General features: G+C 43.2%; 38 protein-coding genes, 2 long non-coding RNA genes and 1 pseudogene across 48 annotated transcripts; 17 read left to right on the top strand and 24 right to left on the bottom strand.

The window, feature by feature from the left end:
* Positions 1–15667: 15667 nt before the first annotated feature.
* Positions 15668–21730, bottom strand: LOC117192910 (E3 ubiquitin-protein ligase KCMF1). Its single transcript, XM_033397649.1, has 3 exons — positions 21622–21730; positions 21392–21565; positions 15668–16315 (listed from the first exon to the last, which is right to left on the bottom strand). Exons 2-3 carry the CDS (start codon positions 21543–21545, stop codon positions 15855–15857), a joined length of 615 nt encoding a protein of 204 aa, XP_033253540.1. The 5' UTR covers positions 21546–21565; positions 21622–21730; the 3' UTR covers positions 15668–15854.
* Positions 21731–30600: 8870 nt separating this feature from the next.
* Positions 30601–31571, top strand: LOC108151937 (cell wall protein DAN4). Its single transcript, XM_017280866.2, has one exon. It carries the CDS (start codon positions 30744–30746, stop codon positions 31422–31424), a length of 681 nt encoding a protein of 226 aa, XP_017136355.1. The 5' UTR covers positions 30601–30743; the 3' UTR covers positions 31425–31571.
* A 1437-nt stretch (positions 31572–33008) lies between these two features.
* Positions 33009–34126, top strand: LOC108151773 (putative cyclin-dependent serine/threonine-protein kinase DDB_G0272797/DDB_G0274007). The gene is made up of 4 exons (XM_017280656.1): positions 33009–33090; positions 33183–33316; positions 33362–33853; positions 34004–34126. The coding sequence occupies exons 1-4, from the start codon at positions 33009–33011 to the stop codon at positions 34124–34126; spliced, it is 831 nt and encodes a 276-aa protein (XP_017136145.1).
* Positions 34127–42719: 8593 nt separating this feature from the next.
* Positions 42720–44025, top strand: LOC108151713 (neurogenic locus Notch protein). Its single transcript, XM_033388839.1, has one exon. It carries the CDS (start codon positions 42720–42722, stop codon positions 43866–43868), a length of 1149 nt encoding a protein of 382 aa, XP_033244730.1. The 3' UTR covers positions 43869–44025.
* A 2892-nt stretch (positions 44026–46917) lies between these two features.
* Positions 46918–47797, top strand: LOC108151648 (anaphase-promoting complex subunit cdh1). Its single transcript, XM_017280403.1, has 2 exons — positions 46918–46996; positions 47058–47797. The coding sequence occupies exons 1-2, from the start codon at positions 46918–46920 to the stop codon at positions 47795–47797; spliced, it is 819 nt and encodes a 272-aa protein (XP_017135892.1).
* Positions 47798–49814: 2017 nt separating this feature from the next.
* On the top strand, positions 49815–50554 carry LOC108151355 (mediator of RNA polymerase II transcription subunit 19-like). Its single transcript, XM_017279916.2, has 2 exons — positions 49815–49937; positions 50013–50554. Exons 1-2 carry the CDS (start codon positions 49884–49886, stop codon positions 50421–50423), a joined length of 465 nt encoding a protein of 154 aa, XP_017135405.1. The 5' UTR covers positions 49815–49883; the 3' UTR covers positions 50424–50554.
* A 1-nt stretch (position 50555) lies between these two features.
* On the bottom strand, positions 50556–51255 carry LOC108151364 (protein germ cell-less-like). The gene is made up of 2 exons (XM_017279928.2): positions 51003–51255; positions 50556–50939 (listed from the first exon to the last, which is right to left on the bottom strand). Exons 1-2 carry the CDS (start codon positions 51059–51061, stop codon positions 50738–50740), a joined length of 261 nt encoding a protein of 86 aa, XP_017135417.1. The 5' UTR covers positions 51062–51255; the 3' UTR covers positions 50556–50737.
* A 500-nt stretch (positions 51256–51755) lies between these two features.
* On the top strand, positions 51756–53086 carry LOC108150993 (mediator of RNA polymerase II transcription subunit 19-like). Its single transcript, XM_017279347.2, has 2 exons — positions 51756–51898; positions 51975–53086. Exons 1-2 carry the CDS (start codon positions 51857–51859, stop codon positions 52791–52793), a joined length of 861 nt encoding a protein of 286 aa, XP_017134836.1. The 5' UTR covers positions 51756–51856; the 3' UTR covers positions 52794–53086.
* Positions 53087–59257: 6171 nt separating this feature from the next.
* LOC108152227 lies at positions 59258–60870 on the bottom strand. 3 transcript variants are annotated; one of them, XR_004473873.1, is made up of 5 exons: positions 60665–60870; positions 60567–60600; positions 60292–60450; positions 60176–60237; positions 59258–60084 (listed from the first exon to the last, which is right to left on the bottom strand). It is a non-coding gene; the product is annotated as an uncharacterized LOC108152227 (long non-coding RNA). The 3 variants fall into 3 exon arrangements; XR_001774806.2 differs by having other exon boundaries at positions 59261–60084; positions 60296–60450; positions 60665–60840; XR_001774804.2 differs by having other exon boundaries at positions 59262–60084; positions 60176–60450; positions 60665–60839.
* A 16793-nt stretch (positions 60871–77663) lies between these two features.
* Positions 77664–78667, top strand: LOC117189630. Its single transcript, XM_033394753.1, has 2 exons — positions 77664–77891; positions 77950–78667. Exons 1-2 carry the CDS (start codon positions 77791–77793, stop codon positions 78593–78595), a joined length of 747 nt encoding a protein of 248 aa, XP_033250644.1. The 5' UTR covers positions 77664–77790; the 3' UTR covers positions 78596–78667.
* Positions 78668–80742: 2075 nt separating this feature from the next.
* On the top strand, positions 80743–81719 carry LOC117188888 (E3 ubiquitin-protein ligase KCMF1-like). Its single transcript, XM_033393421.1, has 2 exons — positions 80743–80847; positions 80904–81719. Exon 2 carries the CDS (start codon positions 80924–80926, stop codon positions 81536–81538), a length of 615 nt encoding a protein of 204 aa, XP_033249312.1. The 5' UTR covers positions 80743–80847; positions 80904–80923; the 3' UTR covers positions 81539–81719.
* A 6191-nt stretch (positions 81720–87910) lies between these two features.
* Positions 87911–88930, top strand: LOC117188884. Its single transcript, XM_033393413.1, has 2 exons — positions 87911–88145; positions 88204–88930. Exons 1-2 carry the CDS (start codon positions 88045–88047, stop codon positions 88847–88849), a joined length of 747 nt encoding a protein of 248 aa, XP_033249304.1. The 5' UTR covers positions 87911–88044; the 3' UTR covers positions 88850–88930.
* A 10653-nt stretch (positions 88931–99583) lies between these two features.
* LOC117188885 (E3 ubiquitin-protein ligase KCMF1-like) lies at positions 99584–100747 on the top strand. The gene is made up of 2 exons (XM_033393415.1): positions 99584–99677; positions 99734–100747. The coding sequence occupies exon 2, from the start codon at positions 99754–99756 to the stop codon at positions 100366–100368; it is 615 nt and encodes a 204-aa protein (XP_033249306.1). The 5' UTR covers positions 99584–99677; positions 99734–99753; the 3' UTR covers positions 100369–100747.
* Positions 100748–134548: 33801 nt separating this feature from the next.
* LOC108151390 (RNA polymerase-associated protein Rtf1) lies at positions 134549–135557 on the bottom strand. The gene has a single exon (XM_017279976.2). The coding sequence runs from the start codon at positions 135457–135459 to the stop codon at positions 134707–134709; it is 753 nt and encodes a 250-aa protein (XP_017135465.1). The 5' UTR covers positions 135460–135557; the 3' UTR covers positions 134549–134706.
* Positions 135558–151668: 16111 nt separating this feature from the next.
* On the bottom strand, positions 151669–152383 carry LOC117187218. Its single transcript, XR_004471977.1, has 2 exons — positions 152297–152383; positions 151669–152157 (listed from the first exon to the last, which is right to left on the bottom strand). It is a non-coding gene; the product is annotated as an uncharacterized LOC117187218 (long non-coding RNA).
* Positions 152384–152504: 121 nt separating this feature from the next.
* Positions 152505–161320, top strand: LOC108162557 (protein white). 2 transcript variants are annotated; one of them, XM_017297365.2, is made up of 6 exons: positions 152505–152807; positions 157063–157333; positions 157402–158056; positions 159697–160012; positions 160305–160436; positions 160503–161320. In XM_017297365.2, exons 1-6 carry the CDS (start codon positions 152736–152738, stop codon positions 161115–161117), a joined length of 2061 nt encoding a protein of 686 aa, XP_017152854.1. In that variant the 5' UTR covers positions 152505–152735; the 3' UTR covers positions 161118–161320. The 2 variants fall into 2 exon arrangements, with proteins under 2 accessions (XP_017152854.1, XP_017152845.1); XM_017297356.2 differs by having other exon boundaries at positions 157060–157333.
* Positions 161321–161997: 677 nt separating this feature from the next.
* Positions 161998–169297, top strand: LOC108162571 (transmembrane protein 120 homolog). Of its 3 annotated transcripts, XM_017297377.2 has the most exons (7): positions 161998–162634; positions 163051–163169; positions 167282–167411; positions 167741–167880; positions 167987–168204; positions 168284–168663; positions 168806–169297. In XM_017297377.2, exons 1-7 carry the CDS (start codon positions 162572–162574, stop codon positions 168914–168916), a joined length of 1161 nt encoding a protein of 386 aa, XP_017152866.1. In that variant the 5' UTR covers positions 161998–162571; the 3' UTR covers positions 168917–169297. The 3 variants fall into 3 exon arrangements, with proteins under 3 accessions (XP_017152866.1, XP_033245312.1, XP_033245315.1); XM_033389421.1 differs by lacking the exons at positions 161998–162634; positions 163051–163169 and adding an exon at positions 165201–165274; XM_033389424.1 differs by lacking the exons at positions 161998–162634; positions 163051–163169; positions 167282–167411 and adding an exon at positions 167524–167668.
* A 2093-nt stretch (positions 169298–171390) lies between these two features.
* On the bottom strand, positions 171391–172300 carry LOC108151298 (E3 ubiquitin-protein ligase KCMF1-like). Its single transcript, XM_017279837.2, has 2 exons — positions 172191–172300; positions 171391–172115 (listed from the first exon to the last, which is right to left on the bottom strand). The coding sequence occupies exon 2, from the start codon at positions 172080–172082 to the stop codon at positions 171618–171620; it is 465 nt and encodes a 154-aa protein (XP_017135326.1). The 5' UTR covers positions 172083–172115; positions 172191–172300; the 3' UTR covers positions 171391–171617.
* Positions 172301–173655: 1355 nt separating this feature from the next.
* LOC108165153 (TAF5-like RNA polymerase II p300/CBP-associated factor-associated factor 65 kDa subunit 5L) lies at positions 173656–175817 on the bottom strand. Its single transcript, XM_017301220.2, has 2 exons — positions 175645–175817; positions 173656–175595 (listed from the first exon to the last, which is right to left on the bottom strand). The coding sequence occupies exons 1-2, from the start codon at positions 175723–175725 to the stop codon at positions 173733–173735; spliced, it is 1944 nt and encodes a 647-aa protein (XP_017156709.1). The 5' UTR covers positions 175726–175817; the 3' UTR covers positions 173656–173732.
* Positions 175818–181292: 5475 nt separating this feature from the next.
* LOC117186009 (ARL-6-interacting protein 1 homolog) lies at positions 181293–182451 on the top strand. Its single transcript, XM_033386042.1, has 2 exons — positions 181293–182099; positions 182160–182451. Exon 1 carries the CDS (start codon positions 181414–181416, stop codon positions 181993–181995), a length of 582 nt encoding a protein of 193 aa, XP_033241933.1. The 5' UTR covers positions 181293–181413; the 3' UTR covers positions 181996–182099; positions 182160–182451.
* Positions 182452–183567: 1116 nt separating this feature from the next.
* LOC117190925 (transcription initiation factor TFIID subunit 5-like) lies at positions 183568–185019 on the bottom strand. 2 transcript variants are annotated; one of them, XM_033395932.1, is made up of 3 exons: positions 184922–185019; positions 183792–184848; positions 183568–183711 (listed from the first exon to the last, which is right to left on the bottom strand). In XM_033395932.1, the coding sequence occupies exon 2, from the start codon at positions 184799–184801 to the stop codon at positions 183800–183802; it is 1002 nt and encodes a 333-aa protein (XP_033251823.1). In that variant the 5' UTR covers positions 184802–184848; positions 184922–185019; the 3' UTR covers positions 183568–183711; positions 183792–183799. The 2 variants fall into 2 exon arrangements, with proteins under 2 accessions (XP_033251823.1, XP_033251817.1); XM_033395926.1 differs by having other exon boundaries at positions 183792–185019.
* Positions 185020–187277: 2258 nt separating this feature from the next.
* LOC117187060 (protein white-like) lies at positions 187278–189826 on the bottom strand. The gene is made up of 5 exons (XM_033388811.1): positions 189380–189826; positions 188880–189317; positions 188448–188768; positions 188025–188156; positions 187278–187958 (listed from the first exon to the last, which is right to left on the bottom strand). Exons 1-5 carry the CDS (start codon positions 189824–189826, stop codon positions 187344–187346), a joined length of 1953 nt encoding a protein of 650 aa, XP_033244702.1. The 3' UTR covers positions 187278–187343.
* A 1313-nt stretch (positions 189827–191139) lies between these two features.
* On the top strand, positions 191140–192293 carry LOC117186018 (ARL-6-interacting protein 1 homolog). The gene is made up of 2 exons (XM_033386050.1): positions 191140–191941; positions 192002–192293. Exon 1 carries the CDS (start codon positions 191256–191258, stop codon positions 191835–191837), a length of 582 nt encoding a protein of 193 aa, XP_033241941.1. The 5' UTR covers positions 191140–191255; the 3' UTR covers positions 191838–191941; positions 192002–192293.
* A 964-nt stretch (positions 192294–193257) lies between these two features.
* LOC117189042 (transcription initiation factor TFIID subunit 5-like) lies at positions 193258–194875 on the bottom strand. 3 transcript variants are annotated; one of them, XM_033393940.1, is made up of 4 exons: positions 194770–194875; positions 193640–194696; positions 193395–193559; positions 193258–193327 (listed from the first exon to the last, which is right to left on the bottom strand). In XM_033393940.1, the coding sequence occupies exon 2, from the start codon at positions 194647–194649 to the stop codon at positions 193648–193650; it is 1002 nt and encodes a 333-aa protein (XP_033249831.1). In that variant the 5' UTR covers positions 194650–194696; positions 194770–194875; the 3' UTR covers positions 193258–193327; positions 193395–193559; positions 193640–193647. The 3 variants fall into 3 exon arrangements, with proteins under 3 accessions (XP_033249831.1, XP_033249826.1, XP_033249829.1); XM_033393935.1 differs by having other exon boundaries at positions 193640–194874; XM_033393938.1 differs by lacking the exon at positions 193258–193327 and having other exon boundaries at positions 193384–193559; positions 193640–194874.
* A 2254-nt stretch (positions 194876–197129) lies between these two features.
* LOC117187059 lies at positions 197130–199350 on the bottom strand (annotated as a pseudogene).
* Positions 199351–200654: 1304 nt separating this feature from the next.
* LOC117189046 (ARL-6-interacting protein 1 homolog) lies at positions 200655–201822 on the top strand. The gene is made up of 2 exons (XM_033393941.1): positions 200655–201470; positions 201531–201822. The coding sequence occupies exon 1, from the start codon at positions 200785–200787 to the stop codon at positions 201364–201366; it is 582 nt and encodes a 193-aa protein (XP_033249832.1). The 5' UTR covers positions 200655–200784; the 3' UTR covers positions 201367–201470; positions 201531–201822.
* Positions 201823–202745: 923 nt separating this feature from the next.
* Positions 202746–204252, bottom strand: LOC117189040 (transcription initiation factor TFIID subunit 5-like). Its single transcript, XM_033393929.1, has 3 exons — positions 204062–204252; positions 202994–204002; positions 202746–202920 (listed from the first exon to the last, which is right to left on the bottom strand). The coding sequence occupies exons 1-2, from the start codon at positions 204234–204236 to the stop codon at positions 203002–203004; spliced, it is 1176 nt and encodes a 391-aa protein (XP_033249820.1). The 5' UTR covers positions 204237–204252; the 3' UTR covers positions 202746–202920; positions 202994–203001.
* A 13-nt stretch (positions 204253–204265) lies between these two features.
* Positions 204266–204882, bottom strand: LOC108151568. Its single transcript, XM_017280277.2, has 2 exons — positions 204775–204882; positions 204266–204701 (listed from the first exon to the last, which is right to left on the bottom strand). The coding sequence occupies exons 1-2, from the start codon at positions 204793–204795 to the stop codon at positions 204282–204284; spliced, it is 441 nt and encodes a 146-aa protein (XP_017135766.1). The 5' UTR covers positions 204796–204882; the 3' UTR covers positions 204266–204281.
* A 2280-nt stretch (positions 204883–207162) lies between these two features.
* Positions 207163–209367, bottom strand: LOC117187058 (protein white-like). Its single transcript, XM_033388797.1, has 4 exons — positions 208598–209367; positions 207988–208303; positions 207888–207956; positions 207163–207821 (listed from the first exon to the last, which is right to left on the bottom strand). Exons 1-4 carry the CDS (start codon positions 209365–209367, stop codon positions 207207–207209), a joined length of 1770 nt encoding a protein of 589 aa, XP_033244688.1. The 3' UTR covers positions 207163–207206.
* A 1320-nt stretch (positions 209368–210687) lies between these two features.
* On the top strand, positions 210688–211844 carry LOC117186012 (ARL-6-interacting protein 1 homolog). Its single transcript, XM_033386044.1, has 2 exons — positions 210688–211492; positions 211553–211844. Exon 1 carries the CDS (start codon positions 210807–210809, stop codon positions 211386–211388), a length of 582 nt encoding a protein of 193 aa, XP_033241935.1. The 5' UTR covers positions 210688–210806; the 3' UTR covers positions 211389–211492; positions 211553–211844.
* Positions 211845–213130: 1286 nt separating this feature from the next.
* LOC117191826 (transcription initiation factor TFIID subunit 5-like) lies at positions 213131–214448 on the bottom strand. Its single transcript, XM_033396596.1, has 3 exons — positions 214407–214448; positions 213277–214333; positions 213131–213203 (listed from the first exon to the last, which is right to left on the bottom strand). The coding sequence occupies exon 2, from the start codon at positions 214055–214057 to the stop codon at positions 213389–213391; it is 669 nt and encodes a 222-aa protein (XP_033252487.1). The 5' UTR covers positions 214058–214333; positions 214407–214448; the 3' UTR covers positions 213131–213203; positions 213277–213388.
* A 16049-nt stretch (positions 214449–230497) lies between these two features.
* LOC108152167 lies at positions 230498–230926 on the top strand. The gene has a single exon (XM_017281292.2). It carries the CDS (start codon positions 230587–230589, stop codon positions 230809–230811), a length of 225 nt encoding a protein of 74 aa, XP_017136781.1. The 5' UTR covers positions 230498–230586; the 3' UTR covers positions 230812–230926.
* A 7109-nt stretch (positions 230927–238035) lies between these two features.
* On the bottom strand, positions 238036–239053 carry LOC108165541. The gene is made up of 2 exons (XM_033397412.1): positions 238807–239053; positions 238036–238748 (listed from the first exon to the last, which is right to left on the bottom strand). The coding sequence occupies exons 1-2, from the start codon at positions 238905–238907 to the stop codon at positions 238268–238270; spliced, it is 582 nt and encodes a 193-aa protein (XP_033253303.1). The 5' UTR covers positions 238908–239053; the 3' UTR covers positions 238036–238267.
* A 2619-nt stretch (positions 239054–241672) lies between these two features.
* LOC117192452 (E3 ubiquitin-protein ligase KCMF1-like) lies at positions 241673–242664 on the bottom strand. Its single transcript, XM_033397141.1, has 2 exons — positions 242554–242664; positions 241673–242497 (listed from the first exon to the last, which is right to left on the bottom strand). The coding sequence occupies exon 2, from the start codon at positions 242475–242477 to the stop codon at positions 241863–241865; it is 615 nt and encodes a 204-aa protein (XP_033253032.1). The 5' UTR covers positions 242478–242497; positions 242554–242664; the 3' UTR covers positions 241673–241862.
* A 4516-nt stretch (positions 242665–247180) lies between these two features.
* LOC117192439 lies at positions 247181–248219 on the bottom strand. The gene is made up of 2 exons (XM_033397123.1): positions 247967–248219; positions 247181–247908 (listed from the first exon to the last, which is right to left on the bottom strand). Exons 1-2 carry the CDS (start codon positions 248065–248067, stop codon positions 247263–247265), a joined length of 747 nt encoding a protein of 248 aa, XP_033253014.1. The 5' UTR covers positions 248068–248219; the 3' UTR covers positions 247181–247262.
* A 2241-nt stretch (positions 248220–250460) lies between these two features.
* Positions 250461–251701, bottom strand: LOC108165138 (E3 ubiquitin-protein ligase KCMF1). Its single transcript, XM_017301203.2, has 2 exons — positions 251597–251701; positions 250461–251540 (listed from the first exon to the last, which is right to left on the bottom strand). Exon 2 carries the CDS (start codon positions 251518–251520, stop codon positions 250906–250908), a length of 615 nt encoding a protein of 204 aa, XP_017156692.2. The 5' UTR covers positions 251521–251540; positions 251597–251701; the 3' UTR covers positions 250461–250905.
* Positions 251702–253782: 2081 nt separating this feature from the next.
* Positions 253783–254824, bottom strand: LOC117189249. The gene is made up of 2 exons (XM_033394416.1): positions 254570–254824; positions 253783–254510 (listed from the first exon to the last, which is right to left on the bottom strand). The coding sequence occupies exons 1-2, from the start codon at positions 254668–254670 to the stop codon at positions 253865–253867; spliced, it is 747 nt and encodes a 248-aa protein (XP_033250307.1). The 5' UTR covers positions 254671–254824; the 3' UTR covers positions 253783–253864.
* Positions 254825–257230: 2406 nt separating this feature from the next.
* Positions 257231–258278, bottom strand: LOC117186023 (E3 ubiquitin-protein ligase KCMF1-like). The gene is made up of 2 exons (XM_033386053.1): positions 258168–258278; positions 257231–258111 (listed from the first exon to the last, which is right to left on the bottom strand). Exon 2 carries the CDS (start codon positions 258089–258091, stop codon positions 257477–257479), a length of 615 nt encoding a protein of 204 aa, XP_033241944.1. The 5' UTR covers positions 258092–258111; positions 258168–258278; the 3' UTR covers positions 257231–257476.
* Positions 258279–260390: 2112 nt separating this feature from the next.
* LOC117190259 lies at positions 260391–261386 on the bottom strand. The gene is made up of 2 exons (XM_033395319.1): positions 261131–261386; positions 260391–261072 (listed from the first exon to the last, which is right to left on the bottom strand). Exons 1-2 carry the CDS (start codon positions 261229–261231, stop codon positions 260427–260429), a joined length of 747 nt encoding a protein of 248 aa, XP_033251210.1. The 5' UTR covers positions 261232–261386; the 3' UTR covers positions 260391–260426.
* A 2379-nt stretch (positions 261387–263765) lies between these two features.
* On the bottom strand, positions 263766–264979 carry LOC117186022 (E3 ubiquitin-protein ligase KCMF1-like). Its single transcript, XM_033386052.1, has 2 exons — positions 264870–264979; positions 263766–264813 (listed from the first exon to the last, which is right to left on the bottom strand). Exon 2 carries the CDS (start codon positions 264791–264793, stop codon positions 264179–264181), a length of 615 nt encoding a protein of 204 aa, XP_033241943.1. The 5' UTR covers positions 264794–264813; positions 264870–264979; the 3' UTR covers positions 263766–264178.
* Positions 264980–269516: 4537 nt separating this feature from the next.
* LOC117189224 lies at positions 269517–270503 on the bottom strand. The gene is made up of 2 exons (XM_033394328.1): positions 270252–270503; positions 269517–270193 (listed from the first exon to the last, which is right to left on the bottom strand). Exons 1-2 carry the CDS (start codon positions 270350–270352, stop codon positions 269548–269550), a joined length of 747 nt encoding a protein of 248 aa, XP_033250219.1. The 5' UTR covers positions 270353–270503; the 3' UTR covers positions 269517–269547.
* Positions 270504–278998: the final 8495 nt, after the last annotated feature.

Genomic DNA, 278998 nt, shown 5'->3' with positions numbered 1-278998 from the left:
CCCGCTCTCCCATCGATCTCATCTGCTTGTTTTATTATCTCAAAGTGAAACAAAAACAGAAACAAAAAACAAAAACAAAACAGAGCAGGAGGGAAAAAATGAAAATGGCGAAGCGCTGAAGCGTTAGCGACATTGTTGACCGTTAGCCGTTAGCCAAGAGTATCATCAACACCAACACCAACACCAACACTAGCAACAGGACCAATACCAACACCAACACCAACACCAACACCAATTACAACAACAACAAAACGGCAGCAACGGCAATGGCCAACAACAACCAGAAGAAGAACAGTGTTTGACCCCAGCTGGTCCGTTGGCTGTCCAACTTGTCGCTGCGATGATTAATGGCCACCAAACTGATAAATCAACTTTGTCGCTGTTGCTGTCACTGCACAAACACGCCGCAAAATGCTGCGCCCCTTCCAATACTAACACACATACACACACATATATGTAGCTTTAGATAGATAGAGGAGGCTCCTTGTGGGCACATTCCTTGCAAAGCGCTTGCCCCCCGTCCGCTTCGCTTCGCTCAAGGCTGGCTAGAAATTCGATTCGTTTCAATTCGTTGCGGCTCACTTGAGTTTTAGCTAATGTTCAATATGCCACGCCCCTGGCATTCAACCAAACCAGACACTCCCCCCCCTCCAACCAAGCTCAGGCAGGAGAACACAAGCTACATATGCAAACATGACCATTTTGAGCCACGCCATAGCTTGCCCCTTTTCTGCGTCAACCTCTTGCTCCACCACGTCCACATCAACGTATACGTCCATGCCATGTCCATGTCCACGTCGTGACGCTCCGAAAAATTCGATTCTCAACTGTCCATAGTCTACCGGAAATTATTTTGCAGCTAAGCAAAGAATAAAGCGGAACCATCGGATCAAAATGACGAACTTTAAGGGTCATGGTCATTGTGTTTGGCTGTGTGTTTGGGGGATGGAAGATGGAACAAAGAGAACCAAATGGAGCCTGATCGAGTTGAATAGATTTAGGTTGAGTTAAATGGAGCCTGCATCGCATTCAATCGATGGAAGGATTCGAAGCTAGGTGGAAACATATGGAATGTGTTATTAAATAGCATATGTACATGATTGAAGCAGGTCCCCGATCCAAACAGAATCACATGGGAACATGGCTTTGAATGGGCTTACTCGCGAAAACGCTGGAAAAAAATAAACAAACACAATAAATAAAATAAAGTGAACAACGATATTCCCATTTATACCATATTGATAATTAGTTGTTTATAGATAATATGTACATAATTTAATATAATATGTGATATGTAAAAGATACCAGAAGATAATTTAACCAAGAAATGCGCCAATTTACAGTAGTAAAGCAAGGTTCCAAATATTCCTAGGGACATTTTGATCAGTGCATCGTCAATCACCAAAGCCTCAATATCAACAAACATTTGCATGTACATGCATGGTATGTAGCTGCGTATGTGTGCGTGTGTACCTACTTCTGGATGGGTAATCCTTTGTGCCATTCCACAGTGCTTCGCATTGCCATTCATTGCATTTTGCCATTTGGCTCATTAGACACATTTCGTTGGCAATTAAGTAAATAATTTGTAAGCCGCAGAACGTTGCAGTGGCTGCCGCGGCGGCTCGTCTGCGGTGCCACCACCACCACCCACTGGCAACCACCGACCACCATGGACTCCTACTCTTCCTCCCCCTTTCTCTGCCCCTCCTGTTCTGGTCACGACCTGTCCCGTTTATTATGTTGTATCTGTATGGGAGTGTGACTGTGAGTGTGAGTGCCTCTGTGGTCGCTGTCTGTGGTAATTTATGTTACTGCACCAAGTAAATGCCGCCAAAGCACAACTCACAGGACACACACACATACAGACACACAGACACACAGGCACACAAAGCAGTCGCAGGACAGTCACACATACTCACATACCCACGGACAAACAGTGTGTGTTTGCGCTTTTGTTGTTCTGTTTGCCAATTGATTTGAAAATCGCAGCAGCAATAGCAAAAACGTTGCCGTTTGGCTAATGCCAAAAACATTACGTTCCGCTCATCCAGCTCCTACCTGCAGCCCTAGCCGATTTCCAGGGAATGCCGAGGCCGAGTGCTCGGCAACCCTTTCTGCTGCCATTTATTTCTAGCACGCACTGTTTTCCTGCCCCCAAAAGTATGCAACGCGCATATTTAAAATTTTCGCAAACTCTTGAATCGTTGGGGCTCTCTCTCTCTCTCTCTGTCCGTCTCTTCGCGTAGATATTTTGGGACGTATCCCTCCCACTCCTTCTCCTCTATCAGGGTAGAGGTAGAGGTAGTGCTCTCCCAAAGTTCCGATTGAATTTCATGCGAGCCGAAGGACTCTTCCTCCCTGTCCTGTCTAACTTGCGTGCGTGAATTGAAAGTTTCCTGCGATTGCAATGAGTTGAGTACTGGGAGAGAATTGAATGGAATAGGAATTGGGATTGGATGGGAGACAATGTGATAGAAAAGATACAAAGGTACAAACAGTGAACAATGCTTTAACTCAGAATTAGTTCCTTCGTGTGTAAGTACAAGTCTCACTTGTACCATCATTAAATCATAATAAAAACAATTTAAGTTAAGTGTGGAAAAATTCGAAAGAAATATATATACAAGTGATGGCTGATTGAAAGTCCACGCAGTAAGGCAAAAACAATTAGCTGTAGCCCAATAGCAGGCACCGGCACTGTGAACAAAAGTGAAAAATGAATTCAATTGATGGCTCTCCTCCCGTCCGTGCGAGTGGGAGTATCTGCCCCCAGCAGTCAGCAGCACTCTCAAATCAGGAATCATGTGTGCCCCAGCAGCCATCATTCATCCAGCTAATCGTGGGATGGGGGGGGCGGAGGCGGACAGGGGCAGCATCTGATAGGCCCCATGTTGTTGGCCCAAGGCAAATCTATGGCCGGTCCATGAATGCTCGTTAAGGTTGTGAGAGATGCGAAAGGCTGTTCTGTTCTGTGACTTGTGCTGTGATCACAGTTCAGCTGACAGTACAACCAAAGACAGTATAATCAGTTGGAGGAGCAATGCACACATATTTATTTGGTACACGATTTTTTCAGAGTGGATTTTCTTTTCTAAGCGATCAGATTATACAAATGGAAAATTCTTCTTATAATGTGCCCAATATCAATGAAATCATCGTGCCATCTCCAGCTTTCACTCTGATTCCAGAGAGGCGTAAAAAAATCGCCATAGGCATGATTGCCGTTACCACATAACCGTCCCATACCTGGCTGTCTGGCCAAAAGGACAATGGCCGCAATGCAATGCAGACGCTTTCATGCAGCCACCCAGTTCATATCCAATCCTCCGCCTTCTTTGGCGTGTCCGAGCGTGGCTCCTTCGCTATGACGATGTCGCCATCATCATCGCCATCGTCATCGTTTGCCTCTGAATCTGCCTCTGACTCTTCTCCTTCTGCTCTTTCGCTCCCGATGTTGCTGTTGTTTTGGGGCTACTTGTTTATGCATGTCATTGTTTGCATGCAAATTTTGAGCAGCCTACAACCTGGGGCCCATCTCCGTCTCCGTCTCCTCACCTGAACCTGAGCCAGATTTCCCCCGCATTCGACTCGATTCTCATTCCATCGCCACAACTTCTTTAAAGACTTAAAGCCAAAACGTCTGAGACGAAACAATGGGCTCGGAGTCGGAGTCGTAGTCGTAGTCGTAGTCGGTGCCGATGCCGATGCCAGAGTAGGAGTTGTCGTCGTCGTTGACGTGCTGTGAGATCGCTGGTCGGTCGACGGCTGGGCTGCCATTTTAATTGAATTATGGCGGGGCAGGCAACTTCAAAGGAGCGCTGCCTGCCTGATAAGAACAAAAGTATGTTTGCCGCATGGAATTTCCCTTGCTCTGCTCTGGGGTTCAGGGTGAGGGTCTTTCAAATTAGAAAATGTCTACACAGTGACTCTAGAGCTGATAAACGAGAAACGTGATACGTACGTGGTAATATTGAGATTTGCGATTGATGGTAAACCAAATTGGACATACTCGAAGGTTGGGGTATGGTCATGGCTGATAAAGGACACAGAAATCATTAAATCATTCTCTTAAAAATGAAGGAAGTCTAAGGAATAATTAAAGTGTGTTTCCAAGGCGAAATTTGCACCACTTCGTAATTTTCCCACCATTTTTGCATCGCATTTCGCTTCATTATACTCCAAACATTCCTTGCAACATTTTCGCATTGTCTTGATGCCACTGTGGCGGCATTTTTTGAGCGCTAGCCTCGCATTTCAGGCGTGTTTGGCTACGTGAGCGGCGAGCCGAGGCGTGGCCCAGGCCCAAACCCTGGCTCCGAGGATGTGGGTCTTGTTCTGGACCTGTTGCAGGCACACGCCAGCTCTGGCTATGGCGCCCCCCGGCGTGGGGCGTGGAGTGCAATGGAGGAAGTAGTAGATGAGCAGCAAACGAAGAAGAAGGAGCACCGCAAATTATGCCAAGAAACTTGTTAAACTTATTAAAACGAAACCTCGGCGTTAAGTTGCCAAGTGCAAATACACATGCTGGGATAGAATACTGGAGCTGGAGCTGGTGCTGGTACTGGGTCTCCGCCCACCACCAACACCCCCTATGATAGCGCCTTATGGGCCAACAAAGTGGCGAATGGGAATGGAGGAGCAGCAACAGGAGACTGGGGAACCGGAAGTAAGTGCTAGATTTGCCAGGCCGACGCACAGCGAGCGGTAAACAAGTGGGCGTTTTGGCATTACATGTGTGTGGGCGTGGCACGTGGGCGGATATATTTATTTATATATAAATGTGTGTGTGTGTGTGTATATGTATTTGTGACAATTAAAACACAAGCGGAAGAATATACTTGGAAGGAGGAGAGCGGGAGAGTGAGAGACAACTTGCGGTTTGGCGGCTGCGTTGCTGGGTTTTTGTTGCAGTAGCTATCATTTACTTTGTAGCCGCAACAGCAGCAACAACAAATGCAGCAGCAGCCAGCAGCCAGCAGCCAGCAACAGCAACAATCGGTGCAAAGAAGTTTTGCGGCGAAACTTTTCACCCAAGTTGAAATCTCAGCCATGTCGTAAATATCGAGGGAGACACTCAAACAGCAAAGACGAGAGCTGCATTTCCCTTCCACCCGAAGGCCCCCTGACTTCAGCCCCAGTAGCCGCCACCTAACACCCAGGTTTCTCTGCCTAACACCACCCCAAGTATATCCATCTTGGCTGGCATCTTGAAGCTGAATTTTATGAGAGACCCAAACAAAATGGGAAAACAAACGAAATTCTCGAGATGAGTGGAGCCTTACAGAGAGAGAGACTGATTCGCTCGTGTTCTCTCTCTCTCTCTCTCTCTCTCTCTCGCTCTCTCGCTCTCTCGCTCTTTCTCTCTACTGACACTTGACGAAGTTCATTTGCTGCAAGCTGAAGAAGCAGTATAATTAGCCATGAGATAAAAGTCAAGCACAAATTAAATGGGAGCCCCTTCCATTGTCACTTCCCCTTGCCGAGCAGCGGGCGATGCTGAGAGATCTGTGCAGACAGCAGACATCAGAGAGAGAGCAGAAAATTATGGTCGGATTAAGCTGCGGGAGAAAACTGTTGAGGGAGTTTCCCTGCTGAAGAGACACGGCAGTATCTTACTGACTGAGTGGCACCGTCTTCGTGCTCGAATTTATTGCGTGCACTTGGAAAATCTATCTATGAAAATGTCAGCCTCAAGCTTAACCTTTTAAAGGTGTATTCTTCTGATGGGAAAACTTTCTTCAGTGGTCTCCTTATCATTACGAGTTTCATTGAATTTCATTCAAAATAAATTAACTCCAAATTTATTGTCTTTGTCCCAAGAGCAAGAGCTCTTTCTCTGACCACAAGGAACCAAACTACGAGCCAAAGAAGTTTCTCAAACTTTGACCACAAAAATTTGTGACTAATTTCCCAAAAACAAGAAAAAATAAATGGAAACTAAAGGGAAATGAAAGGGGGAAATTCCAAATTGAATCGGAATCAGCAGAGGAGGAACCGCATCACCAACTTTACACAATTTATCATTCCTATCAGAGGAGGAAGACCCGAATGATTTGCCAACTCATCGAGGAGCAGGCTCCGCTGCAGGCTAGCACCTTCGTGATGCCTTGGCCAAAAATTGCATTACGCATACGCCACGTGACCCGCCTCTCGTCACGTGCCTGGCCACAGAAAGATTTGTTGCACAATGTGGTTCCTGGCCCTTCTTGGCCCTGCCCTGCCCTGCCCTCCTGGCATTCCATTCCATTCGAGTCTAATGGGGTGGATTCCATTCCGTTCTATTCTTTTCCGCCTTCTGGTCTTTGTCTTTGTTTTTGCCTCTGCCTCTGGCCCAGGATCTGCCGAGGCAAGTGTTGCAAATAATTGCCAGACGAAATGAATGTCCATATGCAGACAGAGCTGAGCAGAGCAGCAGGGCTGAGGCAATGGCAGAATCAGAGGCAGATGCAGAGCCAGAAGCAGACGGAGTGTGGCAGCCGAGAGTCAAGTGGCAAGGCATTAAGTTGCCAGGGGGGTGCAGGAGGTGAAATGGTGCGATCCGAAGGCGTTGTTGAGCAGCAGCAGATGTCATTGTGTTTGTTGACTTTTAATGCCGTCTGGATGGGTTTCCGTCGGCTTTTCCTTTTTCGCCGTGCTTTTCCCTCATTCCTTCCGTCATTTGGTTTTTGTCACATTACGTAAAACCGCAGACCGAGCGGACGAGCGAGCGTCCCAGGAATCGATGTCATCGCTGGCTGTCGCCACATTCATTAATCAACCGGCGTCTGCGACGAAGAAGGCCGGGTGGTTGGGTGGTTGGGGCATGGTGTCATCATCTACTATACGGGACTATCCATGGCAGAACAAATGAATGTTGGACATTGATGGTGACAGCTTCGTGTTTATAATTACAAAACCCCGAAAACCAGCAACCGAATACCGACAAACTTTGATTCCCGAGAACTTGATGACATTAATGAGCAGAAACTGCCTCCATTGAACCCGGCTCACACTCGAACTCGTACTTCTTTGGCTGTGACTTATTGCCGTGCTGCCAGAAGTATTCTTGAAGGGTTTCCTCCTTCTGGACATTCCTTCTTCGTCGGCTACGTAATTAATACGCCCCAGTCCCAGCCCCAGTCGCAGCCCAGAAGGATTGCGGAGGAGAGTAAAAGTGTGGACACTCATACGCCCCGTTGACGCCCGCTCACGTGCCCAGCCCTTAACCAAACGGAAATTTCAATCACGCCTTTAACCCTTGCACAATTGCAAACTGCACCGAAATAATGACAGGCAGAATGGAATGGATTTTTGCTACTCATTTTTGTTCTTGTTCTTGTTTTTGCTTCTGGCCTCCTCTTGCGTGACTCACGAATTCTTGAATCGTAAAGGAAACAGAACGGACCGGACCGAAAGCGTGCTGGAAATTGAGTAAAGTGAAAAAATATTTTTACGGATGTATGGACAGAAAACAGTTAAAGCGGAATGCAGACGCTGGCCGGAGAAGATTGCAGATTTGAGACTTTTTTGATTCAAATATCAATGCACTTGGTGGCGTTTAAGTGAGGGTTATCCAATTGAAATCGGAAAACATTCAGATTCGGAATATTCCGTATGGGTAATAGCTTTCTTTCAACTGAACACCCTACATCCTCCTATATTTTTTGGGTTTTCATTAACCTTCAAACTGTGTAACCAATGAACAATTTTGGAGGGAAAACTATAAAACTCATTGTATTTTATATTGTTCTCCCTTTGCTCAACTCTTTTGCCCGGCCATTAGGTGGAACAAATTTTCCCGACGAAAATGGTGGGGGAAAGAAAGAGAAAAATGTGAAAGGGAGCCGCACAACAATAAGAACGAAAAAGAAAACCCCCAGAAGGAAACACGACAGAAGCCGACAAAAAGTTGAAGTTGAAGCTCGAACACCGAACACCAAAGAGTGAAGAGAGGGTCGGTGAGGGGAGGGGGAGTAGGCCCTAAAGGGGGTCTGAAACGGAGGTTTAGGAAGCCCAAGTTGTACGACTAAACTTTGCACTAAACATCCGGCAGCCAAAGAGGAAGGCAGCTCAGCCAGCTCTGACGTTGGCAGGCATTTTCATAAAATTAAACACAAAAATGTTGCTCTGAAATGGATTCGAAAAGGTGATCGAAGTTCGTCGGAGGGGGCTGCGCTTTGAGGTACCAGAGCCTCAATAATAGAAAAATATTCAACAAGAGTTTACAATGTTGCGGTGATGTATGTGCACCGTTCACCGTTGAACGCCATGAGCCATAAGCCATCAGCCAGGAGTCGGCTCTACTCGGTAGTAAAACGAGTAAGAGCAGTATAGGGAGGCGTAGGACAAGACTGAGGAAAGGTTCTACAAAATGTTTTAACACGCACATCCAGCAGATGTACAGCAGGGTGATGGTGAGGCGTAGATGAGTGGAGTGAAGGTATGGTGAAAGGGCGTTCTTTTAAAGTTTTGCACCAATTGGCAAGCATAACCCCCGACATCTTCGCCGAAAAGCTGGATCTGGTTTTTCCTGTTGAGCGAGCTCATCCGTTTTGAATTCCTTATTTACCACTGGCTACCTTCTCTTTTTTCCTGTATATATTTTCCCATTCAGGCATTTCTCTATCCCCAAGATTCTTTGGATCTCTTATCCAATGGCTACTTTTTTTATCGTTAATGTTTTAGTCATTGATCTTTCTCATCTTTTGATATATCAGGTATCTATGATATTTGATATTATCAAATATTCCATTTAATTTTTAAATTTAAATTTATTAAAGCTAATTCATTATTTTTTCTGGTCTGCCAAACAGTTGTCCTTCTGGGTCCTGGGGCCACCGACGATGTCAAGGCCAACAACTGGAACAGGGCGAGGCAGGGAACGCACATTTTTCCTGAGAGCTTCACATGTGTGTGTGTGTGTGTGTGTGTGTGTGTGTGTGTGTGTGTGTGTGTGTGCCCATAACCCGCTTCTGTGGCAAGTTGTTAAATGGTACTGACACTCGACCCGCCCCCTAACACATTTATAAATATTTATATGCTCTGTGTGTGGGTGTGTGGGTGTGTGGGTGTGTGTGTGTGGGCTCCTACATCATTTTTTTTCGGTGGCTGTCCTTCAGCTCATAATCCTTTTTTATTGCAAATGACCACGCTAACTCGACATCGTGCGAGCGGCGGGGGTGTGGCACTTTGGTCTGCTCATGAGGCTCATCAACAAGTTCATTTTACGGTCAATTCATTAAAAACAAAAAAAAGAGCAGAGCGGTGGAGAGAACAAGCTTTTTCACTTGTTATATGTTTTCTCTCCTCATTATACCCTTCACACACCCTGGGGTATGCAGATGTTTGCTACTGCCATCAACAGTCGTGTGTGGATGGGGCGGCTGTTTCCATCTGTCTGATGTGGGTTCGTGTGGCTAGGATACTGTGTTCCACTTGGAGGTTCATTTTGTACAGCCTATTAGTCAAAATCGGACTATTATCCCATATATATCGAAGATAAATCCACAAACAGATAGTATCTGGGGTGCAACATATCATATGAGATTCCACGAGATTGAGAATATATTTATTTCTTCTTTAGAATAGCTTACAGAACTGTATTGTCTGCAGAATGACCACGATCGGTTGCTATTTCGAATATGTTTATATATCATTATAAGTATCGATTAATAATCAATCGACATCTCTCGAATCTGGGATCCATTTGTTATGGTATGGTCTCATGGGTACCCTTGAAGGGTGTCGCTGGCTTCTATCATGTGAGGCTGAAGCTTTCGTTGTTGACTTTTTATTACAATATTTAGTTGGGGTCAGGGGAGGTTGGGCTGGTGGAGTGTCGTCGGGGTTGGAGTCTTGTAGGTGTGGCACATGTCTGTGTTGACCCTGTGCTCGGATGTGCGTGTGTGTCTGTGCGTTGACCCTCATTTGCTGACATTTAGTGGCAGTTTCCAGAAACAGTGTCAACGTTTCTCGTCTATGTGTGTGTGCGTCATGCTAAACATGTCAACCTCTCGGGCCTCACCTCAAAGAAAAGTTTTTTATTATTATTATTAGTATACCCTCACAGAGGGCTTTATGATTTTGACCAGATGTTTGAAAAAAGCATTAAAATCGTGTCATCATTTCAACAAATGCCAACAGCTGTCACAGGGCGTTGATCGATGGAATAAAGGCTCGGAGGGAAATTTTATTACAAAAAACATTAGACATATCCATTAGCAGTTTTTGCATTGAAACGGTGCGATTCGAAAGGGTAAAAAAAGATACCATTTTCATGTTTAGTTTTTTCCCTTCGGTTTTTTTATTTATTTATTTATTTAATTTTCGCCTTCCCCTTTGGCTGCTGTTTGGCTTCTGTTTGGCTTGGCTTTAATTTTATGATTATTGTTTTCCCCCTCCCCTCTCTCCCTTTTCCGCTCTCCAGCTCTCTCTTGCCGTCCTCTCCTTCCTCCCTCTCGCACACCTTTTTGGCCTTGTCTTTGTGGCTGGCTTTTGTTCATTTCTTAAGTGGCGCTTTATAATGTTGACAGTTTTATTGAGGCGCAAAATGTGTTGGTCATTTTTCGCCTTTCTCTTGTTATTGCTTCTTCAATCTCCCCCCAAGGACCCCCCTGCAGAAATTCATTCAGATAGGTATGACAGAGGATTCCGAGGCTCTCGTGTTCTCGGGCTTTCGGGCTCAGGTTGGATGGCTCTTTGGGCGAGGCCCTGTTGAGGTTGAGGTTTCCGTTTGGCTGCGGCGGAATGGTCTTATTTGCTCAAGCCCCAAGCCCCAAACGATCTGGGGTAAGCTATAGCCCCGGCTTATATCCCTTCATTTGGCAAATAACAGATTTCATAGCATACTTTCGAGGCCAAATTGCTTGGCTAACAGGGCTCTTGAATCTTGAACCGTTTGCGGGGCGAATGTCTTCTTGAGGCTGCACTGTAAGCGGCTTCTGGTATTGACCATCTAAGCGTTCTCTGAACGGCTTAAATACGTGCATACAATGGCCCATCTGCGGGCTTATTTCGGTTTATCTTTAATATATATTTTAATGTTTTTATTTTTCGGCTTTTTTCGATTTTGTAAGTGGTTCCTCACAGCAATTTAGAGCTGAAATAAAAATCATCACATACATTACGTGGCATTTCCGCTTATTAGCTCTCTCTCTCATTCTTTCGCTCTTTGATTACCTGTGAGGGTGAAGGGAACCAGCAGCATCTCCTGACTCCGGGTAATGACAAAGTTTCCACATTAGCAAACAGAAACTGTGGCATATATTTTGGGGGCTTCATTATCCACCTCCGTCTTCCACCCACGCTCCGCCTTCCTGCCACCACCGATTATTACTGTTGTTGTTGTTATCCTTCATCCTAATTTTTTGTATGATTTTACGGCTCATTTGGTTTTATTAAAATTTGCACGTTTTTCACGCTTATCAAACGAGAAGCGCACCGCTCTTACAAGCTTTGATTGTGCCAAAAACCCTCAAGACCCCAAGACCCCAGCACCCCAAGACCCAAGGCCCAACACAGACCCCTCCTCACACACACACACACATACACTCCCTATGTGTGAAGGGGGGAGAGGCAGACAGCATCCCTTATGTGAGCTTTTGCTTTTATGCTAATTTCTAAAACTGAAATGAATAAATGTCTTTCGTTCTGGGGTTTTCGGTTGGGGTTCTCTATCTCTCTTTCTCTTTCTCTCTCTTTTTTCTTTGCCTTTATTATTGTTATGGAAATTTTTATAGTTTCCCCATCATTTAGTCGGTGGAAGCCACCATCCCCTCCACCCCTCCCTCCACCACGCACACATACAAAGACAGACACGGAACAGACACACACGTACACAAAAGCGAACAATGTCTAAACGCTTTTTCAATTCAAAAGTTGGCAACAATTTTTTCATGTTTGGAACCTTTTCTGTGGCCGAAGTTGAACATTTAATTTTCATTGTGGATGGGTGTTGACGGAGAACGAACGACGAAGGACGGGACCGAGTTGAATATATTATGGGTCTAAAAAATTGAAGGGAGAGAGGAAAAAAAGGTGAACCCTTCCTTTTTTCTGTCATTTGTTCTAAGAGAATTGTATGCAATAAATAAAAATTACACGTTCAACAATTTCTATCTCGCCTCTGTGATCTCGCTCTCTCTCTCTCTCTCTCTTCGAACCCATAGACCATCGCCTGCCCCGTCATTTTCTATGGGAAAAAACCCCTTTGTTGCCCTGTCTTGTAGCCTTCTAATTGGATATGTTCGACGTCGTCTTTGACTTTGGCTTTTGACTTGAGTTTACGGCAAACAACGATGGGAAATTCCTTCGACCGGGCTAGGGGGTTAGCAGACCGATGTAGGATTCCCAGATAACGGAGGATACCGGGGGATACCGTAAGAAAAATGTCGCTGCTGGCAACTCTTTCGTTTTTTTTTTTTGTTGTTTTTTTGATACCATCTCCCTTTCTCCTTTGTTGGGGCAACCCTGATGGGGCAATCAGAACTTATGTTTACCCCAATTAAGGTGAACACGAGACCGTTTTTGCGATCCAATGAGTTAGAAACAAGATAAAGGACCAAAAGCCTGAACAATAAACCCAAAGAGCTCCAGCCGAGCTCTCTGCCCACACTCGATCCCCGGGCACTGTGCCTCTGTCCTCGGTCCTCGGCCCTCGGTCCTCGGCCCTCGGCCCGGGCTCCGGCCCCAGCTCCTGGCCATATTCCCGCTGAGTCGTTACCCGCCTGCTGTCATGCATGTTTATGTGTCCTCATCCTTATCCCCATACTCTTCCTCGTCCTCGTCCTGGTCGGCGTTGCGTCGCAGCAGGCACAACAATGCCCCAAGAGTAGGAGCCCGGGAGAGGGTTAAGGGCTGCAGGAGGGAGTAGGACCAGAAGGACCAGCCCTGAATGCCGAAGCAATGATTAAAAATTGTGCAAGCGTGTGGCGGCCAGCGATGTCGATTGTGGTTCAACTTTCAGCTGGAAACTGTGGCATCTCACGAGGGGAGCGGCGCGGCGCATTGCCTGGATGTGAATGGGGATGGGGATAGGGATGGGCATGGGCATGCGAAGCCAAGAGAGCTTTCATGGTATGGTGACATTGGATGGTAGATGGCATGGCGCGTGGGCCAACATTTTCGATGGAAAAGTCGCAAAATCCAAAAACCAAAGTCGTTCGCTTTTATTGTCATTTGTATGCGTGTGGGCCAGCTAGCCAGCCAGCCAGCCAGCCAGTCAGTCAGCCAGCCAGCTCCATTGAGTTGCCCCGAAATGGAGCCGAGCCAATTCTGGCGGAGCGGCAGCTGCCAAGCGGCCTAAGCCGGCGGCCACTCGAGATGCGAGCGTGAGGTGAGGCGATCGTGATTGGGCTTACGGGAGGCTATTGCAACTTACAGAAGATGGGGGAATATATTATTCTGAATAAGCTCATGGGAAAACACTTTATCAACGACCAGGAAAAAGTCGATATCGGGCTTGGATTCAAGCGGAGATGAGGCGTTTATGGCAAGCCTATAACCGGCTGTGATATTAATTGGATATAACTTAGAAAATTACAGCAACTGAGCTGGGCAAAATATTGATATAGATAGTTGTCTTTCTGCTCAAGGATAGAAGGATAGACTTAGAAGAGCTACTTTGGAGAAAGCTGTAAAGATCCTAGGCACTCACAATCCTAAAGGCTGGACGATTTGATCCGAATCAATGATCTATTAGCAGCGAAAGTAATTCAACTTTCATCTAAAGGTAGCCCCAAATCTTAGGTCAATATCTTTTGAAGCTAATTTGTATCCATTTTGATCTGCTCGTGACTCACGTGCCTTGTGAGCCGTGTGCATTGGACAGCCTAAAGGCTGAAGGCTGAAAGCCATTACCTCTTTCGTTCTGCAGAAAACTTGCAGTGAACATGAGCCGCTCCTGCCTCGAAATACTCATTAGCAATAACGACCCACCACCACATTGGGGCGAGTCAGGATACGGATACCATACCATACCATACCAGCTGTGTCCATGTCGATGTTTGTGTCGATGTCTATCTATTGTCAACCATCAGCCACGCATGCAGCCCACAGATCAAAGCCCCATCGAGTGGAATAGAGATGGGGGGAAGATGCTGAAGCATTTGCCAGGCTCCTGTTTGGTTTTAACCGGACGATGGAGTGGGGCTGGTGTCCCCGATTGGGGCTGGGGCTGGGGCTGGGGCTGGGTCTGGGTCTGGACTTCGGCTGGGTATGGTACGATGCCTACAACGGCCTATCTGCGTCTTTCCACTATTTACACAGCTCATTTTATCTAGTTCGATTGGCAATTTATCTGAAAATGTTTTGTCTGCCACACGGGGCTTCGCATCGATGTTTACCTCAGCCTGCAGCAACCGTCCCTCATCCTCTACGCATCAGCTTGTTTGGCCCTATAATTGGACCTTGTTGAGGAGAGATTGACGGAGAAAGTTGTGCCAGACGGTGGGGGTAAATATCGGTTTTTGAATCTTAATTTCTTTGAACGAACGAACGCAAAATCAAAGAGGCTGCCCCCAGTGGCACCGACTGGCACCCACTGGCACTCACTGGCACCCAGTGGGCTCACCTTTCCCTCTTCCGTCTTCCTCCTACATGGATGTACGGAGAGCGAGGGAAACTCGCTACAAATGGAAATTTTGTCAAGCTCGAAATCCTTTTATAATGACAAAAGGTTTCCACCTCTAAGCCGATTACACCAAAAGCAATAGGGCCTACTCCAGCACCAAGGACAGGGCATACTTACAGACACCGGGTCTTACCAGGGGAACGGAACCCAGAGGAAAACGGAAAGTGGAAACTGGAAAGTGGCAAGGGTTAAGGGGAAACTTACCCGGTTGCGGTGCCTACTTACGTAATTAGTTTGAGCGGGCCGCAGGGAAGGTCTGCCTCTGCTCCACTCAAGCAGAAGGAAAAGAAATTCGAAAATGAATCTTTAATTGCAACTGGCAATCGGACAGAGTCTTTATCTTGGGAAGTTTTGAAGTTGTGAAGTTTTTTAAGAGCCAAGCCAAGGCACTTTTAGATCGGTCGGGATAGGGATCGGCTATATTCCTTGAAGCTTTTACAGGAAAACACATGCCAAGGATTATTGAAACCAGTCGGTACGTTGTGTGTCGTGGCCCTGTGGCTGTTGTATTTTTATGTAAATTATACAATATATTTTAAATTTAATGATAAATATTTTACTTGTCTCTTTGTTCGCTTGTCGCAAAAGTGCCAGAAATATCTTTATCTTTTGACTTGAGAGATCCTGCGAAATGGAAGATCTTTCAAAGGGTTACATTTTCTGGTTTTAGTGTGCTTTTTTCTGTAATTTATTTATTGTATTTAACAAATTTATGTCTGTTTGTGTGCGTGATGTCGCCGTGCTCCGATACATTGGGTAAAAAAAAAAAAAAAAAAATACATATCTCAAATGAAAGTTTTCGATCATTATTTAGGATTTTTACTACCACTAACACAAGCCCTCATGTGAAGTTCAAAGCATCTGTAGCACAGTGCAGTAATTTTCATGGGATACAATTGTTTACTGAATGTCTAAACAAGAATTATGTGAGTTCTTTTGTGGCCTTTTGGGGCAGTGTATCTCCTGGTATGTGTATGTATATGTGTATGTGTATGTATATGTGTATGTGTGTAGCAGCAAAAATGTCCAAGAAAATGCATTTAAATAGAACGAAAACTTTCCAGCACAGTTGCGGCGTTCATTTGTATGCATATGTAGTGTTCGTGTATCTGTATTAATGTGTGCGTGGAGACAGTGGATCCGTATGCATATGCATAGTATGTGTGTAGGTGGTGTGCGTTGATCTCTGTAGGTATATGTGCAATCCTCCACATCTTCAGCGGAACAGATTTGCTTAGGCAGCTTAGTCCGCCTCCTCGCTGCTAGTATCGGGGGGCAAGGGATTGGATGGCCCCATGCGAGCGATACGGACGTGCAGACGACGTTGTGGCAGTCTGGAGGGCGCACCCTCTCCTAAAGAGTGACGGGAGAGGCGATCGGCAATGTTGGCTATTCCCGACTCCTCCTCTGCACTGGCAACGGCAGCGCGAATGCTCGACGGTTCGCGATGCTGACGGCGAAAGTGCTGCGAAATGTTGAGCAAGCGGCCGGGTGGGGCCATGGGCACGGCCACGCACAGTGGACAGATGGCGTCGCTGCGGTCGTCGTTGTGCTGGGCAACCACATGCTTCACAAGTTCGACGTTCGAATGGCCCATGGAGCCGCAAATGGGGCAAGTGAAGCTATTGGCGTTCAGATAGGCAATTGGCTTCACGGCAAAGTACAGCTTCTTAGCATCCTCGTCCAGCAGGCACTGCATTGGATTTTTTTTTTTTTTTTTTTTTTTTTTTTTTTTTTTTTTTTTATTAAGCGTTGAATCCGTACATTGCATATAACGTATCTTAACATCACTGGTAAATAATATTGGGGTAGCCAAACCTAATGCTAAATGCGAGAGGACTTACAAAAAATATAATATTATAATATTGGGAGGGAAACTTAGAGTTGGCCAATAGTTTTGGCAAAACCCAATCTCTTCAACCGCCTCAAAGGCCTGGCAGGTAGTAATCGTCTGGCGAGCATACTATGGTGTCTAATTAGCCTGTCACTGTATCTGCTGGTGTGCCTTCCAATCTGCTCCTCTACTGTATGCAGATTCAAATCCCGATGTAGGGTGGAGCCGCGCACGTACCAAGGGCAGTTCGTTATTTGCCTCATGGCGCGATTCTGCAAGACCTGTATCCGTTTATAGTTCGATTTGGCAGCTATACCCCAAATCTGCACACCGTAGAGCCAGATCGGGGCTACACAGTGTACATAAACTGCTCTTTTGGCTCTCAGTGACATGGTGCTTCTTCTGTTAATCAGCCACCGCAATTGCTGCATTCTTTGCCCACATTTACGAGCCGTAGCTTTCAAGTGTGGACCAAAAGTAAGACGCTTATCAAGGGTGATACCGAGATACTTTGCTTGCTCTGGTTGGTCCAAAGTTACGCCTTCAAACTTTATGGGTGGGGTGTGGTCTATGAGCGCTTTCAGGGTGAAGCATGGATTGGTGGTCTTCAGTGGGTTGACTTTTAAATTCCATCTTTTGCACCAAGCTGCCAAAGAGTAGAGGTACTCTTGGAGACCATCTGCTGCCTCAAGGCGGCACTTGGAGCTGTAGAGCAGTGCTATATCGTCCGCGTAGGTAGCAAGCAGAGCCTTACGGGGGGCCTCCATATGTTGCTCGCTTGGGGAGGGTAGATCTGCAGTATAGATAGAGTAAAGCAGCGGGCCAAGGACGCTGCCCTGTGGAACTCCAGCTCTCATTTGGCAAGGTGTTGAATGTGTGTTCCTGAACCTGACCATAAACTGACGTCCTTCCAAGTATGATCGTAGGACACCGTAGTATGGTGCTGGGAACAGTTTTTTAATTTTGCTCAATAGGCCGATATGCCAAACTCTATCGAAGGCTTGCTGCATATCAATGAAGACTGCATTGCAGTATTCTAGATCATCATAGGCCTGTAGGATGTGTCCTGCCAATCTGTGGACTTGCTCCACTGTGCCGTGTCCCTCCCGAAAGCCAAACTGATGATCCGGCAAGATACGGCATTCCTTGATGATGCCACCAAGACGATTGGCAAGAAGCCTTTCCCAGACCTTAGATAAGGAAGACAAGAGACTTATTGGCCGATACGACTCAGGGTCATCCTCCGGTTTTCCAGGCTTATGGATCATCAGGATTGTTGCTATCTTCCACTGCTTAGGGAAAAACTGCATCCTTAACATGGCGTTAAAAATGAGCACTATGTAGAGTATCGCCCGATTAGGCAATGCTTTCAGTGTGGAATTGCACACTCTGTCAATGCCAGGAGCCTTCTTCCTCGGTAGGGACTTGATGACTTCAACAATCTCGTCAGCCCTGGCTGGTTTAATGGGTAAGGCCATTTGTAGAGGTGTTTGCAGACTATCTTTTGTCTCTTTGTACTGCGCCTCCGTGGCGAATTGGTAATGGGTGAACCTGTCCCCTAAATGATGTGCAAACGAATTGGCCTGCTCTTCTTCGTTTCTAGCAAGTTCACCGTTGGGACACCGGATGGGAATCTGTCTGAACGGTTGTCTCTTAAGAGACTTAGTGGTCTTCCAAAGCGAATATCCAGCATCCACGGTGTAATCCATGGAAGCAAGCTTTTGTTCAAAGAAGTTGCTTCGAAGTTCTCTCAGGGTGTTTCGAAGTTGCTTGGCAGCCCGGTTCCATAGAATTCGGTCCCATGGGTCTTGAGATCGGATTGCGCGTCTGCGAAGTCTCCTTTTTTGTGACAAAAGCTCTCTGGCCTCTCTTGTAAGAACTATTCCATAGGCGGCGCTTGTCGGAGGATGCGAGGGCGTTGAGGCAGCAGCAGCCATGTGTATACTCTCTGTGATATTATCTACAGCCATCTCGATATCTTCCTCAGAGTTTAGCGTGACGTTCAGTTGAATCGACCTCTCCAAATGTTGCCTAAATGCGAGCAGATCAGTGTGCTTGGTGACTAGATGAGGGCTTGGATTTTCTATAATGCCATCTGTTTTAATGCTGATGACTAAGGCCAGATGGTCGGAGTCCAGATCCCAGCTCTGACTTATTGTTGCTCGAGAATCCGGAATACCATGATGTACTGCGAAGTCTATGCAGGACGGCGTGTGATTGAGTACATATGGGTACCTGGTTGGTGATCCAGTTGCAAGGATCTTAGCGCCAGTAGCAGAGATGGCTTCCGCTAGCTCTCGCCCCCTAGGGGAATTGTAAGTGTCTCCCCACAGCCAGTGTCGGGCATTCCAGTCACCACCAACCAAATACCTTTGCCCGCAAGCACGGAGTGCATCGATGTAATGTCTTTCCTCAATCCTGACTCTGGGAGGGCAGTAAATGGCGCTGAACTCCACATCGCCCAGTCCTGTGGCTACTTTTACTGCTGACATTTGCATGCTGCGTGTCTCAATGACCCTTTGTGGAAAATGACGAAGCGAAGTCTTAACTAAAACCGCAACTCCACCAACGCTATTATTATTCCGCGATGGCTTGAAGGCTGGATAGAAGGCATATCCATGTATTTTTACAGCTGCCCCTCTTTTAATTCTGATCTCCGTCAAAAGAAGAATGTCAACGCTATTCTTGTGCGCGAAGAGCTCAACTTCTTTTGCTTTCCCTGAAATGCCGTTAGCATTCCAGATGAGAACCTTTAGTGGGTTCATTGAGATGCTGAAACGTTGTTCTGGAGCTGAAGATTAGATCCAGCCCATTGCTTAATCGTGTTGGCCAATTCAAAAACCATTTTTTCAAGTTTTTCAAGGCGTTGATTGGCTTGACTATTATGCTGCTGCTGTTCTTGCTGCTGTTGCTGTAGCCACATAAGAAACTGCTGCTGCTGCTGCTGTTGGAGCTGTTGTTGCCATTGTTGAAATTTTGTCTGCTGTTGTTGTAGCAGTGCATGAACTTCATATGAATTCTGTTGCTGGTTATTCAATCCTTGTGGCTGATGCGCTTGTAGACTATGAAAACGACGCTGAGCAGGTGTAGCAGGTATTGCATTTGAATTACCATTTGCTACGGCAGCATAGGAGGCTCCTGTATTACTTCTAGTGCCTACCAAAGGTTGGTGCTGATCAATATTTCGCTGGTGCTGCTGTATTGTTGGTCTATTAGCCCCCTTTTTGTGACTAGACTGCAAGGTAGGAAACTGTTGCTGGTCTCCAGGAAGTGTGGTAGAGTAAGCATATGCCACTTGATTATTTAAGGGGACATGACCCGTCCTGTTCGTATTAATTGCCTTCTTTGCGGAGCCCATTGATCGCCGTAGAAACTCCTGATACCATTGGCATCCTTTGTAACTGGCCATATGGCTTCCAGAGCAGTGAATGCAGGTTGGCTGTGCATCTAGGGGGCGTGTGCATTGTGAGGTTTGATGATTTTCACCGCATCTGGCACAGTTGTGATGTCGGCGGCAGTATTTGGCTGTGTGGCCGAAATCCTGGCATCGACGACATTGAGCAATCTCTGTGGATTTTCGCATCCTTTCAATCCGTATTTTTTGGCGGCAGAGGGTCTTGACTTGGTAAATTTCGTTAATTTTTGCACAAGGCTTAATATTAATGAAAAAAATATTAAGTTTTTCGTCCTTGTTAGTCCTTGAGCTTGGATTATGGATGTGAAGGACCTCGAAACCCAACATTTTAAAATCGGCGGTAATATCATTGTTTAGGGTGCTATGATGTAGGTCTCTTACAACAATTCTATGAGGCTTTTCAGTCTGCAATTGGTATGTGTGGAATTCTATTCCAATGGCATCGAAACAATCCACAATTGCTCTATAGGTATCACTGTCTTTGGGGAGGATTCTGACCGTTTCCCCCTGGTTAGCTTTGACGACAACGTTATTCAAATTTGCAACGTCCTTTATGACATCAAATAAGTCATTTAAGTTGCTAATATTGACAACTATTTGCGGTGGTTTTGGAGGGCCTTTAAGCTGATTACCAGAGCTCGTTGATTCTCCTTGAAGACACTGGTCTGTATTAACTGCTTCATTAAGGTGTTCATCCAGTTGGTCATTTCCAGCGTCTGCATCTACATTCATCCGAACTTCCTCATTATTACTATCACTTGGGATGTTCGTGTCAAGAATGGAAAATCTGTTGTTGGTGTTTGCCTGTTGGCTTGTAGTGGGGGGCAAGCCCAGGTCCCGGCCGCCGCTCCCTCGTTTAGATTTAGATGACAAAGTCTGATCGTTTTTTCTTTTGCCCGTTCTCCGTTTTTGAGCATCCAGAAGTCGTTCGGCAGCAGTGCGAAGTGTTTTTGCCTCAGTGTCGTCGGGGCATGTGGATATGGAGTTTTCTTGGCTATCAAAGCTTAGTGCAGGGCAGATACTGCTTATTGTAGCAGTTGCCATGGTGTAGGTGGTGTTGTTGGTGGCACTAGTGAATGTTACTGTTGTTGTGGTTTCTGTGCATGTATAGCGTTCAGCCTCTGAACGATACTCAGAACGAATCTCAGAAGGTAATTTGCCTGATATTAGAAGCATTCTCTCATGATCAGTCCGCTTATTTCTAAGCCGAGAGTCAGATGAACTATTCGCATTCATTATACCGTAGCTGATAAGCGAAGTTTTTATTGCCCCTCTTGTGCGGCTGTGCGCAGACTGAGGGGAATGTCTTGCCCGAAGGGCAGTGAATACAGTTGTAAAAACGTTCACAAATGTGTTTTTTGTTTTTGTCCAATTGCCGACACCGCACAAAGCAGCACCCGAATTTACGATGTATGCTATTTTTAGCACACAAGAGAATGCTCCGCTAAAGCAGAATAAAGAAAACAACTTTGCACAAGCGCGACACAACCGATCTCTATGAAAGTTGATTCGAGACTCAACTGCATTGGATGCTTCGACTTGTGCGGCCCATTCACCACCTTGGCGTCATAGCAGCTCTGACACAAATCAAAGTCGGCGCACTGCAAGCACTTGAAGCGGCAGCCAGTTATTCCGTTGCCCCAAAGGTCGCAGCCGTCACAAGTTGCGCGCGTGTGAGGCTCCATTATGATTCCAGTTGCTTAACCTTGTGGAGAGATGATGAGTCGACAAAAAGAATTACAATTTCTCCAAAGGACTTACCTTTTTTCGAGCTCGGATGTTGAAACTTGCAAATTTTACCAGAGAGAAATACGTGGATGACGTTTCCAGGCGTCGATAATAATTGAGAGCAACTCTGTTCCGATTCAAAATAAATCGAAAAGAGTTGCCAGACTGTTCAAAAGAAGGCGTTAAGCTATAATTTAATTGTAATTAAAATCAAAGCTGATTGAATCACTGCAATTTCAAGCTTTATAATAAAAAACATAAATTTCTCGCCTTAGGAAACGATTATTTTTACCGACAGGTTTCAAAATGCTTGTTCTTGATCATTTTTAACGATTTCTCTGATTAATTTGATAATATTTCCCTGCTGCTGATTGAAGTTGATTGAAACTGAGTTAAAACTTTTTATTTCCGAGACGTAAGGCTGAAGTCACAAAGTTTTGAAGGCCGATCGATGGCTGAATACATTATCTTTCATACATTCATTAAACAAATTTTAGAGCCGCATTCTATCTCAGTACGTGACGCGTCTTCAGGGTTCAGATGCCAATTTGGCGAATTGTTCCATTCTATCTCTGTCTTTTAAATAAATCAGATCGCTAAGTTTAATGTCATACTAATCCCTTTTTTTCAGTTATGGTTTTTACCCCAAAAATGGCTCAAACCAAAAGCCAAAGTCTGGTGCTCGGTCTTCCTTTTTAACCCACTCATTTTCGTTTCGTTTGTTCGCGCTTTGTACATAAATTTCATGCAAATTGACTAATTAATTTCTGCGCAATGGATTCTTATCGTGCTATGCACTGGCCCATATAATATTTGCATAATGCATGTGTATTGGCTCAGTCTCAGTTCAGCGGAGTTCAGTTCAGTTCGGAGCCCCAGACCCGGACCCGGACCCGGACCGACCCACGCACTCGCAATGGCCCATGTCCTGGCTGAAGCTCCTACTATTCCAGAGCTTCGGCTACGGTTTCAGTTCCTCTTTCAACAGAGGAAAAAAAAACAAAAATTTTAATGACGGATATTAAGCATAACCACACAACTAAACGAAGAGTGGGCCAGGGTATGGGTAGGAGGCGGTTGGAGGGGGTAGGACAGGGACTGCGGCTGCGGCTGGGAAAATTTATAATGCTTCCGTGTTTTCCCGCAGGACAGAAGGAGGGCGAGCGGCAGGCAGACTGACTCGGAACAGGACCTTTAAGCCTGCCAAATATGCTGATTGCAGCAATAATGATGATTATGTTTGCCTGGCCTGCATGCGCGACGCAAATTTGTTGGCCAAAGCGGAAGGAAGTCGAAAGCATTGACAATGCCAGCGACACGAAACAAACCCAGAGGCTAACACACACACACACACACACACACACACACACACAAAGAGGGGAAGGAGCGAGAAAGAGGGAGAAGGACAGGGTTAGATACACATATACTCGTAGAGCAAAAGAGCGGTAAGGGGGTGAACAAGTGCAGCCACAATGCCAACGACAATGACGAGCTGCAAAAGCATTTAACGACTTGAAAATGCGACTCCCGAACGAAGCGAACGTCCAACTTGACTGACATACTGACTAACTGACAGACCGACTGACTGACATTCAACAAATGCGAAAAAGAAACATTGAAAAGGGGCGGCATTGGTATAGAGGGGGTAAGCGGCAGCTTATGGAAATATCACAAGGAATCAAACAGCCCCAAGTCGAAGTGGAAATGCACTCATTACCCCCAAGGAGAAACGCCCGAATCACAATTGATTTTTTCCACAACTTCCAGAAACTTAGTTATTCCAAAATATGTACTTAATTTCTGGTTTAAGCACTGAGTTCTCCTATAGAAAAAACTAGAATCATATGTCTTATTGGCTTTGGTCAGCTTTTATAGAAAATTTCACAAGACAAAACACACAAAAGTTGTATCCAAATTGATTCTTAAATGTACTATTTCTTGAACACGAATTTTAACAGATTTCAATGTTTTCTGCAACTTGTTATGGAATAAGAAAGGATTTGATTTCTGATTAAACCATTCTGGATGGTAGTTTTTCAATGAGAGACAGAATCCATCAGACACAGTCTGTCTACGGGGGGGAAATAAACAGATGATTAAAATCAATTGGCTTTTCGGCCTCAAATATTTCAAACATCACCAAAAAAGAACGTGGCCCTTTGATAGGGTAAATACGAGCGTGTATATTGTGCAACAAAATGATTGCATTGCGTGCAGAAACTTTTGTTGGGGCCCTGCGTACACCCCCCAAACGCAATTCCGTGCCCCCGATCGTCCACCATCATTGGCTGCCTGCCTACTCCGGCATTCCGGATGAGTCCTCACTGTGGCCATATTAGCAAAGTGAATTGGTTTTTATTTGTAGCGGAAATGTGGAAAATTATTTTTCAGTTGTTGGTCGGTGATTTGCATAAGTCGCAGGTGACAGTCATCGTTGCTCGCTCCCCGGCAAGTGCTGCCCATGCTGGCTCACCCTTTCCCGATCCATATCCGAAGTCCTTACGAGGAGTTCTTCTTAGAGCCCGCTTTGGGAGGGGCCCGACAGTGTAAGAGCAGCTGTGGTTAGGCCCGTTTTTCCCTTACTCGTACCATGCATGCTCAAAGCGGCTTAAGTAAGAATCAGCAATAGGACGATGACCAAGAACAGGACAAGGACAAGGAACAGGACAAGGTCGAGTAGCAGGAACAGGACCAGGAAAGGGACCAACAGAACTCATCTTATCTTCAACTCCATGTCGCTCTGCATCGCCCATCCTCTGGGACAGACAAACGGCGATAAGAATACTCTGACAGATTTTGAGGTTCTCGGGCATGGATCTGGACACAAACACCCCCTCTACGCTCCTTCTACTGTAAAAAAAAGACACTTGAGCCGCAACTTGGATTGGGCTTGGCTTTGGGCGCTGAGTGCCGCTTTGTTACGGATTTGTTTTTGTTTGGATGTGGTGTGGTTGTGGATGCATTGGGGAAAGGGAACCTTCTTTGGAGACGCACGACGAAGGCGATCACTGGCTAGTGGGACAAACCAACTAAAAGTCTAACATCAGAAGCCTGTAGTACGACTATTGCTTCTAGCTTTGGCATTGTTTACCATAGAGCTGATCTTCAAGGCCTGCGGCTTCCTCTCAAAGGAAATGCAATAACAGAAAGCTGCAATATTTGGCCGACTTGACAGTTGGGCTTTTAGCCTCGTGAGCACTTTTAGCTGTTGATTTATTTATATGGGGCTGGGCCAATCGTCTTTGCACAGTTGGTATTTAATTCAATTTATATTTCATTTGGAGCTGTAGCCGGACTTGAGAATCTCGACTTCGGTCGGTTTCCCTGGAGACGGCTGTGATGCTGTGATGGCTGTGGAATGGATGGATAAAATGTTGCATATACTGTTGTTGCATACACGGACCCTCGGCTCTCGTCCGGCCCTGCTCCTGTGCTGTGCCCTCCATTCGGCTGTGTCCTCTTTCTGTTTCCGTTTGGCCGTTGGTCTGGGGGAAAGTTTTTATGCATGTGGCCATTAACTGGTGGCTTTGCCGCATACTCCCCTGATCTCCGGCCTCCTCCGCCTTTGAGGCAGCTGCCGCGACAAGTCAGGCTCCAGCCTCCGGCCTCCAGTCTCCCAAAATGTCGAACGGTGTGGTTTTGCAGATGGAGGTGGAGGCAGAGGAACACTGCAACATTTGCTGGCTTGACTTGCACTTACCCGTGGGAAATCAGTTTAATGGAAATTATAGCATTCGATTACTTTTCAAACTAAACTCAAAGCAAGCTTTCTACCCACCCCTTTAGCTCGTTTAAGTGGCTCAGACTGCAGCTCATCAGGCCATCCATCCGAATGCCTCCGGATTTTGTCGAAAAAACGTGTTTCAGGCAGTTGATGCAGGCAGGGCCTAGAACCATGACCAGACCCAGAACCAGAAGGCCACAAAGAGGCACAGCTACAGGCGTTGGCATGGAAAATGGATCTTCTGGAGCAGTCAGGTGAGGCCTTTCCTCTTGCCATTTGCCATTTAAGTGACAAACCAATGGACAGTACAAATGTCGGAATGCCCACGGCAATACGCAGGGGGAAAAGTGTATTGTGGACTGAGAGGAAGGCGAATTCTTTGCAAAATTACATTATCTAATCAGATTCTTTTTGTTTTTTTTTAGGCACATTTTCCTGTCTGCCTGCGGTGCTGATTAAAATGGACAAATGCAGAGCGACTCGTCACGAAAAACCGAAACAGAAAACGATTTTACCAATGCGACGCTTCGTTAACATTAGGAAAAAATTTTGAAAAATGTTCCATTAGGGGAAATTCGCTCGGAAATCGTCAGTGGGAATGGAGTATTTCGAGCATCATTTGAATAATTTGTTGAGTGGAAGAAAGTTTTGGGACTCCTTGTGATTGGGTTTTGTGTGTTCTCGGACTGAGGCTATGTCGAAAAAAATCAGTTATAGTATTTCTCGGCGTTCACTTGCCCATATGCGGCCCCACTGCCATATGGCCATCTGAAAATCAAGCGAAAGCATTTCCTGGAATATTAACAACAACAAAAGATGATATACTCGAAGTTTTAGCGAAAATTGTGCTGTTTTTGTGGTCTTCATTCTTTTGGCTACGTGATGCGGCCTCTCGATGGAGCGGCGTCGGTCCCTCTCGTGCCACAGGCAGTGCGTCTCTGGCTCCATCGCTTCCTCTTTCTCTGTGTGAAGGTCACGTGGCATAGCACTGACAAGGCAGGTCAGGCCTGCCTCTTGGTCCCCGGTCCCCGGTCCCCAGTCCCCAGGCCGCCAGGCGCAAGTGCCCCGTCCCGATCCACATGCGCCACACGCTCCACATGGTCCTTTTTCGGCTGCTGTCGAATGTCGACATTGAGTTTAATGAAGTGCAACGAGAATTGGAAGCAATTGAAATGCATTTGCCATGTTGGATGCTTTTGGACAGGGGGACAGGCAGGAGAGAGTGGGGGCTTGGGTGCACCTGTACTGCTGTTGTTGCATCATCAAGTGCCGTTAAACATGCCACACGCATCAAAGTGAAAATGCCGCAAAATCCCCCAAAAAAAGGTGGAATGAAAGAAAAACAACTAAAGTTAGAGCCAGGTCTTTATGCCTCCTTCGCTCCCTCTGGGTCGGGCTTTTTCCGGCACACAACGCCGCACAAAGACCTGAGGCCTGAGCAAAACTGTTCCCACTCTGACAAGCTGCTGTTAGGCCTCTGTTAACAGCTCTGCCGCTGTCCGGGTCGACGTTGCTGCCCGCTCCCAGCGCCTGCGCCTGCCTTCCGAGGCACTTCGGATGTGGTTCGTCTCCGTTCGGCTCCCTCAGCCTCGTCACCGTCTAAATTTAGATCGTCTTCGGCTCGCTTTTTAGGCCATGGCCCAACTGTCCTTCGGTTTTAGTTCATGTGGCGGCCATTCAGCGACCTGCACTGCCCAGGAGCGGTTCTGTGCGACGTGGCGTATGCGCGATATTTGCCCGGCCTGACAGAGCACTCAAGTTTTACGAGAACTTTGGTGAACTACTGGTGCTCCGCTCCGCTCCTCTCATTCTCACTTGAAGAGCCCTGAAATATTATCTTTATGAAAATGCACTTGTCAGCGAAAATTTTCCGCAAGTCAAGGTACGCCGAGGGGGATGGGAGGGATTGGGGGTGAGAATAGATCTGAGGGATAAGATGGAAATGCACTTGAAGAAGTTGACTTGACTGGGCGGCTGCGAGTCGGATTCGGTTCGTTTGGGCCGTGTCAACTTTCTTTTGCCCATCATCGCCGTAGGAAAGTTCTTCTGGGCGCTCATTACTGAACCGCTTATGATGATGCTTTTTGCCCGAGCGGGCTGTGAGCGGGGTCCCTCTGTGAGCCTGATCTGTGTATCTGAATTTGAACAAATTTGAGCGAAATAGAGCAACGGGAAGAGGGTCTCTCCGGGGCTCGGAAAGAGGTTTGACATGCAACTGCAGTTTTGGCCATTGTAAACATTCAACAAGGAGCAGCACCGAAGTTATCCCCAATTTGAATGACGGACATTTAACAGGAACGAAGCTTCTGCAAGTGGGGATTATACAACTGAAAGGGCAGAATATTCCAGCAGCCAAGAATGAAATGCATCTAGCATTGAAGAGCCATTACTAAAATCCTCGAATGAATAGAAATTCGTTTCATATAGCTGCAGCTATATGGGAATGGGAGAGTCATTCAGAACTGAAGAACATAAATATAAGCCCAGTTTTCAATATACAAATTTAAGGATGTTGCTAATTTAAAGCAATTACAAAGCAATTCTCTATGGTATAGTACAGATATAAAGATTTGAACTTTTCAAATTTTGTATGGAAAATAATAATAATATGAAATATAAAAAAGTACTCACCGCATGTCGGTCTGATATAATCATTTAATTTATAATTAACAATAATACATAATTATTATAATTAATAGCTAGGGCGCAAGCCCCCACTTCACCCGCACACCCGCTGCGTTCGAGCGCCAACCCCCGGGAGATAATTTATAATTATGTAACTGTCTTGAATTTTGCATATATTTATGAATATTCGAAATAAAGAGTTGCAGTCGCTGAGCAGAGTTCGGATCCAGTTGTAGCATATGTTGTATGTTGTAAATTAATTCAGAGCTTCCCTGGGCAGATGGTCCAGCGTCATTGAGTTCTGGCTAAGGCTTTGTCCTGCACTCTCTTCCCTTTTCAGTCCCAGATCCAGCGAAGGATTTGGTGGATCCTCCGACATTGGTTCTGCGAGTGCGAGGTTCCCCAGGTTCTCTCTGCGCCCTGCAGGTCGCATACAGAGCAGTTTTAGCGGCTTTGGTTCAGGCATCACAGTGGCAAGAGGAGCCGCCTCCTGGGTAAATGCTTGCATTTGCTCCTCCAATGTCATCAGTGACTTCTCCCGGGGTGGCGGAGGCAGTGGCAGCGACAAGATTGACGCCTTCAGCTGCATTACCATCTCGGTCAAATCGTGACAAGCCATTTTCCCCCCTCCCGAAGATTCGGTGGACATCGGTGCCACGTCATGGCTCTGCTTATTGGGCATAATTCAATTTTGACTGCTTCGAATTTCGATAAAAAACGTAAGAAAAAAAAAGTAAAAATAAAAAAGTCGAAATTCGTAATTTAGTTTCCGAATCGACTCCTCCCCAACGACTGACTGGAGAGAATTTGTGTCTGGATAAGGGCAAGAAAACAAAGTAAGCGCCAACTAGATTGGACAACATTTCTTTTCGTAAGAGAAACATTTGAATTCCAATTCATAGCACAACTCGGAACTTTCCCCGACGAACAACTGCAGTCTGGGACCCCAGGACAAGCGGAACAGTAGCCTAGACTCGTACGTACGGCATGGCATGGCTTCCTGGAAAGAGAATGCAAATAAAAATAAATTATAATTATAATAAGTAATAAATAAGAGTAAATATCGCGAGTGGCGGAGTGGCAGGGACGGACTCGCTGAAGCGGTTTCACACGCAATTAACATATTCTCTCTACTCCGCTGAAATGCTGAAAACGGTTCCATATGGATTACGTGGTACTGCCTGATCCCACCCACTGGAACCACGATTTCTCCTGCTCTCAGCTGCGTCGCAGTGCGCGCGGGGATTTAATTTTTCGTTCTTTGTCTTTTTGCGCTTTTTAATTACTTGTTTTTTTTTGTGGCACGTTTTTTATTCAATTACTTGTACAAATTGCAAACAGACAACAAATGTGCAGCGCACAAAAAAAGAGCAAGTAATCGTGGGAGCTGGTTGTTTGTTGGCAAAGGGAAAGGGGTCATGATATCCATGGACCCATCTGTGCAAACTCTGAATAAATGTGGCAGTTTGTGTTATATTCCAGTCACAACCTGCCCCCCCGCATATGCCGCTTCCAGTATCCATCCCAGTCGCGAATCGTCACTTTTCAGTCGAATTAAACAATTAACAAGTGTAATTGATAAACAATTAGTGGCATTATGAGCGAGCCGCAAAAACGAATACTACAAAAAAAAAACCAGTAATAATAAAAAAGAGAAGACCCATCCAATATGTACGTACGTTCATATAAAACAAAAGAAAACTGAAGCCGAAGAAAAAAAGACTCAAGACCGCAGATGGCAATACCCAACAAATTTCAATTCATATTTGATCGTTTTTAATTCTATTTTATATTCTATTATATGTGCAATTATACCATTTTGTAATAAAATAAATTAGTAGAGATTAATAAAGTGTTTAGTGTAATATTCAAATAATTTTGTGATTAGGGCCTTAAATATACCTACATCTTGTAGCCCCAGGGTAGAAGACCATGTCATTGTATGTGAAATAGAAAAAAGCATTATTGATGTTACCTTAAGATATTTGTTATTGAAATTCTCAATATTTATCTTCGACTTGAAAGTAATATGTACCGACGTTCAGCCTACATCCGACTCAGAAAGATGTATTGTCATCGTGTAAGGGTATAATTATGCAAAACATACATAAATAGCTCGAGTATGTAGTAAAGCAGTGTACATATGTATGTACATACATATATACACGAGTATATGGCTGATAAGCAACGATGGCGAGAGGGATAAGAAGGCGGGAACGATTTATTTATGGCAGCAGACAATTCTCAGAAGCGTTAATGACCAACGCAAACTGAAAACAGAAAAGCTGCCGTGGAGGCAAAACCAATATCTGATGTATTGACATTATTTTTGGACGCTGTACATATGTACTCACAAATGTGTTTGTAAACACAATGTATATCATCCGATATGTGTTGAAGGGTGGGGAGAGGCACGGACAGCACTGCCAACATTTTGCCAGCTGCCACAGCTTATGGCCAACTCCTATGGACTTGGCTAATTCATCTGTAGGGTGCTGATAGCAAAGAAAAAATCCCCGAAGTATAAAAAAATTGTTCATAAAATTTCAATGTATAATGACAATTTATAGACGCTTTTCTAATCGTATCCCAAAAACCAGTCGGACGGCGCGGTGCGTACGTCTCTCGGCATCTAATGCTCTCTGCGCGAAGGTAAGGCCCCCCTAGCATGGCGTGGCAGGGTGGAGGGAGACCCGCTAAGTGCCGCATATATAAGCAAATGCCTAGACTTGATCTCTATTTAGTTGTGGTCGACTACTGTGCGCTACTTGGACCGGGGGAAATACGAGTTTTTACTTGCTAGAAAATGCGTGCGGCAAAGTTGGTAATATTTGGCCTGCTGATGGTCGGCTGCTGTCTGGCCCGTCCCCAGGATAGCTCCCCGGCGACGACGACGACGACAAGCACCACAACCACTCCCAGGCCCGTGGAGGATAGGGCGAGTTCCACGACAACGACAACCAGCACAACCACAACGACAACGACGACGACGACGACTCCGAAACCAGAGTCCACAACTCCATCTCCCAGTACGACAACCACCAGCACTACTCCGAGCACAACCACCAGCACTACTCCGAGCACAACCACCAGCACTACTCCGAGCACAACCACCAGCACTACAACACCCAGTACCAGTACAGCTACCTCTAGTACTACTCCCAGTACCACCAGCACCACTACAACCACAACAACCACCCCCAAGCCCAAGGACGCTGACGATGAGGAGGCCGAGAAGCTGCTGCAGCAGTGCGCCGAGCTGAGCAGACGCAAGAAGCGCGACGGATCCTCCTCCTCCGAGGAGGACAGCGGCGAGAGAAGGTCCTTCAAGTCGGCCAGGAAGGAGCGCAAGCATCTGAAGAAGCTGTGCAAGGAGCTCAAGAGGCAGCAGGAGCGCAAGCAGGAGAAGCCCCAGAAGGGATCCCTCTCAGAGCTGTCCCAGGCCTTGCGGTCCTATGCTCAGCGCCACGGCCAGCGCAGGCACTAAAAAGATTAAAAAGTCTTGATGGATCATCTCCATTTCCACACCTAAAGGCAGTTATTTTTTTAATATATGTGTGTATCTATTATTTTTATTTGTGAAAGTTTTTGATTGGAAAAAAACGAGAAAAAAGTCATGCCATTTCTGTTTGTGGGAGAAAGTGCAAATATCTCAGGATGGCGGTATTTGTTTTTTGGATCAACAATTGGTATAATTTTTTTTCTCTTCACTTATTATACATATGTTAATAAGAACAGTACAAAAGTACGCAAAGTTTTCTTAGCTTCCGGAGAAAATGTTCCACTGGATGGTCCACATAAAGTTAGCATTCTCCGAAAGCAATGAGATGATATGCGATATTTTTCATACATACATTTCGTGCAAACGAGACAATAATAGAGTTGTATGTGGGCCTGAAAAGTAGATAGATCGCTTCCCATAATTTTGTACCTTGCACTCCTTCATTAATTTTTTTCAACAACTTCAACCCGGATAAAAACAAAAATTGATGAATAGAAAAAAGAGAATTGCATGACCTTTCACACCTGAAGATATGGCGAAACCAAAATTTATGTTTTCTACTTTGGGATTTTTTTTTTTTTTTTTGTGTTTTACTACGATATTAAAAAAACGATATAAAACGTTATCACTTTTTGATATTTTACACCTCTATCTTTGATTTATGATTTTTCTATAAATACTTCCGCTGTTCATACGTATTTCGAATACAACAACAATATCAAACAAAATCGAAGATCCAAACCCGTTTTTGGGCGCGCAACAATTTTTTTTTTTTATTTGTATATGTAATAATAATAATAGAATAAATAGAATAAGCAATAATGATTGTAGAAAAAAGCTAATCATTTTCAAATGTATCTACAATACAGAAAAGATGTTTATTATTTGATTTGGAAATCATTGGAGAGCCAACAGCAACTACTCTTACACACATTGTAAATTCGTCGACCTTCTTCGAGTGGTAGTGGGCATTGGTTGGCGAGTTTAGTTTTTTCTTTGGGCTACGACTGGCCTAAGGTCAAATTTGAAAATGCCCACTGGGTGCCAAGAACAGCTATCGATTGAAAGCAATTTGCATAATCAACATGTGAGAAAATGAAGCGAAAAGAGAATTCAGACAGCGGCAAAAATCGTGTGCGTATACGTATACGTATACGTATACTCGTATCGAAGAAATATGAATGTTAATGAGCTGTCCGGTTGTCCAGTTGTCCATATGTCCAGAGTTCGTCGCTGAGACGTTGAACTCTGCCTGGTATGGGGGTAGAACGAGCGGGAGATGGTGGAGGTGGAGGATGGACGCTACTCTATTGGTAAATGGGTCGCCCCTTGGCCGTTTCTTTTTGTTTTTTCCTGCCTTTTCGACACGCTCCGAGCCCCGATAGTTAATTATGCTAGATCTCTGGGCTGGCAAAAAGAAAAATTAAAAAGAACAACCATCTAAATTGGCTGGAGAAATGCCGTTAGGGAATGATTTATGCGCAAGTTGGCCAAGAAGTTGATATAAGTTTCAGTTGGGGAACGGAACGCGACTCAGTTGAGATAGTTGAGGCAAACGAAGACGTTGATATGCTATGCAATAAGGGATTCTGGACGATCCTGGTCCTGGTCTGGGCCATCGCCCTTTCCAGCGACCTCTCGCTGGTGAGCGGTAAATTTTTTTTAATCCTTGCCCCCGCATTTGATCAGAAATGAACGTGACTATTCTTTTTTTTTTGTATTGTTTTTGTTTCCACCACAAAGGCCAAACGGTTGCGCCCCGAACGAGCTCCACGGTGAAGCCCACCAGTGCCCCCAAGCTGGATGTGAGGCCCACCAAGCCCATGATGATTGTGAATGCCCCGCCCAACAAGCAGAAGCATCTCGTTCCCGTTCCGGTTCCGGTCCCGGTCCAGGTGGAGATGCCGGCCGAGCCGATGCAGCTGAAGTCGGGAATGCAGGTGAAGGACACCAAGCCGCTGCAGGTGACTGGATTCATCACGAAGTCTGGGAACATCTACGAGATCGAGGACAAGCGCGGCATGGGGTCCATCGAGGGGCGACAGGCGGATGATAGCCAGGACCAGATCGTGTGTAACTACGGCAATGTGGTCATCTACAGTGATGTGCCCTGTGACCAGGTGACCAATGTCCGGGTTGGCGAGATCAAGCCCATCAGGGCAGGCGGCAGCGGCGGCGAGCAGCCCGCGGAGGTCAGCACCGAGAAGCCTCAATCGCAGTCACAGTCGCAGTCGCAAGAGGAGGAGCAGGCCCCCGAAAAGCAGGAGCAGGAGCAGGAGCAGGAGGATGGGGAGAAGGAGCAGGAACAGGAGAGCAACCATCCGCGCGGTCAGCAGAATCAGGGGGCGAATCGTCGTCGTCGCCGTCGTCCCCAGCAGCAGCAGAAGCGCCGCCGCGGCCAAGGCGGCAACGTGGTGCGCCGCCGCCGCATACGCAACGGCAATGGCAATCAGAACACGCGTCGTGGCGTTCAGCAACAGCGACGTCGCCCCAACCAGCGCCGTGGCAGCGGCAACAGCAACGGCAACAGACAGAAGCAGCAGCAGCAGAAGCGCCGCCGTCAGCAGCAGCGTCGTCGTCAGCAGCAGCAGAAGCAGAAGCAGCAGCGTCGACGTCGCCAGCAGCCCAAAAGGCAGCGTCCGCAGCAGCAGCGTCTTCGCGTTCGCGAGGAAAACAACGAGGTCTAGGGAGGCAGGGGGAAGTATTCCCCACTAAACGCACTCCATCCAGACCCAGATCTTACCAGTGACACAGTAGTCGAATAAAGAGCAAGCGAGCAAATAAACAGAACGAAACCAAGCCAAGTCGACGACTTCCATCTATGGCCAGTGTTCGGGTCCGGGTACGGATCCGGATCCGGGTTGGGGTCCAGTCAGAGGTCTGCCAGTCAGGGGGGTTGCATGGAAAAATTGAAAATTCACTTTATGTCGGTCGTTTTGGTCCTGGGGAATCAACACGGAACAGTAATTAAAACAAGTGCAGTTCACGGAGGACAGGCAGGGCCGGACAGGCCAGGGCAGGGCTCGAGAAAAATACTCGAAGGTAGTGCTTACGCGACTCTTGAATGCCCTAAAGAAACCGAATATTTTATGAACACTCTTAAAGTTCGGTAAGAAAGGAATTTCCATTCAACATTTTCACTGCAATCTTATAGAAAAGATTAAAAATATTTGAGTTTGAAAACATAGATACAAACTAATGTAGGGAGATAGATGGGCTATAGATTAAACGCCAGTATTTTCTATATGAGCAGCTTTAATATGCCTTGAAAGAATTTATTCAGCTTGCAGTCTATGCTTCAGCTTGGCCTCTATTATACGAGCATAAATGGTACACATCTATACTTAAAATCCAATAATTTCCATTCAGGTTACTTGGTATAGAACTGTAAGGTTTTGTTTTCCAGCAACTCTTGATCCCCTTTCCGCTACATCCAGTCCATCTATTGTGCATTTTTTAATCACTCCAAAGCGTCCGCTGCTCCATTCTTATCTTGGAAAAAGGAGCAAAGTTCAAAGGGAATGCAATTTCTATGATTTTGGTCTGTTGCTGTTGCCGGCCTGTCACTTTAATTGTAACTAGATTTTCGACTCGTCTGTGCACACACACACACACACACACACATATACTTTTTTGGGAGCCTGGACTGGGCAAGATGCTGCTGAGGAGGTCGCTTGGGGGTGCGATGTCAACGTCAGCATCAGTTACAAGAAGAAATTTGCGCGCTTGGGCCCAGCGCACTTAACACATAAAACAAACAACAACAGCAGCAGTAGAGCAGACCAGACCCGAGCAGAGCAGAGGCAGGGGCAGGGCAGGGGGGTGGGACAGAGTTGGGGCCAGCAGGGGCCGAAGGGGTTTGGGGATGGGGCAGATGGGGCAAAAGCTTGAGGCGGAATAGGAATAGGGTGCCTGCGAGCCAAGCGCGCGCCAAGAAAGTCATTCAAAAGTCAACCAACTTTCTTTTGAAACACGTTAAAGAGCTGGAAGCAACAAAAAAAACGTATACGTATAGATGTACAGGGATGTTGGCGGGAAGAGGAAGGGGAAGTGGAAGGGGAAGGGCAGCGAACGGGAGTAGGAGGGGCACAGTGGGCTAAGGGTTGAAAGCGGGGCACAGTGCATAAGGGACCACGGAGGACTGTGACATCGCCCCCAACCAAAGACGCTGCTGATTTTCCTTTGTTGTTTGCATGCACACAACGAGCAGCAAGCGGATGGCTGCACTTTCTCCCCCTATCCGCCGCAGTGGGAGTGGCCGTGGATGGTGGGTGGTGGGTGGTAGGGGGTGACCCCAACCAGTGGGCTTCGACTCTCCAAGGAGCCATCAAAATGTGACGTCGTCGTCGTTGTTGGGTATCGTTGTCATGCGTTGAGCCTGCAAGTTTATCACCTCATTGTTCTTGCACGCCAAGATTCTCCCTGTCGTCGCTGTAGCTACGGCCCCATACCCCATACCCCACATCCCAGATCCCACATCCTGTACCTAGTCCAGCTCCTGCTCCTGCTCCTACTGCAGCTCTTCGTCTTCATCCTGCTTCTGCTACTGCTATTCAACCTTCTTCCACTTTTGCTGTTGCTGTTTTGTGGTTTTATCGCTGACTGTGCCCATGCTGAGAGAGGGAACCGCAGCTGACACTGCAGCATTAACTGCAACAACATCAGCAATAGGATTTCGAACCGGAGCAGTATTCACCGCCGCAGGATGCCACGGGACCCTTCGAAGCCACTCTCTTACAGGGAGCAGTCAGGGTAGAGGAAATGCTTGCGGTGGCCCAGGACAATGGCCAACTCATAAACTGTTACCGCTGAATCAACTGGAATGAGAGCTGCGAGAGAATTGGTATGGAGCACCAGAGAACCTGGTTAACAGCGAAACAATTTTCGGTCAATTAGCATTGATTAACATTAAGTGGAAGTGCAGACCCCTTTTTTGAAAGCTATGCTGAAAAATCGATCAATGTGTCCAATCAGAGTTTAAATAAGTACCATTTATCGTGGCTGTCCTATTCACTGTTCCAAGTTTTCACAGGGGAGTATGTATAATAGTTTGCAAAAGGGCTGGTAGTTCTGGACTGGACGGAAAAAAAGACCAAAAGGGCTTACCGAATGAACGACTATCTATTATATTTATATTAATATTTTGTTGTCGCACTTGTCAAGAGAAAAAACAAAATGGTGATGAGAGAAAAACAAAGGAATCGCAAGTATGACAAATATTCTAGCTCTCTTTCCGTCTCTCTTGGCACCAGCGAATTAGCATCCGGATGTTACATCTCGCTCACTCCGCTGGGAGCGCTCACTGATCGGGGAAGTGTGTGACGGAGAGAGAGAGAATAGCACTCCTCGTGCAAGGCTATTCCCTTGGTTGTTTCATAAGAAATCCTAATCAAAATTGTCTCTAATTTGTAAGTCATCTCTTCTAAAACTGCACAAAAGAGTTCGATAAAATTCAATAGTGGGTCAGACCACCCAGCTCCTGGTTGATGTGCAAAATAAATATTTAATATAAATCTTAGGTATATATATAAATATGGTATGACTGGTAAGCATATTTCTAAGGATTCCAAACTACAAATGTGTGTGGAAGACATGCATAGAATGTATAGAGGAGTTCCAGCAATGCTTTGCCAAACACTTCGGGCATTAATAAATTGACAGCACTTACAAACAATCTCTCTGACATTCTCCAGGGCTTCCATCTGCATGTTTGAGTGCATTTCTTTTACCTAACATTCATGTAGCTGACATTTCTCATTAGCCAATGCAGCTTCTTGCCCCTTCTTGGGGTCTGTCTCGACATTTTGGGGAAGCCAAATGGGAATGGGAATGAGAATGGGAGTGGCAGTGGTAGTGGTAGTGGTAGTGGTAGTGATAGTGTTAGTGGGATTTGGGGAAACTCGAGCACTTCCCGTTGACCCTCATCTACTTTCAAGGGAGGCTATGGCAAAGTGAGTTGCAACTAATTTCAGTTTAATTTGTGTCAGTCTCCCGCTTCCTTGCTGCTGCTTCCTTGCTGCTTCTGCTGCTTCTTCTTGGTTCTTTTCACACTTTCCCCGTTACTTATTATCCTTGAGCGACGTGTAAATGCTGCTAATGACGACGTCAAAAGAAGCCGCCATAAGCAGGAGATACAAAAGACTTCCTTGAGACCCGCTCCCACATTTTCATTCCCATCCATTTTCGGCGAGAAGAAGCAGGACGAAGAGGAGGAGGAGGAGGAGGAGGAGCATCTTTAACGAGTTCCGTGTTTAATTTGGCGGATTTATTATTTTAATTTGCGCACATTTCACGTTTCGTTTCATTCCGTTTCGTATCTTTTCTGACGAAGAGCCGGATGAATTTCGATTTCGATTCCATAATTAGAGGGGCCTACGGACCAAGCGACCTTCGACCTTGGCGCACATTTTAAATTTGCAAGTTGCCAGTGGCAACCCAGCTCCTCTCCTCTGGCTCGAGACCCCTGGCATTAATGACATTAATGCGCTTATTTTCATGTTAATTACCAGCAGACACAGACCAGGACCAGGACCCGACTTATCAAAGTATATGTATCCCTATATAGATATATATATTTTTTTGAGACACCCCCCGTTGAGCCGCCAGCGGGTTTTTGGCTCAGGCTCAGGCCTGACCCGAGACCTGGCACTTGGTAAGATTTTTGCGTGGTGATTTAAATAATTGACAGATTTTTGCGTCGAGCGCCGTTGGGTGTCTTTGTGTACATAGCAGCATCCCCGCAGCATCCCCGCAGCATCTGCAGGAGGTCAATTGAATGATACTCCTCTGTGCCAGATGTGCTTCTGCCCTGCCCTGCCCAGCCCTGCCCAGCCCTGTCCTGCCCAGCCGAAAACCATCAGCCGCAAGTTCCTTTTGTTCATTGCGACTGTTAAACAGTTTTATCTTTATGCGATTATGTCTGCTTGTCCCCGACTCCCGGCTCCCGAATCTCACTCTACGGCCTCATCTCCGCCCTCGAATCTAATGCGTGGCCGTGCCTCAGCGAGGGGTAACGAACGACCAACTCTTTGCCCAAAGGATTTGTGTTTAACAAAGTTAAGTAGAAGACGTGCTCAGGCACGTTCCACACCCCCACCGTAGTCCCAGTGCCAGTGCTAGTGCCAGTCCCAGTGCCAGCCCAAGTCGCATCCCACTTGCCCAGTGTTCTACATTTGTGCGCTGTCAATATTGGTGGATGCCACTCGAAACTTTATACAATGGCTGGGTATATTTGAAAAACTGACAGATTCATTTGATAGAACAGGAGGGACAAGATGAGCTATGGAATGCATCCCTTTCAGGCCGCGATGCCTCGATTGTGCCTCGATCCATTTCTAGTTAATTTTTATAAGACCAATGTTCATTAATTGTGCTTTTCATTTTTCAATTATGTCTCTCCCATTGTTCCGCTGTTCAAACGATTCTTTGAACCCGAGGGCCAATTAGAATTGAGACTAGCTGCATCTTTCCAAAAATAACAAAACTATTTGCTTTGCCAACTCAGTAAGTGCATCCATATTTTTCAGGTATTCTCACAATTGCAATATGTTATTCGTTTAATTGGAATAAGTTCCCATTCTTGTTCACATTCACATTCACATTCTTATTCCTTATTCACTTTCCGCCTCCCATGCAAACACACTCAACCATCATAATCTTTGACCCTCTTGTCCCCAGCTCTGTCCACCATCAGTGGACGGCCTATTTCTTTCTCAGGTGAATCTTTCAATCTTACTGCGGGCTTGTCAAGCCCTAAAATTGGCTTTTTAGAGGGAGTTGAGGGTCGTGGCTGACTGCGGACCGGAAATAAAATATCTTGTGCTAATTTTGTCACGACCTCGCCACCGTTCGGATTCATGATTCAAGCATCCCCTGCCACTGGGAGGCAAGCAACTTTTTGTCAGTTGTTTTAACATGGCCGTGGGGCAAGAAGAGACGTCGCAGCATCAGTCGATGTGGCAAGCAGCCAGGAAGCAAGGGGACTTTTGTTTTATCAGAAGTCAGTTAGTAGCGAAAAACTTTTTAAACGTTTTCGAAACAAGTTGAAATTTAAATAAACCTTTCCAATTTTTTGACGATGCCATTAGCCCAGAAACTTTCCTACCCTTCCTCCTGCCTACATCCTGCACTTCTCATTCCACGGTATGAAAGCCAAGTTTAGACAACAAAATCGCCAGAGAAGAAGCAAACTTTTCCGGCTCTATCCCTTTTCGAAAGAAAGTCGGTGAGAGACTGAAGAAAAAATTGAGAAATATATCCCTACCCCTAGCCCTACCCCCTTCTTACCACTATAACCACCCACTCACCCATTCATGTCCCTTCAGCCCCATAAAATCGACTTAAATTTTTATTGCGACAAAGAACTCTTCGGGCGAAAAGTGAAAAGAAAATCGTCAGGGCCAAAGTGCAGTCACTGGATGGGGGATGGGAAGCACTGGAGTGCGGAAGTGGTGTCAGGGGTTAGGGCGGTGGTTCAGCGGTTTCTAAGTGCAGTCGAAGTCGAAAGCGGCGAAATCGCATTATGGCATAACATTTTTTCCGCCATATTCGCTATTTGCTCTCACTCTCTATCTATGTACTATACATACGTTGGTTTTTTATCTCATCTTTCCTGAAAATCGTTCCATTTGTTTCGTGTAATATACATTTTTTGTATACCCTTGCAAAAGTTGTTTAAATTATGATGAAATGCTTGCAATATATACCTCCAAAGAGTTGCCTGTGCGTCCAGACCATACCTCTGGTTCCACGAAATATAAGAACCACATAGGTTTAGGTCGGATCACTATATCAATGTTTTTATAGAGTAAACCTCATCAAAAGAAAGTCTTCATAGAAGACTTTCCAAAGATTCTCCTACTATAGGACTCTCTTCGCTCGTGAACCAACCCCCGCTCACTCTCTTCGCTCGCGTCGATATGAGTAAAATATCGGACGACTACGAAACACTTTTTTATAAAATAGACTAGAGAGCTACGCTCCATAGTAACAATAGCGTATCAAAGGCTGAGTGTCTCGAAGATTGTTGCATCTGTCGCTGCCCAAAACACCCGTTTGTTTCTTTATTGGCCTAGCGCCGGAAAGTATGCAGTTCTAAAATATTTTCTATAATATTTTTGCTGGCTCTACTCTCAACCGTTTCCCCCTCATTCTAAAAGCTGCACAAAGAAGTGGAGAAAAAACATGGAGATAGCGAAAATAAAGAAGCAGAATCAAAGGCTAGAAAGATAGATACACACATACATACGTGTAGAGACAGAGAAAAGCCAAAAAGCGGCAAGCGGCAAGTTCAAAAAGAGCCCAACAACGACGACGACGACGACGACGAACCGAACGAGCAACGAACGACAGACAGCAACAAAATAATAAAAAAGCTAACTTTTTTGCCAAGTTGACTTTGACACATTGGGCCAACACAAACACACGGGGGCTAAGACAGCCACAAACAGTCTGACAAAGACAGAGACAGAAGTGGAGACAGAGTCGGGGACGGAGACGGACATGGTCATACGGAAAGAGAGAGAGAGAGAGAGAGAGAGATCGAGTGAGACTCAGTTTGAACTCTTCTACCATGAAAATGGCATAACAAAATTGCCAACTCTCGCAAGAAGTGCAACAAAATACTTATTTGTCTTGCACGAAATAAAATGAAATGAAATGAATAAGAAATTCTAGAAATTCATAGAAATATGAACGGGTCTATATGCATACGGCTTATACGAGTATTGCCTCCGATTTAGGCCAAACTGCCAAAGAGTATATTTGCAGAGTGGGAAGCAGAGCAGGAGAGTATGAGATGGTAACGCCAGAAGTGAGAAATATTTGAAAATATTTTCTTAGTGGAAGTCATGGCTACTTGCACAAAAACACTAGAGGAATCTGTGAGACATGGGAATGACAAAATGATGAATATTTGACGCACTTTCGGCTCAAATTTCACACTGTATGAACTAAATGGTAGTTGAGCTTAATATCTGATTATTTTCTTTGCTATATTCAAATTAATCAGAACTTTCTTTCGCATCAAATCGGATAAACTAGAAAATCTTCTAGCCTTCCTGACTTTTTGATCTATTTAGCGTAGGTCTCTCATTCATTCTTCTAATTTCTAGCGTAATATCCCGGATATGTATGTATTTACCATACATATTTTTACCAGAGAGGAGTCGTGTCTACGTGACATCACCAATCAGTTCGAATTATGATGACTATCTTGCCAAGTCGAAGAATCAACAAGCTTCATTGCTAGTGGTTCTTCAAGGAAAATGAAAAGTTCGCTTATATTTTCAAAACTTATTGTTAAATTTTTCTACAGAACATTTCTCCAACAAATCATTTGGAGGAATACAGTGGAGTTCCCATTTATACTTCCGTTTGAAATACAAGCTTGCATAATGGTGCACAAAAGCAGTTGAATAATATCCAGCAGAATACATAATTTAAATTAAAAAAAAGGAAATCCGATTAGGTACTGGTAAATACGATATCTGCAATAAATCTTCGCTTTTTTGATATAATCAAATATTATCCCTTCATTAATGTATAAATAATAACCGCCTCCTGTTACTGTGTCATACAGTTCCAGTCAAATCTGCAGAGGAAACTATTTAAGGAAAAAATAAACAAAAAAACATCATCAAATTAAGATTTAAAAAATCCTTGCAATCGGTAAATACTGTCACAGTGGATCTCAGAAACTGGGCAGAATTTGAACAATAATAGTGTTTGGAGGTTTCCACTTTGCATATTGGTGGTGGGACATACATACGAGTATGTATACATAAATGAAATGAATACTGCTTAAGTGATTCCACTCACACCCACCGAAAAAGAGAATATCCCCTCCAAACTGATCCCATTAATTTGGCTTATCCGAGGCACGTGTAATTAACATCAGCTCGAGCCAAACTAATAAGCCAGCCAGTCAGCCAAGGAAGAAGGCCAGTAAAAAACAGAAGTAGTAGAAGCCCAGCCCACAGTCAAGGCAGAAGCGAAAAAAGCCAAGAACAAGTCGAAGCGAAGCGAGATTAATGGATTTAATCGCGATGAAAGCGCGAAATTTTCTGCAAACTGTGATAAGCGTCAGCGATAACCGACGGATAAATTGAGGCTCATTAGGGCTGGGCGCTGGTCGCTGGCCGCTGGTTGCTGGTCGAACTGGAGCAGCCGCTGTTAGCCTATAAAAGCGCCACCCTGTCCACCGAACGTGCACAGTCATTTGAAAGACAAACTCTTCACTTCAAGCACAGACAATTCAGTCAGAAAGTTCCCTCAACGAATATGTATATCCAGAGGAGTCTTCTTCTGCTCGTGGCGACTGTGCTGAGTGCGCACAGCATATGGGCCAGGAGCGCAGCACCCAGGCAGGCATATGGCTACAGCATGCCTCTGTGGCAGTTCCAGTTCCCCGAGAAACCTCCGACCAGCCAGGATCATCCCAACGAAGCCCCGGAGCCCCGACTCATTGGAAATGTGGATGTGGGCTTTGAGGATGATTTGGTGGCTGATCAACAGCTGCAACAGATACTTCTTCTGTCGCCCGGCCTGAGTCCAGCCCAGTTCCTGCAACGCTATCAGCCCCGGAGTCAGAGCGACGTAAATGGCGGCCGCTCATGGCTGGGCCACTTTAATGGGAAAAATGGTGGCAGCAGCGGTGGCAGTAGCGGTGGCACCACATTCGTTGTAATACAAGCGGGTAGTGTTCCAAATATCACCAATACCAATAACAACATCATAAACAACACGGCTACCAATCCGGCCGCTGCTGCAGCGGCGGGCACCCGTATTGGAGAGTTCATTCGCAGCCCGATCGCATATCCGGGAAGCACGTATTTCCGCACGCGCCAGGACGAGGCGTCCTCTCTGCCATACTCCGCCGGCCTGTATGGATGGAATGAGGCTGCTCTCTATGGGTCAGCCTTGGATGGACGTCTAGGAGGAGGTTTGGACGGAGGATTGGCTGGAGGTTTCAGCGGTTTGTCTACTGGATTCGGTGGTTCTGGATTTGGCAATGGCGTTCCACTAGTGCCCATTACCATTGGCAACGAGGTACGCTACGTGCCACTCAACCTGCGCATGTTCCGCCAGCTGGCCAGCATCCCCATCAGAGAGAACGAGGAGCGGGAGCGAGAGCGGGAGCAGGAGCGAGAGCGGGAGCAGGAACGAGAGCGGGAGCAGGAGCGAGAGCGGGAGCAGGACCGAGAGCGAGAGCAGGAGCGGCCTATCGTAGAGGATTTATCCGTGCCAATGGCTGACAATTCCGAGCCCGAGGACCTCATTGAGACTCTGACCAATGGCGCTAGTGACACCCCATCGATGGCACCATCGGACTTTGGCCGCTTGGGCCAGCGGCTGAGGCAGCGTCCCATGATGAGGAGGAAGCAGCTGCAGAGCTTTGCCCAGAATATTCGTCGAGTGCAGTATCTTTGAGGCGGAACTCGGAACTCGGCACTCGGACCCCGGAACTCTGTCCTCCTATGAGAAAGGAGATCTAGCAAATGGAAATGTCTTTCTATCTATCTAAGCACTTTTTTTTTATAAATTTAAAAGCAAATGGAAAAGAATACGTAATCGAAATAAAACTAGATCATCTTCTTCTGGACTACACAGAAAATGGTATTTTTAATAGCAGAACTTTAATTGGAATTACAGCAGCTCTACGAATAGTTTATTTATCATAGCTAGTAGCACAACTGCTGCCAAAATCTATAATCAGTTAAAGATAACTATATCTCTTTCGAACAAGCTCCGTCTTAATTTAAATAAAAAAAGAACAAGCAAAAAATAAAGAAGTGCAATGCAAAACTTTTTTATACAAACGAAACTCTTCATCTTTATCTTCGGCTACGTCTATGTCTTTTTCTACTCCTGCGCCCAATAATATTAAGTTGATAAGTTTTTCCATTGCCCGGATGGAAAACTTTTCAATTTGTGAGGAGTTTTGCTTATTAGCCATAAACATTTTACATGCTCCCAGGCTAAAACTTTCAGCCAACAGCCAAAGTCAGACGCCAAAGCCCAGACCCAGACCTAGACTCAGACTCAGACTCAGACTCAGATAAAGTGGAAGCCTTCTTCCAAGCGATTGTCCAATGAAAAAGATGCGTCAAGTAGATCAACTTTAATTTGCTCTAAAAACAATTCAATCACTCAACAAAGCTAAAGGGAGATTGAGAGGGAGCGGGATCGGAATCGGGAGCGGGAGATGGAGGGACGAGTGCATTCGAGTGCCAGACTGTCAAATTATCTGGCAAATGTTTGCGGGGAGAATGAGGAGGCCTGGGCAAATGAAGAATTATCAAATAGAAAATAGCAAATGGAAATGAAAATGAAAATGGGGAAAATGGCAAACGAAGGCAGGCGGCTGCTTCCACTTAGTTTTCTACTCCTGGGTGTACCTCTGGGTCGCCCCCTGACTGACCCCCTTTTGGGGATGTGTCTAATTGATGGCAACATTCTTACGCAATGCCTGGTTTCTAAGCTGTCTGTCTCTGTCTCTGTCCCTGTCCCTGTGTCAATAATACAAACAGATAGTTCCCTCCAGCCGTTATAGTCGTTATGCTCCTGCGGCAGGCAACAACCAAACCAAAGTGAGACACAATAACAAATTAAATAAATATAAGAAGCTTTTAAGTTAATAGAAAATTCTATAATTGAATTTTGTGCCAAACATCAGCATATTCTGACCCACAAGCAGAGCAGAACCAGGACACTCGTAGATATATTTAATCAGAAATGCAAGCAAGATAATAACTGAAGATTGAACTGAATTGCTTAAAAATAACAGACACAAAGACACATTTTAACAGAGCAGAGCATATTAAATTATTGATTACATTTGGGATGGGATATGGTGAAGAGACTTAAGAATACATACGTATGTTATGTACATCAAAAGGAAAATATGCTAAATATATATAAACATTTGGGTGCAATTTTAATTGGCATTTTAAATTTCTTTTAAGCTTACTTTTGCTTGTAAATTTATTTTAAATACTGTTTCTATCGAATAGGTTATATAAGCATAATATCTTCCAAGGCAAAAGTTAATCTGATAATTGAAAAGAGCCTCTATATGCCCTTTTCGTTAAATCAAAATACATTCCGGGAACATATGCTAATTTCAGTTAATTACAAGTTAAAGAAGAAAGCGGAAGGCGGAAGGCGGCGACAACTGGAGCCTTTTAGGTAAAATAATAAAAGCATTTTCCGATGGCAATTGAAAATCGAAAATCCCCCGTACTCGTACCCCACAGACGCACTTGACCCATAGATACTCGTACTCGGACGAGTAAGTATACGTTTTCCGACAGTGGCAGACCGCAAGTGTTAAAGCAAAAATAATAATAATGATAACAGCAAATATCCGACGAGGAGTTTAAGGAACGTCGAGCTATTGACACAACACTTTGGATGATTACAGAAAAACATTTTGCGACTTGGGTGTTAAAGTTGAAAGCTGCTCGACACGAACAGACAGATACAGACACACGTAGTAGGAGTAGTAGTAGTAGTAGTAGTAGTAGTCGTAGTCGGAACCCCCAAGTATCTGAGTATCTCAGGGATCTTTGTACTTGTCAGAACTGTATTTGTGCGAGTGCGAGTGCGTGCGAGTGCGTGCGAGTTTGAGTGTGAGAAAGTGTGGGAGAGTAAGAGTAAGTTCTGTGGGAAACACTTTTCAAGATTAAAACAAAAAGATTTAAGTGAATTATGTTAAAGTTATTTGCCTTGTGCGTCTCACGCACTCAGCTCCACACTCAGCAGTATGCGAGAGCCACATAGCCACATAGCCACATTGCCACAGATACGGATACTCATGCTCATTCTCGTACTCGGTGCTGGGCCTCAGATACAGATACTGCCACGGATACAGTAAGTGAGATTGTGAGACCGAAACTCGGACAGAGACTGAGACTGGTCATGTAATATAAATATGTGCATAAAAATATATATGTAGATAGCTCTTGTCAGGCTACAACCAGGCTATAGCCTGGCAGGGGTCTGCCATGGAGGCTGGAACACAAATTCGTTTATTTATTTATGCAGTACGAATATACAGAGCAATGTTTTCCTCCCTGCTGCCCTGCCTGTGCCGAGTAGTATCTTTGAGATACGCTTGCACGAGTTTTTCCATTTGCCCGCCACAGATTTATGTGAAAACGCATGTTTATTGTCGAGTTTATTAGATTTGATTTACTACACACACACACAAGCAAAAACATATATAGATATTCATATACAATTCTACCAGAGAGAACTTTCACTTCGGCATCCGATAGATACATGACAGGCAGGCCCAACCTAGACACTGATACAGACTTCCCGTTCTACCTTTTATAATGATTGCATGTCAGAATCATCATCGACATCATCATCACGCAAGGCGGGTGAAATTTTTTAATTGCACTCTGAGGTTCCAACTTATAAGAGGCGACGTCTCCATAGATGGGGCAAACATTGTGCCAGGAAATCTCGCAGCATGAAGATCCCTCAAAGAGGTATTTCCCTGCTGTTCGGCCTCACAATGCTGGCTGCCAGCAGCGATGCTCGACGAAGCGGTGAGTCAATGTCCAGACATAAGCTTGCGCCTTAATCTGTATCCTTTTTCCCCCCCCAAAGGTTATCGCCTGCCCCAAATGCAAGGACGAAGTGCTGGCTCCACCTCAGCTGCGACTCTAGCTCCAGTCCCAGCTCCAGAGAGTGTGGGCAGTGGTCGAGATTTTCTGAAGAAATTCATGCTCTTGCGGGGCATGTTCCAGCAGCCGCCCAGCGACAATGTTATAGTGATCACTCAGCCAAGCTCGACCACAACCACAACTGCCACGCCCACACCCACAACCACCACCACAACGACCACCACAACAACGACGAACAATAATGCCAGATCCCTGGATCGATCGCAGAACAGAAAGTCGGAAGATGAGCAAGTCTTAGAGCTTCCAGTACCCACGATGACCGGACTAGATGTCCAAAATGGTTTGGACTTACCACCAGATGAAGCCCATTTAGCCGGAACTCTGCCACAGCGAAAGCAATCGCTTCCCAAAACATACAAGCAGAAGATCAAGCTAAAGAAGAACTTTCAGGCACAGCAGCAGCATCAGCTCCGCTCCAAGAAGACCCATCATCATCGTCACGTCCACAAGCCCCAGCAGGTGAACAAGTTGAAGCGACAGCTAAAGAAGAAGAATCTAAAGAACCAGCATCAGAGAAACTCAAATTCGGGGAACGAGCAGAGGCAATCGGCAGTCAATTTCATCGAGCCCTACCACAATGAGCACTCCCCTGGGGCTGGGACTCAGTCTGTCTCCGACTCGCGTTTGCAGCGCATCTGGCGACGTCTGCAGCTGACCAACTAAAGAATCCACCAATTGAAACATACCTAAATATATATTTTTTTTTTCTTCTAGTGCATAAGTGATGTATCGATAGGTGTAAGCAGAGAAAATAGAAATCATATATATAAATAAATAAATATATATTTTTCTTTGCAATTAAAAGATTCAATTTTCAATAAGAAATTTCTTGTTACTTTTTGAATGATTTTAATTATAAAAAATATCTTGTGAGAATTTAGATAGAATTTTTGGACTTAGAAAATGTTGTGAAGTTTTTTTTACAATTATTCTAAGAAATTAGAAAACAGGTTTCTGCTCCCGGGGATTTTTATACAGATTCGATTTCACACACAATTCTCGCAGCATTTGAACAGGTTTCAGGTTGTTCTTTCTTAATAGCTTTGAAGATTTAAGTTAAGCAGGATGTTGAATATTCTATGAAAGATACTTAAAGTTTTGCTCATCTTTGATATTTGAAATTAGATGTCTGATCTGACTTTTGTGAAACATTGAGAAAAACTCCTTAGACACAGGCTTTGGGAAAACCCCTTAGATACAAGACATTTAAATTCACTGAAAAATGTAGGCTTTCATGTGGTAAAAAGGCATGTGGAAAATTAAATCCACTCTTGTCATGTTTAAGAAATTTTAGATTTCACTTTGAATATTTGAGTATGTCTATGTATATGCATATAAAAAATACTGTAGATAGAATGTTGTTGACCCTGAAAGTTTTCGCGTCGAACTGGAAAAAAGACAGCGGACGCCGAAAATCCCTTTTCTCCTTGAAGAACAATTGTTAAAACAGAGGGAGATGTAGCTCTGGCAACGGTTTGGATTAGGCCAAGTCAACTACTTGGCGCAGCATTCTAAGTATATACGTTATACATATACTTACATATACATACATACAGTATATATACAAAGAAGGGGGGAAAAGGGCAGACAAAATATGCGAACACGATATCCTGGCTGTGGCAAGTTCAAGGATGTCTGGCACGCTCATGAACTCGTGACGCGGCGCGGAGCCGGACCCAAGGTGCCATGGCACTCAAGGGAAAGGAGTGAAATAAAGGACCTGTCCCAGGCCGTGGCCCTGGCACGGACCGATTGTTCGTTTGTCTGCCTTTGTGCCTCTTCAGGGCAGCAGACTTTGCCCCCCTCTGCAAATACTTATACTCATTTTCAATGCAAGAAATTTGTGAAAATTGGCAAATTACGCATAAATAGCGAGAAGCCGAAACAATAAAGAGAAAGGACAGCATCGGGGGAATTGAACCCGCGTCTACTGCTTGACTTGGTGCTGTGGGGCTTGGTTGTGTCGGGTTAGATGAAACCAGATACCGTGTGGGTCGAGCGGGGCGGCAGACCAAGAACTGGTTTCCGTCGATTGATTCGCTCTGATGAACCTTCTTCGGGTTAGAGGTCAGTGCACATCGGCTGATCAGAATTGGAGCGAACTGGACAGACAAGATCTTCAACAGGTAGCATATTGCCCCGTTGTCGATCGTCCCAAAAAGAGCTTAAGGAAACAAGAAAGGTTGAACCCTCAGGCCCACAGAATAACAAACAAGCAAAATAGAAGTGATTGAAGGGAAACGGAAGGAAAACATAGCATTTCCGACGATGTAGAAGCCAAGATTCTGGGCAGACGCCCACTGCCACACTTCATATAATGATGTTTCCCGGCCCAGCAGCCTCGACAACGGACTCCCGTTGGGCGTCAGAAAATATCCTTCCTTGCTCATCCTGCACATTACCAAAAAGTAGACGGCAAAAGCCGTAATTTACTCTTGTCCTAATAAATATAAGTGACTTCGGAGATTTTTTTTCGAGCTCCGTGAATCTCGCACCTGATTTTAGGGACTACACAGGGATCTGTAATAATAATAATAATAGCGAAATGTTTTTGATTTGATTATATCATCAACTCAATTTGAATTACAAATAGCGTAAAGGGTGCCCCTACTATTTTGTACACAGAGCTGCCAGACCATAAGTCTGGAAAAAAAATACCATAAAGCCTAAGAACAGCTGGCATAAGAGCAGAACAGAAATAGCATATTGAAGTTATTTGCAATCGCTTGCCGCCGTAAAAAAATTAGTAATGAACTCATCGAGAGAATGGTTTCCTCTTATTCAGGAGATTAAGGATTTGTTGGTAATGTTGCATGCAAGCGCTCTAGTGGTCGAAATCTTGGCCGTAATACACAAATTTCATCTTTTTTCAATGTAGCCCCCACCAGCATCTTTTTCCAACCACTCGCCAGTGGTAGACTCCGACGATTCGGAGGATGAGCCGCCACGAAAAGTGCGATACGTTTCCATTAAACCACTGCCGGAGCCAGCACACACGGAGCACACCTTAATGAAGACCGTCGAGAATTTATCTGAGGCATCGCTAGCCTCTTTTCTGCCAAAAACCGTCGATAACAGTACCCTGGAAAGCGTGGTGATCAATCCGCCTACTTTTGGTCACGTGCTTCGTCCGCTGACTGAACAGCAGCTGGCTGGCTTTAGCCTGCAACCCGGACCGTTGACGGGCCAATATCTGGAAAAGCTTTACTCTAACGACAACCAAGGCGCTCGCTTGCAGAGTTGGGCTGACGACGAGCCTAATCAGTCAAAGGAGAACATGAAGCACTAAGTATAAACAGCGACCCAGCGCATATCTGGAGAAGTGGGATATCCGACAGTGCTACAAGAACTACATATAAGAAATGTACACAAATAACGATAGCGCGCAACAGCTGATAAATACATAAATCATACATTTGATAGCAACGCTTATTGTAGGCCTTACAAAATTCAGAACAGAAATCAAATTGGGCTTAGCCCAAGCATGAGACAACGGCAGAGAAGCTCGACATGGGCCATGGGTCTTCTGCCCGAGTCCATGTTGGCTGTAGTGCTTATGGTAGTTCTAGTACTACTGGTGGATGCACATCTGTACGGCTACTGCTAAATCGCTATAGGCTGTTGGACTGGTGCACCATGGTAATGGTGCATGAGTTTCAGTCTGCGCGAGTCCACGATGAGTGTAAGACCCCTACCGAAATTGAAACCCATCCAGCGCCATGTCTGGTATACCGGATCGATCCGCACGTGGCCAATGCGCATACAGTTATCCAAGAACTGGTCGTCGTTCAACTGCCGCAGACTCCTGTGGAAATACGGAAAATGGAGAATCAACATCCATCATCTTGAGAGTTGCCAATGGTCTTACCTCTCCTCTTGGCCGTGGTTAATTCCCAGCAGGGCGTCCCGAGCTGTGGATGTGAGCATACATGAACTCCTTGGGTGTTATTTTATCGTTCTAAACAGTCCTCAATTCGATGTAGTGATTCGGGAGGAATTGCTTGCGAAACTTCTGGAACACTGCTAGAATTAAGAGGCAGAAGACATCTGCGGAATAGTGTAAACAGCTGACAGGGCTGCCGCTCAAAGTAAATTACTTTTATCGGCGACTCAGGGAAATTAAACTTTAATAAAAACAGATGTGCACATTAATATATGATTTTCTTGAATTATTTAACGCTATTAATGTAATAATTCCACAACATTTAACAACAGAAAAGAGAAGATTAAAATGAAAAATATGCACATAATCCTTAAACAAACATCTTTTTATTTTGATTAATTAAGTAGCTATAAATTTGCATTCAATAATACTTTAAACCAATTTGATAATTAGATGTTTTTCATGGTGTGAGGAAGAAAGCCAGAAAATTCTAAAATAGAAAGGGCTGAAAATAATAAATATATAAAAGTATAAAGTCTCTTCCGTCCATTTTCATGTTTTTTTTCCATAATTTGATTGATTTAAAAAGTTTTGTGGCTTTCCCCATCAGCTGTGGCAGTGTTAAAAGGCTACAGTATATATATACAGTATATACTGTATGGTTAGTGCTTTTAATATCGAAGCTATGGCTATTTGATCATATTTGGCATTTACTGCAGTGTACGGTCACATTGTCCTTAGCGACCCTGGTCACCCTGTCTTTTTGTGGTTATGTGGGATTTTTTCATTCGGTTTTCTTTGTAGCAAAATAAAATTAAGCTCGTCAAAATCATTTTCTGATGGCGTCCATTGATCCGAATTTGGAAATCACTGATTCAACGGTAAAGTTAAAGATAACCCTCGCTTTGGGAAATACACCGGCCTTTATCATGAAAGTCTTTTCATTTTTCAATGCAGAGTTCACCAAAATCAACAGCCCCCTGCAGCCGAGATATTACCTCGCCGACGATGACGCCAAATTTTGGGCGCAATAGACCGAACAACGCGCAGTCGCAGCCGTTCTACTTGTTCAAGGAGCCACCAACCAAGGCTGAACTTACAGGTGACCAGGACTTGCTGACCAAATTCGGCCTCGAGCAGGCGCTTTACGAACTCAGGAAAGAGAATATTCAGGAATCGCTAAGCTCTTTTCTGCCTGCCATTCCTGAAGTACTGGAGCTCAGTACTCAACCGGTGAGGAACAGTACACTGGGAAGCGTGGTGAAGAGTCCGCCAACGCACAAAAAGGGGATTCGTCCATTGAATAAACAGTTGGATGGCTTTCGACTGCATCCCGGTAAACTGCCTTCCTTCTGGAAGGAGCAAAGCCTACATTACACCCAAGGAGGTGGTCCCACTTCAACTACAGTACAGGCATCAACGCTGTCAAACTCTGCGGTACTGGACACTAAAGAGAAGAGCAATTATTCAAATAAAAATCAGAAGATCATGGAGAAACAGCATGGAGGCGGTATAGCAAAGAAACAGGCAGCAGACCTATGCAAGGAGCCCATAAAGAGTATTTCTATGAAGCGAAAGCAGAATAATGCCAACGGTGGCCAAGGGAAAAAAAAAGAGAAGAAAGAATCCAAGGAAAACAGTGCCAAAACTTCCGAGAAGAACAAGCGCGGAAATAGTGTGACCCAGCAATCCAGCCAAGGGGTTTCACCATCAAAACTGTTGCAATATTGCGTGACGGCTCTCGGAAAGAAGCGAAAGAATTCGAAGAGACAATGATGAGACAGCAGCTGATCGCAAACGATCATAGTGGAGTGTGTCGACTGGTGGTCGAAGTATACCTATGCTGAGGCTGAGCTGAAGGTGGGGCCGGTATATTCTATGGTCCTTTGAATTCTCATCAGATGAACCGGTAACTAGCAGACAGACTTATCAGGAGCTGCAATTTGAAACTAGAAACTAAACTGTTAATAATATGCAAATGCTTTTCAAATATTCAGGCCACCTTTTCTATAGTTCCTATAATATGTTTAAAAATAAAAATAATAGCTTCGCATTCAGTCCAGAAAATGTATTTCCCTCAAAAATCATGCACCTTGGACACAAATTCTCTGCCTAAGCGAGGTCTCAAGTTTCAGACCAAAATCACAATCGATACGTTGAGCCGTCGTCATGGCTCCACGGACACGTCATGACTCTTCATGTGCTCCCGCTCCCGCTTGCGCTCCATCTCTGTCCTCGTCTTTGTATGCTTTTTGTGGTAAAACACTGGGAGCGGAAAAAGCAGAAGCAATGGAGTGAGGAAAAGGATATTGAAAAAGGCGCCGCATAGAAGAAACTTTTTTCATTTTTAGTTTGTCAAGTTGGCACAAAAGGCGGCGAGTCCGCTCCAAGTTTCTCTACCAAAAGCTTCTGGCATGGGAGGGGACAACTTAACATTTGCACGCTCAAATTTGCAACGCCACAAGACGAGCCAAGGATAAAGGGGCGGGGTCCGTCGAGGGAAGTACCAAAGTTTGTCCCGACTCCCCTTTGCTTTGATAAGCGGCCAGACGTATGTACTAGGCTGACGGAAGCGTTTCCGATCCCATAAAGTACATCTCCCACAAACAATGATTATTTTTTTTTTATTAGATACCATACATTAGCTACCATATGTATATTATATGAGCCTATAAACTTTGACGCAACTGTAAAAATTCTTGCCCTCAGAAAGCCCTATACATATTTGTTGGTTAAATTGTTTCAAGTTGGAAGGCTACCTTGCACATAAACAAACACGAAATTCTGATCGAAAATATCTACAAGTAGTATCTTTTTTGAACATTTTAGGAACAATTATTATATCAGTAAATTTATGATTTATTATAATGGAGGAATTTCTCCCTACTAGAATATCGTATAGAGAGTGGGCAAGAAATTAAGAAACTATTATTCAAAGAGAATTCCATATGGAAATGGGACAGAGACTGCCCCAAATATGGATATAAGATATACAATTGAAAATCAACCTGAAAACTAATCACGAAAAACAACAAAAAATTACTGGGGTTGAGATTGAGTGGAAAATTTGGCACAGGATCAAATTTTAATTGAATATCACTGACCACCAACTGGAGAGATACCATAGAACGCACAGGAAGCGAGAAACGAGGACTACAAGAAACCTCTATTTGCACGTACATATATGTACATACATATGTATATGTTATATATACGTACATGTATATATTTACGAGTATTTTACAGAATTAATAAAAACTAAAAATATGAATTTTATGAACTAAATTAAAAATTCAAAATCAAATTATCATACTGACTATTAAACGTTCTTTATAGATTCAAAAAATATATAAAAACAACAAAATCCAAATTTCAGAGCAGCATGTGCATTCACTCTACTCAAAATGTTTTCTTTCATATGTATTTTATGAAAATATCTCTATTGGTTCAGTAGTTATGGATTTTACCAGAGGCCCTACTGTGCCACAGAGATGAATGAATGCGTATCGTTTATGAGCCAAAGCACACACAGATACACAACCATCTATGGGAGGCGTGGCAGTAGGCGTGACAGTAGGCGTGACAGTAGGCGTGACAGTAGGCGTGTGCATATATATGCATCTATATGTATAAATTGGTAGAAATTATGCGCGAGAGCGACAAAAATGAAAGACCCGGAAACGAGGCAATTCAAAGGGGTTGCGGCAGGTGCGGTTTCATTTCGAGGGCGAGCCGCAGTGGGAGATGTGGCCATACAAAAGCCATTGTATAATTGCATTTTAATATGATGACTGCTGCAGTTTTACTGCCTGCAGCATCAGCAATGCTCGTAATAGACGGAAGAAGTTGCAGCTGCAAATCCGCAATAGAGAAACCATTGTGTGTGTGTGTGCCCCTTTTTTATTTCATGAACAAATATTAAATACCATGAAATATCTTAAAGTCGAACTAAACTTATATTTGTATAAATTAAAATTATGATTACACTCCAAACAAAAATTTACAAAATTAAATGTTCAAAATCGAAGGTACATAAAAAATGGTGGAAAACTTTAACTTTGGGTGGATATATATTCAGGTATTGTACTGAAGAAAATTAAAAATCAAATGAAAGGCCATATATTTTTTGTTTACAAAGTAGATGCACTAAAGATTTTAGATGTGATCTACTCAACCCGGCCAACAAGCTAATTTTTGTTTCGTGCAAAGTACATTCTAAGAGCATGAGGATTGACAATCAATTTTCTCAATTTACCCAATTTTTTTCTAATATCAAAATTATTACCAAGTCTGTAGGTACATAGGTCAGGCTTTGGAGCTGAATGTTTTAAGATGGCTCGGATAAAGTGCAATTCAACCCCTTAATATTTCACTGAGCTAAGGATATATGTATGTAAGCATATATAAGTAAGGATTTATAAGTATGAAGGATATAGTTTGGAAATATTAGAGAGATGGAGGGTGTAGCAAGGTGTTTTAATGAAATGGCAATTGCCATTGTATGTGTATCGTTCGGTGGGTATAAGGGCGATTCCGATGCATCCAGCATTATTTATTTATAATGCCAGGGCAATTTTGCTTATGCAATTGGCTGCCGGTGTGTGCGTTTGAGTCTATGTATCGGGCAGCCGTGAGAGAGTGGGCAATGCTGCTTGCAGGTTGAAAGGTAAAGAGCAAGAACGAATGTTCCAGCCATATCTAAATGAATGCCTGCAATTAAAATGCTTAACACTCGTTGGCTTCCAACCCGATCTACTCAGTTGGCTGGTCAATGTGCATCCTGCCTTTTACAGTGTACAAGTCTGGGTGTGTATCTGCTCGTATACATATGGGCATCTACTCGTATACATTCATATGTACGAGTACATGCGAGTATGTGTGTTGGCATTTGCTCAGCTGGGCAAACCTTGCTGCCGACAGCTTGCGGCCATTTCAAGTAGCTGCTGCTGCGGTGGCTTTTGCCTACCGAATGCATTTTCAGGCCAGCAGCCGTCTTGCTGCAGTCCGAAGGCCCGAAGTCCGTCTGGTGCATTGTCTGGAACTGTTCAGATGTTGGCAGCATCTGCTTTTGTGGCACTCTTTATTGTTCCTGTTTCTCTGCACAGTGTGGCCAACCCTGATGGCAGCTGCACCAACGCAAAGCGACTTAAATCGAGCCCGAAGGGGTCACTGTGCCAAGGCGTGGAGCGTTTAGGAATTACGAGTGGTGCTGATAATTATCATGCTGATGATGCATTGAAAATCTACTCAGCCCCTTCCTTTCGGCCAGAGAAATTGTGCTGACTGATTCGGCCACTACTGCGGAGAAAGCCAAGCCACCGAGTGAATGACATCGGATCAAGTAGTGCTACCACAGTGGACTGCCAAACAACTGGCTAGCCAGATGAAATGATTTCCATCATCATTATGTATACGTACGAGAGACCAAAATACTTTTGGCTAACTTGTTGACGGATGTCATGAATAAAGTACGAGTGTCTCAAAAAAGACAGAAAGTCGAAAGAAAATTTCGTACTTCAGTCGCGACCATTACTACCAAAACTTTCAAAAACAAGTTTAAAAAAAAATACACTAAAAATTAATTTTAAAAATTCAACTTAATACTAACCAATATTCATCCAAAGGTTGCAATTGCTACCATTCTATTTCAAATAAATTACAAAGCAAAAAATCAAATTTTTTCCCATAGTTCAGTGGGTAAAATGGGGTTTCCGAGGCGTCAAGTCACGCCTGCACGTTTCCATACCGCCAGAGGAATGCGGTAAATCAGTTATTAATTTACCAATTTCTGATCTGCTTTTCGTATATCTTTTCCTATTTTATCTGCCGCATTGATTTTCATACCAGTTACTCGCGCAGAAAACAGTTTTATGGGCCAAGAAGAATATTTCGTAAACATAAAGCGAACGATCGAGCGGTGTATGTTATAATCTTCACTGTGCAATATCTGCTGTCTCTTCACACAATTTTGGTATGCTCTATGGGCTTAAAGTGTGCGGGTGGGTTGAGGACATGAGGGTGTGTAGGCGTGAAAGCCGTGGACTCGAACAAAGGGACAAGCTGCAATTTAATTACCGCTGCACAATGGCATGGGGCGGCACGAAGGGGAAATGGGGAAAGCATCGCCATATGGACTCGTGGCTTTAGCTATAGTTTTGAAATATAGCTGCATATTGCTAGCTGCTAGGTACCTTAGCACCCATCTACCAGACTACCAGGCTGCCTCTTTCGCCATCTCTTTCCCGCCCATCGTTCTGTCTTTTTTGGGCCGAGGCAATCGAGTGGCGGTTACTCTTCCGCTGGCGCTGCAGCTGCTGTTGTTTCTGCGATTATTGTGGAAATAAAAGCAAATAGGATAAAAATTGTCCTGCCATGAGGCTCCTCTGTCCCAGCCCCAGCCCAGCGCCAAACAGTGCACTGCTGTTGCTGTTGCTGTGGCAACGTGAAAACCGCTCAGATTCTAACAAAAGACGCAACCGCTGGTACGCTACCACCGCACGGGCTTGTCCCCCAATCTCCCTCCCCATCTCTCATCACTACTTATTCATCACCCGCTCCATGCTCAACCACCATCCACCACCCATCCGTCCGCCCAGCTATGACCAGGCCCCACGCTTCGCTTAACTAATTAGAGCGTGTGAGGAAATGCGCAAAAAGTGAAGTCCAGAAGACTGGGAGGTGCTGGGTGGTAGCTGGTAGTTGGTGGCAGCCACTTCCTCTAACACCCACTCACCCACACCCATCCACACTGTGAATCCCACATCCACTCCGCCCCTCCTTCCCTCCTCCTCAGTGAAATGTTGTTGCATTGCCCAACAGATTCACCGTTGGAATTGTGTTTGAATTATGTATAATTAAATTTCAACATTATTCATGTTTCAAGAAAAAAATCAGCAGCTGCCCAGCGCTCGATGGGTGTAAAAAACCAAAGGATACTAACGGAAGATAGTTACGAAGGACAGGGCGCTGAGGGGTGGGGAGGGGAGGGTGCTCCACCAATCTTTCCCATTGAAGAGCAGTTAAAAATCAACAGAGCGCAATAATTCCCGGAATTCTGTTTCCACTTTTTATGGCACGGTCGTTAATTGTACTTTTTCCAGATTCGAACTGGAGAGGATCCTCAAAAGGTATTTGGATTCAATAAACCCTTAAAAAGTGGTTGGGAATTTCGCTGTAAATAAAAGTTGACACACAAATATTTAAGCAGGACAAGTATTAAAACAGATAAGATACAATATTAAGCAAAGTTAAATTGATTATTTTCCAGTTAATACTCATTCAAATTGAAATGCAAAATTGAAAAATATGTTTATGTTAAATACAATAATATGTGTATCATAACAAGCAAATTAATGACAAGTTATTTCTCTAAACTTTATGGGTCATTTCATATTTTTAAGCTTTCCTATTTGTATTGGTATATAAGTTCTTTACAAAACTATAGCTTATATAATGGGTGTAACTTTTTGGGTGTGATTTCTTTTGGCAACTTCTTCAATTATATTCAGATTGGATGCACAACAAACACTTTTAATTAATGTATGGATTCCGAAAGAATGGAAAGAGTCATATGAGTAAATGTCTGGCCATATGCCATATGGTAATAAATGTTTACTGTTTCCATTTCGCTGTGTGCATAAAGCAAATATCAATTACAGTTCTTTTTGTTTCGCCTTTCGTTGTTTTTGTCCTCTCGTTTCCTTTTCGCACACCCTACAAGGCATTAAGCCAATTTATTTATTTATATATTTCTCTGGAATAACTATTCAGGCTTATGTATCATCGAAAATCAACCAAAAGATTAAATGTCAAGCAGGTCAACATTTTAATCGGTCAGGTACGAAGCTTGTTAGCATGTATTACTAAAGTACATGCGAAAATTGAGAGATGAGGAATTCTTAGATCCCTCAGATCCTTAGTCGCCATGACGACCCGCTCGACCCGACAGTCCCGCAGGAATATAGGCATTCTTCCTTATTATCTAATAAGCTGGAAAAAAATATCATATGAATGTATGTAGGTGCATGCGAACTATACACAAGAAAACATTTCACATCGTCAAAATGGGAAAACTTACAATCTTTTTTAATCATATCAATATATATATATTTTTTTATAGTGGATAATTAATATTTTAGGAATTCAACTAATTGTTTTTGGGAAATAATACTGAATAAATTGCATTCAAACTTCAATTGCTGTTTGTCTGATGGTATCAAAAAAGTATAAAGGTATTTAGAATCAAAAGCCGCAAATTTATACAAATACAAATGAATAAATAAGATAGAACAAAAAACATTTAAGACTGCTATTTTTTCAATAAATGCATGTACAATAAGTATTTAAAGACCAATTTTTGTTACAAAATATAGAATTTCAGTAGTGAGTATTTGAATTTGTTTGATTTTGTGCGATTCTCTGGGAATTGTAGAGTATTTTGCAATTCCTTACTCAAGTTTGACACGAGCTCGTTTGTTTGTCTTTTTGTGCCGCTGTAGCCATTATTTGTTAAATTAATTAAAATTCAATAATAACAATTTTGAATGCATGGTTTTGGATTAAACCCGGCCAGAGGAGACCAGTCGAGGGAGAGCGGTTACAAATGCAAATTTCAAAGAGGATGATATTTATGGCCATAAATAAATAATTGCTCGCAAATGGTTCGCAATGGCAATTGATTTACAAATACTATTAATACAAATTATTAGGCCTCGTGATAAAGTTTTTGGGCAGTGCATAGCTATTTTTTATTTTCATTTGATTAATAGCACGGAACGTGTGCAGTACTCTTAAAATGCGCATCGCACCGTCCTATCGGCCATTAATATACATCACTGGGCTTAAAGCATTTTGATCACTATTCTAATAGATACATAGTTGGTTGTAATATTACTGAAATCGATTTCCAGATTAAAGTGAAATTTTTATAAATGAAAAATTAATAAAGACACATCCGTATGCCCAGTAAATTGTTATAAAATAAAGGTCATATGTTCATACTTATATGATAATAAATCTTAAAGCGATGTCGAGCTGATTAGGTCTTCCAAGAACAATTGACCTGCCACTGGAAGAATTAAATGTAAAATAAATTGGGTTGTGGAATGTATTTCCTTATATATTCTCCTTATCCCTCGTTATGGATATAGTAAACTTACTTTCGTGTAGGCTCCTCCCGTACTCAACCACAGCTCAAACCATTCGCATCTCAATTAGGCTCCTGGATAACAAAAATAACACGAAAATAATTTGCGGTTCAGCTGATTTGTCGTACAAACTGTCTGGCAACTGGTCATCCTTTTGGTTTCCGCCTGTAGATTCAGTTGAGTTGCTTTCGAAAACGCGCTCTTCCAACGAGACGTCCTAGGTTGGCTCGGTGAATCCATTTTCTTCTTTGGGGCAAGTCCACTGGCCCACTGGGGCGCAATTTAGCCTTCACTTCCGCAACATTTGAAATGTTAAGCCATCGGATGGGCAGGATTAGTTCAGATTATCGGAATTGTTTTGTTAGTTGAAATTCAAGTGTGAATCAATCGAACATTCTCTTACCACCGGAATACCGAAAGAAACAGGCTGCACACACCTTAGAACAGAAGCACGCAGAAGTCTCAATTATTTCTGGCTATTGTTGATTGATTTCTACTCACTCTTTCCTTTGGGATGTTCTATATTTGTTCACATTGAACCATGACATCTCAGTTGAGATACAATTTAAGCCAGTTGTTGGATAAATCTGACAAAACTTTGATAAAACTGATACAACTGCGACTCGAATCGAACCATTTGCGCGTGCTCTGTTCACAGCTGGAAAAAGTCGATGTCAGCATCGATATAATCAACTGCGATAGTATCGATTCCGTTTTTGGGAACCACGATGCCGCGAACTTTGAAATATGATTTCTCGAAGAGCGACCAACACAAGACTCACAACAGCAGACAGCAGAAATTATTTACAGAACGTCACTAAATGCAAAACATTTTTGATAAGCTTCCATTTTCTTAATAAGAACTAGTGCTGCTCTACTGAACAGCGTTCGATTCGGTTCATTTTAATGCAGCCTATCGTAGTGTTGCGAAACGTCGTAACGAGCTTTCTTAGAGTGATGGATAACTCAAAATTCGAGGCGGTAAATGATTTCAATTCATTTGGCATTTTGACCATTATCCAGAATCAAAATGTATTGTCGGGGCAGAAAAATCCTTCCCTGTGGCGCCACTTTAGGGCGTGCAGCTGCATGCGTGCGTGTGCGTGTGTGTGTTCTGTTGTCTGTGTGAATTTTGCAAATAAACTGTAATTGTAAATAAACACAAATTTTAAAATTATTGCCAATAAGCTTTGCTTTATTTTATTTTAAACTTATTTATTTGCGATTTTTTACCCCCGATGCCTTGTGCATGTGTGCACCGCACACTGAAGCAGATAAATACTCGCCCAGCAAAAGCATAATGGAAACAGACTTGCAATGTGAATATTATACGCTTTAGCAATTTTTTCTTTGCATTCTATACTGCAAATCGAATTATGATCTGAATGAAAGTATGGCATCGACGAAACGATGAATTATTGGACGAGGCAAAATAACAGCATATATACATATATTGTACACGTATCGTATTATTATTGCCTGACAGCAAAGAACCAATTTAACCTTTCTGGGAACTCACATTTAATTAAACGTATTCAATTTAAAATCGATTCTCTCAATGGATAGAAATCGATGGATAAAAATACTGGTACTTACTGTAGCGCATTGGAAATTCGCAATTATCTGACTTTGAACTTATTTTCCTTTACCCAATTGTTTTTATAACATATTTGCTGTCAACGTTTCCCTCCACTACACAGTCGTGTGGCGCTCAGAATTCGTTGTTTTTTTTTCTCTTTTTGTTTACCACTTTCGCGGATATCATAAATTGGTTCGGCGGGCGACATTTCCCATGTGCAAAATTTAAATGTGTGTTTTTGGTTTCTTTTTAAGCCCAGAGCACTGCAACCAACGGCATGCCCCCAGGATGTACGCAAATGGAGAGGATGCCAGCTAAGGATGACGGACGGACTGAAGATGCTTCGGACTCAAGCTTTGGAGGCCGACGGAGACCCGGAAACGGCGTCAATCCAGCATTAAAGGGAAAACGGGTAACAGGACCAGGACAGGAAAGAGATTATCCGTCTTTTCTACACCTAAACTATGTACTAGATTGTGTATCATCTGAACGTGAAATTAACGTAGATAACATCTTCTAACGGAAAGCCAATCACAATAGTTTTATTTGGATGGACTGCTACAGTCAGATTCTTTCAAGCTATCGCCTCTTTTAGTAGTTGCTATTCTCCCACCTAACTACATATCCATGTTTATCGCACTGACTCCTACTAGCCCATACGATCCGTGTGTTTGGGATGGGGGGAGGGAGCGGAGATAGTGTAAATTTAATTAATTTTATAATGCATTGGTGGTCACTTTTATTTATTTATTTCCATTGCGTTTGGCTGTATTTTTCTCGATTTTATGCCTGCTGTTTTGTTTTGTGTCGACTTGCGTTTGGTTCGACGGGTGGCAACCAATTTCACTCACTACGTCCACTTCGTTTTCCCTAAATTGACATAATGACCAAATAATTTTCCAGTTCGATGCGCCTTTATGGGCAGGCAGCAGGCAATTCAGTGACAGCGACCGATGGTGGCGGGGGCTGGGGAGGAGGGGAAGACAGGAAGGGTCTGAAACACGGCCAGATACAGCGGCGTTGGGGAAATTTTCAATTTTTGCATACGTTTGACAACCATCGAGTGACATCACATTTAATGCAAATGTTAAATTTCAAATGCTGTGGAAATTTATTACGACTGTCAATATTCATTTGCAAAATCCTATGCACACGACTGGGGAAAAGCTGGTGAGAATGGCTGCCACATGCCACACTCAAACTCGTAGTACACACACAGATATCGCGACAATTAATCAAGCAAATGAGGCAACAGAACAGATACAGATATGGGGCCCAACAAGCTGAAACGATAATTTGGCATATAAAAAGGGTGAGCCGATTCAAAGGGTCGAAAGGAACCGTCTTCAAAACCATTGAAGGGTGTCACCTAATGTCGTTGTCAAGTGACGACTAAGCAAAGTCCCATGCCATCCTTCCCCCCAATAGAGACTTTTTTCTGGGTCGAGTTTTCCCTTGTCTTCTCGGACTTTTCGTGCGACTCATTCGTTCAGTCAGTCACTGTTGCTCTCTGTGGAGTCATTGGGGACGCGGTCACGGGACAGCGGACAGGGGACTTGGTAAGAGTTCCATTTATCAATTGATTGACTAGATAATTGCCAGCAAAGTGAAGAATAAGCAAGCGACAGGGCTCGTCCTGTAGCAGTTACTAATGATTCACAGCCTTGGGGCTAATCAGCTGTGTTCCATTTTCCACTTTTCATTTTCCTTCCTCTACTATCTGCAAAGTTTAAGCCACTCGGGTCTGGGGTCTCCTTTAGTATAAACAAACTGTTCGCACTACAAAAATGAATGTTTAAAAAATGTTAAACTCTGGAGTTCAGCAGGTCTGACAAACGCCGGCCATAAAGCCATAAATGTCCAGCCATAAATTATGCCGCTAAGGGCGGTGGGCCTGATAGAAAGTGGGGTCGGCCCCGGTGGCATCCAGCGATTGGTGACATATGTGAAAATGCATTTAACTGTCACTTGAATGCTTGATGGGCACCGCACCCACTCGCCCACATGTAGAATCAGCTCGATGTGTGCCATCATCGAAGGCCTGTGCTGCGACTTCATTAGTTCGCCATATATTGCAATTTGATGTGTGAAGAGCCATAGGAAAGAAGAGTGGGAACAAGCAAAGACATTCCAGAAATATAGTATGTAAATATGGGCGTGTTGAATGTCATCCAACAGAACTTTTAGCAACAGTTGAGGCTGTTCCGGTCGATTCCGTTTCCATTTCCGCCATCTTCAATTGATCGTCTTCGGTTACACAGTTTCGCAAGTCAATTGAAATGGTATTACTAATGTGACATCAATATCTATTGCCAGATATGATCCTAATGCCTAATGGAGCTTTAAAACGTCTGAGGATCATCAGTAGAAACGAGGTAAATACGAAAAAAAATTCCGAATGATTTCATGATTATTTGCTTTGCCTTGATCCGATGCTCTCCACCCCAAGTGGCAGTTTGCTTTCCAAAAAATTGATTCACTTAGCATTCCCATCAAGCCGACGTTGTCCGGATAGCGACACCTCTCCCAGCAACCAGCAGCCCGCTCCCGGCTCGATCTCTCCGTGATAGAGTGCCGCGACACTGAGTAATCTATTTTGTGTGTGACACATACGTACAATCCTCACACTACGCCGTCCCACTCATTCAGCGAGGCGAGTCCTGGAGTTCTGGAGTCCTGGAGTCGGGAGTCCCCGAGTCAGTCACTCTCTAACACTCTAATAATGGCATATAAAGTCGCTCGCACACGTTTCCCGATGCTGGATGTTCTGTTCTCCTCCTCTTCTTTCGGCTCTTTTGGCTCTTTTGTTTTTGGTGTTTTTACAACATGGCCAGCATAACAATGTCGCAGCAAACGAAAAATTGCAAGTGGACACATGAATTATGTGCAGCACTCGAGTTAAACAACCGCCGGGCGAGGCCCCTGCAGCCCCAGCAGCCCCAGAATCCCCTCCCCACTCTCCTTTTGGCCCTGACTTTGCCTTTGCCTTTGCCTTTGCCTCTGTCCCAGGCCCCCTCCAGCGACAGGCAAACAAAAAGCGGTGCCGGCTTCCTACTAAATGCACGAGTACTCAGAGCTCCCATCTCTTGTTGCGTTTTGGATGGGGGTTTCGTTGGATTTTTTATACACACATGTGCTCGGTTTTTGTTGGCTGCCCATTGGGGACGCGTTAGTGGTCCGTGGCCGGGTTTCTGTCCCGGTCCTGGTCCCGGATGTGGATGAGCCCAGAGTAAGGGAAGGCGAAGGAGCAGCAGCAGGACCAGAAGAAGATGGAATGGGAGTGAAGTGAAGTGAAGTACAATGTTGACTTCGCCTGGCTTTGGTTTGTTTTGGAGGTCACAACCAACAAGAATGGGAAGGGGGGGGCAGAGCCACTGCCATTTGGGAGTTGGGTTTGCGGGTATTAAATTATACATCATTTTGCAACAAATGATGGTCGTTACGTTTCCCCATCCACAAAACAAAAACCCATACCCCGAGCCCGAGCCCCAGACCGAGCCCGAATCCAACCCCAAACCATTGCCAGGCTCAGACTCCAGGCCGCAGCTCTCTCAGGGGGGACCTTCTCAGTAAATCGCGGCCATTGCCTAGACCTAACAGTTCTTATACTCTAAAACAGAGCGGACATCTACCATTTGGCCACCAGAATGCGAGTATTGGAACTGTCCTGATCAATGTGGACTCATTATTCAGTCAAAATATCGCATCTCATCATTATCATTCTCTGTCTCCATTGATTAAAGAATCTTCTCTTGTCTATAAGAATCTCTTAGCTTACAAATCGTGTATATATTTAACAGATTTCCTCGTGGGTATCCAACCTTGTCAGGGCATCAGTGTCTTCAACACGTTTCCCCGTCGGTTAATGATCCACAAAAAAGTATGGCCCAAACTTTCAAACTGTGCTGCCCACACAGCCAGTCAATTCCCAGGACTGCACACAACCTATCAGTTAATAAAAAAAAAAACCCACACACACACACACACACACACACAGAAGAAAATAAAAACCGAATCTCTGGCGGGGTGGCTGTGGATGTGTGGATATATGGATGTCACTTTATTATTTTTAGAGCGGGTAGCGGGTAGCTCTCTAAATGATTTAAGCTGCGACTGCAGGAAGGCATATAATCGATCTTAATTACATTTGTACGGCATGCCGGGCATCTGGTGCGAGTGTGGGTTAAATGTGCGGCGAATGAACGTGTGACTACGCACACGCACACGCAGGCACACGCAGGCACACACAGGCACACACAGGCACACACAGGCACACACAGGCACACGAGCACACACTTGCGCGACTTCCGTTAAGCGATTAAAGCATTATGGCATCATCTCCATTTCCTGTTCCTGCTCCTGCGCCTGCTACTGCTCCAGAATCTGTTCCTGCACAAGCTCGTCGTCTTGGCAGTCATTTCGTGATGAGCATTTTATGGCTCTGGCTGCGCATTGAATTGAATTGCTTTGAATTGCAATCGCTTAAAATGGTGGCACTCACTTACCCACCCATACGTATGTATGTATGTATGTTTGTATGCATATGAGTGCGAGTATACGCCATTACCATCATCACCCTGGCACCCACACTCATTTTGATTCGCACTTTGCCTCATTTTAATTATGAGTATTAAATGGCTGAGCAAATTAATAACATATTTTTTCGATTGCCCCACCGAAAAGGCGATATTGATTCATTTATTTTATGGCCCTTCTACGGCGCCACAGCGCCCCCATGCCACCCATCCTCCACCTCCAGCCGACACCTCGTTTCATTGTCATTGGATACGCCCACTATTTGGTAACTAACACTATTAGCAACGCCAAGCATGCTTGAACATGTGCGTACTTGCATTTCGTAATCCATTGCTCATCAGAATTTTGTATAGCTTACCACACAAATAATCAAAAATGGATGATCCACAGAAACAATGATTCGTGCCATCTTTCCATCTAAGCTCAAATAATCTAGCTGTTGTCAATCCCCTGATAACAATAACCTCCGCGTGAGGCTTCCATTTTATATTAAATAATAATGCCTGAGATGTGAGAATTGTGAGAGGGTGTTTTTAGAGAATTCATTCTCTTAAATTCTCATACATGGTCTAATAAGTAATCTCCCATCTACATAGCTCGGGATGGCTACCTCAGTGTCAGAACTCTATTGGAATATAAATGAATGTATTGTTTACGGATGCCCATCTTGTTCGTGCAATCCAGCTTGACTTCTCCCTCGGCATTGGAGGCTCTTCCTCCCGTTGGAATTCGTCATTCGGTTTGTTACAGCTCATTTCAATTTGCCGCGCTGAATGTTTCATTTAAGGTCCACACTGCGGTTGGTGCTCTGCTCATGTGGAGGTGGAGATGGTCAGGGGCTTTGGTAGCGACATCAACGTCGGCTTCAACGTTGTCCTCAGTGTCCCTTTTTGCTGTTGCTGTTGCTGGTTTCCACCAAAAACAGCCGCATGCAATTGATTACAGCAACGAGAAATGAATGCACGGATAAATGAAGGAACGAACAGCGCGTTGCGTTGGCACAGCGGACCGCACCGCCCCACCGTCGGAGCTGAGCTGGATACTCGTATTTTTGGCAAGGGGCTGCTCCGAAATGAAATTGAAATAATGTGCACAGGTTCTCTGCCCTCCAGCTGCTTTAACGCCTCACTGATATGGACTGGTATGGATGGATGGTATGGACTGGTCGAGGAGAGAGCCCTTCCGACTTTGTGCGTGTATGAAATGAATGGGAGCTTCTTTTCAAGGAAAAACAATACCATATCTTATACGAATAATAAAGCCATATAGGAAATATTCTGAAGATGAACTTTCATTAAAAATATGTACGTATATAAAGCCACTTCCATCGATTTTCAGGAATCTTTCTCCATTTCCTCCAAACGCAATTGGCTTGGGGACTATGTTCTCCGGTAGCTCGACCCTCGGCGGCTCTTAATCGAATTTCAACGAAAAGCATTCAAACGTCTGCAAATTAGGCAGAAATACAAGTGTATGTGTGCGGGGGAATTGAGGTTGAGTCGGTGGGGAGCATAGAATTAGGGGAGCAGAACAGAGAAGCGTCTTATCGCCAGAAAAGGGCCAGGCGAAACGTGTACGAAAAGACTAACCAGACGACACAACGAAGCTGGATATACACTCAGAGAAACACACTGGGAAAAGCTCGGATGCTGATTCGGATTCCAATAAACAGTGAGAACAGTGAGAAAGCTTGCAACCTAAGATTTCCCCATTTCATCGCGTTCACATTCACCATCCGTGTCCCCTCTTTCATCTGCTAGTGCACTAGCCCCTCCCTGGGACATCTTGGAAGCATTTTTCTAAAAATTAACGCCATTGCCAAGCTCTCCGAAAAAGAAATGCAAAAAAAAAATGGCTGAATCAGCGCCAAAAAATATTTAAAAAATGGTAAATGGCAAATGGAAAACCAGAAAAAGGCAAACGAAGGGTGGGTACTATTATGAAAGACGATAAAGGTGCGAGGTGGAAGGAACCCGCGCCAGCAGAATCCAAGGACATGGCAGCAGAGAAGGAGCTTAAGCCGGTAGCGGTGCCAGAGTCACGATATGGGCACATTCTAGGCTCTGACACCTTGAGCTCAATTACAGCATAATTTCCCCCTTCCTCCTTCCAGGCTGGGTTATATGTGTCATGAGCCATTTAAGCTCATTACGGGCATCAATTTGGGGGGAAGAGAGCAGAAAAAATTATGCTCCGAAACTCTAAGTGCCTGCCACTTGCACCACAAGGATGACGGCGAAGACGACGCGGGCGAAGAAGTGGCAAATTGTAAATTGTTAATTAAGCCAATTTTTCCGTGAATTCTGCAACTGCAGTTTTGCAGTTGCATGAAGGACCCTGGACTGGGTACCATCTTATAAGTCACGGTCATTAGCTGACCAGCTGACACGGACCGGATCCTACTCAAATTCCTCTTCCTGTCGGGCAAAAGCATACAACTTTTCTTCATTTTTTGCTTTGTTTTGATATACTGAGGTGTCGTTTTTGTATGTATGTATATAATGTATATATGTATGGGAGTGTGCACATTCATGGTCATCATGTAAGAGGGAATAAGAAATGGAAATCCATAAAGCGCAGCAGCCATAGCAGAACAAAAATGAGACGAAGAAAGAAGGAAAGAAAAACGCGAAATGAATTTCACTTGAAATGTGAAAACATAAAAATTCTTTATGACTTTCCGCTACGTTGCCTCCATCTGTCTGTACGTCTGTTCCACTGTCAGTGTGCGAATTTCGGGGGGGGAAAAAATAAGGAGGACTGCTTATCAATTGGTGGAACTATCAAGGAAAACTTTTCGCCGAAAATCTTCAAGTCTCATTCGAAAATAAATGGATCACTTTAAGTTACATAGGGAGTCAGTAAAGGGAATTCCAGGTTGTACTCGTATAATGAGTGGAAAGAGCCAAGGCATACGAGTAGCACTAAGGAGCAAAACTAAATTTAAGGAATATATCACAAGCATACAGTCGGAGACAACACAGTGGGAAAACTGTCAGTGTATATCTAAAGTGGACTGAGAAGACACGCGGAGTGCCGGAATATATTTTACATACATCATACCGGGTAACATAGTAATGTAAATTCTAAATATTTCGGTATCCTAAATATTTCGATATAATATATGACCCAACTAGGCAGCTGCCTCTTCTTGATATGTGGTTCCAGTTAACATATACTGATGGTTTTTAGTAAATTGGAACAAATTTATGAAGCTGCTGGCTATGATTTCTGCAATAACCAGATGTCGTTTGCCATCTGCGAGACGAGGAATGGGAATTGAACTGGTGTAGTCTGGAGCGAATGGGTTGAAGTCTGCGGGTGACCGCACCAAGTGCGGCAATTTAAAACATAATGAAAACTAAATGAAAATGCGGCAAAGACCAGACTGATTCTCATGCAGCAGCACTCGTAAAGGAGGCACAAGAAGATGAACAAAAAATGCACAAAGGAATTTTTAAATATTCTGTGCCCCCAACGAACCGGAGACAACCGGATGGCCAGGAGCCGGGAGCCAACTATGCGGTCAAGGGGCAAAGCTAACTAAGCATGCCACACACACAGACGCACACACACACACACACACACAAATACATATATACACTACTTGCCTCTGTTGCAGCACTGCTGACTGTCTTCGCTCTCCATTCTTTATTTCCGCTTTTTGCAATGCGAAATGGCAACCGGAAATGAACTCTTTAGTAAAGTGTTTACAGGCAAGTGCAAGAGTGGGGGGGCTGGGGGTATAGGTGTGTAATGCGATGGTGGTTAGCGGCACGGCGGGTACAGTCCACGACATTAAATTAATTGAATGCGAAAAGGTTCCGCCAAACAAATAACCCATTGCGGAAAAGCACAGGCTGAACAAAACAGCTTTGACAATAGGTAGTACTTCTTTCTATTTATGTTCTAACATATGGGAAGTTAGTGAAACGTTATAGAAGAAATTACTCACTTTGGGCCACTGAGCTGAACGCTTCTTGCCTCGCTCACTGACAAATTCTGGAAGGAATATCAAAAGTGGAATATCAAGACAATTCAAATGCAAAATCTACCCTGCACAGAAAAGAATAATTTACTTAATATGATAATAAAATACTAAATTATTTAACTAATTAGTCAATAGACAATTAGCCAATGGTGCTAATATGACAGCTCTCTGAGTGAAACCTAGGCCATACAAATCAATGTCCATTCTATTATGATCCACTATGTTGTTGTATCAGTGTAAGTGTCAGTGCTTGATATGCGGGAGCTTCAAATGGACCAACTAGTATAGAAACTCCGCCAATATTTTGATATAGCCGTTCAAATAAAAAATAGTGATACCGAAATTGCTAGATTTTTACGGATACTTCGGGCAGTGGCTTTCAATTTCGTTCTTATCTGAAAGGGCCCACACCGACACTCGCACTGTAGTTTTCCTTGGCTTCATCAATTTTAATGTTGAAACATTTTTTGTGGCTCTGTTGGGGGATGGTACCGTGTTTTGGTTCGGTTATATGTACTTTTATTGGAAAACAAATCAATTTAGTTAATGGCTGACCGGAGAGGGGAGAAATAGGGGTCCGGTGAGATTGCAGTTTCGGTGGGTTGCTTGGGAATATGGTGAATGGCACTTGGCCGGATAGTAAATCAATGACAGTGGGCGCGGAAAGCCAAACAGAAAGGCGCGGCAAAAATGGGATCCACACTGGCCTTTGCATTGGGCTTTGCATTCTCCGCTGACTTTCTCTCCCCATTTTATTTTCATTCGGTTCTATATGTGTTTTTCTATGGGTTTGGCATATTTTTGGTGCATTATATTTATATTGCATTTACTACTATATAGAATTGCACTATTCGCTGTCTCTGCTGCGTCTCTGCTTCCCCACAGAGATAAAACAAATAGATATAGAAATGGATAAACTTGTTTGTGACACACACAGGCGCTTATGTCGCTATGTGGTTGCCTCTATACGTTATTTATGCATGGCAATATTTTGCTTTTGACTGTATAACACTCGTGTGCACATAGCATCATCGATATGCAGATATATACACATATGTATACATATATGTTCATATATGGTTTCTGTGAAACGCCGATGATATTCCCTCTTTTTTTTGTATTTTTAGCATAATAAATTGAATTTTAGTAAACTTCATTTATGCCAAACACAAACAGGGACAATTTTACTTTTCATTTCCTTTTCGGTCTCTTTAGAAAAGCAGGACGATGAGCTAATCTAACTTGGCGGAAGGCGCTGACCGATGGATAAATGCGATACATATGTACATACATACATATATGCAGAAAATGATAGCTGAAGGAGCAGAGCAGTGAAGCAATATTATCCCTAAATACATCTAAATACCTAAATTCATTACGCAACTGCGGTATATATATACATGTGTACATATAGTTTAATAACTGATAGCCAGTAAAACGACGGGGTCACGTCAATAGCCGAACATTTTGGTGACAGGTCTCACTGTATTAGCAGCCATTTTCTGTGTCACGCCCAAAAAGCGCATTTTGTTTTTTTTTTTTCTTGGGTCCGACTTTTGCGCATCGCCAAACAAAGTGTATTTGCTGTTGGTTTGTTTTGACTCAAAAATATGTATTTTCTGCGCCTTGATAAAAATAATGTATATTGTTGTTGGATTCTGGCATTGACGAGCAGCCGAAGCCGAGTTGGCAGCTGGGCTGCGATCAGAGTCGGATCGCAGAGATGAAAAGAGAATTGAAAGCAACATCTTGGTATTATATTGTCTCTACCAATACATATGTAAATGGATAGGTCTAGTGACAGACAAACCTTGTGCAAGTATTCGAGCTACAGAGCTCTGAGGAGGGAGAGAGACAGGCCTAGATTATTTAAGCTTGACAAACTGTGAGAACCTTAACAACTTCCAGGTTCTTCCACATTGCTTCATCATCCACACTGTGGATATTAATACAAAATTTCCCTCTCATCTAACCAATCTTGGCTCGGGTTGTTTTTTTTCAGGATCTGATGCTCATATTGCTTGCTAAGCGTTTTTTCCCTTGACAGTCTTTCGAGTACTTAACGTGGCCCGGCAACAGCTTCCTCTTACAATCTCCCCCCTGCTAATGCAGTTCTTGAGTCTACACATGCTGGTGTTAGTAAATTCTCCGCCGGGTTTCAAACATATGCGCATACAGCCAGGCCGGGAAGGCTGGGAAGGGGCCATCCAAGTTCGTGGGGTTCGGGAAGAACAACTTAACCCTCCCGGGCTATAAAACTTAATATGTTTTGTATTTAAATTTATGAAAAAGCAAGCGGAAACAATGGAAGTGCAAGTCCCAGGACGGTGGCTTGTATGGAGGGGTGCGCAAAAGCGAGGGGAGTGGTGTGGGCTGGCCAATGGAGAGGGTGGGACAAGGAAACAGGATTAATGGCTGCTTAAGCCGCCGACATGCGCATAATTGTCGCCAGCGTCATGCCATTGCCGGCTCACAATCGCTCTTTTTCAGGATCTCCATTCCTGCTGCTTTGGTCAGCCCGTGTCAACCGTGGACAAAACGTATTAGAACAAATATCAGCGAAGAATTATGATGAGAATTCCATGAAGAATTTATTGTATCCTCAATACTCAAGAAAGTTGTATTTCATTTGTTATAAAAAAATTTGTGTGACTTTTGTAAGTCAATAAAAAAAATTATTTTATCTTAATGTAAAAAAAAATTACATTAGTGTGATATTGTGTTATTTTAAATTATTATAAATAGTTCTGTTGAAATAATAATGTCTTTTAATAATTATTATTAATAATTAGTAATAATATATCCGTTTTTGTTCCAGTTTTTCTGCTATCGTTGACTACTGTGCGCTGGTAATGGGGACTACATTTTGGGCGGGCAATAGGGCGTATGCGTAATAATAATTACACGGCGCGTTGCCGCCGTTGAGGCAGTAATATTTATTAAAGGCTTTAAATTGTCCTGTAGGTTGTAATACATACAGTACATATTTATATACATTTCCGAACGAGTATTCGCATATTCCTGCTACTTTTTGTGTGCTCTTTTATGGTGTTATTATAAGAATGTGGTTTATCACCTGTCCAGGGGGTTGAGGACTACATAAGTAATGGGAATGGCTGACAACGATTGCTAATGCAAATTACGCACCACAGAACCAGAAGAGCAGAGTTTCCCTCAAGAAGTAGCATTCCACGAGAGCCGATGCCGATGCTGCTGCTCTTGCTCCTGTGGATGCCAATAAAAAATATGGGCTCAACAGGATTAATACATTATTTCCGGTTGGGCCTTGATGCAGATGTAGAACCGAAGGCCAGGCACATATGTATGTACGGTAGAACTGGTTGGACTGCCATACGGTGTTGTTCCTGTTGTTCTTTTGCACTTTTATGATTATTGTAGTGCCATCGTCCTCATCCTCGTCCTTGCATCAGGGAGAGTAAAACAGAACAGTAGAGGGAACAGAACAGAGGAAGCTGTGGAGGCACTTATGCTTATGTTTTTTGGCTCTTATGGGGCTCTGTTCTTCCCCCTCCACTTCACTCCACTCTGCTCCACACCACACCACACCACTCTCCTTTCCTATCCACATCACTCCACTCCACTCCTCTGTCGAGTGCACTTTGCTGTTTCATTTCAACTATATTTGTTCACCATATTTGTATACAAATTCTTTTTTCTCTTCCATTTTTTGCATTCTCTCCGCTGCTTCTAGAACGAATATTTTCCAGAAAGGATATGCGCAGGCCAGTCGCTGGTCGAGCTCTTCCACTTCACACAGATACTCACACAAACACGCACACACATACACATATCAAGTGCTGGAAAAGTGCATATTAATTTGATGTTTTTGTCATCTGAAGGATTCGAAGGAGTTCCAACTGTGTCCTGGGCCGGAAGAGGTTCGTAATAATGCAAAATATACAATTGGGGTAAGTCATTTCGGAGGCTCATTTAGGTATAGAGGCCTATGAGCCCACACAGTCTGCAGATCGGGGAAACACAAAACTGTTCAAATCCATAGGAAGCTTTTGATATTTAAACTTTTTCGGTTTAATGCGGTTATCTTTGTGCAAAAAAATAATATAAGACATACCTACGATATGGAAGAAAATGTGGGAAAGAGATGGTCATCAAAAAGAGTTTTATACCTTTAATCGAACTTATATTGAATAAGAAGCAGTCCCAGAATAAAACTTAAATTAATCAAGAAATGGAACATCAAATTGGCGAAGCTTGAATGAACAATGTATTTAATAATTAGCGCATAAACTAATACAAAATTAGATTTGGAAAACTAAATTCCTTTGAGCTTGGAAACTGATCATTTCAGTTCACGGAATTATTCGTTCCGCCAAAACAAAAAAGAATATACCATTATAGAGATATCCATTTGATGATGTGCATAATTTATCTGGGACTCATTTCAATTAGCAGTATGGCATCTCCGCAGCTAATTGTTCGCTTATTTGCTTAAAAATAAAATTGAAATCGCCGAGAAAAGAAACCTAAAACTCGCTAAAACGACAAAATAAATTAAATGAAAATTTCGCGTGAAAAGCTTTTGTCTCAATCTTTTTTACTTCCTCCCCTACCCCACCCCTCCTCACCATCTTTCACTCTACGAATACTGGGTACTGGGTGAGTATGACCGTCTCGTTGCTATTCTGCTCTTATTTCCTCTTGGCCCAGCTCAGTCTTTGGCTATTCATTCACTTGTCCTTTATAATAAAACAATAAACTGTAACAATAGCAATTAAAAATCGCTGAAAGCGGATGTCCTGATAAGGACCCTGAAACAGGGAGGGATCCGGCACAGCTCTGGCCACGCTTCATCTGGATGACCCTCGTCCTTGCCGGTGTCCAGTCCTGTTCCATTGTTGTAATTATGCATTATGCTTTTGATTTGGCCATAGCCCTAGCCCAGCCCTAGTGCAGACCCAGCCAGCCTCTGTCTCCGTCGCTTTGAGAATTCAGTTTTTTGTTTATTTTCATCCTTTTGTCAGTTTTCCCTGGATTTTTTTTTTTTGTTTTCTTTTAGTTTCCGCGAACAGCTTTGCCAGCGGAGAGAGGATCTGCCTCTCAAATGCTCCAGTGTCCCTATTTCTGCTCCTGTCCCGGTCGCTTGTGCTCTGGAAATCAACGCCGACATCGCCAAGGATGCGACATTAATGAACGACAGACGCAGGATTCCGACACTTCGCTGTCTCATTTTAACTATGAAGTTTTCCCCGAGCAAAACTCTACTCTAAGGCTACTACTCACCTGTTTGGTGCTCTAACTCGCCAAAATAGTCTAAGGAATTGCTTAAAGCTGCGATAGGCAGTTACTGAAAGCAACAGCACTGGCTCCAACAGGAAGATGTTGCGATAGTTATTCCCCATTGTGTCCGCCATTGTATATACACACATGCACATACATACACATGTGGGTGTTGACTTTCAGTAAAAATTCACCACTTCAATCTCCATTTTTTTCAAACTATTATCTGAACTATTTATTTTTCTATTAATTTCCAATACTTTCCAGATGGTAATCTTAACGTTGGAAAGAGAAAGCCGATTGATTGTTTTATTCATAAGCTTTTCAGAACAGTTAAAAAGTATCCTTACCCCTGAAAAAAAACATTAAAAAAACCACAAGCCACAAGTCTCTCAGAAAATGTGGGTTTGATGCCAAGTCTCGATTGACTGTTGCCTAGTGATATTAGATTATTAGCTCAAAAGATGTTGCAACCTTTGAATTATATAGAAATTTAGAGATTCTCTGGAACTACTTGTATTAAGTGAGCTCCAAAGTTCACATCATATTAGGCACCAGCCACTGCGCCACCCCATCAAAAAGGCCGAAACACAATTTGCTTCTATAAATCAAAATCGGAGGCCCATTGGGGGGGGGGGGGGGGGAGTATGCAAATAGGCAAGAGGAAATAGGATACAGAGGCGGAAAGAGACAGAGACAGAGGCAGATACTCGTAGATGAAGGAAGAACCACAATCGCAATGCAGTCAATAAAATCAAGGCAATCATGCTGCAGTCGGCGTCAACATCGGCGTCGCCGTCGGCCTCGGTCCTCATGCAGATCCTTGTCGATGTCCCAATGCCTCTGTCTGTCCATCCACATCCATCCATATGACTCTCTGGCCATGTCTGTCCAGGTATTTTGTTTATAATAATGCCCAGCAGTGTGTTAAACAATTACATTAGGCAACGATAGAAATGTGGGGGTGATGTGGAGAGGGACCTGGCCTGGCCTTACCTGCCATACCACAGCAATATGGCAATCTAATTGACAGTTATGAAGACTGTCAAACATACAATTATAACACTCCAACTATCAATGGCCAAACATCGATTTGTCTCATCCATCTCCCTGCCGGCCTCGTCTTCTACATGAGTACATGAGTGCCCACTCTGTCTCAGTGGCCCCCACTCGCCGCATGCATTTGTTAAATTATTGACTCAGGAGGCGGTCTGGGATGAGCAGCTGCCCGCATATGCTCGAGCGTACGAGTGTGGTATGCAGAACCACTCCCAATCTACTCTCAACCCCCTTCCCCGCACACTTACTGAGGGGTGGTCTGGTGGGCGGGGGAGGGTCAATTCGATTTATTAACATGTTAATCCAAATGTAATGAGCGTAAGGATAACTCATTGTGATGCGTTGTTTATGGACAGTTCTACATATATACACACATATATACATATACATACAGACATACGTACGAATATATGTGGATGCAGACACATACGCGTACGATGCCCACACAGGGGGCATTCGACTGGAGACGAGAACACACACACAGATGCCTGGAATCGTATGAATTGCAAATATACTCGATTAATATTATGCTAATTTAATTGGTAGGCAGTTGAAATAATTAAAAACAGGCTCTGGAATTATAATGCTTGGGCAGCCCATCTATCAGATATATGTACAATATGTACATATATACTTATCTACATCCGATATCCGATCGATCGGTTGGCGAATTATGTGTATATCATATATTTAGTCAATTAGATGGGATGAGATTATCCTCATCCATTCTTGTTTTATATTTTGTTTTTATATTTATACACAAATCTAAAAACAATTTTTCTTCTTACCTTCTTGAACACGGTTTAAATGTACCTACTCGTATGCCGAATTCTTAACTTTTCTAAGCCGTTGCACATTTTGTTCGTTTAGTTACTCGACGGCTTAAGATGGTAGTAGGGCTGCAGTCAATCAATGCATTTATGTTTATTTTTCTGACTTTATATTTAGATGTTTCCTTTGTTAGAGCATCTCCCAGTTTCGTTATGCGAAGGACCGAGCAGTAAAAAAACGTTACATTGATTCAGTCATGAGCCCATAGTCGTATATGTTATGTACATATTCCATTCTAGTACAATATTTCAACTTCGTAGGAAATTTGCTCCCAAATATTCGACTGTTTTCCTTGGCTTGAAATTTGTCTTACCTATTTCTGTTTTGGCAAGTTAATCAGTAGATGAATGAAGATTCTCTTGGGCTACTGACATGATGCCCGAAATTATTAAAAGCGTCTGCAGCCTGATGGGATCATGCTATAGTGCCCTGGTAAACCTGCTTTCAAAATTGTTCGCCTTTTTCCGTATTTGGTGAGTTCGGAAGTAGATAAAGAAAATACTTTCAAATGACATACGGCATCCTCCACAGGTTTATGTACCACTGGACTGCCTCCTCGCCCAGGAGGAGTCTGCGTCGCTACCTCTACAAGATCGATCTCCATGTGTGGCAGAGTATCTATGGAATGCCGGATACCGGTCACGTGGTCTTATTTAATGGTTGGCACAATGGCCGCACGGTCGTGTGCGATGACTGCCGGTTGAAACGTGTGGGTGAATTGATTGACAAGGCAAAAATATGCCTGGACGTGGTGCTGCTGTCCACCGCCAATGTCCAGTACCTTGACCGCATGTTGGGTGCACATAATCGGGGTGTCAATGTGCGGGTTCTCGCCAGCGAGGAAATGCTCGCGGCTAATGGGCCAGCGATGCAGCTAATCTGCGCCTTGGGTGTGCCGGTGCGCGGCTTCCCGATCGGTGTAAAATTCGGCTACAATTTTGCTATAATAGACAGTGAGAAGCGAGCCCTGGGGTTAGAGGCCAAGCAGGATACGATCCACACCTGTCTTTGGCGTCTAAGGGGCAACATGAAAGGGTGTCTCAACTGGATCCTAGCTGCCGTGAAGCGGAAACGCGATTATAGGCATGATAATTACCACTACCAAATTTTCTTTGATAAATGGGACATCTTATATCCCATCACCCCGCCTTACTTCGCAGAACAAAATTTTTTCTAAGTTACACGTTAATTCAATTACATATATCTTATTTTAATGATTATTCGTTGCCTTAAATAAACATAAATAAAAGTTTGTTGTTTTTTTAGATAATCAGCTCAAAAGTTCCCATTTGTGTAATTATGTACATGTCTGTGCATAAGCCACAAAAACATGGCGAAAATCTTGTACATAGATAGTTTCCATAGTCCCGAAGCTAAAATTCTATGGTAGATATCAGCACTCAGCTTTCTGATAGGAAAAAACAACATGCTTGATCGATCAAGCAAAGACGAGCCGCTCTGGGCGAGCTTTTTAAGCTTTAAGCTTTTCAGCAATGTGTGCACTTGCACCGGTGAAGAGTTTTTGCTTTTTTCGGAGCTTTTGAATGCGTTTGCAGTTTCGCTTTCAATTGGTGTACGAGCAGACGATTGTGATTCACACAATATCTTATGATCAGTAAATCAGCAATACAAATCGACCAAAAATATTATGCATGTCATACAAGGGAATGGTACGAGTATGTAAACTTTGGCCCCGAAACTATAATAGCTCTCCTTTCTGGCTGCTGTCAAATTCCGATTCAGTCTCTCCTTCTGTCTTCGTCTGTTTCTGTTTCTTGGTTTTGTTATTCTTAGGCAATAGCAAAGCCGACCATGAAACGTGTGTGTTAGAGAGAGACAGAGCGAGATCGAATGAAACTGTTTTCTTTATTCTGGCTATAAAAATGATACGATCTAGTTCAGATTCTGCAGTCTAGAAGAGATTGTCATTCCCTACGATTCTGCGTTTATGGTTTTCTCGTATCTTCAAAATTGTGGATTGTGGGGACGGAAGGGGGCCTGGCGAAATAGTTTTGAAATACACTTGTAACAGTGACATATCACAGAAGTCTCCATACAAAATGTCGCTGCTCTAGCTCTTATACTCTCAGAGCAGTAGGCGCTCATAGGGACGGACAGACGGACGAAAGGACAGACGGACAGACTGACAGAGAGACATGGCTCAATTGACTCGGCGCAAGTCTATTAGGATGGCTCTGAAACTTGACCAGATACTTTCCTTTCGCCTTGGCGATTTCATCCTTAATAAATTCGACATTTAAGTCCTTATGAAGATTTGCACTCCGTATGTACTATGATGCCCAGTGCTAGTTCTCATTATCTTTGATTCAGCCAGGCTTTCCCCCTAGTTCGGAGCCATACATATGTCAAAATTGCTTTGAAAACTGTACCGTACAAAAGTACTTTGTACTCCAGTTTTAGTGGCGAGGACAATGTGGAATTCTAGCTATAAGTTTCAGTAGATTTCTCTTTGCTTCCATGTGTTTACACCAAGTGAGCCGTCTATGCAAATGTACACCAAGGTACGCTACTTCGGTTGGAATGCTGATGTTGTTGAGAGACACCGGTGGGCAAGTTTGTCTGTTTGCACTTTTGCTCATTCACATGCATGCCCCAGTCTGCTAGCCATTTTTCCAAGGCCCGAGATGAGATTATAAGTGATCCGTTGCACTTGTTGGGCACTTGGAGCGATCGATACATGAGCGTTCCAGCACGAGCTAATTTTATTGAACGCTGAGTTTTTTGATAGTGATTCCAGTGGAGTATTTGGGCTAAAAATGTTTAATGACTTATAATTTGAATTTAAATGATTATTTTTTTATTGTTATTTTTTAAAGGTAATGTATCGTTTTTTCATAAAACATTAGTATGCTACATTTATACACATATGTAGTTTTGAAGAACTTTTCCATTCTGAAAAGATAATAAATACAGCTGCCAATCTGTCATCAAAGCTCAAGCTTAACGTCTTTATTAAGCTTTCAAATGTCAATTTTTTTAAATTTTGGGGCAGTTTTGATCAATATTTTTACTTGAAAACCTCAGGGAAAGTACAAAATATTAGATTTGTATTGTTTTATATATAAGCGTTAATTCACGAAATCGAATCAAAAAAAATAAAAATTAATCAGAGAAATCGTAAAAATGATCAAGAACAAGCGTTTTGAAACCTACCATTAAAAACAGTCTTTTCCTAAGAAGAAATTTATGTTTTTTATTGTAAAGCTTGAAATACTGCAAAATCAGCTTTGAATTTAATTACAATTAAATTATAGCTTAACGCCTTCTTTTGAACAGTCTGGCAACTCTTTTCGATTTATTTTGAATCGGAACAGAGTTGCTCTCAATTATTATCGACGCCTGGAAACGTCATCCACGTATTTCTCTCTGGTAAAATTTGCAAGTTTCAACATCCGAGCTCGAAAAAAGGTAAGTCCTTTGGAGAAATTGTAATTCTTTTTGTCGACTCATCATCTCTCCACAAGGTTAAGCAACTGGAATCATAATGGAGCCTCACACGCGCGCAACTTGTGACGGCTGCGACCTTTGGGGCAACGGAATAACTGGCTGCCGCTTCAAGTGCTTGCAGTGCGCCGACTTTGATTTGTGTCAGAGCTGCTATGACGCCAAGGTGGTGAATGGGCCGCACAAGTCGGAGCATCCAATGCAGTGCCTGCTGGACGAGAATGCTAAGAAGCTGTACTTTGCCGGGGAGCCAATTCCCTATCTGAACGCCGATAGCTTCACTTGCCCCATTTGCGGCTCCATGGGCCATTCGTACTTCGAACTTGTGAAGCATGTGGTTGCCCAGCACAACGACGACCGCAGCGACGCCATCTGTCCACTGTGCGTGGCCGTGCCCATGGCCCCACCCGGCCGCTTGCTCAACATTTCGCAGCACTTTCGCCGTCAGCATCGCGAACCGTCGAGCATTCGCGCTGCCGTTGCCAGTGCAGAGGAGGAGTCGGGAATAGCCAACATTGCCGATCGCCTCTCCCGTCACTCTTTAGGAGAGGGTGCGCGCTCCAGACTGCCACAACGTCGTCCGCACGTCCGTATCGCTCGCAGGAGGCCATCCAAGCCCTTGCCCCGCGATACTAGCAGCGTGGAGGCGGACTAAGCTGCCTAAGCAAATCTGTTCCGCTGAAGATGTGGAGGATTGCACATATACCTACAGAGTTCAACGCACACCACCTACACACATACTATGCATATGTATACGGATCCACTGTCTCCACGCACACATTAATACAGATACACGAACACTACATATGCATACAAATGAACGCCGAAACTGTGCTGGAAAGTTTTCGTTCTATTTAAATGCATTTTCTTTGACATTTTTGCTGCTACACACATACACATACACATACACATACACATACACACCCGTGTGGTGAGCGGGCAGTAGAATACCACCACAGCATGTCACAGCTTGTCGTATGAGGCGACTAAGAAGACACGGGGATGTTCTGCTCCCTCTAAAGAGCACTAAAGCAACTCGTAACCGCCGGCACAAGCCAGGTATCCCCCGGATAGGTCTAACACACTTGTGAAACACCTAGCTAATACGAGAAGGGGACTAAGACGGAGACCAGCAAAGTCTTAGGATAGGAACTGGACCCCCTTTTTTTTGGATTGATGACCCCAGGGCTGACGGAAGCCAGCATTCTAGCACTTTAGTACGCGGAATGAAACCCCGCCGAAATGGCTGCTAGGTTAATGCTGCTTCTGCCCCCGTCCCGTGAAAAATTGGCAAATCTCTAAGCACGCTCCTTGTTCCGTAGCCATTAAATTGGCGTACAGGCTCAGTTGAGTCACTCCTGACTAGCGCGGATCCGGCTCTGAACTCCCGACCCCATAAGGGCGGGAGTCAACCCTCGCATGGCCTCCCTGCTTGCATAGACAACCATGGGATCATAACGCGACTGTACAACAGACAAGGACAACGGCTTACGAGTTGGGACCCAACAAAATGAGTAAAAGTATCACACCCATAACGACGAACGACTCAGAAGGCTTCAATAAAAGCAAAAAAATGGCGAGAACGCCAACTGGTGAGCGGACCGACGCCCCGCTGCCGGCCCTCCCTGGCCCGGAGCAGCACCAAAAAGCTCAGGGCAGCACAGCGCTGCGCGATCTAGGACGAGAGATCACGCAGCTAGTGGAGATGCTCGAGGATGGCAAGAGGCGATCCATACACCAACCCATGCGGGACTCGATCGAGAGCATAAGGGTGCTGTATGAGCTGGTTGCTATCCAGCTGCACGACGAAGGAGCTAAGGCGGTGATCAGGACCCACCAGTCCTCTCAGACGTCACCGATTTTCAGACCTCTCCCGGAGCCTAAGAGGAAACAGGCTGCAGGTGCACCAACACCCCGGACAAAGAGGACCAAGGCAGCGGTCGAGGTCCAGACCACACCAGGAGTAGCAGTTGAAAAGGACGCCCACGCTGAAAGGGAGAGAAAGGAGCCGGAGGAGACCCAATTTCTGACGGTGACCAACCGGCGCAGAAGGAAGAGGCCGCAAAAGCCGACTGGAGCGCTCGCGGACAAGACGCGACCAGACGCCATCGTCATTGCCACCAAAGGTGAAAAGACCTATGCAGAGATACTGCGCAAGGTTAGGACGGACGAAACCCTGCGTGGACTCGGTGATGCGGTCGCCAGGATCAGGAGGACCCAAAAAGGAGAGCTACTTCTACAGCTCAACAAGTCGGGAGAGGAGACGGAGATGTTTAAAAGCCTGGTAGCCAATACGCTGAAGGAGCACGCAGAAGTCCGTAGCCTGTCGCACCGGGTGACCGTAGAGTGCAAGGACCTGGACGAAATAACCACCACGGAGGATATATGCGAGGCTCTGAGAAGCCAGGTGGAATTGGCGGAGCTGTCTGCGGATGACATCCAGCTGAGAAAGGCATACGGCGGAACCCAGACGGCCACAATCAGGCTGCCAGCGGAGAGCGCTCAAAAGGCTCTGAAAATAGGAGTCCTAAAAGTAGGCTGGGTAAGATGCAGACTGCGTGAGCGAATCAGCGTCACCAAATGCTTCAGATGTCTCGAGTTTGGGCATATGGCACGACAGTGCAGTAGCAAAGTAGATAGGTCCAAGCTGTGTAGAAGATGTGGAAAGGAGAACCACCTGGCAAAGGACTGTAGCCTGGAACCACAGTGCATGCTCTGCAAGGGAACGAGCGCAGACTGGAAGTACGTGGCCGGCAGCAGTAGATGCCCCCAGATTAGGAACGCCATGACTAAAAGATCAGCATGAGGTGTACTCAGCTGAACTTAAACCATTGCGAAGCTGCTCAGTCTCTCCTGAGACAAGCAGTCAGGGAGAGGAAGACCGAAGTCGTGCTCATCTGCGAGCCATTCAGGGCGATACCAGGAAGCGGTTGGACCAGCAGCAGTTGCGGCAAGGCGGCCATCTGGGCCGTACAAATCCACCCCCAGGAGATATGCGCAGCCAACGAAGGATTTGTTAGAGCGATGCTTAGAGAGGTAACCTTCTATAGCTGCTATGCCCCGCCGAGCTGGGACCTAGCGCGCTTCCAAAGTATGCTAGCGCATATAGCCGAAGACGCGCGCGGAAGAGCCCCCGTAATAATAGCGGGAGACTTTAATGCGTGGTCCGTAGAGTGGGGCAGTAAGGAAACCAACGCCAGAGGCACGTGTCTGCTCGAGGAATTTGCGTCCTTGGACGTAATACTCGCAAACGATGGCAGGAAGCTAACCTACTTCAAGGCGGGTCGAGGGTCCATTATCGACCTAACCTTCATGAGCGTCTCACTCCATAGGGGAGCTACGTGGAGAGTAAGCGAGGAGTTTACGTTCAGCGACCACCAGGCGATCCACTTCGAATGCGGAGCAGCAACGAAAAGACAGCTAGCCAAAATTACCGGACCTAAATGGAAGGGCGACCACCTGGATGTGGAAACCTTCACGGAATATCTGCGCAACGCCAGCTGGAGCCCTGCGCGAGAAACGGCAGAGGGCCTGGCTCAGAAACTGGCGAAGCTCATGGAGGAGGTATGTGATGTGGCAATGCCAAGAAGGAAGCCTTGCAAAAGAGGAGCGCCCTGCTACTGGTGGAATGCGGAGGTTAACCAGCTAAGGAAAGCCTGCCTACGAGCAAGACGGTGCTACCAGAGAGCACGAGGTCGGCCTGAGTTCGAAACCAGGGGAGAGGAACTCCGATCAGCGAAAAGAGCCCTTAAACGTGCCATAAAGGAGAGCAAGTCAGCCTGCTTCAGGCAGATATGCGAGGAGGCGGACGTCAACCCTTGGGGGACGGCATATAAGGTCGTCACCAAGAGGATAAGGAGCCAGTCAACACCGGAAGTGACCTGCCCGATCCTGCTTCGTAGCATCGTGGAGGCCCTATTCCCACAGCACCCGTATAGGGAGGAAAGCGTCTCGAGCCAAGACTCCGAGCTGTGGCAACAGATTTCTGTTGAGGAGGTGATAGCGGCTACCAGGAGAATTGGGGATAAAAAGGCACCAGGACCGGACGGTATCCCAAACAAGGCATTGAAGCTTGGAGCAACCACCAGACCAGAAGTATTTGTTGACACGTTCAACAAATGCCTACGGGAAGGAGTGTTTCCAGAGCAGTGGAAAGTGCAGCGGCTAATACTTCTACCCAAAGGAAATAAGTCCCCGGAGGAACCATCAGGATACCGCCCAATATGTTTGCTGGATACGGTCGGCAAAACCCTGGAGAGAATCGTCTACAACCGACTGCAAGTTGTGATCCAGGAGAAGGAGGCCTTATCGGAGTCCCAGTACGGATTCCGGATGGCCAAATCAACGGTCGACGCCATCAAGGCAGTCACCGACATTGCATCCAGAGCGATCGAGGGAATAAGATGGAGATTTGACACAAAGGAGTACTGCGCGGTGGTGACCCTGGATATCCGTAACGCGTTTAACTCAGCGAACTGGTCTCGGATAAACGAGGCGCTCGGGAGGATTGGAGTTCCCACCTACCTGCTTCGGATAATAGCCAGCTACCTGTCGGGTAGGGTACTGAGGTACGAGACGGAGGAGGGACCAAAGCTCTACAGGGTGACAGCCGGAGTTCCACAGGGATCAGTCTTAGGACCTCTACTGTGGAACATAATGTACGACGACGTCCTGAGACTCCAGCTCCCGCAGGGATGCACGCTTGTCGGTTTCGCTGACGATCTCGCCCTGGTCGTGGTAGCCAAAGAGCTTCGAGATGTCGAGGCGACGGCCAACGAGGCAATCCGGATCGTATCCAACTGGATGGAAAACGCGGGATTGGACCTGGCTGGCCACAAAACGGAGGCTGTACTCATCACGAGTCGGAAGAAGGTGGAGTACGCGACGTTTCGCGTGGGTAATGCGACTATTAAGTCGCAGGAGTCAATCCGGTACCTAGGCGTGATGCTGGATAACCGATTGAACTACCGGGCCCACATCGAGTACGTGAGTCAAAAAGCCTCCCGGATGCAGGCAGCACTCGCAAGGATGCTCCCAAATATTGGTGGACCCAAGGCAGGTCGTCGCATACTCCTGGCGAGAGTAGTGGCCTCGATCCTACTGTACGCTGCGCCGGTGTGGTCTTCAACCCTGTCCGGCAACATGAGTCTAAGAAGAAAGATGTCAGTGCCATATCGGCTCTGCGCTCTTCGAGTAGTGTCTGGATATAGGACGGTGTCGGATAACGCAGCCCTGGTCCTCGCGGCCATGATACCGGTGGATATACTAGCGCTCGAGATGACGCATGTATATGAAGCGCGCGCAGGGATGCGAACTAATGCATCGCTAGAGACCATCCGTGCGTCGGAAAGGCGGGCGTCGATAGAAAAATGGCAGGCAAGATGGGACACGGCCACAAATGGACGGTGGACCCATAGACTAATCCCGGACATTGAGTCATGGATAGGGCGGAGAAGCGGAGAGATGAACTACCACCTCACCCAATTCCTGACGGGTCACGGAGGATACAGGAAGTATCTACATAGGTTCAAACACGAGGATACTCCCGAGTGTCCTGAGTGTTCGAATGAGAGCGAGGATCCGGAGCATGTGATCTACCACTGCACGAGGTACCGCTCAAGTGCAGAGTATTTCCCACGACCAGAGGAGCTAATGGCGTTCATGACGGAGTCCGACGAGAACTGGCAGCGCGTTAGCAACACCCTAATAGCCATCCAGAGCGATCTGAGAAGATGCGAAAGGGAGCGACGCGTAGAGGAGAGTGCCTAACGTAGGCAACCCATCCCCGCGAAGAAATACTTTGCGGTGATCCCGCGGGGAATGAGGTGTGCAGCTGTGCGTGGTGGTGAGTTTAGCTGGGAAGCCCCGAAGGGGTAGTCCAGTTCGTTGACTGGTACGGGCCGGTCGCGTCTCTTAGAGATTCTCACCCGCCGTGGCGTATCCATGGAAAAAAAAAAAAACACATACACATATGCATACACATACACATACACAAACTAATACCAGGAGATACACTGCCCCAAAAGAACTCACAAAATTCTTGTTTCAGACATTCCTTAAAAAATTGTATCACATGACAATTATTACACTGTGCCACAGATGCTTTGTACTTCACATGAGAGCTTGCGTTAGTAGTAGTAAAAAAGTCCTAAAGAATTATAATCTCTGAGATCTAGGCGCTCATCGGGACAGATGGACAGACAGACATGGCTTTATCGACTTTTCTATTAACGTTGATCATAATTTTTTTTATTTATGTGGTCGGAAACGCTTCCTTTTGGAATCATCCTAACTCATTGAGATGCGTTGTTTATGGACAGTTCTACATACATACACACATATATACATACAGACATACGTACGAATATATGTGGATGCAGACACATACGCGTACGATGCCCACACAGGGGGCATTCGACTGGAGACGAGAACACACACACAGATGCCTGGAATCGTATGAATTGCAAATATACTCGATTAATATTATGCTAATTTAATTGGTAGGCAGTTGAAATAATTAAAAACTGGCTCTGGAATTATAATGCTTGGGCAGCCCATCTATTAGATATATGTACAATATGTACATATATACTTATCTACATCCGATATCCGATCGATCGGTTGGCGAATTATGTGTATATCATATATTTAGTCAATTAGATGGGATGAGATTATCCTCATCCATTCTTGTTTTATATTTTGTTTTTATATTTATACACAAATCTAAAAACAATTTTTCTTCTTACCTTCTTGAACACGGTTTAAATGTACCTACTCGTATGCCGAATTCTTAACTTTTCTAAGCCGTTGCACATTTTGTTCGTTTAGTTACTCGACGGCTTAAGATGGTAGTAGGGCTGCAGTCAATCAATGCATTTATGTTTATTTTTCTGACTTTATATTTAGATGTTTCCTTTGTTAGAGCATCTCCCAGTTTCGTTATGCGAAGGACCGAGCAGTAAAAAAACGTTACATTGATTCAGTCATGAGCCCATAGTCGTATATGTTATGTACATATTCCATTCTAGTACAATATTTCAACTTCGTAGGAAATTTGCTCCCAAATATTCGACTGTTTTCCTTGGCTTGAAATTTGTCTTACCTATTTCTGTTTTGGCAAGTTAATCAGTAGATGAATGAAGATTCTCTTGGGCTACTGACATGATGCCCGAAATTATTAAAAGCGTCTGCAGCCTGATGGGATCATGCTATAGTGCCCTGGTAAACCTGCTTTCAAAATTGTTCGCCTTTTTCCGTATTTGGTGAGTTCGGAAGTAGATAAAGCAAATACTTTCAAATGACATACGGCATCCTCCACAGGTTTATGTACCACTGGACTGCCTCCTCGCCCAGGAGGAGTCTGCGTCGCTACCTCTACAAGATCGATCTCTATGTGTGGCAGAGTATCTATGGAATGCCGGATACCGGTCACGTGGTCTTATTTAATGGTTGGCACAATGGCCGCGCGGTCGTGTGCGATGACTGCCGGTTGAAACGTGTGGGTGAATTGATTGACCAGGCAAAAATATGCCTGGACGTGGTGCTGCTGTCCACCGCCAATGTCCAGTACCTTGACCGCATGTTGGGTGCACATATTCGGGGTGTCAATGTGCGGGTTCTCGCCAGCGAGGAAATGCTCGCGGCTAATGGGCCAGCGATGCAGCTAATCTGCGCCTTGGGTGTGCCGGTGCGCGGCTTCCCGATCGGTGTAAAATTCGGCTACAATTTTTCTATAATAGACAGTGAAAAGCGAGCCCTGGGGTTAGAGGCCAAGCAGGATACGATCCACACCTGTCTTTGGCGTCTAAGGGGCAACATGAAAGGGTTTCTCAACTGGATCCTAGCTGCCGTGAAGCGGAAACGCGATTATAGGCATGATAATTACCACTACCAAATTTTCTTTGATAAATGGGACATCTTATATCCCATCACCCCGCCTTACTTCGCAGAACAAAATTTTTTCTAAGTTACACGTTAATTCAATTACATATATCTTATTTTAATGATTATTCGTTGCCTTAAATAAACGTAAATAAAAGTTTGTTGTTTTTTTAGATAATCAGCTCAAAAGTTCCCATTTGTGTAATTATGTACATGTCTGTGCATAAGCCACAAAAACATGGCGAAAATCTTGTACATAGATAGCTGCCATAGTCCCGAAGCTAAAATTCTATGGTAGATATCAGCACTCAGCTTTCTGATAGGAAAAAACAACATGCTTGATCGATCAAGCAAAGACGAGCCGCTCTGGGCGAGCTTTTTAAGCTTTAAGCTTTTCAGCAATGTGTGCACATGCACCGGTGAAGAGTTTTTGCTTTTTTCGGAGCTTTTGAATGCGTTTGCAGTTTCGCTTTCAATTGGTGTACGAGCAGACGATTGTGATTCACACAATATTTTATGATCAGTAAATCAGCTATACAAATCGACCAGACATTTCATGCATATCATACAAGGGAATGGTACGAGTATGTAAACTTTGGCCCCGAAACTATAATAGCTCTCCTTTCTGGCTGCTGTCAAATTCCGATTCAGTCTCTCTTTCTGTCTTCGTCTGTTTCTGTTTCTTGGTTTTCTTATTCTTAGGCAATAGCAAAGCCGACCATGAAACGTGTGTGTTTGAGAGAGACAGAGCGAGATCGAATGAAACTGTTTTCTTTATTCTGGCTATAAAAATGATACGATCTAGTTCAGATTCTGCAGTCTAGAAGAGATTGTCATTCCCTACGATTCTGCGTTTATGGTTTTCTCGTATCTTCAAAATTGTGGATTGTGGGGACGGAAGGGGGCCTGGCGAAATAGTTTTGAAATACACTTGTAACAGTGACATATCACAGAAGTCTCCATACAAAATGTCGCTGCTCTAGCTCTTATACTCTCAGAGCAGTAGGCGCTCATAGGGACGGACAGACGGACGAAAGGACAGACGGACAGACTGACAGAGAGACATGGCTCAATTGACTCGGCGCAAGTCTATTAGGATGGCTCTGAAACTTGACCAGATACTTTCCTTTCGCCTTGGCGATTTCATCCTTAATAAATTCGACATTTAAGTCCTTATGAAGATTTGCACTCCGTATGTACTATGATGCCCAGTGCTAGTTCTCATTATCTTTGATTCAGCCAGGCTTTCCCCCTAGTTCGGAGCCATACATATGTCAAAATTGGTTTGAAAACTGTGCCGCACAAAAGTACTTTGCACTCCAGTTTTAGTGGCGAGGACAATGTGGAATTCTAGCTTTAAGTTTCAGTAGATTTCTCTTTGCTTCCATGTGTTTACACCAAGTGAGCCGTCTATGCAAATGTACACCAAGGTACGCTACTTCGGTTGGAATGCTGATGTTGTTGAGAGACACCGGTGGGCAAGTTTGTCTGTTTGCACTTTTGCTCATTCACATGCAAGTTAACGTACCCAATTCTATTGAGCTCTTATACGAGTTGTAAACAATCTTTGGCTTTCCAAAACGAAAACAATTTCAATCTTGGGCCTCCGCCTAATTGATTTCTAAGATGTACAATCGCAAGGGCTCCCACCGCAATCCCAATCTTTGACACTCGCCTAAATGGAAAACCAATGTTTGCCCAAACCCGGCTTCTAATAAACAATCTCACTCCCGGCTTTCTGCAGATCCTGCACTTTAGGCATTTTACAGTTCTCTCTTTGGATGACGAAATCCAATACTCGGGATGGCGAAATCAATTGAAATGTTTATAGAAAAACTATTCCCGAAAGGGATCAACGATGCAAAGATCAGAAAGTTCAAGTCAGTCTTGATCCAGAAGCGACACCGCAAAGTCGAGCTAAAAATTAAGATCGCGCAAACCCTTTGCCCGGAATCCTTTGTGACCCTCTACTTAAATCTATATCAGTGAAGTTAGAAGTAAAATAAAAACTTTTTAAAAACACAATCCGCTACCGCAGTTATCTAATTGGCGCCCAACGTGGGGCGACGTTGTATAAAAAGCACCGAATAATAAAAGTGTTGCGTCGTGCCGAAACCCGAAGGACAATTAATTAATGGAATAAATCCTTCAGATATAAAAACGCGGAGTGACTGTGAGATATAAGATAAGAAAAAGTGAGATAAAAAGGAAACAAACCGGAGCTTAGGGTGTGCAAAAATAAATACAATATACAATACAAATACAAATACAATACAAAATTCAAATAAATACAAAAGCTAATCAAGACAATTCAAAAATACAAAAAAACCAAAGTTTTTAAACAAAACCAACCAAACCAAAACACAAAGAAAGTGAAACTATCAGCTAAACCAAAGAAGGAAGACCCCCAGAAGACCCAGTTAAACAAAGAAATTTAAGAAGGAAGACCCGTTCGAAGACCTGTCAGCCAAATCAAGAAGGAAGACCCGTTCGAAGATCTGTCAGCCAAACTAAGAAGGACGACCCCTACCGGATAGTTCGTGAGCAAAAGTTGTATTAATAAATATATAAGTTCAATTAGGTTATATTAGATTATAAAAACTTTATATGTTTGTTTTTATAATCTAATATAACCTAATTTATATTAACTAACTAACTTTAGATTTTGAAAAACTAAAAATGATTAACTCACAAACAAGGACCGATCTCACTGCAGATCTGGTCAAACAATTGATAGCACTTCAAATTTCACAAGTACAGGAGCCAATTGTAAATTTAAAACAACCAATAGAAACTAAATCCGATCAGGTATCAGATTATCAGGCAGAAACAATAGACGAGACAATAAAAGATGACACCACATTAAAGGTAATAGAATCCCTACCAATTTTCAATGGTGGATTAAACCAATACGTAGGATGGAGGGAAGCTGCAGAAACTGCAGTGAAGTTATATAAGAAAGGAAGTAAGCAATATTATATTGCCTTAACAATTTTGAGAAACAAAATAACAGGACCAGCACATGACGCACTGACCAACCACGGGACAGTTTTAAATTTTGATGCCATACTTTCACGACTTGACTTTGTTTACAGTGACAAGAGACCAATTTACATAATAGAACAGGAGTTAAGCGTTCTCCGACAAGGGAACCTTTCAATAATAGATTTCTATAACGAGGTTAACAAGAAAATGACCTTGTTAATAAATAAGACAATAATGACTCACGGAAAGGACAGTGAAATCACGAAAGAATCAAATAAGAAAACTAGAGACAATGCCTTACGCATTTTTGTCACTGGCCTATACGGCGGCATTGCAGAAATCCTATTTTCATTGAATCCCCCAGATTTACCGAATGCCTTGGCAAAGGTACAGGAATTGCAATCAAATAACATTCGGGCCCAATTTGCCTACCAATTCAGTGGCCCCAGAAATTCAGGGAATAATAACTACAATACATTAAGATTCAACCAACGACAACCAAGGACTAATAGTTCACCATTCGACCAAAAAAGGGATCTTCAGAGGAATAACATGTCATGGGGACAACCCTATTTCTTGGGTAATAGACAACAAAATCAGGCCCCAGAACCAATGGATGTAGACGAATCGATACAAATCAAGAACCGACAGAACAGCAATCAATTCAGGGGAAATAATAATAATAGAAATTATCGGGAGAATACTAACGGTTATTATAGGAGAAATAATAACAATTATAACCAAGCTCAGCATTTTAGGGCAAACGTAGTACCGAATAATCAGTCTAACGAAAATCAGGCGGAGAAACGAAAGCCAAACGAAATGTCGGAACAACCGGCTAATAAAGCAATGCGGATAAATAACATTGAGGAGGACCATTTTTTAGATCAGCCCCCGAAGTAGGTCTGCCCTACTTAAAAAGAGTGGATAAAAAAATAAACAGAGAATTAAAAGTTTTGATAGATACGGGAGCAACTTCCTGTTATATAAAAAAGGGAATTTACGAAAATAAAAAAGAATTATCAATTTATAAGAAAGTTGCTACAGTGAATAGGTTTTCAATAATTAAATATTTCTATAATATAACTATTTTCAACACAAAACAAGTGTTTTATGAAATAGATGGAATGGAGGCAGATTTACTAATAGGATTTAACCTATTAAAGAAAATCGGAGCTGTTATTGATACAGGAAAGGGGACTTTAAGTTATAAAGACAATGAGGAGAAACTAATATATGACGAGGTCCTTTCTTTAAACAAATTAACCTTTATAGAAGGAAAAACCATCCTTCCGTTGAAGGAATATATAATAAAAAAATATTTTGAAGAAGAAAAAGAAATGAAAAGTGATTCAGTAAAGGTAGAAAGAAGTTTATATAGCTTGGGATCAAAAAATCCTGAGCACGCCGACGAAGAATTATCCGTCAATAGTTTGGGATTCAAATATCCTGAACCCGCCGTCGTTGAATTATCCGACACTAAAAGTTCGAATAGTTTGGGATTAAAGAATCCTGAACACGCCGTCGTTGAATTATCCGACAATGAACAATTTAAAAGTTTGGGATGAAAAAATCCTGAACGCGCCGTCGTAGAAATATCCGACATTCAAAATTATGCAAATTCTGAATTGAAAAAAATGAAATTGTATAACACAATAACCTACAAAGAGGACAATTTAGAAAATCTCAGAGAGAAAATGGTATCTATCATCGAAGAAGACCATGCCAATATAAATTTACAGTTACCGTTCAGAACGGATATAAAAAGAGAGATTAACACTAAACATGATAGACCGGTATATGGCAAGCAGTATCCATACGCTTATTCGGTTAACGATTTCGTTAATAACGAAATAAGTAAAATGTTAGATGAAGGTATAATCAGACCTAGTAAAAGCCCATATAATTCACCGGTAATAGCAGTACCAAAGAAGGGAGTAAATGAGGACGGAACTCCTAAACATAGATTAGTAATAGACTTTAAGAAACTTAATGAAAACACCATACCGGATAGATTCCCTATGCAAGATCCTTCAGTAATCCTTGCCAATTTAGGTAAGGCAAAGTATTTCTCGGCCATTGATTTAGAGTCAGGTTTCTATCAGATTTTAATGAGGGAATCAGATATTAAAAAAACATCTTTTTCCATAAATAACGGCAAATATGAATTTCTAAGAATGCCTATGGGATTGACGAACGCTCCCAGAATTTTCCAAAGGGCAATGGACGATATACTTAGAGAACAAGTTGGAAAAACTTGTCACGTCTATATGGACGATATAATAATATTTTCAAAAACTATAGAACAACATTATAAAGATCTAATTCATATAATACAGATATTGCAAAACGCTAACATGAAAATTTCCCTAGAAAAGTCTAAATTCTTTCAATTGGAAACCAAATTTCTGGGATACATTGTTTCCCAAAATATCATTAAAACAGATCCAGACAAAATCTCAACAATACAAAACTATCCAATTCCTAAAAATATCAGAGAGCTACGTAGTTTCTTAGGACTAACAGGGTATTACAGAAAATTTGTCCGAAATTATGCTACAATTGCCAAACCATTAACAAAATATCTGAGTGGAGTAAATGGGAAAGTTTCACGAAGGGCATCCAAGAAAACATTAATACAGCTGGATGAACCAGCAATGGGAGCATTTAATAATTTAAAGGACAGTTTAATAGCACATATTGAATTAGTACAACCAGATTACAATAAAAAATTCACATTAACCACAGATGCATCGGACACAGCAATAGGTGCAGTTTTGTCGCAAGATGGGAATCCCATAACATTTATTTCTAAAACTTTAAGTAAAACCGGGCAATTATATGCTACTAATAAAAAGGAATTATTAGCTATTGTATGGGCATTAAAAAATTTGCGAAATTATTTATACGGAGTGAGTGGAATTGAAATACATACAGATCACCAACCTTTGTCCTTTGCAATGTCGCAAAAAAATCCAAATGTTGAAATGAAACGTTGGTATTACTTCATAGAAAGTTTCACACCAAAAATCATTTATAAGCCAGGCTCAACTAACGTAGTAGCGGACGCTTTATCTCGGATTAAAATAAATCATATGACAGATAGTGATGTCGACCAGACAGAATAAGAATCAGACACAAATACTCAGCATTCAGCAGAGAGTAGTTTTGAAAACGTCATTCAAGAGACTAGCAAGCCTCTAAACCAATTTAAACAGCAGCTACTATTAGCGCAAGGGAGATTCACAGTTCATGAGTTAGTAAGAGTTTATGAAAATACCCGACATATTATTGAATTTGATACGGTAGACAATCTGCTAATCATTTTAAAAGAATCTATTCAGCCTCACTTAACCACAGGAATACACTGCACTTTAGAAGATTTATACCTTATCCAAAATAAACTAAAGGAAAACTTCATAAATAAATTTCTCTTCACGAGAAAGTTCCTCCAAGATGTAGTAAATTCAGAAGATAAAGCTATAATTATAGAAGAAACACATTGCAGAGCCCATAGAGGACTAGACGAAAATTACAAACAAATAACTAAGCTGTATTATTGGCCAAACCTGCACAAAAAATTAAAAGAATATATAAAAAATTGTGAGATCTGTAACAAAAACAAATATCACAGACACCCTGTAAAAATTCCAATTGGGGAAGCTCCCATTCCAGCAAAAGAAGGAGATCAATTACACTTAGACATATACTATGCCCAAAACCTAACATTCATAACTTGTATAGATTCTTATTCCAAATACTTGGTGGTCAAGGAAATTCAAAGTAAATTAAACATTGAAAATAAGGTAATGGAAATTTTGCAACACTTTCCGTTAGCAACATCTTTAATGACTGACAACGAACCAAGCTTTACTTCAGCACAATTTAGATCATTCATACAAAGAAGTAACTTAACTATTTATTATGCTGATCCCAGACACAGCACCTCAAATGGTCAGGTAGAAAGGGTACATTCCACACTAACAGAAATAGCGCGGTGCATCAAGGATGAACTAAATCTAACAGATTATTCGGAAATAATAATAAGGGCGGCACTGAAATATAACCTGACGATACATTCAACGACCAATCAAATGCCATATGACATATTGTATAACAAAATAGAACACAAGCATAATCCAATATTACTTAAGGAAGCTCAGACCAAAATGCTTAAGCTACATAACAAAGATAGAAGAGAAAAAGATTATAAAATAGGAGAAGTAGTTTATGAAAAGAAATTCGGGGAAAGAAATAAACTTCAATCCCGATACAAAAAGCAGGTAGTTAAGGAAAATCGACTGAATAAAATTATAATCAACAATAGAAACAGAATTATACATAAAGATAACATCAAATATTAAATATTTTCATGACGACTTTTTGAAAATACAAAATAAAGTAAATGAATTAACTGAAAATAATAATAAACAATTTGTAATAAATTCCAAATTTTTCAAAGAAATTGAATTTTTATCAAATTCATTAAAAAATGTCATCTTCAATGAAGAAACGATACTGAGAAAGCATCGTTTAAAATTAATAACTTTTGACCTACTAAATTTAGTTGATACCATAACCCTCTTAAAAGTAAACATTTTCAATACAAAAATTTTAAATAAAAACGAAATAGAGGACATTTATAAGCATGAAAAACATCCTGTTGAACTGTCTGATCTGCTGGACATTGCAACGGCTAAAATAATTCGAAATGCTGATTTAATAATCATTTACATAAAATATCCTCAAATTAAAGATATTTGCAAGTTCTACCATGCAAGAGCCATCTCACAAAATGATGGAATGTTAGTTATAAGTGAAAAAGTTTGTGAATGTAAGGAGAAATACTATTTAATGAATAATTTTAAAAGTGAAACTTTAAACAATTACGCACAAATTAATTTAAAGAAGACCTGTTTCACCAATTTACTTAATGGCTTTAAAGCCAACTGCACTAAAAAAAGGGGGAAAAAAAAAGAAATAGACATCATTCAGGATGGATAGGATTCAGGATAGTTTCAGGCAAAAATATCGTAGACAATACTACTTTGTTAGGATCGTATCTCCTTATATTCAACAACACAATTGTAATAAATAATATAACCCACATAAATGATAAGGGTAAAATTCTAAGATATATATCGCATCATAGATATAGCGATTTTGAATTAGTTGATTATATACAATCAAATGATAAGCAATTTTCTTTTGATAATGTTAATATTTTAAATCCCCTTATAACATTAGGTAATACGGCCTTACCATTAACAACATTATTCTTAATCATTTTGATATTGATAATGCTATTTTACTTCGGCTATAAATTAACCAAATTTGTACTTATTAAATCAATAAGAATACCGTCAGAAGAAATAGTGGAAAGCAACATTCAAATACTGTCAGAAGAAATTAGAGCTCTATCAGAACTTCAAAATGTATCGGGACGAAACATTTAAGAATGGGGGGAGTTAACGTATCCAATTCTATTGAGCTCTTATACGAGTTGTAAACAATCTTTGGCTTTCCAAAACGAAAACAATTTCAATCTTGGGCCTCCGCCTAATTGATTTCTAAGATGTACAATCGCAAGGGCTCCCACCGCAATCCCAATCTTTGACACTCGCCTAAATGGAAAACCAATGTTTGCCCACACCCGGCTTCTCATAAACAATCTCACTCCCGGCTTTCTGCAGATCCTGCACTTTAGGCATTTTACAGTTCTCTCTTTGGATGACGAAATCCAATACTCGGGATGGCGAAATCAATTGAAATGTTTATAGAAAAACTATTCCCGAAAGGGATCAACGATGCAAAGATCAGAAAGTTCAAGTCAGTCTTGATCCAGAAGCGACACCGCAAAGTCGAGCTAAAAATTAAGATCGCGCAAACCCTTTGCCCGGAATCCTTTGTGACCCTCTACTTAAATCTATATCAGTGAAGTTAGAAGTAAAATAAAAACTTTTTAAAAAACACAATCCGCTACCGCAGTTATTTAATTTGCACATGCACCGGTGAAGAGTTTTTGCTTTTTTCGGAGCTTTTGAATGCGTTTGCAGTTTCGCTTTCAATTGGTGTACGAGCAGACGATTGTGATTCACACAATATTTTATGATCAGTAAATCAGCTATACAAATCGACCAGACATTTCATGCATATCATACAAGGGAATGGTACGAGTATGTAAACTTTGGCCCCGAAACTATAATAGCTCTCCTTTCTGGCTGCTGTCAAATTCCGATTCAGTCTCTCTTTCTGTCTTCGTCTGTTTCTGTTTCTTGGTTTTCTTATTCTTAGGCAATAGCAAAGCCGACCATGAAACGTGTGTGTTTGAGAGAGACAGAGCGAGATCGAATGAAAGTGTTTTCTTTATTCTGGCTATAAAAATGATACGATCTAGTTCAGATTCTGCAGTCTAGAAGAGATTGTCATTCCCTACGATTCTGCGTTTATGGTTTTCTCGTATCTTCAAAATTGTGGATTGTGGGGACGGAAGGGGGCCTGGCGAAATAGTTTTGAAATACACTTGTAACAGTGACATATCACAGAAGTCTCCATACAAAATGTCGCTGCTCTAGCTCTTATACTCTCAGAGCAGTAGGCGCTCATAGGGACGGACAGACGGACGAAAGGACAGACGGACAGACGGACAGACAGACATGGCTCAATTGACTCGGCGCAAGTATATTAGGATGGCTCTGAAACTTGACCAGATACTTTCCTTTCGCCTTGGCGATTTCATCCTTAATAAATTCGACATTTAAGTCCTTATGAAGATTTGCACTCCGTATGTACTATGATGCCCAGTGCTAGTTCTCATTATCTTTGATTCAGCCAGGCTTTCCCCTAGTTCGGAGCCATACATATGTCAAAATTGCTTTGAAAACTGTACCGTACAAAAGTACTTTGTACTCCAGTTTTAGTGGCGAGGACAATGTGGAATTCTAGCTTTAAGTTTCAGTAGATTTCTCTTTGCTTCCATGTGTTTACACCAAGTGAGCCGTCTATGCAAATGTACACCAAGGTACGCTACTTCGGTTGGAATGCTGATGTTGTTGAGAGACACCGGTGGGCAAGTTTGTCTGTTTGCACTTTTGCTCATTCACATGCATGCCCCAGTCTGCTAGCCATTTTTCCAAGGCCCGAGATGAGATTATAAGTGATCCGTTGCACTTGTTGGGCACTTGGAGCGATCGATACATGAGCGTTCCAGCACGAGCTAATTTTATTGACCGCTGAGTTTTTTGATAGTGATTCCAGTGGAGTATTTGGGCTAAAAATGTTTAATGACTTATAATTTGAATTTAAATGATTATATTTTTATTGTTATTTTTTAAAGGTAATGTATCGTTTTTTCATAAAACATTAGTATGCTACATTTATGCACATATGTAGTTTTAAAGAACTTTTCCATTCTGAAAAGATAATAAATACAGCTGCCAATCTGTCATCAAAGCTCAAGCTTAACGTCTTTATTAAGCTTTCAAATGTAAATTTTTTTAAATTTTGGGGCAGTTTTGATCAATATTTTTACTTGAAAACCTCAGGGAAAGTACAAAATATTAGATTTGTATTGTTTCATATATAAGCGTTAATTCACGAACTCGAATCAAAAAAAAAAAAAATTAATCAGAGAAATCGTAAAAATGATCAAGAACAAGCGTTTTGAAACCTACCATTAAAAACAGTCTTTTCCTAAGAAGAAATTTATGTTTTTTATTGTAAAGCTTGAAATACTGCAAAATCAGCTTTGAATTTAATTACAATTAAATTATAGCTTAACGCCTTCTTTTGAACAGTCTGGCAACTCTTTTCGATTTATTTTAAATCGGAACAGAGTTGCTCTCAATTATTATCGACGCCTGGAAACGTCATCCACGTATTTCTCTCTGGTAAAATTTGCAAGTTTCAACATCCGAGCTCGAAAAAAGGTAAGTCCTTTGGAGAAATTGTAATTCTTTTTGTCGACTCATCATCTCTCCACAAGGTTAAGCAACTGGAATCATAATGGAGCCTCACACGCGCGCAACTTGTGACGGCTGCGACCTTTGGGGCAACGGAATAACTGGCTGCCGCTTCAAGTGCTTGCAGTGCGCCGACTTTGATTTGTGTCAGAGCTGCTATGACGCCAAGGTGGTGAATGGGCCGCACAAGTCGGAGCATCCAATGCAGTGCCTGCTGGACGAGAATGCTAAGAAGCTGTACTTTGCCGGGGAGCCAATTCCCTATCTGAACGCCGATAGCTTCACTTGCCCCATTTGCGGCTCCATGGGCCATTCGTACTTCGAACTTGTGAAGCATGTGGTTGCCCAGCACAACGACGACCGCAGCGACGCCATCTGTCCACTGTGCGTGGCCGTGCCCATGGCCCCACCCGGCCGCTTGCTCAACATTTCGCAGCACTTTCGCCGTCAGCATCGCGAACCGTCGAGCATTCGCGCTGCCGTTGCCAGTGCAGAGGAGGAGTCGGGAATATCCGACATTGCCGATCGCCTCTCCCGTCACTCTTTAGGAGAGGGTGCGCGCTTCAGACTGTCACAACGTCGTCTGCACGTCCGTATCGCTCGCATGAGGCCATCCAATCCCTTGCCCCCCGATACTAGCAGCGAGGAGGCGGACTAAGCTGCTAAAGCAAATCTGTTCCGCTGAAGATGTGGAGGATTGCACATATACCTACAGAGATCAACGCACACCACCTACACACATACTATGCATATGTATACGGATCCACTGTCTCCACGCACACATTAATACAGATACACGAACACTACATATGCATACAAATGAACGCCGCAACTGTGCTGGAAAGTTTTCGTTCTACTTAAATGCATTTTCTTGGACATTTTTGCTGCTACACACATACACATACACATACACATACACAAACACATACCAGGAGATACACTGCCCCAAAAGAACTCACAAAATTCTTGTTTCAGACATTCCTTAAAAAATTGTATCACATGACAATTATTACACTGTGCCACAGATGCTTTGTACTTCACATGAGAGCTTGCGTTAGTAGTAGTAAAAAAGTCCTAAAGAATTATAAAAAACGTTCTTTTGAGATATTTATTTTTATTTTAAGCCAATGTATCGGAGCACTCCGACACCTAACCCAACAAATTTTGAAATATACTTAAAACGGTGAGATATCACAGGAGTCTGTAAACAGAATTTGTTTGCTCTAGCTCTTATAGTCTCTGAGATCTAGGCGCTCATCGGGACAGATGGACAGACAGACATGGCTTTATCGACTTTTCTATTAACGTTGATCATAATTTTGTTTATTTATGGGGTCGGAAACGCTTCCTTTTGGGTGTTACACACATCCAATTTTATCACAAATCTAATATACCCATATACTCTTCGAGTACCGGGTATAGAAAACACATTGAAACAAGAAAATTCAATTTTTCTGAGAAAAGATCAAGTGGTGAATAGCAGTGAGACCGACATCTGGATTCTGGCCGGAATCTAATGATTCCGTATTAGTATTTCTCTCTCGCTCACACTCATTCTCGTTCAGTATCCGCCCCAGACGGAGGGAGCACGGAAGCAACCGGAAGGCAATTCGTTGCTGGAAAGAGAGAGAAAGAGGTATTCAACGTTCGGTACGTCATAAAAACAGCTAGAATATTGGTCATTGGTGGAATGCATATAGACACTAACCATGCAGTATATACTAGATGTGCCAGGTTATACTCCAAACATGTTGCAACCGAGCTTTCTGGATTAGATCCTAGGGTCTTCCGCTCTGACGTTCGGCTACCGCCGAACTAAGCTGAGCCAGCCAGCCGGTAACGCTTTGGATGTGTTAGTCGAATATATGTACATGTACAATCAGACAGGCTCCGGTTTTCTCTTCCCTGCAGTACCAGCTGTGAGCGATGACGACTGTCATCTACAATGTCATCTAGGAGTTGACGCCAGCCAAATCGAACACTTTGTTTTCCCTTCTGTTTCCTTCTTTTCCGCGCGTGCGCAAACGAAGCGACGTTAAGTGCTGTGATTTGATTACTATTATCAGGTAAGTGCAGTGTTTAAATAATTATATACATATGTATGTATAAAATCTCAATTGTATATAAAGTTAAATTTGTGCAAGAACTGTGTTCAAATTATTGTAATGTTTCGTTGCATCCACATTATACATATGTACATACGTATGTATGTCTTTATTCTTCTCTTATGCTCGGGACTAAAAGAAGAATAAAGAAATATAATGTAAATCCGTATTATAATCTGCGGTGTGCTCGAAATTTCAATTTGTGAGCAATCCAAAAATACAACAAAAAAAAAAAACCTGCTCGAGCAGGACTTTTCGATAAAAATCATCACTTATAAAATGCATGATTTTTCGGCAATGCTCGATGACAATGTCAACGACTATGCCCAAGGACCTCTCCATGTTAATGTCAACAGCTCAGCGTATGGCGGGTCATCAACCATGTCATCGGGGGTAGTGACGCGGTCATCGACGTGTCAGCAGCTGAGTCATCGAAGGCCCGTACTGCAGGGTTACTTTTGCGGATTACGTTTTCTGCCTTGGTTCCACCGTATTTTAATACGCATTATCATATTCTGCATGTATTGGTTTTAGGGTTTCTGGCATTTGTGGACCTGTGCTCGCATACCCTTTACTTTTTGTATGCTATTTTGCATATGTTTTAGATGTCAATTTTGTTTAATATATACATACATATAATGTATTTCATACATGACTTCATATTGGAATAATTGTCCATTAGGGTATTCAAGGTGCGAAGGGGATTGTTGGGTATTCGTTGGGTGACGGAGCTGGATCGTTTGTGAGGACCGATGAGTTACAGTAGACCGAATTCACATTTTTAATTAATCTTAAAGCTGCCCGGCGTCGGCAGCATTCCCACCAGAAAGGCGACTCAGCGCCTTGTGGCCATCGGATTCCTCCTCTGCACGGCTGCCAACTGTGTATCCGATAGATCGGATATCGCTTGCCATTGATCTGGAATGTGCTGACACTTTCGGACTCTGTGGCTGCTTCCCAGAAGCTGCATTGCAGCCCGGGTCAGCTCGTATAAGTAAAGAATTTTCATGTAATATATACTTTCCCGGAAAAGCAGCCAGAGGCTTTAACCTTGTCTTTTTCGTGTCCTGCGCCGTTCTGGTGATTTTCTAACTGTAAGTCCGTCTTGAACCGGGCGCCCTCCGGCAGTCTTACCCGTTTGGGTGTTGCCGGATCGATACTGCATCCACGATCGCGTGCATCGCGCCAGCAATTGGTACAATACTTTCTTTATTTACCTGTACATACTTTGTACGACGTACATGCTTCGCAGGAGCTTCCTGCATCATGCTTTAAGTCATCTGTTTTGACCGGGTAAGTTTTCCTTGTTCAACTCCCCCCCATTCATCTTCTCCATTGACTCCTTGACTCTCCTTGGTTCTTCTTCTTTTATTTTACTCCCTCCAGCTCTATTGGCCGAGACGCTTTCTGCCACTACTATCCCACAATCCCTCCTCTTACTACGCCAAGTAAAGTTATTAAGTTATTATTTATTAATTTAATTTATTTAACTCTTTCTTTCACCCTTCGGGCGCCAGGAAATCCTCTTGCGTGCCTGAGGTCCTTGGCCTAGGCGACCCTTCCGTCCGGCCACTGCCATGGCGCTCATCCTTGCCTCCTACGTTGTCTTTCTCCGCTTTTTCAGTCTGTTCGCCGTCGGTACCTTCTCCGCAGGTGATTCCTCTGTAGCTCTTCATCCTCTCGGGAGGTCCAAGGGCTGGACTGTTGCAGGCACTGACTGTCCTGCTGCGGGCCATAGCCATAATGCCGCTGCTGTGTCACTGAGTCGACAATGTAGCGTCCCGTCCGCTACAGCAGGGAACAGTGATCAACGGCGGAAGTGTTGTTTTACGCCCACGGGAAATAATGTCAGCAATCCCTCCATTCATACGCCACCGAACAAACGCTGCGGCTCAGCTTCGAGACGCGTAAGTGAATCAGTATATAATTTTAAGTTGTATCTTCCTTCACAGACGACTTATGTACCCTACGCTTTGCCACAAATTGAGTCGTATCTGATTTCCCTCCGCCAGATGGAGTCCTATCGGAGCATTACCGAGGATTTCATCTGATCAAGGATGTTATTCCAATCACAGAAACCACAACCACTTTAAATTTGGTAGTGCTAAAAACCGAGATTTTTAGATTTTCAGATTTTCAGATTGTCCGATACCAGGCGAACAGAAATCTGCAGAATTTTCTATCGTCCAAACGTAGAATCGAGATTTCCGGATGATTTACTTAGATCTGTTCAATTCCCTTGGCAAAAGCCTCAATAACCAATAGAATCTTCTCGTGCCCATGCTCCAAGTGTGGCCGGATCTTTCCTCGGAGGAATTCTGGGAGAACAGCAACAGTACTGCAACAAAAACTGGCGAATGAAGCAGCTTTTCCTGGAATATTCGCCAGGAAAGCTTCAGCCTCCAGAACCATGAAACACTGCAACAACCATTCAACAATTGCACTACCATCAATCAGCATACACTTAACTTTCTTTACTCAACTACTCCGATTGAGAGATAATAAATGTACAGCTCAATGCACAAGCAAGAATTAATCCCCCTCGCACTTAATTTTTGGACTCTGCCAGCAAATTATTCTGTCTCTCTGCGACTTGCATTAGATGAGTATCACGAATAACCGACGCATTCAGTATTCGAATTTCGCTCCACCGCTCGACACCTCCACATCAAATTGAATTAATGCGCTATACATACAATATGTATATATATATCTCAAAATCATAACACAGATGCAGATAAGAAGAGGGACAGAGATAATTACAGGGAGAGGAAAGGCGGCGAGTATTGATTCGGACATACGCGTAAGGGCTCCCCCCTCCCTCAACTGCTGCTACAGATTCTTTTGGCTTCCAAGCGACAGCCACACGCACATATGTATGTACGTGGGGAATGTCTTCAATCTGGCTCTGCTCATCAATGTCAAGATAAATCCGGCCTCCGCCCTTCGGTCCTCCACCGCCTCCATCTAAATAGCCTCGTTCCACCCGCCACCCGCTGTTGTTCACACATCAAATTAGTTCAATTTGTGGCTAGCTGGCCCAAGTCGCTTGTAATGTGCGGCCAAGCATTTGTTTGTGTGCGTCGCTGCCTCAGTGTGTGTGTGTTGGATATCCATTGATTATTGGTCATATCGGTAGACAAACATTCAACTGGAAATGGCATCGTAGGGTGGAAGTCCCATCTCGAAAAGAGGCAAAAACTAACCGAAGGCAATGCAAACGTAATGAACTTATCAACACACACACACACACAAAAACAACTCGAACAATTTTCATTTGATTTGATTTTGATTGCGTTTTATATTAATGCCAAAAACACACACCATATCCATGTCTCCCTTCTATCCCCATAGAGATTTTTTTACGCGGTCACATTTTGTTTTGTACTGATTGGCAGCTTCCCCAAATGCGGCAGCAACAACTGTTTCTTTTTCTCTTTCAGTTTCAGCCAAAAATGGAAGAATTTGCCACTCTTCATGAGGAACGATGTCAAAGCGGGATATATACTCGTATATAAGGGTTACGGGTTACGGGTTACGGTTTACGGGTTACGGGCTACGGGTTTGAGGATATTTTCCATCGTTTTTGCATGCTGTAAACGCGTCTGTGTTTGGGGGCAAAAAGTTATGAAAACCTTGTCATGGCATCCATCAGGCCAAACAATAACGAGCTCTCCACACAGAAAGAAAAAAGGGATAGCGGGCCAACAAAAATTTGGGATATAAGTTTTTTTCTATATTTTCACATTTTGAATACCCAAAACACTTGATTGATTGGACGAGGCGGCAAAAAGTTAGATTTATGTGGAATATTAAGAAAATTCGTTGCCATTTTGTTGTTTTTGTTATTTTCATTAATTGTTATCAAGCGAAAAAGTGGGATGCTGAAATGCGGTCTTATCTAAAAAGTGCCGGTTGAAATGTAAATAACAAAAATGTATGTAATTTTTCAATATTTTATGTAATTCGAGAACCCAAAAACAAAAACATGTAAATTGTTAAAACTCTGAATATTAAATAAGAAAATATCCCATACAAATATTCCAATAATTTTATTTATCTAAAAAACATAATTTTCATGTTTATATTTACCAAACCATTTTTTTCTTACTTTGTTGTATCATGAAAATTATACTATACAACCGTGATTGCTTTAAATAATGCTAACAAACTCTTTTATATCCAAATCTCGAACAAACTCTTCAGTATATCTCTTTATGTATCTTGAATATAAACACTCTAAGCATAACCATCAGTTTAATTAATCAAAGAACTCATAAGAGAATCGGTTCCATATCTTTTGTCTAGAGAAACTATATATATGTACCCAAAAAACCTATCCTATCAAATACTCAAATTGGAACGTCATTAATCATTGCCAACACTCTTTCAATTTTCGAAGTGCTGGTAGAGAGTTGAGCATTTGAGGAGTGGGTGGAATGGACGAGACGAGACCAGACCAGTACAACCGCTGAATTTGGAAACATTTCGATATGAGAAATGCGGGCGCTGAAATGTGAAAACCAGAGAGGAACAAACACAACAATAGTAGAAAAGTACCCGCATGCACATATATACATACATTTTGATATTTTTTCAAATTTCATAGAGCCAGAAACAACAATGGGAGCCATGAATGGTCTATGATGGGATGGGAGATCAACAAATCGACGACATGGCCAGAACTAGAACCAGTGCCAGAGTTAGAGGTTTTGCCAATGAGCAAAATTAAAAATCAAAAGAGATGTGAAGTGAAGTGGTCAGACCAAGACTGAGACGAAGACGGACATGTGTGTGGGCGACAAAAGTTGGGCAGAGGCGATGAGATGAAAGTGGAAAGAAGAGAAATGATGGGGGGTGGACGCGCGGGTTGTGGAGTATTGCGGCAATGTCAGTGACCTGGAAGAAATATAAAATAGATCGAAAGCAGATTGCGAAAATCAAAGTCACCAGCAATCAACGCCATCAACAACACAGCAGAAAAACCATCCATGAACTGTTGGTAAACTTAAGACTACAAACGTGGGAATGTGGGGATGTGGAAATGTGGAAATGTGGGTGAGTGCCGGATATGGGGCAACCAACCGGGAACAATCGCACAAACAGTGTGCATGTACCATCATCATCATCATCATCATCGTGTGAATGATGAGGCACCTAAGCAGATAAAAAAGATACAAAAGATAAATAGATACTGTGATAGATAGATGATGGACAGTTGGCTAGACGAGCCCTGACTCGGGAGGGAGGAAGATGCGGCAATGGAGATGGACGTGTAACAGCATGGCAGGGTCAGAGAATGATTTCAAGAAAATCGAATTGCTCCGATTAAAGCTGAATGAGGAAGTACTTATTCGAGTGGAGACTGTACTTTAAATGTTTTTTAAATTCCACTGTAGGTCGAGTATTTGTAATTTAGCAGGCAAAGAGCAATTCAATAGCAATGTCTGAAATGATTTATAATTGGTTTAAGGTACTATGAATACTCGTATGCTCAAATACGATAGTGATTCGATCTCGAGGCAACATTTATTTTCCCATTTGGGAGCTGCTGCTAAAATCAACCCCGAACGCTATACGGCTTTGCATAATCCTAATTGGTTATGTTTTTGATTATTTAAGCAGCCTCCTCCGTGCCTCGCAAAGGAACCTTGAAACTGTTGCCTGAAAGTTTACTTATGAATTCATTTTCGCCCACTTCCCGTATGTTTTCCTGATTAACTCGACTGGCATCTCATCAACGCTTCACACAAGCCACAGGATTACACACCAACCAGGGGCAGTGGCAGTGGCAGTGGCAGCGGCAGCAACTGCATCGCACAGCATGCCACCAACAAATACAACAACTATGTATGTACCACAACAACAAGGAGAGCGAGAGAGTGAGAGAAAGAGAGAAGCTTTGGGCTACTGTTGGCATACTTAAAGTTGATAAAAAAGTCAAATTAATTCAAATTGCACTGCATACACAGATACGTACACACAGAGAGCAAGGGATAAACTGGGTGGGAGAGGCTGAAAGAGAGATGGTGAGAGGAGGGGAAAAGGGTACTTAACTCAGTGCTCAGCGCTAGGCAACGCTCTCAGTTGTTGTTGTTGTCGCTTAACTTATTTCATTAGCTCCTAAATGTATGCAATTTGACATTTTTAAATTTAACACACACACACGCAAACACACACACACAGATGCACTAATGCATACGCACACAGTCGCGTGCATGGAGGTGAAGATGTGTTTGTGTGTGGCAAGGCCATAAGCAAAACTTGTTGGCTGCCCTAATGGGTGGGCGAGGATTATTCACATTTTCGCAGATTATGCATACGTATACGCATACGCATACCATGTATATGCAATTTTCCTTTTCCGAATGCAAAGCTATTCATTAAGCCAGTAAAGAATTAAATTAAAATTAAAAACAAAACCCATTTAAACAAAGTGCAAGAAAATAACTCAATAATGGCATTTATTAATGATTAAAATAAGTTTCACTTTAGCAGATAGTTAAAATAGCTATACTTACAATTAACAGCTTAAATATAATTAAAAACCAAATATGTATATTACATAACATATATGTATTACAAAAAAATTATTGGTAGACTATATAAAGATAGGCACTACAAAATATAACAAATAAGATTATAATTTGCATTAACAAAGCCAATAAGCTTCAAACGAATGGAAATTAATGATACTTCTGGCAGGACTCAGCAATATTTTCCCACTTAACCACGCAGGGAAGAGCATCCGAGTGTTGAGATTGGGGATATTCAGCAGATTGCTGTATGAAAATGTACCCTTCGGCATAATTCCCTTGCAGGGAGGGAGCTCTCGAGGTGCACGTGCTGCGTCGCCCATAAGTATGTCATATAATTTCTTCGTTTTTATAGTGCATCTGTATCCCAAGTCGACCTCACACCTGTGCCCCTCACTGGGTTTCTGCTGACAATGCATGTATTTTTGTATCCCAAAGAGACAACAGCCGCGGCCGCCACTTAAGTGCCTCCCGGAGGGGAATGGGATGGAAGATGACATTGATGTAGGAGGTTTTGGGAGCGCTGGGCCTGCAAGGATCCGTCTTTTCGATTTCAATTTGCACTTAGGTCTGCATTCCTCAGAGAATAGCTCTAACTTTCATTTTGTATCCCTCTTCTGCAATTGTTAACCTTTCGTTAAGGGTTTCTTCCGAACTTTTCCCTGGAGATTCTCGATTTTTTGACATTTCAATTGTGAGTACATAGATGCCCGTGTGTCCAAATGGCTTGGAATCGGTTTTACAAAGTCTGTCTAGGAAGTATATAGTACCTTCGGAATACCAGGTACACTGAGCAGAACACCCGAAATATAATCCTCTTTTAAATCTCTGTTGGGACACACAGCACTCGTTTCTCGATTTCTTACATTCCTGCAAACATTCATCTAAATCAGCACTGTACAAGCATCATTCGGAAACATCCAAGTGGATAGAAAACATCGACAAGCGCCCCAAGCCCGTTTCCCTCTAGGGTTCGACACCCAGCGTGGCACTGCGTCGAGCATATACGTCCGATTGAATGGCATCCTAGAGCAGGATGTGGCTCTCCACCATCTATCGTAGGTATCAATAGAGGGCATGTATGCCCTTCCTACGGCTGGTAAGCAGGGAAGATCTGTGTCATAGTTGTCTTTGGTATGCTTAAAATAGTTAGTCAGTGTTGGGTCATTGGTCCTTTGCTCCTTAGACTAGTTGGCTAGTTGACATCAACGAGGCATGCGAACTGGTATACAATTTGAAACTCCTCAAAGCAAGTGACTCCGATATTTCAAGCAATTTCCCTTCCCACAGCCAATCGTCAATGCTCGCAGCAGATTGTTAGGCACGCATCTGAAGGCCTAGCTGATGCACCCCATTATTGTTATACCATCTTTTGGGTGATCTCTCTCTTTTTTTTAAAAGAAACATATACAGCCAGGCTGCGGGCTTTGAAAATTCTTTTAATCACGATTGCTCCGGGTTTCGCAACTTTTTACTATCGATAGTGATTCATTCCCAAATTTTTATGCGGTGTTTCACTTGATGAACAAAATTTCTTTTTCTTTTAACAATCGCATTATATGAAACCAAACGAAAAAGGAAATTTCTTGAATTAGGGAGCATCAGCACATATATCTACATATATTTTTATTCCGCTCATAAAAATCTGCACGTACGTGCAATTCATTTTTGAAATCGCAAGCTCATTACGGAAAGTTTCTAAAACGTAAGAATCATACGATTTGCGACAACCAGAGCACGCACTTTTTCGATTTGACAGTCAATTCGTAAGTTTTTGCAATTTACGATAGCCAGAGCATGGCTGGTAAAATAAATATTACTTTAAAATATTTGTTTTCAAATTGAAATTTCCGAAATTTTGATGAAAAATTAAACTTTTGGCTCTGCTAATCAGAGAGCAGACGTTACAAAGAAGAACAAAGATATTCACATGCAACGAGCGTCCTATTAACAGTACAGAAATTCCTGAGCATATCCATCAAGGAGACCTCGACGTCACATCCATGCTCACAGTCCCATTCCCATCTGTCTTCCACCTGTGGAAATTGTCAGCAGAGACAGAGCCACAAAAAAGTTAAGTGACAGCCATACACACACGGACATTCTCCAGGCTGGGTCTCGAGTTCCGGGGACTGCCATAAACTAGTCTGTTAATCTGGTCATCTTACTCCGTCATCCCATCTCTTTCTCTGTCTCTGTCTCTTTCTCTGGCTATGGTTCTGGATCTGGCACTGTCTCCCTCTCAGGCCATTTGATCTCCATGTGTTTGCAACTACTCTATTAGCCGCATTTTAATTCAGTTACTTTAGTTTAGTGTCAACACAACAATTTCATACTTGACGACACCGACCAGCAAACATATGTACTTACAGAGATGGGTGGCTCTGAGAATGTGCTTAAGTCCTCTAGTTTAATTTGGAAAATTTTCATTTCATTGGGCCTCCTGTCGACATCTCTCTCTCTCTCTCCCAATCTCTCAACCTCGGCCCGGACTCTATCAGACGTCAGACTTCAGTAGGCCGCATTGACCTCACATTTTCACAGTGTTGACCGCCACAAGCGGGAGCCCACTCCCATGGCAACCCTTCCCATTTCCCAGGCACCCTCTCTCTGTGGTCAAAGGTAAAAAGTTTTGTCAAATTAAAAATGTTTACTGCTTTTCCTACTTGGGCCAAGAGTTTTCCTGCGACGCTCTCCCAGAGAAGGGCTGAGCAGGTACAGTCGAGGCAGCAGGGTTCTGTGCAAGCAAAAGCAAAGGCAGTCGCATGACAGTTTGCCCAGGCGGCAAAAACATCTTAAACTAGATACATTTTATCGCTACACATGAGCCCAAAAACGGAGGGAAACGAGTCGAGGCAGGGAAGGACACGGAGACGAAGACGGAGACATATGTATGTACATATACGTACAGAGATGGTATGGTTCTGGGGGCTTCGTCTGGTGCTTGGAAGAGAGATGGAAAGTTTTGAGTGATATTTATTGCATGACACTTGATGCAGCAGCTTACCCCCAGACCTCTCCTTATACTCAAAGAACTTGAATCTGTTTTCCGGTCTCGGTCTCTGTCTCTGTCTCGTTCTGGCACACTTCGAATGTGTGGATGACATTTCAACAAGCATTTAATTTGATTTTAAATCTTTTGCTCCAAGAAAAAGACTTTACTCGGATTTTCTACGCATTTCCGACCGAACAGAGCGGGTTGATGGAGGAAACAAATTTAGAGAGTAAGAGATGGATGGATAACTTTAATCACCAAGTTAAATTTGAGATAATAGAATAGTCAAAGATTTCGAGTTGAGTTAATAAACCGAGTTTTTCGAATGGAGAATGCCTGTCTCTGTCTCTGTCTCTGTGTCTGTCTCTGTGTGTCTGGTATGTCTCTGGCAATGAACTTTCACTTCCTGAGTAGAGCTTATGGTATATTTGTGGTTTTTGTGTTGGTCGAGGTCAGCACTTATGAGATAATTTCACACAATTTAGTCACAATTTGAAGTCGATCAACTAAAGAGTACAAACTATCATCTCTGTCTGGTACGAAAATTCCATTCACTTTTCGACTGACTGGGCACATTTTCTTTAATTTTGAGACTCTTTAGGATGCATATTTGAATATTTTAATATTTTTATATGTCTCTATTACATACGATATAATAATATCGAATTGTTGAAATGTGTTTCTGGAATATATCTTTAAGTTTAAGTGTTTGTTCTGGGCTCTCCCAAAGTGCCACTTGAAAACTCTTACATTTTGTGCAACTTTTCATCTGCAATCCACTTGAAAGTGTTCCATGTCTTTTTTTTTCCTTCTTTTGATCCTCTCTTCCTCGTTACGGTACGAAATTCCGTCAAGTTCGATGACAATTTGCCATATGTATAAATTCTTTTTGTTTTAGTTGCATTATTTTGTCGCATTTTGTTGTTGTCTTTAACTTTGTGTCGAAAGTGTCGAAGGCGAGTCAGCGGCAGAGAAAGAGACAGTCTGAGAGAGAGCGAGAGAGAAAGCGATGGGTAGCCAGGAGACAGGAAGCGAAACTTTTTGTCGCCATTGTTGGTAAAAGTTTTGCAATCGCCAGTGCCTCATAAACTTTATGCATATGCACTGATGGCCCGAGGAGGTCCATGAATGGGGGAGGGCGGGTGGTATATAGGGGGACTGGGAATTCGGGGAGAGTTGGTAAGTGAAGGGAATATACCGCATAATATGCGAACTGGGCCTGTCATAAATGAAAGTTATGCCTTCTTGCGCCATACAAATGAACGCTCTGAGAATTGAGCATGAACATGTAAACGATTCATCCTCCTCTCTGAATGGGTGGCTTGATGGTTCGGTGGTTGCCTCTGGGTGGTACAGTGCTGGAACGTGGAGCGTGGCCTGGGTCTGTGGTCTTGGCTCTGAGAGAGTCATGCATATGTTAAGTGTCGTCTCTAATTATTAATCCTCTTTGTAGACCGCGCACACACAAGAAGAGCCAAATGAATATTGAAGGACGCCGAAACCGTAACAGAATTTATTTTAAGCTAATTTTCTTATTTTGCACTTAATTTTCATCTTGCCAAAGACCAGGCCCACACATCCAGGCAAACATCCAACATCCACGCATCTTGGCCAGGCTCAAGGGCTTGCTTAACCCACTTCCCCGAGCCAACCACACCCCCTCCCGCTTTCATCCAGCTTGTAACTCCCCGAAAGTCAACGAGGACTTTACCATTTAGACTAATAATAAAAACTTAATACGGTAATCCACTTATGCCAGCAGCAACAGCAGAAGAAACCCCAAGCCGCCCGCTCACCAGAGCGCACAGTGGGTCGATACACCCTTTGAACTGGCAATTGCTTGGACACTTCTTTTAAATTATATAGCGTACTCGTGTCTCTCTAAAATGTATGACAATACCTATTAATTTTTACAAATTAAAAAATATTTGTTGTTTACAGAATTGATTAAGGAAGAAAAACTATTAGCTAAATTATATTTACCGAATTGTGAATTGCATATCCTTTGCCAGGCATATGCACTGGGATGTATCTTGTATCTTGTGAGTGAGAATCAGTGTGCTTTTAAGTTTATTTGGTGACAGCCCTGCCCCTTTCTGCCTCGCACTCAAGTGCGTATAGCAGTGTGTGAGTGTAAGTATACACAGATGTGTGTGTGTGTGTTAGCCACAATTTTTTTTTATTTCGTCTTTTTCTCTGGTTTTTTTTTTTTAACTGAACCAAAGTTTTGTGGCGCGCACATTTTTCGTGTAGCCAACTTAACACTTTTGCTTAGCTCCCACATAAATTATGATGTGCGTGTGGGAGTGTCAGTCTGTTTGGCGAAAGTCAACAAGCGGCAAAGCCAAACACTTGGACCAAAAAAGAGGAAAAATAAGAAAATGAGAAGAAAACGTTAAAATAAAACTATAAAGTGTCGGGGAGCCTGAGAACGTTGACTTTGCCTCAACAGCAATTCAATTTGGCATGAAACTAACTATGCGTGTGCTTCTTGGAGAGCGAGACAGGGACAGAAGACAGGGCGAGAAGGAGACAGCGGACATGAACCGAAAGAAAGAGATATAAAAACAGTGCGTAAAGGCATATTTATGGCCAGGCTGGAGACGACAGCACCAGAATTAACCAAGAAAAGAGGGAGAGACTACAAAAAAATAGAATGAAAAAAATAGCAGCCAAAATTATTTTTCTGCCAAAGAATGTGAAATCTGGAAGGCGAAGGATGGACAGGGTTGAGAGGAGTGGTCCAGAGTGAGATAGATAGACTGGCTAAGCTGCCTCTTCACTTAATTGCAACATTCCATGGCATAGTACTCGCATAAGGCTCTGCGCACTCAGATAAGCGCAATTGGTGTGGGAGTTTAGTCCACTTTATGAATAAAAAATAGTTAGGAGACTGTGGTGGAGATTTAAAACCAAATCAGGGGTAAACGACGCCTCAAGAGAAGCGTTCACGATAGGCGAACGTTTCAGATGTTGAAATTCTGATCCAAAGGCGTAGCTAGGTAGACAGGGGCCCAGGGAGGCCCTAACTAAAGTCCTGTCAAGTCCAAATATAAATAAGAACTTTAAAAATGCAATGCTCTGCTATCGTTTCATTATGTGCACGAGTATAGTTCTAGTGATTGCCCAGGCTCTACAGGTGAAGATAAACATTAATGGTATAGAAAAATATTTAGAAAAGTTCCTCAAAACTAGGTGTAAGGTAGGACCTGGACAAAGCAGACCACGCATCTCTATCAATTTATCTGGCCCCTCTTTGATGATATGTGTTTTTTGTCCTCATTCCACCTGGGACATAAAACCCAGTATTACAGTCGAGGATCCGAGGAATCTACAAAATGTGGTGCGCCGCTAATTAACCTATGTATTAATGGCCGTCTATAGATCGCCCTATGTTGGTGCCGTTTTTATACTTACTAGTTTTTATACGAGTAGTACTTACACCTACGCATCTCTTCCGCTCTTTCAGCTTCGTTTTTTCAAATATTTTGTAACCCTACGATGTGTGGTGTAATTATTTACGTCTTTTGGAGCGAACTCACTTGTTGGAAACAAACATAAATGTTCATAGAACTAGATAAATATAGCCCAATCTTTAAAGGATGTTAATGTGAATAAAATCCCATAGGGGAGACCTAGGTCTTGAAACTGTTAGAGCCTATGCATAGGCTATAGCTACGAGGATGTCATAAGGAGACAACAGAAAGAAATTCGTAATCACAATAAAAATCTGCAGTCCAGCAATCCCAGCAAATATTGAATTGCAATCAAAGGAGGTGAGTCCCAAGGTAGATGGAAATAAAATTGGGAATTCTTGCAAACTTAAGCCTGAAACTGATGGATCTCTTTGTGTGTGTCTGTGTCTGTATGGATTGGTGTGTGGTGTGCGGACCCACGGAGGGGTGTTGGGACCTGCATAGGGGGCGATGTGTTAATTTTCTTTGCAGGCACGTTCCTGTCATTGCCACTAGCCCATGTGCATTTTGCTTTGCCTATTACCCATTCCCCTGGCTCATTTGTATGCCTGAATGCGTCGACTGGGCCAGCCGCCTGGATCGTCCTTGGCCAATGGCCTGTTTGCTTTTCATTTTACCAGCCTGCTCGTCCTCCGTCCTTCGCCCTTCCACCCATCTCCCACCATCTCGCTCTGTCTCTCTTATTCTGTATGTGTGTTCTCTTTCATTCGCATTCTCAAGCAAAAGTCAACGGCGCATTGGTTTTGAATGCAAATGGGAAGAAAACGAGGAGGAACGTGGCGGCAGCAGCACCAGCAGAAGGAGGAGCAAGATGAGCAGCAATTTGCATGGCTTCTTTTCTTTTTTCGACGCCAGCTCCAGAGACGCCTCCCACGCCTCCTACGCCTCCTACGCCCCATATCGCACCACCACCTTCTGATTGCTTCTGTTTTTGTTGTTGGTCTGTGGCGGGGCGCGATAAGGATAAGCCAGGGCTTGACGACTGCAGGAAGGATGCGAGGCTGCTTCCGGGCTAAAGCCAAGGACACCTTTTGGCGCCTATCGTCTTTCAATTAGTTTAATTAAATTGCAATTTTCTTATCTTGCAACGCAGCAACGAAAAAGAAATGGACGTGGAGAGCTGAGAACCTGGTCAGCTAAGCCCTGTTTATACTTTTTTCTCTTGCCGTCTGTTGTTTCCACTTTGCTCCTGCTCCTGCTCCAGACCCAGCTCCAGCTTCTGGCTCGGCTTCAGATTCAGATTATTCTTTTGCTGTTTTCCCGCCTGTTAATTATTGCTGCACACTTTGCTGCGCTTTAAAATGGCATCAAAGTTCTCTTTTGTGCGGTTCTCCTCTCTTCACTTGCTTCCGATGCTGCTTGGCCAATCTGTGCCATCGCAATAGCGATTAAAGGTGGAGTATGCCCAAGGGGATTTGTTTTCAAAGGGTGAGCAAGAAGTCAGCTTAGTCAGACGTAAGCTTTCCTCAAAGACACTCAGGTGCATACTAAAAAAGCTCAGTCTTGGTTGAGAGATATCTGGCTTGGTCATAAACTTAAAGGTAAACTTACATAGAAACTGCCTAACCGGAAAACCCATTTGCCTCTGTATTACAAACTATTTCTGTTGCTTCGAACGATGTCTTGTGGAAACATTAATTGATTGTGCGAATGGACCTCACGAACAGGTTTAAATCTGGAGTCGTACCGATGAGCAAGCCTTTCATTATGAAAGTTCCATGGGCTCTAGTGGTGTCTCAATTTCCGATAGTCGCAAATTTCCCGATGCACCACAAAAAACATGAGCGCATGACAATGAGGACATTCTTTTTCCAGATCACCAATCCGCTTTGTCGAATGAGCGGAATATTCCACATTTGACTCGAACGAGAATGCGAGTCGAAGAAACGGGGCGGATGAAAAAAAAAGATTCACAAAATTGCGACATGCTCACACGCCCATTTTCGTTTCGTTCGTCTGTTCTTCCTGCTCTACTAATTCGGATGTTTCTTCCATTATTCATTCGACGGCTCAAAGCATTAGATTATGTTTACATTTTGCTTGGCACATTTGGATATTGTTCAAACAAAAATACTGAATGAAAATGGTTGGTGGTTTTAAGAAACATACAAGACTAATTTCATAAAAATCGGAATTTTGATGTATTAGAAGAATATATTAATACAAAAGCATGAACATCCTTTAGAAATCAATTATGTATTTGGCTCAGATTTAAAAATGAAAATAGGTATAATATGAAACCTTTCTTTGCTTGACTTGACTGAAGAGCATCTGTCCTTTGGGTTAGTGGGAGAAGAAGGGCGACGAGTAGATTAGAATTAACATATTCTCAGACTTTTAAGCTTTTCGGCTTTAGTATTTCCGCTCTTTGTTTTTTGCCTCAACATTTCACACTCTTTACCTAACTATCTTCTTGTGTTTCCATATCCATGCCAAGTCCGCTGACTCTTTTTGGATTCGCCACGCGCCGCTGGTCTGCTCATTTGGAGAGGCGCCAAAGTTATTTTACAAGTCCCCAAGCCGAAAGGTATCCATCCCTTGACCTCTCATCCACTCCACTCCTGCAATCCTTTCTACTGCTTATCCTAGGGATCTGACCAAAGGAAAAAACTTAACTAAGTAGAAAAAAAGGTAGTAGAAAACTGTCTAAGTGCGACCAAATGACCTTTTTAATTCGTGGCCATGCACTTTTTTCGCTGCTCTATCATCCTTTCTCTATCTATCTCTCTATCGCCATCTCTTTCACCCGCTATATGTGCTTGCGCGTCCGTCTCTTTTATTCGTTTGGCATGTCTGGGGTCTTTTGGGTGTGAAATGAAATTTGCAGCTTTTGGCGCAGAAAGAAAGTTGCAAAGATTTTTTAAAGCGTGTCGCGTGTTTCTCTTTCTTTTTTTTGTTTCGGTTTTTTTACCTGACTGTGTCCCTCTTTCTGTGCCCCTCTCACTCTCTCTATCTGTGTCTCGCCTTAACTTTTCTTTGTGTATGTGTGTGTTTGTCGTGTCAATGTGTTAATGCGCTTGCCGCGCATTACTTACGTGATACTTGCCCAGTGTCACAGTCCCCAAGCCCCAGCATCCAGTGCACAGTGTGATGACGATGGATACAAATATATATTCTAAAACTCTATACACACAATAAATCAAAGGTGGGAACAATGTTTATTAAGGTCCAAGGAATGAAGACGTTAATGTAATTACTCGACTGGAGTGCAATTATTGAACCATGATATAAGAGAACGTAATGTATTGAGCTATCAATTTGAGTCAGCTGTAAGCTAAAGAAGATATATACGAGTATGAGAGTCTTCAATTGAATTACTCCGGTTGGTGCATTTTGATTTCTGAGGATGATCCATGAACACCAGGGACAATCAGTATCCAAAGTCTTTCTAGATTCTTGGTGCTCTAATCCTAGAGAAGCAACTTGAAGAGGGTACGACCTGCACACAATGGAGGACACAGAAAATATCAATATATGTAATTTGAATTAAATTTTATAATTAATTATAATTTTCACTTCAACTATTTTTCAACCACAAAACCAAATAGTAGTCGAACCACTGTTCTGCAATTTTTGTCTGCAAATGAAGTCGGTGTCCGCGACATAAGTAGTATGTGTGCTGGTGCATGAGCGCATGAGTGTGCGTGTGTGTCTGTTAAAATCAGCTTAAGCATTAGTGCTGGTCCAGCATATTGCTACATACATCCCCTCCCCATACACACTCACACAAGCACTGCCCCACCACACCCCACCCGTGGTGTTTGGCCCAGCTTGACTCAACTAGAACTCACCTCGCCCATGTGGCTAAGGTCAAATCCATTTGACTCTCTGAGCAAATTGCAGCGCCATACTTCAAGCAGGCGACATCGTTACACCTCACCAACCAGGGTTGCCAACCAAATTAGTGAAAAGGAAGCGTGGGACGAGGGACGCGGGGCGTGGGGCGCAGCAGGATAAAAACTGCCAACGCTGCATTTAACAATTTTAATGGATTTTTTCCCTCTGCCTCGGGCAGAGCACAGTCCCAGTCCCAGAAATTGAATCTTTAAACTTGACCCGCTGCACCCAAAGATACATACATACATACACCTCTGCATATCAGTAGATGAATACAGTGAGAACTCGCCAGGTTGGACAGCTTTTCAATCGGAATTCCCTGTTCTACTACTTATGTACCGTCCTGAATCATATCTCTCTCCAGTTGGAGGGACCCAAGTACATGCTGCATCCTTGAGTGTCCGCCTAAGAGAGCTTGGCCTGTACAGACAGCACAGACACAGACTTATATACATATATGTATATAATTATGGTGCTCATAATGTCGACTCCCACAGTCGTGGCAAGTACAGCCCTTTAGAAGTTTGGCAAAGACCCCTTAGCATTCCCATGCGAATTCTAGGTGGAAATTGTGCATTTCCCGGAGAGTTGAAGGAATCTGTAAATGGCAGACGGGGCAGCTCAACCCAAAACGGAAGTGGATGATGGAACATGAACACACACAAACACACACATACACCTGTATTACGTGAAGCGTCTTTTTATTGTCAAAAACAAATGAAAATTCCACCTTGATGTTTTTCGTTCCCGAAATTGTCTTTGGCGGGCCGCGCTAATAAACAAATAAGTGGGAGTGGGAGTGGCAGACGCTCAATTAAGGCTATTAACGTTACTACGGCACTACGGAGGACAGCGAGAGAAAAAGCAAAACATTGGCAGCCATTTGGTTTTATTGCTCTGTCTATAAAAATTCCTTAGTTGAAATTTATTTGCTCCATTAGATGGCGCATTCAGGCGTTTCCTAGGTCCTCCGCCCCTCCAAGCCACCCCCCCATAATGATTATGCGTTGCTCTTATGTTTTTATTGGTAGCCTCCAAGGCCACCTCCGTTCACGCCCACCCATACGATCCCACCACACCACCCGCCGCGTTTAAGCAAATTCAATAAGTCAACTCCCGGGAAAAAGAAAAGTTATTTTTCCTTTGGTCCTCTCTCCTTCAATCCCTCCCTCTGAGCCAATTTTGGTTTATTTATGAGCGATACAGACGAATAAATAAGGACAAAATTGGCAGAGGGACACGGGTTCGACGCTTATCGACCTTCCAGTAACCGCACTCCTACACTTCCGATAAGCACACATGAAGTGCGTTTGAGGTAAGGGATCGGCTCTGGAAAGCAGTATTTAAACGGTGGTCATTCGTCAACTTGTCCATAAAACCGCTTAAACCAACCACAAAATTCTATCGTTCGTGCGTTCGTTCTCTTTCGTCGTGTTTTTGTTTTTGACTCTTAACGGTCCTTTTATTTGGCTTAAACAGCCGGTGTTTTACCATAATAGTCCTGTAATTTTCACTCTAATTGAATCTTAAAAGCATTAATCTATCTTTAACCGCGAGAGCATTCATTTTTGTTTTGCAAACCCACAATTAATTTATTAATATAGTGCGCCGGTTCAGTCTTTTTCGCAAGTACGACTCTTTTTATAGGTGTTGCAGATGGGCATCAGTTCTACAAAGCCTGCCTGTCATTAGCTAAAAAGCCGAAATATATAACTCTTTGAAACCTCTTCTGGGACACACAACACGCGTTACTCGATTCCTTAAATTGCCACAAACATTCCTCAAGAAGACAATATAAGATCGTCATCGGGAAACAGAAAAATGGAGTCCACCCTTATCCTGGGAAGGACTTCATTGAAGATGCAGACAGCCCGAGCTCCTACAACATCAGTAGTGTGGACAATCATTGGACATTAGAGGCAAGTGCAGATCCTGATTTGATGACCAGTCCCTCCTACAACCTGTATTCGGGCTCCTCCTCGCAGTCCACCATCTCTACCAACTGGAGCCTCGAAGCAGCTTGAGCCATGGAAGCAGCGGAAACAGGACAGCAAAAGATTCTTCTGTTCGCGCTGGAATGTGGCTGACGGGCATGGAAAATACACCTGTTGGCGCCAGAGTTGCCGTCGTTAGACGATGCCTCTAACAGGTTGCCCAGGAAGCTACTTGCCTTCGGAAAAAACCTTTAAACTATACAACTTTCAAACCTTGTAAGTCTACTCTAGACTGTTTCATACTCATAGCCTCTCCATCTGTTGTTTTTTTAACAGTTCGCAAAAGGGACACATTGATTTGATGCGGGGAGGTATTTGGTAGGAAGCAGACCGCGCATCTCTCTCAATTTTTCCACACTTGTAGGGAGAGATTGGAAAAGTATAGAGAGAAAGAGAAGGAGCGCACTTCGTGTCGTGGGACAGTAAAGTCCCAGTATAAGACAAAGAAAATTAGAACATGACAACATATACGCCTAGGCCACGGAACTTATAAGAACTTATAAATATATACCCTTAATTTTATAAAAACCAGTTTTTTGGTTTCAACTTTTGAACTGATTTCTGAATGGGATTTTCGAGAAGTGCCTGTTCTTCTGCTTTGGCTTCTTGTTCTTTTTCCTTCCCGAATCAATGAAACATATTATGTTCTATTTTGGAATGTTGTTTTGTTCCGAGTAGAAAACAACTAAGCATACGCGTACACTCCCCTAATGGATGCATTTTGTCTCTGAACTGAACGCGGAGGCAGAAGCACTGCGGTGGCCAGCTCTGCAGTGTCCAGTAAGCATTGTTGCAACTGCAGTCGAGGTCATATGCGGAGGGCACATGCACATAGACTTCTCCATCTCCATGCTGACCTACACTCCTCGATGTCTTTGAGAGGGGGCGAAAGAGAACTGCGGGATTGTGTGTGAGGTGGATGTCTGGAATGTCTGCTTGCTCTTGCCACAAGAAAACACTCAAAGGCTGAAAGGATTTTCGCTCACAAGTGGCAACCGGAAGTGTTGTGCAGCTCAAGAGTCTACTCAGCAGGCACACACACACATGGACACACAGACTGGGGGAAAAAGTGGGGGTAGGGAGGATCACGGGGACTGGACATGGCAGACATGCTGAAAGGTGGAAATTGAGGCGATTTACTTTTTACAAAATAGGCTTCATCGCATTGCACGCCGCAGGTTTAATGCACTTTCGGCATTCCCACATCCCGCACATCCAGCACACCCGCAATTCTAAATTTACATTTTCACGTAAGCAACTTGTTGAGGTGCGCACCCCCCCTTTGATTCACCTTTGGGTCCCCCAATGCCCACTGGCTGTACGTTAAAGGCGTTAAAAGGGTCCCCGGCGATTCAGATTGAACTGGGACGCAGTCTAGTCGATCAATACAAACATTTCAGCGCAGCTCAGCTCTGGCATAGGTTATAGAAAAACAACCTGGGACCACGACCAGAACCAGGAGCGAATTTCTCCTAATTAAGTCAGCAAACGGCTCAGGGCTTGGCCCACCAGAAAAGGAAATATTTATGAAAATTACTTCGACGAAGTCGTCGCACAAATAAATAAAAAGGGCCAAGTGACGGGGAGTGGGGGGCGAAAGGCGGTGGTTCGGCCAGAAGGAGAAACTGTTCTTTGAGCCGGGGGCTGGCCCAACAAACTAATCACAATAATCACGCTGAAATAAAATTAATAAAAATGCGTGGCCCGCTGGCACGGCAAGGAGCATTTAAGAACATAAATAAAAATTAGCAAAGCCAACAAGCAGGACTCAGACCTCTTCCTGGACTCGGACTCGGACTTGGACTCGGACTCCGTCTGTGTGGCCTGGTAATAAAAGCCACAAATATAAAGAAATTACACAAAACTGCGACGGAGCTGGGGCTGGGGCTGGAGCCGAAGAGGGAGATGACCGGAAAAGTTAAAGCAGCCAGCGAATAAACGAAAAACTAATAAAAGCCTTTGACCAACGTCCTACAGCCCCAACTTCTGCTCCAGGCAATGAACAAACAAGCCTGCAACAAAATGTGGCAGAGAAGAAGGGAAACTTTGGATTTGTAATGGCCTTCCAGCCCAACGCCAGCCAGGTCTCACCTGCTCACCTGCTACTTTGTTTCCAGATACGATGGAGATGGTGGATGGCTACGATGATGAAGGTGGAGGAGGACCTCACTAATGACGACGACGAGGAGGTCTTGGGTGGCACTGGTCCTGCCACCACTTGTTCTAATTGAAGTCAACGAAACTTCCGATCATAAAAATAATTAACTTTTAGTGTAAAATGTTGGAAAAAAGCTTAGCAAAGGGGCTTCAGTCTAGAAAACGAACAGCACGGCTTGCGAGAACGGGTCTATAATTGGACTCCTTCCAATCGATCAATCAATGGCTTGGTTGGGCCTGCGGAGCACTACTCCACATTGTGTAAAATTGATTACATAACATAGATCTCAAAATGTATATTAATATATCCGCTCTGAGGCTGGATATTGTCAAAAGAAAGTATTCTAAACTGAATATTTTATTTAAATATGGGAGAGTTTTATTTTTGTACTGATCCATTTTCTAGGAGATTAAAAAAATAGGCGCAGAAGCAGAAAAACCCAAAGAATATTTATGTAATTGCCTTGGAAAAATATGGAGAAATATTAATGGAGACTGTTCGAAGTCTCAAACAAATTGAGAACAGTGAATTGAATCGAGTCTGTGACAAAGTTTTACCTAAAAACAATAAGGATTTGAGCTGTTTAAGCCCAACGTGTGCACCTTTCCTTTCATTTCCCCTCCCCTCTGCTGATTACATTGAACTTTTGACATCAATTGCACTTAATTTATGCACCGACCATTTTCGATTCTGCCGAAATTATGTTTGTTGGCCCGCCAGGCAAAAGGCAACAATAAATTGCAAGAATAACAATTGCCAAATTTAAATAATAAGCCGTGCATACACACGAGTATGTATGTACCACCTGTATGTACTATGTTCATATATAATATATGATTTGGCATGGCTACATATGCATATGCATTCAGGGGACAAACAATTGGCATAAATTTCAGCACAATTTTGGCATTAATTAATTGTAGACGACCTTCTCAGCCCTCGGAAGGGAGGTTGGAAATTTGGAAGCCCAATTCTAAATAACCCGAACGGATGCCCATGCCGTCATCCATTGCCCGGAGACCAATTAGAAGACGAAGTGCACAGAGAAATTTAATTAACATTTTCAAATGTTTTGCATGCCTGGACATGTTCGGTAGTAAAAACTTTCGACGGTCTGATATCGGTCCGCTAGCACCTCCAATTGGGATGCCGAGGCCCCCCCCTCCTGTTGTACCACCGACGACCACCCTCTTATGTAATTTGTCCGAAACTGTCGTTGGGGCTTTAACCCTTACCCGGGGGCTGATTACTTTGACTCCTCCTTTGTCTCCAGCCTCTCGTATAACAGAATTTCAATGGAAAATAGTTTTTATGACACATAAACTCGCCTGTCTCTCCCTCTCTCTCTCTCTCTGTCTCCCTCTCTTTTCAATCGCCCCATTTATTTCAGCCCCACCCGTCCACACCGTCTATACTCACGAACAGCCAAGCACGTACATACGTGCTCAGTGCGCCCCCAAAGCTTTTTCAGGGATCATGTTTTTCCAGCTTTCTCTCACTGTGTGTGTGTGTGTGTGTGAGGGTAGTTGGTGTAGAGTGAAAAGTTCAAATGCAAAAATGAAAATTAAATACAAAATGCTAAGTACTTCCATCACTGCAGTGTGGCAGGAAGGACCCTGGGCTGAGAGAGAACGGCACGGAACAGAACTGAATGGACAGTGTGGGCATGGCAACACCTGACTTTTGGCAACCAAATTTCGAATTTTGGCAAACGAAACATTTGACCAGCTTAAAATTCGAGTGGAAATGGAAGAGCAGCCGCATCTGCTAGTATACGACTATTGTCCAGCATTCCGACTACCCGACTAGGGTGCCCGCTACACTGGCTCCCTCTTGGCTCATTTATCCATTTGAACACCTTTAATACACAAGCAATTCATCGCAAGAGAGATGGCTGTACAAAGGTATACACAAACATCAGTTTTCCTGTTCCGAACTCAACGAGTTTTGGCCGAAAGATAGTTTGATTTTATAAGCTCAAGTCGACATCCATAAATATGTGAGCTCCGGTTCGGGACGGAAAAATAACATACTCCAACCTGAGATCGCATGGACCTTTTTTGGCAAGATCTAGATACGCTCTAACACGCATATGTAGATTGAAAGTTTTCCCACACGACATATTATAGTTTTTTCCTACATTAATAAAGTTAAAAAGGATATGTCAGATGTTTTTTTGTACTTGTACCAATATATCTCATATTTGTATATTGTTTATATTTTTTATCTTATATATCTTAGAAAATAAAGCAGGTATTTCTTCAAATAAGCTATTCGAGACTTTCTAAAATCGTTTTGTAAGAAAAATTTGCACCCTTTTATCCATCTTATCTGTCCAGAGTCCAATACAATCCTCCAGAGTCCAGAGGGCAATTGCCATATTGATCCTGCCGTGCCATTTGACTTGGCATTTTCTGCCTTAAAGCTCTCTGCTTTTTACGGTTGAATGCAGGTTCAAGAGAAGAACTTCGGGTCGGATGAGTCCATAAGAATACTAGTTCAGGGATTGCCATTGTGTACACGTTTGCACAAAAGCCAAGCATTGTCCACTGGCAAACCCAGTGGAACAAATCCAAAATTGGAACTTGCAAAAGTAAAAATAAACGGACTTTTATTTACATTTACATTTATTTACATTATTAGTTATAATAATAATAAATACCTTTAAGTTAATTCAAAGCAAGCTGTTGAGTGCTTGAATCCAAACAAAAGTTAAAATTTCTTCCGCTAGATTATCTGTTTGGCCCAGTTTTGGTTGCAGCTTTAACCATAGATTTCTTTTGACGCTGCCTTAAACGCTGAATAAAATTAAATAAAATATAAAACAAAAAGAATCTAATTTATTTCGAGTTTTTAAATTCAAAGTATCGATACAAAATATCGCAGTAGAATGGTTAAACTAACAGTTTTTTAAATCGATTGTTTATTAGCTTTTCAGAATTGAAACTTTCCTTGAAACCTACCTAAAAATTCTTCAACAAAATCCTAACCGTAACATGGAAAATTTGGAGCAGCAAATCTAACAGAAAAAGTTGCTCCGATGTTGGGGTTTTATGTGGCTGTTGTATAGTATTATCACACCTGCCCGATTCCCCCTCTCCCCTCGATAAGAAATGTTCATATTTATTGTTGCCCCCGTCATCTGGACGTCATCTCATCTATCTTGCTCCATCCACGTCCCCAGCCTCATCCCCATCCCCATGCCCATTTCCATTCTCACCTTCTGCTCTTGTCCTGGTTGTCATTTGGGCTTTTATTATTATTACTGGAGCCCAGCCCCGGCTACATCTGTAGCCCTGCGTCCGTACGCCTACCTGGAACAGAAACAACAAAGAGCTCGTATAATGGAATTTATTTTATGGCCAACAGGTAAGAACATTTTGTTGTCCCTTTGGCGTCCTGCTAATTTTGCTCTGCTTTTACTATTTTCACGAGCCACCCCCAAAAAGATAAACAGGAAAGAAAAACTGGAACAACGCTGTCCATATGTTCCAGAGCAATATTTTTTAATGCCCCGCCTGGAGGCGTAAAAAACAAGTGGAGAAAGACGACGCAAAATTTTTTTGCGACACCCGAAGACAATTAAAATTTATTCAACGCTTTTCGAGGGGAATGTCCCTCATCCAAACAAGAGCGAAAGAATGGAAAAATATCAACATAAATATGTAATAAGCAGCAGTCTGAGGATAGAGGGGGCCGCCATGAGGAGGGGACAGCTGTCGGCATTATGCGACTTACATTAGCGTGTTAATGCAATTAAAAAGTCGGCTCAGGGCACCAGGATACCCAAAAAGAAGATATAATAGGGGAAAAGACAATGAATCTTCGGCCCAACCAGCAGAAAAAAAAAACGAAATTAAAAGTGCCTTCACTTTCGTAGCATCCTTGGGGAAAGAATGGAACAAGGGCGGCTTGTTGTATGTAAAGAACCCCAGTTTGAATATGATGTTGGGGATCTACATATTTCTGATCCATTTCTCGGGCGGGGTTAGTTACTCAAAGGAACCCGAGTTGGGTTTTCCAGTTTTCAGTTTTCATTTTTCTCTAAAACTTCCCCTTTCCGTTTTGTTAATAGTATTCCTTTGTTTATAAAAGCTTGATTTATGTTCAAAATTTTTCAAGGAAGCGTATCTCTCTCAAGCCCCCCACTGGTATGAGTGTAGCGATAGGGGAGATTTATTCTTGTTGGTAATTTTCATTCTTTGGATTGTTCTAATAAAAGGCATGCATTTTGTAAATTCGTAATCCATTAATCTCATTTGATTTAACGAAAGTTTATAAAGCAGAATTTAAGAATCCTGTGAAAATCATCAATTAATTTATACCATTTTAAAATTGTGTAATTCTTGAGGCTTTTTTAAATCCCTGTATCTTTTTACTTTATTTCATTCAATCCCCCACTCACCGTCATTCAAATATTATGTGAAATTTTCACATCTATATGACATGAGCTCCGGAGACCTTTCACCATCGGCCTGATCCTGTCCGACCCTGTCACTCACTTAAAGCTGCTTCGGGGTGTAGAGTACCAGGGTCTCAGTACCCAGGGCAGCGAAAAGCCCCTGCTTTGCTCCAGAGGAACCCCCATCGGCGGCCCAGCCAACTCATAAATCATTTTCGTGCCGCGCACTGCCGCAGAATGACACACGACGGCCGACCGACGCGTCCACTGCCCTCGCAGCTTTCCGCTGGAGCCGCAGCAGGTGGCATAACCATAGTTGCCCCCGCGTTGCGCCACCGAACTTTGTTTGTTCTCATCGCTGGGGTTTGTTTGCAGTTTTTGGGGTCACAAATTGTTTTCGCTCGCCGAAAATTCAACAAATTGGAAAGTATTCCACAAGTAGCCGCCTGCCCCAGAGCCCGTGCCAAAGCTTCCTGGAAGCAGCCATCATTAAGAACAGCTCGAATACTTTAAGCAGTCATCTAATAATAACAATAACAATAATATTAAAATTAAAGTCAAGAACCAAAAAATACAGAAACATACAAAATTATACGAAAAATTGTACGAAAAATTGTACGCATTTTTATTATTTAAATAAAAACTCAAATTAAGTAAAATTAATTTGAGTTCAACGACAACGACTTCGACGAGAATACGAATACGAAGGGAACGACGTTTACATAATTCCACTCAACGCCACTTGAAGGATGACTAATGACATATTGCTCGGCTTGGGTGCTGGAGAGGTGGGGAGCGAACAGAAGGATGGGATCTGCTTGCAGGACGGATATGACGATGGTCACAGATATGTCACATTTGTCTAGCCAACAGATACTTCACAAAAGTTTCGTTGCGCCAAAGTACCAGCCACCAGGGACAGACGACTCTTCAACGGTAGAGCGAGGACGGACTGGTTCCTGCGGTGATTTTTCTAAGCTGTCAACTGCAACTGGTCCAGGGATTGGACATGGCCAAGCCATCATCATCAGCCAGCCAGCCAGCCATCCAGCCAGCCAGTGAAGATACTAATTGTCAGTCCCCAACCTTAGCCAGAGTTCTGAAAATGTTCTGGAAAACGTTTCTTCAATTGAACAGAAAATAAAATTCACAAATAGGAAATTGATATTGTGAGTAGAACCAAAAGAAAGAACAAATTAGAACCGATAAGAGAACATTCACGGAAAAGTCCTTGATATATGTAACGTACCGTCAAAAAATATGACAAGAAACACCGTGGAATGTAAAAAGAGATTTCCCATGGAAAGGATATCCCAGAATACCGTTTTCAGCAAAATTGAACCGAACAAAAAAGTGCTGCACACATGAATTGGTGCTGATGAAATAGATTTTGTGTAACATATGTAATAGACATAGAAGTTCTGTGATTGATTGCCAATTTCCAGCAAAAAAGCATTTCGAGTCGGAGCGCTTGCCTGCAATGTAACCAAATCGAGAAAATAAAGAATCAGAGTGCGAAATGCGAAAAATATTGCCAGAAATCAAATTGTCAACGCATTCAAATAAAACAATAAGTCTGCCAAATGCAAAGCAATTAGCATCCGCAGTGGGACATAGCGAGAGAGGAGACAGTTTTACTGCAGCCCCGGGAAAATTGCAGAGTTTTTCAACACTTTCATCTCCGGGGAGATGTCACCTGAAGACCGGCAGTGGCAATGGGAAATTTGTAGTCAAGTTTGTTTCGCTAATGAACAGCAAACTGGAAGGACATCTGTGGTGGTAGGGATCCAGGGAACTGGAGAGCCTAACACGGAGGCGAAGAAGGCAAGAAAATATCGTCAATAAGGCAAAAGAAATTAGAGAAATGAAATGAAATGCAATTAACCAGCTAAATGAGCGAAGCAATAACTGAAGGAATCTGTGAGCATGGCTTAGAGGGCAAGTCCTTGGTGAGTGCCTAGATGGAGGAGGTAGATGTGGAGGCCGGGACTTGGCAGGAGGAAAACTTGGGGTCAGGCCAACAATCAAGCGACTGACGACCAATTAGAAAATGTAAAATTAGCAGCGGACCAAATCGGGCCTTGAAGTGGGTTTCTTGGCAACACAGACACAAACACAGACACACGGAGAGACAGAGAGTAAAAGAAAGTCATGGCAATTAATAAATATTTAATTTATAACTTGTGCCAAAAAACAAATTCCATTTTGCAACGAGACGAAACGCAAATTGGGCTCTCTTCTTTTGGGGAATTTCAATACCCATGCATGGGGTATGCCGATTTTCCGCAAAGAATAAATCTTTTAAAATCGTGTATAGTTATGTTTTTTTATTTAATATCGGGTTTTGGGTCCTGTGATCAGTCGAAGACCTGTTCGCTTCCTCAACTACCTTTTCTTTAACTTCATCGGGGAAAACTACATCTGACTTTACTCTCCACTGACTCAACTTCACATACGTACTCGAAAATGTGGATATGACCAGTATATGTCTTCCCTTCAAGGGTGTCAAGAGCTTCGTTCCTCTGTCTTGTCCAAAGTCTGGATGTCTTTTTACACATTTTATGACGTTTTGTTGCCGTGCAATTAACGTTTGTCCGCCAAATGTTTTTCTCGTGTTTCCATATTTTTATTATAGCATTTTCCAGTTGTTGGTTTTGCTTATGATTATTTTTTTGGGGCTCCGCTGCAGCGCTGGTTCCAGTTCCATTTTACATACACAAAAATGTCACTTAATAAATTTTACGACTGTTTTATGTTGTCGCTTTGGCCCTAAAAACGACAGTGGGTGGGGGGGGTATATTCAGAAATGGAAGGTGGAACAGCAGCAGCAGCAGCAGAAGCAGCCGGGGAAGGGGTACCTATAACACGCCCACTACAACACGTAGTATCCATAAATATAAAAAAAGGCAGAGAAGAGGGGTTTTTACGGAACACGCCCCACACATGGAGGCTGTTAACCCTTGTGGGTGTGCGTTCTATTCTATTATTTTTCCCAGCTCTTTTCCTGCTCATTTCGTAGACTCTTTCGTCACGCACATGTCCAGGAAGAGTTTTTCTTTTCCCTGCTCCCTGCTCTCTGCTCTCAGCGCTCAGCTCTATTTTCTTTTTTTCCACTTTCTCCTTCTCCCACAGAGTCCCCATGATTTGGCTAAATTAATTTTAGGCCGTTCAGAGTGGGTCTGGGAGAGGGTTGAGCGTTGGGTATAATTAAAAGCCCTGCGAAGAAAAAAAAACAAAAACAAAAATAAATAAAAAAGCACACAAGATTTAGGGCCAAGTAGGGACCAAACATCATGAGTTATGAGGGAGAGAGGGAGATGCTTTCAAGTGCACCTCCAGAAGAGGAGAGGGAGGGCGCAGAAGAAGGGCCTCGTAAATCTGCTACCAAGAAATGGGGGGGAAATATGTAGCTCCAGCGAATCCTAGGGTTAGCCACCTTTCAGTTCCGCTCGCAGTCGCCTTTTCCTCCAAAAACTTTTCAACATTTTAATTTTGCCGAATTTTTCTTCCGCTTTTCTTTCTTTTCTTAGTGAAAGTAATTTTCATTATTTAGAGGCGGCACATGTTCGCCATGGATCCTCTCATTCTACCATCCAAGACCCACTTTGGTCTGAAGTGACGCCAGCTGAAGTGAGAGGCAGTTGTAGAAGCCTGGGGTTCGAGTGTTTTTGGTAAAATTTGTGCGACATTTTGGCTGTTGATGTTAGGACTTTTGGTCGGATTAAATGCGCACTTCCACCTGGTGACATATCTTTTCCTTCTGCCTCCCTTTCCACCTCCTTTCCAACCAAAACTGCCATTGGCCAGATGAAATTGAAAGGAAGTCTCGAGCTCTCGAGCAGAGCTGGATGGTACCTGGACTAAGATGGTTCTGGCAAGATGGTCGGCAATCAACGAGAATCAGGACTCAACGATGAACTTTGGCCAAGAAGCCAAAGAAGCTCTGTGCTGGAATGGGTAGGTGACACGGGATAGGTGGTAGGTGGTAGGTGGTAGGTGGTAGGGGAAGGGGTCGGTGCAGGGTCGTATGTTATGGCATCAGTCAAAAACTTTGCCAGCAACTGAATTATGTCATTTGTTTGACATGGCCTCCATCACATAGCTGTCTCGCTCTAGCCCTGACAGACACCACCCGGCCCCCTCCACATGCCCCTACATATAGCTTGGAGATACCATAGATGATGGAGAAGGGGTAAATAGCGGCACATGTATAGCATCCAAAATGAAAACAAAACCGAACGGGGCCAGGTACCGAAAGAAAATAAAGTAAAGAAAAACAGAATTGGAATGAAGACGATGAAAATGCCAGCAGCAGTTCGAAGCACAGTGGCTAAAAAGTTTGTAAAATATCTTCAAATAAAAATAGTGTTATTTTGCGGTAGATTCGAAGGTGCTTTTCATCATCTTAGGTCAGCACAGAATTGAAAGGTCTCCGAGAAATGACACCATTTTCTTGATAACTTTTCATTAGCATTGTCTTAATCCTAAAAAAAAGATACTAATCATTGAAAGAACAGCTTTAGTCGAGTCAGAAGAAGGTGTTAAGAGAGCCTTTTTGACGATCACAAGTGAGCTGATCTGAACGAAGGTGATCGAGCACATTTCTACCAAAATTTGTGTGGTTCTGTTCTACTGTTAAAGTGACGGCAACGGCATTACATTGCCGCATATTTTGCGTTTTCACATTTTCCGCTTTTCATTTCGCCGTCATCGTCATCGTAGTCTTCGCCTTCGTCGTGCGGCTGCTGCTACTGCTACTGCTTCTGTGGCAGTGCCTTGAATATTTTTCTTCAATTTTATTAAAATTATGGAAATGAATGAAATATCTGCTGCATCCCATCCCGTACCGACCCGTCCCCAATCCATTTCCTGCCCCTCGCCAGCCAACCGCTGCGCATCTTTTAAGCCAAGAATTTATCGAAAATTGCAGCAGCTGCAAAATTGTCTTCCAGTTTCACCCGGTGCCGGTGCCGGTGCCACTGCCGCCGCCACTGCCGCCGCCACTGCCACTGCCACTGCCCTTCCCTTTAGCTTCTGCTTCTGCCGCTGTGCACACACCTGGCCAGTGGCAAGTTTAATAATCCGTTTCGCATTTTGCGTTGATGCGAAATCAATCGATGTGCATCGAATATGCCCGGAAGGAGCACCTGAAGGAGCAGCGGGAGCAGCAGGAAAAGCAGGGAGGTTAGCGGGGCGGTGCTGGTGGTAACCGGGACGCATAAATCCAACTCATTTGCATGGCCAAGGAATCGAGGAAGCAGCGCAAAGATGCGCCAACGGCAATCCCATCCAATTGGGTGCGCGTTGGGTCTGGGCGGTGGGATGTGGTGTGGTGGTTAGTGTTTTGTGGGAAAGGCAGGATGTGGGAGAGAACTCCACCCACTATTCACCTACTTTTCACCTACTTTCCACCCTCTTCCAACACCCCCTAATTTTTGCATTCCCTAATTGCCCAACAGAAGCATGGTTCCTTATTCTTGGCTCAGGGGCCAAGGGTCCTCCGCTAAAAGAACCTCATTTCCGCGAGTCCTGACCCAAGCTTACTTTCCTCCCACTCCTCATTCTCCTGACCTCTCGTATCTACTTCTTCCCCCTCCCAAACGACACCCCCTTTGGTGAGTGTCTCGCTCGCTGAGCTGGTTAATTGCATTTCATTGAATTTCTGTATTTTCTTTGACCTTATTGACGATATTTCGTTGCCACTTCCTGTGCTTTGCGTCCACTTCTACCCACAGCTCATTTCCTTGTCGTCTCAGTGCGCTTGCACCGCCAGCAGTGGTCTTTTAAGAACTAGACGCAAAACTAGCCTCCTTAAAGAACAAGAAAACCAGGCTCTATTAAAGGTAACAGAAAACTAGCTCCATGTCAGTCTTCGCACCGTAAATAGTCTGTGTTATAATCAACCAATCAATCAATCCGTAGAGATCCAAACAATTTTTTTTCGTTCGTTAACTCTAAGCGTATGTCCAATGCATTTCCTCCATCCCTTCATTATCAGAATAAAACAGAATTTCCTGCTGCTGGCATTTCAAAATTATTCGCCACCTTCTTCCAATCATCGTACTCGTTTTATATGTACATATATGTATACATATGCAACGCATCGACTCCATATCCCTACCATCTACCTCATGCTTACAGCATGTTTCTACCGTTTCTTGAGGAGCGTTGTTCTAGAAGGTTTGTCTTCGATTGACATATCCTTTTGCCAATCCTTGACCTATTTTTCAACCTAGCTTTGCAACGGCCTTGTCTCCCAGGTATTTGTATCGAATCCAACATGATTCCGCTTCACAAAAAAGATTCCACTTCTGTAATTTTTACAGATCTTAGAAAAGCATTTAATTCTGTGAAGCATACTCTGTACTTATAAGGTTTCCCAAAAAAAAATCTTCTATACTGCACACAAGGTGTTTTGTTTACTACTGTGTTGTCAAATATCGCTGATGGTACATCAGAAGTGTAGGAATTTAAGTGTTCCAATGTTTATTTATTTATATGTAGTATGATGGATTGGGTAAAACTATCTCTATACAGCAGTGTTCCTTTTATGGTCTTCTCTTAAAGACTTGACACGAACTGGCTATTCATCGCCCAAGTTTCTGCCTGGGATCCGCGCTTAACAGGCATTGGTTTGGTGTCGTTTGGGCCACTTGATGGTGTAGTCATTGCAAGAAGATAGATAGAACAGTTACCAACAAGCTTATCACAACATCATTCTGATGATCTATGTATATAGAATTGATAACGACGTCTTTGTCAAATGTCAGAGTTCTATAATCAATTAAAATTGTATTTACTACAGTTTAATAATTTACCTAATAGTTTTTTATTAACGATATCTTATTCAATAGTTAGTCTTAGCGAGTTGGTTGTTATCCTACTCACTCATAGTCTCGTCGATTTGACGCGGGTGGATATTTTCTTTGTGTCTCGAAGGGATGTGCGATTATGCGATTATTATCCGATACTTACCATCTACTAGCTGCAAAGAATTGACTAAAAAACAATTAGATGACGATTTAGTTAATCGTGTAAATAGCTGAAATATTTTGTATTTTATTTTATGGGCTCATCTAATAAAAATCACTCTACTTGCACAGTTTATACCCGAAAACGTATTAAAAAAAAAGGTGATTTGCTGTTTTGCTGTGTCATGTCTAAGCAACGTATTTGTTTTTGCTTTCTTGGGACCGACATTTGCGCTTCGACATGGCTAGGATGCCGCCTAGAATGGCCAAGATAAAAAGCTGTTACAACGTTCTGTGTGCATCAGACAAATTTATTGAACAACTTCTTGAAGACTTAGTTGGGATGGGATGGGGTAAGTTCTCAATGGGCTCTGAAATGATTTTTTTGGAAACGACGCCGAAATATTTATTCAATTATAAACTAATAAAGATAAGCCAAATTTGAACAGTAAGTGCGGTTGGGATATGTCGACTGTAGAGTCGAGCTTGCATCAGAGTCTCTTAAGGTCTTTCCAAGCCAGGCTAACCAGACTCATCCAACTCCAACTCCACTTTTAGTTCCTCATTCTGATTCGACGGCGGTTTGAGAGTGGAAGGTGTAGCCTCTGTTGGATGTTGCAAGTGCCAGGGATAGGTGGCGCCGTGACGCTCGAGGATGCCACCTCGGTGAGCGGGTCGCATGTTCAGAGAGCAGGTTTGCTTGATGAGGGCCAAGGACTTGGCTTCGCTTTGGAGGGCATTATATAACTCGATTTTCTTACGTGCAATGAGGCTGTTGGTGGGTGGACTGATGCCCTGGTTGACGCAATAGTCGTACCACAGCTGGAACTCCGGGAGGGTGAAGGCCATGTTGGAAATGTCGTTCAGCTCGTGGGGCATAACCTCACAATGGTACCGCAGTCGCAGCGTGATATTGGTGGGTATCCCATCAACAAAGTAGCCAAGCCCCAGCTCCTCGATGCCTACGATCTCAGCTATGCGGTACTCTGACTGCTCGCCCTGCCCGTTGATGTTGACGCGCACAAAGCAGCTGGTCACCGCCTGCTCAAAGGCCGGACGCACCAGCAGCTGGGTGATGCGGTGCCGGGTCAGTCTCAGCGGCTCCAGCTGATCCAGTCTCTTCACTGGCCTGTCGCTCACTGATGGCTTTAGCAACTCCTTCTCATCATCAATGCGCAAGGGCGACGCCTTCAGACGTCTCAGCTCTTGTGCGATCTCCGAGATGGGACGACGACTCTTCTCAATTCTCAGACTCGGTTTGGCTTTTCTGTTCATCCTGCACTGACTTTATTTTTCTCGTTCGATTTGGCTTCTCGAAAGGTATTTTTATTGTAATCCAGGTCTCCAATATATGCCGAAACGACAGGAGACTAGAGGGTGTCTGGCGTTCGGTATCTGGATCAAAGCCAGAAAACAAAATGTAGGAAAACTAGACTGGGATAAGACTATTGTGGCATTTCAATTGTCTTTTGACTGGCGGCCAAGTGTGGAAGATTTAACGTTCATTTAAAAATACGAAATAGGGAGAATTTGTGAGGGATACCAAAAGGGTGGATGAGGCCATCTATTTGTGATTTTTTGTTGATTATGTAATTCTGCAAAATAAAGATTATATCTTCCAAAATATGATATGCTCACAAAAAATCCATTTAATGCCCTCCCATTTGTGCTTTGTTTCGCCAAACCCAAAGGATTATCCCGAAAATTTAAGACCAAAAAACAAGAGTTCAATTTATTTCGACTTCGAGCTCACACTCCAGGGTATCAACTGGGTCCTCCACTGAGTTCTATATTATCCATTTGAATGCATTTAACGACGTTCCTTTTATACCCACCATAAATGCCAGGCCAACTATTAAATTTATATTAATTTTCGCCATTTTTCCTTGGCACATGGCCGCGCCCTGGCTCTTCCTTTTTGGGATACCTGCTGGGAGATCTTCCCTGCGGAGGTTGCGCCGTCAGCCATTTGGCAAGAGATTTATTATACAATTGTTTTAATTACAGTTGCAGCTAATTGTATGCGGACATCGCCGGCAGATGCTACTTTCAATCCTGGCACAGAGCCCAATGCTCGAACATCCGCTCCCCGGCACGGGGGCAGGAGGAGCTGGTGGAGCAATGCAAAATCTTTGCATGCTTTGTATGTGAGTCTGCATAAATAACTTGGGACTGCTGGGTCGATGTGATGTACGATGTGGCACATAGAAAATGCTGCTCACGCACAAAATCCTCCTTCTCCTGCTCTTTTTATTATCACTCTACCATCGTAGCTCCTGCTCCTGTTCCACTTAAGGGCCAACTCGTTTATGCAAGCTCAGTCATCATCATCATAGGCATCGGTATCGGCATCCACCCCCTATGCTCCCAGTGTCCCACCCAGCATCTCAACCGCATCCTTATGCGACGGCATCATGGCCACATCTTCGATGAACTGACCAACACAAATTCCCTTCGATTTCGATAATGGACTTTTCGTCCATACTCAAAAGGGGGAGAGAGATAGATAAATGGAAGGAGAAGGAAGGTCAGTAGACTTTGTGATAAATATAGAAATCCATTTCGTAGACCAACTTGTTTTATCTTTGGTGGCGGGTCTCCAAAAGATAATGGGGGATCCATTGGAACATATACAAGACTTGGGCACTTTTTCATAAAATATATATATGTGTATTCATTAAAGCATAGTAAAATGGAAATTCCATGAATAAAATATGCATACGGTTTTCTTTAAAACTGTCAGCAAAAGGTCATAACTACTCAAAGATCTTAACAGCTTGAGCCTGACTTCTAGGCAGCATATGAAACAAAATCCTAAGTGCCATGAGACTCATCCATCACATGAGCATCAGCTGGCAAAAGCTAAACATGAACAACTAAGGAACTTTTCCTCGAACACCTTCTGCTGAAGGCAAAGTACAGTCACCAACAGGCCAGACCAGGCCAGAGCAGACCATACCATACCAGCCAGGCAGGAAGCTCGAGCTTTAAAGCCACGCCTTGACGTTGACGGGCAGGGAAAAAGTTGCTTGCCCAGGACGAGGACGAGGACGTGGACAAGGATGAGGAACCCTCATCCAGTTGGCTGACATGCCAAGCCCAGAACTATAGCCATTCTACCCTCCCAGGTCAGTCGCGTCGTGACGAGTTATAATGTACACATAAGTATTTAACAGTCTTGTCTTAATCCCCTTAATCCTTGTACTTCCTACCGCCACATCTAAATGAAAAATAATTTATCATGATCTTGTCCAATACCGACAATAGGAAGCCCTCATAGTACAATATAGCCTTGTGCATCTAAGATCATCATTTTGCTCGTAATTTTATAGCACCCATTTTATAGGATGGCTCCATACATCTACAAAAATATAATGCCCTTGCAGCACACAGCACAGAGCAACAGAGCTGGCCGCAGAGCCATGGCTGCGAATGAATCTAGGATACGGATACCCATGTCAAAAAAAGAAAAGCAAAACTCCTCCCGCATGCGGGACTGGGGCTGTGGAAGGACTTGGAATAGGCTAGGGGCACTTTCCAGTTGGCAGTCGAAAGGAAACTTGTTTGTTGCACAGAAACAAAAGCGCTTCCGCTTTTCATGTACAATGACAGAAACAAGTGTTAATGGTTTTGAGCTTAGGCGGTCGCACAAAGGCAAAAAACAGAAGGGAAGCAACGAAACGAAACAAAAAAGACAGCCAGATAGCTGGAAAGGGATAGCCGAGAGCAGGAGGACTCTGCTGCGCTGGATTAGAAATCAGATCGGACGGTGAGGTGTCTTCAAGTGCCGCACAGATCTCTGGGGCCGATTGGGACGTTTCATACCAAAAAACTCTGAAGCAGCGCAAATAATCTTTGGATATCTAGCATTGTGGTCATAAGCGGATTGGCTCCTCTTAAATTTTTCATGTGTAATCATAAAAGATGAACCAAACCCTATTTCAAAACCAGTCAATATTATGGAATGTACACTCTTTGAAATAATATGCCATGAGGCGCTATCACCGTAGAGTTTTCTTGGAGAAACTGAGGTCTAGACCATCATTGGGCAAGCTTTTTGAAAAAAAAATAAACGTTATCAGCGAGCAGCGATCAATCTTGTTCACGCACACTGCATGTGTTTTGTTTTTGCATTCTCGTGCCCGAGCATCGGTTGCAAAGTCCGCTTTGGCTCCAGAGCCATTCAGGCAGGGGGCCCGCGAGTGCTCACACATTTGCGTCCACACACGGCATGTACTATGTTATTTTGTATTTGCATACTCGGAGCTTCTCTTTTTCCCTATTCACTTGTATGTACGCCTGTCTGTCGCCGGTTGCCGAAGAATAAAGTGTGGAGCAATGAGGACAAGTTCAGATCGGAGCAAGAGTGCGATTTATATGGTTAGATTCTTATATGACAAGGCCATATTCAATGCATTATATCCTTTGGTATATCTTTCTCATTTTCAGATAGCCTTTGCCAATTTCAGTGTGAAGCCGCTACCACCGCCGCACCGCTGTCTACCCCACAAGCCACAGCCGCAAAACCCCACCAGAACCCACCGCCTTCCAGTGCCTCCTCTGTCCGTGTCTTTGTCTATCTCTGTGACGTGAGCTCTTTGCTATTTTGATTTGGCATTTTTTGTACCCTTGGAAAAGGTAGTATGATTTTCAGTACATACTTTATATAAAGAACCATCTCCAATGCCAAAAGTTTACTGATTCTTGATCAACAGCAACAGCCGAATCTGAATCTGAATCAGATAACAATATCTTTAAAATAATTGCGGGAAAAACTCTTGTGTTCTTACAGATATCCGATCTACGTAGCTGTGATTCTTTTCATAGCGCATCTGCGAGGGTGTGTAAGGTTTCGGTCATGAATAATATATATCTCCTTTATTTTTTTCTCGTGCGGCTGCTTTTTAAATTTTACCTACAGGAATTTTTGCTGCTGCTGCTCCGTATGGATGTGCAACATGCATATGCAAATGCCTCGGCCTACATGTGTCGGTGTCTGTTACCGCTCCACTCCCACCACTTCCCACCTCCCACCTCCCAAGTCCCAGCCCCATCCTTGTCCCTGTCCAAACATATGGGAAACTTTTGCCAGCATGTTGCCTAGTTTTTTGCACTCATTTCTTTGGCAGCCCTCCGTGCCGTTCCAGTAGAAATTACAATAATGAAAATGTATTTGCAAAACTCGCCTAATTAGTTGAATATGAGCCATGTTGGTATTCAAATATGCACACGAGGCTGTCAGAGAGGGACAGCTCTCCACAGCACAGTGGTAGTCAGAGGGCGGAGGAAGTGCGGGTGTGGGTGTGGGTGGCAGAGTGCCACAGACAGCGGGCAGGAGGAGTGGGAGTGAAAGAAGCAGTTGCAGATGCAAACAGACATGAAAATATGGAATACAGACTAGCTTAGATACCCTGAAAGATCGATCGTTCCTATGGCAGCCAAGGCATAAGGTAATTTTGTTGCTTTTTGGCTAAGCTAGTGGCTACTATACAAAATATTTAGAAAAAGCTTGTTGGGTTTGGTTTCAATATCCTCGCAAGCAATAAAATATTTCGACCGGTCGGTGTGAATGCTTCCTCCTCTGCATTAAATTCGGAGTGGCCTCTGTAAGGATATCAAAAAGTTTGAAATGAAGCATGCAGCTTATTGCAGTTCCACTGCCTCCTTTCTCCATCAAAGACTTTAGTAAATTTTTCCCTCACTTTCACATTCCCAAAGCGTGTCCAGGGCTCATTTTGTATTTTTATAATCAAAGGGAAAACCAAGAATGCTCACCTTATTTTAAAATATGTACCTTCCTTACATCCAATTCAAAATTCATTGCGCTATGGTTTTTGGTCTTTATTTTGCATACTTGTACGAATATTTTCCATATTTACAACTTGATTTTCCTTCAAAGGAACAGCCATAACATATGTGCAAACTTTCTCCGATTCACTGCTCATTTTCGGTAAGTTAAGTTCAATCAGTGGATGTGTATACAGTTTCATCGTATTTTGTGCTTGTACATTGTACAATCATAAAATAAACAAACAAAATTTAATTAAAAAATAAACCAAATTTTCCTTTTACGTACAAAGTACAAAAGTGCCAGTATTGGCACCAGAGGAAGGGGGTAACGAAAATAACATAATTACTAAGAAACGCAATAAATTGTCACACAATGTGGCACAGACGTAACAGCTGAGGCAGCGACAGAGGGCAAAGGATCAGGTAGTGAAACACCTTCTCTACTATTCCGCTAGCTTATATTTTTACTCACTATTTTGGGAAAATGAAAAACAAAATTCTTTGCCTTCATCTCTTATTATATCTAATATATTCGCGGATCAAAAAACACTTCGGACCCTCAACCAATTCCGTTCGGATCAAAACAAAACTCCAAGTGCTAGGTTTGTGGAATCATTGCGACCCGGAGTGAGCCGAACTTGGGAACTCCCAGCCGAAGCTATCATCTGCCAGTGCCGAAGTTGCCTTGGGCTGCTTGCTGAGTCGCTCCAAAGAATCCAGTAACAAAATACACAGTTTTTTGCGAGGCTTAGTATAGAGTAATTTAAGACAGAAAGGAACCAGTTTCCGACATTTAGCAATTAGTGTGTGTAATTCTGTTTGAAAGCTTGTCGGTTTCCCTGCAGGGTTGCGTTTCGATTGTTTATGAGAGATCTGGACAAAAGGCATACCAATGGGTATGGGTGGCAAACCCAATTAGGTCTAAGTGCTCGTTCACACTTTACCTTTTGTAGGGCAGAGTGTATAGTGGGAGGCAGGTGTTTGAGTTGTCGAGCGCATTGAACGCACCTGCTTCCCCTTGATATTCCCTTGAAAACAAACAAACATTTTGTACTTTATTTACACTCTTTTTGGTTCTTCAGGGCAAACGCTTTGGCTCTCAGTTTTATGGTTTGGCATCAGGCAGCAGGTGTGAGAGAGAGCATAAATTTGTAGCAGGGTAAATTTATCGTAATTGCTGAGCGAGTGTGGGGAAAGTGGGTGGCGAAGATAAAAATGTCTGTCAAAAATGGGCAAACACATCATCGAGAGACAGAGAGAGAGAATTCGTCAAGCCACATTTACCCAGATTACTACATTAGTGGGGTTTACGGGGCGTGGAAACATGGCAAAAAACACCCATCTAGAGAGGAATAGAGAGGGAGAGAAAGTTGGATAGATAGATCGACTGACACACACAGACACACACACGCACACATCATAATCACAACACAATCAAATGACAATCAAAGCCGCAAACAGACAAACGGCATACTAAGGCAGTGCCACCCCCAGTGTCCCAGTGCCCACGAGTCTGTAAGTGATATGCGTAGGGGTGAAGGGGAAGAGCAGCGAAGAGTGGAGGAGTGGAAGAGTGCGGTGTGTGGTGCGTCTGGTGAAATTGTGGGTGGCATACTCTGGCCCACATGTGGGCTCCCCTTAATGACGATTAACTGCTGAGCCGCAATTAACTGTGAACAGGCGGAAATACGGTGAATGACAGCTGAAGAAATGGCAGCAAGAGAGAGAGAGCGAGAGGTTGGTATAAATGGGCGGAACCGGAAGCAAAAGATGGGGTCACCGGAAACCGTCGGTAACGTGCCCCCAGGGCATACACTTCCCTACAAATGAATAGATTCAAGGCAAGGGAAATGAGTATTATGAATAAAGCAGTTCATGAATGAACCACACAGAAATCGCTATGGATTAAAGGCAAAAGAGTCACAGAAAAAATTAATGACTGACTCTTAAATGGAATAGAAAACGCGAAATTAAGGTTAATTAACAAGAAGAACATATATTACGACCATGTATTCTCTAACAATCGATGCGAAAGCCAATCAAATAGACCACGTCCTAGTCCATCAGTTTTAATTATTGGCGACTTTTTGAAATAAGTTCATATTTCAATACTCATAAAAGAAAAAAAGGATGTTTTAATAATACTAATACTCGTGCGGCAATAAGTCACCAAGAGTGGATGTTTTTGTCCTGACAATAAATACCGAAAAACATTCGTGTGAACACTCAAAAATGACATCCACTCCAGTCAATCCACTTATTTTCATTGAACTAATCAAATGCATTCCGAATGTCGAATGAATCAGTGAGTCACTTATGCAATCATCTAATCACTAGAATCTGGAACATTTATTCGCCACCTCATAATCGCCATACTCTTAAAGCAGTGTAACTAATTGTTGGCTTAGCTAGATGCATATTTTGTATATATAGAATGTAGGTTATATATCCCTCAGTTTTAAAAACTTGTCTTTCACCATCATTTATTTTCCACATAATTGCTTCATTCTGGTTTAATTTAGAATCCTCAAAATCATTTATGGACCCAATAGTGAAGTGAATCTGCCACGGAACAAGAAACTATTTTCCTATTCACTTACAAGGACATATGTATGAATGCATGTAGTCGTAAAGCAAAATAATTGAAGCAAAGTAAATGAATGATTCATAAATGATTTCTTACACCAACGTCTGGACGTCTGGAGAGTGAGAGAAATGTATTAATAAGGAAAATGGAGCATATGCTGGAGCAGATGTCTTGGAGTGCGAGTGTGGGTGGGAGGACATACGATATGAATGAGTGCCGGCAAAAGCAAACAAATGCGCAAATAAATCGAGATGAATGGAGGCGGGGCACAGGACAGCTGAGGATGATTATGATGGCGCCCACCTAGACACGCACTTGGCCCATCCAAAAGTCAAATGTTGGATGACAATTGCAGCGCATATCCGCTTCCGGGCCCTGCTCCTGCCTCTGCTCCACCCCTACACACAGAGAGAGGACAGAGGCAGCCACATCAATTTGGAAGCGTGCACATTTATCCTAATCACACACACAAAAGCAGCACCCCCACTCGCACACACACGCCAAGAGCTTATTTATGTGCCCAAGTTCTTTTTGACATTGTTCTTTTATTATTTTAGTCGTTGTCTCTCCCTCTCCGTCTCCCGTGCTGCCCCTCCATGGGGCGACGGCAACGCTGCTCATTTTTGTCGCAATTTAGCTAAAAGCGTCGTCTAAGAGGAAGTCGTTTTATATTCCCCTATATACCCGCGCCATTCCCGCCTTTTCCTTTAATCTTGTTCCTGGCTGGTTTTTCCTTTTCACATTTTCTCTCAAAGAAGAAGTACAGAAATATAATAGAGAATTGTTTGGGGAAGGGGAAGTGGAAGTGGAAGTGGAGATTTAGGTAGGTGGAGGCCCTCCTTGCTTGGATATATCTCCGCGTTTCCGTGTACCTTGTGGTCTGGTCTTCTTGTTTAGATGATATTCTACACCCAAATAGGACTTACATACTTTCTACTTTAGTATAGTACAAGCGATCTATACAGATACGTCTATAGTTTTTATGAATGTCCAATTGTTTCACTTTCTCAGAAATACTTTTCCAACATTCTTTGCGTTACTGCTTTGCCTCCAAAACTTTTTAGATCCCGAAAGTGGATCCATACAAACCCCTCTGAAAATACAAAATAAAAAACATTCTCTACTAGGTTTCATCTGGGGGTGTTTTTGACACATGTCGCCCCAGGTGGAGTGGTGCAGAGGGGCAGACAACTGTTGCTGCCTGGGTATACACATATGTATATACATACTATATACATATGTACTTTATAGCTCTCTTGTCGCGTCGGCCGGAAATGGCGTCAATGTCAACGTCGACGCCAAAATTTTGCTGTCATATAGATGTCTATGTGTGGGTGCGTGTTGTCATGTGCGTGTGCGGTTGACAGCAGCACGTTTGCGTCTATGGTTGGCTCTGTCCCTGTCCCAGTTAAAGTCGCAGTCTCAGTCCCAGTCCTTGTACCAGTAACATCTCCAGTTCCCGAGCCACAGTTCGCCATTCGGTGGGCCTGGCTCTCTGCTGAAGTTGATGGGACTGCTGTTGCTTCACGTGCTCGTTTACAGTCATTTATCATAAAAATATTTTTGCACTCTCATTTTTATAAACTGTATTGTTTCACACCCCCGGCCATAAGAGCCCGGGAACAGGGCGCAGGGGGTACCAGCTGGAGGATTGTGGCGCTTCGAGTCGACATTTTTATGAAGCTAATTTGATGTTGTCATTCTTCATTCCTCATTTTTGTAGCGCCATTTTCGTTTTTACAGCTCGTGTGTGTCTCACTCACTCGCACTCCCTTCGCATTCGATGAGGCCTGGAGCAGTCAATTCACGAAGGAACTGGAGCTGGAATGGAAACTAAAAGTATGTACGGGCCCATATGGAATGCTGTTGTTGGCAATGTGTCCATAAAGCTACACCTAACGGCCGGGCACTGAAACTTAACGAGGCTCGTCGCACAACTTTTAACGGATCTGCCACTCTCGACTTTTGGTCGGAACGGCGAAGGGCACAGGAAATGACGAGCAAAGCAAATTATATTTAAACAAGCAGTGCAAAAAAGGAAAAGGAACGAAAAGGATGCGAAAAGAAAAGAACGAGACAAAAGCAGAAGGAAACTGAAGACAGAATGTGAGATTGGTAAGGACAACGCTTAAGATCGTACATACAGGATTATCCTGTCGTATGACGACTTCTGTGATATCGCACTGAATCAAGATTTCCCCTCTTTCGCCCCCACAAAGATCGAAATCAAAACACAGAATCATAGAAAATGATCATATCTAAAAGATTTGGTTTAGATCGGATCATTATTTTAGCCGTCCAATTGCTCATTTTCTGTCTCTCTCTTTCACACGCTCTTCGTCGTGCAATGTGTGCGCCCTCTGGCGGAGGGGAGCCTTATTCACCATCGTCCTTTTGTGAGCCTAGTGCTTGCTTTGCTTCTCATATGTGGGGAACAATATCGGAAAATGGAGGAAAAGAAAACGTAACGACTATGCTGTACTCTTTGCATACTGTTTTATCTTAATTTCAAGAGCATGATCTCACGTTTCTTAGTGTAGATATTTTGCAATCCCTCTAATGTTAATGGGCGTTTGGTCAGCGGAATCTCTTCTGCTGTGGGGCCGTTCTAATATAGGAAATATGGTGGGGAATGCATCATCTTGCCTCTAGGGCACGTGTCACGCCCTCGGAGGCATAATAGTAAATGAATTTCCATGTGCGTAAAAATTAAAAGCGGAGAAATATCAAGAAAAACCAAGAAACAGGTTTCCATTCTCCCATTAAAAATGCTAGAAAAATTGATAGAGATGCGTGTCCTACCATAGGACGTAATTATGTTATTTGCATTTCCTTAAAAAACAAAAATCAACGAAAATGAATCGGTTATTGAAAACTTTGATACTAAAAAAATCCAAATTACATTCTAAATGCATTCTATGTACATATGACATGTGGGCTCAGCCGATCAAGCCTATTTAATAATCGCACTTTGAACTAAAGGTTAATCGTCTTCCATTCGAAGGGAACAAAATGGAAGGAATACGCACAAATATCCAGGAAAAGCAAACAAAAGAGAGTGAAAGAGCTTTGGCCAAAAAGTCGACCCTAAATAGAAACAAATCTATGAGCTGAACAGAGTGAATCCAAAGAGGAAGCGGAAGTTGGAGCTTGCGTGCCGCAGCTATTAGCTTTTGCCCATGTGTTTGCGAATGGCTTGGCTTTCTCTCTCTTCTTGTAGCCCTCACGTTGGCTCTTTGATGCGGTCAGTTCGGGGCCGAACCGGCCTGGGGTTGGAGATGACTTGCCCACCGCAAATTAAAGTGCACAAAATGCGAAACTTCTCTGTAAAATATTTACGAGACAGCCAGCGGAAACGGGGTAAGGTATGAGTACAGTTTTACCGTTTGAAAAATAGCTTTGTTCCAATAACAGAAGCCCCAACGCGTTGGGAATGTGAGCGTGAGGGAGAGGGTGAGGCTGGCCAAGGGATACTCTGCGGCTTCAGTCGCCTCTCGCCTCCTATTTAAGGGTAACACTTCGAAAAATTGCAACCTCCTGCATTGGAAGCTAAGCAACGAAGAGAACATTCTTTTGGAGTCAGTGTAGAACCCTTTCGGTCCTTTTCCAGCTGCCCTGCTCGTCCGCGTCCGTCGGCAAAACTCCAGCAAGTCAAGTCTTGAGAAAATGTGCGGTTTTTGTGGCTTTCGCTGGAGAAATCTAATTAAACAAATAACAAAAGCTAAACTCAACCTCAGCTTTGGCTTCAGTTTTAGCTTCAGCCTCAGCCTCAGCCTCAGCTAGAGAGAAAGCAGAGTTCCTAGCAGGCAATTGCCGTTGCATTCTAAAGGCTATTAATAATAAGTTTTGGTTGACTATACACGCAAAACTTGAAGCTCGGCTCGTCTTGGCTCCGAAGCCAAAATAATTCCAATCTATGAAAACTTTTGGCATGCGGTCAATAAAATTTAGCAATGGGATTGTATGGCTTTTCGTATGATAATAATATTGACTTTATTTGAGAGCATCCCAAGTGATGGTAAATGATGGTAAGTGGACTTGTAATGGCCTAGAATCCGTAAAACAGCTGTAAAGTATATCAAGAAATGTTTACTCGCTATTAAAACATAGAAAAATATACCTTCCATTTACTTCTACATGATTTTCAGCATTGGTATATCCATTATCCGTTGGTTGTGTTCCTGAAACTAGAGATTTATATAGGATGCGAAAATCTGCCCATGCAGCCGTTTTCCGCCTCAAGTTTTGCACTGCCAACGACCGACCCTATGGAGTAATTATAACATGTCCTAATTGAATTTCGTTTCACTTTAAAGCCCTCCCCCCATTGCGGTCTCCGTCGCGTTGGGTGCGACAGAGGTTAACCAATCTTGGCATTATTAAATTATCCCTTAGACACCGCAATCACACTACCCTCTTCGTTATTACGAGCTTTGCTCTGGCTTTTTGCCACTTTTCAGTGGGCGGCAGGCGACGCTTTTTGTCATTAATCTTCTGTGACGCGCTTAAATCACATGAATAACAAATTAGATGGCATATTAGTACGTGGCTTATATAATGTTCCTACCCGCCATCCCCTCCCCTATCCTCACCGGCATCCTTTGTAATATTTTTTAAATGTGACAAAATGTCAAATGTTATGTAAAAAAAAAGAAAGCGAATGCAGAATAAAGAATGAAAGCGGAAAATGGGAGTGAAAATTAAATAACAAAAGGCTTTTCCCTCCCCTTTGAGGCTGCGACTGCGGCCCTATGTATTTTTGCATAATTCATTGCCTTGTCTGACGATGCGTATACTTTATTTGTCCCTGTCCCTGTCCCTGTCCCTGTCCCCGTCCAAGTCCCAGTCCCAGTCCCTTTTCCATCCTCTGATGCCTCCGCTTTGTGCCGTCAGTTTTCTAATTAGCTACGCATTTTCATTGTCGTTACACTCCTTTCATATGTATATTTACTCACACCCCCTATTATGTATTTATTATCCCCCTCTTTTTATATTCCTTTAATGCAATTTAATTATTTTATTTTGTGTTTATGTCAAGTACGGAGACAGAGACAGAGACAGAGCTATGCTTCAACAGCGAGAAAGAGAGAGCTTTGGCATTGACTTTAGCTTCTCGACTCTCTGGCATGTGGCATGTCCGCTTGATAAATTGTATGCATTTTTAATTCAATTATGTTGCAACAGGCAACAAATGTCAGAAGCTGCTTATGATGTTCACAGAGCAGATGTCACCCGCATACAATCCCCATACAGTCTGACAGAACTAATTAAAATATGGAATACAAATGTGGAATGAAAGGTGCAGCTCGTAAATTTGCAAGCCCAAAAAACTTAAGCATCGCCAAAAGATTTTCCTTTTTCATCGTGTACTTTTATTCCCCTAAAATGTTTCAATTAAAGTTCGTGGATATCCTTCTGAGAGCCATGAGGAGAACATCAAGTTTACTTATTCAATCCTGCCCTCAATTTATCCAATGAGGGTGCTTCGTCCAAGGCCGAAGCCTTCCCATTCCTCCAAATGCATGTCTACGAATCCCTTTATACTGATAATGTTTTCAAAACTCAAGCAAACCATAGACGTATGACTCAGTCGAAAGTACGTTGAATAGATGAAGTCGGTAGTATCTTTGATTCTTGTTTTCGTTTGGATGTTACGCGCTGGCGCTCGGTAAAAGACTCTGAAATGAAAGATGTTACACGAATGTTGCACTAGTTACTCCACAGAGTGTGGGTCCCGATGGATCAGTCTTCTGATCCATTGCGAAGGTGGCGCCCATGTGAGCGCCAATTCAAAGTCAAATTGTCCCCAAACTCCTGCCGTTACAAATAGTTTTGTACATAGGCAATAACAACACAATAATGAGCATGCAAATAGGTCAAGTACAATGGTGAGCATTCGAATAGGGACATTGGGAGTTGAATCCCATTAAAACGATACAAATATTCAGATGAGCGGCTAGTTTCTCAATAGCGCGAATTTTAGTAAGTCTGATGGACCATTGAACATTTTTGATGGATGACTTTGAGGAGGAATGCCTGAAAATCTGCCTGTGCCCATCTGAACATATATACATACTTCTTGATACCTTATTACAGGTGTCTTGTACATGGTATCCTTGAAATGGCAGCAGCAAGCCAAATCAGGTAAATACTTATCAAGCGTTCAAGGGAGGTCTCTTCTCCTGGCTGAAGCAGTGGCGGCAAATACTACTGCTTTAGGCGTGGACATTGAAATATCCTCCGTTTCATGTGCTCACAGATTTTGTTGCCGCACCGAACTCCGTCCGGCCATAAAGCAGCGCAACTGTTGCACACATGAGCAAAAAGTCCAGGGACACCAGAAGGTGGGAGGCCACTCGGCGGGAACTATTCCGGAGGAGGCAACGATTCCGGAAGATTCACTTGTGGAAGTGTCAGTCGGGCCTGTTCCCACATAAACAGAACATTTTATTAGATTACACTCTCGCCGGAGCCTACATATTGGGAGAAAAGTTATCATGGCAGCGAGACTGCATCGTTATAGGGGGCCGTGGATCGGAGTCAGAGTGCAAAATTTTTATGGCTCCCAGCGGATGTTTTGATACGTTTTTATGAGACGCGCGCGTGCTGTAAGCAATGGCGACTTCCGCCCGGCCTAGGCTCGACCTATTCCTGACTGGCTGGCTGGCTGGCTGGCTGACTGCCCGACTGGCACTGCCTTATCGCACTGTTGAGCATTTGGTTGATGTTCTTTAATAGAAAAATATATTGTGTCTTCTCGTTTTATTGCATTGCCACCGACTAGGACAAGATTGAAGCGATTGCCATGAAGTCCACATTGGTTTCACAGCCAACCCTATCCCTATTCCGGGTCTTGTCTTTGCATAAACAAATTCATCAGCGCCGGCAACGAAATGGCTGGCATAAAAATTGGAGCTGAGAACTGACAAGATGAGAACGGTTTGGGCAGCTCATTCGGAAGGTATTGTTGAAAAACTAAAGAATAAATGGCATGGTTGGAGCTCGAATGCCAACTGCAATTCACTATTCCCTACTTAATCCTTTGTTATTAGAAAACCCGATACTTCACATATCTGATATATAATCCTAAAATTTTGGGAGAATATAAAATTCTATACATTTTCCAGCTACCCCAACCCTTATATATTTTCCAATCGAAATACCAAAATAAATCTCTGCAGTCTTATGAAACTTTTTTGGGAATTGATATTTCCACCAGTTAGAAGATAAACTTGAGAAGATATCTGCTTACCCTAAGATCTCAGGAACATTTCTGAAGGAACCCGTCTAGGCAGCCCAAAAAAAAAATGTCTAATTCAACTTAACTCTGCCATAAATCTCAACCTCGATGTCTGACAAACGCTTAACTCCATCAGCTATTCCCGCTTCATCCGTTTCATCCGCTCCATCCACACCCAAGATTGGGGGCACTTCAGCAGTCATTTGGCTTGAAGTTGTTGGACTAACTAACTATGTGACCCGAACCCATAACACATTCCTCTCTTTAAAAGTTGCTCAAACTTTGGCTCAAGCCCTCCTACATTATCCTCAGGGCCTCCATCCACATCCACATCCACATCCAGCCCCCTGCCACCCTGTTAACTGCCACTTTATCCATGGAGCATACTTTTCGGGCATGGCAAATGGCAGCGCTGATTTACTTTGCAATTACAGCCAACTGAGTGGGGCTGCCGCTGCCGCTGCCGCTGCCGCACGGACGCCAAAGGAGTAGACGGCGGTGCCATTCAAGGAGTGGGGCGGGGCGATGGGGTTAAGGCAATGAACTAGAAAGCTGTCTGATTAGCGTGCAGCTCGGAAAAGTTTCTCCACTCACACTCACACAGCCCCCACATCCGCATACCCGTACACAGATTTATTGAGCCCACTGTCCGCGTCAATAATTTGCATGGGTTAAGAGTGCAAAGAGAGAGCGGGTACGGGTAAGGCGGGGGAACACAGATTCAACCAGGGGTTAAGTCAACCTCATTCTCACTCTGACTGAACCCCCCTCCCCCCGCCCTCGTGCCTGACATCCTGTGTCAATGGCCAAGGCCTCACCTGTATGCGTCTGTGTGCCTCTGTGTCTGTGGCTCTGTGTGTGAGAGAGATTGTAAAAGCGTGTTAAAAAAAACTTTTTACGTTTTTTTCCCCTAGCTACTTCTTGGCTTTTTTCATACTACCCAAACACACAACGACCACAAAGGGTATACTAGTTTTGACCGAAGAAATGTCACGGACTGGAGAAATCGATGGAAAGACTTGGGAAAATAATACCAGTCTGTCCTTTCCACAATTTTATACACACTTTGAAAGTCATAATCTCGAAAACTACAGGTCTCTAAAATTGGTGGTAAAATTCGTATATATTTATGAAATGATGTATATACTCGTATGTACTTGTATGTTGTTTTAGCCCTGTCCCTTATCCGTTCCTTTGTTCTTTCACCACTTTGAAGCCTACAATGATGAAGATCTTGAAGAGATTTGTATGCAAAGAGTATCTCCTGGTCATTCGCTTTTTCAAATTTTATTCTAGTCTTTCTACAAGCTGCAACGCGCGGCGGCAACAATAACAAGTCCAGTTCCAGCAGCGACAACAGAGTGACAATAAATTGTTAAGTGTAAAAAGTTTATAGCATTCGACTGAGTGAGTGATGGCAGAGCGGCTGGGCATGAAGTGGAGGCCCCACCGCCACCCATCCACCCCCCAGCTTTGCCCTATGCCATCCTTAGAGCTTAGCGAAAAGTTAAAGATGGATTTAGGGTTTGGTTCTTGGGTTCTTCGAACAACAAACAGAGCAGCAACAAGCAGTGGCAAACCCGCTTTGAGCTGCACTCAAACAGGCGAAGCCCCAAAAGTGTAAGCCCCAAGATGAGTGCGAGAGTGCAGCGCCAATGAGTGAATGAGTGCCACATGAGGAGAGACATTGCCCAGACATTGTTGTCTGGTCTCGATCCACGTTAACAAAGAAAACATCAGAGTTCCCAGAACGAACAGAAACAAACACGCCTTTTTGTGGGCATTATTGAGTCGAATATTGAGTCAAAATCTCAAATGTGGCACATTTTCAAGACATTTTAAAACCAAAAAAGGTACGCATTTTAAAGAGTTTTTCGATCATCTTGAATTCATTCTCCTTCAGGGCCTTTTTGGTTCTTATTTGAACATATCAAAATAAAAGAGAAGTACAGGCATTAAATTACCTATACGAGTATATAATAAATTGATTGATATGATTATAGATTTAAAATCAAGAAAAATATGACTACTTTCAATATAGTTATTTATTCCCCCTCCAAGAAGACTTATCTGCAGTGGTTCTACAAATCTCAAGTCAACTTCCTCTTTCATCACGTTGAAAAATTTATTGACAGAGTGGTTGAATGTTGTCCGTGGGCTGGCAGCCCACTTCACGTCACCACTGGCCCTGTCAGTGTCCTGGTCCTGGTCCTGCCCAGCCACCTGATGGCTGATGATGAAGATTGATAATGTCCGGGCCCAGAGATGATGAGGTGCTAACGATGGCGACAACGACTGAGGGCAGGCGCGTCAACAGGCGTTTGATAAATCATGCATGCCAAGTACAGTGCAAGCCCTCGCACCACCAAGTAAGAACAAACAGATTAAAGAGAAAACAAGGAGGAGCAGAAACTCAAAAAAAATAATAATACAAAATAAACAGGAATAAGATGGCGATAAGAAGAGATGATGCAGCAGTACCACCCTCTACCTACCTCTTGCTCGCTCTAATCAGCCTTCAAATAGAACCATAGCCGAAGCGCTCAAGTTTTTATCTCTGCCAGACCCAGACCCAGTCCCAGTCCCAGTCGCAATCCCAGAGCCCCGGGCCACTCAAACACTCATTTCCACTCGCCAAGAGCCAAGAGTCAAAGTTGTCGCTGTTGCTGTTGCTGTCGCTGTCGCTGTCACTGTCGCTGCCACTGTCGCTGTTGTCGCCTTAACCAACGTCAATGTCCGCCTTCAGTTGCATTTTGCCAGCGGTTTCGTGACAAAGCTCCACGCGGTTTGCACCACTCCCGTATCGAACCCCGTGTAAAGCCACATTTTCCGCACAAACATAAGTAGTTTTGTTTGTTTTGTTTTTTGTTTTTTTTTTTGAGTGAGTGATCGATCAAGGAAATTAACTATCAAGCAGAACCCATACTATAGAAGATGGGCCAAGAGGATCAGGAGTTGTTGATACGCGGAGGTAGCAAGAATACCTCTGCCGAACACTTGAACAACGTGAGTATAATCGAGTCGATTGCCACATCCATTGGTGGGGTTTTTCTTGTCTTGGCTTGGGCTTGGGCTCGGGCTCGAAGCAGCGTGAGAATAGCAGAAAAAAATCCACTAAACCGCAACTGCAATTGCGTAAACTAGAAATAGTAACGAAAACCAGATCAAACGGAGACCCAGACATCAAACGGAGCAACCAGAAATTGGCTAGTATTTTAATGAATTTTATTTGGTCCAGGAAAATTATCTCCAATTCTGAATGGGTCATGCTAAGAAACAAAAATTATTCTGAAGATCAAAGAAGGTCGCATCCATGATGATCAGATAAACAAGATCATAAATACAAAGCAAACAAATTATATAGATTATTTTTTAGAAAATTCCTTTAAATTGTAACACCATCAAAGGATCCATGGATACAAGTCATATCTATTTATACTTAAATACTAGTTTTAATTGATCGAATTTAAAATATCGATGGGTTGGCTTGCAAGGTCCATTTAATAAATGGACCCATTTCCGATTGCATTAATATGCACCTCTTCTCGAACAAAGACCAGTACATATATGAGTTAGAGCATCCACAGTTCAGGTGTGGTTTTTGCATCAAAAAATCTAAAAATTTCGAGTGTCTGACAACAAGCGTGTCATTTTTCTCATGAATTGAAGAATGTTCTTAGCCCAGTTTCAGTGGGGCAGAACCAAAAGAGTAGGGCCCGGATTGGACATACATACATAAGTCTCAGATAGTGGAGCAACATTGTTGAGTATCTATGGCCCCGAGGGCTATAAAATACTTTATCTGCAGCTAGATCTTTTGAGTTCTGAGTTATTTACTTGTCTCCCCCTCTGCGATGCTTGTGTGATATTCTATAATCTTGTCTTGTCTTGTCTTATCTAGGTCATTATTTGACCAGGCCCATGCTTCGGGCTCAGCATCTGATACGAGTACCTGTATCTTAGCACCTGTGTTTATCTGCGTATCTGCTTACTCAAAAAAAAACCACCTTGCCACCTCGGCTTGTGTTGGAAGTTCGTTATCGCTGGCTCGGTCTTTGAGGCCAAGTGTAACTGGAAATGGTCCGAAAGTTTAAGAAAGTTCTTCAAGAGATAATAGGAAAGGTGGATGAGGACCAATTTATGGGAAGAGGCATCTGTTTTTTGTTCTGCGTAATGAATCCGTGAAAATATCTTAAATATTTTTCAAATTTTCTCAAACATATACGCCACAACTTTTGTCGAAGCGAGCTAGCTCTGGTTTTTTGTATCTCCAATGTTTCACATTGCGCGCCGTGCTTCGTTCCGTGCCTGCCTTGTATTCATCCAAGTGAATGACTTTTGAGTGCACTCATTAGCCACTCGACGCCCCACACTCGAGGACAAAGGGAGGAGAAAAGACAAAACAAATTGAGTCGCTTCTTCATTTAGTCATTTCAATTTGTCAAGTTCATCAAAAAACATTTCTGCTGTGCCATCTGGCATCGGGGGGCGGGGCAATCACAGCCGGCATTCACACTCCCATATACCACCCTCTCACGAATTTCTTTCATAAGTAATTCAAAAATAGCACGCAAAGTAAAAAGTAAGCAAAAAAATATTAAATAAATATGAAATGTAGCATCTTTTTCTGCTGCCATCTTACCGAAGAAAGAAAATAATATACGAAGATAAGACCAGCTCAAGAGATGGCTAAGAAGTGCGAGGGGCTGCAAAGAAAAGAAAAACTTTTTAATAACATTTTTCGGCCTCATTTGTTGGGAAAACAATTTTGCCAGGTCTGAGTCACCAACCACCGAGCACCAGCCAACCCCCCACGTTTTGGCCTGCTCTCTGGGAGTTCTTGTAACGGATATTAAATTTTTTCCGCGTTCACCGTTCCCGACGTCACCCGATGATTTCTCAGCAAAAGTCAGACAACACACTGGACAGTGGGACCGACCGACAGAAGAAGGTTGAATGACAGGTTCTTTGGTAAGGTGGACGACATTAAGTATTTGTACGAGTATACCCTTGCAAAGGGTTGATCAGATCATCAGGATCATTAGGTGGAAAGTCGAGTTTTTATTTTTGGACATTATTTTGCTTCTTTTCGATTAGTTTACGTGACTGTTCGAAGGATAATAATGAGAGCCGTAGTTAAATCTTCTCATTTGTTATGCCAAGCCAAATAAAAATCTAAAGAATAGCACAGGTCCTTATTCTTTATTATCATTATAATGACCATAAACAGTTAGAGGTTACGGCAAGTGTATATAAACTTCGTGTCCCCGAATTTGCATTTATTTTTTTTTTTAATTTTCTTTCTCATTGAATGTCAGCTTTTTATTTGCCTCTCAGCCCTCTCTTCCCCTCTCTTTCTCTCTCTCTCAGTAGTAAGTATTTTTTAACGTAGTTTGCATTTTTCATTATTTTTTTATGCTTAATTTTTTATGATTATTTATATAAATTATTATGGGTAGAGAGTGGAGGAGTGTGGGATAAAATGTTTTCCATATTGTGGCCATCATTTTCTTTTTGGTATTATTTTTTTCCTGGACGCCAATTAGTGGATCCCTGTTATTTATGCTCTGGCCGCAGGCCCTGGTGGAAACCCCACAAGCAGCGGGAAATGGAAAACAGCAAAAATTGTTTATGAAAATGAAAGATGACAGCGGGGGCAATGGGAGGCAAAACTCAAAGGGGCGGGACTGTGCAATATTAGTGGACGGGATTCGAAGTGGAGAAGTCCGACGTTACCGCAAGCGACGTCAGCGGCGCGGGTGAATCGTCTTCGGTTACCGCTTCGAGCGGGAAGCCCCACCTCGACCCATGCGAGGAGTAGATGGAGCTCCGGACAGACATCTGACTGCTGACTGGGCTTGCCATACCTATCGACTGTACTCGATTTTCTCTCACAATGAGAGACAACTGAATGCACATAAATTCTTGAATTAAGCCCGAGTACACACGCAACCAATTCCACTCATGTATGGCGTTCATTGAAACGATTCAATGGCATCCGCTTCCATATGCATAGAACTACATATTTTGAAGCTGTCTTTTCGATCTTCGATTATCGAATATATGTATATGGATGTGTAGAATGGTGTATGATAGGGGACCTCTCATGGTTCTGCATGATCTGCACCAATACACCGACACTATTCACTTGTGCGTTTGTACCCTTTTGCCTGCTGCCTACGCGCACTAACGCACTGTAAATGTATGCATGTATGTGTGCCGAGTCGGAAATTCTTCCCTCAAATGTAATAAACTCAATCGAGTATGCCCGCCTAGTAAATATTCATGATATAGTTTCTCTGAGCAGCCACTCGCATACTTATGAATATATATCGTATGTACGTATATAAGCTATATGTACGTATGTAAGAGAGAGGCAACAAAAAAGCTTCACGATTATGGTCGCTGCTCAACTCATCCATTATGATCCAGTTTCCCCGCACTCTGAGGCCGGTCAAGTGCCAGGCTTGGCCAAATTGCCCTTTCCCGATGTCCTTAAAGTTTTATATTTAATAAAAACAAAGCTGACGGGCTCAAAGTCCCCGAACGAAACCCGAAGATGCCAGCGATTTACACTCACAATTGTCTTATGAAGTGGCAACATGGCGCGGCGCGGCGAGCACTCCACTCCCCCCCATTTGTAGCACACCACCACCGGCACCACCCCCCCTCAAGGACGTTAGCCGGCTGCGGCTTATGGCTGCCCTAATTTGCACATTTTAAATAGACGCCGCCTCCCAGGGTCCAAGGCCCGGGACTTGGGCATTTTTATTAAACAGATGGGCCGCCGTCCTTTTGGGGGCCTGGGACTGTGCCGGGACCGGAATCGGGATCGGGATCGGGGTCGGGGTAGGGATTAGCCCGGCTAGCCAAGATTTATGCACAGACGCCTTCATTTTTATGGACGGACGCGTGAAATTGAAAAGTTTTGTGTTGCCAACCTTTTTCGACTACACTCGAAGAAAGTGACCGAAATATAGAGACCGATTTTTTATAGAGCAGATACATATTTCATTCGGATAAAAACGATTTCACATAGAGGTATTTAACTGATTAATTGACCAATGTTTCTATTGGCTCTTGTATGGAGATGCATTTGTGTATCTGTCTACCAGTTTCTTCGAGTGTAGGGGCCTTTCAAGCTTCTGCTTATCGTGCACCTCCGCCTCTCACTTATTTCAGCAGCTCCTCCGTTTAACCATTCCCTGGAACCTTTTATTAATTTATTCACTCATCCCTCCTCGTGCTTTCTGCCCAGCAGGGGGACGGCGGCGGAGGTTCCTCGCAGAGCTGCATTAGCCAGGGATTTGGCCAGACCAAGAACTACGGCACCCTAAGGCCACCGACGCCGCCGGATGGTTCGGTCAGCGGGCAACAGCCGGAGAATCTCACCTATGCCTGGCACAATCTGGACATCTTCGGGGCCGTCAATCAGCCCGGCTCCGGCTGGCGACAGTTGGTCAATCGGACGCGAGGACTCTTCTGCAATGAGCGACACATCCCAGCGCCACGGAAGCATCTGCTGAAGAATGGTGAGTAGCTGGTGGTGGTGGATTTAGCAGGGATCTTTTGGCTAATCTGGAGCTTGGCCAATCCTCAGTCTGCGGCGTGGCCTATCCGGGAGAACTGCTGGCCGTAATGGGCAGCTCTGGGGCCGGCAAGACAACGCTCCTGAATGCCCTGGCCTTCCGCTCACCGCAGGGTATCCAAGTGTCGCCGTCGGGTATGCGGATGCTGAATGGCCAACCCGTGGCTGCCAAGGAGATGCAGGCCCGTTGCGCCTATGTCCAGCAGGACGATCTCTTCATTGGCTCGCTGACGGCCCGCGAGCATCTCATCTTCCAGGCCATGGTGCGGATGCCGCGGCAGCTCAGCTACCGACAGCGGGTGGCCCGCGTGGACCAGGTCATTCAGGAGCTATCGCTCAGCAAATGCCAGAACACGATCATTGGGGTGCCCGGTCGGGTCAAGGGGCTGTCGGGGGGCGAGCGCAAGCGCCTGGCCTTCGCCTCGGAGGCTCTGACCGATCCACCGCTCCTCATCTGCGATGAGCCCACCTCCGGCCTGGACTCCTTCACCGCTCACAGTGTCGTCCAGGTGCTGAAGAAGCTGTCGCAGAAGGGCAAGACCGTTATACTGACCATACATCAGCCCTCGTCGGAGCTCTTCGAGCTTTTCGACAAGATCCTGCTAATGGCCGAGGGTCGGGTGGCCTTCCTCGGGACACCCAGTGAGGCCGTGGACTTCTTCTCCTAGTAAGTACAATCCCATACCCATATACCTTTACTCGATCGTTCCTATCTAGCAGCAATATTCCCATTTTGAATATATTTATACCTGTACATTTTATTATTATCCCGTCATATTGCTCATTTGGTTCTTTGAATGGCAGCTATCTGTAAAAAAACACAAAAGATCGTCTATTGTTCGTTGTCACCGGTCGAAGGATGATACAGGATGCCCTGGATCTGACGAAGAGCCGAAGTCTATGGGGTTCCAAAACTGGTAGCCCAGCGTGTGACACATTCTAGTATGAACTGGCACATATATATACTGTATGGTTAGTGCTAGTACTCAGACCGAAGAAATATTTTGGTGACAAAATCAGGGATGATATTCGTATGGAAACGATTCAAATGCATTTTGATCAACAAAATATGTCGCAGACGAGTACTCAGATCCGAAAAAAGCAAACTCCGATTAATACTGGAAAAGCAACCGATGATATTTGGTGGGCATACCGATAGACATATCGATTAACATAACGTCAAGAAAGCAGGAAATGACAAGCACATTTTATTGAAATCAGAAAAAAAGTACAGAAAACAAAAATGAAGAACTCCATAAAAGAAGAATTTGTGTCTAAGGTGTGCTACGACCTGAGCCGCTGCTGGCAATCAGTGGAGACTCCCCACTACTCGAATGTTGTCTACCGCCTGATGACATACAATCTGTTGGCCCCGGATATGGTAGTGAAGCACAAGTCGCACTATGGGGGCATCGAAGAGCAGCATCTGAATTGGGGAAATCGTCTGAACAAGCTCACGCAAGAGGTGCAAGTCCTCAATCCGGACATCCTCTGTCTGCAGGAGATGCAGTGCAGTCATCTGCCGCAGATCATGCGACGCTTCAAGGCGACCACCATGCGGAGCTACAATTACATATTCCAGCAAAAGTTGGAGAGCGAATCCGATGGTATAGCCATCATCTACGATATGAAAAAGCTCGAGCTGATCGGCCATCGGGCCTTGGGGCGCCAAATCCAGGAGCCCAACAAGCGTGCGGACTTCGATCGCTTTGCCCTCATGGGAAAGTTCAACCTGACCGGTACTCCCAAGCAGCTGATCGTGTGCAGTGCCCACCTACTGCAGGGCACTCCCCTGGGTACGGATGGGCGCCCAGACATTGTGCAACGTCTGCGCAGCGAACTACTCCAATATAGCCACGACTACGAGAACAACAGCTGCATTCCAATCATCCTCGGAGGAGACTTCAACTTTTCGAGCGGCACCAAACCCTTCCGCACCCTGACGACGCCCGCCGTCTATTCAGCCTGTTCCAAGCAGTTGGTGCCCGTCTACAGCACTGCCACCAAGCAGGTGTCCGCCTACGACTCGAAGCAGGGCTGGATTGATGCCGATCATATTTTCTACTCGAAGGGCTGTCCGCGCTACAATATACGTCTTTGCAGCTACTACCTGCTGCCACGCATCTGCTTGGAGCAACTACCCAACCATTTCCTCGGCTCAGACCACTACTCTCTGGCCGTCAATTTCACTGTGAATTAGGTGACAGCTGAAATGAGCGTGCTCCCATCCCACTACAAACTAATTCTATGTTCAATCGTTTAATAAAATGTAAACAATATATATTTCTATATCTATTAATCTTTCAGTGTTGGGGCCCAGTGTCCGACTAATTACAACCCGGCGGACTTCTACGTTCAGGTCCTGGCCGTTGTACCAGGCCGCGAGGCTGAGTCCAGAGAGAGGATTGCCAAGATATGCGATAACTTTGCCGTCAGCAAAGTGGCCCGGGAAATGGAGCAGCTGCTGGCCACCAAGAATCTCGAGCAGCCCCTGGAGCAGCCCGAAAATGGTTATACGTACAAGGCCACCTGGTTTATGCAGTTCCGGGCAGTGCTCTGGCGTTCCTGGCTATCCGTGCTGAAGGAACCGTTGCTGGTCAAAGTACGACTCATTCAGACAACGGTAAGAAGAGGAGGCGGAGGAGGAGATTAAGATGAAGATGAAGATGAGGGGTATCGAACCGCTACTGGTACTTGAACCTTTAAGGTAGTCTTAGTTAATTTACCTAATCGTTGCGTAGTCCGTTTCTCAGTTTTAAATACATATTTGTACATATTTAACTGAATTTTCGGCAAAATTCGATTGTTTTTAATGGGAATGTCTGTACATACAAAACTCTACACTATAGGACAACAAATATTATATAGCAACATTTTAATAATCCGCAAGGCTATCATATGAATTCCCCCCACAGATGGTGGCCATCCTGATTGGCCTGATCTTTCTGGGCCAGCAGCTTACGCAGGTGGGCGTAATGAACATCAATGGGGCCATCTTCCTGTTCCTCACCAACATGACCTTCCAGAATGTTTTCGCCACTATCAATGTGAGTTCAAGTCCCCCTCTTACGCCTCTTATATATATTAATTTATTTCATGTATTTTCTCCTTAGGTTTTCACATCGGAGCTGCCGGTATTTATGAGAGAAGCCCGAAGTCGTCTGTACAGATGTGACACGTACTTCTTGGGCAAGACCATAGCAGAGCTGCCGTTGTTCCTCACCGTTCCCTTGGTATTCACTGCAATTGCCTATCCAATGATTGGACTCAGGCCGGGCGTGATGCACTTCTTCAACTGCCTGGCACTGGTCACATTGGTGGCCAATGTGTCGACATCGTTCGGATATCTGATATCCTGTGCCAGCTCCTCCACCTCGATGGCCCTGTCGGTGGGCCCACCCGTCATTATCCCGTTCCTGCTGTTCGGTGGGTTCTTTTTGAATTCCGGGTCGGTGCCCGTCTATCTGAAGTGGCTGTCGTATCTGTCCTGGTTCCGGTACGCCAACGAGGGGCTGCTCATCAACCAGTGGGCGGATGTGGAGGCAGGTGAAATCAGTTGCACCTCCTCGAACACGACGTGCCCCAGCTCCGGCAAGGTCATCCTAGAGACCCTAAACTTCTCGGCTGAGGATTTGCCCCTGGATTACGTGGGACTGGGCATCTTAATTGTTAGCTTTAGGGTATTGGCTTATCTGGCACTGAGACTCAGGGCCAGACGCAAGGAGTAGAGTCTGCCGAAGATCAATCATAGTTAATGCGGTTTTTTGTATGAGTACTCGTACGTGTCGTGTGTGTAATTATTATTATTATAATTATTATTGTGTCTATTGTTTGGCTTCCATCCCAACCACCACCCCACAAAACAACTACATTTACTGTTCCTAAGCTTGAAATGCTTGAGAATAAAACATGCTTTTTTACTTCAAAACAAATTTTACTTGTAATAGTTCGGACACAAGCTCTTCAACCTTCAGAAATCAACATTCAAACGGCGCGCCCAACAGAAACACACCACAGACCTTAAAGTTCACCAAACGTGGCAAACTCAACATTATTAGCTTGGAAACATGCAAGCGTGCAAGTGAACAGACGAAACTCACCACCGCACTGGGGCGCTCTCACTATCTTGCTCTCTCGTCATTCTACTCTCTCAGACATTGAAGAGGCTCGCTTTGGTTCTGTTCGCGAGTGCTGGTTGGTAGTTCCTCTAACGGATCCCAAACTGAGACCTATAAACATATATCCAGTGACGAAAATTGGTAATATATAGAAGATAGGTATATATATTATTTAATACCATTTTTTATATATACATGTTCAAGGTTTAAGAAAATTTTTGTTGTGTTTAAGCGAACTAGTTCGCAACGGAGCAGCACTATTGGTGTTTACGCTCTCTGTCTGCTGCTGCTCTCATTCATTCTCTCTCTTTCTGACGCCCGGGCTGACTATTGATGACCTTATGTGCGCCGTTCGTTCGTCGCACACAGAGAGTAATTCCGTTTTACATTGTTGGCGGCCGCTGAGCGGATTTTATTTGGTGTATTTTTTGTTTGCAAAAGTATTTAAAACAAAAGTGCAACGGAAATAGTTAATAACAAAATATTAGTCGTCCGTCGGTGTAGTCGGTGTGCGGTCGGTCGTTTGTTCGCCAGTCCACCACCCTCCTCCTCCATCCTCTACAACGCTCGTCACAAGTTTTGCTCAACAATTTATTTTTAAAGAAATAACCCGAACGAACCATCAGTTCGAGAGGGGTGCTGAGCGAGACGCCAGCAAAGCAAAGCAGTGAAGAGTGCGGCGCGTAGCGGCACAATATTTTTTTCTCCTAATTTTCAAGTGCAAATCAAATTACTGTTGTTTTGTTCCCTCTTAAAAGTGATTTTTGTTTTTCCTTTTATACGTTGTGGCACAGTGTATGTAAGTGTCCACGTATGTACATATGCATGCATGCGTAAGCAGCAAATAACCAGAAGGTGGAAAGAGAACTACGCTACTAACAGAGCCATTAGTAGACGGCGTCGCACAATTAAATTGATTTTTCACCGGTCACCTAACCTCAAAAGCCCCTGTCGGTTAAAGGGGGGGTTCGGAGGCACAGCTGTTGCATACAACAAAACAACAAAACACACAACCGAATAACGTGGATAAAGAAGAAGACGAAAAATAAAAAGACAGACACAACATGGATATCGATTCACTGAAAAATGAATGGGAGGAGCTTAACAAGGAGTACACGGAGCTGGAGGTAAGCCAAGTGAGAAGAGCCCAAGGTGTATGTTGTATAGGGTGAGGGGTCATTGCCACTCCTCTGAGTTATTAATGCCTATGTATATTAATAGTCCTGTTACGCGACAACTGGGCACAAACAATATATAAAACTATTGTCAGAGTGGTCTCTGACAAAACACCCACCCTTTATTAACATACCTTTGAGGGGAAAGAGAAGTCTTTTGTTTGCCCAGTACGTATTTACAGACATATCCATATGTATGTATAGCTCTGTATGCTTTTGCTTATGGTTATGCTTGAATATGTGTATGTAGATATGTTGTATTGCCATGATGGCTTTCACCTTGACCAAACAGCTGCTTATAATTCACCACCTTTTCTCGCTCTCTCTCTCTCTCTCTCTCTCCCTCTCTCCCACTGTTTTTGCGACAGAACTGCAACAGACGCTACATCGAGCTGCTGGAGCAGCTGCACAGCCGCCAACAGATCTGCTTCAATGAAATTAAGCATCAACGGTATCGCATGAACCAAATAACGGCATCATTGAGACAGTGAGTATAAGACAATGCTTTTACCCTTGAACTCGCAGAAATGTAAGCATTTGGGACCCGACACGATAACATTCAATGTCTCTCTCTTTGACGCAATCAAGTTTTGTTTTAAGACTTCTGGCTAAAGTTTTCCCACAACCCACCACCCAACTGTGTTTTGGAACAGTCTAGATCGGATTGATATAGAAACCGGCTGCAAATCGGACAAACTAAATCCACATTCAATCATTATATCATGTAACAGACAGGGTTTCAATTTCCTTCTTGTATGTTCTTTAACAGTTGTGTTACCATGTTGATTTGGAATTTGACTTCAATCCATTAGAGCCCCGGTCTAATCAGTCGCGTAGCGCTGCTGTCGCACACGCATTTCAGGCACTTCAGGCACCGCCGCTTATCAGAAGGAGGGGAGCACACAAGTCTTACGGCAATTAGCCTGTTATCAGCAGGGGGGTGGCCTCTTATCAGTGAGAGAAACGGGGGCTAAACCGGGACAGCCATGTACATCGCCACAGGCTTTTACAGCTGATTTCCCAAGTGATAAAACTTCTGATAAAACCAGCTCCCTAGACTTTGCTCTGGCCTTTCTCAGGTGGTACATATTTATGTATTGCCCCACCCCTCATAAAAACTGTTTGCTGACAAGGCGCATGTGGAGGGGCATGTGGAGGAGAGCAGCGAGGTATTTACTCTAACCAAAAACTAGCCAGCAAAGCAGCTGATTGACCGGCCAACTGACCGACCAAACCAGCTGCCCTTGACCTCTGTCCAGACAAGGCGAAATCACAGACACACACACACACACACACAGCCACAGACATAGTCATACAAAAGCACAACACGCAAGGCAAGCAAAATCTGCCATTGGGTGTGTGGCACAGTGTGACCAAGCAGTTTTTCCGTGGAGAGAAATGACAAATATACACTATTCCAATACCAATTAAACCATACAATTATTCGTGAAATTTTAATCTTAAAAAATGTTAGCTTTCCAAATTTGAATGGCAATAGCCGTATGGATTTCCCCGTTTAGAGAAATTTATAAAAAGAAATTGCACAATTGCAGAAATCTTTGTAAACAAAATAATTGTGAGGAAAATGTATTACTACGAACCAATAATTTTTCCATCTTGAATAACTTTGGAAAAACTACAACTAATAAAATATTAAAAAGCATTGGAAAGTAAGGATTCCATTGATTCTCCACCTAATTGGACTACATTGGTTGATTATTTTCCATTTGTGGCAAATTTAAATAGAATTTGATTTGGGTTCTACCTCAAGGAAGGAGTTGGGCTTATTGAACCGTAGCCAAGGTGCAGAATGATTTATTTGCTCATCCGACCTTGAATCGCATGCAAATTGTTGCCGCTTGAATGCCCTTTGGCCCACTGTACATCGCATTGTTATTGCTTGCGTTTTTTTCCGTCGCCCCTTCGACGCGTTTTTATTTGTATTTGTTTGGACTGTCTCGAAAGCGCTGTGGCGCTTTAAAACGCTCCCGCCTACTGAGACACTTTCCTCTCTGCGGGACTGGGCGCGATGAAGGGTATATGAACATATATGTAGGTATATAAATACATACATATGTATGTATGTACATGTAATCATTGTAGGATAATGATGAAATATCAGATTCTGTAGGGGCTTACAATCGCCCGACGCTTTTGTGGATTTATATAAATGGCTTATCGCGCGCGTCTTGACTCTCGCGCGTTTAATTGCCTTGTTTTGTCGATGTTCCCGGTCGCGTGTTCCACGTCACGTTGCAAACGTTTTGACCTCCTGAACGCATTCCCGACAGCCACAACTCACACAAAAATTATGCAAAAATCGGGTAGCAGCAGAAGCTAAAAAACAAATCAAATGACTGCGATTTTCTCTGCTGCCCAGTTCAGTTCAGTCCACTCCACAGTCCAGTCCGCCCCGAACCGCCTTGCGAGTCGTCGTCCGAATAATGCGCTTGGGTGCCTTGGAAAACCCCTTCCATTTTCCATTCTTAGCAAATGAATTTTAATTGAGTCATGGAGAACGGGCGTCCCGCTTATGACATTCACGCCAGCCAGCGATTCGAGGGAAACGCGTGCGAAGCCCGTCATCCCAGTGTTTGTTTATTTGTTTGTTTGCTTTTGGCTAGCGGCAAGAGACTCTGAAGATCTTTCCGAGTATAAATGCATCCAAACCTAAACATTAGCCCCCCAACCCTCCAACCCACCAACCGTCTGCTGGACCACTTAAAGGGTGTTTATTTTCTGTGTCTGTGGGGGCACGCGCGTTTCGTGTTCAATTTCAATGGATTGAGAAAGTTTACTAATTGATTTGTAGATCTCGAAGGGGTTTCGAATTTTGATTGCGATTATGAAGAAATAGAAAATTAAGAGGAAGATTTTGATAGTTTTCAAGCCACAATAAATAGGATTTTACATATGTACATATATGAGTAGTCTACCATATAAGGAATCGAAAACGATTCTATCTATTATGTTAAAGTGGTTTTCTTTTTATGGAAATATTCCACAATCAGATTTGACAAGTACATACTTCCATCAATATGTAGAGGAAAAGAACAAATGAAAGAAAGAAAGAGTTGGCTCATAAGCAAATCGAGCGAAAACTAATATAATCAGGCCATTGAGTCGGCACTTTTGTGGGTTGTGGGTTGTGGGTTGTGGGTTGGTCTATGGCTATGGGGCGGTCATACCATACGCCCGATATCTCTTTATATTCGATTCCAGTTGTGTTCAGGCGTACACAATTATATATGTACATATATGGGGTCGTTATCTGTGGGTGTTAGAGGGGTATTAGAGGGTGTTTAAAAATAAAACATGAATTATACAAGCGATTGATAAATCGAACTGAACCCGAGAACCCACACCCGAACCCAAGAACCCGAACCCGAACCCGAGCCCGAAACGGGACATATTCAGTCGAACGACCGCTTCAGTGCCATAAATCTACCTTTGAAGCGCCATATAGATGGTGCTATATGGAACATACATACATATACATATGTACATATATACAGCTGGTCTACATGCATGGGTCGCACTGTCAATTGATCAGAAAACATACACAGAGACCTGTAGAACCCAGCCCACCACCCACTTTGGCTATCAATTATGTATATCTAAATTGAACTTTGACGCTGGAAATTGCTCTGGTCGGTAGGTGGACAGACGGACCGGCCGGACCGATTGCCTCTCTCCCATTTTCGCCCTATCAATGATGTGAACAAATAATTATACTCGAATTATTTACAAGGAAAGCAAATCATGCATTCGAACGAACAAACGAACAGTCGTGTATTGTACACATGTACACTCAATCAATAAAACAATAAACATAAATAAGTACTGGCGACTGCCGGCAAGTACTGCCTCCTCGTCGACGAGACCTACATATTGGGCAAAGTCCAGAGCCAATGGTTGTGCGATGGTTTTATGTTAATTTATGGGGAGCTACCTACCGACTACCAAAATGTATTGTATTGCCAAAATTGTTCTCTTCGATTTATTATCTAAAATGGAACTAAATGAAGGGAATGTAAGACCCGAAACTGATCAAAATGTGTCCATCCCTTGGACGTTCCTCAAGGACAAAGACAGTCTTACGTATCGTTCCTTTTTTAGCTACGTTAATGATTACTTTATGATTGGAATTATGCAAGAATTGTTGGATGATTATCTTCCCAAAGATAAGATATTGTAGTCCAATCAATGTGTGCAGAATTCTCTTGAAGCTCGCTTGGATTATCTCTACGAGTATACTAGCAAATACCATAAAATACAAAGTTATTGCACCAGCATACCAACAAATTCTATTCGCAATTTGCCTTCGATGTCTCGCGCGATGTACTGGTACCAAGCCATTCCCAAGCCACGTTTTTGCTGTGTACTTTGTTATTGGATTCTGGGGACCGAATTGGGAAGGGGAATTGAAACCCCGAAACCTACGAAAAACCCCGCCAAAGAACAGATTTTGGGTGCCTCATGCAACATCTTGGCCATTGTATGATAGTGGCTATCTGCGATTGAGAATTCCGAATGAATGATTCCTTCTCAGGATCTCAATAAATCTTTTGTTATAATCCGCTTTTCTTTTAATTGCAGATTTAAGGGTCCGGTGGATGTCGAAGTTAAAGAGAAGGTTGACGAGTTGCAGAAGATGACCTTGAAGCGGAAAGCGCAATTGCACGAAATCGAACAATCTTTGCCAGCGAAATCGGGTCGCTATTTGCAGGTGAGTGCCCAAGTGCCAAACACCCCCACACCCCACACCCCGCCCCTACACCGCAAGCGCGTGCCCATTCACAATCATGGTCCCAAAGGAAAACTTTCCATCTGAAAAAACTAACAAACAAAAGTAACAGCAACAAAAAGGAAACGTTAAAAGAAAAGTTGCTTCCTGCGCGACAATTTGCGCGCGGCTTGTTATGAACTTGACTCGGACACGACTTTGGAGGCGACTCGACTGGAGAGTGGAGAGTGGAGAGTGGAGTTGAGTCCAAGTTGAAGTTGACCACCAGCCAGCAGTTGAGCCACAGACTTATCCACTTTACTTATTCGCAGATAATCTTGGGCGATGTGAATGTCTCGATTCTCAACAGAAACGACAAAGTTCGCTACAAGGACGACTATGAAAAGTTTAAATTAATACTCAACGTAATTGGACTGATAATGGCGTTCTTCAATTTGATATTCAACTACAGGTAAGTGGAATAAACTGAAGAGAAAACCAGTGCCCAGTGCCCAGTGCCCACCAGTGCTCACCAGTGCTGTCATCCATTTGCTCATCCATCTGCCGTGTATTTGCAGAGCCTTAGAGCTTGCCTTTATTTTCCTGTTGGTATGGTACTATTGCACCCTGACCATTCGCGAGTCGATTCTGAAGGTGAATGGATCACGGATCAAGGGCTGGTGGCGCGCCCATCACTTCATCTCGACGGTGGCCGCCGGGGTCCTGCTCGTGTGGCCCCAGGGCGAGCATTGGCAGATCTTCCGCATGCAGTTCATGTACTTCAATGTTTATATCAGTGAGTGCATATCCGAAGATTTGATTAGATATTCATCTCCACTATCACAATTCTTTACCCTCTTCCTCCATCCGTGCAGGCATCGTGCAGTATCTACAATTTGGATACCAGAAGGGTCTGCTCTATCGCCTAAAGGCCTTGGGCGAGCGCCATAACATGGATATCACCATCGAGGGCTTCCACTCATGGATGTGGCGTGGTCTGAGCTTCCTGCTGCCGTTCCTCTTCATCGGCTATTGGTTCCAGGCGTACAATGCATGGACCCTCTACAAGTTGGCATTTAGTCCCCCGGATGCACCCTGGCATGTGTCGGTCATGTCCGGTCTGTTTTTGCTTTTATTCATTGGCAACATGGCCACCACACTGTGGGTGGTGCCCGAAAAGATACGCGCGAGGTCCAAGGAACGTTACCGTCTCCTGAGCATGGGCAAGTCAATGAAGCTGCGCAGAGAAGTCAAGGTGAATAGAGCCATACTAAGCCATATTTAAGACAAGACATACATACATATGTGTTTCGGAAAGGTTTACCTTATTCGATAACAGCCTCAACAGCATAGTAGTTCCCTTAATACCTCCTCCTCTTTGGACTCTCCCGTTACAGAATAGCGCCAGTGACATGGACCTGTCGAGCAGCGCCAACGGCAGCACAACCAAGACGGCAACCGGGTCGCTGACAGAGCAGCAGCCACCCGCCGATAAGAAGGAAATCTAATCAACTTAATCGCTATGTTCTATAAAGCCTGGCATTTCAATATACAATTTATATTTTCTATGAATATGATCTACGTTTTTTTTTTTTCGTATTTATTAATTGTAAACCCCCTTTCAAACTATCGGTTTAAGATCTTGTTTTTCTCCACCTACTACTCTCTCCTTTTGATTTAATTAATAGTTATGTAAAATTGTACATTTGAAGAAAACTGCGAGTACATAAGCAAACCATTTACATACATATAAATACATAGATACGAGTACATATAGAGAAAATGATAGATGATGTTTTTTCGCCTATTTGTAAGTTGATAGAATTTGATAAAAGAAAACCAAACGAGACGGAAACTAAGAAGAATTATTAAAATGGAATTCAAATGAACGAATAATGACTCTTTTTATTTGGCTGGATAATCATATATATATATATTTTTTTTTTTACAAATTGAAAGCTCTAACAGACAAATAATAAATACAAGTAAAACCCAAATATATCATTGAGTTTTGTGGGTAGGGGTGGTGGTGGAAGGTGAATAGATTTTGTTCGTGGCAGCCCCTTATTGTAAATACAAATTAACGTAAGTATAATGTAATCATTCGATTGACGCTTGAACGATTTTGATATGAAGTGTAATTTGGAAATTTAAAAACCCCAAAGACAATGTTTCCTTTGAAGTATAATTTCTCTGTCTATAGAGAGAGTGAGGGAGGGAGAAGTGGAAAAAACAATGCTTAGGTGCCGGTCCACCTTGTTTTACTGGCCGCCGTTAATGCGGTGCCTGGTCAGCAGCCTCTCATTCGACCATCACCACACTCTCTTTCCGACGACAGAGAGTGTCTGTGCAACAAAGGTTCCATCCTGCAATGCGGCAAAAAGCGGCGCGGTTTTTGCTCCTCCATTGCCATCGCCCGCGTCAACCGCAAATGCCACAGGGCCCTACCATCCTTGCTCTCGCTCTCTCTGTGTGTGTGTGTGTGTGTGTGTGTGTGTGTATGCTCCATGCAGTGGGCTGTTCCCGACTCCAGCCCAGGCTCCGGATCCGGTTCTGGCCATTTGCTTGTCTGCTGCGCTGCCGCAGCCTAATTTGGCGAGAGTTCATTAATTGCGTAAACGGCGCGCGCTTTTAATTATGTCGAACGTCGACGTCCGTCGCCCTGTGGGTGAGGCTTGGGGTATTTTGTGCATTTGCGGCATGTACCCCACACCTACCCACCGATCACCCACACTCACTCCCACCCCCCATACCCATGCCATTACCATTACCCGCTGTGGGGCCGTTGCCCCACACAGTCTGCCTGTTTTTCTGCGGCAAATGGCAACAACGGAATTTACGACTTTTGGTCAACGCAGCCGCAGAGACCATCAAAAAGGAGGCAAGCGAGCGTCCAAGCGTGACCAGCACTGTTGCAGCGGGACGGACCGACGAACGGACGGACGCTGGAGAGGGGTGAAGTGTGGTGTGGGGGTACGAAGGGGTATGATTATCATTTATAGCAACCGCATACGGTGGAGGAAAAGTGTCGGGAAATGCCATTGTAAAGGCGGGTAATTCGTTAATTTGATAAGCATACGCCACGTTGAACCCCACACCACGTCACCCATCGATGCAAAATCAGACACAATAATATCAAAAACCGGAAAAAACACACGCGCACTGAAAAGTCCAGAAAACCAAAAATTAAATGTATAAGCAGGAATCCAGTGGGTCGATTAAAAAGTTTTAATTTGTTGACGCCTTCTCAATGCTTAGTAGGAAATATCAACATTTTTTCAATGTACCCTTCATAGTTCTTTGTGGAATTTGAAAAACTTTTGTAAAGAAACAACTTTTGTGAAGAATGCACATTATTTTGGGCCGATTCAAAGAACTGTTTAAGCTTTCTTCCAGACTAAAAAAATTCTTACAGAATTCCATAGCGATTTTGGAATAGAAATTTGAGACAGAAATATCCTATGTCCTAGACATTTGGATTTGTAAAAATATAAAATATATACCACACCATTTATTGACCGTTTTTATGAATATGAAGAATTTCTGAAATTTATGGAATTTTTTCGAAGAGGAATAAAATAAAATAATTATAAAAACAGTACTTACAAACAACCCATGACCACAGGCAGGGCGTTTTCCTCTTCCCGCTATCACCACGTCATTTCCCGCTGTGGTCTTCTGGGGACTATGACTCTTCGGCCAGAATTGGCCGAAACCAATTGGCAATGCCCCAGCCACAGGGGCGCTGACGCCGGCGTTGACAATTTTCCTCTTTCAGCGCTGTCGTCGGCCAATAATTCAGTATTAATTTATGTTCGAAAAATAGCACTTAATCAGCATTTGATTTACGCTGCTATAAGTGCAGCAGCTGATCAAAATATAACAGTCAGAGTCGAGGAAAATGTTGCAATTGGAGGGACTGCGAAACGGCTGTCAATTGGCTAGCTATCCATTCGATTTGGAATAGTAGGGGTTGGTTCCACTATATAAGAGTTCTGTTACTCGGTATATTTGAACGATTAAGAAGCCTACGTTACGAGAGGACACAATTTGCCACACCAATATCAGATCAGAAGTGTTTTGATCAGTTCATGTCATGTCAGTGAGTGATAGATTTTTAGTGTATGATGTATGTCAGTGTACATTTCAACATTGTATAATTATTGTACTTGTGTAGGGGGCATAGAATTTGTGGTTCGATTTTTGTAGCTAGCCCTCGTCGTTTCCCGGTAGATCGAAGCGCACCGTACGATCAGCCGAGCCGTGAATGTGGCTCATGTGAGTCCCGATATTGTCCAAAAGGTGTGGGTCGGACCCGTGCACGGCCACGCACAGGGGACAGATGACCTTTGTGCTGTCGGCTTTGTGGTCGTTCACTGCGTGCTTGACCAGGTCGTCGGCCGAGTGTCCGCGTGTGGAGCACACGGGACAGGTGAAGCTGTCCGCCTCCAGAGTCGGTATGGGCTCGCCGGCAAAGAGCAGCTCCTTGGTGGGGATGTCCACCAGGCACTGGAACGGATGATCCGGCTTGTGTTCAGCTCCGGTCACCACCTTGTTCTCATGGCACGCCTCACACAAGTCGTAATTTGCGCAACGCAGACACTTGAAGCGGTACCTGGGTAGGTTTTGGGCCCGGCACCCACTGCAGAACACATTCCAGTAGACGGTTGACATCGCGGCTGCCCAATTTGAAATCGGTTCTGCCCACTAAAAATAACGAAAAACCCGAATTTTGTTGATTTTTGGGATATCAAGTTGTTAACAATTTTTGTTGAGACTTACCAAAAGTAGTGCGACTTGTTTGAGGTGCTGGAAAAAAGTGAGGATATATGGAGTTTTGGGCCTACAGAAAGGTATGAATTTTATTACAGGGACTTCTAGATGCTGAATGAATCAGGTTCGACTAGAATTAAGCGCGGCCTGCTTTTTAGGCATCAATAAATATGCGAATAGGGATCCCTTGTTTTATTTTTTGATCACACCCTCATTTCTTATTTGAGCTCTCATGGAAATTCACTTCTGCATCCTCGTGTGGGTTAAGGAAATCCCAAACAAATATAGCGATAATAGATACATGTATGTATATGATTGATATATTTGACATTTAAATAATAAATTAGGCAAAAGCGAGCCAAATATGACCCAAAAACAAAATTCGAAAATGATGAATATATTTAATTGAAACATTTCAATCAAATAAAATAAAACAAAAAGACCAGCGAATCCAATTAAAATGGTTTATGGTTTATAATCGTACCATGTAGTGGGTACCTGAGTGGATTTAAACAATTGAACAATACAAAAAATGGAAATTAATTTTAAAATGAAATCTCGTGAACAATGACAATGAATTTAGGGACCGAAAATTGTTGGCACACAGCGCCACTACAATGAACGAGTTGGCTAGAGCCGAGTCCAGAGGCACATCAAAAGAGAATTGAATTTTCGAAAAAAGAGGAAAAGGAAAAACTTTTCAACCAATGGAAGAAAAGAAAAAAACTTCGAGATTGGGAGACAGAAAGAGACAGTCTCGCTCTGGAAGGAGGTCCTTGGCGGGAGAAATGGCAAATGAAATCGAGCAATCAAATGAGCATAATAAGTTAATCAAGAACTTGCTCATGTCCAGATCAATGGGGTCAGTCGTGTGCCGGGTCCCTTCCCTTCTTATGGTCTTCCGCCTTCGCGTCCCTTCCCATTTTGCCGCCGACAAATTGAAATGCCCAAAAGGAGAATGGATGGGGCTGGAGGGTGGAGGCTGGATACAAACAGGTTGACACACAAGCAAATAAATAAATGCACTCAACTATGTAATATGGCCAACAGCTAGGGCCATGGTCAGACAATGTCCCCCCCACCCATTCCCATTCCCTTTCCCAGTACCAGTCCCTATCCTTCTGGAGAATCAAATGTAGCGTGAAATCGTTAGTTTCGTTTTGGCCGGGTCCGAACCTGGAACCACGTAATCAGTTGCCTCCACCCAGTGTCCCTCAGAGTCGGGGCCTGATTTATAGCCGACACACGATTTCCAGCAGCCCACAACTCTGGCAACATTTCGCCGCCTTCAGTTCGTGGAAGGAACAGTGCGGCAATTGAAAATCAGATCAATGCTCCATTCTTCCACATAGCCAGGAGAAGGATCATAGCTGAGACGTGAACATTTTCCCGGCCGTTCGGATAAAGAACAAAATCTTATGGTAGTACAGTTATGGAATATTTAATTTTTTAAATCGGTTTTAAAACTTGTGAGTTAACAAATTTGTCCAGTTTGTTAAAAAAAAAAAAATTAAAAACCGATTTAGAAAAGTGCTTAAAAAACTACCCATCTTACTTGGAATTCGACGATGCCGTATTTTTGATGGGAACGGAACCTTCTGCCTTATCGATATCCTTGGTTACGATAACACCATCTTCGGCCTTCTTCTTGCCCGCCTCCTCCTCCCCCGTTGGGCCTGTGCAGACGGCCATTATGTGATTACGGCCAACAAAGCGAAGACAGCGCAACGATGTCTTCATATGCTCACTGGAGCTGTAAAGTAGCTCCTTGGTGCTCGGTTTTGGGGATGACTCCTTATCGTCGGGGTCGAGGTCGGCGCTGAAGTGATTGACGAGGAGCTGAAAGTCCCAAAAGCTCAGCTCGATATCGCTCCCCACCGCCAGCGCATTGTTCTCCATGTCTACAGCAATCGATCTAATGACGGACGTGTGATATTTCAGGGTGCGGACCATCCGGCCGCTGAACGTGTCCGAGACAATTATGAGGAAATCGTGGCCCCCGGAGATCAGATAACGGCCGCACTTTGAGTATGCCAGAGCAGTGATGGTGTTCTTATGGCCACGGAAGAGACGCACCTGGACGCCCTTGAAAATGTCCCACACTCTCACAGTGCAGTCGGCGGATCCTGTGGCCAGGTGCCGACTGTTGGAATGAAACAGGCACACCGCCATGTCTGCCAGATGGCCGGCGAGCTCGAGAGCAGGCTTCTTGGTGTTGCGTCCCCAGACGCGTGCAATGCCGTCGTCCGAGGTGCCGGCAAAGATGAAGCCCTGGGGGGCAAAAATCACGAAGGTGCACAGCTGATTTGGATAGACGGAGGCACAGGTCCAGGAGGCCACGCACCACAGCCGCATCGTTGAGTCCAGCGAGCAGCTGAGCAGGAAGCGGTCCTTGGGGGAAAAGGCGAGGGACATTACCGGCCCCTTGTGGCCGCCGAGCATGATCTTCCCCTTGCGTAAGATGGAGTCCAGCTTGTCTAGTCCAATCTTATCCACGCCCACGGCGACACGGATAAAGTGGTTGCTCAGGCCAAGTGCCACCATAGACAGGTCCTCCGAAGGGGTGAAACAGAGAATTTCCGCATCACTCTCCACAGGTGCGTACGTGAAGATCGTGGGCCTAGCGTCCCGATCCAGTGGCCTATAGTGCGGCAAGTCAACCGAACTGTCGACAAGGGGCTCCAGCTGGGGCAGCCCCGGGAATGTCCACTCCTCTAACGGGTCCTCGTCGGTGTAGCTGCGAATGGCAAAATGGCCTAGCAGCTTCTCCTGCTGCCCACGCGTCCACTTCGCCACGCAAGTTATGTACAGATAGTAGGTCGGATAGGCCATAATGATCTCCACGGTGTCGGCACTAGCCAGCAGCTCTAGGGCCCTTTCCGGCAGGTCTTCAGGCGTGCGAATCAGCTTGAGCTTTTCGATGCGCTGGCTGTACGACTTGTCCAAGTACGTGGCGCCCTCCTCCAGGAAGGACGTGGCCCGCTCCAATTTCTCTCCCAAAACCATTTTCAGGTAGCCAATGGTCAGCATGGGATACAGCATCAGGAATATCTCAAATTTATGATTGCTGGCAACAGTGTCAACGATTTTCTTAGTGCCTCGGAAGGCCTGTTCATATTCCAGAAAAATCTCTTCGTCCACAATGGCGCCAAAGTGAAAGCTTTCGCCCTCGATGGCGTCGCCCTCGTAGAAGTCTTTGAAATGTTTATACATTTCAATCCGTTTATTGGGCGCAATGGGCTCTACGGGTTCTGTAGGCAGCTTAGAACTCCGAGCCGCACAATTGCCAGAGACGCCATTGCTGCTTTCTTCTTTAATTGCATCTGTCTTCTTTAATAGTTCTATAGCGGCTTGAATATTATTGAAAACGTGGGAATACTCCGACGAAGAGTTAGCAGACAGCTGGTCACCGTTCTGCGGAAGAACGATTGAATTATACGTATATAAAGGGATATAAACTTACTTCTAGATTGATCGCCACCGTTGGTTTTTCCTTTTCACCCCTTTTTTTATTGGATGGGACATTCTTTTCTGAATAATTCATTATGGTTATGATTCGTTTTCGCAAGCTTATTACAATTTTTTCAATTTTCACAATTTCACAATGCCAGACACGCCATCTGAGATAAAACACCAACTGAAGTGTGGCAACACTGGATGCAGGGCTGCTGTTTTGATAGTAATCGATATAGTTTCCTCATTGAATCGATGTTTTTGTGCTTTCGCTTGTAAGTATCATAAATTAATGCTGTTTTTCATTTAATTAATGCACTGGGAAATCGTGACCAAGTAAACACTGCATTTTCGCTCCACGCATTGCATTGGAAGGTGGCTGTGGCTGTGTCTGGGGCTTTGTCTCCCACCGAACCCCACTCACACGGCGAAATCACAGTGTTGCATTCCAATCCCAATTACAATCACGGTTTCCGTCTGCAATCACTGCGTTTTCCCTATCACAGTTCAGCCATCGTCTGGCCCGCCTGACCCGTGACCGGGAGGATGGTCCCCGCGCCGACACGGTCATGCCAAATATCCTGCCCAACTTCCGGATGGGCCCACTTGCTCCCCTCCAACTGCTGGCACACCGCTCTTCCCTCATTTCATCCTTTTCTGGCATTTGGCTTGAATAATGTGCCGCATTAGTAGAGTCGTTGGCAATGACTGCGGCGGTGCTTCTTGCAGGACGAGATGGCACTAAAGCTGGAGGATGAGCAGGAGCCAAGTAGGAGCCCATTGGGGCATGGAGGCGCTACGCTGCGCCACACCACGCCACGCCGCGCCACGCACTCGCAAAACTTTAACACAAATTGAATTATGCAGTCGCCCACGGACGGAGCAAAGGAGACACAAAGGACGTGTGGCGTAACGTGGCGCTCTACGATGGAAACGTAAGTGGAGGCAGATATAGATAGAGAGTTGGGAGCGGAGCCATTAGACGGCTGGGCGGTGGGCGGTGTTGACCTCCAGGCGCACTCCGCCTGACTTTGGCAAATGTAACTGTAATTTATTGAAATTTTTTAGCGCCGCCACGAGCGCAGACACAAAACCCGCCGTAAAAGACCGCAGTGCTCGTGCCCGTACCCGTAGCACTACGAGTGAGAGTACGAGGACTGGAATTCCCCGCCGCATTCCCTGCCGAAAAAAGTTTTGGTCACGTTTTTTGTAACGCCTTTTTGTGCCCCGCAAATGGACAACAAAAATTTCGCCCGCGGTCAAGAGTCAGACGCCGTCTATTTTTCCTTTTTGTACAACCCTCTATATTATTTTATTCTATTTTTTTTTGTACCACTTTTTGGGTATTGATGCTGCTGCTGCTGCCGGGTCCATGTTGGAGATGCCACCACACGCACCGCTGCTGGACTCACTCAGCGAGAGCCCTGTGGCGCTTGTCGACAGTTGTGCAGGACCCTATACCCTATAGAGGGGGACATACATATGTATGCATGCACGTACTGACGTGAGAGGGACCTTTATGCCAGCATCTCACAGAAAATACTCTCACTGTGCGGTTTTCGCGGTGAACCACTCTCAGTGAAAATTGTGGTCACAACAGGACCGGAAGGTCCATAATGTTTGCTGTCTTGGGTGTCATTGACTCCCAGGCAGGTGAACAAATAATTTTGCCAATAGTAATTTATCCGATAGAAAATAATTCGAAGGATACACATATTTAAAAGGACGAAATGGCAACTCTTTATGTTATTTCTAATTTAATTTATATCAAACACATCATTATATTGTATAGTGACAGCTATTATATTGAGTTAGAATGCACTTTTCAATTTGCTTTATTTAAGATTTCATAGACGGCATTCCGGATAATCCCCAATACAATCGTTTACGATTGTATTACTGGGACTTCCTAGGGCATCCATTTAGTGAGCTCTGTTTCTAGAGCACGTATTCCTGTTAATATTGTTCCATACTATACCTTGCTAAACCTATATTTATCAAATAAAAGAGCATCGATCCATTCGATCATTCTATGAACGTTCTGTCCTTCACTTTTAATTGCTGACAGGCCATGGTCATGACCAACACCAGCACCAGGCCCTTACTCCCAGCCGCGAGCGTTGCTTTTTTTTCGTACCGCCAAAAAGTTTGCCAGCTGCAACGTTTCGCGGTTGCATGCTAAAAAGTTTTAAGTGCCCCGCTCGACCAGCCACCACCAGGACTCCAGCGATCGACCACCTTTACCACCCTCAACCGAACTCCCCCCCTGTCCATCCATTCGTCCGTTCGCCCATCTGCGGACCTGTTTGGATCCCATACGCTTCAGTTTTTCTATTAAGCAGACCAAGGCTCGTCTCATTTGTAGCCTATTTGTCCTCTGGACCCACTCCTGCTCATTCTCCTTACATCTCTTTCATTCCCTATTGCCTATCTCTCTCTCTCTCTCTCTGTAGCTCCCCCAGTCTCCGTCTCCGCCTCTCTTTATCGCCCTCTTTTCTCATCTCGACATCGTAAAAATGCCAATGAGTCGACCTGAGCGAGCGGTGTTAAAAACTTTTCTCATTTATCAGACGACGGGGAGACCCCCAATGCCGATGTTCCAATGCCAATGTCCCCAGAGCCTCCTCCCCACACCTCCACTTTACAATGACTCCACCTCCTCCTCCTGCACCTCCTCTGGCGAACATATCCCCTCGACTGGCGTCAGGTAAATTGATTGTCGCCGCCAACGAAGTTCGACGGTTGTTGGTCAACTCACCCTCACCCTCACCCTTACGTCGCCGTTACCTCTTTTTACCCCTCACGGCACCACACCTGGCCACGCCCGAAAGCGCCTTAAAGTTTTCGCACGCCCTGTGTTTAATTGCTGTAGTTTTCCCCCAGCGCATCGCACTCTTTTCCTGGTGCTCAGATTTTTAAAACGACAACAATGGCCAGCAAGTGGGAAAAGTTTTTGGGTTAGCCAGGGGTTACGGGTCAAAGTGGATCCAGTTGGGGCAAGAGGCATGCGGCAGAAGGCAGAAGAGGGAGGAGCCAGGGTTCAACTGCAGTTGGAGTTGAAGCCGGTTAATGGCCAGGCAAATGAGCTAACTGGACAGGCGGCTAATGAGCAGCGGCCCCAACACGGCTTGAAAGACCTACGTAATTAATACACGTCGAAAATCATTTTAAAACAAGAGGATAATAATACACAAAAAATACCGAGAAAACAGTGCGTACAGTTGCCTTATCAGACATACATACACAGAGTTTGGAGAAAGAGAAAACGGACTACATTTTGGGATCATATTCAACTTCACAGCAAAGAACTCTGTGGCTGGACATCTGCAGAAATTCTGGAAACATTTTACTTAAGAGATATAGAGAGATGTTAGAGCTGGCCGCAAGGGTCTTCTAAATACTTTCTAAATACAGCCAGCGATAAAAAGGAGCACTTCCTGCCTGCCTTCGTCGGCGGTTTCGTCTAATTTGTTGCTATTTTTGGCTGTCAAGGAAAAGTACACATCAAATTTTCGTATATCATAGTCATATAATTAGAAATATTTATTAACAGTTATATTTTTATTAAAGAAACAATCCACTTGATATGGAAAAACAATTTTTTCAACAAAAACTAAACGAAATGTATTCCAATAAGTTTGCCATGTCTTGCATATATGTACATACATATGTATTATATGTACATACATACATACATATGTATATACGTGAACCAGAATTAGTATATTATGCAAGAGATATTGTGAATAATAAAGAATTTGTGTTTGACTTTAAACTTTTGCCCATACTTCTTAGGTATAATATTAAATTTCAAGTATAATATAATATTTCTTTGAGGTATAATATAGTAAAGTGTTTGTATTCTTTGGTTTTTTCGTAGATATTCAATTGTGTTGCTGGTTCTAAATTAAATAATGATGTTTATTATTTAGATAAGGTTATTATTTTTGATCTAGATTTCCAATATAATTATTGTTCGATAATTGACTACCTGTCCGCTCGATTAAAGATGTGTCTTTTGTTGGATTATTTGGTCTGCAAAAAACAGATTATCTGGAGTCTATTTTCCTTTTTGAAACACGAATCGGTTTTGGTGAAAAAGATTGGGCTTGGTTTTTGCGATAATTAAGTCAGGCATTTTCCCCCCAACTGCACTTTTGTGAAATTCGTCTGTAGGAGGTGATGCCTGTGTTTTTGTTGTTTTGTCAATGTTGTCTATGTCTAAAATTTGATTGTTAAAGTTGATTATTCTGTCGTGTAATATTTTTGAGAGCTACATTCTGTGGGTTATTATTTTCTTGATGTTGATTTAATGGCTTGGGCTTATTTAGTACTAATGTATGTCAGCGATTAAGTTTTGATAACTGTTCCAATCGGCATCCTTTACTTTGAAAAATTTAAGGCTTATCGTTTCTCCAAGGCTGGCCAAGGATGTTTCAGTTGATGAAAGGAGTTTGAGAGAGGGTCAATGCGAGCAAAGATGTTGTTGGTGCTAAATTGTATCGGAGAGTTTTCGTTTGATATGGTGAAATGTGTGTGTTTCAATATGAATTTGGATGCGACAAGTCCTAATATGGGTCAACGCCAATATATAGATGGATATATTTCGTAGATCAGTCGGTGGGGCCCCTCTCGGCGTTGCCGTAGGGGAAGACACTGATGATTATAGACTGGACCTGAGACCCACGGAGCTTTAATGGCTGGGTCGCAAACGGAGGCGCGTCTCATATCACCACAGCCCAATAGCCAATAGCGATCAACGACTAGTCGGTGGCGATTGTGGGTGATAACCTCGTAGTCCATATATCGGTTGATATTGATCCGGAGAGGCATGCATTGATTATTGACGACCTGTTGCTGATTCCCTTATGCGTTCCCTATCGGAATGGTGATTTTGAAGAGTGCAGATTGGCTCTAGCCAAGGTCCTATTTAGTGTGTTCAATAATGCCATCTTTCACTGCGGACTCAAGGCGAAAATTGTGTGGCATGAGCACTCTCTGCAGCAGCGAGCTTGGTTCCAACTCTGCAGGCAACCGCACAGCACGTATTCGGCTGTGGGAGCATAGACCTTTCCAAACCAATAAAAAAAACACAATAAAGAACTTATAAGAATAGGAAGTGCTTCTTTCTGCTTGTCGCATAAATCTAAATGATACATCGAATGAAACCCATCAAATAACACGAGCAAATGGGTATGAAAACATTTAATTAAGAGCTCATTCAAGTGAGCCACATCATATGGCTGTTTCCCAGTACATTAGTGACATTCTGACCTTTGTTTTTGAATTGAGTACATCCTATGTATATACATGAACGTTAATTTAGATTTTGTTAAGACAGGATACATTCATGAATTAAAGACTAAGACATCCACTACAATTGTGAGGACTGCTCTTAAGATCTCCAACATACTGGGGATGCCCGAAACTGATTTCGATTTGTTTTGGATTTCAAGGGCCAGACAGATTTCGGACAGACTATTGGTAAGCAGGACCGTAATGCACAATGGGATGGAGCATAGCATATTTCCGGAATCATTATCGTTGTTAATAAATAAATAAATAAATTAATATATGAAACAATGGATGAAACCGGCTTGCAGTAAAACATCGAAACTATCGATAGAAACTAGATCGAAACTTCGATTGTTTGACATTGACACCTCTCATTTGATGCATTGACGTTGGCTGGCAATAAAAAAGCGACTTTTTGCTTAAATTAAAGACAGAGACTACGTTCAAAACTCTAATTTAACTCGAAACGCAACGAAGCACAAAGATGACAGAATCGGACATTGGTAAAAACGAAAAGGTTATCAAGCTTAAGCATGATTTGGAGCGATTTCAAGCGCCTATAGTGAGTGCCTATGGTGTCCTTACCTGGGAGAAAAAATACTACCCCGTGGTGGTATTTGGGGGCATAAGCGTCGCTTATTTCGTTCTGTGGTACATGGATCTATCGGTGATAACTCTTATGTCTCTCCTGGCATTGCTGACTACCATTTCGCACTATTTTCTTCTGTGGTGCCTGGATCGGCCGGATTTCATTTTCGACTTTTTCCCAACCAAAATTGCCGGCTTGTTTTGGAATGCCTTAATTTGGGATAGCGACAACGAGGCAAAATTCGAGTCTGTTTGCGGACAGATGTACATCATCAAGGAAAGCTTGGCAGCATGGTATCAGTATCTATTCAAGGAACGCAAGTCGACCGGCCTCCTGATTGTGGAAAGCTTGGTCCTCCTGGCCATGGCTTGGATTGGTTCAATCGTTAACAATCTTCTGTTGATGTACTTGGTTACTCTTCTCATTGCCATGTGGGCTGGTCTGAAAGCTAAACACGTCTTCAAGAAACTCCACTAGAAAGCTGAAAAAGTACTGCTCCACCCTTAGGCACCACATCCACAAAATTTGTTTAGAAATACTACAAAAAATCGAAGTCATCCTTAATTTGCCATTCCAGATTGGTAAGTGGCTAGTGAAATAACTTGAAAGGGATCTATGCAATATAAATGTTTTTTCATCAGCATCTGGCCTTCTTTGCTCATCCACAATGTGCCACTCTGCTGGAGTCGGAGGATCCTAAAGTATATTTTCAAAGGAAACAGTATCGATTCTACATCATTTGGAAATGCCCTGGCGTATCGCAACAAACTTAACAGCGGTTTTCCTTAAACTTTCTACTCAACAACAGCAGTTTAAGAATTACATAATACTCATTACGTACATGATTCGATTGTTCAATTATTATAACTGAAACATCTTGAAACTCAATCAAACGCATGACACTTGTATCAATAAAATGCCACGAACTACGAATTTGTGTACGATTGTTATAACGAGCAACTATTACTCAGATATTCTACTATTTTGGAGTGCAGATGTATGTTCTTTTCATTTTCAATCCCCTTCTTTTCACGGTATACCATATGGTGTATATTTTACATAGATTGTCTTGCTATCATTTCTGTAATATGAGTATTGAGAATTTCTTGTCATGGATTTGGTAAACATTTTTATGTAAATTAACAGTGAGCCTCGATGAAATAGTTGTTCCTTTGGGGCGACGTTTAAATGGCCAACGAAATTTGTAGTAGTAGTCATACCCAAAGGTCGTTGTAAGCAATAGATAATGTAACTAATAAGTAATATAAGTATGAAAATCTTAACTGATATCAGTTTGATTGCATATGTTAGGTTAGTTGTATTTCTTAGAGAGATAATCTATACGTATGTATCGGAACTATTGGCTGGTATCAGCATATCGCTGATACTGTTTGTTGTATTTTGTATTTTATATTTACAATCCCAATCCCAATTCGAATCCTCTTCCCTGGATCCAAGAGGGAAGGGAAAAGAAAGACACTGTGTCTGGACATCACTTAATTGCTTAGATTGAAATATTACACATTCATTCCTTGGACATATTTTTTGAGGTTCCAGCAGCTGCGGTCCCTAATTCTCACATATTGTAGTATATATATACATATCTATAATCAATTATGCACATGTTCCTACATATGTATGTGTGCTGAGCCCTCAATGGATGATCATAAATAAAGCCATTTCCAATTGTCCCAAACACAAAATTCAATGTCTGCAAGATAGTAATTAATCAGTAATTTTTCGAAATAGAAATTTTACTTAATTCATTCGGTTCGTCTTTCAGAGGGTTTGTGCCGGTCCATAAATTGTTGCTCCATTTGTTGTGCATTCGCGTGGGTGGGCTGGAAGCCAGACCACAAAACAGTTGAATGTAACCGCGAACCACTTTTAGCACTTGTCTACCATATTTTAAATAGTCTTTTGGGGCCACTCAGGGAGTGCCGGAATCATTGAGGTTTATTCTGAAAAAGAGAACAAAGTTGCACATAAAATCAGGGAAGGCCTTTGCTTTGACCAGTGGAAACTTACAGCTCAAAAAATGAGTGGGATCCGAATGGCTAGTTTTAATGTTTGAAGTTTGGGCTGTGTATGTTTACGTTTATATAAATGAATCGAATGTATATTCATGGACTCGACGGTGCTTTCCATCGATGACTCGCCTCAGCGCCTGGGTCCGAGAAGCTATTTCTGCATCTGAAGGTGTAATAGAATATGCCAATGGAATATTAGATTAGAATAGATTAGGAACTTCATTTAACTGAGATACGACCTACCAATCTCATCATTTCTCAACATTCAACGTACAAGTTTCAACAGCTTTCACAAGGGCAGTCTTCTTCTCGGCTGATTTCGGGCTTAACTCTATTACCTTCCGAGAACTCATCGTCCAGATGACAATCAGGGCATCGCGGCCGACGAACCCACTTTGAAGGAAAATTCCATTTTTACAGGCCTGAATCGTGCTGATTAGCGCCAGCTCACTTGCTTTGGTGCTTTGGGTGGACGAAACCTTCTTCTCGGGGCACTTGACGAGCAGCTGAAACTCCCAAGGGCTCAGATGGCAGTCCTGGCTCCAAACAACCAGCAGATTATTGCAGTAGGAGAAATCGATCGAGGCAATCTTTACGTTGGGCTGGGTCAGGCTGCAGGTTATTCGCTCGGTGGTTGTGTCCCAGACAATGATCAGGTCATCTCGGCCACCAGAGACCAGGTAGCGTCCGCATACGGAGTACGCCATGACAGTGATGGGGGCCTTGTGGCCGCGGAAGAGTCGCATTTGAGTGCGTTTCTCGCAGTCCCAGATTCTGCCGGTGGCGTCTGCCGATCCAGTGGCCAGGTACTTTCCATTCGGATGGAAAAGGCACACCTCCAATCGTGCCAAGTGACCGAAGAAACTCACAAAGTGCTCTGCGGGATCCACTCTCCACACGCGCGCCACATTATCGTTGGAGGCGCTGGCAAAGTAGCAGCCCTTCGGGTCGAACGCCACACTCATGGCCCCGTGGTGCGCAAACACCTTCTGACAAAACCCGGTGCGTGTGCACCACAGCCGCATGCGGTCCGCCGAGGAGGTGAGAAGCTGGCGGTCTCCAGCGCAGGCCAGGACCGGCTCCTGGTGGGCGGTAAAGAGCTTCTCCCTTCGCAGCATGTTCATGTGTAGCCAGTCCTTGTTCACGGCCACGATGTGGACCATGCCGGAGGCAGTGCCAAATGCCACGCTGCAATTGTCTTCTGAAAGCGTCGCGCAAGGCACATCGTCGTCAATATTCATGGGCTCGGCCATGTAAGTGCAGACTTGTTGTTCTCTTTTTCCTGTGTCGGCTTCTGCTTCTGCGTGGCAATTTATTAGCAACGAGACATTTATGTGTTGCACGTTCCCATCCCATCCGTCTTTTCTACTCACATTCTTTTCCCCGGGTTCCATGCTCTTTTTTTGTTGTTCGATTTCTTTAGCAATGTACTCGTAAATGGCGATTCCAATATAATAAGACAATTGCAATAGAGAGAGAAAGAATCATAGCTGCTATCGACTTTGATCGAACATCGGAAATCGATGCACAAAAACAGCTGATTTGTGGCTTGCTAACATTACGAATGAGCGATGCGATTATCAAACGGATTGCGCAGACGCAGCCGTGCGCAGCGCAACCCTTAATGCAGAATCAATTGCGATTACTTATATTGCTTTGATCTCAGGATCTCGTTTCTGTTGTAAGCAGCAGTTGAATAAAAACAAAAAATATACAAGTTTTATGTATTTGTATTATATTGGATCAGTTGCAATCTCTAATGAAGCTACAAGGCTCTCGCTTACTATGCCTTTTGGCTAAGATTGTTTATTGATTGCCAGGAGACGCGTATAGAGACTATCTCTCTCTTCGCGGAAAAGTTAGCGAAGTCTAGTGCCAAAGTGCTCTGTCCGATATGAGATGGGGGATGAAATCAGATTGTACAACACCTTTCCAAACCAATAAAAAAAACACAATAAAGAACTTATAAGAATAAATCTAAGTGATACATCGAATGAAACCCATCAAATAACACGAGCAACTGGGTATGAAAACATTTAATTAATAGCTCATTCAAGTGAGCCACATCATATGGCTGTTTCCCAGTACATTAGTGACATTCTGACCTTTGTTTTTGAATTGAGTACATCCTATGTATATACATGAACGTTAATTTAGATTTTGTTAAGACAGGATACATTCATGAATTAAAGACTAAGACATCCACTACAATTGTGAGGACTGCCCGAAACTGATTTCGATTTGTTTTGGATTTCAAGGGCCAGACAGATTTCGGACAGACTATTGGTAAGCAGGACCGTAATGCACAATGGGATGGAGCATAGAGTATTTCCGGAATCATTATCGTTGTTAAAATGCATAAATTAATATATGAAACCATGGATGAAACCACTAACCATACAGTATATTCATAGATATGCCAGTTCATGCTAAAAAGCGTCACACGATGAGTTACTAGTTTGAATACCCCAGAGACCTCGGCTCTGGAGTTCGGGTACTGACTCGTCATCATGAGAGAGCGCAGAGAGAACATCTTTGCATGAGTTAGTACACCGCAATATGTTTCGACAAAAATATGTGTTTGAGTCCTTTTTTCGTTTTCAGAGATCTGATGCTGATGCTAAGTTATATTTTCTGTTGTGCCTCCAGCATATTTGAATGTATGGGTGCACACGTATTCTCACGTATTCTCACACGTGTGTGTGTTCTAGTATGGCTGGCCCCTAGAACTGAAATTAAAGTTTGGTTCTTGTTTTGTGTCTATTGATGAACTGACCTGCCGCCACAAAATAAATGATGAATGGGCAAGTGGTGGGGGTATGATACACTAGGGCGCGGGAAATAAAATAGAAGCTGTTATTTGTTTGATTTGTATTACAAAATATAAAATATTACAATAATATAATTTATACAAATATAAAAATAATAAATTACAATAACTAATTTATAACATTTATTTCCTTATTTTAAACAGATTGATTATAATTTATAAATTATAAAAATTAGGTAAACGCCGTCGGTTCTTGACTTCTTTGTTTATTATAACTAAAATAATGATGTGTCTAAATAAACGATATAAGAAGAAATATATACATATATACTTAAATAAATATGCATAAATATAAATGGAATTTGTTTTATATATATTTCAAATCAATTGTCAATAGCGCGCTTTCCGACGGGAATGTGCAAAGCAAAAATTTAGATGCGTGTCGCACCATGAATACTCTCATGGACAATACCCAAACATTTTCTAATTAAATTATGTAACATCTTATGTACATACGTATGTACATAACTATGTCAGTTTATTACATTCGTATATTGCATGAGGGTATTTAAAAATACTGTTGTATTCTTTAAAAAGTTATAGTATCCTAAAATACTATAAATCAAAGAAACGAACCGGAACAAAATTCAAATTGTATGCATGCCATTGTCACAAGATTTCGAGACTTGGTATATCCATAATACTCGCATACATACATACATTACATCCAGTTGCACGCCATGTTTCCAAGCTAATAATGTTGAGTTTGCCACGTTTGGTGAACTTTAAGGTCTGTGGTGTGTTTAAATTGAGGGCGCCGTTTGAATGTTGATTTCTGAATGTTGAAGAGCTTGTGTCTGAGCTCTTACAAGTAAAATTAGTTTTGAAGCAAAAAAGCATGTTTTATTCCCAAGCATTTCAAGCTTAGGAACAGTAAATGTAGTTCTTCTGTTTAATTACACACACGACACGTACGAGTACTCATACAAAAAACCGCATTAACTATGATTGATCTTCGGCAGACTCTACTCCTTGCGTCTGGCCCTGAGTCTCAGTGCCAGATAAGCCAATACCCTAAAGCTAACAATTAAGATGCCCAGTCCCACGTAATCCAGGGGCAAATCCTCAGCCGAGAAGTTTAGGGTCTCTAGGATGACCTTGCCGGAGCTGGGGCACGTCGTGTTCGAGGAGGTGCAACTGATTTCACCTGCCTCCACATCCGCCCACTGGTTGATGAGCAGCCCCTCGTTGGCGTACCGGAACCAGGACAGATACGACAGCCACTTCAGATAGACGGGCACCGACCCGGAATTCAAAAAGAACCCACCGAACAGCAGGAACGGGATAATGACTGGTGGGCCCACCGACAGGGCCATCGAGGTGGAGGAGCTGGCACAGGATATCAGATATCCGAACGATGTCGACACATTGGCCACCAATGTGACCAGTGCCAGGCAGTTGAAGAAGTGCATCACGCCCGGCCTGAGTCCAATCATTGGATAGGCAATTGCAGTGAATACCAAGGGAACGGTGAGGAACAACGGCAGCTCTGCTATGGTCTTGCCCAAGAAGTACGTGTCACATCTGTACAGACGACTTCGGGCTTCTCTCATAAATACCGGCAGCTCCGATGTGAAAACCTAAGGAGAAAATACATGAAATAAATTAATATATATAAGAGGCGTAAGAGGGGGACTTGAACTCACATTGATAGTGGCGAAAACATTCTGGAAGGTCATGTTGGTGAGGAACAGGAAGATGGCCCCATTGATGTTCATTACGCCCACCTGCGTAAGCTGCTGGCCCAGAAAGATCAGGCCAATCAGGATGGCCACCATCTGTGGGGGAATTCATATGATAGCCTTGCGGATTATTAACATGCTGCTATATAATATTTGTTGTCCTATAGTGTAGAGTTTTGTATGTACAGACATTCCCATTAAAAACAATCGAATGTTGCCGAAAATTCAGTTAAATATGTACAAATATGAATTTAAAACTGAGAAACGGACTACGCAACGATTAGGTAAATTAACTAAGACTACCTTAAAGGTTCAAGTACCAGTAGCGGTTCGATACCCCTCATCTTCATCTTCATCTTAATCTCCTCCTCCGCCTCCTCTTCTTACCGTTGTCTGAATGAGTCGTACTTTGACCAGCAACGGTTCCTTCAGCACGGATAGCCAGGAACGCCAGAGCACTGCCCGGAACTGCATAAACCAGGTGGCCTTGTACGTATAACCATTTTCGGGCTGCTCCAGGGGCTGCTCGAGTTTCTTGGTGGCCAGCAGCTGCTCCATTTCCCGGGCCACTTTGCTGACGGCAAAGTTATCGCATATCTTGGCAATCCTCTCTCTGGACTCAGCCTCGCGGCCTGGTACAACGGCCAGGACCTGAACGTAGAAGTCCGCCGGGTTGTAATTAGTCGGACACTGGGCCCCAACACTGAAAGATTAATAGATATAGAAATATATATTGTTTACATTTTATTAAACGATTGAACATAGAATTAGTTTGTAGTGGGATGGGAGCACGCTCATTTCAGCTGTCACCTAATTCACAGTGAAATTGACGGCCAGAGAGTAGTGGTCTGAGCCGAGGAAATGGTTGGGTAGTTGCTCCAAGCAGATGCGTGGCAGCAGGTAGTAGCTGCAAACACGTATATTGTAGCGCGGACAGCCCTTCGAGTAGAAAATATGATCGGCATCAATCCAGCCCTGCTTCGAGTCGTAGGCGGACACCTGCTTGGTGGCAGTGCTGTAGACGGGCACCAACTGCTTGGAACAGGCTGAATAGACGGCGGGCGTCGTCAGGGTGCGGAAGGGTTTGGTGCCGCTCGAAAAGTTGAAGTCTCCTCCGAGGATGATTGGAATGCAGCTGTTGTTCTCGTAGTCGTGGCTATATTGGAGTAGTTCGCTGCGCAGACGTTGCACAATGTCTGGGCGCCCATCCGTACCCAGGGGAGTGCCCTGCAGTAGGTGGGCACTGCACACGATCAGCTGCTTGGGAGTACCGGTCAGGTTGAACTTTCCCATGAGGGCAAAGCGATCGAAGTCCGCACGCTTGTTGGGCTCCTGGATTTGGCCCCCAAGGCCCGATGGCCGATCAGCTCGAGCTTTTTCATATCGTAGATGATGGCTATACCATCGGATTCGCTCTCCAACTTTTGCTGGAATATGTAATTGTAGCTCCGCATGGTGGTCGCCTTGAAGCGTCGCATGATCTGCGGCAGATGACTGCACTGCATCTCCTGCAGACAGAGGATGTCCGGATTGAGGACTTGCACCTCTTGCGTGAGCTTGTTCAGACGATGTCCCCAATTCAGATGCTGCTCTTCGATGCCCCCATAGTGCGACTTGTGCTTCACTACCATATCCGGGGCCAACAGATTGTATGTCATCAGGCGGTAGACAACATTCGAGTAGTGGGGAGTCTCCACTGATTGCCAGCAGCGGCTCAGGTCGTAGCAGACCTTAGACACAAATTCTTCTTTTATGGAGTTCTTCATTTTTGTTTTCTGTACTTTTTTTCTGATTTCAATAAAATGTGCTTGTCATTTCCTGCTTTTTTGACGTTATGTTAATCGATATGTCTATCGGTATGCCCACCAAATATCATCGGTTGCTTTTCCAGTATTAATCGGAGTTTGCTTTTTTCGGATCTGAGTACTCGTCTGCGACATATTTTGTTGATCATAAGCATTTGAATCGTTTCCATACGAATATCATCCCTGATTTTGTCACCAACATATTTCGTCGGTCTGAGTACTAGTGCAGGGAGAACATCTTTGCATGTGTTAGTACACCGCAATATGTTCCCTCTAGTACTGGCGGTGGCGATTGACCATGCGCGAACTACTGATTTGGCTGGTTCCTACATGGGTACTTTCCGGGCTAACCCTATGGTAAACGAACGCCGTACCACTCAAAGAAGAGACAAAAAATGTTGCTCTGTATACTCTACAACCCACCGCGCACCAGCCACCGAACTAGTTCGGTTGGGATGCAACGTCTCACCAGTAGACGAAGAAACGAAGAAGCATGAGAGGAAAATTAAGAGAGTAGGTAGCTAAAAATGATGTTGATCTGCTCATCTCCTTTCCCTTTTCTGTTTTCGGTCATTGCATTGCTGGAATGTTTTTTGCGTTTGGTGTTTGTGCTAATCAGTGCGGCTGACCAAGTGATTATAATTATTCAATTTTAGTTCAATTAACAGTAAGTCAAAGCAATTTAATTACAAATGTATACGGCATTTGCGTAGGCTTAATAAAGAAATATAAGATATAATATAAGTACCACCGCGAACAGCAAACCTTAATTAGTAAATTTAAAAACTAAAATGAAATATTTAATAAAATAAAAATGTAAATATAAAATGAAATGAAGATTGATAACCTACTTCATGGGTACCCATTTTATTAGCTACTACATGGGTACCCCTTTCACTAGCTATTAGACGAGTACCCATATCACTAGCTCGGGGGTAAACGATGTGGTGTCGCTGGTCCCCATGTCGTAGGACATTGCGGGTAAAAATGGAAATGATGAAAAGCATTGTTAAGGGTTAGTAAAGGGAGTACCCCTAGTCTGTTAGGGAGTGGTGATATCACCACCTCCGAACTAGTTCCCAGTACGAAACGCGTCTGTACCCGAACGCCAGAGCCGAGGTCTCTGGGGTATTCGAACTGGTAACTCATCGTGTGACGCTTTCTAGCATGAACTGGCACATCTATATATATACTGTATGGTTAGTGATGAAACCGGATTGCAGTAATACATCGAAACTATCGATAGAACCTTCGATGGTTTGACATTGACACCTCTCATTTGATGCATTAACGTTGGCTGGCAATAAAAAAACGACTTTTTGCTTAAATTAAAGACTACTTAAAGAGACTACGTTCAAAACTCCAATTGAACTCGCAACGAAGCACAAAGATGACAGCATCGGACATTGGCAAGAACGAAAAGGTTATCAAGCTTAAGCATGATTTGGAGCGATTTCAAGCGCCCTTAGTGAGTGCCTATGGTGTCCTTACCTGGGAGAAAAACTACTACCCCGTGGTGGTATTTGGGGGCATAAGCGTCGCTTATTTCGTTCTGTGGTACATGGATCTATCGGTGATAACTCTTATGTCTCTCCTGGCATTGCTGACTACCATTTCGCACTATTTTCTTCTGTGGTGCCTGGATCGGCCGGATTTCATTTTCGACTTTTTCCCAACCAAAATTGCCGGCTTGTTTTGGAATGCCTTAATTTGGGATAGCGACAACGAGGCAAAATTCGAGTCTGTTTGCGGACAGATGTACATCATCAAGGAAAGCTTGGCAGCATGGTATCAGTATCTATTCAAGGAACGCAAGTCGACCGGCCTCCTGATTGTGGAAAGCTTGGTCCTCCTGGCCATGGCTTGGATTGGTTCAATCGTTAACAATCTTCTGTTGATGTACTTGGTTACTCTTCTCATTGCCATGTGGGCTGGTCTGAAAGCTAAACACGTCTTCAAGAAACTCCACTAGAAAGCTGAAAAAGTACTGCTCCACCCTTAGGCACCACATCCACAAAATTTGTTTAGAAATACTACAAAAAATCGAAGTCATCCTTAATTTGCCATTCCAGATTGGTAAGTGGCTAATGAAATAACTTGAAAGGGAGCTATGCAATATAAATGTTTTTTCATCAGCATCTGGCCTTCTTTGCTCATCCATAATGTGCCACTCTGCTGGAGTCGGAGGATCCGAAAATATATTTTCAAAGGAAACAGTATCGATTCTACATCATTTGGAAATGCCCTGGCGTATCGCAACAAACTTAACAGCGGTTTTCCTTAAACTTTCTACTCAACAACAGCAGTTTAAGAATTACATAATACTCATTACGTACATGCTTCGATTGTGCAATTATTATAACTGAAACATCTTGAAACTCAATCAAACGCATGACACTTGTATCAATAAAATGCCACGAACTACGAATTTGTGTACGATTGTTATAACGAGCAACTATTACTCAGATAATCTACTATTTTGGAGTGCAGATGTATGTTCTTTTCATTTTCAATCCCCTTCTTTTCACAGTGTGTATTTTACAAAGATAGTCTTGCTATCATTTCTGATAGTGAGCCTCGATGAAATAGTTGTTGCTTTGGGGCGACGTTCAAAGGGCCAACGAAATTTGTAGTAGTAGTCATACCCAAAGGTCGTTGTAAGCAATTGATAATGTAACTAATAAGTAATATAAGTCTGAAAACCTTAACTGATATCAATTTGATTGCATAGATTAGGTTAGTTGTATTTCTTAGAGAGATAATCTATACGTATGTATCGGAACTATTGGCAGGTATCAGCATATCGCTGATACCGTTTGTTGATCAGGATCAGTTGTCTGACATCCTGATCGGCCTAGTGTCCTTCCTATGGCCGGAAGAAGATTCTACTGTATATAACTCTGTTTATGTTTAATTTAGATTGAACATTTGTATTTTATATTTACAATCCCAATCCCAATTCCAATCCTCTTCCCTGGATCCAAGAGGGAAGGGAAAAGAAAGACACTGTGTCCGGACATCACTTAATTGCTTAGATTGAAATATTACACATTCATTCCTTGGACATATTTTTTGAGGTTCCAGCAGCTGCGGTCCCTAATTCTCACATATTGTAGTATATATATACATATCTATAATCAATTATGCACATGTTCCTACATATGTATGTGTGCTGAGCCCTCAATGGATGATCATAAATAAAGCCATTTCCAATTGTCCCAAACACAAAATTCAATGTCTGCAAGATAGTAATTAATCAGTAATTTTTCGAAATGGAACTTTTACTTAATTCATTCGGTTCGTCTTTCAGAGGGTTTGTGCCGGTCCATAAATTGTTGCTCCATTTGTTGTGCATTCGCGTGGGTGGGCTGGAAGCCAGACCACAAAACTTGCACTTGTCTACCGTATTTAAAATAGTCTTTTGGGGCCAATCAGGGAATGCCGGAATCATTGATATATATTCTGAAAAAGAGAACAAAGTTGCACATAAAATCAGGGAAGGCCTTTGCTTTGACCAGTGGAAACTTACAGCTCAAGCAATGAGTGGGATCCGAATGGTTAGTTTTAATGTTTGAAGTTTGGGCTGTGTATGTTTACGTTTATATAAATGAATCGAATGTATATTCATGGACTCGACGGTGCTTTCCATCGATGACTCGCCTCAGCGCCTGGGTCCGAGAAGCTATTTCTGCATCTGAAGGTGTAATAGAATATGCCAATGGAATATTAGATTAGAATAGATTAGGAACTTCATTTAACTGAGATACGACCTACCAATCTCATCATTTCTCAACATTCAACGTAAAAGTTTCAAGAGCTTTCACAAGGGCAGTCTTCTTCTCGGCAGCTTTCGGGCTTAACTCTATTACCTTCCGAGAACTCATCGTCCAGATGACAATCAGGGCATCGCGGCCGACGAACCCACTTTGAAGGAAAATTCCATTTTTACAGGCCTGAATCGTGCTGATTAGCGCCAGCTCACTTGCTTTGGTGCCTCGGGTGGACGAAACCTTCTTCTCGGGGCACTTGACGAGCAGCTGAAACTCCCAAGGGCTCAGATGGCAGTCCTGGCTCCAAACAACCAGCAGATTGTTGCAGTAGGAGAAATCGATCGAGGCAATCTTTGCGTTGGGCTGGGTCAGGCTGCAGGTTATTCGCTCGGTGGTTGTGTCCCAGACAATGATCAGGTCATCTCGGCCACCAGAGACCAGGTAGTGCCCGCATACGGAGTACGCCATGACAGTGATGGGGGCCTTGTGGCCGCGGAAGAGTCGCATTTGAGTGCGTTTCTCGCAGTCCCAGATTCTGCCGGTGGCGTCTGCCGATCCAGTGGCCAGGTACTTTCCATTCGGATGGAAAAGGCACACCTCCAATCGTGCCAAGTGACCGAAGAAACTCACAAAGTGCTCTGCGGGATCCACTCTCCACACGCGCGCCACATTATCGTTGGAGGCGCTGGCAAAGTAGCAGCCCTTCGGGTCGAACGCCACACTCATGGCCCCGTGGTGCGCAAACACCTTCTGACAAAACCCGGTGCGTGTGCACCACAGCCGCATGCGGTCCGCCGAGGAGGTGAGAAGCTGGCGGTCTCCAGCGCAGGCCAGGACCGGCTCCTGGTGGGCGGTAAAGAGCTTCTCCCTTCGCAGCATGTTCATGTGTAGCCAGTCCTTGTTCACGGCCACGATGTGGACCATGCCGGAGGCAGTGCCAAATGCCACGCTGCAATTGTCTTCTGAAAGCGTCGCGCAAGGCACATCGTCGTCAATATTCATGGGCTCGGCCATGTAAGTGCAGACTTGTTGTTCTCTTTTTCCTGTGTCGGCTTCTGCTTCTGCGTGGCAATTTATTAGCAACGAGACATTTATGTGTTGCACGTTCCCATCCCATCCGTCTTTTCTACTCACATTCTTTTCCCCGGGTTCCATGCTCTTTTTTTGTTGTTCGATTTCTTTAGCAATGTACTCGTAAATGGCGATTCCAATATAATAAGAAAATTGCAATAGAGAGAGAGAGAATCATAGCTGCTATCGACTTTGATCGAACATCGGAAATCGATGCACAAAAACAGCTGATTTGTGGCTTGCTAACATTACGAATGAGCGATGCGATTATCAAACGGATTGCGCAGACGCAGCCGTGCGCAGCGCAACCCTTAATGCAGAATCAATTGCGATTACTTATATTGCTTTGATCTCAGGATCTCGTTTCTGTTGTAAGCAGCAGTTGAATAAAAACAAAAAATATACAAGTTTTATGTATTTGTATTATATTGGATCAGTTGCAATCTCTAATGAAGCTACAAGGCTCTCGCTTACTATGCCTTTTGGCTAAGATTGTTTATTGATTGCCAGGAGACGCGTATAGAGACTATCTCTCTCTTCGCGGAAAAGTTAGCGAAGTCTAGTGCCAAAGTGCTCTGTCCGATATGAGATGGGGGTTGCCAGAAATCAGATTGTACAACACCTTTCCAAACCAATAAAAAAAACACAATAAAGAACTTATAAGAATAAATCTAAGTGATACATCGAATGAAACCCATCAAATAACACGAGCAACTGGGTATAAAAACATTTAATTAATAGCTCATTCAAGTGAGCCACATCAGATGGCTGTTTCCCAGTACATTAGTGACATTCTGACCTTTGTTTTTGAATTGAGTACATCCTATGTATATACATGAACGTTAATTTAGATTTTGTTAAGACAGGATACATTCATGAATTAAAGACTAAGACATCCACTACAATTGTGAGGACTGCCCGAAACTGATTTCGATTTGTTTTGGATTTCAAGGGCCAGACAGATTTCGGACAGACTATTGGTAAGCAGGACCGTAATGCACAATGGGATGGAGCATAGAGTATTTCCGGAATCATTATCGTTGTTAAAATGCATAAATTAATATATGAAACCATGGATGAAACCACTAACCATACAGTATATTCATAGATATGCCAGTTCATGCTAAAAAGCGTCACACGATGAGTTACTAGTTTGAATACCCCAGAGACCTCGGCTCTGGAGTTCGGGTACTGACTCGTCATCATGAGAGAGCGCAGAGAGAACATCTTTGCATGAGTTAGTACACCGCAATATGTTTCGACAAAAATATGTGTTTGAGTCCTTTTTTCGTTTTCAGAGATCTGATGCTGATGCTAATTTATATTTTCTGTTGTGCCTCCAGCATATTTGAATGTATGGGTGCACACGTATTCTCACGTATTCTCACACGTGTGTGTGTTCTAGTATGGCTGGCCCCTAGAACTGAAATTAAAGTTTGGTTCTTGTTTTGTGTCTATTGATGAACTGACCTGCCGCCACAAAATAAATGATGAATGGGCAGGTGGTGGGGGTATGATACACTAGGGCGCGGGAAATAAAATAGAAGCTGTTATTTGTTTGATTTGTATTACAAAATATAAAATATTACAATAATATAATTTATACAAATATAATAATAATAAATTACAATAACTAATTTATAACATTTATTTCCTTATTTTAAACAGATTGATTATAATTTATAAATTATAAAAATTAGGTAAACGCCGTCGGTTCTTGACTTCTTTGTTTATTATAACTAAAATAATGATGTGTCTAAATAAACGATATAAGAAGAAATATATACATATATACTTAAATAAATATGCATAAATATAAATGGAATTTGTTTTATATATATTTCAAATCAATTGTCAATAGCGCGCTTTCCGACGGGAATGTGCAAAGCAAAAATTTAGATGCGTGTCGCACCATGAATACTCTCATGGACAATACCCAAACATTTTCTAATTAAATTATGTAACATCTTATGTACATACGTATGTACATAACTATGTCAGTTTATTACATTCGTATATTGCATGAGGGTATTTAAAAATACTGTTGTATTCTTTAAAAAGTTCTAGTATCCGAAAATACTATAAATCAAAGAAACGAACCGGAACAAAATTCAAATTGTATGCATGCCATTGTCACAAGATTTCGAGACTTGGTATATCCATAATACTCGCATACATACATACATTACATCCAGTTGCACGCCATGTTTCCAAGCTAATAATGTTGAGTTTGCCACGTTTGGTGAACTTTAAGGTCTGTGGTGTGTTTAAATTGAGGGCGCCGTTTGAATGTTGATTTCTGAATGTTGAAGAGCTTGTGTCTGAGCTCTTACAAGTAAAATTAGTTTTGAAGCAAAAAAGCATGTTTTATTCCCAAGCATTTCAAGCTTAGGAACAGTAAATGTAGTTCTTCTGTTTAATTACACACACGACACGTACGAGTACTCATACAAAAAACCGCATTAACTATGATTGATCTTCGGCAGACTCTACTCCTTGCGTCTGGCCCTGAGTCTCAGTGCCAGATAAGCCAATACCCTAAAGCTAACAATTAAGATGCCCAGTCCCACGTAATCCAGGGGCAAATCCTCAGCCGAGAAGTTTAGGGTCTCTAGGATGACCTTGCCGGAGCTGGGGCACGTCGTGTTCGAGGAGGTGCAACTGATTTCACCTGCCTCCACATCCGCCCACTGGTTGATGAGCAGCCCCTCGTTGGCGTACCGGAACCAGGACAGATACGACAGCCACTTCAGATAGACGGGCACCGACCCGGAATTCAAAAAGAACCCACCGAACAGCAGGAACGGGATAATGACTGGTGGGCCCACCGACAGGGCCATCGAGGTGGAGGAGCTGGCACAGGATATCAGATATCCGAACGATGTCGACACATTGGCCACCAATGTGACCAGTGCCAGGCAGTTGAAGAAGTGCATCACGCCCGGCCTGAGTCCAATCATTGGATAGGCAATTGCAGTGAATACCAAGGGAACGGTGAGGAACAACGGCAGCTCTGCTATGGTCTTGCCCAAGAAGTACGTGTCACATCTGTACAGACGACTTCGGGCTTCTCTCATAAATACCGGCAGCTCCGATGTGAAAACCTAAGGAGAAAATATATGAAATAAATTAATATATATAAGAGGCGTTAGAGGGGGACTTGAACTCACATTGATAGTGGCGAAAACATAGTGGTGAAGTACCAGTAGCGGTTCGATACCCCTCATCTTCATCTTCATCTCCTGCTCCGCCTCCTCTTCTTACCGTTGTCTGAATGAGTCGTACTTTGACCAGCAACGGTTCCTTCAGCACGGATAGCCAGGAACGCCAGAGCACTGCCCGGAACTGCATAAACCAGGTGGCCTTGTACGTATAACCATTTTCGGGCTGCTCCAGGGGCTGCTCGAGATTCTTGGTGGCCAGCAGCTGCTAAATTTCCCGGGCCACTTTGCTGACGGCAAAGTTATCGCATATCTTGGCAATCCTCTCTCTGGACTCAGCCTCGCGGCCTGGTACAACGGCCAGGACCTGAACGTAGAAGTCCGCCGGGTTGTAATTAGTCGGACACTGGGCCCCAACACTGAAAGATTAATAGATATAGAAATATATATTGTTTACATTTTATTAAACGATTGAACATAGAGTTAGTTTGTAGTGGGATGGGAGCACGCTCATTTCAGCTGTCACCTAATTCACAGTGAAATTGACGGCCAGAGAGTAGTGGTCTGAGCCGAGGAAATGGTTGGGTAGTTGCTCCAAGCAGATGCGTGGCAGCAGGTAGTAGCTGCAAAGACGTATATTGTAGCGCGGACAGCCCTTCGAGTAGAAAATATGATCGGCATCAATCCAGCCCTGCTTCGAGTCGTAGGCGGACACCTGCTTGGTGGCAGTGCTGTAGACGGGCACCAACTGCTTGGAACAGGCTGAATAGACGGCGGGCGTCGTCAGGGTGCGGAAGGGTTTGGTGCCGCTCGAAAAGTTGAAGTCTCCTCCGAGGATGATTGGAATGCAGCTGTTGTTCTCGTAGTCGTGGCTATATTGGAGTAGTTCGCTGCGCAGACGTTGCACAATGTCTGGGCGCCCATCCGTACCCAGGGGAGTGCCCTGCAGTAGGTGGGCACTGCACACGATCAGCTGCTTGGGAGTACCGGTCAGGTTGAACTTTCCCATGAGGGCAAAGCGATCGAAGTCCGCACGCTTGTTGGGCTCCTGGATTTGGCGCCCCAAGGCCCGATGGCCGATCAGCTCGAGCTTTTTCATATCGTAGATGATGGCTATACCATCGGATTCGCTCTCCAACTTTTGCTGGAATATGTAATTGTAGCTCCGCATGGTGGTCGCCTTGAAGCGTCGCATGATCTGCGGCAGCTGACTGCACTGCATCTCCTGCAGACAGAGGATGTCCGGATTGAGGACTTGCACCTCTTGCGTGAGCTTGTTCAGACGATTTCCCCAATTCAGATGCTGCTCTTCGATGCCCCCATAGTGCGACTTGTGCTTCACTACCATATCCGGGGCCAACAGATTGTATGTCATCAGGCGGTAGACAACATTCGAGTAGTGGGGAGTCTCCACTGATTGCCAGCAGCGGCTCAGGTCGTAGCAGACCTTAGACACAAATTCTTCTTTTATGGAGTTCTTCATTTTTGTTTTCTGTACTTTTTTTCTGATTTCAATAAAATGTGCTTGTCATTTCCTGCTTTTTTGACGTTATGTTAATCGATATGTCTATCGGTATGCCCAACAAATATCATCGGTTGCTTTTCCAGTATTAATCGGAGTTTGCTTTTTTCGGATCTGAGTACTCGTCTGCGACATATTTTGTTGATCATAAGCATTTGAATCGTTTCCATACGAATATCATCCCTGATTTTGTCACCAACATATTTCGTCGGTCTGAGTACTAGTGCAGGGAGAACATCTTTGCATGTGTTAGTACACCGCAATATGTTCCCTCTAGTACTGGCGGTGGCGATTGACCATGCGCGAACTACTGATTTGGCTGGTTCCTACATGGGTACTTTCCGGGCTAACCCTATGGTAAACGAACGCCGTACCACTCAAAGAAGAGACAAAAAATGTTGCTCTGTATACTCTACAACCCACCGCGCACCAGCCACCGAACTAGTTCGGTTGGGATGCAACGTCTCACCAGTAGACGAAGAAACGAAAAAGCATGAGAGGAAAATTAAGAGAGTAGGTAGCTAAAAATGATGTTGATCTGCTCTTCTCCTTTCCCTTTTCTGTTTTCGGTCATTGCATTGCTGGAATGTTTTTTGCGTTTGGTGTTTGTGCTAATCAGTGCGGCTGACCAAGTGATTATAATTATTCAATTTTAGTTCAATTAACAGTAAGTCAAAGCAATTTAATTAAAAATGTATACGGCATTTGCGTAGGCTTAATAAAGAAATATAAGATATAATATAAGTACCACCGCGAACAGCAAACCTTAATTAGTAAATTTAAAAACTAAAATGAAATATTTAATAAAATAAAAATGTAAATATAAAATGAAATGAAGATTGATAACCTACTTCATGGGTACCCATTTTATTAGCTACTACATGGGTACCCATTTCACTAGCTATTAGACGAGTACCCATATCACTAGCTCGGGGGTAAACGATGTGGTGTCGCTGGTCCGCATGTCGTAGGACATTGCGGGTAAAAATGGAAATGATGAAAAGCATTGTTAAGGGTTAGTAAAGAGAGTACCCCTAGTCTGTTAGGGAGTGGTGATATCACCACCTCCGAACTAGTTCCCAGTACGAAACGCGTCTGTACCCGAACGCCAGAGCCGAGGTCTCTGGGGTATTCGAACTGGTAACTCATCGTGTGACGCTTTCTAGCATGAACTGGCACATCTATATATATACTGTATGGCTAGTGATGAAACCGGATTGCAGTAATACATCGAAACTATCGATAGAACCTTCGATGGTTTGACATTGACACCTCTCATTTGATGCATTAACGTTGGCTGGCAATAAAAAAGCGACTTTTTGCTTAAATTAAAGACTACTTAAAGAGACTACGTTCAAAACTCCAATTGAACTCGAAACGCAACGAAGCACAAAGATGACAGAATCGGACATTGGTAAAAACGAAAAGGTGATCAAGCTTAAGCATGATTTGGAGCGATTTCAAGCGCCTATAGTGAGTGCCTATGGTGTCCTTACCTGGGAGAAAAAATACTACCCCGTGGTGGTATTTGGGGGCATAAGCGTCGCTTATTTCGTTCTGTGGTACATGGATCTATCGGTGATAACTCTTATGTCTCTCCTGGCATTGCTGACTACCATTTCGCACTATTTTCTTCTGTGGTGCCTGGATCGGCCGGATTTCATTTTCGACTTTTTCCCAACCAAAATTGCCGGCTTGTTTTGGAATGCCTTAATTTGGGATAGCGACAACGAGGCAAAATTCGAGTCTGTTTGCGGACAGATGTACATCATCAAGGAAAGCTTGGCAGCATGGTATCAGTATCTATTCAAGGAACGCAAGTCGACCAGCCTCCTGATTGTGGAAAGCTTGGTCCTCCTGGCCATGGCTTGGATTGGTTCAATCGTTAACAATCTTCTGTTGATGTACTTGGTTACTCTTCTCATTGCCATGTGGGCTGGTCTGAAAGCTAAACACGTCTTCCAGAAACTCCACTAGAAAGCTGAAAAAGTACTGCTCCACGCTTAGGCACCACATCCACAAAATTTGTTTAGAAATACTACAAAAAATCGAAGTCATCCTTAATTTGCCATTCCAGATTGGTAAGTGGCTAATTAAATAACTTGAAAGGGATCTATGCAATATAAATGTTTTTTCATCAGCATCTGGCCTTCTTTGCTCATCCACAATGTGCCACTCTGCTGGAGTCGGAGGATCCGAAAATATATTTTCAAAGGAAACAGTATCGATTCTACATCATTTGGAAATGCCCTGGCGTATCGCAACAAACTTAACAGCGGTTTTCCTTAAACTTTCTACTCAACAACAGCAGTTTAAGAATTACATAATACTCATTACGTACATGCTTCGATTGTGCAATTATTATAACTGAAACATCTTGAAACTCAATCAAACGCATGACACTTGTATCAATAAAATGCCACGAACTACGAATTTGTGTACGATTGTTATAACGAGCAACTATTACTCAGATAATCTACTATTTTGGAGTGCAGATGTATGTTCTTTTCATTTTCAATCCCCTTCTTTTCACGGTGTATATTTTACAAAGATAGTCTTGCTATCATTTCTGATAGTGAGCCTCGATGAAATAGTTGTTCCTTTGGGGCGACGTTTAAAGGGCCAACGAAATTTGTAGTAGTAGTCATACCCAAAGGTCGTTATAAGCAATAGATAATGTAACTAATAAGCAATATAAGTTTGAAAATCTTAACTGATATCAATTTGATTGCATAGATTAGGTTAGTTGTATTTCCAATCCCAATCCCAATTCGAATCCTCTTCCCTGGATCCAAGAGGGAAGGGAAAAGAAAGACACTGTGTCTGGACATCACTTAATTGCTTAGATTGAAATATTACACATTCATTCCTTGGACATATTTTTTGAGGTTCCAGCAGCTGCGGTCCCTAATTCTCACATATTGTAGTATATATATACATATCTATAATCAATTATGCACATGTTCCTACATATGTATGTGTGCTGAGCCCTCAATGGATGATCATAAATAAAGCCATTTCCAATTGTCCCAAACACAAAATTCAATGTCTGCAAGATAGTAATTAATCAGTAATTTTTCGAAATAGAAATTTTACTTAATTCATTCGGTTCGTCTTTCAGAGGGTTTGTGCCGGTCCATAAATTGTTGCTCCATTTGTTGTGCATTCGCGTGGGTGGGCTGGAAGCCAGACCACAAAACAGTTGAATGCAACCGCGAACCACTTTTAGCACTTGTCTACGATATTTAAAATAGTCTTTTGGGGCCACTCAGGGAATGCCGGAATCATTGATATATATTCTGAAAAAGAGAACAAAGTTGCACATAAAATCAGGGAAGGCCTTTGCTTTGACCAGTGGAAACTTACAGCTCAAGCAATGAGTGGGATCCGAATGGTTAGTTTTAATGTTTGAAGTTTGGGCTGTGTATGTTTACGTTTATATAAATGAATCGAATGTATATTCATGGACTCGACGGTGCTTTCCATCGATGACTCGCCTCAGCGCCTGGGTCCGAGAAGCTATTTCTGCATCTGAAGGTGTAATAGAATATGCCAATGGAATATGATTAGTTTAAGAACTTCATTTAACTGAGACACGACCTACCAATCTCATCATTTCTCAACATTCAACGTAAAAGTTTCAAGAGCTTTCACAAGGGCAGTCTTCTTCTCGGCTGCTTTCGGGCTTAACTCTATTACCTTCCGAGAACTCATCGTCCAGATGACAATCAGGGCATCGCGGCCGACGAACCCACTTTGAAGGAAAATTCCATTTTTACAGGCCTGAATCGTGCTGATTAGCGCCAGCTCACTTGCTTTGGTGCCTTGGGTGGACGAAACCTTCTTCTCGGGGCACTTGACGAGCAGCTGAAACTCCCAAGGGCTCAGATGGCAGTCCTGGCTCCAAACAACCAGCAGATTGTTGCAGTAGGAGAAATCGATCGAGGCAATCTTTGCGTTGGGCTGGGTCAGGCTGCAGGTTATTCGCTCGGTGGTTGTGTCCCAGACAATGATCAGGTCATCTCGGCCACCAGAGACCAGGTAGCGCCCGCATACGGAGTACGCCATGGCAGTGATGGGGGCCTTGTGGCCGCGGAAGAGTCGCATTTGAGTGCGTTTCTCGCAGTCCCAGATTCTGCCGGTGGCGTCTGCCGATCCAGTGGCCAGGTACTTTCCATTCGGATGGAAAAGGCACACCTCCAATCGTGCCAAGTGACCGAAGAAACTCACAAAGTGCTCTGCGGGATCCACTCTCCACACGCGCGCCACATTATCGTTGGAGGCGCTGGCAAAGTAGCAGCCCTTCGGGTCGAACGCCACACTCATGGCCCCGTGGTGCGCAAACACCTTCTGACAAAACCCGGTGCGTGTGCACCACAGCCGCATGCGGTCCGCCGAGGAGGTGAGAGGCTGGCGGTCTCCAGCGCAGGCCAGGACCGGCTCCTGGTGGGCGGTAAAGAGCTTCTCCCTTCGCACCATGTTCATGTGTAGCCAGTCCTTGTTCACGGCCACGATGTGGACCATGCCGGAGGCAGTGCCAAATGCCACGCTGCAATGGTCTTCTGAAAGCGTCGCGCAAGTCACATCATCGTCAATGTTCATGGGCTCGGCCATGTAAGTGCTCAGGTTGGGTAACTTATTCGATCGAACGGCCAGTCCGGAATGGCGTCCACGGAAGCCCAGGCAAATGGCGCCGGCAAAGGACGATCGAGGTGGATACGCGCCTGGGGCATCATCTCATCAGAGTAGATGAAGATTTTAAAGTGGGACAAGAACGTCTTGAGCTGCCCCTTCGTCCAAAACTGAGATTGGAGTACTTTGAACTGGTTCGAGGTGCTCCTGGCCATGAATATCTCCACTGTGTCCGCACCAGATAGCAGCTCCTGGGCTCTTTACGGCAGGTTTTCTGGCGTGCGGATGCGCTTCAGATTTTCGACGCGCCTCTTGTAGGAATCGTCCAACTTGTATTCGTTCCTACCCACGAAGGATATGGCCCTCTCATACTTGCCGCTCCACACCATTTGCAGGTAGCTGATGGCCAGAGGGGGATACAGCATCAGGTATACTTCGTACTTACCGAAGTCAACTATTTCCTGGATGACATTCCCGATCGTCTCGAACATCTGCTCATAGTCCGCGAGCACATTCTCTGGTACGGCTTTGCAGAGCATCCGTTGCTGGGGCGGTCCGAGTGCAACGCCCTCGTAAAAATCGACGAGATCCCCGTCCGATTTACGCACGCCGGAGCCTACGGCATCCGAGGCTGCGTCTTCAGACTTGTTCTTCTCTTTTTCCTGTGTCGGCTTCTGCTTCTGCGTGGCAATTTATTAGCAACGAGACATTTATGTGTTGCACGTTCCCATCCCATCCGTCTTTTCTACTCACATTCTTTTCCCCGGGTTCCATGCTCTTTTTTTGTTGTTCGATTTCTTTAGCAATGTACTCGTAAATGGCGATTCCAATATAATAAGAAAATTGCAATAGAGAGAGAGAGAATCATAGCTGCTATCGACTTTGATCGAACATCGGAAATCGATGCACAAAAACAGCTGATTTGTGGCTTGCTAACATTACGAATGAGCGATGCGATTATCAAACGGATTGCGCAGACGCAGCCGTGCGCAGCGCAACCCTTAATGCAGAATCAATTGCGATTACTTATATTGCTTTGATCTCAGGATCTCGTTTCTGTTGTAAGCAGCAGTTGAATAAAAACAAAAAATATACAAGTTTTATGTATTTGTATTATATTGGATCAGTTGCAATCTCTAATGAAGCTACAAGGCTCTCGCTTACTATGCCTTTTGGCTAAGATTGTTTATTGATTGCCAGGAGACGCGTAAAGAGACTATCTCTCTCTTCGCGGAAAAGTTAGCGAAGTCTAGTGCCATAGTGCTCTGTCCGATATGAGATGGGGGTTGCCAGAAATCAGATTGTACAACACCTTTCCAAACCAATAAAAAAAACACAATAAAGAACTTATAAGAATAAATCTAAATGATACATCGAATGAAACCCATCAAATAACACGAGCAACTGGGTATGAAAACATTTAATTAATAGCTCATTCAAGTGAGCCACATCAGATGGCTGTTTCCCAGTACATTAGTGACATTCTGACCTTTGTTTTTGAATTGAGTACATCCTATGTATATACATGAACGTTAATTTAGATTTTGTTAAGACAGGATACATTCATGAATTAAAGACTAAGACATCCACTACAATTGTGAGGACTGCCCGAAACTGATTTCGATTTGTTTTGGATTTCAAGGGCCAGACAGATTTCGGACAGACTATTGGTAAGCAGGACCGTAATGCACAATGGGATGGAGCATAGAGTATTTCCGGAATCATTATCGTTGTTAATAAATAAATGCATAAATTAATATATGAAACCATGGATGAAACCACTAACCATACAGTATATTCATAGATATGCCAGTTCATGCTAAAAAGCGTCACACGATGAGTTACCAGTTTGAATACCCCAGAGACCTCGGCTCTGGAGTTCGGGTACTGACTCGTCATCATGAGAGAGCGCAGAGAGAACATCTTTGCATGAGTTAGTACACCGCAATATGTTTCGACAAAAATATGTGTTTGAGTCCTTTTTTCGTTTTCAGAGATCTGATGCTGATGCTAATTTATATTTTCTGTTGTGCCTCCAGCATATTTGCATGTATGGGTGCACACGTATTCTCACGTATTCTCACACGTGTGTGTGTTCTAGTATTGCTGGCCCCTAGAACTGAAATTAAAGTTTGGTTCTTGTTTTGTGTCTATTGATGAACTGACCTGCCGCCACAAAATAAATGATGAATGGGCAAGTGGTGGGGGTATGATACACTAGGGCGCGGGAAATAAAATAAAAGCTGTTATTTGTTTGATTTGTATTACAAAATATAAAATATTACAATAATATAATTTATACAAATATAATAATAATAAATTACAATAATTAATTTATAACATTTATTTCCTTATTTTAAACAGATTGATTATAATTTATAAATTATAAAAATTAGGTAAACGCCGTCGGTTCTTGACTTCTTTGTTTATTATAACTAAAATAATGATGTGTCTAAATAAACGATATAAGAAGAAATATATACATATATACTTAAATAAATATGCATAAATATAAATGGAATTTGTTTTATATATATTTCAAATCAATTGTCAATAGCGCGCTTTCCGACGGGAATGTGCAAAGCAAAAATTTAGATGCGTGTCGCACCATGAATACTCTCATGGACAATACCCAAACATTTTCTAATTAAATTATGTAACATCTTATGTACATACGTATGTACATAACTATGTCAGTTTATTACATTCGTATATTGCATGAGGGTATTTAAAAATACTGTTGTATTCTTTAAAAAGTTCTAGTATCCTAAAATACTCTAAATCAAAGAAACGAACCGGAACAAAATTCAAATTGTATGCATGCCTTTGTCACAAGATTTCGAGACTTGGTAAATCCATCATACTCGCATACATACATACATTACATCCAGTTGCACGCCATGTTTCCAAGCTAATAATGTTGAGTTTGCCACGTTTGGTGAACTTTAAGGTCTGTGGTGTGCTTAAATTGAGGGCGCCGTTTGAATGTTGATTTCTGAATGTTGAAGAGCTTGTGTCTGAGCTCTTACAAGTAAAATTAGTTTTGAAGCAAAAAAGCATCTTTTATTCCCAAGCATTTCAAGCTTAGGAACAGTAAATGTAGTTGTTCTGTTTAATTACAGACACGACACGTACGAGTACTCATACAGAAAACCGCATTAACTATGATTGATCTTCGGCAGACTCTACTCCTTGCGTCTGGCCCTGAGTCTCAGTGCCAGATAAGCCAATACCCTAAAGCTAAGAATTAAGATGCCCAGTCCCACGTAATCCAGGGCCAAATCCTCAGCCGAGAAGTTTAGGGTCTCTAGGATGACCTTGCCGGAGCTGGGGCACGTCGTGTTCGAGGAGGTGCAACTGATTTCATCTGCCTCCACATCCGCCCACTGGTTGATGAGCAGCCCCTCGTTGGCGTACCGGAACCAGGACAGATACGACAGCCACTTCAGATAGACGGGCACCGACCCGGAATTCAAAAAGAACCCACCGAACAGCAGGAACGGGATAATGACGGGTGGGCCCACCGACAGGGCCATCGAGGTGGAGGAGCTGGCACAGGATATCAGATATCCGAACGATGTCGACACATTGGCCACCAATGTGACCAGTGCCAGGCAGTTCAAGAAGTGCATCACGCCCGGCCTGAGTCCAATCATTGGATAGGCAATTGCAGTGAATACCAAGGGAACGGTGAGGAACAACGGCAGCTCTGCTATGGTCTTGCCCAAGAAGTACGTGTCACATCTGTACAGACGACTTCGGGCTTCTCTCATAAATACCGGCAGCTCCGATGTGAAAACCTAAGGAGAAAATATATGAAATAAATTAATATATATAAGAGGCGTAAGAGGGGGATTTTAACTCACATTGATAGTGGCGAAAACATAGTGGCGAAGTACCAGTAGCGGTTCGATACCCCTCATCTTCATCTTCATCTTCATCTCCTCCTCCGCCTCCTCTTCTTACCGTTGTCTGAATGAGTCGTACTTTGACCAGCAACGGTTCCTTCAGCACGGATAGCCAGGAACGCCAGAGCACTGCCCGGAACTGCATAAACCAGGTGGCCTTGTACGTATAACCATTTTCGGGCTGCTCCAGGGGCTGCTCGAGATTCTTGGTGGCCAGCAGCTGCTCCATTTCCCGGGCCACTTTGCTGACGGCAAAGCTATCGCATATCTTGGCAATCCTCGCTCTGGAATCAGCCTCGCGGCCTGGTACAACGGCCAGGACCTGAACGTAGAAATCCGCCGGGTTGTAATTAGTCGGACACTGGGCCCCAACACTGAAAGATTAATAGATATAGAAATATATATTGTTTACATTTTATTAAACGATTGAACATAGAATTAGTTTGTAGTGGGATGGGAGCACGCTCATTTCAGCTGTCACCTAATTCACAGTGAAATTGACGGCCAGAGAGTAGTGGTCTGAGCCGAGGAAATGGTTGGGTAGTTGCTCCAAGCAGATGCGTGGCAGCAGGTAGTAGCTGCAAAGACGTATATTGTAGCGCGGACAGCCCTTCGAGTAGAAAATATGATCGGCATCAATCCAGCCCTGCTTCGAGTCGTAGGCGGACACCTGCTTGGTGGCAGTGCTGTAGACGGGCACCAACTGCTTGGAACAGGCTGAATAGACGGCGGGCGTCGTCAGGGTGCGGAAGGGTTTGGTGCCGCTCGAAAAGTTGAAGTCTCCTCCGAGGATGATTGGAATGCAGCTGTTGTTCTCGTAGTCGTGGCTATATTGGAGTAGTTCGCTGCGCAGACGTTGCACAATGTCTGGGCGCCCATCCGTACCCAGGGGAGTGCCCTGCAGTAGGTGGGCACTGCACACGATCAGCTGCTTGGGAGTACCGGTCAGGTTGAACTTTCCCATTAGGCCAAAGCGATCGAAGTCCGCACGCTTGTTGGGCTCCTGGATTTGGCGCCCCAAGGCCCGATGGCCGATCAGCTCGAGCTTTTTCATATCGTAGATGATGGCTATACCATCGGATTCGCTCTCCAACTTTTGCTGGAATATGTAATTGTAGCTCCGCATGGTGGTCGCCTTGAAGCGTCGCATGATCTGCGGCAGATGACTGCACTGCATCTCCTGCAGACAGAGGATGTCAGGATTGAGGACTTGCACCTCTTGAGTGAGCTTGTTCAGACGATTTCCCCAATTCAGATGCTGCTCTTCGATGCCCCCATAGTGCGACTTGTGCTTCACTACCATATCCGGGGCCAACAGATTGTATGTCATCAGGCGGTAGACAACATTCGAGTAGTGGGGAGTCTCCACTGATTGCCAGCAGCGGCTCAGGTCGTAGCAGACCTTAGACACAAATTCTTCTTTTATGGAGTTCTTCATTTTTGTTTTCTGTACTTTTTTTCTGATTTCAATAAAATGTGCTTGTCATTTCCTGCTTTTTTGACGTTATGTTAATCGATATGTCTATCGGTATGCCCACCAAATATCATCGGTTGCTTTTCCAGTATTAATCGGAGTTTGCTTTTTTCGGATCTGAGTACTCGTCTGCGACATATTTTGTTGATCATAAGCATTTGAATCGTTTCCATACGAATATCATCCCTGATTTTGTCACCAACATATTTCGTCGGTCTGAGTACTAGTGCAGGGAGAACATCTTTGCATGTGTTAGTACACCGCAATATGTTCCCTCTAGTACTGGCGGTGGCGATTGACCATGCGCGAACTACTGATTTGGCTGGTTCCTACATGGGTACTTTCCGGGCTAACCCTATGGTAAACGAACGCCGTACCACTCAAAGAAGAGACAAAAAATGTTGCTCTGTATACTCTACAACCCACCGCGCACCAGCCACCGAACTAGTTCGGTTGGGATGCAACGTCTCACCAGTAGACGAAGAAACGAAGAAGCATGAGAGGAAAATTAAGAGAGTAGGTAGCTAAAAATGATGTTGATCTGCTCTTCTCCTTTCCCTTTTCTGTTTTCGGTCATTGCATTGCTGGAAAGTTTATTGCGTTTGGTGTTTGTGCTAATCAGTGCGGCTGACCAAGTGATTATAATTATTCAATTTTAGTTCAATTAACAGTAAGTCAAAGCAATTTAATTACAAATGTATACGGCATTTGCGTAGGCTTAATAAAGAAATATAAGATATAATATAAGTACCACCGCGAACAGCAAACCTTAATTAGTAAATTTAAAAACTAAAATAAAATGAAATATTTAATAAAATAAAAATGTAAATATAAAATGAAATGAAGATTGATAACCTACTTCATGGGTACCCATTTTATTAGCTACTACATGGGTACCCATTTCACTAGCTATTAGACGAGTACCCATATCACTAGCTCGGGGGTAAACGATGTGGTGTCGCTGGTCCGCATGTCGTAGGACATTGCGGGTAAAAATGGAAATGATGAAAAGCATTGTTAAGGGTTAGTAAAGAGAGTACCCCTAGTCTGTTAGGGAGTGGTGATATCACCACCTCCGAACTAGTTCCCAGTACGAAACGCGTCTGTACCCGAACGCCAGAGCCGAGGTCTCTGGGGTATTCGAACTGGTAACTCATCGTGTGACGCTTTCTAGCATGAACTGGCACATCTATATATATACTGTATGGTTAGTGATGAAACCGGATTGCAGTAATACATCGAAACTATCGATAGAACCTTCGATGGTTTGACATTGACACCTCTCATTTGATGCATTAACGTTGGCTGGCAATAAAAAAACTACTTTTTGCTTAAATTAAAGACTACTTAAAGAGACTACGTTCAAAACTCCAATTGAACTCGAAACGCAACGAAGCACAAAGATGACAGCATCGGACATTGGCAAGAACGAAAAGGTTATCAAGCTTAAGCATGATTTGGAGCGATTTCAAGCGCCTATAGTGAGTGCCTATGGTGTCCTTACCTGGGAGAAAAACTACTACCCCGTGGTGGTATTTGGGGGCATAAGCGTCGCTTATTTCGTTCTGTGGTACATGGATCTATCGGTGATAACTCTTATGTCTCTCCTGGCATTGCTGACTACCATTTCGCACTATTTTCTTCTGTGGTGCCTGGATCGGCCGGATTTCATTTTCGACTTTTTCCCAACCAAAATTGCCGGCTTGTTTTGGAATGCCTTAATTTGGGATAGCGACAACGAGGCAAAATTCGAGTCTGTTTGCGGACAGATGTACATCATCAAGGAAAGCTTGGCAGCATGGTATCAGTATCTATTCAAGGAACGCAAGTCGACCGGCCTCGTGATTGTGGAAAGCTTGGTCCTCCTGGCCATGGCTTGGATTGGTTCAATCGTTAACAATCTTCTGTTGATGTACTTGGTTACTCTTCTCATTGCCATGTGGGCTGGTCTGAAAGCTAAACACGTCTTCCAGAAACTCCACTAGAAAGCTGAAAAAGTACTGCTCCACGCTTAGGCACCACATCCACAAAATTTGTTTAGAAATACTACAAAAAATCGAAGTCATCCTTAATTTGCCATTCCAGATTGGTAAGTGGCTAATGAAATAACTTGAAAGGGAGCTATGCAATATAAATGTTTTTTCATCAGCATCTGGCCTTCTTTGCTCATCCACAATGTGCCACTCTGCTGGAGTCGGAGGATCCTAAAGTATATTTTCAAAGGAAACAGTATCGATTCTACATCATTAGGAAATGCCCTGGCGTATCGCAAAAAACTTAACAGCGGTTTTCCTTAAACTTTCTACTCAACAACAGCAGTTTAAGAATTACATAATACTCATTACGTACATGCTTCGATTGTTCAATTATTATAACTGAAACATCTTGAAACTCAATCAAACGTATGACACTTGTATCAATAAAATGCCACGAACTACGAATTTGTGTACGATTGTTATAACGAGCAACTATTACTCAGATATTCTACTATTTTGGAATGCAGATGTTCTTTTCATTTTCAATCCCCTTCTTTTCACGGTATACCATATGGTGTATATTTTACAAAGATAGTATTGCTATCATTTCTGTAATATGAGTATTGAGTATTTCTTGTCATGGATTTGGTAAACATTTTTATGTAAATTAACAGTGAGCCTCGATGAAATAGTGTTTCCTTTGGGGCGACGTTTAAAGGGTCAACGAAATTTGTAGTAGTAGTCGTACCCAAAGGTCGTTGTAAGCAATAGATAATGTAACTAATAAGCAATATATGTTTGAAAATCTTAACTGATATCAGTTTGATTGCATATGTTAGGTTAGTTGTATTTCTTAGAGAGCTAATCTATATGTATGTATCGGAACTATTGGCATGTCTCAGCATATCGCTGGTACCGTTTGTTGATCAGGACTATCCTGTCTGACATCCTGATCGGCCTAGTGTCCTTCCTATGGCCGGAAGAAGATTCAAGTGTAAATAACTCTGTTTATGTTTAATTTAGATTGAACATTTGTATTTTATATTTACAATCACAATCCCAATTCGAATCCTCTTCCCTGGATCCAAGAGGGAAGGGAAAAGAAAGACACTGTGTCTGGACATCACTTAATTGCTTAGATTGAAATATTACACATTCATTCCTTGGACATATTTTTTGAGGTTCCAGCTGCTGCGGTCCCTAATTCTCACATATTGTAGTATATATATACATATCTATAATCAATTATGCACATGTTCCTACATATGTATGTGTGCTGAGCCCTCAATGGATGATCATAAATAAAGCCATTTCCAATTGTCCCAAACACAAAATTCAATGTCTGCAAGATGGTGATTAATCAGTAATTTTTCGGAATAGAAATTTTACTTAATTCATTCGGTTCGTCTTTCAGAGGGTTTGTGCCGGTCCATAAATTGTTGCTCCATTTGTTGTGCATTCGCGTGGGTGGGCTGGAAGCCAGACCACAAAACAGTTGAATGTAACCGCGAACCACTTTTAGCACTTGTCTACAATATTTTAAATAGTCTTTTGGGGCCACTCAGGGAGTGCCGGAATCATTGAGGTTTATCCTAAAAAACAGAACAAAGTTGCACATAAAATCAGGGAAGGCCTTTGCTTTGACCAGTGGAAACTTACAGTTCAAACAATGAGTGCGATCCGAATAGTTGGTTTTAATGTTTGAAGTTTGGGCTGTGTATGTTTACGTTTATATAAATGAATCTATTGTATATTCATGGACTCGACGGTGCTTTCCATCGATGACTCGCCTCAGCGCCTGGGTCCGAGAAGCTATTTCTGCATCTGAAGGTGTAATAGAATATGCCAATGGAATATGATTAGTTTAAGAACTTCATTTAACTGAGACACGACCTACCAATCTCATCATTTCTCTATATTCAAAGTCAAGTTTCAAGAGCTTTCACAAGGGCAGTCTTCTTCTCGGCTGCTTTCGGGCTTAACTCTATTACCTTCCGAGAACTCATCGTTCAGATGACAATCAGGGCATCGCGACCGAAGAACCCACTTTGAAGGAAAATTCCATTTTTACAGGCCTGAATCGTGCTGATTAGCGCCAGCTCACTTGCTTTGGTGCCTTGGGTGGACGAAACCTTCTTCTCGGGGCACTTGACGAGCAGCTGAAACTCCCAAGGGCTCAGATGGCAGTCCTGGCTCCAAACAACCAGCAGATTGTTGCAGTAGGAGAAATCGATCGAGGCAATCTTTGCGTTGGGCTGGGTCAGGCTGCAGGTTATTCGCTCGGTGGTTGTGTCCCAGACAATGATCAGGTCATCTCGGCCACCAGAGACCAGGTAGCGCCCGCATACGGAGTACGCCATGGCAGTGATGGGGGCCTTGTGGCCGCGGAAGAGTCGCATTTGAGTGCGTTTCTCGCAGTCCCAGATTCTGCCGGTGGCGTCTGCCGATCCAGTGGCCAGGTACTTTCCATTCGGATGGAAAAGGCACACCTCCAATCGTGCCAAGTGACCGAAGAAACTCACAAAGTGCTCTGCGGGATCCACTCTCCACACGCGCGCCACATTATCGTTGGAGGCGCTGGCAAAGTAGCAGCCCTTCGGGTCGAACGCCACACTCATGGCCCCGTGGTGCGCAAACACCTTCTGACAAAACCCGGTGCGTGTGCACCACAGCCGCATGCCGCGGCGCCGAGGAGGTGAGAAGCTGGCGGTCTCCAGCGCAGGCCAGGACCGGCTCCTGGTGGGCGGTAAAGAGCTTCTCCCTTCGCACCATGTTCATGTGTAGCCAGTCCTTGTTCACGGCCACGATGTGGACCATGCCGGAGGCAGTGCCAAATGCCACGCTGCAATGGTCTTCTGAAAGCGTCGCGCAAGTCACATCATCGTCAATGTTCATGGGCTCGGCCATGTAAGTGCAGACTTGTTGTTCTCTTTTTCCTGTGTCGGCTTCTGCTTCTGCGTGGCAATTTATTAGCAACGAGACATTTATGTGTTGTACGTTCCCATCCCATCCGTCTTTTCTACTCACATTCTTTTCCCCGGGTTCCATGCTCTTTCTTTTGTTCTATTTTTTATAATGCGGATTCACCATTCTTCTATAGAAATTACACAATTTAGCAAATTACTGGTAAATGGCAATTCCAATATAATCTGATAATCGCAATGAGAGAGAGAGAGTCATAGTTGCAATCGACTTCGATATACCATCGGACACCGATAACAAGAAACAGCTGATTTTTGGCTTGCTAACATTACGAATAAGCGATGCGATTTTCAAACGGATTGCGCAGACGCAACCGTGCCCATGGCGGCGGGCCCAAAGCCGTTGAAGATCTTAATGTGTGGCCAGCCACCACATTATCAGAATGGGATAGCGTGGAACGCTTCGAGGTTTTGACCACACCACATACATACATACATATGTATATGGTAAGCAATAGGTAAAAGCATGTCTCTCTTGTGGGGTGTCGCCTTATCGTTTTCTTCTATCAGAGCCCACTCGCCAGAAAATCAACCGGGAGGACTCTACATGAGATGTAGAGTGCCATCAATTCGACTTTAGTCTCCTGTTCTCATACCCAAATCCAGCGTTGATAGGCAGCGTCAGTACAGTGTGCCAAAGTCCATACAAGCCACGAACCATCCGCGGATCAGCGGGGGATATGCCAATTCTTGATTTCTGTCTAACATCAACATTTTCCGATACACTGCCAGAGACAGCTCAAGATGAGAGCACAAGTACGTAGCAAGCACTGTACGGGTGAGATCTTCAAGAAATTTATGCAGCACAACATTTCGTTCACAAATCAAGGCATACATACATATGTACCTATAGTAGACTAACACCTGTTTACTAGTCGCCTTCTAAAGTGTAGTCTCTGCACGGCCTGTTCTGTAGATTTAAAAACTCTGTGCCCCTTAACCGAGCGGACACAAGTGTATAACCATCGCAAGTTGCATGTTGAATGTGTGCTACCTCCGTGCAAAACCCCACCCCAATCCACACTCCCGCCCAATTAGAAATCGGTAAGATTACTGATTTTGTCGCTAGGGCAACTGCTGGCAAAGCAAAATCAAACACATATGTAATTAGGCTACTCCAGTTGCATTGAACGCATGGCGCTATGCGGCCCACGATTTGTGACTGGGGACACTGATTGTGGGATTCAATTGAGTGAAACGCGAGCAATTGTATCAAATATTTCAGTAATTATCTATTGAAGTTGGGCCCGAAATTCAATCCAAACCACAAACGTGTTCCCCTTCACTACCCTTCACCACTCTAAAGGCATAGGAAGAGGCTGAGAGATGGACGCCCAAGCCACAAAAGAGCAACAACGAAATGTGTGTAGCACTATTCTGGACCATTTGATTGGCTAACAATTCGGCGCGCCCCAAGAGAAGGAGGTCATCCGAGAGTGAGGATTTCACTGTGCGACAAAATGAGTGTAATTTGCTCGAGGCAAAAATCAGTTTGTACGTCTGGATGTGTAGATCACATGCCCATACATACACGTACATACAGACATATGTACGTAGAATGTACGATATATTCGCAAATACTTTTTTAAAATTCAAATGCGCCTGTTGACTTTGCGCATTGTAACATCCATACAAATCGATGGGCTGTAAAGAGAAATGTATGGACTTTCATTTGATCTGCAATTACTTTCGACACAGAAGCTATACCTGAAGATATATGAGCCCAATGTTAAAGTTGTCCACCATTTCACGCAAGTACAAAACACTGTCGCACAGTGTTGGAAGACGGTGTTTCGGACGACCATCTGGCATCGCAGATTGAGTGTAAACCTATTAGAGAAATTGCTAACTAAATAAACCTCTGGACCCACGCCCACAACCACCTGAACGGCCCAAAGACGTGTCCCCGCTGGGTCAATTCAATTACCAAGCCAGCCAGGGTCGCTTTTAGAGTTAATAGTGCAACCGCAAAACAACTTGGAAGAGGGTATTCACTGTACACTGTCCATATTTAAATATCAATGCACGGATAAGGCTATGACGAGGCAATAAGTAGTTGAGGAATCAGGGACTAAATGTACAGACATATTAATGGGTATTATAGTACGATTTTGTAAAAGGGGAAGAGGGAAAACCACAACATAAAGAAATAGCGAAACATATGTATCTTTGTATTATATATAAAAAACTGTTGGGCCGTCGTCCGATATTTGTGCGCAGAGGGCTTTTATCCGAATATTTTTTTGTTTTATATGGGTATGGGTAGGTACGTAACTCCAAGACTTTTTGAGCCTCCCTCGCCCCGCCTATGATTTGGCTTGAGTGTTATTTAAGAGATATTTTCCTCTTTGTGGCTGTAAATATTTAATAGATTTTCCGACCCCAACCTAGACGCCGACCTTAGTCTCTCTCTCTCTCCCTCTGTGTTTGGTCACTCCCGTAAGCTTTCTCCTGCCCTAGCGAACCATTTGGGATATTCCCGACGGACCCGAGACCCCCACTGCAATTGGTATGAAAATAAAGCGAAGTTCTTGAATTTTCTGGACTAGCATTATTATTGTTATTAAATTTTACTGCCCTTAACTGTTGCTGGAAGGCCGAGACAAATTAGAGGAAAAAGGCGATCGAGGGCCCGGAAGGTGAGTCCTCCCACGCTGGGCTCCTCTCCTAGAACCTCGACCATTTTACGCACAATGTTTTAATGTTGTGTTTGTGTGCTCATCAATATTTATTGCGGTTCGACTACGTGAGCCGCACACAATCAGCGTCGACTCCTGGGCGAGGACCTGAGTGCTGCCACCTCCTTCTGCCAGCACAGCGCACGCCCTCAACAGTTGGGCAAATATTTTTATTATGCTTGATACGGGGTCAACGCAGGACTACCAACGGAAATGTACCCTATATCACTATATTTCTGATGCATACAGATTAAAAAACCGATTTGTAAAAATCAATTTGGGGAAGTTTAAAAGGGCTTTGTAAATTTCCCCAAATTGATTTTTACAAATCGGTTTTTTTGTTGTGGCTGACTCGACTCGACCCTTTGGACAGTCAGGGTGCTAGGTACTAGGCCAACTCAGGGCTTCCTCTGATACGAGTACATACTACTCGTCTATTCGTACCCGTTGGTATACTCGTCGGTTATACCCAGAGCCAAACAATGTAGAGCAATGGTAGGAGAAGAGGGCCTTCAGCAGCTAAAGACGACGTTATTTACTATTCAAAAACTTCAATTACCGCAAAGAACTCGACGTAGCGTTAATCGCCAGCAGGCCATTCTGTGTGTCCACGTCCACCCTCACGGTGGCATCCGAGCCACAGTTTTCCACGATTCAAAGTACGGCTGGGCCTGCGGCTCGGGCTGGGAGTCCCACCCACCTTGCTCCATTATTATGCTGATTTAACGCTTTATTTGCAAATAAATAAAACAAAAGTTTATTGGTTATTAAGTCATTTACCCGCTGTTGCTGGAAAGCAACCGTGGAGGAAACACGCGGCGATTTAGCACACGCAGCGCCGAAGAAGGTAACAAATTTTCGCTTTCGTTGTTGCCTTTTGTTCTCGAACTAGTCAATGGAGTAAAGGTAAAGGTAAAGGTGATGGCAGTGGGAGTATTCCGGGGGCAATTAGGTAAAGCCGATTAGAGTATTTAAGTAAATCAATTGATGTATAATATATGGTAAGAGCTGCAGATGGGCTCAAGCAAAGAAAATAGAGCGAATAATGTCAAGAAAAAGACAAAATATTGAGTTAGATCAGATTGTATTTCCAATGTATGGCCAATGTATTCTCCATTAATCTGCTAGTCAATTTTATAGATGCTTCCAATGAAGAAAGCTATCTTTATAAAGCAACTTGTCCGGTAAAAGGAGAGACCTGGAGAACAAATGATATTTTAATGATAATTCTAATAGACAGTTCTAGTTTTTATAAGGCATTAAGCCAGACTATGTTCTAGCTATATGACAAAAAATACCGACCAGATGCGCAAATTATAATTGTAGACATTTTATTGACTGCAAATCTTGCAGAAAATTAGGTTATATATTGGATACAATTATTTGTCCCATATTTTGTTGTTTCCTGAAAAGTTAACACCTAAGGTCTTTACTCTTAAAAAAAATACTTACAAAACTCACAGCGTCTTAATCTCCCATATACATTTCCAGCTCCAACTCCAACTTCATCTCCATCTCTATTCAGATCCACATCCTCATCCGTAACTCAATTTCCCTCACGCGAACAAGCAAATGGATAAATGTGGGCCATAAGATGCAAATGGCTCTCGTTGCACCTGAGGCGACTTTTGTCCATGGGGCCAGCTGTCTCCTGCCAACGCCCTCTCCCCCAAGCCCATCGGCCTGATGAAGAGGGGCATGGCCTTTGGCTAATTAAACACAAATCACAATAGTTCACAGAATGTTAGACACTTGGGCTCCTGTGTGCCCTACTGCCGGAGGCAAAGGAAACTAAATATTGCATAAAGACATCTTGCAAAATGACTTTTATAATTTAAAAAATTAAATTAAAATTCCATTTCAGTTTGTGGACATTCTGTGAACTCATTCGACAATAATTTTTTGTATAAGTTCGACCAATTTATTGGGAAACGCACTACTCAACCGACTGGTTGGTTAGTTTATCAGCCAGTAGTGGAGGATGGCTTTTCCTCTGTTGCGTCGACTCGCTATTCAATAAACAAGCGACAATGCAATTTGTCAAAAGAGTTTCCCTCAAGAGGTGTCCCCGTAGGAGGTACGGGCACGGGCATGGCCACGGCCCCGGGCATTGTTCATTTGCAGCCACAGTGGCCATAAATCGCAAAGCAACGTGGCGTATGAGTTATGCCTTGCACGGCACCTGGGCAGATCATCCTTGAAGGATCCTTCAGTCGACTCAACTGATGAGCGGCCGTGTCAGCAATTTTTCATGCATTTAACAATAGAAGGAAGCGCAAAGCAATGGAAATGAATGACTCTGATGGAATGGGATCGGATGGAGGCAGAGGTGGAGGTCGGCTGGCACTTGGTGAAATTCAGATGAGAATGGCAATGACAGCGCTCCTTCTCCTCTCCATTCTCCACTCTTCACTTCCAATCCACTCCATTCCATGTATTCGCCCGCCCATTCAGTCCTTTTGCTCTCTGCGGGAGAAATGGCGGGCAGAGCACAGTAGCCAACATTTCGACTGTGGTCTATTACTAATACTAATACTCTGCACGGTGGCTGTGTTGCCAAGCTCCCAGTTTCCGAATCAATTTTAAGCAATTACCTAATGTACAAATAAAACTTGGTTCAGCAGTAAAGTGCGTCCTAGAATGGATGCTTCTTCTGATGTGCTAGTTGCTCCTTGGGATGAATAATAGCACAGCAATAATCTTTTCAGGATTCTTTGGAAGACTCCTCAGAGGACGAAGATTATCTGAAGTGTTACGTATCGGTACTTTTTCTTGAGGATTCTTCCAAAGTTCCAAGAGTATAAGAATAGGTAGGGTATTCAAGGCTTTGCTTTCTTTCTCTCGCTTGTTATTTATGCTACTGAATAGCTGGTGCCCATTATGGCTTAATTAGGTTTTCGCAACATTAATTGAAACTTGGCCTTGCCGTGACATGGCCCCAAAACTGCTGCTCCATCGGCGACTCAACCATATTCACGTGCCCTGGCCGTTTGTCTTCACACATTTGTCCTTTGCCTTTGAGCTTTAGGAAGTGTTTAGCTTTTGCAAGGACACGAAGCTGCTCCATGTCCTTGTATCTTTCTCTCTTGTCTCTCTTTTGCTGGCTTCTTGATTGGAACAAATGCGTTTCTAATCTCGGTTGGAACGCTTCCTTCTTCCTTCAGTTCTCCTCGTCCTCCTTCTGTCTCTGACTCTGACTCTGTGCCTTCTTCTTGGATATTTCTCATTTCATTTTGTCGCCTATTTGTCATTGCATTTTGCTTGCACATTTTCCCCACAGGCGACAGCTCCACATACATACATAAGTCTGTATACCACCCACATGTATACATACATACATACACATATATAAAGATACGTGCATTTCAACACCAAAGGAGGTGGATTAGTACTGGGTATTGGGAGACAGGAGCACACATCTGCTGAAGGCTATCTTTTTCTGTTCCTTTCTCAACTTGGCCGAGATAAATGAATAGGGTAAGAAAGCTGTATGGCCAGATGTGTCCGGAATGAGACCGGAAACAAGTCTCGAAAATGTCCATGAAGGGAATGGATCATCTAAACACTCGGCATCCATCGGTTGGACAAAAATGGTATTCTTGAACATGCGTGAATACAAATGGTGATGGAACTGATAAAGAGTTATATCTACGTTCAAAAATCCATGGAAAACCACAGGACGCTTGCGCAGGCTTACTGACTCGGCAGCAGAAGAGGAAGCTACCAGCGAAATCAGATCCATCGGGGATTATTGCGAAGGAAAATCGGAATGCTAAACCGTTTAAGGCAAGAAGAAGGATCTTTGGAGCCATTCTGAAATTACACCTTCAGTACACATACCGAGACCAACAGGGAATGTTCCATTAAGTGCTTTGAAAGATGTGTAGTCGTGGTTTTTTGCTTCTAGAAGTTTAACTATCCCAGCGACTTAGGCATAACTTTATTCGGAAGCAAACCGATTTGCCAGAGAGCTCCAACCGCTATGATGCTCCAGCGCTCGACGATGGAGAGCTGAACCTGGATTGAGTCTCTGCCCATTCAGCAATCACTTCTCTCTTTGGCCGGTCTCAATCGGTTTTATTGAGGTGTAACCCCTGGAAAATAAAATGTATCTCTTCAGGCCGAGCGTTGCCCACTAAAAATCAATGGTTTATGACTTTGTGGGCATTTTTCACGTAATTTAAAGAACTTAAGACTGAAAGTCAAGCTCCAAAGTCACAGCTAAGGCACGAGAATCGACATCAGCTGGCGAGTTGGCTGAAACAAAAGCCCCCGGGCAGACATTTGACCTGGCTCTCTGCCTTCCTCTGCGGCCCGAGCTTTTCCATTCTGCCTCAGTGGTGTGCTGCCCTCTTTAGATTGTTCATTCATTTTTTTAAGTCTCGTGTCTCACTAAATTCCAAAATCGTAGAAACCCACCCCCAACCCAGCCCTGGCCACACATATAGCCAACCAGCCAACCCGTTCGGACATTTGGTAGTCTCTATAGGTCGCATTCCATTTTAGTCACGTACAGACGGGAAAGTTATCGAAGATTTAAACGCACGTACATGGGGAAAAGGAAAACTTCGCACATACACTCCCATAGCCGCATATAGTACGTACGTATGTATGCGAGCTCGTACAGTGCGCCTCGTAGCTATATTAGATGGAGACCTTAGAGATTAAGATTCGGTACAGAGGTGCCCTTCGACGGAGATAGCAAAAACTAAAATCCGTCATCAAATGCCGTGAGTTATTGTAAAATGTCGGGTCCAGTTCGTGTCCCTGTTTCCGACTAAGTCTGTGGCTCCGCCTTAGCTTTGACTCCGACTACGAGTCCGATTTCGACTCTGACTCTAACTCGAACTCTGGCTGGGTCGGAGGGTCGTAGGGTCGGACTTGAACGGTGACTCCCCAGACGCTGCGGACGCTTGGCACGTATTTGGAGAGGGGAAAAAGTGCCAACCGTTTTGCTTGTCAAATTGAAATTAAAAGCCAAAATGCCTCAACTTGGCTGTCAGAGCCAGTGCCTGGTTCATGGATATAGTCTTTTTATAAAATCAATAAAACCAAATAAAATATATGGCTTCACTTAAGCAGCAACTGGCACGTAGTCAGCTAGATTTCGCAGTTTTGAACCTAGAGTGAGTTCTCAGTCCCAGCACAGCCTATGCCAGACTATACCAGACCGGACCAGTCCTGTGGTCAGTTTTATGAGGGATTGTGATGAAAAATTGCGGTCGAGTAACCTTGGTCCACATCATCTGAAAAAACACTAAGACAACAGATTTCTGAACTTCTTTTCTACAAGTTTTTCGGAACTCCTTGCTTCAGATAATACACAGTAAGAGATTCATCGTACTTCTTTGTAGTTGATTTGTTAAATAGTTTATAAGGTTTATGCAAAATATTGTAGAAAAAAGGATAAGTATCTACGATTACATCAGCCACACTGCATAACTTCCTCCAGGTGGTAATTTGTCAAATTGTGCTGCCTTTCCTGAAAATGTCTGGTATGCATAGCCCATATTCGAGTTTCGAATGAATTCACGCGTTCGTTCATTTGTTGATGATTTAAGTGGCGCTTCGACTTTCGGCAATCCTGCGGGATCCGCTCCGACCCCCAATAGCAAATGCACCTCGCGGCATATGGATCCAGTTGGGCAATTATTCATGCAGCCTAAACACAAAACAGAAGCCCCAAACCGGGACTCATGTGTGGGAGGGTGGGTTGAATGTGAATGAGAATGTGGGTGTGAATGTGGGTGTGTATGTATCAGAGTAGCATGAGTCCATGTGGGTGCAATTAAACGCAAACTGTCTGTCTATCTGTCTGCCCTATCTCTCTCTCGCACTTCGTCTTGCGTTGTTCTGTTGTTTTGCTGCGTTCGCGCAATTTTCCCATTTTCCCGTTCGCTTATTAATGAATTTTCCAATAATTTCTGCCAGCTGCCGCTGCCGCTGCCGCTGACGCTGACGCTGACGCTGCCCCGCCTGCAGCCTGTCGGTGCCGGGCTCCCTGGTGTTTAGGGGGTGACGGAGGGATGGCGACGGGGACCCACTGCTATAGTGCTGCTGTCCATGTGCTGCTGGCATTTTGGTCGCACTTAGGCTTATTGTTTGGTCCCTGGCAGAAGAAAGGAAGGCTTTATACTGCTACACGGGCCAGGCCGAGTGGTTGCCAGGCAGCAAACGATGCTTGTGCCATTAAATCATTTTATTTCGACGTTAGACAGATGGTGAGCATAAGTAGCAATAGGCTTACACTCGAACAATAGCCTAATCAGTTTTGGAAGCTTTTGAAGAGCCATTTCCCAACTGCTTTAAAACAAAAAATCATTTAAGTTTGGCTCAAAATCAACAGAGCAGGCAAAAAACAGGCAATCAAAAGAGATTATTATTAAGAAAAATACTCAAGGTATCCATAAAATAAATAGAATTACTATAAAATAATATACGCATAGGACAATCGATAAGAATCATCAATGTGGTAACACAAAGGGACATACATTTGTATGGGTTTAGGGGCGAATTGAAGCACAATCTTTTTCCTTAGTCGACAATGACTCTCTCCTCAAAAGAAAGCGTCTGTTATGAACAAGGGAATACTTACTCTAAGGAGCTCTGGCCTTCCAATTTCAACTCAATCATCAGCCCGTAACAGCCACAGGGCCATCCATTTGACTACTCGACTAGTTGTCGGTCTTTGGCAGTCGTTTTCCTGCTCGTCTTCGCCTGCGCTTTAACTTTCAATTGTTTGGGGAATTTGGAGGGCGAGAACGTTTTCTGCCATTAGCCATTGGAGTGGAGTGGAACCGATATTTGGGCGTTGGGCAGGAATCATTCACAGCTGTGGCCCTGTGTGTGTGTGTGTGTGTGTGTGCGTGTGTGTGGGTGTTAGTGTTAATGCTGCTGTTAATGTTAACCTGTAATGTATGTTTGATAAGTTAATTTTCGCCTTTATCGCGTAGAATGGAGGAGGTGGAGTTTGGGGGCTACAGCTGCCTGACAGCTTACCATTAAAGCCATTGGGGAACCCTCGCCCAAAGGCAGCCAGAAGCATTCCCACGGCAACAAAGCCATTAAAACGCTATGTGTGGGCGGCGGGAGGTGGATTCCTCATCGACACCCACCCAGCCAACCAACCACTCATCGTCATTGATCCAATCATTCATTTTTGGCGCCGGAGACAGAGGCAGAGGCCAAGATATTTTGATTGCCCAGTAAGTGTATCGGAAGTGGAAAAGACAGAAAGGGTGGGCAGGATGGGGCCAGGGAAAGTCACCAGTCAGACGTCATCCATCCGGCACAGTGGGACAAACGCACGTAGCGACACTCGTAGCTGCACCTGAAAATGAAAATCTTGCACGACAGCCAGCAAAAAAACATTCTAAGAATAACTAACAAATATTTGTGCTCTTCATTCCATTAGGAAAAATTATTTCCCCGCTGCTGCACTGCGCCGGAGAGTATCTATGGGGTAGATGGTAAATGGCTTGTTTTATTTTTATGTGATTTACTTAAGAAATCGAACGCTTTACGATTTTGATTTGCGCTTGGTGTTTGCTTATGAAAGTGCTACTTACAATGGCAACAATGGGACGCCAGCTCGAACGCCAGAACGCTCGAACGTACCCCTCTCCAACCGCAGACTGCCAGAACTCACAGCCCCCCATCCTCCATCCTCCATCCTCGTAGAACTCCTAATACCAATACCAATTCCAGTGCCAGCTCCCAAGTGGCTGGTGTCGTTGCTTGCTTCGCTTCTGTTGGGATTGGGACGGGGTTGGGGGTTGGTGGTTGGGGGTTGGGCTGGGTGAATTGGAGTGGAGTGGCTGGGCTTGTTATCCTTTACGCGAGGACTCGCTGGTAATCAATGAAATTACTTTTTAGTTCAAGGCAATCCAATAGTGTTGCAAAATGAAATTATTGTGAGTCAGTTCCAGTGCCAGTGGAAGAGCGGAAGAAGCGCGCGGTCCTGACAGGACCTGGCCCCTGCTCAGCGTTTGCTAATGAAGTGTTGCCAAGATTGGAGGCGGTGTGGGTGGGGCATGGGGCCCCCGAAAGGGAGGGGCTGAGATATTGGCGGGACATGCTAGCTCACATTTTTCAGTTATTGCGCTTTCTTTACTCTAGTCTGCTCTGCTCTGCTCTGCTCTGTTCTGTTCTTCTCTCCTTTCGTTTTTTGGGTTGGGTGTTGCATACATTTGCGCTTAATGGCTTTGGGGAATTCCGATGACGTTTATAGTCGACAGCCAGCTCCTGCTCCTGCTCCTGCTCCTGCTCCTGCCAGTGCTCCTACACCAGCTCCTGCTTTGGCTACTGCTCTTCACATCCTCGGGGAAATTTGCTTTTGAAACTTTCCTGCTTCTCTTCTCTCACTCTTGTGGGGAATATGTATGTGCGAGAGTATGAAAACACTTAAAGCTGGTCGCAAAAAGGATAGCAAAGAAATGGCAAAAGATTCGAAAAGACATAAAATAAAGCAGAATCCTGGCTGGACAATAACTCTTTGATGGTCAATGATTTGCTGATGGATGATCTTTCATGCTTTGAAAGAGCTGACTGCACAGGAAGCTAATCGGAGATTGTCAACTTGTCGAGCTGATTTTCATGGATTATGTCGTAAATGTTGGAATGGAAATGTCTTCGCGGGGTTGGGGTACTCTATAGATGTCTTAAAGAATGGACAAAAATTAATTGGGCAATGCTAATATTTGTGTATGAGCTGAGGATACTCGTGGCGTTAGGCTGGATCATTCCCAAAGGTAAAGGTATTAATGACTAAATAGAGAAACATTCGGAAACATAAGTAAAATCGACTACTGCAGATTCTGCTTTTAACTAAGTTAATACGAAATGGATAAAGGAACCTTCTGCTCCAACAATGAGTATATCACTTCTCTCCCTAACTTTTCCACTTCTGCTCCACAACAATCCCTCTGGTATCGATGTGATCATCGGTTCGGTGGTCTTGATGGAGTGCCAGTCGCGGCAGAAGTCGAGTTCAGCAAATTACTCCAAATAGTTGCTCATCTCGGGGCGGCGTGTATTGCCATCCAGGATGATTGACTGCGTCCAGGGAAGCCGCCTCCGCTTGTGGATGGATGGATGGATGGATGGATGGATGGATGGAAGGATGGAAGGATGGATGGGTGGTTTGAAGGGTTAAGCGGGTCACAGTTGGCGCTGCTGCGCTGGCTGACAGTTGCAATTAATGCGGCAGTTGCAGTTGGGTTTTTGTGCTGCACTTGCCAAAGATGATGCAACATGAGGAGGAGAAGGAGGAGGAGCCACAGCTCTACATTCCCCATACCCATGCCCATGCCCATGCCCATGACAATGTCGTTGTCGTTGTTGATGACATCCTATGCCTCTTCCTCTTCACAGAATCCCTCCCAGAATTCCATCATGCCTGCCCCGCCTGGCTTCCTGCCGCGCTGCCTGCCTGCAGCGCTGCCTGCCTGATGCTGTCTCCTGCTAATTGGCATGCATCAATGCATCGATGACGTTTATTAGCAGTACTCAGACACACTCGAGGGGCTCCAGGCTGCCACAGCGGAGGTGGGTGTGGCATACGGCAGGATTGAGGATTACACTCTCTGATGACGTTATTGTGTGCGCAGTGCGGCAAATTAACTTAATTTGATTTAATGGGCATCGCGAGTCAGATACGGTCCGGGATCCAGGCCCGGGGAGTGACAGCAGGAGGCAGCATATGATGTGGTGGGGTGGGGGATGAAGGCCCCTCTCATATTGTAATAATGGCGATGATTGGATGCAGCTGCTGCATGCTGCATGATGCATACTCCATGTTGCATGATGCTCGGCTGATCAGCCCAGAGCGGGCCTATTAAGTGCCTGATAATGCGGCCACAACCATCGAACCCTGTTCCATCACAAGCCTAACTAACTAGGCACTACTGGCCCAAACACTAAGAAAAGGCTTGCTAACGTAAACGATTCTATCCTGATATAAGCTAACAATCCTGTCGGATCATAAAAGGAATATTTAAACGTAATAATCCCATAGAATATATGTAGAATATTCTATCATTGGATCCATTGAAAGCCAACATCAATGATCGCTTAGCCTCTTCGATCTTATCTTCTGTCATTATACATATATAAAACTCGATCCTTTGACTTATCTCTCCTTCTATACTTACTATGAGCCTTTACTATTCATAATTCTGTAAGTTTCTAATATGTCCAACCGGTCTGTTTATGAGCACATCCTAGTAATGGTTCTATCTTCTCACCCATCCAATCTGACCCAAATCTGATCCAGCAGAGGGAAATCCTTGTAAATGTTCTCCTCCAATCGTAGGGTAAGTATTACTACTTTGCTCACTCCAATCCCTTTCGCTCCTTGAAAAATCTCATCAATTGACAAAACTGCGAGTCCACACACGATCCCTCTGGCAGGGGGCCGCGAGGTCTTCATTAGCCCGCGAGATGTAAACATTCATTCAGGGCTCTCCAGGTATCTGTTCCTCTAGCTTGCCTTTCATACACATGTACAAACACACGAGTATACGAGTGAGTATTCGAGAGTGCGAGTACGTATGCAATCCTCTAAGAATAAGTATTCCTCACGAAATGTGTTTGGGGAGCACTGATTTAGCTCCTGGCTCCCTGCGTCGTAGTCTTAGTCGTTGTCGTTGTCGTTGCCGCCGTCGGTTCTTGTTTCGTTGATACTACTGTTCCACTTATTGTCGTTGTTGTCGTCGTCATCAGGTCGAGTGGCAGCATTTAATGAGGTGCAAATGAGCTTGTCCTGGCATCAACAGCACCAAGACACTCAGAGGGGCGAGAAGAAGAGTCGCATCACTTTAAAAAGGAAAAATTAGCTGCCAGGAGTAGGCCAAGTGGCAGACAAGGACCCAAGGAGGAGCAGGAGCTGCTGGCTTGGGGATGGAGGGGGCGAAGCAAGCAAAGCATCAGGATGAGTGGCAAATGTTGTTGCTAATTTCTTCAGTTTTTTTTTTCTCTTTTGCATTTTATATGCATATTCTTTTTATTTCTCTCTAACTGTCGTCTGTTTGTGTGTTTTGAGAATTTTACATATTTTCTATGAAAATTACCATAGACACATGGCTGTTTGCCCCCCATCCCCATCTAGCCGCCCTCCTGCTCTGCTCAAATGCTAGGCACGTAGTCGTGGGTGCACCCACTTAACATGATAAGCGACAAGACACCTAACATGTTCAACACGACACCTTCACGACGACAGCAACGACAGCAGTCTCCCGACTCGTATGCTACTGATGGTAGGATGGTAGGATGGTAGGATGGTGCGGATGGTGCGGATGCTTATATGGCACTGGAGCAGAGGCTGCAAGAGATGGTAGTGTTGAGCACTTGGCTTGCTAACGGCCAGGACACCTTCAGTGGGATTTCACTTAACGGAAGGAGGATGAAATTACTTTAGAAAGTGCTGTTTCGGAATCTTTTTATCCTCTACTAAATTTTTCTCTCTAAGAATATTAACTAAGTTTTCAAAACAATCCCAATCTAGTAGGTTCGAATGAAAGTTGATAAATATACAGGGTTATGCTATGGAGTATCATAATTATCAATAAATGGCCATGCGGTTTTGTAGAGTTTATTTTTCTGTATTTTTAATGTCTCCCCTTATACATTTCCATGAACCAAGCAAATTGGTTCTTCCCTTTTAGATGTTCTTCATGATAATAATTTTTAAGCAAAAAAAGGATATATTGAAAAAATCGTTTCCCACAGAAGCTTTCAGAAGACTGCAAATTTGTACAGATTCGAAATGTCTTTGCTTTAAGATCAAGCTTATTTTTAGTTCCAAAAGCTGTGCAAAAACTAAGTTGCTGACTTAATTTGGGTTTATTATGGATGTAGCTATTTTCCATATACGATACTAGCTTCAGCTTCGATTCAGTTCCAGAAAGCAACACAACTTCAGGGCTGTGTTGGATCGGATGCTTGTGACATGCTAAGGTAGCTGCTAACCGCGCGAAGACTTTGGCGTCCTTGTCGGTGGCGCCATGCCTGTTCTTTGGATCTTTGCGGCGGGTTCCTGCTGTTGACTTGCGGCTATGCGTGTCTCCTTCTCGCCCACCCGCAGCGTTTGTTTGTCCCCGTCCCCATCCCCATCCCCGTCCCCGTCTCCGTTCCTGTCTCTGTGCCTGGCTTTTGTCGGCTTGTGCGGCCGGTCTGACCCCAAGCCTACCCGGGCACTCCACCCACTCCATCCCACCTCTCGTATTAAGCAAGTGACGATGTACGTGTATAGCATAAGTTGTCGCAACACAACGCCGCCTGCCCCTTTCAGTCCTGCTCATATACAAGTACCCGCAGCCCCAAATATTTATTTGCAAAAACATTTGTAAACTGTTTTTTCCTTTGACTAATTAGTGAGCTTCATCATTTTTCCTTTTTGCCCTGCCTGTGCATATTCAATAAAACGTTTGGGCTCTTTGTGGGCGCTTGTGCCATAAGCGGATTAAGTCCTCAATGGCAAAATGAATTATAAATGTTTTGCCAAATGGCTATACATACTTCAGTGCGTATGTATGTATGCGTTTAAGAATAGTAGTTTGGTCAAAGGTGAATGCCAATTGGCATGACAGAATATTAGTGATTGTAAGAATTTTGTTTTTGAGGGACTTACATTTTGAATGCACTCAACACATTAAATAAAATGTGTATGCCCTTGCAACGCAGAAAAGGAACCACAAAATATACACGACAGTACGAGCACATACAATAGTATAGGTATTCTTGAATATATGAATATATATAGTTTTTTGACAAGTAAAACGAGTGCTAAACTTTATCCCTTGCATATGGAAATCTGCCATATTTGCGATGTCTCTGGAAAAGGGTATACAAAGATGGCCCTCCCATGTGTTTTTTTTTTGTCTAAATACAAATGTATGTAGATGATGTAAGGTTTTCATTAATCATACCGAATACATGTGGTATATTGTTTTTTATGCTTATGTTTCTGTTCTTTTCCAATACTGCTACACCAATAACTTTAATCCGCTTTACTGGCATTGAGTGAAGGATATGAAATGCGCAAAGAATGATTCTGTCCTAACGTTACTTATTCGTAAATAAATACATTAGTCAGAATTATCGTATTTAATAGTTAACAGTCATAAAATCAGATAGCATTCTTATTATAGCCAAAATAAAAAAATTATATCTTTCAAGCGCTCGCTCTCTTTCACACACTCTTTCTTCGATCAGTGTGCCGCCTGGCGGAGTGAGCGAGATGTGAAAAACGGCTGCATGCTACTTCCTTGGCATAAAGAGTAGTGGAGAGAGGGTCATTGCAGCGGTCGTGCTACCCCTCTCTATGTTTCCCACAGTCACTCTCTCAAATTAATATTTTCCTGATACAGTAAATACGATATTTTTACGTATTTACAATACACTTTGAGACATTTTTAAAATGTGTACCTTTGAAATTTTTACTTCTCTTAGTTGCCTAAAGTCTAAAGTCATTTTAAAACAAACGATTACAGAGTTCAGACACTCCCAAATTGTTATTTTCGAAATACTTACAGTATTTTACAAGACAAGATGGATAACGGAGTCTACGATGACGAGACCGACGAGACGCTGGTGGAGCGCTTCTTGGGATTGAAGGAAATGTTTCCGATTCCGGTTCGCCAAGCGGTGTGCACAGCCGCTAATGGAATCTTCAAAAACGCCAAGAAATTCGCATCCAACCCCTCATTGATGTTCGCCGCATTTTCGTTCATTCTGTGGGCACGCCTCGTCCAGAAGATCAACCGCCTAAAGTAGCTGAGGAAGGCGCACTAGAGGGATTTCCCGTCTGTTCACATGGCCACACCTTGAACCATTTTTCTCAATATCAATACATTAATCAAATAACCAATAAAAAAGCACAATGCCAACAGCATAAGCACTTGCAGTTCTATCTGATAGAATCAAGAGATGTGAGCTTTAGTGAGATAGAGTTATTCAAGTATACCCATCAAAGTATACGAGCAATAGGTATGTATCCAAGAGTCTGGATATCAAAAGCTAGTTGCTCTAGCTCTTGTAGTCTCAGAGATCTAGGTGAGCTCTGGATATGGCTATATCGACTCGGTTATTGAAGCTAATCACGAGTAGTGTCACCAAAAATCTAATATGCCCCTATACTATTTTTGAGTACCGGGTATAACAAGAGGGAGGACAGAGAGTGTACAAATAAGAGAGAAAGGATCGAGTGGATCTTGATGATGTGGTCGGTTTGAGTATCGGATCAAAGTTTGAGACATATTTGTCTGATAGGGGGCCACATCCACTTAATCCTTTCTCTTCTCCGTCTTATTTATAATGTACCTGCTTCTTCGATTGGTTCCATGTTCTGATTGTTCTGACGGTTTGAAGCGAATTCTATAAGGATATTGAACTGTTTTATAGCTCCTTTAATACGTTCGACTTCAATTACTTACTTTTTCATATATTTTGTGAACAATCCAAAGTCTCAGATTGATTTGAGAGCGACCAGAAACACATCTGAGCTGCAGCTTTGGCTTCAATCCGTTTTGAAGCAAATACACTTACACGTGTGACGTCAACAAAACTAGCGAAAAATATGCGAAAATGCAGAGCAGAGCATGAAGATGAAAAGTAAACGCGAAAAAATTTAGACCGACGCTTTAAATACCCTGCTGATCCCTCGTTTGTCTGGAATCTATTATCCGTCCTCGATTTGTATCAAATTTGTCTGAGAAGCCTATGAACATTTTCACATTTCCTCAATTTATAATAGAGTTAATTTTTCGACATGTTACGGTGGAAGCTCGTATGTACTGTGCACACTTATGTATAAGTATCCGAATTTGATCTTATCTCGTATTACAGACATGTATTAGTCATATCTTCTGATAAAACAAAGACTTTTTAAGCTATCGTTTCGATTAGATCTTTTTGATGTAGTGTTCCGATCTTGGTTACTAATATTCACGAATACAATTTAGCCAGTATCTTAATAAATGAGGATTGATCCATTGCTAGTCTTATGATTAGGAATATCCTTCTTTTTTGGGGTAGGAAATCCTTCCGTCTCAGCGATTGTGTATATCCGCTATGACTTTTTCAAGGGTACAGTAAAACGCACAGCTACGAAGCATAAAAAATTGCTTTTCTCCTGTGATTGCAGCAGCCCCTAGGGTCGTTTCCTCACTAAACTGCAGGACAGAGGAATCGGCGAGGGGGAGGATGGGTGGAGGTAAGTGGAGGTGCTGGTAGTGGCGATGGTAACATTTCGCTTTGGGCGGAAATACCATTGGAAACGCGGCTCTGCGTTGGGGTCAGATTGGCAACAGTTGTACAAACGATTGTGATGTTTACTTCATAATATGCCGAATGGGATGCGATGTGGAAATTTAATAGTGGAATGGGGATGTGGGGTATGTTTTTTGGGGATGCCTCCTGGAACCTGAGGGTGGTTGGGTGACACGGCATATATGTAAATTGTACATAGGTAGCAGTGGAAAATTTCCAAAAACCCAACAGCAAAAGCAGTCCGAGCAGTTGCCAGAACCGGGATGAACAAATCAGACGCCACTCTGGTAATACAAAAGAGACAGATTTTTGATCGCCAATTAGTATTTTTACTGAATTGATTATAACCCATGCCCATTTTTTCGCTGCCATTTATTTCTCTGTTCCACTTCGATTTGTTTTTCCTTTTTTTTTTGGCCAACATAAGTGTAAATATTTTCTCCCATTACATATCTATTAGCATTTAAAGTGTGGCGGGCATATCTATCTACATATTCAACTTTTTGTTCCTGGTTTTAGTTGCGTGTCCTATTAGTCGTAGAGGTCATTGCAACAGATAAGCCCGTAAACAAATAAATGGAACTCCAAAGGAAATTTCTTCCACTATGCATGTAAAATTGCACGGGGCGGATAGTAGACGGACGGAGATAGTAAAAAGGCGGAAGATGAGAAAAAAGGCACAAAAAACTAAACATGGTGGTTGCCCTTTCCTTTACCTTTTATTTGCTTTTGTTTTTTCTATCTGTAGCTTTAGAATGATTGCATGAAAAATGTAGAATTATTTGACGACAGGCCACACAAGGAACCAGAAGCAGAACCAGACCTAGAGCCTGTACACATAATGATGGAGGAACAAAAATGGGAGGAGCCGTATATGTGGGGTCGAGGATAGGCGACAGCCCCGAAATCTCTGACCGATGGGGGTATGGCTGGTCCAATGCCGTCAAGAGAGAGTGCTTTGAAATTGATTTGTACAAAAGAGAGATTCAAGTAAAACAATCTCTTGTAGTTAAGTAGGAAATATTCAATTATTCTGTAGATTATAGATCAGAATATTTCTTTGAATTTCTTAAAATATATGTAGATTCAATTTTAATAATGGAAGTGTACATATGTAATTGCAACTTATTCTTTATTACTAATCAATCAAAAATATACAAATCTACTTTTTGTTTTTACCAAAAGAATAATTTTTTCCATTTCCAGGAAGAACCGACAGAATACAGGAGTAGATACCCCTGGAGCCAGGAGGTGTGTGAGGGCCTATACAAGGCTTGACTAGACTGCTTTTCCAATAGGCGCATGCGCCACCGCCAGAGTTCCGAGCTCCACTTTGGCAGCCACCCCGAAACGGCCTCGGCACGAGGCTTTGCCCAGTGCTAAAAGTGAGCGCCTAGATATCAGAGACTTTAAGAGCTAGAGGAACCAAATTTGGTATTCACACTCCTGTGATATCGAACCTGCACAAGTGTATTTCAGAAATTCGCCCCACCCCCTTCCGCCCCCGCAAAGGACGAAAATGTGTTACATCCACAGATCTCAGAGCGTATTAAGGCTAGAGCAACACACTCCCATTAGATCTCACTGTTACATGAGTCTTCTAAAATTTCGCCCCAACCCCTATCCGCCCACTAAGGACGAAAATCTGTGGCATCCACAATTTTGAAAATACGGGAAAATTAAAAACGCAAAATCATAGAGAATGACCATATCTACCAGATTGATGAATCTGAATCCGATCGAATCATTATTATAACCAAAAGGAACAAATCAATTTGCAGTGGCTACGCAGCGCCCGACGACACGCTCAGACTGATAGTATTAGCGGTGTCTGCCGGAGGAGAGCCATAGAGAGAGTAGAGTTGCGGTCGCAGCAGCAGCTCACAACGTTCCCCCTCGTTTTTGTTTCCAATAGTGCATCCAAACACTTGTCACTAAACAAATAAACAGTAAACAAACACCCAATGTAACTCTTTTTTTTCGATTGCATGAATCCGTTGCGGATCAGAACTCTGTTTTGACAAATCAATGACTCGAAAGAAACAGCTTTAAGCCTCTTACAACACGACAATGGGCAAAAATCACACCCCTACGGAGCACTGTGAAGCGCAGAGGCGGAGCGATGCGATGACGAAAAAAAAACACCAGCAATGGGCAGTAGCCCAGTTCTAGAAGGTGATGTGTCGGACATGTCGTGGCATTCCTCACCGTACCGCCGCCCCCTTTGCTGGCCTCCCGCTGAATCCGTGACGCTTTCGCTTCATCTCTCTCCCAATCTGCATCTCCTATTACTCCTATCCCCAATCTCCTATCTCTGTTGCATTCCCTCCTGCCCAGAAAGGATTTCGAAATCAATTTGATTTCCCAGTTAGGGGAAAGGTTACTCTTTGTATTCGTGAGTGGGCGGCAGGGGAGAGAATGGGTAACAGTAGTGGAGCTGGTAGCTTTTTCTCGCAATCAATATTCAGTACTGTTTCTCGTTTCTCGTCTCTCACTTTTTGATTTCGTTTGCTTTTGTCAATTTCCACGGGCCTCCTCCTCGCCTGTATCATTTTGAATACCCTAGGACCCATAGGACTCTAATACTTTAAAGAGACGATTCATGTAGTCCATTTCATGTAGAAATTTATAGCGTTATGTGAGTACTGCCCTCATCCGTCAGACTTTTCTGCACAAAAGAGTTCCCCATCTAAAAACATCTCTATACGGACCCATATTTTTGCTGAGCGAAATATATGCCGGAACTAACATCGAGATTATGAACAAGCTATTTGCAAGGGTATCTTAAGATTCGGCTCAGATGCTAGTCTTTTGTTCTGTCTCCATACTGGCCACAATTTTTTTGTATTTTTTATAAACTTGGCTTGCGACTGAGATTCCTCTGCTTACTCGGTCCTTTGTTTGACTGCATTCAATCGGATTGTTTTGTTACCCTTACCCATAGTCATGCCCCATTCCGTCGCTTGACGTCGTTGTTCAGAGTGAAATTACATTTGAATTTTACTTTTAATGACGGAGATTGCGAAATTGATTGTGAATGCATTAGGTTGGGGCTGAAGAAATCAACATTCAATTTTCGAGTTGCCTGACTAAATTTCAATACTGCACATCTTGTCATTCGCAAGCGTTGAGGATGCGTCGCATGCTGCGCACCACACACTCGCTGCTGGTGCTAATGTGTTGGGCTTGGGTTCGGGTTTGGGGCATTGCCATTGGAGCGGAGCTCTGTTGCATCATTCGCTAAGCAGCCTCAGCTGTTCGCGACTTCGTCCCAAGTGTGGCTTTTTCAGGCCCAACTAGTTTGCCTCGTGGTTTCCAGTCCAGGCTAGTCCATCCCAGCGACTATTAGTGTGATCCCAGATGGAATGAGAGGGTGGCAAAAGTGAGAGGAACACTTCAAAACGCTGTTCGCCCGAATATGGGAACGAGGGATATCCAACATGCAGCTGGAGGTAAGTATTCGCCTGCGATCAGCTTGAATTTTATTTTGTCATCAAATAAAATTATTTTTTATAGTTTTTTTTTTAGAAAAAGGAGGACTGAAGTCGCTGGAGGACTGCGGTTGCAAGTGTACCCAGGACGTGCTGGGAAAACTGGTGTATATTTTTGTTGGAGAAGAACGCAGTCCCGCCGCAGTGCTGACGAAAAGGGACATGACTATTGTGATTCGCAAGATGACATCTCCCTGTCCAAGGACTGACCAAATATTTTCGACCTGTTGCGCCAGACTTACGGGCCTGTCCTGAGTTTAATATTTATGGATTTCATTATTCTTTTATAAATACACGTAAAATTGGATACTTACCGGGAATCGGAGGAAGCTCAGAGCAACTTTTTTACTAGATACGAATTCTTCGAAAATTTCTCCCAACAACAAATTACTACTGACTGCTCCCTCTACTTGTTGTTTGCTTGAAAATTCACCAAAATTATTTGATAATAGAAAATGAAATTGCAACAAATTCGCACACAATAGCAATAGAATGAAACAGAAAAATCGAATCGAAAATAAAGTGAATGCCATCAGCAAAACGCCATTGCATCAGTTCGATTTACCTTCCCTTGGCGCTCAAGATACTGCTCCCTCCGCCACCGTCACCGCCACCGCCTCCGCCGCCGCCTCCGTGGCAGTTGCTTGTCGACAGCTGTTGCAGCACTTCATGGGGTCGGATGCGAGTGTGGGTCCTGGTTAGTCTAAGGGCAACAATGTTGTCGCATTTGTAGCTGTCTTGCAGGTCTTCCTCTCTCCCCCTCCCATCGATGGCCAGAACCAGACACTGTCCCCCCAGCTTCGTACTTCCCATATGTGTGTGTGTGTGTGTGTGTGTGTGTGTGTGTGTCTGTGTGGCATTGGGTTAAAGAATTCCAATCAGCAAGACCATTGTTCTTGAAGACAGACATTCGCCCCGAAAATTGAAGATAATTGAAGTGTAAAACGTTGAAAGCGGAAGTGCAGCAGTCAGAAAGAGGTTTGCTTCCAGCATGCACCCGCCCTGCTACCGCATTGTCTTTTGGTTCTGTTTGTGCTGATGTCAAGGCATGTACAATTTTGGCAGCAGCGGCGTCGGCAGCTTCCGCCCCGCCGCCCACCGCTCGTCGCTGACAGTCTGGTCTGCTCTTCATACTATGTGAGTCACGTCGAATGCGAAAATGATGAGACAGGGAGATGGGACAGGGGAGGGGGGACAGGGAGACACCGGACAAAAAGGCAAGGATTGGACAGTTGAAGGATTAAATACACTTTAAGTTGTCACCAGTGATCGGTCGGTTTGAGCTGGAACAATTGGGCTATCCGCTGCTTGGCTGCTTTTAGCCGAAGTTTGCATTATCTTAAAAGATTCACTGGTCAGGCTTATATATAAAGGCATATGTTGTATACAAACTATGTACAGACAGAGGTACACCAGATTGGGGTTTCCAAACTTCTCAGCTAAATCGCAAAGGCCCTCTGTAAGAGTATACAAATAATGTCACCTACTGCAAGGGCGATGCAAAGGAGACCACAGCGCAAATGGTGGCCAACAATAAAAGTGTTTACTGCATTGAAGGCAACAACAATGAAAGCCAGGGCCACGATATGCAAATCGCTGACAGAACGAAGCTCACTAAAATCCTTGCCTCCATTCCAATTGTCCCGACAATGCGGCTGTCCGATTGCCAATATAAAAATAAGAATAACAAAACCAAGAAACAGAAACAGACGAAGACAGAAAGAGAGACTGAATCGGAATTTGATAGCAGTCAGAGAGGAGAGCTATTATAGTTTCGGGGTCAAAGTTTACATACGCGTACCATTCCCTTGTATGACATGCATGAAATGTCTGGTCGATTTGTATAGCTGATTTACTGATCATAAGATATTGTGTGAATCACAATCGTGTGCTCGTACACAGTACAGTTGAAAGCGAAACTGCAAACGCATTCAAAAGCTCCGAAAAAAGCAAAAACTCTTCACCGGTGCATGTGCACACATTGCTGAAAAGCTTAAAGCTTAAAAAGCTCGCCCAGAGCGGCTCGTCTTTGCTTGATCGATCAAGCATGTTGTTTTTTCCTATCAGAAAGCTGAGTGCTGATATCTACCATAGAATTTTAGCTTCGGGACTATGGCAGCTATCTATGTACAAGATTTTCGCCAAGTTTTTCTGATGCACAGGCTTATGCACAGACATGTACATAATTACACAAATGGGAACTTTTGAGCTGATTATCTAAAAAAACAACAAACTTTTATTTACGTTTATTTAAGGCAACGAATAATCATTAAAATAAGATATATGTAATTGAATTAACGTGTAACTTAGAAAAAATTTTGTTCTGCGAAGTAAGGCGGGGTGATGGGATATAAGATGTCCCATTCATCAAAGAAAATTTGTTAGTGGTAATTATCATGCCTATAATCGCGTTTCCGCTTCACGGCAGCTAGGATCCAGTTGAGACACCCTTTCATGTTGCCCCTTAGACGTCAAAGACAGGTGTGGATCGTATCCTGCTTGGCCTCTAGCCCCAGGGCTCGCTTTTCACTGTCTATTATAGCAAAATTGTAGCCGAATTTTACACCGATCGGGAAGCCGCGCACCGGCACACCCAAGGCGCTGATTAGCTGCATCGCTGGCCCATTAGCCGCGAGCATTTCCTCGCTGGCGAGAACCCGCACATTGACACCCCGATTATGTGCACCCAACATGCGGTCAAGGTACTGGACATTGGCGGTGGACAGCAGCACCACGTCCAGGCATATTTTTGCCTGGTCAATCAATTCACCCACACGTTTCAACCGGCAGTCATCGCACACGACCGTGCGGTCATTGTGCCAACCATTAAATAAGACCACGTGACCGGTATCCGGCATTCCATAGATACTCTGCCACACATGGAGATCGATCTTGTAGAGGTAGCGACGCAGACTCCTCCTGGGCGAGGAGGCAGTCCAGTGGTACATAAACCTGTGGAGGATGCCGTATGTCATTTGAAAGTATTTTCTTTATCTACTTCCGAACTCACCAAATACGGAAAAAGGCGAACAATTTTGAAAGCAGGTTTACCAGGGCACTATAGCATGATCCCATCAGGCTGCAGACGCTTATAATAATTTCGGGCATCATGTCAGTAGCCCAAGAGGATCTTCATTCATCTACTGATTAACTTGCCAAAACATAAATAGGTAAGACAAATTTCAAGCCAAGGAAAACAATCGAATATTTGGGAGCAAGTCTCCTACGAAGTTGAAATATTGTACTAGAATGGAATATGTACATAACATATACGACTATAGGCTCATGACTGAATCAATGTAACGTTTTTTACTGCTCGCTCCTTCGCATAACGAAACTGGGAGATGCTCTAACAAAGGAAACATCTAAATATAATGTCAGAAGAATAAATATAAACGCATTGATTGGCGGCAGCCCTACTACCATCTTAAACCGTTGAGTAACTAAACAAATAAAATGTGCAACGGCTTAGAAAAGTTAAGAATTCAGCATACGAGTATGTACATTTAAACCGTGTTCAAGAAGGTATAAGAAGGTAAGAAGAAAAATTGTTTTTAGATTTGTGTAGAACTAAGATAAATAAAAGATTGCATATTAAACGTCCTTTATCGAGCCAAGCTAAATACAAATTCAGCATTTTACCTACGAAAATATGCACCAGTTTATTTATTTCATCGTTAAGAGCAGCAGCTGCAGAAAGTGTGGTGAATCCGGGGCCATCCAAACCGTGGAGCATTTCATCTGAAACTGTCCGGCTCTCTCACGGGAATGGATAAAATACCTCAGCACGACTTTCAAAACTTATATAGACACACTCTCGACGGTGTTATACCCCATCCGCATCTTCCTTTTCAATTAACAAGCGGCGATCGCTTCTGGACCCACGACCATTACGAGTATACAGAGCATTTCCGTTCACCAATCCCATTTAATAAATATTCGGACATTAACGAAAACTCATCGACATCAATTCTGGCCAAGACCCCTAGAGCCCAACACCCGCTCACCCCCTCTGCGCATCCTCCAACGTTCCACCAACGTCCCACGAATTTGCGCAGCGCTAATGACAAAAACAATAAATTTTCAGTCAACACAGATACATACTTGCGCACATACCCATATGGGCAGATAGCTTGACCTTTCCCGTAGCACTCCTCCTGGCCATTGGTATGGTTGATATCCTTCGATCTTTGCATTTTGGTATAAAACATACTCGTATATCGGACAGTATTTAACGACGCTTTGATGTACATATACAATACATACATGTCCGTCAATCGTTTTCTATGAATCGAGTTTTATTCATTATTATTTTATTCGTAACATTATTATGGCCAGGATGAAGAAAACAGTTTCATTCGTACTCGCTCTCTCTCTCTCTCTCTCTAACAAACACGTTTCATGGCGGCTTGCCGATTGCTAAAAGGGAGTGTCTAGATCTCAGAGACTATAAGAGCTAGGGCAACCAAATTTGGTATCTACACTCCTGTGATATTGAACCTGCACAAGTGTTTTTCAAAATTTCGCCCCACCTCTTTACGGCCCCACAAAAAACGAAAATCTGTGGCATCCACAATTTTGAAGATACGGGAAAATTAAAAACCCCCAATCATAGAGAATGACCATAACTACCAGATTGCCGAATCTGGATTGATTCGATCTGAATCGGATCATTTTTATAGCCAAACGGAACAAATCAATTTGCAGTGCCAACGCAGCACCGGACGACATGTTCAAACACGTCTCTCCCGCACGAACTCTTTGTCACTCAATGTAGCCATACTGACTATGTATCGGGTATAAATGTAGAGTTGCGGTCGCAGCAGCAACTCACAACGTTCCCCTTCGTTCTACTTGTATTTAGTCTGTAAGAGAGATGATTCGAAATGCTTTCTTTGTATTCCAGAGTGCACTGCTCTTTAAGTGTATTGAAATACTACCAGAAGTTAATTTGAAATGTTTGCAGCTAAATATCAAACAAGAATGGATGAGGATAATCTCATCCCATCTAATTGACTAAATATATGATATACACATAATTCGCCAACCGATCGATCGGATATCGGATGTAGATAAGTATATATGTACATATTGTACATATATCTAATAGATGGGCTGCCCAAGCATTATAATTCCAGAGCCTGTTTTTAATTATTTCAACTGCCTACCAATTAAATTAGCATAATATTAATCGAGTATATTTTCAATTCATACGATTCCAGGCATCTGTGTGTGTGTTCTCGTGTCCAGTCGAATGCCCCCTGTGTGGGCATCGTACGCGTATGTCTCTGCATCCACATATATTCGTACTTATGTCTGTATGTAAATATGTGTGTATGTATGTAGAACTGTCCATAAACAACGCATCTCAATGAGTTAGGATGATTCCAAAAGGAAGCGTTTCCGACCCCATAAATAAAAAAAATTATGATCAACGTTAATAGAAAAGTCGATAAAGCCATGTCTGTCTGTCCATCTGTCCCGATGAGCGCCTAGATCTCAGAGACTATAAGAGCTAGAGCAAACAAATTCTGTTTACAGACTCCTGTGATATCTCACCGTTTTAAGTATATTTCAAAATTTGTTGGGTTAGGTGTCGCAGTGCTCCGATACATTGGCTTAAAATAAAAATAAATATCTCAAAAGAACGTTTTTTATAATTCTTTAGGACTTTTTTACTACTACTAACGCAAGCTCTCATGTGAAGTACAAAGCATCTGTGGCACAGTGTAATAATTGTCATGTGATACAATTTTTTAAGGAATGTCTGAAACAAGAATTTTGTGAGTTCTTTTGGGGCAGTGTATCTCCTGGTATGTGTTTGTGTATGTGTATGTGTGTTTTTTTTTTTTTTTTTTTTTTTTTTTTTTTTTTTCCAGCTTTTGAGCACAGTTTCGGCGTTCATTTGTATGCATATGTAGTGTTCGTGTATCTGTATTAATGTGTGCGTGGAGACAGTGGATCCGTATACATATGCATAGTATGTATGTAGGTGGTGTGCGTTGATCTCTGTAGGTATATGTGCAATCCTCCACATCTTCAGCGGAACAGATTTGCTTAGGCAGCTTAGTCCGCCTCCTCGCTGCTAGTATCGGGGGGCAAGGGATTGGATGGCCCCATGCGAGCGATACGGACGTGCAGACGACGTTGTGACAGTCTGAAGCGCGCACCCTCTCCTAAAGAGTGACGGGAGAGGCGATCGGCAATGTCGGATATTCCCGACTCCTCCTCTGCACTGGCAACGGCAGCGCGAATGCTCGACGGTTCGCGATGCTGACGGCGAAAGTGCTGCGAAATGTTGAGCAAGCGGCCGGGTGGGGCCATTGGCACGGCCACGCACAGTGGACAGATGGCGTCGCTGCGGTCGTCGTTGTGCTGGGCAACCACATGCTTCACAAGTTCGAAGTACGAATGGCCCATGGTGCCGCAAACGGGGCAAGTGAAGCTATCGGCGTTCAGATAGGGAATTGGCTCCCCGGCAAAGTACAGCTTCTTAGCATCCTCGTCCAGCAGGCACTGCATTGGATGCTCCGACTTGTGCGGCCCATTCACCACCTTGGCGTCATAGCAGCTCTGACACAAATCAAAGTCGGCGCACTGCAAGCACTTGAAGCGGCAGCCAGTTATTCCGTTGCCCCAAAGGTCGCAGCCGTCACAAGTTGCGCCCGTGTGAGGCTCCATTATGATTCCAGTTGGTTAACCTTGTGGAGAGATGATGAGTCGACAAAAACAATTACAATTTCTCCAAAGGACTTACTTTTTTTCGAGCTCGGATGTTGAAACTTGCAAATTTTACCAGAGAGAAATACGTGGATGACGTTTCCAGGCGTCGATAATAATTGAGAGCAACTCTGTTCCGATTCAAAATAAATCGAAAAGAGTTGCCAGACTGTTCAAAAGAAGGCGTTAAGCTATAATTTAATTGTAATTAAATTCAAAGCTGATTTTGCAGTATTTCAAGCTTTACAATAAAAAACATAAATTTCTTCTTAGGAAAAGACTGTTTTTAATGGTAGGTTTCAAAACGCTTGTTCTTGATCATTTTTACGATTTCTCTGATTAATTTTTTTTTTTTTTTGATTCGATTTCGTGAACTAACGCTTATATATAAAACAATACAAATCTAATATTTTGTACTTTCCCTGAGGTTTTCAAGTAAAAATATTGATCAAAACTGCCCCAAAATTTAAAAAAATTGACATTTGAAAGCTTAATAAAGACGTTAAGCTTGAGCTTTGATGACAGATTGGCAGCTGTATTTATTATCTTTTCAGAATGGAAAAGTTCTTCAAAACTACATATGTGCATAAATGTAGAATACTAATGTTTTATGAAAAAACGATACATTACCTTTAAAAAATAACAATTAAAAAAATAATCATTTAAATTCAAATTATAAGTCATTAAACATTTTTAGCCCAAATACTCCACTGGAATCACTTTTAAAAAACTGGCTCCGCATTTTTCTATGTAACCTGCTCTTACATTCCTCCCAGGTCTGATGCTGAGCTTTACTTACACCACCTCTCAGCAATTAATAATGTTGTTTCTGCATTAGGGTGCAATGATCGAATTATTGTCATGGGGGACTTTAACCTCCCATTTTTTTCTTGGCTGCCTTGTAATGACGCTAACCTGTTGTTTCCCAATTGCCATAATGACTTTATCAATGGGCTAACGGATATTTCCCTTGTCCAAATTAATGCCGTTAAAAACATTAGGGACAGACTTCTTGACCTCGTTTTTGTTAACGATGGTTCTCTTGCTACGGTATCTAGAGCAAGCCCAATATCTCTCCCTGAAGATCCTTACCATCCAACTTTGTTGATATCACTGGAGTGTACACAATCTGGAGGTGCTGACAGTTCCATGGCTCCTTGTCACACAAACTTTATCGATTTAGATCTACATCTCTCGCGTGTTGATTGGTCGTTTCTTTATTCATTACCGAACATAGATGCAACTGTTAACTCGTTTTATAGTTCTATTTACTCCGCCCTTAATACGTTTGTTCCAGATATCACTGTACCTGTATCGTCCAAGCCTCCCTGGTTCTCCAAGTATTTGTCATACTTAAAAAATAATAAATCCCGGCTCTATAAAAAGTACCAGAAGTCGGGCTCCACGTTGGCCTTAGCTCTATACTCCTTCGCTCGCTCTCTGTTCCTTGCCGTCAATAGTCAGTGTTATAATCATTACCTTTCACAATGTAGTAGTAACTTTCGTAGTGATCCTAAAAAATTCTATTCTCAAGCTAACAGCATTTTTCTGCCCTTTTTCGAGGAAAGCGTTGTTCTGGAAGGTTTGTCATCTATGGACATATCGTTTTCTGCGGGTCCAGATAAGGTACCAAGTTGCATCTTAAAACACTGTGCCCAGTCCCTTTGAAAACCCTTGACCTTTCTCTTCAACCTCTCCTTGGAACAGTCTTGTCTCCCAGTAATTTGGAATGAGTCCTACATCATTCCGCTTCACAAAAAAGGTTCAAGATCAAACATTGAAAACTATCGTGGTATCGCAAAGCTTTCCGCCATCCCGAAGCTTCTTGAGTTCCTGGTCACCCGGCAACTGCAACATCTTTGTTGCAGCTTGATATCTCCGTCGCAACACGGTTTTTTCAGACATCGTTCAACATCGACTAACCTTCTTGAGTTTTCTAACCTAATCCACCGTGGTTTTCAAATTGGTTTGCAGACGGATGTAGTTTTTACGGACTTCAGCAAGGCATTCGATTCTGTGAACCATGCTCTGCTTATTCAAAAGCTCTCTTTATTAGGGTTCCCAACGAATCTTCTAGATTGGATTTTGTCCTATCTCTCTAACCGTACTCAACGTGTTTTGTTTTCTAACGTGTTGTCAAATACTGTTAATGTTACTTCAGGTGTGCCACAGGGAAGTCATCTGGGCCCGCTTCTGTTTATTTTATTTGTGAACGACCTTCCTCAAGTTATAACATACTCTACTACACTAATGTATGCTGATGATGTCAAAATCTGTCTTTCTTACTCTGATTGGTATTTGCACACACGCCTTCAACTTGATCTAAGTGAACTACTATTGTGGTTCTAATATTAACTAATATTCTTTTTCTGAACCTTTCCAAATGCAAACTTATGACATTTTACCGTCGCGCTCCTCATTTTATCTCATATGTTCTAGGAAATCATGTCCTTGAGCGAATTTCGAGTTCAAATGACCTCGGAGTCCTTTTTGATCATAAGATGTGTTTCAACACCCATATAGCTGCAACTGTAAATAAAGCTAAGGGTGTTTTAGCGTACATCAAGCGTTGGTCCAAGGAGTTTGACGACCCGTACGTTACGAAAAAACTGTACATCTCGTTAGTACGTCCTATATTGGAGTATTGTTCTTGTGTGTGGAGCCCGCAGTATAAAGAGCAGCAGGCTGTTATTGAATCCGTGCAAAAGCAATTTTTAATTTTTGCCCTTCGGAACTTTAACTGGGACTCGGGTAGAATCTTGCCACCCTACCGGTCTAGGCTGAATCTTATTGACCTGCCGTCGTTGCACCATCGCAGAATATGCAATGGCGTATTATTACGAACACGAACATTCGTGCACAAGCTCCTTCTTGGGACTGTTGACTCCAAAACTCTCTTGGGTCAGATTGACTTGGCCGTTCCATCTAGACCTACCCGTACTTTTAGGCCTATCCGTCTACCCATATGTAGGTCTAATTATGCTGATCATGAACCTTTTAGGGTTTTATGCCATAATTATAACTCCCTCTGTCAACCCTATCCCCTGAACTGTCTCTTAAACTAATTGCATGCAATATTTATAATCATTTAAATTTAGCTAACTTTTAACTTATCTTTTTCCGCCTTTAGTAACTAAGTACCATTATTAACTGATAATTTGTTAATTTAATTTAATAAATAAATAATAATAAAATTAGCTCGTGCTGGAACGCTCATGTATCGATCGCTCCAAGTGCCCAACAAGTGCAACGGATCACTTATAATCTCATCTCGGGCCTTGGAAAAATGGCTAGCAGACTGGGGCATGCATGTGAATGAGCAAAAGTGCAAACAGACAAACTTGCCCACCGGTGTCTCTCAACAACATCAGCATTCCAACCGAAGTAGCGTACCTTGGTGTACATTTGCATAGACGGCTCACTTGGTGTAAACACATGGAAGCAAAGAGAAATCTACTGAAACTTAAAGCTAGAATTCCACATTGTCCTCGCCACTAAAACTGGAGTACAAAGTACTTTTGTGCGGTACAGTTTTCAAAGCAATTTTGACATATGTATGGCTCCGAACTAGCGGGAAAGCCTGGCTGAATCAAAGATAATGAGAACTAGCACTGGGCATCATAGTACATACGGAGTGCAAATCTTCATAAGGACTTAAATGTCGAATTTATTAAGGATGAAATCGCCAAGGCGAAAGGAAAGTATCTGGTCAAGTTTCAGAGCCATCCTAATAGACTTGCGCCGAGTCAATTGAGCCATGTCTGTCTGTCCGTCTGTCCTTTCGTCCGTCTGTCCGTCCCTATGAGCGCCTACTGCTCTGAGAGTATAAGAGCTAGAGCAGCGACATTTTGTATGGAGACTTCTGTGATATGTCACTGTTACAAGTGTATTTCAAAACTATTTCGCCAGGCCCCCTTCCGTCCCCACAATCCACAATTTTGAAGATACGAGAAAACCATAAACGCAGAATCGTAGGGAATGACAATCTCTTCTAGACTGCAGAATCTGAACTAGATCGTATCATTTTTATAGCCAGAATAAAGAAAACAGTTTCATTCGATCTCGCTCTGTCTCTCTCAAACACACACGTTTCATGGTCGGCTTTGCTATTGCCTAAGAATAAGAAAACCAAGAAACAGAAACAGACGAAGACAGAAAGAGAGACTGAATCGGAATTTGACAGCAGCCAGAAAGGAGAGCTATTATAGTTTCGGGGCCAAAGTTTACATACTCGTACCATTCCCTTGTATGATATGCATGAAATGTCTGGTCGATTTGTATAGCTGATTTACTGATCATAAAATATTGTGTGAATCACAATCGTCTGCTCGTACACCAATTGAAAGCGAAACTGCAAACGCATTCAAAAGCTCCGAAAAAAGCAAAAACTCTTCACCGGTGCATGTGCACACATTGCTGAAAAGCTTAAAGCTTAAAAAGCTCGCCCAGAGCGGCTCGTCTTTGCTTGATCGATCAAGCATGTTGTTTTTTCCTATCAGAAAGCTGAGTGCTGATATCTACCATAGAATTTTAGCTTCGGGACTATGGCAGCTATCTATGTACAAGATTTTCGCCATGTTTTTGTGGCTTATGCACAGACATGTACATAATTACACAAATGGGAACTTTTGAGCTGATTATCTAAAAAAACAACAAACTCGATATAAACACCTCATCCATACTGGAGCGTTTATTTAAGGCAACGATTAATCATTAAAATAAGATATAATTGAATTAACGTGTAACTTAGAAAAAATTTTGTTCTGCGAAGTAAGGCGGGGTGATGGGATATAAGATGTCCCATTCATCAAAGAAAATTTGGTAGTGGTAATTATCATGCCTATAATCGCGTTTCCGCTTCACGGCAGCTAGGATCCAGTTGAGACACCCTTTCATGTTGCCCCTTAGACGCCAAAGACAGGTGTGGATCGTATCCTGCTTGGCCTCTAGCCCCAGGGCTCGCTTTTCACTGTCTATTATAGCAAAATTGTAGCCGAATTTTACACCGATCGGGAAGCCGCGCACCGGCACACCCAAGGCGCAGATTAGCTGCATCGCTGGCCCATTAGCCGCGAGCATTTCCTCGCTGGCGAGAACCCGCACATTGACACCCCGATTATGTGCACCCAACATGCGGTCAAGGTACTGGACATTGGCGGTGGACAGCAGCACCACGTCCAGGCATATTTTTGCCTGGTCAATCAATTCACCCACACGTTTCAACCGGCAGTCATCGCACACGACCGTGCGGTCATTGTGCCAACCATTAAATAAGACCACGTGACCGGTATCCGGCATTCCATAGATACTCTGCCACACATAGAGATCGATCTTGTAGAGGTAGCGACGCAGACTCCTCCTGGGCGAGGAGGCAGTCCAGTGGTACATAAACCTGTGGAGGATGCCGTATGTCATTTGAAAGTATTTGCTTTATCTACTTCCGAACTCACCAAATACGGAAAAAGGCGAACAATTTTGAAAGCAGGTTTACCAGGGCACTATAGCATGATCCCATCAGGCTGCAGACGCTTATAATAATTTCGGGCATCATGTCAGTAGCCCAAGAGGATCTTCATTCATCTACTGATTAACTTGCCAAAACAGAAATAGGCAAGACAAATTTCAAGCCAAGGAAAACAATCGAATATTTGGGAGCAAGTCTCCTACGAAGTTGAAATATTGTACTAGAATGGAATATGTACATAACATATACGACTATGGGCTCATGACTGAATCAATGTAACGATTTCTTACTGCTCGCTCCTTCGCATAACGAAACTGGGAGATGCTCTAACAAAGGAAACATCTAAATATAAAGTCAGAAAAATAAATATAAATGCATTGATTGACTGCAGCCCTACTACCATCTTAAGCCGTCGAGTAAATAAAAGATTGAATATTAAACGTCCTTTATCGAGCCAAGCTAAATACAAATTCAGCATTTTACCTACGAAAATATGCACCAGTTTATTTATTTCATCGTTAAGAGCAGCAGCTGCAGAAAGTGTGGTGAATCCGGGGCCATGCAAATCGTGGAGCATTTCATCTGAAACTGTCCGGCTCTCTCACGGGAATGGATAAAATACCTCAGCACGACTTTCAAAACTTATATAGACACACTCTCGACGGTGTTATACCCCATCCGCATCTTCCTTTTCAATTAACAAGCGGCGATCGCTTCTGGACCCACGACCATTACGAGTATACAGAGCATTTCCGTTCACCAATCCCATTTAATAAATATTCGGACATTAACGAAAACTCATCGACATCAATTCTGGCCAAGACCCCTAGAGCCCAACACCCGCTCACCCCCTCTGCGCATCCTCCAACGTTCCACCAACGTCCCACGAATTTGCGCAGCGCTAATGACAAAAACAATAAATTTTCAGTCAACACAGATACATACTTGCGCACATACCCATATGGGCAGATAGCTTGACCTTTCCCGTAGCACTCCTCCTGGCCATTGGTATGGTTGATATCCTTCGATCTTTCCATTTTGGTATAAAACATACTCGTATATCGGACAGTATTTAACGACGCTTTGATGTACATATACAATACATACATGTCCGTCAATCGTTTTCTATGAATCGAGTTTTATTCATTATTATTTTATTCGTATCATTATTATGGCCAGGATGAAGAAAACAGTTTCATTCGTACTCGCTCTCTCTCTCTCTCTCTCTAACAAACACGTTTCATGGCGGCTTGCCGATTGCTAAAAGGGAGTGTCTAGATCTCAGAGACTATAAGAGCTAGGGCAACCAAATTTGGTATCTACACTCCTGTGATATTGAACCTGCACAAGTGTTTTTCAAAATTTCGCCCCACCTCTTTACGCCCCCACAAAAAACAAAAATCTGTGGCATTCACAATTTTGAAGATACGGGAAAATTAAAAACCCCCAATCATAAAGAATGACCATAACTACCAGATTGCCGAATCTGGATTGATTCGATCTGAATCGGATCATTTTTATAGCCAAACGGAACAAATCAATTTGCAGTGGCAACGCAGCACCGGACGACATGTTCAAACACGTCTCTCCCGCACGAACTCTTTGTCACTCAATGTAGCCATACTGACTATGTATCGGGTATAAATGTAGAGTTGCGGTCGCAGCAGCAACTCACAACGTTCCCCTTCGTTCTACTTGTATTTAGTCTGTAAGAGAGATGATTCGAAATGCTTTCTTTGTATTCCAGAGTGCACTGCTCTTTAAGTGTATTGAAATACTACCAGAAGTTAATTTGAAATGTTTGCAGCTAAATATCAAACAAGAATGGATGAGGATAATCTCATCCCATCTAATTGACTAAATATATGATATACACATAATTCGCCAACCGATCGATCGGATATCGGATGTAGATAAGTATATATGTACATATTGTACATATATCTAATAGATGGGCTGCCCAAGCATTATAATTCCAGAGCCAGTTTTTAATTATTTCAACTGCCTACCAATTAAATTAGCATAATATTAATCGAGTATATTTTCAATTCATACGATTCCAGGCATCTGTGTGTGTGTTCTCGTGTCCAGTCGAATGCCCCCTGTGTGGGCATCGTACGCGTATGTGTCTGCATCCACATATATTCGTACTTATGTCTGTATGTAAATATGTGTGTATGTATGTAGAACTGTCCATAAACAACGCATCTCAATGAGTTAGGATGATTCCAAAAGGAAGCGTTTCCGACCTCATAAATAAAAAAAAAAATGATCAACGTTAATAGAAAAGTCGATAAAGCCATGTCTGTCTGTCCATCTGTCCCGATGAGCGCCTAGATCTCAGAGACTATAAGAGCTAGAGCAAACAAATTCTGTTTACAGACTCCTGTGATATCTCACCGTTTTAAGTATATTTCAAAATTTGTTGGGTTAGGTGTCGCAGTGCTCCGATACATTGGCTTAAAATAAAAATAAATATCTCAAAAGAACGTTTTTTATAATTCTTTAGGACTTTTTTACTACTACTAACGCAAGCTCTCATGTGAAGTACAAAGCATCTGTGGCACAGTGTAATAATTGTCATGTGATACAATTTTTTAAGGAATGTCTGAAACAAGAATTTTGTGAGTTCTTTTGGGGCAGTGTATCTCCTGGTATGTGTTTGTGTATGTGTATGTGTATGTGTATGTGTGTAGCAGCAAAAATGTCCAAGAAAATGCATTTAAATAGAACGAAAACTTTCCAGCACAGTTTCGGCGTTCATTTGTATGCATATGTAGTGTTCGTGTATCTGTATTAATGTGTGCGTGGAGACAGTGGATCCGTATACATATGCATAGTATGTGTGTAGGTGGTGTGCGTTGATCTCTGTAGGTATATGTGCAATCCTCCACATCTTCAGCGGAACAGATTTGCTTAGGCAGCTTAGTCCGCCTCCTCGCTGCTAGTATCGGGGGGCAAGGGATTGGATGGCCTCATGCGAGCGATACGGACGTGCAGACGACGTTGTGACAGTCTGAAGCGCGCACCCTCTCCTAAAGAGTGACGGGAGAGGCGATCGGCAATGTCGGATATTCCCGACTCCTCCTCTGCACTGGCAACGGCAGCGCGAATGCTCGACGGTTCGCGATGCTGACGGCGAAAGTGCTGCGAAATGTTGAGCAAGCGGCCGGGTGGGGCCATGGGCACGGCCACGCACAGTGGACAGATGGCGTCGCTGCGGTCGTCGTTGTGCTGGGCAACCACATGCTTCACAAGTTCGAAGTACGAATGGCCCATGGAGCCGCAAATGGGGCAAGTGAAGCTATCGGCGTTCAGATAGGGAATTGGCTCCCCGGCAAAGTACAGCTTCTTAGCATCCTCGTCCAGCAGGCACTGCATTGGATGCTCCGACTTGTGCGGCCCATTCACCACCTTGGCGTCATAGCAGCTCTGACACAAATCAAAGTCGGCGCACTGCAAGCACTTGAAGCGGCAGCCAGTTATTCCGTTGCCCCAAAGGTCGCAGCCGTCACAAGTTGCGCCCGTGTGAGGCTCCATTATGATTCCAGTTGCTTAACCTTGTGGAGAGATGATGAGTCGACAAAAAGAATTACAATTTCTCCAAAGGACTTACCTTTTTTCGAGCTCGGATGTTGAAACTTGCAAATTTTACCAGAGAGAAATACGTGGATGACGTTTCCAGGCGTCGATAATAATTGAGAGCAACTCTGTTCCGATTCAAAATAAATCGAAAAGAGTTGCCAGACTGTTCAAAAGAAGGCGTTAAGCTATAATTTAATTGTAATTAAATTCAAAGCTGATTTTGCAGTATTTCAAGCTTTACAATAAAAAACATAAATTTCTTCTTAGGAAAAGACTGTTTTTAATGGTAGGTTTCAAAACGCTTGTTCTTGATCATTTTTACGATTTCTCTGATTAATTTTTTTTTTTTTTGATTCGAGTTCGTGAATTAACGCTTATATATAAAACAATACAAATCTAATATTTTGTACTTTCCCTGAGGTTTTCAAGTAAAAATATTGATCAAAACTGCCCCAAAATTTAAAAAAATTGACATTTGAAAGCTTAATAAAGACGTTAAGCTTGAGCTTTGATGACAGATTGGCAGCTGTATTTATTATTTTTTCAGAATGGAAAAGTTCTTCAAAACTACATATAAGCATAAATGTAGCATACTAATGTTTTATGAAAAAACGATACATTACCTTTAAAAAATAACAATAAAAAAATAATCATTTAAATTCAAATTATAAGTCATTAAACATTTTTAGCCCAAATACTCCACTGGAATCACTATCAAAAAACTCAGCGTTTAATAAAATTAGCTCGTGCTGGAACGCTCATGTATCGATCGCTCCAAGTGCCCAACAAGTGCAACGGATCACTTATAATCTCATCTCGGGCCTTGGAAAAATGGCTAGCAGACTGGGGCATGCATGTGAATGAGCAAAAGTGCAAACAGACAAACTTGCCCACCGGTGTCTCTCAACAACATCAGCATTCCAACCGAAGTAGCGTACCTTGGTGTACATTTGCATAGACGGCTCACTTGGTGTAAACACATGGAAGCAAAGAGAAATCTACTGAAACTTAAAGCTAGAATTCCACATTGTCCTCGCCACTAAAACTGGAGTACAAAGTACTTTTGTACGGTACAGTTTTCAAACCAATTTTGACATATGTATGGCTCCGAACTAGGGGGAAAGCCTGGCTGAATCAAAGATAATGAGAACTAGCACTGGGCATCATAGTACATACGGAGTGCAAATCTTCAAAGGGACTTAAATGTCGAATTTATTAAGGATGAAATCGCCAAGGCGAAAGGAAAGTATCTGGTCAAGTTTCAGAGCCATCCTAATAGACTTGCGCCGAGTCAATTGAGCCATGTCTGTCTGTCTGTCTGTCCGTCTGTCCTTTCGTCCGTCTGTCCGTCCCTATGAGCGCCTACTGCTCTGAGAGTATAAGAGCTAGAGCAGCGACATTTTGTATGGAGACTTCTGTGATATGTCACTGTTACAAGTGTATTTCAAAACTATTTCGCCAGGCCCCCTTCCGTCCCCACAATCCACAATTTTGAAGATACGAGAAAACCATAAACGCAGAATCGTAGGGAATGACAATCTCTTCTAGACTGCAGAATCTGAACTAGATCGTATCATTTTTATAGCCAGAATAAAGAAAACAGTTTCATTCGATCTCGCTCTGTCTCTCTCAAACACACACGTTTCATGGTCGGCTTTGCTATTGCCTAAGAATAAGAAAACCAAGAAACAGAAACAGACGAAGACAGAAAGAGAGACTGAATCGGAATTTGACAGCAGCCAGAAAGGAGAGCTATTATAGTTTCGGGGCCAAAGTTTACATACTCGTACCATTCCCTTGTATGATATGCATGAAATGTCTGGTCGATTTGTATAGCTGATTTACTGATCATAAAATATTGTGTGAATCACAATCGTCTGCTCGTACACCAATTGAAAGCGAAACTGCAAACGCATTCAAAAGCTCCGAAAAAAGCAAAAACTCTTCACCGGTGCATGTGCACACATTGCTGAAAAGCTTAAAGCTTAAAAAGCTCGCCCAGAGCGGCTCGTCTTTGCTTGATCGATCAAGCATGTTGTTTTTTCCTATCAGAAAGCTGAGTGCTGATATCTACCATAGAATTTTAGCTTCGGGACTATGGCAGCTATCTATGTACAAGATTTTCGCCATGTTTTTGTGGCTTATGCACAGACATGTACATAATTACACAAATGGGAACTTTTGAGCTGATTATCTAAAAAAACAACAAACTCGATATAAACACCTCATCCATACTGGAGCGTTTATTTAAGGCAACGATTAATCATTAAAATAAGATATAATTGAATTAACGTGTAACTTAGAAAAAATTTTGTTCTGCGAAGTAAGGCGGGGTGATGGGATATAAGATGTCCCATTCATCAAAGAAAATTTGGTAGTGGTAATTATCATGCCTATAATCGCGTTTCCGCTTCACGGCAGCTAGGATCCAGTTGAGACACCCTTTCATGTTGCCCCTTAGACGCCAAAGACAGGTGTGGATCGTATCCTGCTTGGCCTCTAGCCCCAGGGCTCGCTTTTCACTGTCTATTATAGCAAAATTGTAGCCGAATTTTACACCGATCGGGAAGCCGCGCACCGGCACACCCAAGGCGCAGATTAGCTGCATCGCTGGCCCATTAGCCGCGAGCATTTCCTCGCTGGCGAGAACCCGCACATTGACACCCCGATTATGTGCACCCAACATGCGGTCAAGGTACTGGACATTGGCGGTGGACAGCAGCACCACGTCCAGGCATATTTTTGCCTGGTCAATCAATTCACCCACACGTTTCAACCGGCAGTCATCGCACACGACCGTGCGGCCATTGTGCCAACCATTAAATAAGACCACGTGACCGGTATCCGGCATTCCATAGATACTCTGCCACACATGGAGATCGATCTTGTAGAGGTAGCGACGCAGACTCCTCCTGGGCGAGGAGGCAGTCCAGTGGTACATAAACCTGTGGAGGATGCCGTATGTCATTTGAAAGTATTTTCTTTATCTCTATTCCGAACTCACCAAATACGGAAAAAGGCGAACAATTTTGAAAGCAGGTTTACCAGGGCACTATAGCATGATCCCATCAGGCTGCAGACGCTTATAATAATTTCGGGCATCATGTCAGTAGCCCAAGAGGATCTTCATTCATCTACTGATTAACTTGCCAAAACAGAAATAGGCAAGACAAATTTCAAGCCAAGGAAAACAATCGAATATTTGGGAGCAAGTTTCCTACGAAGTTGAAATATTGTACTAGAATGGAATATGTACATAACATATACGACTATGGGCTCATGACTGAATCAATGTGACGTTTTCTTACTGCTCGCTCCTTCGCATAACGAAACTGGGAGATGCTCTAACAAAGGAAACATCTAAATATAATGTCAGAAAAATAAATATATACGCATTGATTGACGGCAGCCCTACTACCATCTTAAGCCGTCGAGTGAATAAAAGATTGAATATTAAACGTCCTTAATCGAGCCAAGCTAAATACAAATTCAGCATTTTACCTACGAAAATATGCACCAGTTTATTTATTTCATCGTTAAGAGCAGCAGCTGCAGAAAGTGTGGTGAATCCGGGGCCATCCAAACCGTGGAGCATTTCATCTGAAACTGTCCGGCTCTCTCACGGGAATGGATAAAATACCTCAGCACGACTTTCAAAACTTATATAGACACACTCTCGACGGTGTTATACCCCAGCCGCATCTTCCTTTTCAATTAACAAGCGGCGATCGCTTCTGGACCCACGACCATTACGAGTATACAGAGCATTTCCGTTCACCAATCCCATTTAATAAATATTCGGACATTAACGAAAACTCATCGACATCAATTCTGGCCAAGACCCCTAGAGCCCAACACCCGCTCACCCCCTCTGCGCATCCTCCAACGTTCCACCAACGTCCCACGAATTTGCGCAGCGCTAATGACAAAAACAATAAATTTTCAGTCAACACAGATACATACTTGCGCACATACCCATATGGGCAGATAGCTTGACCTTTCCCGTAGCACTCCTCCTGGCCATTGGTATGGTTGATATCCTTCGATCTTTGCATTTTGGTATAAAACATACTCGTATATCGGACAGTATTTAACGACGCTTTGATGTACATATACAATACATACATGTCCGTCAATCGTTTTCTATGAATCGAGTTTTATTCATTATTATTTTATTCGTATCATTATTATGGCCAGGATGAAGAAAACAGTTTCATTCGTACTCGCTCTCTCTCTCTCTTACAAGCAAGTTTCATGGCGGCTTTGCCGATTGCCAAAAGGGAGTGTCTAGATCTCAGAGACTATAAGAGCTAGGGCAACCAAATTTGGTATCTACACTCCTGTGATATTGAACCTGCACAAGTGTTTTTCAAAATTTCGCCCCACCCCTTTACGGCCCCACAAAAAAGGAAAATCTGTGGCATCCACAATTTTGAAGATACGGGAAAATTAAAAACCCCCAATCATAGAGAATGACCATAACTACCAGATTGCCGAATCTGGATTGATTCGATCTGAATCGGATCATTTTTATAGCCAAACGGAACAAACCAATTTGCAGTGGCAACGCAGCACCGGACGACATGTTCAAACACGTCTCTCCCGCACGAACTCTTTGTCACTCAATGTAGCCATACTGACTATGTATCGGGTATAAATGTAGAGTTGCGGTCGCAGCAGCAACTCACAACGTTCCCCTTCGTTCTACTTGTATTTAGTCTGTAAGAGAGATGATTCGAAATGCTTTCTTTGTATTCCAGAGTGCACTGCTCTTTAAGTGTATTGAAATACTACCAGAAGTTAATTTGAAATGTTTGCAGCTAAATATCAAACAAGAATGGATGAGGATAATCTCATCCCATCTAATTGACTAAATCTATGATATACACATAATTCGCCAACCGATCGATCGGATATCGGATGTAGATAAGTATATATGTACATATTGTACATATATCTAATAGATGGGCTGCCCAAGCATTATAATTCCAGAGCCTGTTTTTAATTATTTCAACTGCCTACCAATTAAATTAGCATAATATTAATCGAGTATATTTGCAATTCATACGATTCCAGGCATCTGTGTGTGTGTTCTCGTGTCCAGTCGAATGCCCCCTGTGTGGGCATCGTACGCGTATGTGTCTGCATCCACATATATTCGTACGTATGTCTGTATGTATATATGTGTGTATGTATGTAGAACTGTCCATAAACAACGCATCTCAATGAGTTAGGATGATTCCAAAAGGAAGCGTTTCCGACCCCATAAATAAAAAAAATTATGATCAACGTTAATAGAAAAGTCGATAAAGCCATGTCTGTCTGTCCATCTGTCCCGATGAGCGCCTAGATCTCAGAGACTATAAGAGCTAGAGCAAACAAATTCTGTTTACAGACTCCTGTGATATCTCACCGTTTTAAGTATATTTCAAAATTTGTTGGGTTAGGTGTCGCAGTGCTCCGATACATTGGCTTAAAATAAAAATAAATATCTCAAAAGAACGTTTTTTATAATTCTTTAGGACTTTTTTACTACTACTAACGCAAGCTCTCATGTGAAGTACAAAGCATCTGTGGCACAGTGTAATAATTGTCATGTGATACAATTTTTTAAGGAATGTCTGAAACAAGAATTTTGTGAGTTCTTTTGGGGCAGTGTATCTCCTGGTATGTGTTTGTGTATGTGTATGTGTTTTTTTTTTTTTGTTTTTTTTTTTTTTCCAGCTTTTCAGCACAGTTGCGGCGTTCATTTGTATGCATATGTAGTGTTCGTGTATCTGTATTAATGTGTGCGTGGAGACAGTGGATCCGTATACATATGCATAGTATGTGTGTAGGTGGTGTGCGTTGATCTCTGTAGGTATATGTGCAATCCTCCACATCTTCAGCGGAACAGATTTGCTTAGGCAGCTTAGTCCGCCTCCTCGCTGCTAGTATCGGGGGGCAAGGGATTGGATGGCCCCATGCGAGCGATACGGACGTGCAGACGACGTTGTGACAGTCTGAAGCGCGCACCCTCTCCTAAAGAGTGACGGGAGAGGCGATCGGCAATGTCGGATATTCCCGACTCGTCCTCTGCACTGGCAACGGCAGCGCGAATGCTCGACGGTTCGCGATGCTGACGGCGAAAGTGCTGCGAAATGTTGAGCAAGCGGCCGGGTGGGGCCATGGGCACGGCCACGCACAGTGGACAGATGGCGTCGCTGCGGTCGTCGTTGTGCTGGGCAACCACATGCTTCACAAGTTCGAAGTACGAATGGCCCATGGAGCCGCAAATGGGGCAAGTGAAGCTATCGGCGTTCAGATAGGGAATTGGCTCCCCGGCAAAGTACAGCTTCTTAGCATCCTCGTCCAGCAGGCACTGCATTGGATGCTCCGACTTGTGCGGCCCATTCACCACCTTGGCGTCATAGCAGCTCTGACACAAATCAAAGTCGGCGCACTGCAAGCACTTGAAGCGGCAGCCAGTTATTCCGTTGCCCCAAAGGTCGCAGCCGTCACAAGTTGCGCCCGTGTGAGGCTCCATTATGATTCCAGTTGGTTAACCTTGTGGAGAGATGATGAGTCGACAAAAACAATTACAATTTCTCCAAAGGACTTACTTTTTTTCGAGCTCGGATGTTGAAACTTGCAAATTTTACCAGAGAGAAATACGTGGATGACGTTTCCAGGCGTCGATAATAATTGAGAGCAACTCTGTTCCGATTCAAAATAAATCGAAAAGAGTTGCCAGACTGTTCAAAAGAAGGCGTTAAGCTATAATTTAATTGTAATTAAATTCAAAGCTGATTTTGCAGTATTTCAAGCTTTACAATAAAAAACATAAATTTCTTCTTAGGAAAAGACTGTTTTTAATGGTAGGTTTCAAAACGCTTGTTCTTGATCATTTTTACGATTTCTCTGATTAATTTTTTATTTTTTTTGATACGAGTTCGTGAACTAACGCTTATATATAAAACAATACAAATCTAATATTTTGTACTTTCCCTGAGGTTTTCAAGTAAAAATATTGATCAAAACTGCCCCAAAATTTAAAAAAATTTACATTTGAAAGCTTAATAAAGACGTTAAGCTTGAGCTTTGATGACAGATTGGCAGCTGTATTTATTATCTTTTCAGAATGGAAAAGTTCTTCAAAACTACATATGTGCATAAATGTAGCATACTAATGTTTTATGAAAAAACGATACATTACCTTTAAGAAATAACAATAAAAAAAATAATCATTTAAATTCAAATTATAAGTCATTAAACATTTTTAGCCCAAATACTCCACTGGAATCACTATCAAAAAACTCAGCGTTCAATAAAATTAGCTCGTGCTGGAACGCTCATGTATCGATCGCTCCAAGTGCCCAACAAGTTCAACGGATCACTTATAATCTCATCTCGGGCCTTGGAAAAATGGCTAGCAGACTGGGGCATGCATGTGAATGAGCAAAAGTGCAAACAGACAAACTTGCCCACCGGTGTCTCTCAACAACATCAGCATTCCAACCGAAGTAGCGTACCTTGGTGTACATTTGCATAGACGGCTCACTTGGTGTAAACACATGGAAGCAAAGAGAAATCTACTGAAACTTAAAGCTAGAATTCCACATTGTCCTCGCCACTAAAACTGGAGTACAAAGTACTTTTGTACGGTACAGTTTTCAAACCAATTTTGACATATGTATGGCTCCGAACTAGGGGGAAAGCCTGGCTGAATCAAAGATAATGAGAACTAGCACTGGGCATCATAGTACATACGGAGTGCAAATCTTCAAAGGGACTTAAATGTCGAATTTATTAAGGATGAAATCGCCAAGGCGAAAGGAAAGTATCTGGTCAAGTTTCAGAGCCATCCTAATAGACTTGCGCCGAGTCAATTGAGCCATGTCTGTCTGTCTGTCTGTCCGTCTGTCCGTCTGTCCTTTCGTCCGTCTGTCCGTCCCTATGAGCGCCTACTGCTCTGAGAGTATAAGAGCTAGAGCAGCGACATTTTGTATGGAGACTTCTGTGATATGTCACTGTTACAAGTGTATTTCAAAACTATTTCGCCAGGCCCCCTTCCGTCCCCACAATCCACAATTTTGAAGATACGAGAAAACCATAAACGCAGAATCGTAGGGAATGACAATCTCTTCTAGACTGCAGAATCTGAACTAGATCGTATCATTTTTATAGCCAGAATAAAGAAAACAGTTTCATTCGATCTCGCTCTGTCTCTCTCTAACACACACGTTTCATGGTCGGCTTTGCTATTGCCTAAGAATAACAAAACCAAGAAACAGAAACAGACGAAGACAGAAAGAGAGACTGAATCGGAATTTGACAGCAGCCAGAAAGGAGAGCTATTATAGTTTCGGGGCCAAAGTTTACATACTCGTACCATTCACTTGTATGATATGCATGAAATGTCTGGTCGATTTGTATAGCTGATTTACTGATCATAAAATATTGTGTGAATCACAATCGTCTGCTCGTACACCAATTGAAAGCGAAACTGCAAACGCATTCAAAAGCTCCGAAAAAAGCAAAAACTCTTCACCGGTGCATGTGCACACATTGCTGAAAAGCTTAAAGCTTAAAAAGCTCGCCCAGAGCGGCTCGTCTTTGCTTGATCGATCAAGCATGTTGTTTTTTCCTATCAGAAAGCTGAGTGCTGATATCTACCATAGAATTCTAGCTTCGGGACTATGGAAACTATCTATGTACAAGATTTTCGCCAAGTTTTTGTGGCTTATGCACAGACATGTACATAATTACACAAATGGGAACTTTTGAGCTGATTATCTAAAAAAACAACAAAACTTTTATTTACGTTTATTTAAGGCAACGAATAATCATTAAAATAAGATATAATTGAATTAACGTGTAACTTAGAAAAAATTTTGTTCTGCGAAGTAAGGCGGGGTGATGGGATATAAGATGTCCCATTCATCAAAGAAAATTTGGTAGTGGTAATTATCATGCCTATAATCGCGTTTCCGCTTCACGGCAGCTAGGATCCAGTTGAGACACCCTTTCATGTTGCCCCTTAGACGCCAAAGACAGGTGTGGATCGTATCCTGCTTGGCCTCTAACCCCAGGGCTCGCCTTTCACTGTCTATTATAGCAAAATTGTAGCCGAATTTAACACCGATCGGGAAGCCGCGCACCGGCACACCCAAGGCGCAGATTAGCTGCATCGCTGGCCCATTAGCCGCGAGCATTTCCTCGCTGGCGAGAACCCGCACATTGACACCCCGATTATGTGCACCCAACATGCGGTCAAGGTACTGGACATTGGCGGTGGACAGCAGCACCACGTCCAGGCATATTTTTGCCTGGTCAATCAATTCACCCACACGTTTCAACCGGCAGTCATCGCACACGACCGTGCGGTCATTGTGCCAACCATTAAATAAGACCACGTGACCGGTATCCGGCTTTCCGTAGATTTTCTGCCACACATAGAGATCGATCTTGTAGAGGTAGCGACGCAGACTCCTCCTGGGCGAGGAGGCAGTCCAGTGGTACATAAACCTGTGGAGGATGCCGTATGTCATTTGAAAGTATTTTCCTTATCTACTTCCGAACTCACCAAATACGGAAAAAGGCGAACAATTTTGAAAGCAGGTTTACCAGGGCACTATAGCATGATCCCATCAGGCTGCAGACGCTTATAATAATTTCGGGCATCATGTCAGTAGCCCAAGAGGATCTTCATTCATCTACTGATTAACTTGCCAAAACAGAAATAGGCAAGACAAATTTCAAGCCAAGGAAAACAATCGAATATTTGGGAGCAAGTCTCCTACGAAGTTGAAATATTGTACTAGAATGGAATATGTACATAACATATACGACTATAGGCTCATGACTGAATCAATGTAACGTTTTTTACTGCTCGCTCCTTCGCATAACGAAACTGGGAGATGCTCTAACAAAGGAAACATCTAAATATAAAGTCAGAAAAATAAATATAAACGCATTGATTGACGTCAGCCCTACTACCATCTTAAACCGTTGAGTAACTAAACAAATAAAATGTGCAACGGCTTAGAAAAGTTAAGAATTCAGCATACGAGTATGTACATTTAAACCGTGTTCAAGAAGGTATAAGAAGGTAAGAAGAAAAATTGTTTTTAGATTTGTGTAGAACTAAGATAAATATAAGATTGCATATTAAACGTCCTTTAACGAGCCAAGCTAAATACAAATTCAGCATTTTACCTACGAAAATATGCACCAGTTTATTTATTTCATCGTTGAGAGCAGCAGCTGCAGAAAGTGTGGTGAATCCGGGGCCATCCAAACCGTGGAGCATTTCATCTGAAACTGTCCGGCTCTCTCACGGGAATGGATAAAATACCTCAGCACGACTTTCAAAACTTATATAGACACACTCTCGACGGTGTTATACCCCATCCGCATCTTCCTTTTCAATTAACAAGCGGCGATCGCTTCTGGACCCACGACCATTACGAGTATACAGAGCATTTCCGTTCACCAATCCCATTTAATAAATATTCGGACATTAACGAAAACTCATCGACATCAATTCTGGCCAAGACCCCTAGAGCCCAACACCCGCTCACCCCCTCTGCGCATCCTCCAACGTTCCACCAACGTCCCACGAATTTGCGCAGCGCTAATGACAAAAACAATAAATTTTCAGTCAACACAGATACATACTTGCGCACATACCCATATGGGCAGATAGCTTGACCTTTCCCGTAGCACTCCTCCTGGCCATTGGTATGGTTGATATCCTTCGATCTTTGCATTTTGGTATAAAACATACTCGTATATCGGACAGTATTTAACGACGCTTTGATGTACATATACAATACATACATGTCCGTCAATCGTTTTCTATGAATCGAGTTTTATTCATTATTATTTTATTCGTATCATTATTATGGCCAGGATGAAGAAAACAGTTTCATTCGTACTCGCTCTCTCTCTCTCTTACAAGCAAGTTTCATGGCGGCTTTGCCGATTGCCAAAAGGGAGTGTCTAGATCTCAGAGACTATAAGAGCTAGGGCAACCAAATTTGGTATCTACACTCCTGTGATATTGAACCTGCACAAGTGTTTTTCAAAATTTCGCCCCACCTCTTTACGGCCCCACAAAAAAGGAAAATCTGTGGCATCCACAATTTTGAAGATACGGGAAAATTAAAAACCCCCAATCATAGAGAATGACCATAACTACCAGATTGCCGAATCTGGATTGATTCGATCTGAATCGGATCATTTTTATAGCCAAACGGAACAAATCAATTTGCAGTGCCAACGCAGCACCGGACGACATGTTCAAACACGTCTCTCCCGCACGAACTCTTTGTCACTCAATGTAGCCATACTGACTATGTATCGGGTATAAATGTAGAGTTGCGGTCGCAGCAGCAACTCACAACGTTCCCCTTCGTTCTACTTGTATTTAGTCTGTAAGAGAGATGATTCGAAATGCTTTCTTTGTATTCCAGAGTGCACTGCTCTTTAAGTGTATTGAAATACTACCAGAAGTTAATTTGAAATGTTTGCAGCTAAATATCAAACAAGAATGGATGAGGATAATCTCATCCCATCTAATTGACTAAATCTATGATATACACATAATTCGCCAACCGATCGATCGGATATCGGATGTAGATAAGTATATATGTACATATTGTACATATATCTAATAGATGGGCTGCCCAAGCATTATAATTCCAGAGCCTGTTTTTAATTATTTCAACTGCCTACCAATTAAATTAGCATAATATTAATCGAGTATATTTTCAATTCATACGATTCCAGGCATCTGTGTGTGTGTTCTCGTGTCCAGTCGAATGCCCCCTGTGTGGGCATCGTACGCGTATGTGTCTGCATCCACATATATTCGTACGTATGTCTGTATGTATATATGTGTGTATGTATGTAGAACTGTCCATAAACAACGCATCTCAATGAGTTAGGATGATTCCAAAAGGAAGCGTTTCCGACCCCATAAATAAAAAAAATTATGATCAACGTTAATAGAAAAGTCGATAAAGCCATGTCTGTCTGTCCATCTGTCCCGATGAGCGCCTAGATCTCAGAGACTATAAGAGCTAGAGCAAACAAATTCTGTTTACAGACTCCTGTGATATCTCACCGTTTTAAGTATATTTCAAAATTTGTTGGGTTAGGTGTCGCAGTGCTCCGATACATTGGCTTAAAATAAAAATAAATATCTCAAAAGAACGTTTTTTATAATTCTTTAGGACTTTTTTACTACTACTAACGCAAGCTCTCATGTGAAGTACAAAGCATCTGTGGCACAGTGTAATAATTGTCATGTGATACAATTTTTTAAGGAATGTCTGAAACAAGAATTTTGTGAGTTCTTTTGGGGCAGTGTATCTCCTGGTATGTGTTTGTGTATGTGTATGTGTTTTTTTTTTTTTTTTTTTTTTTTTTTTTTTTTTCCAGCTTTTGAGCACAGTTTCGGCGTTCATTTGTATGCATATGTAGTGTTCGTGTATCTGTATTAATGTGTGCGTGGAGACAGTGGATCCGTATACATATGCATAGTATGTGTGTAGGTGGTGTGCGTTGATCTCTGTAGGTATATGTGCAATCCTCCACATCTTCAGCGGAACAGATTTGCTTAGGCAGCTTAGTCCGCCTCCTCGCTGCTAGTATCGGGGGGCAAGGGATTGGATGGCCTCATGCGAGCGATACGGACGTGCAGACGACGTTGTGACAGTCTGAAGCGCGCACCCTCTCCTAAAGAGTGACGGGAGAGGCGATCGGCAATGTCGGATATTCCCGACTCCTCCTCTGCACTGGCAACGGCAGCGCGAATGCTCGACGGTTCGCGATGCTGACGGCGAAAGTGCTGCGAAATGTTGAGCAAGCGGCCGGGTGGGGCCATGGGCACGGCCACGCACAGTGGACAGATGGCGTCGCTGCGGTCGTCGTTGTGCTGGGCAACCACATGCTTCACAAGTTCGAAGTACGAATGGCCCATGGAGCCGCAAATGGGGCAAGTGAAGCTATCGGCGTTCAGATAGGGAATTGGCTCCCCGGCAAAGTACAGCTTCTTAGCATCCTCGTCCAGCAGGCACTGCATTGGATGCTCCGACTTGTGCGGCCCATTCACCACCTTGGCGTCATAGCAGCTCTGACACAAATCAAAGTCGGCGCACTGCAAGCACTTGAAGCGGCAGCCAGTTATTCCGTTGCCCCAAAGGTCGCAGCCGTCACAAGTTGCGCCCGTGTGAGGCTCCATTATGATTCCAGTTGGTTAACCTTGTGGAGAGATGATGAGTCGACAAAAACAATTACAATTTCTCCAAAGGACTTACTTTTTTTCGAGCTCGGATGTTGAAACTTGCAAATTTTACCAGAGAGAAATACGTGGATGACGTTTCCAGGCGTCGATAATAATTGAGAGCAACTCTGTTCCGATTCAAAATAAATCGAAAAGAGTTGCCAGACTGTTCAAAAGAAGGCGTTAAGCTATAATTTAATTTTAATTAAATTCAAAGCTGATTTTGCAGTATTTCAAGCTTTACAATAAAAAACATAAATTTCTTCTTAGGAAAAGACTGTTTTTAATGGTAGGTTTCAAAACGCTTGTTCTTGATCATTTTTACGATTTCTCTGAGGTTTTCAAGTAAAAATATTGATCAAAACTGCCCCAAAATTTAAAAAAATTAACATTTGAAAGCTTAATAAAGACGTTAAGCTTGAGCTTTGATGACAGATTGGCAGCTGTATTTATTATCTTTTCAGAATGGAAAAGTTCTTCAAAACTACATATAAGCATAAATGTAGCATACTAATGTTTTATGAAAAAACGATACATTACCTTTAAAAAATAACAATTAAAAAAATAATCATTTAAATTCAAATTATAAGTCATTAAACATTTTTAGCCCAAATACTCCACTGGAATCACTATCAAAAAAATCAGCGTTCATCTGAGTTATTCCCATTCAATAACATTCATGGAATTGAATTTGTTGCAGTCAAAGTTCGTTTTGGCTCCGCATTTTTCTATGTAACCTGCTCTTACATTCCTCCCAGGTCTGATGCTGAGCTTTACTTACACCACCTCTCAGCAATTAATAATGTTGTTTCTGCATTAGGGTGCAATGATCGAATTATTGTCATGGGGGACTTTAACCTCCCATTTCTTTCTTGGCTGCCTTGTAATGACGCTAACCTGTTGTTTCCCAATTGCCATAATGACTTTATCAATGGGCTAACGGATATTTCCCTTGTCCAAATTAATGCCGTTAAAAACATTAGGGACAGACTTCTTGACCTCGTTTTTGTTAACGATGGTTCTCTTGCTACGGTATCTAGAGCAAGCCCAATATCTCTCCCTGAAGATCCTTACCATCCAACTTTGTTGATATCACTGGAGTGTACACAATCTGGAGGTGCTGACAGTTCCATGGCTCCTTGTCACACAAACTTTATCGATTTAGATCTACATCTCTCGCGTGTTGATTGGTCGTTTCTTTATTCATTACCGAACATAGATGCAACTGTTAACTCGTTTTATAGTTCTATTTACTCCGCCCTTAATACGTTTGTTCCAGATATCACTGTACCTGTATCGTCCAAGCCTCCCTGGTTCTCCAAGTATTTGTCATACTTAAAAAATAACAAATCCCGGCTCTATAAAAAGTACCAGAAGTCGGGCTCCACGTTGGCCTTAGCTCTATACTCCTTCGCTCGCTCTCTGTTCCTTGCCGTCAATAGTCAGTGTTATAATCATTACCTTTCACAATGTAGTAGTAACTTTCGTAGTGATCCTAAAAAATTCTATTCTCAAGCTAACAGCATTTTTCTGCCCTTTTTCGAGGAAAGCGTTGTTCTGGAAGGTTTGTCATCTATGGACATATCGTTTTCTGCGGGTCCAGATAAGGTACCAAGTTGCATCTTAAAACACTGTGCCCAGTCCCTTTGAAAACCCTTGACCTTTCTCTTCAACCTCTCCTTGGAACAGTCTTGTCTCCCAGTAATTTGGAATGAGTCCTACATCATTCCGCTTCACAAAAAAGGTTCAAGATCAAACATTGAAAACTATCGTGGTATCGCAAAGCTTTCCGCCATCCCGAAGCTTCTTGAGTTCCTGGTCACCCGGCAACTGCAACATCTTTGTTGCAGCTTGATATCTCCGTCGCAACACGGTTTTTTCAGACATCGTTCAACATCGACTAACCTTCTTGAGTTTTCTAACCTAATCCACCGTGGTTTTCAAATTGGTTTGCAGACGGATGTAGTTTTTACGGACTTCAGCAAGGCATTCGATTCTGTGAACCATGCTCTGCTTATTCAAAAGCTCTCTTTATTAGGGTTCCCAACGAATCTTCTAGATTGGATTTTGTCCTATCTCTCTAACCGTACTCAACGTGTTTTGTTTTCTAACGTGTTGTCAAATACTGTTAATGTTACTTCAGTTGTGCCACAGGGAAGTCATCTGGGCCCGCTTCTGTTTATTTTATTTGTGAACGACCTTCCTCAAGTTATAACATACTCTACTACACTAATGTATGCTGATGATGTCAAAATCTGTCTTTCTTACTCTGATTGGTATTTGCACACACGCCTTCAACTTGATCTAAGTGAACTACTATTGTGGTGTTCAACTAATCTTCTTTTTCTGAACCTTTCCAAATGCAAACTTATGACATTTTACCGTCGCGCTCCTCATTTTATCTCAAATGTTCTAGGAAATCATGTCCTTGAGCGAATTTCGAGTTCAAATGACCTCGGAGTCCTTTTTGATCATAAGATGTGTTTCAACACCCATATAGCTGCAACTGTAAATAAAGCTAAGGGTGTTTTAGCGTTCATCAAGCGTTGGTCCAAGGAGTTTGACGACCCGTACGTTACGAAACAACTGTACATCTCGTTAGTACGTCCTATATTGGAGTATTGTTCTTGTGTGTGGAGCCCGCAGTATAAAGAGCAGCAGGCTGTTAATGAATCCGTGCAAAAGCAATTTTTAATTTTTGCCCTTCGGAACTTTAACTGGGACTCGGGTAGAATCTTGCCACCCTACCGGTCTAGGCTAAATCTTATTGCCCTGCCGTCGTTGCACCATCGCAGAATATGCAATGGCGTATTATTACGAACACGAACATTCGTGCACAAGCTCCTTCTTGGGACTGTTGACTCCCAAACTCTCTTGGGTCAGATTGACTTGGCCGTTCCATCTAGACCTACCCGTACTTTTAGGCCTATCCGTCTACCCATATGTAGGTCTAATTATGCTGATCATGAACCTTTTAGGGTTTTATGCCATAATTATAACTCCCTCTGTCAACCCTATCCCCTGAACTGTCTCTTAAACTAATTGCATGCAATATTTATAATCATTTAAATTTAGCTAACTTTTAACTTATCTTTTTCCGCCTTTAGTCACTAAGTACCATTATTAACTGATAATTTGTTAATTTAATTTAATAAATAAATAATAATAAAATTAGCTCGTGCTGGAACGCTCATGTATCGATCGCTCCAAGTGCCCAACAAGTTCAACGGATCACTTATAATCTCATCTCGGGCCTTGGAAAAATGGCTAGCAGACTGGGGCATGCATGTGAATGAGCAAAAGTGCAAACAGACAATCTTGCCCACCGGTGTCTCTCAACAACATCAGCATTCCAACCGAAGTAGCGTACCTTGGTGTACATTTGCATAGACGGCTCACTTGGTGTAAACACATGGAAGCAAAGAGAAATCTACTGAAACTTAAAGCTAGAATTCCACATTGTCCTCGCCACTAAAACTGGAGTACAAAGTACTTTTGTACGGTACAGTTTTCAAACCAATTTTGACATATGTATGGCTCCGAACTAGGGGGAAAGCCTGGCTGAATCAAAGATAATGAGAACTAGCACTGGGCATCATAGTACATACGGAGTGCAAATCTTCATAAGGACATAAATGTCGAATTTATTAAGGATGAAATCGCCAAGGCGAAAGGAAAGTATCTGGTCAAGTTTCAGAGCCATCCTAATAGACTTGCGCCGAGTCAATTGAGCCATGTCTGTCTGTCCGTCTGTCCGTCTGTCCTTTCGTCCGTCTGTCCGTCCCTATGAGCGCCTACTGCTCTGAGAGTATAAGAGCTAGAGCAGCGACATTTTGTATGGAGACTTCTGTGATATGTCACTGTTACAAGTGTATTTCAAAACTATTTCGCCAGGCCCCCTTCCGTCCCCACAATCCACAATTTTGAAGATACGAGAAAACCATAAGCGCAGAATCGTAGGGAATGACAATCTCTTCTAGACTGCAGAATCTGAACTAGATCGTATCATTTTTATAGCCAGAATAAAGAAAACACTTTCATTCGATCTCGCTCTGTCTCTCTCTAACACACACGTTTCATGGTCGGCTTTGCTATTGCCTAAGAATAACAAAACCAAGAAACAGAAACAGACGAAGACAGAAAGAGAGACTGAATCGGAATTTGACAGCAGCCAGAAAGGAGAGCTATTATAGTTTCGGGGCCAAAGTTTACATACTCGTACCATTCACTTGTATGATATGCATGAAATGTCTGGTCGATTTGTATAGCTGATTTACTGATCATAAAATATTGTGTGAATCACAATCGTCTGCTCGTACACCAATTGAAAGCGAAACTGCAAACGCATTCAAAAGCTCCGAAAAAAGCAAAAACTCTTCACCGGTGCATGTGCACACATTGCTGAAAAGCTTAAAGCTTAAAAAGCTCGCCCAGAGCGGCTCGTCTTTGCTTGATCGATCAAGCATGTTGTTTTTTCCTATCAGAAAGCTGAGTGCTGATATCTACCATAGAATTCTAGCTTCGGGACTATGGAAACTATCTATGTACAAGATTTTCGCCAAGTTTTTGTGGCTTATGCACAGACATGTACATAATTACACAAATGGGAACTTTTGAGCTGATTATCTAAAAAAACAACAAAACTTTTATTTACGTTTATTTAAGGCAACGAATAATCATTAAAATAAGATATAATTGAATTAACGTGTAACTTAGAAAAAATTTTGTTCTGCGAAGTAAGGCGGGGTGATGGGATATAAGATGTCCCATTCATCAAAGAAAATTTGGTAGTGGTAATTATCATGCCTATAATCGCGTTTCCGCTTCACGGCAGCTAGGATCCAGTTGAGACACCCTTTCATGTTGCCCCTTAGACGCCAAAGACAGGTGTGGATCGTATCCTGCTTGGCCTCTAACCCCAGGGCTCGCTTTTCACTGTCTATTATAGCAAAATTGTAGCCGAATTTTACACCGATCGGGAAGCCGCGCACCGGCACACCCAAGGCGCAGATTAGCTGCATCGCTGGCCCATTAGCCGCGAGCATTTCCTCGCTGGCGAGAACGCGCACATTGACACCCCGATTATGTGCACCCAACATGCGGTCAAGGTACTGGACATTGGCGGTGGACAGCAGCACCACGTCCAGGCATATTTTTGCCTGGTCAATCAATTCACCCACACGTTTCAACCGGCAGTCATCGCACACGACCGCGCGGCCATTGTGCCAACCATTAAATAAGACCACGTGACCGGTATCCGGCATTCCATAGATACTCTGCCACACATAGAGATCGATCTTGTAGAGGTAGCGACGCAGACTCCTCCTGGGCGAGGAGGCAGTCCAGTGGTACATAAACCTGTGGAGGATGCCGTATGTCATTTGAAAGTATTTTCCTTATCTACTTCCGAACTCACCAAATACGGAAATAACCGAACAATTTTGAAAGCAGGTTTACCAGGGCACTATAGCATGATCCCATCAGGCTGCAGACGCTTTTAATAATTTCGGGCATCATGTCAGTAGCCCAAGAGGATCTTCATTCATCTACTGATTAACTTGCCAAAACAGAAATAGGCAAGACAAATTTCAAGCCAAGGAAAACAATCGAATATTTGGGAGCAAGTTTCCTACGAAGTTGAAATATTGTACTAGAATGGAATATGTACATAACATATACGACTATGGGCTCATGACTGAATCAATGTAACGTTTTTTTACTGCTCGCTCCTTCGCATAACGAAACTGGGAGATGCTCTAACAAAGGAAACATCTAAATATAATGTCAGAAGAATAAATATAAACGCATTGATTGACGGCAGCCCTACTACCATCTTAAACCGTTGAGTAACTAAACAAATAAAATGTGCAACGGCTTAGAAAAGTTAAGAATTCAGCATACGAGTATGTACATTTAAACCGTGTTCAAGAAGGTATAAGAAGGTAAGAAGAAAAATTGTTTTTAGATTTGTGTAGAACTAAGATAAATATAAGATTGCATATTAAACGTCCTTTAACGAGCCAAGCTAAATACAAATTCAGCATTTTACCTACGAAAATATGCACCAGTTTATTTATTTCATCGTTGAGAGCAGCAGCTGCAGAAAGTGTGGTGAATCCGGGGCCATCCAAACCGTGGAGCATTTCATCTGAAACTGTCCGGCTCTCTCACGGGAATGGATAAAATACCTCAGCACGACTTTCAAAACTTATATAGACACACTCTCGACGGTGTTATACCCCATCCGCATCTTCCTTTTCAATTAACAAGCGACGATCGCTTCTGGACCCACAACCATTACGAGTATACAGAGCATTTCCGTTCACCAATCCCATTTAATAAATATTCGGACATTAACGAAAACTCATCGACATCAATTCTGGCCAAGACCCCTAGAGCCCAACACCCGCTCACCCCCTCTGCGCATCCTCCAACGTTCCACCAACGTCCCACGAATTTGCGCAGCGCTAATGACAAAAACAATAAATTTTCAGTCAACACAGATACATACTTGCGCACATACCCATATGGGCAGATAGCTTGACCTTTCCCGTAGCACTCCTCCTGGCCATTGGTATGGTTGATATCCTTCGATCTTTCCATTTTGGTATGTCGTATTTGTATACCCTCGCAGGCTGGTTATGATTTTGAGCAGATGAATATACCCGTATATCGGACAGTATTAAACGACGCGTTGATGTAGATTAACAATACATACATGTCCGTCAATCATTTTCTATGAATCGAGTTTTATTCACTGTTTTCTGCTAGCAGAATAAAAGAAGAATCGGCTAAGAACGGATCAACATTTCGCATTTGTTGAACAATCGGCCGCAGTATCGTAAGACGGTATTCTAAAGCTGCCGTAGGAGCAAAGGATATACTAGGGTACGTATCGCCCCGGTCCCGAATCAACCCTTATTTTATTTTGTTTGGTATAAAATTAATTTCGGCATTTAAACTGCGGCAAAATGAATTGACAGCAATTTCCACTGGCGGACAGCCGACTTTAGTTTAATTACACTATGCAACAAAAACGACACTGGTTTTTAAAACTGCAACCAAACCGATGGTGGTATGAACAATATTTTCGCTATGGTTCAGGTTTCTTCAATGTTTATTTTTGAAATGTAGGCTTGTTTTTATCTCAAAACTTGAGTATGCTGCAACTAGTTTTAAAGAATTATACCATCCTGAATAGCTAATGAATGCATTTAATTTCTAGTAATGCAGGATACGAGTTCATATTCAGTTTTCAAATGCCCAATTGATTCTCAAAGTTCTTCAAATACCAATCCAGAAATAAAATTAAAAAATTGTTTAAGCCCTTAGCCCAACAAAAATAATTGATTTCGAATGTGTAGAGCATAAAGTTTTGTTGCATAGTACTTTTAATATTATAATTGATATGTATAGCTAGTTTAGTTACGTTTAATTCGATAATTAGTTTTCTGCAAGTACACGAACAGTTCGGTCGTTACATATATAGGTATGTAAGTATTTGCACAGCGTCATGCAGCAGCGCCCCTCTGCCGGGGCTGCATTCGTGACGAGCTTGGGCATTTGATAAAGATGGTGCAGCCATTCGACGGCAAAGTTCTATGGGCCCATAAAAAGTATTTAAATGGTTGAATCACCTTTTGAAACTACTTTTTAAGCAATTTGATTATTTTCTGGGACAAACGAAAATGAAGATATTCCTTGTTGGGTCTTTCATTCCATGGAGAGAGTGACAGACGCTCACACATACTTCACTAATGGCACACAGGAAGCGGGACTCGAGTGATTTGACCAGAACTGCAACTCAATTCCCTCCTCGCACGCCTCCGCTCCACTCCGCTCTTCACTCTCCCGAGCTCAAGGAATGAAAATGCAAAATTGACAAAGCCAAAATGCTTTATACAAGCACATATTGTTTAGACCCATTTGCAATGAAGGAGCATGAGACCGGGCAAGGAGGCAGAAGTCAAGTAGGATGTTCCACAGCCGGAAAGAAATGGAAATGCAGGGAGTGCAAAGGAGATAGAGAGGCAGAAGAGATAGAGAATGATAGAATATGCCATTAAATCTCTTTAGAACTCAATTCTTATTCCCAACGCAATTTATACAACAAAATTTCACACACACAGGCGCTGAAACTCGCATGCAACATAGACACGAGGCACATACATATGCACGTGGACCAACAACGCTGCAAATTCATAGACCAAAAAGGACAGGAAGTAAGAGTAGAAAATATCTCTAAGAGTTTAATATGCACCTTGAATACCCTATAGCCATCAATTGGACCAAAACGACCATGAACTCGAATCTATGTACTATGGGATCCGTAATATATGGATCGTATATATCTTTGGATATGTTTTTTGGGATAATCAATGTCTGAAGAGTACTTATATGTATGATAATTTTGTATATAATGATAATAATAATAGCTCCAACTGTTCGATTTATGTGCTTTCGTAATGGTTTTATAACAGTAATATTTTAATATTTATATAATTTGCAGAAATTTAATCCCAAGCTGTTTGGTTTAGTTTCAAAGTTAATTTTCAAATCGAAGGAATGAGTAGCTATGGCAAAATACATACGAGTATACGGATGTACCCAATGAAATAGTATTACCCAACATCTGGAAATCTGCCCTGCCGCCTGTAGAGTATATTAAATCGCAACCAAAAAATGGGAAGAAAAGAATGAAAACGAAAAATGGAAGCGCTGCACAACAAAAGAGCCGCTTTTCCTGCTGCCTTTATTTCTGTCTGCCTCCCCTAATGTATCTGTGTACGTACATGTATCGGTGTGTTTCTGGTTCTGTGTCTGTGTCTGTGTCTGCTTGTGTGCGTGTAGCTCTGTGCTCTGAGAACTGGCGTGACATATGGAGCGGAATAGAAAATAAGCGCACGTCAACTGCATGACACAAACACATAGAAAACACACGACGCGACAAAGCCAAAAATATATATAAAAAATAAATAAAGGGAAAACAACAAACATGAGAAAAATTCACTGCCCAGGCTGGAGAGAGAACGAGAAAGAAAGTGGAAGAGGTGGAATCATTCGGTGAGGCGGGTGGCCAGGGAGCCTGCAGTGGGTCCAAGGAGCGAAATGGTGGCAGTGCGTATAATAATGGCGTAAAGCCGTGGAACATATTTATATTTTTGGCACACTCCACCGGGGATAGAGAAAGTGAGAAAGAGCGAGTAGAGCGAGTAGTTGAAACAGAGTGCGAAAGAAAAAGAAGAGTGATATGCAAAACGGTAAAGGTACCTACGTATATAACATTCACAGGAAAAACCTAAGGCATCTCAAGCAATCAAAAATGTACAAAACGAGCCACAGATGGCATACAACAGAGAGAAAAGAGCGAAGCCAGCGACAATGCTATCATATTCTGAAGATATACGTATAACATTGATGATGGTATTGTAGGGAATTAAAAGGACGTTGGATCCTGCGGTGGTTTCCAGGTGGGAATTCATACTACTTTCTACCGCTTTGTATATACAGAAGCTGATGTGATGTTGTGGGGCCCATTTTCGTTTGAAGGTCTTTTTACAGACATTAGAGCATTAGCACCATATTACAGTAATATAGAACCAGCATAGCTATTCCAGTTAACGAACCAAACAATGATCAAAATAAACCTGAGGAATTTCTTTGTATCAGCCCCTCTTTAGGATTATAAAAACTATTTTCCATAAAATCCCTCTCTTCGAAAAAAGGCTTTTTTAAACAATTTATCCATTGCGTTTCGTACACTTTAATGCATAATACGAATAAAAATTAAATTAATTCAATTAATATAATTTATTTATATATAAAATTTGTATGTTTGATTAATGGATACAGACATATTTACATACATATGTATGTCGAGAATCCAGCGAGGCCTCAAGAACATACCATTCGTTCCTTTGATAGCCACCGTTCTCCTTCTTCGCCTTTGGACCAACCTTTTTTGGCCAAACTTCTTCGTAAATTATTCGGACTGCCCAGTTTTTATCGTATTGTGCGAATCAGCCGTAACCGTCACCGTAAGGTGGATCCTCTTCCTTTGGGACCCGTGTAGATTGGCTTGTCTATCAAATGCCATCTCGGGTCCGATATGTTTTGAGAGTCTGCTTCCAGTTGTTGCTTCTGCTTTAATTTTACTTTCTTGGTTTGTTTGCTTTGCCGTTGAATCCCCTCTCTCCCCTTTACACTGCCACATCCTCATGTGTTCCCTATCCCACGTCCACTTCAGGACTTGCCCATTTTACATAGTTCGAGGGGATAGTCGAGATGAATATACAGCATTCCATATGACATCAAGAGGCTTGGGAAGGCATGGAAACAGGCAAAAGAATTTAGAGATGAGTTTCCCTACAGCTAGGCAACTATTGAAGACTGTAAGAAAAATCTTTATTTTAAGAGATCGATAAAAGAAAATTAATATACACTGTGAAATATTGTGTGGTGTGATCATTTACGGCTTCGGAAGCGGGAACGGATTGCTACCCACTTGTAAGGAACTAACAATAGATCCCTGAATATATTATACGAATTAAAGCCACAGAAAGCCAGTAAACAGCCAACAAGGTGTGTTGTTTCTTTTAGAATTGTAGAAAAATATTCATAGCCAATTTATACCCTTACAGTGGAAATTATTAAAATACAGACGCATGTATCATATAAGCCATGGTCTTAAACAAAATCTAGTTTTCATACGCACCGATCAAGCACTAAAAAAAATAAAAAATTTTCCTACTGGAAATGCGTTCAACGAACTCTACGGAGCAGAGGGCATACATACATATGTATGTATGTACATATGTACCTCAAAGATAAACCATGGTGGGAGGAGTGGTTCGGTCTGGAAGCTCGAGGTGAGGGCGGAGGTGGAAATGGAGGGGCGTATGAAATCGCCTGCAGTTTTTCCAAAGCCTGGTAATATGAAAATTACACTGGCTGTTAACCCTATTTGTAGTTGCTTTGTGCCATAAACGCGGGAGCTTCCCACTCGCCTTACCCACACCCGTGCCACACACTCTCTACTTACCCCCATCTCTAAAACCCGCCCAACAACCACCACCACCACCCCCTCTGATATCTACGGTTGTTGTTGTTTATGCTGATTTCGTATCATCAGAGATTTCAGCTTGATGGGCTGTCAGGCTCCTGGCTCCTGGCTCCTGGCTTGGAAATGCAAGCTGGCAATAAGAGAAAGAGAGCAAGAGGGATATTGAGGGAAAAAAGACAGAGATAGAGAGCTATAGAGGTTTGGGCGTTGTTGGAGGCCTAGGCATTGAGGGCAAAAAGCATAGCATACTTTTCAGCGCTGCCTGATTTTGTGAAGCACAGAAAGGCGGTTGTCGGGTACTAAGAGAAGGAGGGGCTGGCAAGTGGGTGCAGTGGGTGCAAGGTGGTGCAGTGGAGTGTTAAGAGCGTGTGTGGGTGTGCGTGTGTGTGTGTGTGTGTAGAGCGGTATAGCTGGAAGGGCTGCAATTGCAAGCCAAGCACAAAAACTGAGCTCCGGCCAGATAACAGAAGAGCGGAGCGAATGATGTGCTGGGAGATGAGTGGGATGTTTTGCATACATACGTGCATTAAAGTGGGCGGGAGGGGAGGATTAAGAATACCCTGGAGCTTCCTCAGCGCATCCCCAACACAACCCATCTCTCATATTATCTTTGGCCAGCGGCGTGTAAATCATTTTGTATGCATTAAATCGTCTTCCACCAGTTAAACCGCTCTACCTCAAGTCACCTACTGCCACATCCACATCCATTCTAGCCACATCAACCCACCAAGGTACACTCATTTATATACATATGTAGATGTTCACTTAATATGTATATATTACCTGCCAGGCTATACAGCTCCTGACCAGCGTCTCCCTCTTTCATACTTCCCAGTTGCCATTTCCCATATTTTGTTAATTTTCAACAAAATTTGAATTAGATACGCATGTGTGGATCGCAAAAGCGAGAAGGGAAACAGGAAAGTTTTGGGTAATTTTGTGAACTGAAATAAGAAACCATTAGACCAGAGAGTGCGTACCCACAGCAATAAGAGGGATTTTCGGCTGGTGATATGGTGATACGGGAAACTGACGGTGAGACATATTCAAAGAAAATCAATTTACTTATCACCAACGGATGCTTTAATGAATACCCTGTCTGGTGCTTTAATAGCGGCCGGAGCAGAGCAGGCTGATTGGGGATCGGGGCTCCATGTACAAGTATTTTTAAATTTTTTAATGTCTGACCAAAAAAAATGTTTGCTTCCATAAAATGTTGTGGTGTGCGTGTTTCAACTGCTTTGGTAATTTGTCTCCAAGGAAATCAATTTAGGGTCGGTAAAACTTTTTGTTTTGTGTTGAATGTGTCTTAGCTTTTTATGAATACGAAATTGACACGTCCTGGTGGGGAAATTCCTAATAAAGAAACGTATTATAAATGATGATGAAGTCTAATGAAAAAGGGAAAAATAAGTACGTTTAAAGAAAGAAATTGTTTGAATGTCCATTCAAGGTTTCTATTCTTTCTTAACATTTTTTTTCTATGCTACACTTGTTATATGATAAATTTATTTCCTATTATTTCGGAAATCTAAAAAGTAGAAGTAACACGCAATGAAAAAATCATTTCCTACACAAACCATCGACCCAAAGAAAAAATACCAGAGATTTGAATAGTTACACTTAGTTTAAAATATTCTTGCCCTTCTATTTGCCCCGATAGTAGGAATGAACGTACATTTTCACTTAAATATTGAAATGAATATGAAAATATTTTCCTAAAAATTTAATATAACAACTAGTGTCGGATTTCCCAGCCCGATATTAGTGTACAAATTTATTAGATAATAGCCAGAGGGCCAGTGGTGCAGAGTAACGTAACGTAAATCCACCAATATTGTTCGCTATTTATATTGCCCACTGTACCACATCATTGTTTTACCGATCTTTCGGTCGTTCTTCCGTTCTTCTTTCTAACCATCATCCTTCTTCGTTTCACATTTAGCTGTTCTCTCGCCCGAGCCCGGGTTGTTCGCTCAGCCCTCTCAGCCTCTAAAGAGAGGTTAGTGCGCTCACTTGCATTAGGGCACGGGCACTGGGGTCCGCCTGCCCCTAATTATCGTCGAACCGATCTTCGCAACCATCGGAATCACATCGTACATACAACCACATCACACACATACAACCAACATGCTTTAGTCTACCAATAAATTGAAATATATGTACGTACATAAGCATACGTATAACCGCTCTACATATAACAACAAATTATGCGCCTTTTTTATGCGCTCGACTTTTTATTTAAATCTAACTTCAACAGCTAGTAAAAGAGCTCATTGGCTTTACAAATAAATTTAATATGGGTCGTATTAAAAAGACTTTTAATAGACTTAAATAAAATTGAAGTCTATTTAATTGCAATATTTTATATTTAAAAGCGAAAATTCCATTTAAATATGGGTTTTCTGAGTCTGAAAGCAATCTGAGACGTTGCCCTAAACTCTGCACAAATAAGTACTATACTTACGAGCAATTTGTGTCATTATATCAAACACCAGATCACTTAATTTTGGGCAGGATGTCAGCTTGGGCTCAAATTGTAATTTATTGTAGTTCAGCAATGCCCAGTAACTATTCATCTTCAACAGTTCTCAACAGCTGCGGTCTTTAAAGTGCACATAAGACACATTCCCTCCGTCATAAATTGACTGTCTCTTAAGCATGAATTCCTACCTGTTTCGATCAAAGAACAGCTTTAAAGCTGTAATTAATTTTTCTCAATTTTTCCATTCTCGCTGGCTTACCAATTTTCACCCTGCCAGTCCCTGTGTGTGTCTATCTTTCTGCTGTTAGTGACCTCTTAACCTTGTTAATGCGCTGTTTAATTTCACATCATCGCCCTGTTTATCTGTCGGCCTCGCCCTGCTCTTTGGTGCATAGTACTCGTACTCGTATCTTTCCCTTTGATTGGCGAGTTTTCGCTTACTTATTTATTAATTTTGTTGTCGTCGCTGAAATTACGTTGCTTCGAGCGCCTCTACGCTCTACGTGTTGTTGTTAATTACATGAAAATTGGCTGAAATTTCACTCTGCTGCAGCAGCAAGCTGAAGTGATTTTCATGGTCCTGGACCTGCTGTTCCTGGTCGTCGTCCTGGGCCTC

The sequence above is a fragment of the Drosophila miranda genome, chromosome XL, assembly GCF_003369915.1.
Source record: "Drosophila miranda strain MSH22 chromosome XL, D.miranda_PacBio2.1, whole genome shotgun sequence".
In the NCBI taxonomy this organism is placed as follows: Eukaryota; Metazoa; Arthropoda; class Insecta; order Diptera; family Drosophilidae; genus Drosophila; species Drosophila miranda.
This window is presented reverse-complemented; position numbering and strand designations above follow the sequence as displayed.

Excerpts from the sequence above, each read along its gene's own strand:
- LOC117192452 (XM_033397141.1), bottom strand. The coding sequence starts at position 242,477 with ATGGAGCCTCACACGGGCGCAACTTGTGACGGCTGCGACCTTTGGGGC.
- LOC117186009 (XM_033386042.1), top strand. The coding sequence starts at position 181,414 with ATGACAGAATCGGACATTGGTAAAAACGAAAAGGTTATCAAGCTTAAG.
- LOC117189046 (XM_033393941.1), top strand. The coding sequence starts at position 200,785 with ATGACAGAATCGGACATTGGTAAAAACGAAAAGGTGATCAAGCTTAAG.
- LOC117188885 (XM_033393415.1), top strand. The coding sequence starts at position 99,754 with ATGGAGCCTCACACGCGCGCAACTTGTGACGGCTGCGACCTTTGGGGC.
- LOC108151298 (XM_017279837.2), bottom strand. The coding sequence starts at position 172,082 with ATGTCAACCGTCTACTGGAATGTGTTCTGCAGTGGGTGCCGGGCCCAA.
- LOC117192910 (XM_033397649.1), bottom strand. The coding sequence starts at position 21,545 with ATGGAGCCTCACACGCGCGCAACTTGTGACGGCTGCGACCTTTGGGGC. Across the intron at positions 16,316-21,391 it reads TGGGCCGCACAAGTCGAAGC|ATCCAATGCAGTGCCTGCTG; the intron begins ATCCAATGCAGT and ends AAAAAAAAAAAA.
- LOC108151773 (XM_017280656.1), top strand. The coding sequence starts at position 33,009 with ATGCTATGCAATAAGGGATTCTGGACGATCCTGGTCCTGGTCTGGGCC. Across the intron at positions 33,091-33,182 it reads CGACCTCTCGCTGGTGAGCG|GCCAAACGGTTGCGCCCCGA; the intron begins GTAAATTTTTTT and ends TCCACCACAAAG. Across the intron at positions 33,317-33,361 it reads AGCATCTCGTTCCCGTTCCG|CTGAAGTCGGGAATGCAGGT; the intron begins GTTCCGGTCCCG and ends GAGCCGATGCAG.
- LOC108150993 (XM_017279347.2), top strand. The coding sequence starts at position 51,857 with ATGGCGTCCATTGATCCGAATTTGGAAATCACTGATTCAACG. Across the intron at positions 51,899-51,974 it reads TGGAAATCACTGATTCAACG|AGTTCACCAAAATCAACAGC; the intron begins GTAAAGTTAAAG and ends TTTTCAATGCAG.
- LOC108151713 (XM_033388839.1), top strand. The coding sequence starts at position 42,720 with ATGTATATCCAGAGGAGTCTTCTTCTGCTCGTGGCGACTGTGCTGAGT.
- LOC117192439 (XM_033397123.1), bottom strand. The coding sequence starts at position 248,067 with ATGATGCCCGAAATTATTATAAGCGTCTGCAGCCTGATGGGATCATGC. Across the intron at positions 247,909-247,966 it reads TTCGCCTTTTTCCGTATTTG|GTTTATGTACCACTGGACTG; the intron begins GTGAGTTCGGAA and ends CATCCTCCACAG.
- LOC108152167 (XM_017281292.2), top strand. The coding sequence starts at position 230,587 with ATGGATAACGGAGTCTACGATGACGAGACCGACGAGACGCTGGTGGAG.
- LOC117189042 (XM_033393935.1), bottom strand. The coding sequence starts at position 194,790 with ATGGAACCCGGGGAAAAGAATGTGAGTAGAAAAGACGGATGGGATGGG.
- LOC117190259 (XM_033395319.1), bottom strand. The coding sequence starts at position 261,231 with ATGATGCCCGAAATTATTATAAGCGTCTGCAGCCTGATGGGATCATGC. Across the intron at positions 261,073-261,130 it reads TTCGCCTTTTTCCGTATTTG|GTTTATGTACCACTGGACTG; the intron begins GTGAGTTCGGAA and ends CATCCTCCACAG.
- LOC108162571 (XM_017297377.2), top strand. The coding sequence starts at position 162,572 with ATGGATATCGATTCACTGAAAAATGAATGGGAGGAGCTTAACAAGGAG. Across the intron at positions 163,170-167,281 it reads ATAACGGCATCATTGAGACA|ATTTAAGGGTCCGGTGGATG; the intron begins GTGAGTATAAGA and ends TTTTAATTGCAG. Across the intron at positions 168,205-168,283 it reads GTACTTCAATGTTTATATCA|GCATCGTGCAGTATCTACAA; the intron begins GTGAGTGCATAT and ends CCATCCGTGCAG.
- LOC117187058 (XM_033388797.1), bottom strand. The coding sequence starts at position 209,367 with ATGAAGAACTCCATAAAAGAAGAATTTGTGTCTAAGGTCTGCTACGAC. Across the intron at positions 208,304-208,597 it reads AGCACTGCCACCAAGCAGGT|TGTTGGGGCCCAGTGTCCGA; the intron begins GTCCGCCTACGA and ends TTAATCTTTCAG. Across the intron at positions 207,822-207,887 it reads ATGTTTTCGCCACTATCAAT|GTTTTCACATCGGAGCTGCC; the intron begins GTGAGTTAAAAT and ends TTTTCTCCTTAG.
- LOC108151568 (XM_017280277.2), bottom strand. The coding sequence starts at position 204,795 with ATGGAACCCGGGGAAAAGAAT. Across the intron at positions 204,702-204,774 it reads TGGAACCCGGGGAAAAGAAT|AAGCAGAAGCCGACACAGGA; the intron begins GTGAGTAGAAAA and ends ATTGCCACGCAG.
- LOC117189224 (XM_033394328.1), bottom strand. The coding sequence starts at position 270,352 with ATGATGCCCGAAATTATTAAAAGCGTCTGCAGCCTGATGGGATCATGC. Across the intron at positions 270,194-270,251 it reads TTCGGTTATTTCCGTATTTG|GTTTATGTACCACTGGACTG; the intron begins GTGAGTTCGGAA and ends CATCCTCCACAG.
- LOC117186022 (XM_033386052.1), bottom strand. The coding sequence starts at position 264,793 with ATGGAGCCTCACACGGGCGCAACTTGTGACGGCTGCGACCTTTGGGGC.
- LOC117187060 (XM_033388811.1), bottom strand. The coding sequence starts at position 189,826 with ATGAAGAACTCCATAAAAGAAGAATTTGTGTCTAAGGTCTGCTACGAC. Across the intron at positions 189,318-189,379 it reads AATCCAGGAGCCCAACAAGC|CTGATCGTGTGCAGTGCCCA; the intron begins GTGCGGACTTCG and ends ACTCCCAAGCAG. Across the intron at positions 188,769-188,879 it reads CTCTGGCCGTCAATTTCACT|TTCAGTGTTGGGGCCCAGTG; the intron begins GTGAATTAGGTG and ends ATCTATTAATCT.
- LOC108151937 (XM_017280866.2), top strand. The coding sequence starts at position 30,744 with ATGCGTGCGGCAAAGTTGGTAATATTTGGCCTGCTGATGGTCGGCTGC.
- LOC108151364 (XM_017279928.2), bottom strand. The coding sequence starts at position 51,061 with ATGCTCACATCCACAGCTCGGGACGCCCTGCTGGGAATTAACCACGGC. Across the intron at positions 50,940-51,002 it reads AACCACGGCCAAGAGGAGAG|GAGTCTGCGGCAGTTGAACG; the intron begins GTAAGACCATTG and ends GTATTTCCACAG.
- LOC108151390 (XM_017279976.2), bottom strand. The coding sequence starts at position 135,459 with ATGAACAGAAAAGCCAAACCGAGTCTGAGAATTGAGAAGAGTCGTCGT.
- LOC117191826 (XM_033396596.1), bottom strand. The coding sequence starts at position 214,057 with ATGCGGCTGTGGTGCACACGCACCGGGTTTTGTCAGAAGGTGTTTGCG.
- LOC117186012 (XM_033386044.1), top strand. The coding sequence starts at position 210,807 with ATGACAGCATCGGACATTGGCAAGAACGAAAAGGTTATCAAGCTTAAG.
- LOC117186018 (XM_033386050.1), top strand. The coding sequence starts at position 191,256 with ATGACAGCATCGGACATTGGCAAGAACGAAAAGGTTATCAAGCTTAAG.
- LOC117189249 (XM_033394416.1), bottom strand. The coding sequence starts at position 254,670 with ATGATGCCCGAAATTATTATAAGCGTCTGCAGCCTGATGGGATCATGC. Across the intron at positions 254,511-254,569 it reads TTCGCCTTTTTCCGTATTTG|GTTTATGTACCACTGGACTG; the intron begins GTGAGTTCGGAA and ends CATCCTCCACAG.
- LOC117186023 (XM_033386053.1), bottom strand. The coding sequence starts at position 258,091 with ATGGAGCCTCACACGGGCGCAACTTGTGACGGCTGCGACCTTTGGGGC.
- LOC117189630 (XM_033394753.1), top strand. The coding sequence starts at position 77,791 with ATGATGCCCGAAATTATTAAAAGCGTCTGCAGCCTGATGGGATCATGC. Across the intron at positions 77,892-77,949 it reads TTCGCCTTTTTCCGTATTTG|GTTTATGTACCACTGGACTG; the intron begins GTGAGTTCGGAA and ends CATCCTCCACAG.
- LOC117188888 (XM_033393421.1), top strand. The coding sequence starts at position 80,924 with ATGGAGCCTCACACGCGCGCAACTTGTGACGGCTGCGACCTTTGGGGC.
- LOC108162557 (XM_017297356.2), top strand. The coding sequence starts at position 152,736 with ATGGGCCAAGAGGATCAGGAGTTGTTGATACGCGGAGGTAGCAAGAAT. Across the intron at positions 160,013-160,304 it reads TACGACTCATTCAGACAACG|ATGGTGGCCATCCTGATTGG; the intron begins GTAAGAAGAGGA and ends TTCCCCCCACAG. Across the intron at positions 160,437-160,502 it reads ATGTTTTCGCCACTATCAAT|GTTTTCACATCGGAGCTGCC; the intron begins GTGAGTTCAAGT and ends TTTTCTCCTTAG.
- LOC108165153 (XM_017301220.2), bottom strand. The coding sequence starts at position 175,725 with ATGAATTATTCAGAAAAGAATGTCCCATCCAATAAAAAAAGGGGTGAA. Across the intron at positions 175,596-175,644 it reads CGGTGGCGATCAATCTAGAA|AACGGTGACCAGCTGTCTGC; the intron begins GTAAGTTTATAT and ends GTTCTTCCGCAG.
- LOC108151355 (XM_017279916.2), top strand. The coding sequence starts at position 49,884 with ATGAACTCATCGAGAGAATGGTTTCCTCTTATTCAGGAGATTAAGGAT. Across the intron at positions 49,938-50,012 it reads AGGAGATTAAGGATTTGTTG|CCCCCACCAGCATCTTTTTC; the intron begins GTAATGTTGCAT and ends TTTTCAATGTAG.
- LOC117189040 (XM_033393929.1), bottom strand. The coding sequence starts at position 204,236 with ATGGCCAGGAGCACCTCGAACCAGTTCAAAGTACTCCAATCTCAGTTT. Across the intron at positions 204,003-204,061 it reads GCCATTTGCCTGGGCTTCCG|TGGCCGAGCCCATGAACATT; the intron begins TGGACGCCATTC and ends TGAGCACTTACA.
- LOC117188884 (XM_033393413.1), top strand. The coding sequence starts at position 88,045 with ATGATGCCCGAAATTATTAAAAGCGTCTGCAGCCTGATGGGATCATGC. Across the intron at positions 88,146-88,203 it reads TTCGCCTTTTTCCGTATTTG|GTTTATGTACCACTGGACTG; the intron begins GTGAGTTCGGAA and ends CATCCTCCACAG.
- LOC117190925 (XM_033395926.1), bottom strand. The coding sequence starts at position 184,942 with ATGGAACCCGGGGAAAAGAATGTGAGTAGAAAAGACGGATGGGATGGG.
- LOC108165541 (XM_033397412.1), bottom strand. The coding sequence starts at position 238,907 with ATGATGCCCGAAATTATTATAAGCGTCTGCAGCCTGATGGGATCATGC. Across the intron at positions 238,749-238,806 it reads TTCGCCTTTTTCCGTATTTG|GTTTATGTACCACTGGACTG; the intron begins GTGAGTTCGGAA and ends CATCCTCCACAG.
- LOC108165138 (XM_017301203.2), bottom strand. The coding sequence starts at position 251,520 with ATGGAGCCTCACACGGGCGCAACTTGTGACGGCTGCGACCTTTGGGGC.
- LOC108151648 (XM_017280403.1), top strand. The coding sequence starts at position 46,918 with ATGAAGATCCCTCAAAGAGGTATTTCCCTGCTGTTCGGCCTCACAATG. Across the intron at positions 46,997-47,057 it reads CAGCGATGCTCGACGAAGCG|GTTATCGCCTGCCCCAAATG; the intron begins GTGAGTCAATGT and ends CCCCCCCCAAAG.